The following is a 288,358-nucleotide window of genomic DNA, read 5'->3' as shown; positions in this document are numbered from 1 at the left end:
AAGATATAAATAATTTCAGTCTTAAAATAAGACTGCAAAAAGTCAATAATCTTCTTGGCATGCAAAATGTGGAAATAATTCCACATTATTGAGATGAATCAAGGTGAAACCTCATTACAGTCTATTGATGGATGGCTGCCTTCCCTAAGGCGGTGTACCAAGTAATGGTACATTCACAGAATGTGAGAAAAGTTTTCCTCCACTGTATTGCTACCTGAATAGGAAGTAGGTTTAACATACCTGATATACTTTATAAAACATATATTAATTTTTTTAAATAAAAAAGCATACTTGCAAATGGAGGAGGTGCTGGACCAGGAAAGTCCCTCGGAGGCAAATAATCACGGGAAGCTCCGTACATGCTGCCTGGAGGTGGAGGGAAAGGAGGCCCTCTTCTCAGATATGGGCTCCTCGCATCCATTGGAAGCAATGGACCTCTGATTGGAGGAACAAAGCCAGGGCCAGTTGCTTCACTTTTGGTGGGGAGAGATGTATCAGGCACATTTAAATTCTGTAACAAATTGACATATGAGAATCACTAAAGTCAGCAAAATTTGTAATCTTTTCTTAGACAGCTAAGAAGAATGCAGTCCATGATAGTCTTAAATGACTCCAGAGAAAGATTCAAACAGATTTCTACATCAGATGGATTTTTCCCATCACAAATATTTTATTAACTCAAACAGAAAACAGCTTTACTTTCCCACTAAGATCAGGAACAAGACAAGGATGTCCGCTTTCACCACTTCTATTCAACATTGTATTGGAAATCCTAACCACAGCAGTTAGACAAGAAAAAGAAATAAAAGGTATCCAAATTGGAAAGGAGGAAGTAAAACTATCATTGTTTGCAGATGACATTGTACATAGTGTACATAGTGTACATAGAAAACCTTGTAGATGCCAGCAAAAAACTACTAAACCCAGTAAGTGAATTTGGCAAAACAGCAGGATACAAAGTCAATATTCAGAAATCAAAGGCATTTCTGTACACTGGCAATGAAATAAAAGAAGAAGAAATCAGAAAAAAAAATACCATTCAATATAGCAATAAGGAAAATAAAGTACCTAGGAATAAATTTAACCAAGGAGGTAAAAGATCTGTACGCGGAAAACTATACAACATTGAAGAAAGAAATTAAGGAAGACACAAATAAATGGAAGCATATACCGTGCTCATGGATTGGAAGAATTAGTATCATCAAAATGACCATACTACCCAAAGCAATTTATAGACTCAATGCAATCCCTATTAAAATACCAATGATGTATTTCACAGAAATAGAACAGACATTTCAAAAATTTATATGGAACCATAAATGACCATGAATAGCCGCAGCAATTTTGAGAAAGAAACACAAAGTAGGAGGGATCACAATACCGGACATCAAACTCTACTACAAAGCCACTATACTCAAAACAATCTGGTACTAGCACAAGAACAGACCCATAGACCAGTGGAACAGAATAGAAAGCCCAGAAATAAGCCCAGGTCTATATGGGCATCTAATATTTGACAAAGGGGGCAGAAGCATAAAGTGGAGTTAAAATAGCCTCTTCAACAAATGGTATTGGGAGACCTGGACAGCTACATGCAAAAAATTGAAATTGGATCATCAGCTGACACCATACACAAAAATAAACTCAAGATGGATAAAAGACTTAAATATAAGTCGCAACACCGTAAAAGTCCTAGAGGAGAACATTGGCAGGAAACTCTCAGATATCCCACGCAGCCATTTTTTTACTGATATGTCTCCTAAAGCAAGGGACATAAAGGAAAGAATAAACAAGTGGGACCTCATCAAAATAAGAAGCTTCCGCACGGCTAAAGAAAACATCAGCAAAATGAAAAGGGAGCCAACCCTATGGGAAAATATATTTGCTAATGATACATCAGATAGATGTTTGATCTCCAAAATATAAAAAGAACTCACATGACTCCACTTCAAGAACACAAACGATCCAATCAAAAAATGGGCAAAGGACTTGGGCAGACGCTTTTCCAAGGAGGAGATACAGATGGCCCAGAGGCATTTGAAAGGATGCTCAGCATCACTAGCCATCAGAGAAATGCAGATCAAAACCACAATGAGGTACCACCTCACACCGGTCAGAATGGCCACCATAAACAGATCAACAAACAACAGGTGCTGGCGAGGCTGTGGAGAAAAGGGAACACTAGTACACCACTGGTGGGAATGCAGACTGGTGCAGCCATTGTGGAAAGCAGTGTGGAATTTCCTCAAAAAGCTGAAAATGGAACTGCCTTTTGATCCAGTGATTCCCCTGCTGGGACTATATCCTAAGAATCCCAAAACGCCAATTCAAAAGAACCTATGCACCCCACTGTTCATAGCAGCACAATTTACAATAGCCAAGTATTGGAAGCAACCTAAATGCCCATCAGTAGATGATTAGATCAAAAAACTATGGTACATTTACACAATGGAATACTACACAGCAGAACAAAAAAAAAAAATACTACACTTCGCGACAGCATGGATGGAACTAGAGAGCATTATGCTAAGCGAAATAAGCTAGGGGGCGAAAGACAAATATCATATGATCTCACCAGAAGTGGAACCTAACCAACAAAACAAAGATGCATGGAAAATAAGACCAGCAACAGTAAAAGAAAAAAGAAACTAACAGAGTCAAGAGCGAAGGAGGGAGGGGTGGACAGGGAAAGGGAAGGGAAGGGTCAAGTCAGGAACATACAGCAAGGACTCATGGACAAAACCAAAGTGGGGAAGGACTGAGGGAGGGAGAGGGGAGAAGGGGAAAAGGGAAAGTGGCAGGGGGTAGGCAGAGACAAATGTATTTGAACAAAAAAAAAAATTTTAAAAAAAGAGAGAGAAAAGAAAACAGCTTTAACCAACCAAGTAATATCCTGACTCAAGATATACAACACAAATATCCAAGAATACAAAATTAGACATTCTTTACCAAACATATCCTTAAAAAAAGATGCTTATGTTTATATTTTCAACACAAAATAAGGTAACCAAAACTAAAATTGTAAAGATAGTAACAAAAATATACTTCAAAACATTCAAATAAAAATTCAAGGGGAGAAAAATCCAAATTCTTGTTTAACTATAGTAAAATAACTCAAGCCTCTAGTTTATAGACACCTAACAGTCTGTAAGTCATATTTTATCACCATCAGGTGCATTCTCCAGAAAAGAAAGAGCTATATAATGCTGAATAGGCAGTTTATTTGTCAAAAATAAAACAGCTTTATGTCAAATACTAGACTGATAGCTAAATTTCTGTTTTAGTAAACCAAGAGATTACAAGGCTCCTAAATAATGTATAAAATTCCATATTCGATACTTACACCAAGATCGTCTTTGCTGTCATTTCTACTGGATTCCACTTCTGAAGACTTTGGCCCATCTAGACATAAAAGTTAAACCATGAATATATGACTTATCACCCCATTCCTAGAATAGCTCAAGACCACACAGGATGTTGATACTTTCCCACTCCCCTTGTCAGCACATAAACTAGCTTGTCACCCGCAACCTGTATAAAGGCCACGAGAGCAGCCTGAGGTTCCTGGGAATCTTGGGAGACTCAAATCAAAGTTCTGCAAAGGCATGTGGCCGCCTGTTCCTAGGCAATCCTGCTCCCAACAGCATCGTGAGGGGACTTACTAGGAAGTAGCATTCCTCCACCTCCTTTCTTTCTTCTTTCCTCCTCCTTCCATTTTTCTCCCACCTCACTTCCTTTCTTTTCTCTCCCCTTCCCTCCTTTGCTCCTTTTTTTCGTCTCTCTCAACTTTCTTCTTTATTCCATCATCAGATAGTACATACTAGTCTTTGAATTTAGCCACTGTTTCTAAACAAATGTCTCTGAACTTTGTTATCAAGAACTACTCAGTTTCTGAGAACATTCCAATCCTAGATTAATCCAACTCTCTGCTTCCACTCTTCTTATACCTGAGAGACTTAGGACTTCTGGGGTAAAATAAACCGTGGAGCCATGCAGACTGGCACCACTCCAGGCCGGCAGATCTCTCACCATACTTGCAACTGCCCACTGCCTTGCCTTCCTTCTGTGTCATCTAACCAGGTTTCTCCTCAGCAATTTTCAACCTCCATTCTCCTCAAACCTATTATTCCAGTCACTTAGAAACTCATAACTTTTTCTAATCAAACATATAAATATAACAGCAATTATATTCATATGATATTTCCTCCTATTATCACAGAAAAGGATCCTTCTAGACAATCTATAACCCTGATTCTACATTCAGAATCCTTCATTTCCCTCCAGCTGCCTTGGGGATTTTCCTCTCTCTGTTGAGGCCCTTTTCGTTTTCTGCAAGTCTCTCCCAACTACTCTGTAAAAATGAGACTGAGAAAGAGAATCCCCCTCCGGCTAACTACCTCTCTCTTTAACAGTTAAGAATTGTTCTATACATACTGGTCAGAATTTCTCCCATTTTGTCTCATTTTACTGTAATCTATTTGCAACAGCAACTGTCCCACTGAAATTGTTTTCTCCAAGATCAAAAGCAGTCTGTTTTGTTTTGTTTGTTTTTTTGCTAAATTAAAGCAGACACAATGCTTATGTTATTTCTCACCATGCTGACCATTTCCTCCCTCTTTAAATCCTCTCGCCTTTAATTTCTGTGATGGTACCCCTCCTTCTCTCCATCTCTTCTTTCTAGCTGTTGCTCTTCAGTCCCTTTGGTGGGACCACTACTTCTAGCCACCCTTACATGGTGGTCTCTTCAGAGTGCCACCATCGGCCCTATTCTCATGTCATTCTCTCCTTGAGAAATCCCCTCTACTCCTACAGCTTTAATTTGATGTATACAGTACTACTGACTTCCAGATGTTTAATTCCCATCTAGATATTTCCCCTAGGACGTGAAAGCTTGAACTGCTGATCTGAATATTCATGCAGGTATAATAGAGGTATTGCTAATTTTCTAAGTTCAAAATGTAACTTACAATCTTTCTTGTCAAATGTCCTGCTGCTCCTTCTTCCTTGTCTCAGAACAATGAATGGCCCAGATGCCAAAGACAGGAACCTGGGCATCAGCCAAGATCCCTTCTTCTTCCTTACTCCCACATGCCTTCAATCCTAAATCCGCCCAATTCTATTTTCGCTATGCCTGTTCCCATTTATATATCCCCTCTACTAAAATCATCACCATCATTCATGTAGACTCCTATAATAAGTCTCCTAAAACGTTACCCTGCTTCCAATCTTAACCACTCCCTCCAACCTATTCATCATAAAGCAATCACAGCAATTCCCCTAAAATACAGATCTGATTATAAATTTCCCTGTATAAAATATCTTTTAATGTTTTTACCCTGTGAATAATGTCCAAATTTCTGAAAAGGTTTGCAAGGTCCTGAAAACTCTACTTAACCTCTTCACTACTTGTTTCAATATTCCTGCACTCACACTACACATTGCGGCCAAAACTTACTGGGCACTCTTAACTCTAAATCTTCTCCTAAAATATTACCACCATCATTTCAGTCCACCTAATTCCTCCAAGAAGATTTCCTTGACTGTCCCATAATCAAATACTAACATCTCATCTTGGTCAGTGCTCCATATGCTTCCATAACATTTTGTACTCATTACTTTTGTCATTATGTTGTGCAATGCAACAACCTCAAGGTATAAGGAATACTGAGCTCCTGTTCACCACTGAAATACATCAGCTTCCATAATGCCTGTCATACAGTGAGCATTCTATAAATAATTTAGTTCATCAGTGGTTGGGTCCACTACCCTCTCATTTCAAAAAAGTACAGAGATCAAGACCATGGCCTAAATTAGGCAGACATGGGTTCAAATCCTGCCTCAGATACTTTCTACCCTGAAATCTTGAGCATCTTTTTAAGCCTCAGTTTCTTTATCTAAGAAATGAAAATACTAGTGGGTACCTTCATAGATTCATTGTGAAGGTTAAATAAGATAATTCACTTTCATTTAATGAATGCTTATTGAGCACTAGTGCTAAGTCAATGTATTACAAACTTATCTCTCACCATCCTCCTTCATGTAAATACCAAATAGTAACAAAGCAATAGTAATATATTGTGTTCATTTAAAACTTTTCTATTCACAAAACACTTCCATACACATTAACTCACTTAATTCTCTAAGGCCTTGTCAAGGGTCAATATCTTAGTTTTATAGCCATTGTCCATATGGCTCATGCTATTGCTTTTCTCTTTTTTTGCTTATGCTGTTACTGGCACAGACCCCACCTCCCAACTAATTTTTCAAATTCCCTCAAAAACAACTCAAATGGCACATCCCTCATGGCGTTTTCCCTGATCCTTCAACTAGATGAGCATTCTCCCTTTCTGTGAACACAGCATATTCTCTAATGAGACTTACTTACTATTCTCACCAGTATTAAAGATACATGTCTTTCTCCCCCATTTAATTATTAATATAATTATAAGAGACTATACCTTATTATAATTATATTGTCTGCAATGTCATGCAGGGCACCTTCTAAACAGTAAGCACTTAAATATTATCTGCTTAATTGGATTGTTCAATTACCAAAAATAAATAATTAAACATGTAAAAATTTTAAAGAGCACTAGTTTAATTATACATATATTTTCATTCCATTATGCTTGAATTAATGTGGGAAAAAATTTCAAAAGCCTAACCAAAAAACTTAATTTAATTGTAACTAATAATAGAAATCCAGGCCATAGGTCTGCTTTGTTGCTTATTATTTCAAAAAATTGTTTTCTACAATAACAGGTAGTTCAAACAAATAATGTCCTCCCTACAACTATACACCCTTTCCTGAGGAAACTTTTACCAATAAATTTATATTAATTTTCTACTTATGTTTTAATCTTTTTATATTCTTACTATTAAACACTTCTAACAGATACATTAGATATATATATTTCCCAACTTCGGTGGGTTGCTTTGCAGTGATTTAAGGAAAAGAGTGCCTGTCAAACACTAGGTTCCTCAGTAAATGTTACACAAAATGTTTAAATAAGATAATTGATTAAACCAGCAGCAGAGCATGCACCCAAGTTATTTTTCTGGTGCATTTTCATATATCCATTCATAGCAGCCTAATTTCCTCATTACTAAACAGGATATATGGAAGTTTACTGGGAAAATTAACCATGGAATAGAGTAAAATTTTCCATCATAGGTTAACAGAGTAAAGTCATTACCATGATGCCTAAATCAATCGCCAACATCTACACAGATGCCATGGACATGTGCAACATAACAAGAAACACAAAACCAGGAAAATTTCAGAGAAGAGATAGTTGCCTTCAGAGCTACCACATATAGCAAGTATATGGTCCTTTATTCAGCTTCTAGTTCTTTAGTTTGCCACCATTATTTAAAAAACACAAACATGAACAAAGAATTTATTACCTCCTTTATCCTGTGATGGCATATTAAAACTTCTGAGCTCTGCTGGTCCAGAGAGTCTGCCAGTATTAGGATAAAATCTGTCTTGCCTTTGTGGAGGAAGAGCTGGATCAGGATAAGGTTGGCCTAAAAACAATTTTTAAAACATTTTCAGTAGTATAAAAGTAAATCAAGTTGATGTAAGTTTAATATATTGCACACAGACACTTCTCTTGTTTTCTAAAAGATTCTAACCATATTCTTGGTAGATAATAGTAAAGAATTTTGGGAAAATTACATATTGCACTAAAGGCAATAACTTTATTTGCTTTTATAGTAAATACAAGTATAGTATGCTACCCAAGATTTTAAAAGTTTCAATTATAATGTGTAAACTAAAATATATGAAGAGATTTAGTTTTATATTCCTTTAACTTTCCAGTTTAGTAACAGTAGAAGGAAGTGAGTACATCAATACGTCAAAAAAAAGACTATGAAAAGATAGCTACTAGCAAAGAAAGAAAAAACAGAGTATGTTGTCAGCATGGCAAGAAATTTAGCAGAACAGACAATGATAAAAGAAATGGTCAGCAAAGCAGAAAGAGTATTATTCACAGGTCACTGGTGCTCAAATTTTCAGTAACTTCAATATTTTGGAGTTTAGCATCCCTCCAAAACTGAAGAGGAAGATTCTGACGCAATAGGTGAATGTAAGTTTCACACTGCTCAGATTGAGTACATCTGGATAGATGCACAATTGAGCACAGGCTCTGACTCGGGTGCTTATACAGCCACCCTCCTTTGTTTCCAGGGGTTAAGATGACAAAGTGGTCATTCCTGGGTCCCTAGAGAACTCATCATTCTTGAAAAAACATATAGGTAGTCTATCTCATCTTTGATAGGTGATGGCGGTGTTTTGATAGATTAGGTTTACCTATGCCCAAGTCCAAAAATATAGGGAAGGTCAAAGGGGGTGAGTTGTGTGACTCTCTCCTACACTTATGCATATGGACAAATGGACCCAAACTACCTTCCATAAACTGTCCTAGGCAGTGGTTCATAATACAAACTCCATAGAGAGCTGGATGTGTCACTCCTCACCTGACTCAGTCACATGGGACCTTAATGATACACCTCTCCCACACAAACCCAAGAAATCATCTGGCACCAACCAGAATCAACAGAATTTTATTTAATGAGCCCCTAGGGGTCAAGATGTGACTCAGGAGAGGAAGATCCACACAGGCTTAAAGGCTCATTTCCTCCCTCTTTCAGAATCTTAGCAAAGAGCTGTCTCAATAGGTCTGAATTAGGCCAAGGGAAGAAAAGACCAATACCAAGCACCAAGAACTAAACTGAGTTTTCCCTTTCTATTCCAAACATAGGATTAATTAAATGACAGAGTTGGGCAAGGTGTTAAATGGGGAAATCAGAAAACCTCACGACACTTTCCAGATCAGGTCTCAGATACCATATCATTATTTTGCTTCTAAAATACATCCCAACAATATCAAATACTTCATGTATAGCCATTTTTGAGGACAATGAGACAATATTTATTAAATCCAAAAATGTGAATATCTTGTTACCAACAATTTAAATTCCTGGAATCATCTATAAAGAACATATGTGCAGCACTGGCCAGTGTGGTTTGGTTGGAGCACTGTCTCATAAACTGAAAGGTCATGGGTTCAATTCCCAGTCACGGCACATGCCTAGGTTGAGGAATCGTCTCCAACTGGCACATGTGCGAGAGGCAACTGATCAATGTTTCTCTCTCACACTGATGTTTCTGTCCTCCTCTCTCTCGCCCCCTTTCCCTCTTTCTAAAATCAAAAGGCATGACCTCAGGTGAGGATAGAAAAATAAATAAAAATAAAAGAACATATGTTCAAAAAAAGTGTTAATTGCAAAACTGTTAGTAATGGTGAAACACTGGTAACACTATTCCAAATACACATCAAAGGAGCCTAGATGAACATATTGTGGTACATTTATATTTTAAAGTACTATACAGCAATTAAAGTTTATGTATATTGAAATAAAAAGAATTCAAGACCATGCAGCTGATAAAGAAACTTAATAAAACAGAAATATACATATTTTTAAAAATCATATATAAATTTTAAGTTTACACACACTAAACTCATGAGTAGTTGCCTCTGGGAAAGAAGGTAGGTACCAGCCCCAGAAAAGGCAGAAGGATAGATTTTGGCTTATTTCTATAAATAGTGTGCTATTTCTTTTTATGTTTTATTTACACAATCACAAATAGATGCATGCACAACATACATGCACACACACATCTGAAACAAATATTAACATGTAAATCTGGGAGACAATATACGAGATTTTGTTACATTATCCATGTTTTTGTTTCTTAATCTGTAAAATGTGAATAACACTCTCAAGTGTGTTGGAATGATTAATGAAAAGCACTTAACATAGTATCTGGCACAAAGTAAAGACCCTAAAGTAAATGCAATGATAAAATTTTTTAGTATAAACTATATTAAAAGTATAACATTGACTGGTCTCATTCAAATTTATTACCATAAATTTCAAGTGGATAGTCAACACTACCCTAATCATACTACACTTCACTAATGTTTGATTTCCTTCATTCTCCTAAATGGCTACAGTCTACCTTTTTCTCGCCCTTCTGATCCATAACAATCACCTCTTCTCTCCATCTCAAGTTAATGTGCTTGCCACATCAATACAACTGATACAATGAGATGCCCTCAGCCACCCTCACCCATCTTTAGATCTGTACTCACCTGCTTCTTTTAACAAAGCATAAAAAGATTCAGCTCTAATTCTCAATTATACTCTGGATCCCACATGTTTCGTCTACTACTCAGGATTTTACTTTTATAACAATAACCTCTCCAATACACTATCAATTTCTCCTATCGTGAATTATTCTCATCAGCAAATAAACATGTTATAATATTTCCCATCTTTAAAAAGCAAAGATACCTCTCCCTCCAGTCACCATCTCTAACTTACTGAAAGCAAAATTTTTCAAAAATTTGTTTTTATTTGTCCCCACATCCTAATCTTTCTTCAATGTACTCTCGTCAGAAAGACTGAAAACTTAAACACAAATTTTTCAAGTTTATGTAAACATATATAGCAGTAACTTATCGACCAAGTATTAATAATTAGAATTCATACAAACAGATGCAAGTGATACAAGAGCTATGCACTCCCCGAAAAATTCGGAGCCCAAAATTGTGAAATCAGCATTAAAGTAATTATCATCCTTTAAGAAGATAAAAGCATTGCTCAAGTTTTTAGAACACCTTATTAAGTTTATGAAGAATCCAAATCTGAACAAGGTGATCAAAAATGATCCTAACTTAAAACACACTATAATTCTATCAAATGAATCTTGTCTAGAAAGAATGTTCACATTGCAGGACAATGATCTGTAGAAAGGTCTACAAATCAGAGCCAGTAAAGTAAAATCCATGTCTGTGCTTCTGAAGCTATCTAAATTGCTTTCATCTGCTTCGCCCCCTTTTTTTCCTCAAAGTAAAATGAAAAACTGTCCCAATCAATTTGGTTGTATATGTCTCCTATTTGCTCAGGCTCTTCAAGAAGAAGAGATCAAAGTTTCTAAACACGCACAACTGAAGACCAGATCTCATTCATGGTAACACTGTACCATCAAAGTATAGTTGCTAAGTTTCTTTGCTACCCTTTATATAATTATCCAAATCAGTCAAGAAATGAGCACTGACAAAAATCACAGGAGCCACTTATATACTCCCTGCTCTCTTAACAATTAAAACTAAGAATATTAAAGATCTAAAAAGTACAAGGAGGGGATGACATAATTTCCCTTTAACTCATATCTATTTTAGGTAGCATGAAATTTGCTGAAAATTAAGATCCTTTATTCTTCTCTATTAACTACTACTCCCTGTTGGAAAAGGAGGCTGTATGGCTAAGTGGAGGAATAGAAGGCACTGAAGCTGGAACAGCTGGAGCACTGAGAAAGCAAGAGAAGCCCTGACAGATTAAGAACACAAAACACTGAAAAAATAATAAAAACTGAAACTTTGTTTCACTAAAGTATCTGTGGCTTTCTTTCTCTTCTTTTAGATTACAATTCTACTAAAATAAAACATTTACTTGAACTTAGATACAATTACTATTTTTCTTGTTAGACTCATAAATATAATCACTTATATGTGATGAATCATTACTGTGATTAATGCTTACACTATATAATTCTATCTGCCCTGTAGATACAGTTCTCAAGAATCAGTTCAATGGCTAAAAGCCAAAACTTCAGCAGATTCATTCCCTCATAGTCAAAAAAGTGACATTTAAGTTCTAATGCTTTCCTGTTTGAATCGTTACTGATATTATTAGAACATTTTAATGTAATTTATATAAAGTATGAAATATTTTATTTTTTCTTTATTTCTATTATTGACATTATTGCAAATATCCCCATCTTTTTGTTTTAAATTCCTTGCCTAAGGATATACATTTTTATTGACTTTGGGTGTGGTGGGGAGAGGCAAGGTATGTGCCTTGACTGGGGATCGAACCTGCAATCTCTCACTTTGCAGGACAAAAGCATAAGATATAATAATACTCATGTCTCTTAAAATGTATTAAGACACTAAACATGGAAGTTAAGAGATCTATTTTAAATTTTTCAAAAAAGTTGCTTAAATGATTACCCTTCAAGGTTGCTTAATATGCATTTGTAAACAAGAGCAAGTGCAAAGAAAGAAAGGCAAGTAGGAGCTATTTATTAGAAAAGTTAAACAAAAACATTACATATTCCTTTCTTCCAAAGAGTAACTCTAAAACCAAGAAATTATAGTCATAAATATACTTTTTAAACAGTTGCAGCTTAAGTAAAAACATATGATAAAAGTAAAATCCATCCGGTAGACTGCATTCATGACCTCAATTCTTTACCCCTCCTTGTACCCTGCCTTCAAGAGGTAGAATATATTTCCTGCCCACTGATTCTAAATTCTGTCATGTGACCTGCTTTTATCACTCAAATGTTAGCTGTTGTGATTCAGTGAGGCTTTTCTACTGAACCATCAGCAACAAGGGTGAGAGACTTGCAGAATAAAGTTCCATTTCTAATGGAATGAGCATTAAGCAAGGTAAGTCATATTGGTTAAATTCTTGATGCAGTTTTTATTAAGAATTTATAATGGGCTGGTTATTTCTAGAACATATTCCTGTTAAAATTCCAACTCTGATTATTATATGATATGTGATTAACAACTTACTCATCAGGAACACTTTTCTGCTAAAATTGTAAAGATGTCTTACTAAATTCATCAGATGAAAACTGTCTCTTCATCTGAATGCCAGCTGTATGAGTGTATTCAAATTCTGAAAAATATCACCAAGATGCTTAAGAGTACTTGCACATTCCTATGTGTATTGTACCAAATAAGGATTTTTTTTTCACTTTTGATTTTAAAATAAAGACTCTCAGAACAACAAAAACACTAGAGAGGCCCTGCAAAACCTTTCCACAGTTTTCCCCTATGTTTACATTTTCCATTAACTACACTGCAATATAATGACCAGGAAAGTAATGTTGGTACAATGCATGTGTAAAGTTCCAGTCATTTTATAACGTGTAGATTTGTGCAACCCCCACCACACTCAAGATACAGATGTATTCCATTCCGCTAAGATCTCCTTCATGCTATCCTTGTTAGTCATGCCCACTCTCCTCTCCCTGCTAAACCTAACCCATGGCAACCAGTAATGTTTTCCATTTCTATAATTTTGTCATTTTGAGAATGTTATATACATGGATCATACAGTACCTGCCCTTTTGAGGTTTTCTTTTCCACTCAACATAATACCTTTGAGATCTATTCAAATTGTTGCTTGGATCAATAGTTCACTATTTCGACTTTGATTCCACTGTAGTCAAAGAACACACCATGTGATTTCAATTCTTCTAAGTTTGTTGAGGTTTGTTTCAGGCCGAGCAGATGATCTATCTTCGGAAATGTTCAGATGGAGCTTGAAAAGCATGTGTATTCTGCTGCTACTGGGTGATGTATTCTATAAATGTAGATTAGGTCCCACTGGTTGATGATATCATTCAGTTTTATTTATATCCATGCTAAATTGTCTGTCTAGCTGTTCTGTTGAATGCTGAGAAGGGTGCCTATGTCTCCAACTGTAATTGTGCCAACTCTCTATTTCTCCTTTAGTTGGATCACATTTTGCTTCACACACTTTATAGCTCTATTGTTTGGCATATACACATTTAGGATTTGATATATCTTCTTGATCCTTTTTATCACTGTGTAATGTCTTTCTCCATTTGTGGTAATTTTCTTCAATCTGAAATCTACTTTATCTGATATTAATAACAGACACTGCAGCTTTTGTGGGATTAATGTGTGCACAGTATATCTTTTTCTATCATTCAGCTTTCAACATATCTACCTATACTATTATATTAAAATGAATTTTGTATAGACAGCAAATAGATCAGTCATGGTTGGTTTGTATGTTTATATGTTTATTTTTAGTATTAAATTTATTGGGGTGATATTGGTTAATAAAATTATATAGGTTTCAGGTGTACAATTCTATAATACATTTTCTGTGTATTATATGGTATGTTCCCCACCCCAGCTCAAGTCTCCTTCCATAACCATTTATCCCCTTTTTACCCTCTTCTAGCTCCCCACCCCCTTCCCTCTGGGAATCACCATGCTGTTGTTGTCTGTGTCTACGAGTTTGTTGTTGTTGTTATTTGCTAACTTCCTTTACCTGCTTCACCCAGCCTCCCAACCCCCTTACTCTCTGACAAGCTGTCAGTCTGTTCTCTGTATATATGAGTCTGTTTCTATTTTGTTTATTTTGTTCATTAGATTCCAAATATAATTGAAGTCATGCGGTACTTGTTTTTCTCTGACTGGCTTATTTCACTTAGCATACTGCTCTCCAGGTTCATCCATGCAGTCACAAAAGGTTAAGATTTCCTTATTTCTTTACAGCCAAGTAGTATACCATTGTGAAGATGCACCACAGCTTTTACATCCACTTACCAACTGAATGAACACTCTAAGATTGCTTTCAAAACTTGGCTATTATAAATAATGCTGCAATGAACACAGGAGTGCATATAATCTATTTACTGTTTCAGATTTCTCTGGTTATATTCCCAGAAGTGGAATCGTTGGGTCAAAAAACAGTTCCATTTTTAATTTTTTGAGATACCTCCATACTGCTTTCCAGACTGGCTGCACCATTTTGCATTCCCATCAACAGTGCACCAGGGCTCCCTTCCATTTTCCCCACATCCTCGCCAACACTTGTTGTTTGTTGATTTATTGATGATAGCCAATTGGACTTCTGGTTTTAATTTGCATTTCTCTGACGGTTAGTGACACTGAGCATCATTTCATACATCTATTGGTCATCAGTATGTCCTCTTTAGAAAAGGGTCTATCCAGGTCCTCTGCTGATTTTTGAATTGGATTGTTTTTTGGTATTGAGTTTTATAAGTTTATAAATTTTGGATATTAAGTCTTTATCAGATGTGTCATTGGCAAATATGCTCTCTCAATCAGTGAGTTGTCTTTTCGTTTTAGTGATGGTTTCCTTTGCTATGCAAAAGCTTTTTGGTTTGATGTACTCTCATTTGTTTATTTGCTCGTTTCCCTTGCCAAGAAGATATAGCAGAAAAAAATATTCCTACAAGAAATGTCCGAGATTTTACTGCTTCTGTTTTCTTCTAGGATTTTTAAGATTTCAAGTCTAACATTTAAGTCTTTAATCCATTTTGAGGTTAATCTTCTGTATGGTGTGAGAATGTAGCCTAGTTTCTTTTTTTTGCACATATTGTCCAATTTTACCAACACCATTTATTGAATAGACTGTCTTTACCCCATTGTATGTTCTTGCCTCCTTTGTCAAATATTAACTGACTATCAAGGTGTAGGTTTCTTTCTGGGCTCTCTGTCCTGTTCCATTGATCTATGTGTCTGTTTTTATGCCAGTACAATGCTGTCTGGATAACTATGGCCTTGTAGTACAATTTGATACCAGGTAGCATGATTCCTCCAACTTTATTCTTCTTTCTCAAGATTGCTGTTGCTCTTCGGGGTCTTTTGTGGTTCCACATAAATTTTTAGAATATTTGTTCTAGTTCTGGAAAATATGTCACTGGTACCTTGATAGGAAATGTGTTGAATCTATAGATTACTTTGGGTAGTATGGGCATTTTAATTATGTTAAGTCTACCTATACATGAACACAGAATATGCTTCCACTTATTTTATCTCCTTCAATTTCTTTCTTCAGTGTCATAATTTTCTGAAAACAGGTCTTTTACATACTTGGTTAAATTTATTCCTAGGCGTTTTTTATAATGCAATTGTAAATGTGATTGATTTCTTAGTTTCTCTTTCTGGTAGTCTGTTACTAGTGTATACAAATGCAACTGATTAATGACTATTTATTTTTTTTATTCTACTTTACTGTATTCATTGATCAGTTCTAGTAAGTTTTTGGTGGAATCATTTGAGTTGCCTATATGCAGTATTATATTTTCTGCAAAAAAAATGACAGCTTTACTTCTTCCTTTCCAATTTGGATACCTTTGTGTCTGACTGCTATATCTAGGAACCCAGTACTATGTTAAATAAGAGTGGTAAAAGCAGCCCTGATGATGTGGCTCAGTGAGTTGGGTATCATCCTGTGAACCGTAAGGTTGCCTGTTCGATTCCTGGTCAGGGTACATGCCTGGGTCATGGGCCGGGCCCCTGGTTGAGGGAGTGCAAGAGGCAACTGACTAATTTTTTTCCTCTCACACATCAATGTTTCTCTCCCTCTCTTTCTCTCTCCCTTCCCCTATTCTAACAATAAATAAATAAAATCTTAAAGAAAAAAAAAAGAGAATGGAGAAGCAGACATCCCTGACTTGTTTCCAAAGGGAAAAACACTTGTAGATTTTGTCCATTGAGTGTGATGTTGGCCACGGGTTTGTCATATACAGCCTTTATTTTGTTGAGGTATGATCCCCCTATTCTCACTTTGCTGACAGTTTTTATCATAAATGGGTGCTGGATTTTTTCAAATGCTTCTTTGGCGTTATAGATATTATGTGGTTTTTATCCTTCATTTTGTTTATATGGTGAATCACATTTATTGCTTTTCAGATATTGCACCATCCTTGCATCTCTGGAATAAATCCTACTTGATCATGGTGTATGGTCTTTTTAATGTATTGCTGGATCCAGTTTACTAGTATTTTGTTGAGAATTTTAGCATCTATGTTCATTAGCAGTATTTGCCTATAATTTCCTTTCTTGTAGTTTCTTTACCTGATTTTGGTATTAGAATAATGCTGGCCTTCTGAAATGAGCTTGGGATTCTTCTGTCCTCTTAAATATGTGGAATAGTTTGAAAAGGAGAGGTGTTAGCTCTTTGAATATTTGGTAAAATTCACCTGTGAAGCCACCTGGTCCAGGACTTTTCTTTTTAATTACTGGTTCAATTTCATTAGTTGTAATATGTCTACTTAGATTCTCTGATTCTTCCTGATTTAGCTTTGGAAGATTGTATGTTTCTAGGAACTTATCCATTTCATCGAGATTGTCCAATTTGTTGGCATATAGTTTTCAGATTATTTTCTATGATCTTTTATTTCTTTGGTGTCAGTGGTCACTTCTCTTTCATTTCTGATTTATTTATTTGAGCCCTCTCTCATCTTTTCTTGATGAGGCTGTTTAAAGGTTTGTCAATCTAGTTTATCTTTTCAAAGAATGAGCTCTTGGTTTCACTGATCTTTTGTATTGCTCTTTTTTAAGACTCTTGTTTCTTTCTGCTCTGTTCTTTATTATTTCCTTTCTTCTACTTATTTAGTGTTTGTTGTTCTTTTTATAGTTCCTTTAGGTTAGGTAAAGTTAGATTGTGTAATTTGGTATTTTTCTTGTTTCTCGAGGTAGGCCTGTAATGCTATGAATTTCCATCTTAGGACTGCTTTCACTGTGCCCTGATTTTTAATTGTATTCTCATTTTCATTTGTTTCAGGGTATCTTTTAATTTCTTCCTTGCTCTCACTGTAAACCCACTCATTCCAGCATCATGTTACTCAGCTTCCACATCTTTGTATGTTTTTCAATCTTCCTCTTGTGATTGATTTCTAGTTTCATGCCATTATGGTCAGAGAAGATGCTTGATATTTCAATCTTCTTAAATATATTGAGACTTGTTTCCTAACATGTGGTCTATCCTAGAGATTATTCCATTTCCACTTAGAGAATGTATATTCCACTGCTTTGGAATGAAATGCTCTGAAGATATCAATTAAATTCATCTGATCAAGGGTGTCACTTACAGGCCGTTTTCTTGTTAATTTTCTGTCTAGAAGACCTATCCATTGATGGCAATGGGTGTTAAAATCCCTTACTATAGTCTATATTGCTGTCAATCTCTCCCTTTGTGTCCATCAAGATTTGCTTTATATATTTAGGCGCTCCTATGTTGGATGCATAAATGTTTACAGGGTTGTAACCTCTTGCTGGGTTCTTCCCTTTATCATTAAGTCCTCTCCTTTCTAACAATAGCCTTGTTTTAAAGTCTATTTTGTCAGAGATAAGTATTGTTACCCTAACTTTTTTTTTATTTCCAATTGCATGGAGTATCTTTTTCCATACCTTTATTTTTAGTCTGTTTGTGTCTTTCTTTCTGAGATGGGTCTCTTGTAGACAGCATATGTAAATATATGGATATTGTTTTCTTATCCATTCAACTACCCTGTCTTTTGACTAGAGCATTTCCTTGCTCTTCTTCTCCTTCTGGTATCCCTAATATATGGATGCTATTACAATTCAGGTTGCCCTGCATTTCCCTAAACACCTCTTCATTCTTTTTGAGTCTTTTTTCATTTTCTTGCTCTTTCTGGCAGCTTTTGTCTACCTTATCCTCCAGCTCACTGATTAGATCCTGTTTCATCTAGCCTGCTTTCGATTCCTTCTAGTGTGTTCTTAAATTCAGAAGTTGTACTCTTCATTTCCTCTTGTCTCTTATTGAGTGTTTCTATGTCCTTTTTCATGCTGATATAATTTGCAGAAAGTTCCTCATAGTTTCCCTGTAGTTTTTTGTAATTCTCTCTGAGCTCACTGAGCTTGTTGAGCTTCCTTAGAATCATTGTTTTGAACTCAATATCTGATAGTTTACTTGCCTCTATTTCATTTACTTCTCTTTCTGGGGATTCCTCCTTTCCCTTCGACTGAGGGGTGTTTCTTTGTCTTCCCATTATTTGTGAGACTCTTCTTTTTTGCTCCTGCTTCTTAAATTGATCTGTCTTGATTTCCTGACTTTGTGGTGTGAACATCCATGGTAGGAGACCGCTCTTTTTTCTTTCTGGATTTGCCTCTGATGTCAGATGTTGACCCTGACCTTAGGCAGTCTGTTCAAGACACCTGGGAATCTACTGTCTGTGGCTGCCTCCTTCAGTTGTTAATCTAGTCACTCTGCACTTGGCAGGTCAGCCTAGAGACCACAGGGCGGGGAAGAGTTCCTCCTGGGGGCGGAGTTATTGGGTCCTCTCACATTGCTGCCACTCAGGGGTGTGGTCTGCCTGAACCAAATGGCTGCTGCCATATGGAAGAAGAGTCAGCACCAGGATCCCGGCAGCTACTCTCTCCATTCTCTCCCCAAATCCTCTGTCTCTAGACCACTCTACTCTCCCATACCCCTCTTTAACTAGGGATCTTCTATCTGTGGCTGCCACTCTGTACTCAGCAATCAGCCTTTAGCACTACTGGGCCAGGGCTGAGTCCCTCCTGGGGGCGAGATTATTGAGTCCTCTCACGCTGCTGCTGCTCAGGGGAGTTGTCTGCCAGAGCAAGATGGCTGCTGCCGCATAGGGGATGAGTCAGCACTGGGATCCCTCTGGCCACTCTCTCAATTTTCTCCCCAAAGCCTCCATCCCCAGTCTCTCCTTAGGCATCTCTAGCCTACTCTGTCCCCACCTTTGCCAGAGACCAGGGTAAGTGGCTGCAAGAAAAAATTTATGCATTGCACCTTTAAAAGGCTCTTTGCAACTCCAGCTGCCCGACTCTGGCGGAGAACAACCCTGCCGCTTTTCACAGCTGGCTGTTATCTGTGTACTTTTTGGGGCTCTGGTGCTCTCCACTGTAGGTTGGAGATCTCCACTTATGGTTTAGACCCCGTTCTCCTCAGAGGCATCCAACTAGCCGTTTCAATATCCTTCTGGTGCTGCCACACAGGGGCACCGTGCCCACCTTCTCGAGTCTCTACATACTCCTTACTGGTTAGGCTGTGCTAAAGTTGATTCTTCTGTTTCTCCAAAGTTATAAGGCTCCTATCTTGCTATTGTTCAGCCATTTGTTCCAGGTGATTTCTCCACAATTTAGTTGTGATTCCAGATTGGTCCTGGGAGATCAGTGTGACTTCTAGTCACTCCTCCGCCATCTTGATTCTCCTTGAATGTATTTCTTTAAGCAAGTCTTTTAATCGTTGCTCTAGTTTTTACATGGCTAATCACAGCCTACTCATAGCAATATTTTCCAGTTCGAGTATACTGTAACTTGACCTGGATCAGGAAGTCTCCCAATAAGAAGTTTTTAAAAATTAAAAAAGGTATGTTCCTCAATTGAGTTTAGAGAAGAGTGACTCACATGCTTTAAGTGCATCAAATGAATCAAAAATCAAATGTCAGTTGGTCCATAAGGCTGGAAATGTAGCAGTTAAGTATGAATATTAGGAAATAAGTCAGTACACTACAGTTAGCAAACAGAAAAACTAAAAAAATTGGAAAGACAAATCATTTGACTTATCTTCAACCCTTTTGACATGTGTGTGCTTTTGTGGATCTCAATTACTCCATGTATTTGTACACAGTCATAAAAATTAATTTCATTAACTTCTACAGAATGATCATGGCATATAAATGCTAAATTATGTTAATTTCCTAAGATAAAAGTTTTTGCATCTACTCATGAAGTTTTATCTAGGAAATCACTGAATCCTAAAGCAAACTGGAAAAAAAAAGAAAAACGCCAAGACCCATGCTGAACAAAACTTGAATATTTTTCTAACAAATTCGTGCTTACAAAAGCAACTTCTAAAAGCACTGTTATATACACCAGGAAGGGGCCAGGAAGACACCACAGTTCAATTGTGGTATTTGTTCCTTCAATGTCATTGCTAATTCTCCTGTTTTTGAAGTTCCTATATAGTTGTAAACTGTAAGGTAATTTTGAATATGCAATTTGTAAATGTCAATTTGTAAAATGCTATTTTGAAAGTAAAAAAAGGGGGTGAGAGGATTACTTTAGATTATCACCACTCCTCTGTTTCACAGAAGTCCATATTTTAGAGCTGAGAAAACAGTGACACCCACAATGAAACACTCAAGGCTACACAAGAAATTAACAGCAACGATAAAATAAAAACTGAAGCCTTTTCATTCCTTGTTTCATGCTCTAATTTACCAATTAGCAATTTGTAATACAAAGTAAAAGAACCAACCCAGAAACCTGTTCCGTGACTATTTGGATGGGATAGAGATGCACCAAGGACAAACAGATGATACTTTGGGGAGATAGGCAGAACATATGTACAGACTCTTGGGGTCGATAACTTGTGAATTCTCTAAAGGAAGGTTGGCACAGATGTAGAGAGATGATATCTGCCAACCCTTACAATCAAGTCCCTTAGGACAGAGGTTGTAATTTATTAATCTTTATTTTTATCACAGCTAAACACTTTTAAATAAATATTAAACGTCAAGAAGGAGTCTTTCAAAGATGTTCCATACCATCCCTTTCTAAATTCTTAAGTTTGTAATTAAGTAACAGCATATATATTTCTAAATATAAAAACTGTAAGAAAAAATACCCAGCTTTCTCAGATTTAGGTATTCATTCATTCAACATTTCCTGAATAAATACTACATACCTAGCATTGTTCTAAGGGTTGTGAACAAAAGTAACACAAATCTCTACCTCTATGAATCTAATATTTTTAATGATATCAAATAAAGCAGCAACCACAGTATAAGGACTACCACTTCAGAGAACATACACATACTACCATAACAAAGGTTAATTCCTGAAATTAAAGCCTTTTAACCAGAATATGATTCCTTCTCCAATTTCTCCGGAAGAAATATAAAATAGTATTTTTTTTTAAATGTAAGTAATTTATACAATGCAGGCACATAGCTAACTTTACATAACAATGGCCCTGAAATACAGAGCATAAGTAAAAGTTCAGCAAACTAAATAATTTGAAATACATTCATAATAGGGGCTATGGAAACAACACTAATTGCCTTTTTTCAGGATATTCTGCTATGAGTCTTCTGGTAAATATATATATTTTAGCAAGATATCTGAGATATATTATTCAGCTAAAAAAAGACAATTAGCTCTGCCTGGCATGGCTCAGCTGGTTTGAATGTCTTCCCACAGACCAGAAGGTCACGGGTTCGATTCTTGGTCACATACCCAGCTTGAGGGTTCAAACCCCAGTCAGGGTGCCAACAAAAAGGAAACCAATTGATGTTTCTCACATCAATGTTCCTCTCGCTCTCTCCCCCTGCCTCCCCTTTCCCCCCTCTCTAAAAGCAATGAAAAAAAAGCCCTCAGATGAGGATACACATAAGTAAATAAATAAACAAGTAAACAAACATATAAATAAAGACAATTATGCCCTGGCCAGGTAGCTCCAGTGGTTAGAGCATCTCCCAATATGCTAAGATTATGAGTTAGATCTCTGCTCAGGGCAAACACAAGAAGCAACCAATGAAGGCATAAATAAGTGAAAAAATCAATGTTTCTCTCTCTCTGTCCCCCTTCCTTCTCTAAACTCAATCAGTCAATAAAAGACAATTACAAGGGGGTGGATACTGTTAGTGCAACGTAAGTGACTAAGAAATTTGTATACCTATGTTTATGAATGCATACCCTCCCCCAAAAAACATCCCAAAAAGATGCACAAAGTCTGGCTGGAAAAAGTCCAACTATTGTTATTATAACTAGAACAGTTTGTGCAACATTGATGTAACCTGGCAACCAGGGGGAGAGGACTGGAATGTGTATGCGTGAACAATGACAACTTCACTGTACTAGTTTGTGGGGGTGGTAGACACCATTGAGTGAGCATGTGTACTTTGTGGCCATCACATTTCAAAATGACTGAGCAGAGCAAGGAATCTGCATCAAATTTTGCGTTAAGTTTGAACATTCCTCTGTGAAAACTTGTCAGATGATTCAGAAGGCCTCAGCTGTGGGCAGCTGGCAATGGCAGCTTCATCACAGTAACACTCCCACTCATGCATCGCATCTTGGTGCAGAGGTTTTTAGTGAAACCTCAATCACCCTGGTGACTCAGCACTCCCTATAGCCCAGATTTGATGCCCTGTGACTTCTGGCTTTTCCCAAAACTAAAATCACCTTTCAAAGGAAGGAGATTTCAGACTGAGGATGAGATTCAGAAAATATAATAAGGCAGCTGATGGTGATTGGGAGAACTGTATGAGGGCCCAAGGTGCCTACTTTGAAGGGGACTGAGGCATCATTGTTTTATATACAATGTTTCTTGCATCTTGTAACTTCTTCAATAAATGTCTCTATTTGTCATATTACATGGCTAGATACTTTCTGCACTGAACTTGTCATATAACTAAATTCTGGGAAAGACATGCTAAGATAATAGCAGGATTTTTCAACTTTCCTAATTATACATTTCTGTATTGCTTAGATTTTCTAAAATAAACATGTATTACTTCCATAAGCAACAAAAACAATAAAGACATTCCATTTGTGGAGGGGTATAAAGTAGCTTTCAGTAATGTGAACAATTACACCTAATTATTTTGTTTGGAAATTTTGTGTTACTGTTGTGTTCTAATATGTATCATGGTTTTTCTTAAGACAGGGCCCATTCCTGCATGTTACATATACTCTTTCCATACCTGACGGAGGAATCATCATCCTATGATCTTGATCCCATGAAGGTGAAAGGGACCCAGTGTCAGAAGGTTCCCTGTGAGGATCAGTTAATTTATCACAGCTTGATTTTCTCCTTTCATTAATAATAGGATGGTCCTGAGGATTCCCCGGGCCTTCTGAACCTAATTAAAGAAAAAAAATACAATTCTGTTTTATCTAAAGAAGTATTACAAGACCTATCATCAAATAAATACCAGACATTTTTAAAATTGAAAACAATCAGATTCCAACAAAGTTTCTCTAGGACACATTAGACTACAACTCTCTCCTACCAAAGCCCTTTCTAGGATAAATTTTCCATGTCCATAAATAAGCACTTGCTTATAAAATTTGTTTTTAAATGTTATCATCACAATATTTTAACACATAAGATTGGTGGTTAAATTTTAAATTATAAATAATGTTTGAAAAATAAAAGTAGAAAGTAAATTTCAAAGTAAAGATTTCTATATCAGAGGCAATAAAAATAATTATAAACTTTTTATTGCTTAAACTAATCTACCAATAGCCAAAGAGCATGATTTCTTTAAAAGAGTCATCTTAGTGCCAATACACATGTTTCAATAATTCTGCAACTATGCAAAGTATTTCTTGGAAAAAGGTTTTGGAAATATATATACATTAATTTTAGAGCCACTCAAGAAATTGTATCAGTACTGGAACAGTGGCTTGTAGCAACTTCTACACTAAATGTCAAATTCACCTTCAAGAAGAGCTCATAGCCCTAAAGGCAGGTTCTAAAAGAAGAGTTTCAGAAACAACAGCACTTATTGGGGCAAACACTTCGAGCAAAATAATATTTATTTGGATTAAAAAAAATCTGTCATGCCTACATTAATAAAGGAGGGGTACCTCAATTAATAACCCATATTAAATTAAAATAGAAAAACAAATGTAAAAATTATTTTAACACTAAATAATAAAATATATTAATATCTCATCTGTCTATCATTGAGGGATGAATGAGGTCTTCTCAAAATTATACTGCCCCATAAACAGAAGCTTATTCCTTTTCAAAGAACAGTTTTAAAAAATAAAAGCATTTTTAAATAGAAGTCTTTCTAAAATGCTTCCCACATTTCAGAACCTCCTTTAGGAGGAAACAAAAATTAATTTGACCTTCTCTTGACAACTTGTGCAAATCAGTATAAGCTTTCTCTTTTTTAATATATAGTAATCTTGTAAAAAAAAATTTATTTACTCTCTTTTGTGGAGTCAGGAGGTAAACTGACTTTCATGTTAGAAGATTAACTATCTCTTTTCCTTGTAGTTGTACATGCTATTAAATTCCCCAAATATTTCCTTCTAGCTTGTTCATCCTTTTAAGCATCAGTTCATTAAAAGAAAAAGGTTGGAAAAGAAGAAAACTATATTGGTAAGAAATGTACACGAGTCAATTAGGCTAAATTCATCTAGAGTGAAGCACAGATCTTTAAAAGAGACTGTCAAAGGCTTTCTTCTGATTACTTCCAGAGGGCCAAGTACAGGCCCACTGACTTACTACCAGGTAAAAATGATAAATTGCTAAAGGTTAAAATTTTTCATTCAGACCCAATGTCATATAAAAATTACTCTAAAAAGAAATTAGTTTCCTTATACTTAATCTTATTCAAACATATATCTCATCCAAACTTTCTAATTTTAAAAGGTAATAAAAGGAAGGAAAAAGGAAGGGCACTGGTCATCCTTCTTTGGTGGGTCATAGAAACTGTCAGTTCAAAGCAACTCTTTTAAAACTTGTTAATTACTTACCCAAAACCTCTGCAGCTTCTCTTTATATTTATTTATTTATTTATTTAAAATAAATTGTTGTTTATTTATGCAGGTAACCAGGATATATGTTGTAACTTTATACTTTCTTTTCAATTCTTCTGTGGCTTTTCTAACAAACAGTAAAACACCCTTGCAAATAACGCAAATACATCAAATCTTCAAAGTAATTAAAAAGGAGAGGAAAGAAAGTAATTTAAATAGGAGAGGAGAAATCAAAGGTAGTTTTTACTCTTATTCCAATATTCAATTGACTACACGCAATCCTTGACTTATGTCATTCAACTTCCAGTGATTCACATTTGCATCTAGCCAGTTATACCCTTATTTATAGGGCACTGTTTTTCAGACTGCTGGCTGCAACCCATTTTGGTGCATGAAATTAACATAGTCTTAATCATTATTCTTTTTTAATGAAATGGAATAGAACTTAACAGAAAGTATCAGAAAGCACTGAAAATAGTATTAAGTACTATGGTTTCAATTACATCTATATTGGTATACAATATAACAAGATATAAAATGCACTTCTTACTCTAGGTCAAGGCAAAAAATTAGGGGGAAAGGGATTTAGGACACCTACAGCACACATGTGAATTTCAAAATTAGTCCCTGCCTCAGAGTGCTTAAAGCAAATCTCTCTTAGGCCTCCAAGGATCAATCTGCAACTCAATCTCTTTCCCTAGGAGCTCTCAGTTCAAAGCCAATACAAGTAAAGGCTGTGGGTCCAATCTGCTGTGGGACTAGGAAGCAGGAAGGACCAATAAGTGTAGCAAACTGAGGATGGGGAAAGAGTATGTAAATAAGAAATGGGAAAGAGAGAATATCCCATGAACATGAAGAAATTTTTTCACATTCTTGAAGGAAATTCCAAAAAAGCGATCCAAAAATATTTAAAAGCTTCAGCAGGGAAGTACACAGACTCGCAGAGATGCTACTTTGATGAGTAGTATCCATTTGAAGATTAGAGCTTTCCTATGTTCAGTTTAGTTTGTTTTTATTTGGTCTCATTATTTTCTGGTCCCACCTCAGATTCAATATGCTAAAATCACTGACAAAAAGCGAGGAATGGGGACACGACACTGGTGAAGAATGCTATCAGCTCCAGCAAAACACAGGCTTGGGTCTAAAAACCTAAGAGTTTTGATTTTGGGAGCAAGAGGGCTCTATATCTTTAAAATTTGCCAAAATTCAATGGAAAATTTTAAAGCAACTTGACAAAAAGAACAAAGTTATGATGAGAGATCAAAAGAGGAATACTACAGCCCTAACTGGTGTGGCTCAGTTAGTTGGCCACTGCCCCACAAAGCGAAAGGTCACCAGTTCGATTCCTGGTCAGGCTATGCCTGAGTTGCAGGTTCAGTCCCAGAACAGGGCGTGTTTCAGAGGCAACATATCGATGTTTCCCACATCGATGTTTCTCTGCCTCTCTTTCTCCCTCTTATCCCCTCTCTCTAAAAATAAATAAATAAAATCTGAAAAAAAAAAAGAGGAATACTCCAGGTACATAGGTAACACCTGAGTGAGTACTGTTGTGGTAAATGCAGAAAGACCAACAACTAATACTTAGGGGCTTGAAGTAGCTCTGGAGACTCTCAAAAACACATAAAGGAGTAACAAAGCAGAGAATCTTAGGTTGGTTTTTCAAAGTACTAACAAATGACTTAGGTCTCTTTTAAGGTTCCCATCAAAACTCTGTGTACAAAAGAGCAATTCTGATTCCTTCAACACTAAAATAAAAGTTCTTTTACTTTGATTTTCTACAATAAAAAGATCATTATAACAAAGTAAAAAAAAGATTTTAAAATTCTACATCCTAATGTTTCATGAAAATACAATTTTATGCAAAGTTATATTGTTATTTTATGTATTCTTTTAAAGTTTTATATTACGTAGTATATAATGTAGTTTTTATGATGTTAAAAATGAAGATATGGATCAACTGCTTGACCAAAATGTATTGTACCATAACACAGTTTAAAGAGAAAAATATATTAAAATTAGATGTCATAGAGCTCCTATTCCAAACAAAAGTAACCCACAATAAGTGCAAGGAATGCCTGCATTTTCCAAAGGATTATTTTAAAGATTGTTTTTAAAGAGAAGTTGAGATGGAAATATAAAGTAAGGAGAATCTAGAGTAATAAAGATGTTTAAACAATATACCTCTTCCTCCTCCCCCTGGAAGCAAAGGTGAGAATCTGAGTGGACCCTCCAACAAAGTTGGAGGGGAGAGAAAAGCTCTCGTTTCAGATGAAGGTCGACCCAATGGTGAGGGACCATATGGGGAATGCTCTGGAATAATTAAAACAGCATGTTTAAATTCATAGTTTCAGTTAGCTACACTACAGATTAGAATCCCATTTCAACAATTTCATCAGGTCATCCTCTTGCCAATTTAAGTTTAATCCATGTCCTGAACACTGACTATGCCCTGGGTTTTGCTAACATGCGTTAGAATTAAATATTGGAACTCTGTATTCCATAAAAGCTGTTTACCAAATGTACATTTTAGTGAATAAAAACATTATCCTCTTGATAATTAAGATGCATAAATAAAATAACCACACAATATTAAGCAAAGAATGCTGGTGATATTTTGGAGTTACAGAAGATTTGGGGACTATGAAGTTTGTTTCATTTGTTTTCGTTTTTAACGGCAGTATGCTTCTCGATATTTCAGCGGGTGAGGGTTGTAACATGGGAGGTCTCGGTTTAAATCAGGGCCCGGTAGACTGTGTTGGGCCATGACTTATTTGAGTAAAGATTCAAATTTTGAAAACTAGGAAAAATTAGCATAAAAAAATATTCTAAAACATCACAAATTACTCGATTTATTACCAGTGAAAAACCAATTTACATATACTAATTCATTAAAAAATTATCACTTTATTTATAAACCACATCACCAAGAGCCCTATCATTTTACAAACTTTACCATTTCCAAATAATGGTTATGCTTCAAAAGATCAAAAACCAACAGCAAAAAGCAGACAAACTTAAATACCACCAAAATAATACTTTTTAAACATGTTAAATTTTATTATGTAGTTTACATAATACACAAATTTAGTTATGGCAAAAGATCAAAGCATTATTTACCTCCCCTGAGACTTTTGCATTAATTTCAAACAAAAATTCTTTCTGTATAATTCCTCCCACCCCTAATTTTGTTACTATTTGAATTTCATAATAATCTGCTATCTTAAAAATGTTAAAGTAGACTTTCATTTTAATGAAACTGGACTCTCAAAATGATTTTGTCACTTTTCAAAGGTTGTAACAGTATTCTATCTATATAAAGATAGGTTTATTTTCACTGCCTCAGAAGCTTAACTCCAATCAACCAAAATTATTTTGAAAATTCTAAGCTTTTGGAATAATGAATGGACATTAATGAATAATGACATTAATGAATGGACAGAAACAGTAAATATACCTTCCAAAGAATGGGTCCTCTCTTGAAAGTATTAAAGCAATCAAAATTCAGATTACCCAAGTTTTCCCACCTTTTAATTAATATTTTAAGTAATTAAAAACTGTTTTAATTCTCATTTTTATAATTCACACAAATATCAAAAAGTAGTTAATATGTAAACAGTCGCAATGCTATTTTACTTAAGCAATCCTTACCCATTCATTCTCGCAAAAATAATTAATGAGTACTGCGCTTTGCTTTTCAAAGAGCTCAAGGAACTAAAAATATATCATTGTATAAAATCCCACTGAGAAAGAGAAGCAGCAAGTATTTATATTATTGCTAGGAAAACAAAACTCAGAAACTTGGGAAATTGTGCAAGAACTTAGATTAGAACCCTAGTTCCAAAACCTAAAATATTTATAAATAATAGTATTAAATTTATACTAATATAATTATGTGTATTATATATATATATATATATATATAAATGTATATGTATTTTTAAATAAGGGGTTAAAAAAAAAACTACCTCTGCCAAATGCTGTATTTGGAACATCAAGTGCATAAGGATCTTTTTCTAAAAGTTCAAATTTAAGTTCTGTTTCAGTAAATCTGCAAATAAAGAACAAACATCTCTGAGTTACACATCCAAGCATGCACATTTCAAGAAAAATGCCACTATCAAATATAAGCTACTCTTCACTTTATCGATATATACATATAAGAAACAGATCTTTTAAAATTATTTTGACCAAAATACCTTTATATATCTCCCACTACTATTTTGGGGTAAAAGGTTTTTGGGCCAAGTGATAATGATGTTTTGCTGAGGTTTGAAATTTTTTTGCTTTTTCCTCAAAATCAGATTATGGAGAAAGTACAGTATCACAAAACCCAAATTTTAGAAAAGGGTCCTCTAGGGTCAACCAGTTCAAGATGACTGTTTTTCAAACAGTAATAGAAAAACTACAATAAAAAGTGAACTACTTAAAATTTTTTTCAGATTTTTAAAATTTTTTTAAAAGACTACCCTTTTTCAACTAACGAAACTGAGGATGAACGTTTGAATGATTTATACAACATGAAATTGCTAGAATTTAAACAAAGGGCGTCCTGGCTTTGAGGCCTCAACACTTTCCACTGTAATGTTACCGACAGGATTCCAAACAACATAAAAGTGGAATTCAATTAACTCATCCTATTCTTTTACTCCTAGATTCTTTATCTTAGAATTGTGACATTTTAAAAGAATCCTACTTTTACTTCTTAACAATCAGACCTGAAATAAAACATTTATTCATTTGGTTTTAATTTCTGAGTGGAAAAGGCAAGCAAGAAGACTAAAACTAATATTGGAAAATGTTAATAGTACCTCTGGCAAGAAACTGTAACACTCTGGGAAGACTGTTACAATTCTCAAAGAAAAACATTTACCTTTGATTGTACAATGTACATTTTTATTCTCATTTCCATTTCTGTATTGTAAAGTAATGCCACCCAATACATTAAAACCAAGGAATAAGAAAAATAATAAACATTTATTCCATCCATGTATCCATTAAAAGATGCTGATTGATACTCTGAGCATTACTATCTCATAGAAAGTCATGCTTTCTCTTTCCGTTCCATTTATTCTCCCTCTACCTACCCTGTTTAAGTTCTGTTACACCATTTTATAAAAGAGGCCGTGAACAGTTTCTTTCTCTGTGAGGGACCTAAGAAATGTTTCAAACAAAAATTCAGTAACTCCTAGTAAAACTAATAAATTTCACCATTAGATATGCTGAGTTCACTGCAAGTTTTCTGTTTATCCTTACAAAAGTATTAACTAATTAATAAAATAACAACTAAGAATAAAGTTTTAAAGTACTCTCACCAAGATACTTACTTCTGTCTGAGGTAAGAATTCTCTTTCTTTAAATCATTGAGGTTTCTTTCAGCAGTCCGAGCTGCCAACTTAAATAAAACAACACATGTTAAAAATATGTTTATACAAACAACAGGAAAAATATATTATATAAATATCTCAGTGATGGCATACAAATATCATACAATTGTCACAATCACTTAAGTATCTATTTCAGTAAATTCAACATTAAAAGTTTTAATTTCCAAAATAATTTTAAAAAGGAATGAGTTTCACATAACCAGAAGCCATGAGCCTAAGGCTGCAGCTCCATCATGTACTTGCTGATAAATGCTGTTACCTAGATATAAAGTGAAGGATTAGCAATTCAATACGCCCCAAGCTGAGGGTGATGGGAATGGAGATTCAGGATCATTATGCAGGGCAGCATTGGCTATGGAACAAGGTAAGCATCTCTGGAAAAAAATCACTACAATTGTGTGAAACCATAAAGGTCTAAAATAGTTTCATAGCATACTGGTATAGGCCATACTGTTATAATGGCTGAATACAATCACAGCATACTGCATATCTACTAAGTGCACAGCACTGTACATATAATATTCTCACAGTCTTTCACATTTGTTTAGTGATGCTTTTACTTAATAAAAGGTTAGAAAATCAGAATTTATATTGTAAAAAACAAAGCTACACATAATAAATAGAAGAACTTGTACTATTCCCAAATAGTTGTGGTCAAATGTTAAACTTGAATGGATTACTGTATGTTTCCCACTCATACTGCAGATTCTCCAGATGAGAGGCCACAGTATGTGGAATATCACACCTGCCGAATTAATCCAATCCTAGGGTAAATGTATCTATCATACAAAGGTAGGTAAATTAACTCAGTCTATAACCATAATTTTTTACAAATAAAAAACCTTCACCATCAAGTGTCTTCACTTAAAATTGTGAACTACACATGAGAATTGACTTTAACTATAATTGACTATATCCCTATGGTCAGTTAATATTCAACAAAGGGGGCAGATGCATAAAATGGAGTAAAAATAGCCTCTTCAACAAATGCTGTTGGGAGAGCTGGACAGCTACATGCAAAAAAAAGAAACTCTACAACCAACTTAAACTACACACAAATATAAACTCAAAATGGATAGAAGACTTAAATGTAAGTTGGGACATCATAAAAGTCTGAGAGGAGAACATAGGCAGGAAACTCAGATATTCCACATGGCAATATTCTCACCAATATGTCCCCTAGAGCAAGGGACGTAAAGGAAAGAATAAACAAATGGGAGTTTATCAAAATAAAAAGTTTCTGTACAGATAAAGGAAACATCAGCAAAATGAAAATGGAGCCAACCGTATGTGAAAATATATTTGCTAATGATACCTCAGAAAAGGGTTTGATCTCCAGAATAAAGAAGTCACACAAGTCCTCTCCAGGAAGACATACAATCCAAATGAAAAATGGGCAAAGGACCTGAACATATACACTTCTTCAAGGAGGACATACACAGGGCCCAGAGACGTATGAAAGGATGCCCAGCATCACTAGCCATCAGAGAAATGCAAATTAAACCCACAGTGAGATACCATTTCACACCAGTCAGAATGATCAGCATAAACAAATCAACAAACAACAAGTGCTAATGAGGTTGTGGAGAAAAGGGAACCCTAGTACACTGTTGGTGGGAATGCAGACTGGCACAGGTACTGTGGAAAACAGTTTGGAATTTCCTCTGAGAGCTAAAAATGGAAATGCCTTTTGACCCAGCAATTCCACTGCTGGCATTATACCCTAGGAATCCTGAAACACCAATTCGAAAGTACCTATGCACCCCAATGTTCATAGCAGCACAATTTACAATAGCCAAGTGGAAGCAACTTAGGAAGCAACCTAAGTGCCCATCAATAAGTAAGTGGATCAAAAAACTATGGTACGTTTACACAATGGAATATTAAGCAGCCGAAAGAAAGAGCTACTACCCTTCGCGATAGCATGGATGGAACTGGAGAGCATTATGCTAACTGAAATAAGCCAAAGGGTGAAAGACACATACCATATGATCTCACCTATAAGTGGAACCTAATCAACAAAACAAACAAGCAGGCTAAATATAACTAGTAACACTGAAAGAAAAAACTGACAGTGCGGGGAAAGAAGGGAAAGGGTTGTCAAGGGACAGTATAAACGACCCATGGACAAATCCAAAGGGGAGTAGAACTGAGGGTGAGAGGTGGATGTGGGTGTGGCAGGAGAAAGTGGTAGTGGGAAAATGGAGACAACTATACTTGAACAAACAAACCAAAAAGAAAAAAGAAAAAACATTCAACATAACTAATTTCCCACCCATTAAGCAGGAATTGCCACTCCAAGAAACTTCCATGTCTAAAAAATATCTCCCAAGCTTCAGTATAACAATGGTGATGATAACAGTTAATGTTTACTAAGTACTTATTATGTGTCAGGCACATGACTAACAGCCTTAATGAATTATCTAATTTTATCATTACAATAATTCTAAAATAGGTATTAATGATATCTATATCTTACAGGTAAGGATAATGGCAGTAGGTGAGGGAACCAGGATACCAACAAGACAGGATGAGTCCAAACCCCATGTATTCACCCACTGTGCAAACTTCCTCCCCTTGAAGACTCCAAGGGACAAGTACTCCAAAGGCTGGCTCTTACAACAATTCTGTATGTTAGAGGGGCCGTGCTTATAATTAGTCAAATCTTCATACTTAGGATTTCCTCACACAGTTCCTCTGGAGGACTGACATGACATTTCTCATCATGGATTTTTTCTTAATGTGTATCAAGTAATTCAACACTGAGAATCATATACTAGAAGTTTTAGGCTATCAGAACTAGGAAAGGTTTTAGATATCACTTAATCTGATAACATTGTTTTACAGATGAGTAAACTGACCCAGAAATGTTAGGTAATTTGTCCACATTATTAGTGGCAACCCAGTGTCCTGAAACAATGAAGCTATGCAGATTACATCACCTTGCCCAGGGAGAGTATACACTCCATGCAAAGAAGCGGTGTGTTCAAAGTAGAGAAGGAAAAAATCAGATTTTGTGAATAACTGCACCATAACAAAGTATTTTGATCATAAGCAACACAGTAAAAGAAAATGATTTTTTAAAATACTACCTTTATTTTTGGTACCTTTTACACTTCTCTTTTAAATTAGGAAAAAGAACAATTTGATAAAGAACCTAAGAGAATTGAACTTACCCAATTATCATGTGCTTTTTTCTCATGAGAAATAATCTGAAAAAGAAAATCATTACAACATTACTTGTAACTACTTTTCTTACATAAGAAACATTCATATCTACCACTATGATTTAATACACAATTCATAAACTCAAAAATAGCCCTGGCTGGTGTGGCTCAGTAGATTATACACTGGCCTGCGAACCAAAGGGTCACGGGTTCAATTCCCAGTCAGTGCACATCCCTGCACTGCAGGCCAGGTCAGGCCCCCGGTAGGGGGTGACGCAAGAGGCAACCACACAATGATGTTTCTCTCCCTCTCTTTCTCCTTCCCTTCCCCTCAGTCTAAAATAAATAAATAAAATCTTAAAAAAAATAACTCAAGCATCTCTGAAAAGTAACATTTTAAAGCAAATTTTCATATACATCTGACCTACTCATAATACTTTTAAACAAAACTGAATGTAAAGACAACTAAACTTTTTGTCCAGTAAATTTCTATTTTGTGCAATAATCAACTATAATATGAGTCGCTAATTAAGAGACACTAGCTGAACTGAATATAAGACCCCAATGCTGATACACAAGATGAAGCAAAAGTAGGTTTACAGTTGTGAGTATGCAAAACACAGAATTAAGCCCCAGCTCATGTGGCTCAGCTGGTTGGGCATTGTCCTGCAAACTGAAAGGTCACCAGTTCAACTTCCGGTGAGGGCACATGCCTGGGTTGCAGGTTCAGTCCCCCCGTTGGGGTGCATACGGAAGGTAGCCAACTGATGTTTGTCTCTCATTGATGTCATCAATGTTTCCCTCTTCTTCTCCCTCCCTTCCCCTCTAAAAAAAATATCAAAAATAAAAATAAAATTTTTAAAAAACACAGAGTTAATGAAGCTGTTGTAATCATTATAACTTGCATCTCTTTTTCCATACAAACTGTAAACCTACTTTTGCCCCACCCTGTGTATAGAAGATATGGCAACTTTAAGATGTCTTATTCCAGTATTTCTGGTTCCCTAGAAATGCCCCACAACCACATACAAAACCTCAAGAAAGGTATACAACTAGCCAAGTAACAACATTCCTTCATCAAAACAGATACCAATTCAAACAAATGAAAATTGTTTTAACTTACACATACACACACACATAAACACACACCTGTCCTTGGTAAGAATGAATCGTTCTCTCCAACTCCTCTTCAAGATCTTTGGTTCGTTTTCTACAGGAAAGAAATAATCATTCTATTATCAACATATCCTACAAAATGATAAAACACACTCTCTCTACTGAAAATATTAATGAAAGCATCTAGAATGCTTCGTTTCATGTAAAAAAAAAAGTTCAGAACTCCATATGTTAATTACCTTTAAGAGATTCTAAAGTATAATTTTTCCTGATACCATTTTAAAATAAAGCTTTAAAAGTACCGTTATTTGGGTTTACCCCAAACCAAAGGCCATGCAAAGATTTACATGGTACACTGGTTCATTTTTATTTTTAAGAAGTATGATCTTGGAAGACTGATTTAAATGTCTGTAATCTTAAAAGGATTCTAGGAAATGAATGACCTGGGCAAAATAAAATGTTACTTGTTACCTTTATAAGACTAACAAGATAATTCCTTCTTTCCAATAAAACTCAGGCATATACTTCGTAATGTAAAATGTAAGTATCACAACTATTTGGCATACTGCTGATAGACCTATCATCTTACTAATATTTCTTCCAAACTTTAACTGTGGCTCAGTCTTCTTTCTGCGGCATAGTTCTTAAGTTCATTAAAAATCTCACATACTGCCCTGGCTGGATGGCTCAGTTGGTTGGAGCATCGTATCATACACCAAAAAGGCTGTGGGTTCACTTCCCGGTCAGGGCACATGCCTAGGTTGTGGGTTCACTCCCAGGTCAGGACATGTATGGAAAGCAACCAATCTCTCTCTCTCTCTCTCTCTCTCTCTCTCTCTCTATCTCCTCTCCTCCTTCCTTCCCTCTCTCCCTCCCTCCCTCTCTTTCTCCCCCTTCCTCTCACTAAAATCAATAAACATCCTCAGGTGAGGATTAAAAAAAACAAAAAAATAAAATAAAATCTGATAGACTGAAAGAAAAAACCATTTTTCCTTTTTATAATTTCTACATAGTTGTATAATAGCAAGACATCTAAATGAAAATAATGAAACAAAAATACATTGGTTTATTTGTTGTTGTTATTGCTATATTATTTTTTCTGGTATTGGGCTTCTGGATACCTTCCCCACCTAAAAAAGAAAGGTGTAAAATATATTTAATACCTACCTATAGGTCTCCAGCTCTTCAGCTGCATGGCTGATCTTTTCATCTGCTTTAGAAAGTTTTTCCTCTTTCTCTAACCGGTAATTTTCTTCTACTGTTAATTTCCTTAAAACAAAAATGTTTTATTTTTTTCACTTTATGTCATAAAACAATCAATTATATCACTTTATATTACAACTGATGCTTTCCATAAAGCAATTTGTACAATCCCACTAAAAAACATCACATGCAAGAAAAACAAAGTACTTGCGTAAATATTCCTAGCATGAAATTTATTATAAATTCAAGTTATAAAGCATCTTGTCGAATAACAGTACTACTAATAAAAAGTTTCAAGAGTTTTCTGTAAGAATTCATCATAAAAATAAGATTATCATAGTAAATGTTAGTAAAATTATTATATTTATCATGACTTCTTATATAAAGAAGCATTACATTTATTAGGCAAGAAGTCACAAGATGAAACTAATGAATTGTTTCAATAATTTTTAAGTTGATTGTTAAGTTGTAAAATAGTGATTAGTCTTCCAGCCAGCTCACAAAAAAAAGAACCAAAAGTACATGAAAGTAATAGTAGTTCCGCTTACTAGTTTAGTTGTTTTTAATAATACGTAACTTATTATGCCATTAGTATGTGCCAGAAACTGTTCTTAGACATTTACATGTATTATTTTATTTAATTATAACAACAACTCTATTTGGTAGCTATTAAAAAAAAAAAATGAAGCACAGAGAAACTAAATAACTGAACCAAAACATAGAGCTAACAAGCCGTGACTCCATTATATTATATTCCTCAAGTTGTTTCATATGGTATCATTAATAAACCTCAAGAAATACTGAACATCACAGGAAAACACTTTTGGAGTCCTAACTATGGATGTCTCCCCTTCTTCATGAACTTTGGGAATAAACATGATCAACAACTGAAGAAATTCTACAAGGCAGCCGTAAATGTTTTCTATGCTACACACTACATTACCATTGCTTATTAAGAAGCAACCCCCAGGTCAATTATTTCATAGGTATTATAAGAAAAGTCACTGCCTTAGGAAAAGCATAAAAGTGTAACTGGTTTAAAGAGGGAAGAAAAGTGTTTTTATAGACTGCAGATTAAAAATGGACAGAAATTCCCACTGAGAAGTAGTCTATGAACCTTACCCTTGAATTTGGGTAGCCTTATTAATAATGAAAATTACACTGGGAAAGGAAACCCAAGTTTATAACTAAAAAACAATCACATCTTACATATTTAAAGAAACATAGCAAGCTTCTATACTCTTTCACTTCTCTTCAATATTAAATTTGGAAAAGAGCTAGTAATGTAATATATATCAGCAGTAAAATACATCAATCCAGCATCTAGAAAATGACTGAATCTAAACCACACTGTTGGACTTCCAGTCAAGTTGGTGGTGTAGGTGAACACAGCTCACCTCCTCAAAAATCACACTGTATGCAGGCAAAAAATTTAATTTAACATTTTATTAGTACTGTCAACTCTGTATTGACTCTGAAGAACAACTGGTGTCATAACACATTGAATTTGAGTACTGAATATTTTAATTTAAATGTAAGAATGGAATGTGAAATATTTTGAGAATTCAAAGACCCTTGACTGTGTGGCTCAGTTGGTTGGAGCACAGTCCCATAAACCAAAAGGTCACAGGCTCAATTCCCAGTAAGGGCACATGCCTGGGTTGCAGGTTCAGTCCCTGGTCGGGGTGCATACAACGGACAACCAATCTATGTTCCTCTATTGCATCAGTGTTTCTCTCCCTCTATCTCTCTCCTTTCCCCTCTCTCTAAAATCAATAAGCATGTCTGCAGGTGAAGATAAAAAGAAAGCATTTCAAACTAATGAATGAATGAAATCACAATGTGAACAACAAACTTACAGCTAGGATTTTATTCAGCTTCCCATTCTTGCTTTGAGTATCACAGAAATTTTTCTTTGAAATCTTAAACATTACTCATTAAAATTCTACAAGATACTCAATCACATTTTTGCTCAAAAGATGTACTCAAAAGTATTTCTTTCATCTCAAAAGGCCTTGATGTACAAATGTGCTTAGCATGCTAAGAGCATGAAGGCCAGCATGGCTATAATATAGTGAGAGAAAAAGAAAATAAATAAGCTGAAATTAAAGAGGTAACCAGGGGCCAGAGCTCATAGATCATGATAAAGCTTTGGATTAAATTCTGAGTGTGATACGAAGTCCCCTGAAGGTTCTAAGCAAGAGAGTTACAATACCCATTATCTCTTTTAGAAGGGTCTTGCTGCTAAAATCAGAGCAGGAAGTTAAGAGTATTAAAAGAGATACCACTCATGATGCTACTGCAACAAACCAGATCCTAACATATCGCTTGGATCAGAGTAGTATAAGAGGTGGTAAGAGTAGTCAGATTCAGGATACAGGAAAGCTGATAGAATTTGAAGAGAGTATGAATATGAGATGTAAAAGAAAGAAGTCAAGGAGGGCTTGATCAGCTGCCATGAGCAACTCAGCAAATAACACTACCATTTACTGAGACAAGGAACAGTTTGGCGGGAGAAATTTACACAGGAGCAAGGAATCAGTTTTACATGTATCAGAGATGGAGTTAACGGGTAGAGTGCAATTATTATGATGTCCACCAAGATTCCCTGACCTAGCTTGCAATATTAGGAATTTTAATTAGCAATAATTTTCTGGTTATCTATAAGAAGTTAAAAAGGATGTTGAGAACTAGTTTGCAAGGTCCAATATCATTTAGAGCATTTTATTCCTTGAAGAAAAAGTATTTCAAGATCAAATAACCTTCTTTAAAAATGAATTGAAGAACCCAACTGATGTGGTATAGTTGGCTGGGCAGCATCCTGCAAATCAAAAGGTTGCAGGTTTGCTTCCCCGCCAGGACACATGCCTGGGTTACAGGTTCCGACCCCTGGGGAGCATACAGAAAGCAACCAATTGATGTTTCTCTCTTACATCGAAGTTCTCATCCTCTCTTTCTCTCTCCCTTCCTCTCTCTCTAAGATAAAAAATTTTAAAACAATGAGTATATGAAATATAACTCAATCATAAACTGAGAACTTTAGATAATCACATAAACTTTATATACAACATTTTAAGCTATTTTACTTGCTATTCAGTAGAGGTATCAACATAAATTTTATTACCTATGAAGTATCATTTCATTTTCTTGATACAGTTCAGTCATGACTTTAAGTTTGTGCTGAAGCTTTTGATTCTCACTTTCAAGATGATCATTTTCTGGCTGCAAAGATGCTTGTTCAGTCTGGAGATTTTTAATACACTCTATAGAAAAATTTTAAAAGTCACAATTAAAGGAATAAAAATTTTGAGTTACATATTAACATTTCATAGAGATAAGAATTACTAATAATAATAAATTATGGAACAATGGTGTGGGGATTTCCTAAGGAGTAGCTGGTACTGGGGTAGAAAGGGGCAAATGTGGAAAAACTGGGACAACTATAATAGCATAATCAATAAAATATAATTAACAATAATAAATTATTAATAAACTAAATTCTTTCCAAGAACAGAAAATCTGTAAGTTATATTAAAATGTACACCTGTTGACTTAAGCTGTAAGCCACTGCCAGGAACAGTCACTTTATAGACATTAACATTCAATATTACCTATATTAAAATTAGATCATCACTATTTAAAAAAACATAATAAACCAACAATTAAATCTTCATTATATCTTTGTAATTGTAACTATTTTGTTTCCTCTGTCTCTTAAAATAGCACTGTAAGCAATCATCAGAAGGAAAGCAGTTTAAAGGAAAATTTCCATGTTATGAATAGAAAAAATCAGTTGTAGGAATTTCTCTTTCATGATCCATTAAAACAAGAAAGTTAGATTTGGAAGGAGGGTACAGGCAGACATAGTCTCCGACTATTAATTTTAGAACATAATAAAGATTTGCCAAGCAATTGTATTAAAGGGATGGAGTAACTGCTGAGCAAGTTCCTTGGTATTGTGGTACTTTCTGAATATTTAGTTCACATACTAAAATGCACCTTCCTTGAAAGCAGGCTCCGTATTTAGTTCACATACTAAAATGCACCTTCCTTGAAAGCAGGCTCCACTCCCTATCTTTTCCTCCAGTGGCTCTCCCATGGCTTTGAGTATTATGTATTACATATAGCAACACTTTATTTCTCAGTTAATATTATTTTTCAAAATCTAAAAATAATCTAATTACCCATACTATTTGAAAAAGACTATGATCGTTTCTTTAATAATCAGTATCTTTGGTTGTTCAACATTTACAAAAAAATGCTTCATTATAAATACAGCTCACTTTTTTAGAAATTTTTGAAAATATAGATAAGTAAAAAGAAATCTATCCATAATCCCTTATTCAAAGATAATCATTGTTGACATTTGAGTATGTCCTTTCATCCTTCTTTATATAAATGGTTATAGTGACATTCCTTTTTTCTTAAGATTTTATTTATTTTTAGAGAGAGGCGAAGGGAGGGAAAAAGAGAGAGAGAAAAACATTGACTGCATGGCCCCAATTAGGGACCTAGCCTGCATCCAAGGCATGTTCCTGTTCCTGCCTGGGAACTGAACGGGCGATCCTTCGGTTCACAGGCCCATGCTGAATCCATTGAGCCACACCAGCCAGAGCTCCTTTTTTTTTTTTTTTTTTAAACACAATGGGATGTTACTTATATCAACTATATCATAAAAATAAATAAAAAAGTTTCAATGAAAAAAAATTCTGTTCTACAGGTCTAATATCATTCCTGCATGTGCTAATATACTATGCATGTACATTAAAAAAGACAACTATATTGTAAACAGATCGGTAAAATATACAACTACTGAAGGTCAATTTTGCAATTAACAAAGATTTTGAAAACTTAGCAATTTTAATTTGCTACTATTTAATATCACAAACCATACATGCATATAATACTGAAATAAGTATGGTCTTAACATGTTTTTTAAAATAATTTCATTACTTTAATTTCATATAAATATGGAGAAAACTGACAAGTTCTTACCAACAACAACAAACAACTCAGGACTAATTTTTTACAAATAAGAAACTAAATTTTAAAAAATATCAAATCGGATCGTCCAGTAACTGCTTCAATTCATGGTACCATTCACTATAAGGAGATGTATTTATTTAGATAAATTTTAATCTTCACCCAAGGATATGTTTACTGATTTTAGAAAAAGGGGAAAGGAGAGAGAGAGAAATATTAGTGTGAAAGAGAAACATCAATCTGTGGCCTCCCATTCCCACTCCAACGAGGGACTGAACCCCAAAACCTAGGTATGTACCTTGACAGGAAATCGAACCCCTTACACTTTGGTTTATGTGATGCTGTTCCAACCAACTGAACCACCCAGCCAGGGCTCAAAAAACTTTAAAAGTGTGTAGATTACCTACCTGTAAGGTCTTCCTTTGTTTTATCTACTTCAGTTAATTGAGTATATATTTGGTTTCTTTCTCCTTCTAGAGTTTTTAAAGAAGCCTTTAACTTCAAAGAATGAGAGAGGGAAAAAAGTAACATTAATCAAAAAAAAAATCTCAATATACCATCTCAACTTTGAAGCTCTGTTATCACTTTGATGAAATTATTGCCTAGAATGTACAAATTAACAATATAGCTTTCATCTTAGAAAGTTAGCAACGTCATCAATAGTTGTAAATTTCAGAACAGAGATGGAAAAGATCAGTGATAGACGCTTAAATTGTGGTTATTTTCATCGTTTACTTCCAACACATAGGTTTTGATTAAAGTAGTCTTCAAATTACATTACCAAGTTTTCTCACAGATCAGTAAAGATTAGGATACCACAACTAGGATGGAAAAGAGAAGGAACAAACCAGAAGAAAATGAACCTAGTATTTATTTCTCAAGATAGGCTATTAGGCAATAGAGACAGGAAAATACTGAGATCAGAGGAAGAAAAATGCTCAAAGAGAGAATTATGAGAGAAAATAGAGTAAACATTTTTAACATATTCCTTATCCAAAAGAAATGAATGCAGACCTTAAAAATTTTTATGATAAATTCTAAAAATTAACAATGTGAATTTCTGAAGTTATAAAAAGAAAAAAAAAACAATTGATGAAGATAATTCTGATCACTACTAAAAATACTGATCACTTATATGATAACTATAAAGTGGACTTTTTAAATAACTACTAAAGTCATATGGGTTTAATCCACGTTCTACTTCTTTACTTTTTTCATATTTATGTAGTAATGCAAACCTTAGCAGCATGAATCAGCTTCTTCAAAGCTCCTTTTGGCTGATTATCTATTATAAAAAACAAGAACATTACAATAAATTAGGAAAGAAACTGCAATGCCACAAGAGACATCTAATTCACTCAACTAGATAGAGCCTTATAATCCTTCTTCTTGCTACAGTAATGAATTTGATATAAGGCAGAATGGCCTTGAACCTGCTCCCAGAAAGTTATACAATAAAAGCACTGGTAGAACCATAATATCAATTAACAAGGCTCTTCACCATTAATCCCAAGAACAGAATTACAACAAGGATTTAGTATTCACCTAAATACAGTCCCACAGTCTTGACTGTTCTTGGATTCCTTCACCATACAAAATAGGAGTCAAATTATACTCCAAATTAAAATAACCTTAAAACAAGCATGACTTTTCTCATGAGAAAAAGAATTATTTCTTACAAAATGAAGAAGTGAAAAAGTACAAACAGAACAAAAGTGCAAATAGTATGCATTTACTTTGGAAATGTAATTTTCCTCCAATGCATTAATGCTATCATCAAAGAAATGCTTTTTTAATATGGTATTTTTTAAAAGATTTTATTTATTTATTTTTAGAGAGCGAGGAAGGGAGGGAGACAGAGAGGGAGAGAAACAAATGTGTAGTTGCCTCTCGCACCCCACACCAGGAACCTGGCCTGCAACCCAGGCACGTGCCATGACTGGGAATCAAACTGGCAACCCTTTGCTTCACCGTCTGGCACTCAATCCACTGAGCCACACCAGCCAGGGCAGAAATGCTTTTTAAAAAAATCATATATTCTCCTTAAAAAACATGTTCTTTATACAGGTGTGAAGGGAGAGCAAAGAGGGTACAAAAGTCAAAAGAACTATCATTAGGGGGAACTAGCTGATGATATACAAGATCTCTCTGAGAAAAACCCATGAATCAGATAGTACTGCATCATTGTTAAATTTGATAACTTTTATATTTGTATAGTAGTTAGGTAATTATGTAAAAAAAATGTTTAGATTTTAGGAGTTAATGGGAAATGATGTTCCCAACTTTCAAGTGATTTGAGAAAGACAGGAATGCTAAATCCAATGCACAAAATGCAAATAGTTGAGAAAGATGGAGAAAGGTATATATTTATATATCCTTATATTCCTTATATTACTTTTGCAACATTTCTATAAAAGTACAATAAAAATTACTTAGAGTGAATAACATCTAGCATAACCCTAATGTAAAGCATGGACTTTGGATAGTAATGATGTCAATGTAGATTCATCAATTATAATAAATGTACCACTTTGGTGGGGGATGCTAATAATGGAGGAAGCTCTTTACATGTGTTGACAGGGGTTAATGGGAAATCTCTTCACCTTCTGCTCAATATTACTGACAATCTAAAACTGCTTCAAAAAATAGCCTATTAGAAACAAATTTAATGTATTAAAAAACAACAGAAAACAATAAAAAGTCACAAGGAATGAAAAGTCCACATATACCTCATTTTTCAAGTAATCCTGTGTGTAACCATATTGCTTCCTAAGTATGTAATTAAATTATGAAATAATTAAAAGTATAAAAATTTCCTCAAAAAAAAAATCCCTCTCTGTACCCTTCTGCAACTTCCTATGAATCTATAATTATAGCAAAAAAAAATGTAAGTCAAAATGTAAGGAATTAGTTGAGAATACAGTGGGTAGCTGTAGTGAACCTTTTTCCTGAGTTTACAGACTGCAACCAACAACAGCAATAACAATTTGGGATGGCCAAGATTAAAGTACTTTAACCATCTGAATTATCTAAATAAAGCACAAAAAGAAATGTATCCTGAGGCGTTCAATTTAGTGAAAAGCCAGTATTCTAGCTAAAGGTTAACTTACAAGGGATGGTGAGAAAGGGACAGAGTATTAGAGAAAGATGGACAAGGTGGACCAAAGCACAAGTGTATAAAGAACATGGTACACAAGGGGAACTATAAGGAAATACAAGAGCTAGTCATCATTTCTAAAAAGAGGATATGTCATTTAATACCTAAGAGTGCACCATTTTCTGAATCACTCTTCACTTCCAATTCCAAGTTATCACCCGTTAAGTCTTCTCCAAGCACAGCAGCCCAATTTTGCATCTTTAGCAAGCGTTCAGTCAGAGACTTGACATTTTAGCAAAGGGAGGAAAAAAAGAGAGGGTGATGCTTCATGCTAATGGTTTACAACTTCTGAATGTATACTTACAGTTTAAAAATCAATGCACATAAATAACAGTATATGAGCTTTTTATTCTCCACCTGGTATTAGATATATAAATACCATATTTTGCCATGAATAATGCGCACCCATGTTTTTCACCCAAACTCAGGAAAAATATCTTTCATTTTAATATTTTAATTCAATTTTTTATTTATTTATATTTAGAAACAAAACTGATTATCATATTCCAGGATAATAGTTTGCATACAGATATTGTTATTATTTTCTAGAGTTACATTTTAATGCATAAGCATAAATAAAAGAATTAAAAACATTTATATAGATACAGAATAAGTACTGCCCATATATAATGCCCATCCTTATTCTTCCCTCAAAAATTTAGGTAAAAGCGTGTGCATTATACACAGCAAAATACAGTGAAAAACCTAACATTTATTGACTGCTAAATTCTAAACATTATAAATAAAAACTGGTTATTCCTAAATCAAATACAATTCTTGATGACCAATTTTTGCTAAATATATCATATGACTATAAAGTAACATTTTCTTATATGACATCTCACATGCCACACATAAGAGAGTAAATTTTGCATGAGGTCAAACAAATCTGTAAGTTAGGTACATGATATGTGAAAGGATCAGATTTCACAGATACAATTTATTAATAAAGTAAACAACTAGCTGGGAGTTCCACTAACATAAAGAAAAAGACATTATAAAAGAGAATCTGAATTGGAGCATCAAAGGTTTTTTAATAGTACTTTTTGCATTTTCTTGAATAAAGAAAGATTTTCTAGCACTATAGATAATAAAATGACTGTTCTATGTATTTCTGTGGAAGGACCAATCTAACAACCCATTCTGTCCTGCAACGTCCACCTCTCCTCTTGAGAGTTCCAAGGACAAATAACATGTCCTACCGCTTTGAGTAGAGTGAGAGATTAGCATCTCATTCAAGTTTTGTTTAGGACGAATTCCAAGTACTTCAGTAAATTTACGGGAAACAATACACCAAATTATGAATACAACTCCTAAACATGGAATCTTGAAAACATTCTTAGTAGCAACCTATGTATAGTTTTCAAGAAGGTAACATCCACTTCACTGTGTAGATTACAGAATGTTAGTTTTGTTTCTTATTACTTGATAGTACACCTGAGTATCTGTTTGCAGTATGAATGCATAGGATTTGAGTAGGCAGAAAATGTGGGTGGAAAAGAGAGACATGTTTCAATTAGATTTTTTTAAAAGTATTCTTCTCTGTGAAAGTATGTAAACCAGCTAATCTAAGTATTAAAGATATTCGGCCAATGCATATAACTTCATCTGTCCAATTTCTGAAATTCTTTCCAACCTCTTATCAACAGAAATAGATGACAGTCTAAAGACAAAGGTAAAATCCATTATTCTCTTTCTTCTTCGTAAATATCTATGCTAAAATAAGGAGAGAGAAAGGCAAACGAAATGTTGAAATATACTGTATTTTGCCATGTATAATGTGCACCCAAGTTTTTGGCCCAAACTTTCAGTAAAAAAATCTTTCATTTCAATTTTTTAATTCAATTTTTTATGTAGTTACATTTAGAAACAAAACCAATTATCATATTCAAGGTATTATTTTGCATATGGATATCATTAATTGCTTTCCAGAGTTACACTTTGAACATATAAGCATAAATACAAGAATTTAAACGTTTATATAAATATGGAATTAGTACTGCCCATGTATAATGCACATCCTTATTTTTCCCTCAAAAATTTGGGCAAACAAGTGTTCACTATACATGGCAAAATACAGTATCTATAAGGTCCAGCACAATAATGCCACTTTTTTATTACAAAATCATAAGCATGTAATTCTGTAACACAACAATATCACACTCAAGCACACCATATGACATTTTAGATAAAATGTTCAAATTAAAACTATAAATTATTATACCCATGTTATTACCCTACCAACCCTACTTAAACAGGTGTTACTTCTGCCAGACCCTGTATTTTGTTATCCTTGCTACCAAAAAGGAGCCTTAGGCAACAAGATGGTAATACTGGTACAAATTGGGATGTATGCCAAAAAAGGTACACATTCTGAAATTTGCCAAATGATAAAAATAAAAGCTGCTTAAACAAAAATTTTCAAATTTCAGAATTCGTATAAAATTCTAATTGATTCAGTCACTAAAACCAGCAGGGCTATTTACCTTGATCTGCTTTTCTTTATCACATAGAACTTGTTTTGCATTTTCTTTGGAGTCTTCAAATGTTATTTTCTGTTTATTAAGTTCACTCACTTGTTCTTTCCATTCTTCGACTTCTTGTGAAAGCTAAAATTCAAACACCAAAAAAAGGAAAACTCAAATTATTTTATCATGCTTATTTATGTATTTAAATTTATCCTACACAAAAGGATATACTCTTGTGATATCTGGGAAAAGCCTTTTCTTGCCCCTAGCATAGGTCAGTCATCATACGCACAGAAGACTTATAAATATAAGTTGAAGAGTCCCTTTACAATACAAACCTGTTTCTGGCTTTCTTGAAGTTGGGAATTTTCACTCAAAGCATCTTTTATAGCTATCTTAAGTCGTTCTTCATTCATTTGAAATATTTTGAAGGTTGTTTTGGCCTAAGTAAAACACAACATACCAAGTTTGTAACAATTAGGTTAACACAATAGTTCTGTTTTACACATCTTCCCTAAAACATGGAATTAAAGTCAAAAACATGCCATATTAACAGAAGAGGCATCACAGTGTGGCAGAAAAAAGGCTGGCCAAGAATCAGGATCTAGTCGTGGTCCTGACACTAACTTGTGGCCCTGACACTAACTTGCCGGCGTGACTTCGGACCCTGATAGAAACTCTTGTACCCTTCTATGTACTATGTAGCAAGTTTAGTTAACTTTCTTATCTGCCTCTCTCTTACCAAAATTTAAACTCCAAGAGAGCTTCTCTATTTTGCCTAGTGATGTTAACTGTCAAACACTTTCAACAGTGACCAGTACATAGCAATAGCTCAATAAATACTTGTCCAATAAAAAAATGAACTTTTCCGGGGAAATAGGAGATCTCTCTCTATATCTATATCTCTCTCCTATATCTCAAATTCTAATAATATATCTTAGTCTTGAATCATAAAATAGTAAAAGTAAAATGATTTTCAAAAGCAACAAACCCATTCGACTAATACAACTTACTTCAGCTACTTGTGATTTGAGTGATTTTGATTCATCTTCTAAGGACTGTATCCTCTTTGAAATATCCACCATCTGAAACGACAGCATCGATCAATAAATATTTACTAAACTCCTCTAGTTTCCAAGGTGCCATATACATCAGAAATATCATTAACCTAACGAGTTTTCCTCAAAAAGCTAAGTGCTCAAATTAAGAAACCTTCTGAGCCGTTTGCTCAAAGGGATTTTATGTGAAAGTTACATAATAGTATTTTATATCATCTTTAATATTTCATATTTAAGTTATATAGGCTCCAGAAAAGTCCATTAACATCATATCTTACTAAATAATCTCACACACATCAAAATATTCCTTAAGAGAGATTTTAAAATAGGATGACAAATAAAGTTAAAATGTTCTTAACATACCTTTTGAGTGATAAAATAAAATCCACTATGTACATGATTATTCAAATTAAATTATTTAGGTGAACTACTTTCATAGTGCATATAGAAAACTTCTATAAAAATATGCAAAGCCCTGGCTGGTGTGGTTTAGTGGATTGAGTGCCGGCCTGCAATCAAGGATCATAGGTTCAATTCCTGGTCAGGACACATGCCTGGATTGCGGACAAGGTCCTGGGTTAGGGGCATGTGAGAAACAACCATGAGTGTTTCTTTCCCTCTCTTTCTCCCTCTGCTCTAAAAATGAGTAAGTAAAAATTTTTTTTAAATTTGCAAGAAACTCAACATAATGGTAACTTCTAGCAAATGAAAAGAGGTAGTGGATTCAAAAATTTTAACTCCCCACTTTACAGCCTTCTGTATTCTTTAAACCTTTTTACAGTGTACACAACACTTCAAACCAGTGATTTCCTACCAGTGTGATGCAAGAATTTTTGCAATATGCAATATCTGACTATTTAGACATGGGTACTGAACAGCCAACACAACAATAGTTGTCTGGTGTGAATGAATCAGAATTACACATTTTTTTGTCAGATCAGCAAAATATGTATTTTTGTGTGTGCTGCAGAATTTTAGTACTTAGTTTACATGTGCCATGAGAGGAAAAAGATTGAAAACTGCTGCTTTAAATAATATTATATTTTTTAAAAATGCAGTAACTTTCTTCTACTTACAGTCTCCTTAAAACAGAAGCCTTACCAATTTATCTTGTTCAGAATGTTTAGATTTCTCTTCCTCTAACTCTTTTTCTAGAAAGAGTATTTCATCCTCAAATTCAGATTTGGAACTGTTCAGCTTTTCACAGATTGCCTAAAAGAGTAAACCAACTGTGTAAGACAGACCTAGGAAATTTTGGTTAGGGTAAATCAGTTAAGTATAATGAAACACATATATTGTAAGTTAAGTTTAGTTTACATATTTGTTCATTTTGTAACACTGAAATAATTGCAATTCTAGCAGGGGTCAGCAAACTTTTCCTATAAAGATCCAGAAAATAAGTATTTTAGGTTTGCAGGCCATGCAGTCTCTGTCCCAACTATTCAACTCTGCTACGTAGTGAGAAAGCAAAGACAGTATGTGAATGAATGAGCATGGCTGTGTTCCAATAAAATTTTATTTACAAAAACAGGTGGAAAGCCCAGAGTCTAGTTTGCCAACCTCTGCTCTAAAGCAATATAAAAGCAAAATGAGAGAAAAATCCAATTTAATAAAATTAAAGGTATAATAAAATAAAAAATAAATTCAAAAACCAATCAAATTTGTTTTATAATAATTTACATTAAATCAAGACACATTTCTGTGACCTCTGGAATTTAATTAGTTATTGGATTATTCCAATTGGATATTGAATACTATAATAAATATACCTCTGTTATTTGTGATCCTTCAACAAACTTGTTAAAAAAATAAACCAAAAATTCAAAGAATTTAATGTAGGACAAAATAAAAGGAGAACAAGTACATACTATATTATAGCAGTTAAAAAAAACTTATTTATATATATTTCTCCAACTCTGGCTATTTCAGATGTGAATTCTCTTTTACTTGAATCAAAATTACTACATCATTTTCATTTTATCTACTGGTCCAACCATCAAAGTTTTTAAGAGTTTTTAAGTTGCATCATATTAGTTTCTACTATATTGTACTTAACAATATTGAAAATAAACATTTTAAAAAATTACTAAAACTAAAGGAAAACTTCTAAGATTTTCATTTTAAAGGAAAAATGGAGCTGATCTTACTGCTAGCTTAAGTAAATTTAGTGTCATGAGACTAAATTGGTGTTTTATTTTATCCATAATTTCACCAAGCTTGAGTAAAACGTTTTTACCCTCAGTTTTTTGCTCTTTGAGCATGCCAAATGCCTTAAACATTTTTTTAATTGATCTAATAAGTTATTACTAGAACAACAGTTAAAAGAGTCAACAAATAAAATATAACAGTTTTAACAGTTCTTAAGGATATTAATAGGTAACAAATGAAGAAAGACTGAGAATTCATTTGGGTCCATTTCTAACTTACTTTAGACTCTAGCAAGAAATTCTGAATCATGCTACATAGGCTTTCTGATGATTACAGACATCAGTGATTGAGAACTGTAAAGCTGGACTGACTGAATCCATACACCACAGGTAGAAAATCTATTGTTTTCTACTTTAATATTAGTGAGCATTTTAAAACGCTTCCACCTCAAACCAGTAGTAAGGCACTCCCATTACCTAGGGTAATCTGTCAGAGTTTAGCCAAGCAACAAATATTGATACTTTCTTTCCTTCCTGTTAACCAAGTCACACCTGGCTCCAGGGGGCCAGTTACGCATATCTCTTTCAAAGTCTACATTCAGTGATACCATGTTGACATCTTAAAACTAGTCATGGTCAAAGTGCTTACACAATAGAACTCAGCAAATGCTACAAATAACAGCCCCTGTTTTGCCAGTTGTTAAATGCTGGGTTGGCCAAAAAGTCCATTCAATTTTTCTGTAAAATAAAAAATACATTTTTCATTTTCACCATTAACTTTATTGACTTGGATGTTTTGAGTAAGTCGGGTATCTCCCACAATTGACTTCTCGTGGATAGAGGCCAGGGGTGCTGCTAAACATCTTCCAATGCATAAGACAGCCCCACAGCAAAGAATTATTTGGCCAAAATGTCAATAGTTCCAAGAAACTTCGCAAACCACTTTTGACACATTTAGTCAGTCACAACACCTTCTCCATAAACTCCACAAAACTTTCTTTGCATTTTAGTTGTGTTTTTACCTTTCTTGAAATAATAAAGCATAATATACTGAAATGTTGTATATTTTTCTTCCATCTTCAATATTAGAACAGCTGCACAAAAATTCACTGATTTTGATAAGTATTTTAAATGCACACTGATATGTCAGCTGTCACAATATGATTTAACGAAATTGTTTTGAATGAAGTTAAAGATAACAAAGCACTACTCAAGGCATCACTTAGAAAAAAATCAAACTTTTTGGCCAACCCAGTATTTACCAGCACACCACGGCTTGTACTAATCTCTGGTTTAATTCTAGTCAGCTGCTAATATGCTGGGGATGAAGTAAAGGCAAGCACTGCCACAATTTACAGAATTTACAGAATTTACTGTTACCAACTATTCCTAAATTGATGAAAAGTAATCCTATGTTTTTGTTTCTGGAGCAAAGTAAGTCAAAAACAAAAAGTCACCCTAATACATTTCCCAGGAATGAAGAATAAAAGTATATATTGCCCTAGATTCCAGTAAACGGAACACCTCACCCAAAATAAGTTAGCAACAACAGCTCAAATATTTAAAATATTTTATACTACTTACTAATGTTCTATTTCCTATATTTAACTTTTTTAAAGTTTATCATCCAGAGATGCTCTTTTACATTTCCTTTAAAATAGTTTTGAGAAGATACATTACTTTTTAAAGTTTACGCTATCTAGTAAGAATAATCCCCCAGCTTTTATAATTATACTATTTATATTTACCTCCAAATTTTGACTTTTTGTTGACTCCTTTTCAAAGCTGGAATCCTTCAATGACTCTAAGCCTTCATACTGAAAGAGAGCAACACTGTAAGTAAAAACTCTACCAATCATATTCCAAATTGTATTTGGACAGGTGTGTTAAATTTATTAAGTGCCCACTTCTCATTCAAATTAAACAACAAATAAAGGAAGTAGGGAATATGAAATATTTTAAAAATAAAAAGAACAAAAAACAATGTAAAATAAAGATAATGAAACATACAATGCTATAGGATTTAGTAAAATGCACTGATACTTGAATGCTTTCTTAAAAAGTCATTAAATGGAAGACCAGGTTGTTTTGGATCAACCTTCTCACTAAGAACAAGAAAAAGAGCTCGACAAAAATACCCAAAGACAGTATATGTCTGAAGGAATCACAGTTATCAAAAGTAAAAATGTTTTCCTGATTGGTGTGGCTCAGTGGATTGAGCATCCGCCTGCAAGCCAAAAGGTCACCAGTTTGATTCCCAGTCAGGGCACAAGCCTAGGTTGTGGGCTAGGCTCCCAGTTGGGGGCACAAGAAAGGCAACCGATTGATGTTTCTCTCCCTCTTTCTCCTTCCCTCCCTCTCTCTCTAAAAATAAATTTTAAAACTCTTTTTAAAAAAAACAATTGTGTGACAGAAACAAAACAATCAGAAAAGAAAGTCCAGCATTTGATACTGCTGCCTCGCACCACACACACACACACACACACACACACACACACACGCACAGACATAAACACACGCACGGGCGTAGAGAACAGGCTAAGACACTGAGCTGTGATTTTAGTAGAAATGGGAGCTGAGAAGACAAAATTTGGAGTTCAGGACCTAACGAGTAGTAAGAGCCATGAGGCTCTTTAGAGTACCCTCTTTTGGATTTTGAGGATTTTGGTTAAGGATTTTGAGATGGAGTAAATACATGGGATTATATTACATATTGGGATTATATTAATCCCAAAACGCCTTATAAAAGGAAGACAAGAGGATCAAAGTTAGGAGAGAATATAATCTGAACACAGAAGCAGAGAATGGAGTGGTGGAACTATGAGCCAAGAAATGCGCATAGCCCCCAGAAGGTGGAAGAGGCAAGAAACAGATTCTATCCTGGAACCTCAATAAGGACACAGACTTGCTAATACCTTATGTTTAGCTGTATAAGACTGATTTTAGATTTCTGAACTCCAGAACTATAGTTGAATAAATTTAAGCTGCCTTATGCCACTAACTTTGTGGAACTTTGTTACAGCAACAAGAGGAAACTAATACCAACCCATATAGGCTACCTTATAAACAAGTCTAAAAACAGAAAGTTTGTTTTGAACTCAGGCTAAGTTTCCAAACATCTTAGTCTGTGATTACAATAATCTAAGATTTCATATATCCCTAGCCCACCTGCCTATGAGAAGCAATAGTAAATCCTCATTGGAGAAAGATAGTATTTCCCTCTTCAAAATTATCTATATAACATTTGTTATGCTATCACTGATACTCAACATAAAATACCTTGGTATTCAACAAAATAAGATTGACTGAGAGACAAGGGAAAAAGTGAGCAACAGACACAGACTCCCGGAGAACAAATAATTTTTAGTCACACACTGGCTATAATCGAAAAGACACATTAACAAGTGTAGGAAAGGATGTGAAGAAACTGGAGCACTCACAAACTGCTGGTGGGAATGTAATTTGGCATAGTCACTGTGGACAACAATCTCATAGTTCTTTCAAAACTTAAATATAGATATAGCAAATCCACTTCTACGTATCATATATACCTAAAAGAACTGAAATAGACTTCCAGCCAAGACAGAGGCATAGGTAAATACGCTTTTGTCTCTTTGCACAACCAAAAGAAAGATAACAACAAATTTAAAAACAAAAAACCACCAGAACTGCCAGAAAACCAAACTGTATGGAAGTCCAACAGCCAAGGAGTTGAAGAAGAAATATTCACCCCGACTGGTACGAGGGGTGGAGACGGGCAGCCAGAGCAGATAGGACACATGGCCAGATGGTGGCTAGAGGACCGGGAAGGTGAGGCTGCAGTTGGTGGACTGGTCAGTCCCACATCTGCATACGGATAAACTGGGAGGAACAACAGGGGAGTGAGACAGACTGCGCAGCCTAGGGTTCCAGCAAGGGGAAAAAGAAAGCCTCAAAACCTCTGGCTGTAAAAACCTGTAAGGGGAATGGCGGTGAGAGAAACTCCCAGCCTCACAAGAGAGCTCGTTGGAGAGACCCACAGGATCCTAGAACATACACAAACCCACCCTCCCGGGAATCAGCATCACAAGGGCCCAATTTGCTTGTGGGTAGCAAAGGAAGTAACTGAAAGACAGCGAGGGCTGAACAAGGAGCACTATTCCTTCTCTGACCCCTCCCCCACATACAGCACCACAATGCAGCAATGTGGGCTGCCCCACCCTGGTAAATACCTAAGGCTCTACTCCTTACAACAAAACAGGAGCGCCCCAACAAAGAAATATGGCCCAAATTAAAAACAGACCAAAACTCCAGAAAAAATACAAATAAGCAATAAAGAGATAGCCAACCTATCAGATGTAGGGTTCAAAACACTGGTAATCAGCATGCTCACAGAAATGGTCAAGTATGGCCACAAAATAGAGGAAAAAGTGAAGGCTATGCAAAGTAAAATAAAGAAAAACAAACAGGGAACCAACAGTGAAGGGAAGGAATCAACAATTTGGAGCAGAACAAATAAACATTCAACCAGAACAGAATGAAGAAACAAGAATTCAATAAAATGAGGAAAGGCTTAGGAACCTCTGGAACAACTATAAATGTTCCAACATCCAAATCATAGGGGTGCCAGAAGAAGAGGAAGAGCAAGAAATTGAAAATTTATTTGAACAAATAATGGAGAACTTTCCCAATCTGACGAAAGAAACAGACTTCCAGGAATCCAGGAAGCTCAGAGAGGCCCAAAGAATTTGGACTCAAGGAAGCACACACAAAGGCACATCATAATTACATTACCCAAGCAAGGTTAAAGATAAGGAGAGAATCTTAAAAGCAGCAAGAGAAAAGGAGACAGTTACCTACACAGGAGTTCCCATAGGACTATCAGCTGATTTCTCAAAAGAAACCTTACAGGAAAGAAGGTGCTGGAAAGAAGTACTTAAAAGTCATGAAAGGCAAGGACCTACATCCAAGATTACTCTATCTAGTAAAGCTATCATTTAGAATGGGAGGGCAGATAAAGTGCTTCCCGATAACATCAAGTGAAAGGAGTTCATCATCACCAAGCCCTTTTTATATGAAGTGTTAACAGGACTTATCTAAGAAAAAGAAGATCAAAACCATGAGCAATAAAATGAAAACAAACTCACAACTATCAACAACTGAACCTGAAAAAAACAAACAAGCAAACACACTAAGCAAACAGCTAGAACAGGAACAGAATCACAGAAATGGAGATCACATGGAGTGTTATCAGTGGTGAGGGGGAGAGCGAGAATGGGGGAAAAAGTACAAGGAATAAGAAGCATAAATGGTAGATACAAAATACACAGGAAGGGACGTTAAGAATAGTATAGGAAATGCAGAAGCGAAAGAACTTATACATACGTCCCATGGACATGAACTAAGGAGGTGGAATGCTGGTGGGAGGGGTTGTGCAGGATAGAGGGGAAAAAAGAAGAGAAAAAAATGGGACAAGGGCAATAACATAATCAATAAAATATACTTAAAAAAACTAAAAATATATATCCACACAAAAACTTTCACATTAATGTCCATAGCAGCATCATTTATAATAGCTATAGAGGAGAATAACCCAAATGTCCATCAGCTGACAAATGGAAATATAAATTGTGATACAAAATATTATTTAGCAAAAAAAAATTAAATCTTGATATACTACAACACAGATCGACCTTCAAAACATTATGTAAGTTAAATAAAACAAGGCACAAAGGACCACATATTATGATCCCATTTACATGAAATGTCCAGAACAGACAAACCTATAAACATAGATGAACCCTGAAAACATTCTGCTAAATTTTTTTAAGCCCGTCAAAAAGGACAAGTACAAGTTAAATGATTCCATTCATGTGAAATGTAATCCAGAATAGACAAATTTATAGAAATAAAAAGTAGATTGTCTTGGATTTGGGAATGGGAGAGGCTGGATGAAGGGTGGTAGCTAAGGGGACAGTGTTTCTTTTGGTAGTAATAACACTGTTTGAGCCCTGGCTGGTGTGGCTCAGTGGATTGAATGCTGGCCTGCAAACAAAAGGGTCACAGGTTTGATTCCCAGTCTATGGCACATGCTTGGGCTGCAGGCCAGGCCCCCAGTAGGAGGCGCATGAGAGGCAACCACACATTGATGTTTCTCATCCTCTCTTTCTCTCTCCCTTCCCCTCTCTAAAAATAAAGTTAAAAATAAATACATAAGCCCTGGCTGGTGAGTCTCAGTGGACTGAGCACTGGCCTGTGAACCAAAGGGTCACCGGTTCAATTCCCAGTCAGGGCACATGCCTGGGTTGCAGGCTAAGCCCCTGGCCAGTTGGGGGCATGCGAGAGGCAAGTGATTGATGTTTCTCTTGCACATCGATGTTTCTCTCCCTCTCTTTCTCCCTCCCTTCTCCCCTCTCTGAAAATATATAAATAAAATCTTAAAAAAATACATATACATAAAATATTTGTTTAAAAATTTGTTAAAAAACTGCTGGATTTTCAGGAAATTCCACTTAAGTGCCCACACAGTCTTAAACTGTACGCAAACCCACCCACTCTGGGATTCAACACCAGGGCAATAGCTGGAAGTGTTCCAGTCATATATGGGGAGTGGGTGAAGTGACTGGAAAAGGGGTTCAGGCAAACCCCCAGAACCCAGGCAGCGGCACAGTCCCCTCTTTCAGCCTCCCCACACACAAAGCCACAAGGCAGGGAAGTGGGTTGCCCCATCCTGGTCATTACTTAAGGCTCTTCCCCAGACAATTTACAGGTGCCTTTTACAGGGTGTCAAAGCAGCTCTACCTAAAACACAGAAACAAACACAGGGAGGCTGCCAAATTAAGGAGACAAAGAATTTTGACCCAAATGAGAGAACAGAAAAAGAACTAAAAGAAATGGGGATAGCCAACCTCCCAGATGCAGAGTTCAAAACAATGGCAGTGAGGATGCTCAAAGAAATCACCAAGTACAGCAACAACATAAAGGAAGAAATGGAGGTTACACTAAGTGAAATAAAGAAAAATCTACAGGGAACCAACAGTGAAGGGAAAGAAGCTGGGATTAAAATCAATGATTTGGAATATAAGGAAGAAATAAACATTCAACCAGAACAGAATGAAGAAACAAGAATCCAAAAAAACGAGGATAGTATAAAAAGGTCTCTGGGACATCTTCAAATGTGCCAACATCCAAATCATAGGGATGTCAGAAGAAGAGGAAGAGCAAGAAATTGAAAACTTGTTTGAACAAATAATGAAAGAAAACTCCCTTAATTTGGTGAAGAAAATAGACATGCAAGTCCAGGAAGCATAGAGAGTCCCAAACAAGTTGGACCCAAAGAGGACCACACCAAAACACATCATAATTAAAATGCCAAATGTTAAAAATAAGGAACCTTAAAAGCAGCAAGAGAAAGGCAGAGAGTTACCCACCAAGGAGTTCCCATAAGACTGTTAGCTGATTTCTCAAAAGAAACTTTTCAGGCAAGAAAGGACTGGCAAGAAGTATTCAAGTGATGAAAAGGACCTATATCCAAGATTACTCTTTCCAGCAGAGCTATCATTTAGAATGGAAGGGCAGATAAAGTGCTTCCCAGACAAGGTAAAACTAAAGGAGTTCATCAACACCAAGCCATTATTACATGACATATTAAAGGGACTTATTTAAGAAAAAGATCATAACCATGAACATTAAAATGGCAACAAATTCACAACCATCAACTGAATCTAAAAAAAAAACAAAAAACAAAAAAAACCTAAGCAAACAACCAGAACAGGAACAGAATCATAGATAGGGAGATCATTTGGACAGTTATCACGGGGGAGGGAGAAAGGGGAGAATGGGGGGAAAGGTGCAGAGATTCAAAAGCGTAATTGGTACGTACAAAATAAACAAGGATGTTAAGAACAGTATAGGAAATGGAGAAGCCAAAGGACTTATATACGCAACCCATAGACAAGAACTAAGAGGGGGACTGCTGAAAGGAAGGGGGGTACGGGGCAGAGGGGGACAATGGAGGAAAAATTAGGACAACTGTAATAACATAATAAAATACACTTTTAAGAAAAGGAAAAGATGGTCTTTTGAATAAATAATACTGGTTAACTCAATATCCATATGAAAAACATTAAATCTTGACCTCCAAATCACACCATCACAAATGTAATTCCAGATATATTAAGGACTGATTAAATGTGGGCCGAATTGTTCTCTCTACCCCCAAATTCATATGCTGAAGCCCCAATCCCCAGTATGAATTTGACAGTATTTGGAGATTGGCCCTTTAAACATGTGACTAAGTAATAATGGGGCCTTTAGGGTGGGCTCTAATCTAATCTGACTCAGGTCCTTATAAGAAAAGTGTCGTTGGACACATGGAGAAATACCAGAACAGGCACCAGCACAGAGGAAAGGCCCTTTGAGCACACAGGGAGAAGGCTGCCATCTGCAAGCCGAAGAGAGAGGCCTCAAATGAAACCAAACCTGCCAACACCTCGGTCCTGGACTTTTAGCCTCCAAAACTGTGAAGAAAATTAATTCCCGTTGTGTAAGCCACCCAGTCTACGGTATGTTATGATAGAACTAGCAAACAAACATAAAGACTAAATAAGAAAAGTAAAACAATAAAGTTTCTAAAAGATAACATGGAAGAACATCTTCATATCCTTGAGTAGACAAAAATTTCTTAAGTAGAAAACAAAAAGAAGTCATAAGGAAAAGATTCACAAATTTGACTATGTTAAAATTAAAAACTTCTGTTTACCAAGACCATTTGAAATAAAAAGGCAAACAAAGAATGGAAGAAGATATTTGCAATACATATATCTGGCAATGGAATCATAACCAAAATATAGGGAAAAAAATCCCACATATCAAAATAAATAAATAAAGGTAAACCATTAAAAATAGTTTAAAGAAACAAAAGAATAAAAGAAAGGCAACTTCAAAAAAATGATATCCTAATGGCCAAAAAACATTAAAAGGTGCTTAAACTCATTAGTTAGGAAAAGACAAATTGAAACCTAGAAATATGAAGAGCAGCTGAACTCTACACTTTGCAAACAAAACATTAATAATCTTAAACTTACATAGATAGAAGTACCTGAATTGAGAAGTATTAATAGAAAGTTCTCTGACTCTAACATGAATGTTAGTATTTTCAAAAATGTCTTACCTCTTTTTCTACAAGGCTGAATTTTTCAAGTAGTTTACATTTTTCTTCAATTAGTGTAGAAAGTTCTACAGCAAGCTTTTTCTCTCTTTCTAAACAAAAAGTTAAAATATGAAAACATTTATTCGTAAAAATACATGTACCCCAATATTTAGTGCAATATTATTTACAATAGCCAACCTAAGTGTCCACTGACACATGACTGGTTAAAGAATATGTGATGTGTCCTTACATAGCATAAAATATATATAATAGAATACTGCTTAGCAATAAAAAAGATGAAATATTGCCCTGGCCAGTGGCCCAGTTGGAGCATCGTCCTGTACTCCAAAAGGCTGCAGGTTTGATTTCCAGTCAGGGCACATACCTGGGTTGCTGATTCAATCCCTGGTCAAGGAATATATGGCAGGCAAACCAACTGATGTTTGTTTCTCTTTCTCTTAGTCTCTTTCTCTCTCTCTGCCCCCTACCACCCCACTTCTTCTCTCTCTAAAATCAATAAACATATCCTCAGGTGAGGATTAAAAAAAAAAAGATGAAATATTGTCATTGGTGACAGGGATAAATCTTAAAGTATTATGCTAAGTGAAATAAATCAGATGGAAAAGGACAAAAGCCATATGGTTTCACTCATATGTGTAATGTTTTTAAAAAGTAACAAACAAAAAAAAAACCTCAGATACAGACAACAGAATGGTGGTTATGAGTGGGGAAAGTGGGTGGGGAGAGGGCAAAGTGGGTGAAGGGTCAAATATATGGTGATGGAAGGAAACTAGATTTCAGGTGGTAGACCTCAATAGAGAACACACATGTGGGATTATAATCTTGTATACCTAAAAATTATATAATATCACTAGCCAATGTTTTCCCCATAAATTTTTTTAAAGATTTTATTTATCTATTTTTAGAGAGAAAGGAAGGAAGGGGAAAAGAGAGGGAGAGAAACATGGATATGTGAGAGGAACATCAACTGGTTGCCTCTCTCATGCTTCCAACCAGGGACCTGGCCCGCAACCCAGCCATATGCCCTGACCAGCAACTGAACCAGTGACCTTTCAGTTCGCAGGCCATCACTTATTCCACTGAGCCACACCAGCCAGGGCCCAAATAAATTTTTGAAAAGTTAATAATATCATGTGTAAATTTTTTTGTTTTAAAATTATAAACATGGTGAGTTCTAAAGTAGAAAAACGAGCTTACCCACATAAAGCCGACTTCTAATCTGAAACAAATTTTAAACAAAATTACATTAAAACAAATACACATTCAAGTAAATACAGATTTATTTAATTTCTACTGCAAACTTAAAAATAACACTTTTCTTATTGCCTTAGTATGAATTTAAGTTAGCCAAAAGAAAGGCAACTTCACAAAAATGATATCCAAGTCAATGATGTATACAATGAGAAAAATGCCACATATTAACATCTATTAAAAGTTCACATTGTATATTAGCATATTAAAGGCTTTCAAATAACTGTATCTTAAAAATACCTGTTTAATTTCATTTAGACCATTGTTCCTCAAACAGATTTGACCCTAAAGCAAACTATTTCAAGAAGCCCCTATTATTATCTCCCCGGGTGCTAACATACAAAATAACACAATTTGAGAAATGTTACCACTAGGTCATGGATTGAAGCTGATATAAAGAAACAATAAACACAACCTTTTTATTCCTTAATCTCTCCCTCAAATAATGAAGGAAAAATCCCCATTTATAGAGAGATGAGATTTAGGGTTGAGGAAATATAAGCAAGTATAAAAAACAATGGGGACTGAATTCATCCACAGAAGATTCCAGGGATAAAATTAAAAGAGACAAAATTTGAAAGCTAAGTTACAGTAGAACGGGTATATATGAGGGATAAATTAATGAACTGATCAGAATGAGGAACTACTCTAAAAGGGAACAGGAAACTACAAAAAAAAATTTTAAGTTAAAAGATATAGAACCCTTAAGTATAAGGGCTAATATCTAAAACACTGTCGTCCCAAAAAAAGAAAAGTAAAAATGTAAAACATAGAAGAAATTTCCCACATTAAAAAACAATAAAAGATCTCATATTAAAAGAATAGAATTAGAGTGAAAAAAAGATGTATATCTATGTGGAATTCTAATATATGGCATAGCAGAGGAGTAGGGAAAGGAGGGACTATTCAATACGTGAAGCTGGAAAAAAAATGGTGTATCTTGGGGAGGAAAAATTACACTGAATCCCTATCCCATATCAGACAAAAAACTGGAATCAAGATGAATCAAGGACTTGCATGATAAAAGTAAAATTTTACAATTAAGAATATGTGCTTACTAGAAAATATCTTAAATAAAATGAAAAGATGTTTCATACTGGGACATTTGCCATACATGTAAGCAACAACAATAGCATCGAAAACATATAAAGAACTCCTACAAATAAAAAACAGCAAACAACTTAATGAAAACAAGGGCAAAAAGCATAAACAATTATTTCCCAAAATAACAAATACATATGGCTGGTAAATTCAGTAAGAGATTTCAATCTCATTAGTGATCAAGGAATTCAAATCAAGACCATGGTAAGATACAATTTTATACCCATTCAAGTGACAAAAGAACAAGTGTTGGAAAGGACAAAAATCATACAGATCTCTAGACCTGTCATATATTGTTGGTAAGGGTGTAAACTGGTACAATTTGGAAAACAATTTGGCATTAACTCTATGTACTCTATAACCCAGTAATCTCAAACCTAAATATATTCTTAAGAGAAACTCTAAAATATACAACAGGAGATATGTATAAGAATATATATATCAGATGGGTACTAGAAAAATCAAGAGGAACACTTTGTAAAGTATATGCTGTTTACCTGAAATTAATAAAAAATAATACTGAATGTAAACTATAATTGAAAATACTTTTAATTAAAAAAAGTAATACACACAGCAGCACTAATAGTAATAGAAAAAAACCTGAAAACCCAAATATCCAAGACCATAAAATCTATAAACTTTAGTCTATTCTTACAATGTAAATATTAGAACAATCAAAATGGAAAAAAATTAAAGCTTCATCCAAAAATATGGATGACTCTTAGCAATACAGGATGGAAGAAAAAAGTTCCAAAACATGACATACAGCATGATACCAAGTAAAATCACATGCTACACTTGTGAGAAATGTATGTAGATAGGGCCAAAAAAAAGTTAAGGCATGGGAATAATCAACACAGGATCCAGGTCGGGGTTACCTCTAGTACAGAGAGATGGGGGAATAAAATGAGGGAGGATCACCTAATATAAGTGATAGTCAATGTTTTTGTTTCCCAGTTGAGTCATATATTCACAGATGTCTAGTATACTATTTAAAACAAACACAGACCATAAATAAATAATAAAGGTAAGGCTTTAGTATTAGTTCTACAAAGAAATTCTTTAAAATTTTTACACTTCAAAAATTCCTCTAAATACATATTCAGTTTCTAGTAGCTACACATTAACATGAGTAGCTCACATAACTAGAGTCTAATTTGTTATCTTAAAATAAAAAAATGTTTCTCATATTACTTGTTCAATCTGAAGACAAAATGAAGACAAATGAACATTCTCTTACTCTACAGCACCGGTTACTTACCGATCGAAAACTTCTCAACAAAAACAAGAAAACAGCAAAAAATCCAACAATAGCTGCACATATCAGCAATTCCCATGGAAAACCATAGGAATTAGAACTTTTTCCGATATCTTCAGGCAGTGCTGCCACAACCTTTAAAAGAAGAAACTTAGCTATCACTATGATACTCACAAAATCTGTGACTCCAACTTTGAGTTTAATAATACCACTTTACTGGACAAATCTACTTGGACATCTTGGAGGAATCACTGCAGAGAAGGACAATCTGCTAGTCTGTGTCAACTGAAACAGGAAACTTCCTGCAAATGGTTATGGTCTATCACCCTCGATGTAGAAAGGAAGGTGGTCTTTCCCAAAGCCAATCATACAGATCAAGGAAGAGGGCCTGTCAAAGGAAACCACTATTTGATCTTGAAACGCTTATTTCTATATCAGTCATTCTGTCCTGGGACACAGACTTTGCTAAATGTAGAGATGGGTGCTAATACGGTGCCTAGCACATAAAAACATGGCAGGTCCTAAAATGAGACACTGCCTAGGAGCCAAGAGGAAGGTATGTTGTATAGGGTGAATTATCTCTATCTTATTCTCTGTGGTTTGTTTGTTTTTCTTTCTTTCTTTGTATATACTTTAGTAAAGGTTTACGTAAATGTTTCAGTCATGCTTCAGCTACGTGATACAGAATTATGCTGCACCTAAAGTGTTAAGCAAAAGTTCAATGGCTCTCCTGCACATACACTATTACCTGGAACCTGTTTATGTCTCCAGCAAGCATCATTGCACATCACTCCCTGAGCCCAGCTTGACACTTCCAGTAATACTCCCAGTTCACTGCACACACCATGCTGGTTCATGCCTCCTGTGTTTAAACTATCCCCTCAGCCTGGAAAAGCCTTCCTAGAGACTCCAGAAAATGTAATCTCTCTCACTCATCAATTTCCCTACCACTTTCTCTGTGTTTCAGTAAGCACTTCATCAGTTTCTACTTTATATTATTTCTTTTTGTCTTGCCTCTCTTAACCAGCTGCATGATACCAGTGGCCCAAATTATGTCATAGTCCATTAGAATCCTGATAGAACTGTCTTATACGAGTATATACGAATACCATAGCAACTATACTTTTTAATTTACAAATAATGGCAACTGCCCCAATATTTAAAAAGAGCTTTTTAAATTTTTAGTGCAGATAATTTTTTTTAAACACAACCACGTAAATACCCCTAAACATGTCAACAAAAACACCTATAAACACTCAGAAAAATCCCTGCAACATAATTATAAACTGAACCTAATAATTTTAAACACCTGGAGTTTAATATCTCCAGATTCACATTAACATGACCTTTTACATAAACAAGACAACAGAAAGAGGGGAAGGACAATCTCACTTATGGTAAAGAATCTCAAAAGAACATCTTAAAAGAAAATGTAGATTTAGCATCCCTACTCCCCGTCCAGGCTTAGTTATCCTTTCAGTACAAGAAGTTACATCACTAAAAGGAACTCAACTCAGAGGAGCAGTCCTTAAGTTTCTTACAGTCGGGGGAACTACGTGTCACTGACCCCTGTTCAAAATAAATTAAATGAGGGAAAGGATAGTTTTAGGAATCGGGAAACATTTAACACACCTTTGTAAAGTCCCACTAAGCAAACGCTCTCTTCACTTTCCTGATCTCCAGGTCCCCTTCCACCACACACAAAAAAATGGCCCAAGCATCCCACGAACCTGGCTACAGCCTCGGACACAAGCCTGTCCGGTGGCAGATGAAGACTGGCTTTGGGACCTCCCACCACTGCCGCTCAGACCCAAAAGCCAAAGTCTGCTGCTTCCTCCCCTCCGTGGCTTCCGTGACCCCGGGCCTGATCGCGCCTGGCCTTACCCAGCGTAGCTTTTCCAGGACCAGCCCCAAGTACGGCCGAGGGGCAGTCCTGGGCTCCTCCATGGCGCCAGGGCTGCCTTGGATACAGCCACCACAGCCTGGGCCTGACTGAGCAACAATCAGCGGCAAACAACACGCTGCGTTCAGTCCAGAACCCAAACCCGCACCGACAACCGGACCACACCACTGCGGAGCCGGCTGTGGGGGGGAGAGGAGGTCACGGAGGAGGAACGGCACCACGGGCCTCAGGTGTCCAGGCTGTCCAATAGGAAGCCTCGGCCCCTATGTTACGCTTTGGGTCCAGGTGATGAGAAAGTCCAAGCACGTCCTGCCAGAGACGGCGACTTGCCCTCTACTCACCACCCCACCCCTCCGTTTGGTTTCGGCCAAACCAAGGTAGGGAGGCAGGGAGGCGGGGTTAGGGACCCGGTAAATTTCCCCTCCTTCCTTGCGCGGGGTTCGTAGACGTGTCCTGGCCACTAACTCTTAAAGTGGCAGGCGGTCTACCTGGCGAAACCACCCACCTTTGGAATTCCAGGGCCTCGGGATTGAGAAAATACGATTCGGCCTTGAGCTCTGCACTGTGATGTGCGCTGCTCAGCTCAGACACCAAGGGCTTTGGCCCACCCCCACCCTCCAGCGGGTGACCTCAAGAGGTAGTGAGGCTTCCGGGGGAGGCCCCTCAGCACAGCCCCACTGGTAGAGCGTGGCGCGCCCCCTTGGCCCTGCGGCCGAAACCGGACCCAGCCCCTATCCGCATCGTTTTTCTCTCTCAGCACCGCAAGAGCCCTCTATCTGGATCCCATAGAAGCCCTGACTGCTTCGTACCCCAGGGGACCCAGCGGGTTTAGGAAAACTGGTCTCCACCTTCATTCCAGTTAGAAAATGACCTGCAGGGCCCGCGCCTGTGTTCTGCCAACTATTTCCGGACTTTCGACTTTGGACAGGAAGGCATCTCCGGTCACCTGTTGTCTGCACAAAGTTTAACCTCCCCCACGCAAGAGAACATCGATCGGGTCTCCTCTGCACAGCGAAGGGTTCGTAAGGGTTCCTCACTTTTATCAGAGTTACCGGGGCACTTGCTAGTAAGAACTGTCCTAAACTGCTTGAGCCTCTACTTACCCAAATGCTAAATCATCAAACCCGTGTGGACCTTGCCTAGACTGGGACTGTTCTCCTGGGAAGGGAAGCTAAAAGTATCACCTTGCCCTCTAAATTTAGGACCCTATTTTTAGGTCTGTTGAATAAAGAGGCTGAATTTGTTCGTGGGAGACGGTTTTAACTGACATAGGTGTAAAGAATAAACCATCTGTAAAACTCCCTTGCCAGCATAATCTCACCAAATTCAGCCTTCCAACTCAAGTCCTCAATGAAGCAACTCAAAGAAGGACAGATAATTCTTCCTTAAACAAATCACCCAAGGGAACTCAATAGTTAAAATCTAAAGTCCACAGGAAATTTCCCTAATGTAAACTCTGGCAGCAACAGAACTATTGTGCCAAAAAGAATCAACAAGTGGCCCAAGTTCACACTAAAATCCCTGCCTCCCTACCTTGGTTTTCAGTACTAAAATGAGGCCTAATTTTTTAGAACTCAAAAGTGATATCTCTTGTTTGCCACCACAGCCTGAGTTTCAGGAACTATCTTTATCAGAGAGTGGCAGAAATTACTTAATAATGCTCCATATTTAAGTTATTACACAACCTTCATAGAGGTTGGACAGTGAGTGTTAAAATTACGTGAATAGCTTATTAAAGTCAGAACAGAAGCATAACCCAAACTTTATCTTTAAAGTTTCAAAGAACCTTAGAACAATGTATACCTCTATTAGAACATTGTATTACTCGATAAAAACTTATTTAATAAGTCTGAACTTTTTCAAGGTACTCCTGAATCATCTTCAGCTTTCAGAACTTACTTACAACCTAAAACATTTTTTTTAATCTCTTTGCCTCTCCCTAAGTCTGTGCCCTTTTCCAATTTTTCAATAATTACCATTCCAAATATTAAAAACATATATTAGAGACAAAAGAATAAATTAAAACTTTTTAAAAAGAAAAATCTAAAAGCTTTTCCTCGCCCATAGCAAAAACACAGTAAAACTCAAACTCTGTGCCAGATTCAAACCTAATTTCTATATAATTAATAGTCATATAGAAACTTACCTCTTCCTCTAGATCTAAAAAGTCCATTTTTTAAATTCATGTTAAAATATCCTAACATGTACATAAAGTTTTGCTAAGCTCCTCATGTCCTTGAGAAAGATTTCAGATTTTAATACCAACTGCACTCTTCTGTTTCAACACTGACTGTGATCCTGTTTTGACACTTTGATGGTAAAGGGGTGCTGTAGGTGGAGTTGTGACTACCAATCCATAATTCAATTTCATGGACATCACTCCTGATCAAATACCATACATACTAGATACCATACATATTAACACTCTCTTCAAAGCTACAATTGCAGAGAAAAATCCTGAATTTGGTAACTAATAAAAGTTAAATTGCATGATTTATTCTACAGTCTGTGCACATAGAGTATGTAATTTTCACCATGTAAAAGATACTCAGAGTTCTTAAGTAGACGTGGAATTTTGCTGTCTCTCATAGGCCTGCTTTAAAGGAAATGAAGAATAAATACTGTAGTATTTGTGAGAGCTACTAGAAAACATCCAAGAACATTGGACACATGCTAGCCAGTAAATTTTGTCTACAACCTAGACACTGATTTCCCTTATGAAGGGCCAGGTTGCCAAGCTTTAAGTTCTACAATAGTTACTCCCATTTAATTAAACAGGCAATGTCGCAGTCTGTAAGATCTAGCCCTCTGGAAGAAAATTAAACATTTTTCTTCTCTGAACTGTGATGTAATAGTTGCTCTTAGAACATTTTGAATCAGGAACTACTTGTTGAACAAGAGCTAGGTAACTTCCATTGTTTATTCCACATGTAAATGAGTCGTAGTTAAGAATATATGAGCGTTAGAACTCAATTATAAAATAAAGTAGATAAAAAGTAGTATTGATTTTTATTAATTAAACAATTCAAAGGACGTATGTTGTGTACAATATCTGATAATACCAGTAAACAGAAACAATTACCTGAAACATTTAGGTAAGAAGAAAAGGAAGGCCTTTTACCTAAATTCCTCAAATTTTCCATTTACCACAGCTATTCAAAACTATAATATGGGTGCTTACTAAATGCACTAAGATTGTTAGAATTCTAGATCTAGCAGGAACTCAGAACATTTAGTCCATATGTTATAAACTTAAGACCCTATGGAGGTCAAATACTTGAAGTAAATTTAGGGAAATGAAGACTGCAAATCTATTCAATGCAAGCACTATTCAGCTTGAGCTTCATGTTGTCATATGAGAATGGAAGACTATGTATTACACTTTTATGCTTTTTCAAGAGAATCCAGAAATCCAGGTTCTTGTGTAAACTCACCTTTTAAATGCTGGAAACTGGTTCATATTTCGAAACAATGTGCAAGCTAGTTTTGACAAAGAGCCTGTCATTTGGTCTTAGCTTCTGATAGTACAGTTTTAAACCTGAGACTCCCCTAGAGAATTAGTGACTTTCTAAGTTCACAAGATAATTAACATAAACTTAAATATTTTCATATGTAAAGAATTTCAACCAAAATAAGTTTAAGTAAAATGTGTTTGATTATATTTACTGAATCTATAGAAACAAGCATATTTAGCATAGACTTTATAAACACTTTATATGAAGGGTGAACATATGTGCTGATTAATAAATTATTTTATTAATTTCGTATCTTCACTGGTATAATTTGTGAGGGAGGAGGATGAGGATTAGGGACATGTCAGTTCTTCTATGCTGGAGTAGATTTCTAAATAAAGTTTTTAATCAACAACTTCATAACCAAATCATACAGAGCAAATGAATCACTTCTCTGGGCTTATTTATCTGGTAATGTCAATTCTCTGGAACCTAGCCAAGAGATAAAGTATGGAGGAAGCCCCTGCAAGCAAAACTCTTATCACAGTCAGTGGCACTACCATCTACCTGGTCACCCTCACTAGAAACCTGGTAAGTTATCCTCATTTTTCCATTTTCTTCTCCTTGCTACATTCAATCAATCTTCAAATCCAGTGACTTCTGTGTACAAAAGATCTATCTATCCTTCCAATCATTTTAATGAGTGCCATCAGATATTAAGCTAAAGATTTTTAAATGTGGCCAGACGGCCAAACCCAACCTACAGAAGGTTTTGTCTGACCCACATGGTATTTCTTTTTTAATCTAAATATTTGGCAGTATTAAAAATTAGAAGATTTTACACACACACACATAGACACACACAACCACCTTTCCAACTTTTCTTGAAGTATCAGGGATTTGGAAAAACCAGGTGGAAGATAGGTAATAGCCACATGCTTGGGAGAAGGCACACACTGCCCAGTTGGTTACAGTTCTCACCTTTCCCTGTGTTTCATTCATTTTTGTGAGTTTATAAACCCTGATTTAGACCATCACCATTTACTTCTTTAACTAATGTGTTAACTTCTTGACTGAATTTCCTGCCTGTTTTTAACCCATTCGATCCTTAATGTTGACAATACTGCAAACAGACTTTATAAATGGAACTTTTTCATTTTACTCCCTGATTAAAATCCTTCAATAGCACCCCATTATCTATAAGAGTTCAACTTCCTATCAAAACTTGCAAAATATTCTTGATTAAATCCCATATATACACATCTTCAATCACAGCATTAGTTCAAAAGAGACACACAAAAAAGGCTCTGTGAAAAGTAGAGGTAAAGACTAAACTCAAGTGGCCGTAGGTGAAAGAATGTCTGGAGCTACCAAAAATAGGAAGAAGGATTCTCCCCTACAGCCTCTGGAGGGAACATGACCCAGATGATACCTTGATTTCAGTCTTCTGGCCTCCAGAACTGTGAGAGAATACATGGCTATTGTTTTAAGTTACACACACACACACACAAATTTACCTCAAATGTGATCTGTGGGGCACTTTCAAGGCTTCTCCTCCCCACCATCTCCACCTACCATTTCCAATCAGTCTACCTGGCCACTCTTCCTGTACATCAGTAGCATCCTATGGCTATTACAGCATTGTATTATAATTATTGTTTTCCTTACCTGTGTCCTCCAACTAGAGTGAGCTCCTTGAAAGTAACCACTGTTAAATTTTATCTTAAAATGTAAATGAGAAGATAAAAGTGTTTCCTCAACTATTTATTTATATGGTAACAGCAAATAAGAAAAATAACTGACATTTGTAAAAGGCCTGTTATGTGCTAAGTACTACAGCTAGGTCCTTTGGCAATATCTCACTTAAAATAAATGAGGTCTGATTTGACAGGATTTATAATAAATGAAAAAGTGTACAGATTTTGAAATTTTAATTATGGCTGGATTAAATTTTGAGATATTAGTTGCTTTTGTTAAGTTTCTCAAAGAACACCATTTTGAGGTCACAGCTGTCATTCACACTCAGTCCACCACACAGAGCCCTCCCTCAGCATCTGTGGGAAAGGAATTCAAGGACCCCAAAGCATAACAAAGTCTACAGATGCTCAAGTTCTTTATATAAAATGGCATAGTATTTGCATATATCTACTCACATCCTTCCATATACTTTAAATCACCTCTAGATTAGTTATAGTATCTAATACAATATAAATGCAATATAATTACTTGTTATACTGTATTGTTTAGGGAAAATGACAAGGAAAAAAGTATGTACATCTTCAGTACAGACCCAACCACCATAGGCCTAACTACATAGTACGTATTTGCAATAGCCCAACATTTTTTACAAATACTTTTGATCAGTGGTTGGTTGAATCTGCAAATGCAGAATACACAGATACAGATAACAATTTGCTTCAGTCTCATTTTTAGTTTATATTATTTTTTAGTTAACTCATTTAATATAATTTTCCCTGACTTGGAAAAAAAGGGAAGAAAAAAATCCAGTGCTCAAGGTCAACAAGTTTAATGAAAGTTTAAAAAGAAATCCTTGGGACCCAAGATAGCAGCAGAGTAAGTGGAAGTTATACTTACCTCCTCCCAGGACCAGACTGGAATTGCAACTAAAATATAGAAAAATCAGCCTGAATAACCAACTGAAGACTAGCTAAAGAGAAGTCTCCTAACCAAGGATTTACAGAAGACACATAGACTGGTAAGGAGGGCAGAGACAAAAAAAGGCTGGCTCCACTCTTACAGGCAGCGGCTATGATTCCAGAGATATATCTCAGCCCAACACACCAGAGCAAGGAAGCAGCATGTGCAAAACATCTGCCTTCTGTAAATCAGTGGGGATTCTGTCCTCCAGGGAGACACAGGAGTTTGCTGGAAACACAGACACTCTCTTAAAAGGCCAATGCACAAAATATTCATAGCCACTCAACCTGGGCTCTGGTGGAAGGAGGGCAGAGCAGATGAGAGTCAGGTGAGGAGTGTCTGAGGTCTGTGGCTCTGGAGAGAGAGCTAAAAAGAGAGCCACCAGGATCCCCGAGCTAAGTCCTCTCCAACACCACTGAAGCCATCTTTCTTGGGTGGAGAACTCCCGTCCATATAGCATCAGCCTAGGAAAAGCAACAGTCCCAACCTATGGACTCACTGTCACCCCACGCTGCAGAAGTTGCACCCTGTTGAGAAGTCAGATGCCTGGGCAGGAATGAAAAGGTCTGGGCAGACTCGAGGGGTGTCAGGAACTGAGTTGTGTGGCTTTGGGGTAGGGGCCATTCCCTCACTTTTCAGTAAAACTGCCTGGTGCCTGCCCCTCGTGGGAGATCCACTGGCCCCATCCTACCAACTCCCAGCAGACCCTCTGTGCTGAGATCATGCTCCTGGCAGAATCTGAACAGTTCTGTGGCTCTAGGACAGGTGACATTTTCCCCTGGCATACCCAACCAATGTAGAGCCCTCCCTTCAAATGGCCAAGTCTTGGGCTGTTTGGGCCTGATAAACTCTGCTGGCCTCACCTGACAACTTCAAAAGACCCCATGCCTACCACAAAGGTGTGCAGGCACCCAGCAGGTTGCGGCTAGACTGGAACATTTGCTGAGTGGTCTCAGACCCAGAACTGACACTGAGTTTATGCCTGTATCACACTGGGACACATTGTTTTTTATTTTAATTTTTATTTATCAAGCTTTAGAGAGAGGAAAGGAAAAAGAGAGAGAGAGGAACATCAATTGGTTGACTTTTTTTTAATCCTCACCCAAGGACATGCTCATTGATTTTAGAGGGACGGAAAGGGAGGAAGAGAGATTGGAAGATAAACATTGATGTGATAATGAAACTTCCATCATTCACCCTTCACACACGCCCAAACCAGGGACCGAACCCACAACCTAGGCATATGCCCCGACTGGGAATCAAACTCACAAACTTTCAGTTTACGGGACAACACTCCAACCAACTGAGCCACACCAGCCAGGGTGAGTGGCTGACTCTTGTGCACCAATCAGGAACCAAAGCCACAACCCTGGTGCACTAGAGGATGCTCCAACCAACTGAGCTGCCCTGCCAAGACTCAATTTGAGAAAGACTGAGTGGCATGGCTCAGGATGAGACTACTCCCCACACCTTCCCCCAAGCCTGACTGGCACCTCCACATATGGGCGACACACTAACCCTCCCTCCTAACTCCCATTGGCTGTTGATCTGAGCTCCTGGCAGATTCTTGGAAAGACTAAGTTGCATAACTCTATGACAGTGGCCATTTTTCCCATGCACACCTGAGCAGTGTAGGGCCCTCGCTTCATGTGGCCAATTCTTGTTCTGTTTGTGCCTGATAAATTCTGCTGGCCTCACTCTGATGCCTCCTTCAGACCCAACCCCACCACAAAGATCTGTGATCACCTGGCAGGGGGCAGCTAGATTTGGTATGCCCTGGAACATTTACTGAGTGGTCTCAGATCCAGCATCAGCACTGAGTCTGAACCTGCATCAATCTGATGAACACCATTTGCTCCTACCTTGTGACTCACTGAGAACCTCCCTCATGTAACTCAAGAACCACCAGAGGCCCTTACAGTGACTGAGCCTACCAGGCAGCCAACAGGTAGAGTCAGGTGGAGGTGGATCTTGGGGTGCCTTGGGACTTTTGCTGACCTGACCCGGGGTCTGGTGCTAAAATCCAGCCTTGATGCACAGCTTGGTCCTTCCCATGCACACCCAGGCCCAGCAGAGGCATCCACAAACTATGGATCACTTTCTAGCTCCAAACAAGTTGCAAGGCCAGTCTCAGTCAGTGACTGACAGAGACCACAGAACCAACACACCCAGTGCTGAGCTTCAGATAACATCAGAGCAGGACCCAATTATATTCACAAGCAGCATATCCAAAGGGAGATAGATCTCAGCAGGCACCAGAACCTGCTAAGGCAAATGCTGCTTCATGTGGTCACCAGCACAGCACCTTGTACACTGTGGTCAGGGTTGACCCTCACAGTCAGCAGCCTGAGGGTGGACCCTACACATGAAAGGGCCAATGACAATCAAGACTCAATTACAAGAGGAGGGCCCAAATAACCCACACAAGGGACATTCCTAGAGCACCATGTTCATGTAATCAAGGAGACTGTGCCACTGGGTCGCACAGGACACCTATGACATAAAGCCACTATACCAAGGCTGGGAGTCATAGCATGTTTACCTAATACATAGAAACAAACACAAAGAGGCAATGAAAATGAGGAGAAAAATACACATATCTTATATGAAAGAATAGGACAAATCTCCAGGAAGAAAGAGCTAAATGAAATGGATGCAAGCAATTTACCAGATGTAGACTTCAAAATACGGTTATAAGAATGCTTAAGAAATTACAGGAGAACTTCAACAAATAGATAGCAAGCATAAAAAAGGAAATAGAGCCCTGGCCATGTGACTCAGCTAATTGGAGCACTGTCCCATATACCAAATCATTGCAGGTTCAATTCCCAGACAGTGCACATATCCAAGTTGTGGGTTCAATCCCTGGTTGGGTGTGTAGGGGAGGAAACCAATCATGTTTCTCTGTCACATCCATGTTTCTGTCTCTCCCTCTCTCCCCCTTCTTTGCTCTCTAATAAACATCCTCAGGTAATGATTAAAAAAGAAAAATAAGATAGAAACCATACAAAAGAACCAGGCAGAAATGAGGAATACAATATCTTAAATAAAGAATAGACTAGAAAGAATAAGCAGTAAGTTGGATGAAGCAAAGGACCAAGTCAGCAATTTGGAAGGCAAGGTAGTAGAAAACACCCAATCAGAGCAGCAAAAGGAAAAAAGAATTTAAAAAAAATTGTAAAGTATTTTTATAAAGGATAGTTTAAGGCACCTTTGAAACAACATGAAGTGAAAAAATATTTGCATCTTAAGTGTACCAGAAGAAGAGAGCGAGCAAAGAATCGAGAACCTATTTGAAGAAATAATGACCAAAAACTTCCTTAATCTGGCAAATGAAAAAGACACACAAGCCCAGGAAGCACAGAGAGTCCCAAACAAGATGTACCCAAAAAGGCCCACACCATGACACATCAAAATAAATATGGCAAAATTAAAGATAAAGATAGAATTTATAAGCAGCAAGAGAAAGACAGTTTAGTTACCTATAAGAAAGCTCCCTTAAGACTGTCAGCTAATTTTCAACAGAAACATTTCACGCTGTAAGAGACTGGCATAAAACATTCAAAGTGATGAAAAGCAAGGACCTACAACTAAGACTACTTTACCCAGCAAGGCTATCATTTAAATAGAAGGAGAAATAAAGAGCTTCCCAGGCAAGAGGAAGCTGAAGTAGGTCTTTACCACAAAACCAGTATTATAAGAAATGTTAAAGGGTTTTCTTTAAGAAAGAGAAGGAGAATGAGAAAGAAAAGGGAAGAAAACACAAAGAAACATAGTTAAAGAATGAAATGGCAATAAATGCATACCTATCAATAGCCACTTTAAATGTAAATGGCTTAAATACTCCAATCAAAGAGAAAAGGTACCTGAATAGATAAGAAAACAAGATACATAATATGCTGTCTACTACAAGAGTCCCACCTCAGAAAGAAAGACACACAGACTAAAAGTAAAGGAATATAAAAAGCTATTTCATACCAATGGGGGAAAAAAGCTGGGGTAGCAATATGTACATCTGATGTTTTTATTTCTTATATCTTACTTACTATATCCCGGTTTATTACTATACTCTTATTTCATAGGGTATACTAATAGAGAAGGACACTACATAATGAAAAAGGAAGCAATCCAGCAGGAGGACATAACCCTTATAAACATTTGTGCACCCAGCATAGGAGCACCTGCTTTACAAAGCACATCTTGACGGGAACAAAGGAGAGATTAACAGTAATACAGTCATAATAAGAGATTTCAACACCCTATTGACATTAATGGGTAGATCTTCCAGACAGAATATCAATAAGGAAACAGCAGCTTAGGTGACACACTAGATCAGATGAATTTAATTCATATCTTTACAGCATTTTACCCTAAACCAACAGAATATATACTCTTTTCAAGTGCACATGAAACACTTTTTGGTGTTAATTACCTTTTGAACCAGCAATTTCACTGCTGAGATTATATTGCTAAGAATCCTTAAACACCAATTCAAAAGAACCTATGCACCCCAATGTTCATAGCAGTGTTGTTTACAATAGCCAAGTGCTGGAAATAGCCTAAGTTCCTATCGGTAAATGAGTGGATCAAAAAACTGTGGTACATTCACACAATGGAATACTATACAGCAGAAAGAAAGAACTCCTACCCTTCCCCAAAGCATGAATGGAACTGGAGAGAATTATGCTAAGTGAAATAAGCTAGGCAATGAAAGATAAATACCATATGATCTCTCCTATAAGTGGAACATAATCAATAAAACAAACAAGCAAATAAAACAGAACCAGAGACAAGGAAATAAAGAACAAACTGACAGTAACCAGAGGGAGGGGGATAACAGGCAAGAGAAGGGGAAGGGTCAATTCAAGTAACATGTATAAAGGAGCCATGGGCAAAAACAATGGGGTGGGGGAGGATTGAATGTAAGAGAGGGGGTGGATAGAGCAGGGGAAAGTAACTGAGGAAAATGGGGACAATTGTAATTGAACAACAATAAAAAAATTTTTTAAGACATTTTTGGTATAGACAACATGTTAGGACATAAAACAAGTCTCAGTAAATTTAGCAATATTGAAATCATATCAAGCATCTTTATGACCATAATGCTATTAAGCCAATAATCAATAACAAGAAAAAAACTGAAAAACACACAAAGCTATAAAGGCTAAGTAACATGTTACTAAACAATAAGTGGGTTAACAATGGGATCAGGAAAAAAATCAAATCATACTCTGAAACAAATGAAAATAAGAACACAGCAACCCAAAATCTTTAGGGCACAGCAAAAGCAGTGTTCAGAAGGAAATTTATAGCATTACAGACCTATCTCAAGAAGCATGAGCCCTGGTTAGTGCGGTTCAGTATGTTGAGTGTCAGCCTGCAAACCAAAGGGTCACAGGTTAGATTCCCAGTCAAGGCACATGCCTGGGTTGCAGGCCAGGTACCCAGTTGGTGGCGCACAAGAGGCAACCACACATTGATGTTTTTCTCCCTTTCTCCCTCCTACTCATGTCTCTAAAAATAAATTTTAAAAAATCTTTTTAAAAAGAAAAAAGAACTAAGAAAAATCTCAAATAAACAATCTACCTTTAAACTTAAAGGAAACTTAAAAATAATAATAATAAAGCCCAAAGCAAGTAGAAGAAAGACAATAATAAAGATAAGAACAGAAATAAATGAACTACAGTCCTAAAAAATACAAAAGATAAATGAAACCAAGAAATGGTTATTAAAAAAAAAGATAGACATGATTGACAAACCTTTAAACAGACTCATCACAAAAAAGAGCAAGAGGACCCAAGTAAACACAGAAATGAAGGAGAAGTAACAACTGACACCAAAGAAACACAAATGATGGTAAGAAAATAAAATGAACAACTATATGCCAACTAATTGGACAATATAGATGAAATGGATAAATTCCTAGAAGCATACAGTCTTCCAAAACTGAATCAAGAAGAATCAGAAAATTGAAATAGATTACAATTAATGAAATTAAAGTAGTAATCTAAAAACTCCCAGCAAACAACTGGTTCCAGCAATACATTAGAAAGATCATACACCATAACTAAGTGGAATTTATTCACAGGATGCAAGGTGGGTACAATTTTCACAAATCATAAATGTGATCCATCATATAAAAGAATTCAAGGATAAAAATCACATGATCATATCAATAGATTCAGAAAGAGCATTTGATGAAATTCGGCACCCACTTACAATAAAAACTCTCAGCAAAGTGGGAATAGAGAGATCATACCTAAACACAATAAAGTCCATATATGAAAAACCTACAGTCAACATCATATTCAATTGGCAAAAACTAAAAACGTTTCCCTTAAGATCAGGAACAAGACTTGGATGTCCGCTTTCACCATACTTACTCAACACAGTACTAGAAGTCTTAGGCACAGCAATCAAACAAGAAGATGAAATAAATGGCATCCAAATTGGAAAGGAGTAAGTAAAACTATCATTATTTGCACATGACATGATATTGTACATAGAAAAATCATAAAGACTCCACAAAAAAAACTACTAGATTTAATAAATGAATTAAAAGTAGCAGGATACAAAATTAATATACAGAAATTGGTGACACTTTTATACACCAGTAATGAACACTCACAGAAACTAAGAAAACAATCCCACTTGCCATTGCAACAAAAACACTAAGGTACCTAGGATTAAACCAAGAAAGTATAAGACCTATACTCAAAAAACTATAGGACATTTTAAAAAGGAATAGAAGAAGACACAAACAAGTGGAAGTTCACCCTGGTGTTTATGTATTGAAAGAATTAACATCATTAAAGTGTCCAATGCAACCACACATTGATATTTCTCTCTTTCTCTCTCCCTTCCCTGCTCTAAAAAATAAATAAATAAAAACTCTTTTCTGGCTGGTGTGGCTCAGTGGATTAAAGTGTCCATACTACCCAAAGCAAACCAAACACAGTTCCTATTAAAATACTAATGGCTTATTTCACAGATCTATAACAAATATTCCAAAAATTTATAAAGAACCATAAAAGAGCCCAAATAGCCTCAGCAATCTTGAGTAAGAAGAACACAGTTGAAGGGATCACAATGCTGGATATCTACAAAACTATAAAATACAAAGCCATTGTAATCAAAACAGCCTGCTACTGGCACAAGAACAGATCAAAGGAACAGAAAGAGACCCCAGAAATCAACCCCTTTATGGTCAGTTGATATTTGACAAAGCAAGCAAGAGTATACAATGGAGTAAAAACAGTCTTTTCAATAAATAATACTGGGAAAATTGGACTTGTACATGCAAAAAAATAAAATCAGACCACAAACTTACACCATACACAAGAATAAACTCAAAATTAATGAAAGACTTAAATGTAAGTCATAAAAGCATAAAAATTCTAGAAGGAAACAGAGGCAGTAAAATCTCAGATATCCTGCATAGCAATATTTTTGCTCATATATCTCCTGGGGCAAGGGAAACAAAGAAAAAATAAACAATGGAACCACATCAAACTAAAAAGTTTCTGCACAGCTAAAAAAACCATCATCAAAATGAAAAAGAACACACTGTACAGGTGACTATATTTGCCAATAATACATCTGATAAAGGTTTAATTTCCAAAATATATAAGGAACTTATGCAACTCAACACCAATAAGACAATCCAATTAAAAAAATGGGCTAAGGATCTGAATAGACACTTCTCCAAAGAGAACATCCAGATGTCCAATAGACATGAAAAAAATGCTCAATGTCACTAATCATCAGAGAGATGCAAATTAAAACCACGATGAGATTAAAACCTCACACCTGCCAGATTGGCTACCATTAATAAATCAACAAACAAGTGCTGGCGAGGATGTGGAGAAAAAGGAAGCGTTATGCACTGTTGGTAGGAATGCAGACTGATGCAGCCACTGTGGGAAACAGAAAACAGTATGGACTGTCCTCAAAAAAATAAAAATGAAACTTCTCTTTTACCCAGTGATTCCACTTCTGCGAATATATCCTAAGAATCCTGAAACACCAATAAGAAAGGATATATACACCACTATGTTCATAGCAGCATTATTTACAAAAGCCAGGATCTGGAAACAGCCCCAAGAGCCCATCAGTAGATAAGTGGATTTAAAAAAAGGTGTAGTACATTTACACAGTGGAATATTATATGGGTATTAAAAAAAGGAACTCGTACTTTTTGCAACAGTGTGGATGGACTTTGAGAATATTATGTTAAGCAAAATAAGTCAGTCAGTAAAAGACAAAAATGCCGTATGATCTCACTCAAATGTGGAATCTAATGAACAAAATAAACTGACAAACAAAATAAAACCAGAGGCATGGATACATGAAGCAGAATAACAGATCTCAGAGGGGAGGGGGAGTGGAGGGTACTAGAAGAAATTAGCCAAAGAACATACATGCTCAATGCATAGCCCATGGACACAGACAACAATGTGGGTAAGGCCAGTGGTGGCAGGGCGGGGGCGCGGTTTGTTAGGTAGATGAAGCAAAGGGAGGGGGAAATGGGGAATATCTGTAATAGTGTCAAACTTTTTTAAAAACCAGTATCTTCTAACATACTTTGGGGAACATCACTCCAGACATCAGCTCTAGAGGAGAGGCATAGAGCTCCTACCCTCTGGCCCTGGTAAGGCTGTGTCTGCACAGTTACTACTGAAGATGAGCATGGTTCCTCAGAGCCAGCAACTTCTTTCAGAAATTGGTGTTCAGTTGTCAACCCTTCAATAAAATAAAAATTGCAGGTAAAGAGCAACCCCAGAAAGGAGGATACCAGATCAGTCCACTGATGCACTCAGCCCTGTGTGTTTACACTGTACCATTCACAATGGTGTCAGACAGGAGATCGCATCATCATTATTCTCAGCAGCAGTGCATTTCCTTGGTCAGACAGTAAATTCAATGGTGTGTTTTTTAAGCTTGCCTTGCAATATCAAGACACATTTTAATTAAGCTGATCCAGAAGCACGAAAGGAAAAAAGAAATAAAACGTGTCACAAGGCCTAACACAGATGCTTGCATATTTGCCTATAAAAAATAAAAGTCAGCCCTGGCTGAGGTGGCTCAGTAGATTGAGTGCCAGCCTGCGAGCTGACGGGTCACTGGTTCAGTTCCCAGACAGGGTACATGTCTGGGTTGTGAGCCAGGTTCTCAGCAGGGGGTGTGCCAGAGGCAACTGATCAGTGTATCTCTTACATATTGATGTTTCCCTACCTCTTCTCCCTTCCCCTCTCTCTAAAAATAAATAAGTAAAATCTTTAAAAATCTTCTACAGGAAAAGGAGAATCACTTAAGAAGAATTCCTCCACTTTTTTTTTTTTTTGGTTATTCTGGGTTTTAGGAGAGAATTCTAAGGTTAGGTAGATGTACGTAACAGGAGCAGATCCTATAGGTCTTGAACATGTGAGTCCACAACAATGAGTTTTTATTCAAGGTCTCAGTGCTGGAACAGACAGTCAAATATCAGTTTAAACTCTGCCTGTTAATAGATGACTTAAAGGTGAAGTCTATAATACCATGAAATTTTTGCATTAGGTTTTACCTTGGAACATTTGAAACATAAAGCATTTGGAAGGTAAAAGTAGAATAGAAACTCTGAGCAAACATTAAGAAAATTGTCTAAATCATGCTCCTTCCATTATTCTTCAACTTTTATATTTATGGACATGTATATTGCTTATAAATTTTAATAGTTTTTTATTTATTTATTTATTTATTTTTAGAGAGAGGAGAAGGGAGGGAGAAAGAGAGGGAGAGTATACATCACTCATTTGCCTCTCGCACACCCCTCACTAGGGACCTGGTCCACAACCTAGGCATGAGACCTGACTGGTAGTCAAACCAGTGACCTTTTGGTTCCCAGGTCGGCGTTCAATCCACTGAGCCACACCAGCCACAGATTTAATAGTGTTTTAAGAAGAAATTGTATGATACCTCTGAACCTCCTGGTAGTCTTCCTTCATTGTGTCTCTTTACTATATTTTGTTTGTATCTTAGAAAATTGCTTCTTGGATTTTTAAACATAATGTGACTCTTATTCTTAAAATGAAAACAGATTTGAAAATTTAAATAAATAAATAAATCAAAGTCCCAGCAAACCAAAGTCCTGGACTGAATGGCTTCACAGGTGAATTTTACCAGACATTCAAAGAAGAACTAACACCTATCCTTCTCAAACTATTCCAAAGAATTCAAGAGGAGGGAAGACTCCCAAGCTCATTTTACAAGGCCAGAAATTTCCTAATTCCAAAACAGGATAAAGACACTACAAAGAAAGAAAATTCTGGGCCAGTATTCCTAATGAGCATAGATGTTAAAATTCTCAATAAAATATTAGCAAACCAGATCTAGCCATACATTAAAATGATCATACACCATGATCAAGTGGTTTTATTCCAGGAATGCAAGATTAGTCCAATATCTGCAAATCAATAAATGTGATACACCACATAAACAAAATGAAGGGATAAAAACTACATAATCATAACAATAGATGCAGAAAAAGCATTTGATAAAATCCAGCACCAATTTATAATAAAAACTCTCAGCAAAGGGGGACTAGAGGGAACATACTTCAACAAAATGAAGGCTATACATGACAAACCCACAGCCAACATCATACTCAATGGGCAAAAGCTACAAGCATTTCCCTTAGATAGGGAACAGGACAGACATGTCCACTCTCACTGCTCTTATTCAACATAGTACCAGAAGTTCCAGACACAGAAATCAGAAAAGAAGAAGAAATAAAAAGCATCCAAATTGAAAAGGAAGAAGTAAAACTGTCATTATTTGTAGATGATGTGGTACTATATACAGATAACTCCAAAAATTCCACCAAAAAAAACTTCTAGATTAATAAATGAATTCAATAAAGTAGCAAGATATAAAATAAATATCCAAAAATCAGTTGAAATTTTATACATCAATAACGAACTATCATAAAAGGAAATTGAGAAAACAATCCCATTTACAATTGCATCAAAAGATACCTAGGAATAAAACTAACCAGGATGTAAAAGACCTGTCCTTGGAAAATTATAAGACACTGAAGAAAGAAATCAAAGAAGATACAAATAAGTAGAAGCCAATGAAGTCTGTCTGGAAAAAGTCCAGCCATTGTTAATATAACAAGAAGGGTTTGCATGACATTGATGTAACCTAGCACCCAAGGAGAGTGGACTAGGATGCACATGTGTGAATGGACAACCTCACTGTACTAATCAGTGGGAGCGATAGATGCCATGGAGTGAGCATGTGTAGTATGTAGCCATCACATTCAAAATGACTGAGTGAGTAGAACAATGAGTTTGCATCAAACTTTGCATTAAGCTTGAACATTCCTCCACAGAAACTATTTGAATAATTCAAAAGGCCCCAGCTATGGGCAACTGGTGATTGGCAGCTTCATCATAACAATGAACCCATTCATGCATCATATCTCGCAGAGTTTTTTGGTGAAACATCAAATCACCTGGGTGATTTAACCCCCCTACAGCCCAGATTTGGTGCCCTGTGACTTCTGACTTTCCCAAAACTAAAATCACCTTTAAAAAGAGATTTCAGACCATCTATGAGATTCAGAAAAATATGACAGGGATGGCAAAAATATGAGCAGATGGCAACTGGGAGAACTGTGTGAGGTCCCAAGGTGCCTACTTTGAAGGGGACTGAGGAGTCATTGTCCTATGTACTATGTTTTTGTATCTTGTATCTTCAATAAATGTCTCTATTTTTCATATTACATGGCTGGATATCTTCTGGATAAACCTCATATACCATGTTTATGGATAGGAAAAATTAACATCATTAAAATGTCCATACTACCCAAAGCAATCTATAGTTTCAACACAATTCCTATAAATATACCAATGGCGTATTTCATAGAATTAGAACAAATATTTCGAAAATATATATAGAACCAAAAAATCCCCAAATAGCCACAGCAATCTTGAGAAAGGAAAACAATGTTGGAAAAATCATGCTACCACATATCAGACTATATACTACTAGGCCATAGTTATCAAAACAACATGGTACTGGCATAAGAACAGCCATTGATATAAATCAATGGAAAATTATAGGGAACCCAGAAATAAACCCACATCTTTATGGTCAATTAATATTTGACCAAAAAAGCAAGATCATGCAATGGGCTGAAGATACTATTCAACAAATGGTTTTGGGAAAATTGGACAGATACATGCAAATAAATGAAACTAGATGACATCCTTACACCATACACAAGAATGAACTCAAAATGAATTAAAGACTTACATATATTCGTTAAAACTAGAAGAAAACATAGTAAAATTGTGGACATTTCTCAAAGCAGTATTTTTTTTCTGATATACCTCCTCAGGTAAGGGAAACAAAGGGCAAAATAAACAAATAGGATGATATCAAACTAAAAAGCTTTTGAACAGCAAAGGAAACCATCAAGAAAACAAAGAGACAACCAACTCAATGGGACGACACATCCACCAATGCTATATCTGATAAGGGTTTAATATCCAAAATTTATTAGGAACTGAAACTCAACACCCAAAAAAACAAACAATCCAATTGAAAAATGGACAGAGGGCCTATATAGTAGCTTCTCCAAAAAGCACATATAGATATCCAATACACATATGAAAATATGCTTAACATTACTAATCATTAGAGAAATGCAAATTAAAACCACAAGGAGATATCACCTCATACCTGTCAGAATAGCTATCATCAGTAAATCAGCAAACAACTAGTGTTGGAAAGAATGTGGAGAAAAGGAAACCCTTGTGCACTATTGGTGGGAATGCATATTGGTGCAACCACTCTGGAAAACAATATGGAGTTTCCTCAAAAAATTAAAATACAACTGTCTTATGACCCAGTGATTCCACTTCTGTAAATACAGCCAAAGAAATCCGAAGCACTGATTTGAATCAATATAGCCAACTCTAAGTTCATTGCAGCACTATTACAATAGCCAAGATGTGGAAGCAGCCCTGGCTGGTGTGGCTCAGTGGGTTGATCACCAGCCTGAAAAAAGAAAGGTCACTGGTGTGATTCTCAGGCAGGGCACATGCCTGGGTTGCAGGCCAGGTCCCCAGTTGGAGGCATGCAGAAGGCAACCTACTGATGTTTCTCTCCCTCTCTTTCTCCCTTTCCTACCCTCTCTCTAAAGACTAAATAAAATCTTCCTTAAAAATTTATTTATTTTTAGAGACGGATGACATGGAGAAAGGGAAAGAAACATCAATCTGTGGTTTCATTTTGCACACCCCCAGTTGGGCACCTGGCCTGCAACCCAGGCACATGCCCTACACTGGGAATCGAACCAGCAACCCTTTGATTCGCAGGCCAGCACTCAATCCACTGAGCCATATCAGCTAGGGTTAAAATCTTTCTTTAAAAAAAAAAGATGTGGAAGCAGCCCAAGTGCCCATCAGTAGATGAGTGGATACAAAAGCCATTAGTACATCTATGCAATGGAATGCTACTTGGCTGTAAAAAATAAGGAAATCTTACATTTTGTGACAGCATAAATAGACCTAGAGAGTATTGTGCCAAGTGAAATAAGTCGGTGAAAGAAAAACAAGTAAAATACCATATGATTTCACTAATATGTGGAATCTAATGAACAAAATAAACTAACAGATAAAATGGAAACAGACTCATAGAGACAGAGAACTGGCTGACATCTATCAGGAGGGAGTGGGGCTAGGGAGCTGGGTTAAAAAGGTGAAGGGATAAGCTAGGAAAGGAAAAACTCATAGACACAGAAACATTATGGTGATTACCAAAGGAAAAGGAGGATTGGGGAGGTAGAAGAGGGTGTAGGGGGGATAAATGGTAATGGAAGGAGACTTGACTTAGACTGGTGAGCACATGATACACAGATGGTGTATTATAGGATTGTATGCCTGAAACCTGTATAATTTTATTAGCCAATGTAACCCTGATAAATTCAATTAAAAAAAATACAACCTCATCAACATTTCCCCCCAAAAAAGAAAAAGAAATCTTAGCAATATCAATGCAATATCATGTTCATAAAAGGAGAAAGCTAACCTGTATCATTTTATGGGAAAAGAAATATTATATAGTGTTTACATAGGGAAGATTCACTGAAATATAATTTCCTGCTGTTCCTATACTTGGCAAAATAAGTAAAATTATTGCAAAAGATTTAAAAGGTCAACTTACCCCTTCCGTAAGAGTTACTATTGATGAAAATGCAGAATTCATGAAATCATAAACACCAATTTGAAATAAAAATTGCGGAAAATGACTCTCAAAAGCATCTTCTGTGGATTTATAAATAAAAATAAGTTAACACTTTATATGATGTAGCTTTTGAATCTAATTTCCCCTTAATCGCTCTATTAAAAACAAATAACTTGTTTCTTACCTTTTTGAGCAATATAATTTTGAGAAGACAAAGAGTAATCAGATGAAAACATCTGACTGTTTGGTAGGGTATTTTCCACAGACCTGTCTATTTCTTCCTGAATAAACCCTTCAGTATCTAGTGATGTTTCTGATTTTTCATCACTATTTTTAGAAGATGGAGTTTTGAAGTGTAAATCTTCAATTCTCCCAAGTAACTCCATTTTTGAGGTCACTTCTGCAAGTAAATGAGAATTTGTTTTAATTCTTCCTTTGTTTTGGGCTTCCCTTTTATTTTCTAGAAACTTGTGATCATTACAATACTTCATTACAGAAAAAAATTACTAAAACATAAATTTTAGCCTATATTAGTCCCTTCCACAAATGTACTCGCTTAGACAATGCAAATATATTCTCTCTTTAAAGTTCCAGAGATCAGAAGTCGTAAAATAAAGGTGTTCTGTTCCTTCTGGAGGCTCTGGAGGAGAATCTATTTTCTCATCTTTTCTAGTTCATGGAGACTGCCATCATCCCTTGTCTCATGGCCCCATCTTTCATCTTGATAGCCGGCAGTGCAGCGTCTTCTAATCTCTTAATCTGACTCTCCTGCTTTCCTCCTATAAGAAGCCCAATTATATTGGGCCCACTAGGATAACCTTTGCATTCTAGGATGCTTATTTTAATTACATATGCAAGGTCCCTTTTGCCTTGTAAAGTAACATATTTACAGGATCTGGGGATTAAGACAAGGACATCTTTCAAGGACCATTATTCAGCCTGCAATAGAGACTTTTCTTAATTCCTTGACCAATGAAGATTTTTTAACTGTATATATCTATTGTCTATATTGCCTTTTTGTCCTAAAAACTATTAAAAAGGAAAAAAAGCAACTAACATAGCTGTCAACAACTCGGTAGTACATTATAAACTTTTAAAGGACAAACAGTAAATAGATCCCTACAGGGTTTCATTCTTCTTAGATACATTTATTACCCAAAAAGGTGTAAAATTTAAATACCATTGTAAAAATATATATCCTTGCCATTTGAAGAAATTGGTGAGATAATTTTTCTTACTTTATTTTTAGAGAACCAGAAAGAAAGTAAAAATGACCAACAGTATTTACAATATCTATAGCCTACTTGATATTAATAGTTAACTATTTAATACATAGAACAAACTGAGCTAATTGAGTAAAGAAAGGTAATATTAGAATTTACATTTTTGAAATCTAGTCCTCTGGATTATGCATATCTATAATATACATTGTTAATATGTACATATAAAAGCTATTATTACTCAAATTTTTAATGAGGTTGCTCCAAAGGCAGAAGAACCATCCACTACTAAAGAAATTACATTAGTTATTTGCTCAGAAATCTACCCATATTCTTAGGATACTTGGAACAAATTTGAAAATGATAAAGTACCAATCAAATGTTAGGTACTATACTTTTTCTACTCTCTTGGAGCTTTATTAATTTCAAAGCCCAACTTTTGTTCCCCTCTTCATCTCATATCCAGTATATTATTATATATCGTATATATTGTATTGTGTCATCCAGTGAGAATTTTAAAAGAAACAGTGAATAAACAGAGGCTTTTTAAATCCGTGAATCAAAAACATCCTTTATAGCAAATTAAAATTTTGGAGGAAGATGATTGAGAGCAATCCTTACTGGTTAGCACTTATGGGATGTTTTATATTTTAAAGTAAATTATATTATTCACTAATTTACTGGAATGTGCTGTGTAAAACAAATATAGACAACATAAGTCCAAAATATATTGTTGACATCAGTATTTAAGCTAGGAATTATCCACTTAGTTTAGAAATTATCAAGGAAAGATTGACAGCATTAAAAGAATACTTTGGCCCTGGCCGGTGTGTCTCAGTGGTTGGAGCTTCAGTCTCATGGACTGAAATGTTGTGAGTTTGATTCCAGGTCAGTGCACATGCCTAGGCTGTGGGTTCCAGCCCCAATCGGGGTTAGGATGAGAGGCAACCCATTGATGTTTCTCTCTCATGCTGATGTTTCTTTCTCTCTCTCTCATTACATTCTCTTTCCCTTCCCCCATCTCTGAAATCAATGAATATATCCTCAGGTGAAGATTAATAAAAATAAAAAATTTTATAAGCCATTATTTTGCATATTTGTGTTTACTCAGTGGAGAGAAAATACTGATATTATAAGTGTAATATAAAAATAACAACTTTAAGATATTCTCATTTAACTATTTGTAAAATACATGCTACCATGAGTGTATACCTGTATATGTTTGTTTTCTCTTTCAGACCCAATAACAGCATAAGGATATGCTGAGAAATTAAGTAAAAATCAATAAATTGTATTTTTAATTTCATTAATATGATGTAAATGTGCCTCGCAAAGGCAAAATTTCACATGTGATTAATGTTTCCTTAATCTGGTGATCTCATGATAGTCACATATTTCTTCTGTAAGATGAAAATATTATAAATTTTAAGTAAAACTCAAAAACTGATAAATTTTATCACTGCTTTTTTATGTCAGAAAAATCTTCATTGTTAGATAAAAATGCATATTACTCAACTAATAATATTTTAATTACTATAGGGAAAGTATTTTACACTTCAATAAAACAAAGCGGATAGAAGTTTAAATAAAATATCCCTAATTTATCTGCTATTCATATTAAATATTTAAATGATTTATATCTTTGATAATATGAGTAAGTTCAAATTTAGAATGAAAACATGTATGCATATATCTTGAGAACCTTCATTTAATGATTATCTTTCCCAAAAATTAATTTGAAATTTTTAACTTTGAAACATCAAAATTTGCCATATTTGTAATGTTGCATCATATATTTTTGTGTAGGCCATGTCAAAGAGGCATCACTTTATTTTAAGACAATTCAATTTTCAAACATAGTTTAAACTGATTGCCTGGTTGAATTAACTAGTCCAAAAGAATTAAAGAAAATCAGTTCTAACTACTTGTAGCCTGAATTATGGTATTCAAGTAAACTTGGGGATTTATATCTGAGTTACTTGTTAACACAAGGAAAGAAATGTATCAAGGCAGTCCTGAGAAACAATATTAAAGCCTTCATAAGTGAGTTACTCAATGTCTAATTTTGCTCTTTGAGTTATAATTTAACACAGCATGTTAATGTTGTCACCTTGCATTCTTTAAAACATGAAAGTCCCAAGTCAGCAAACACTTATCAATAATTTAATTATACCTCTGTGAACATTAAAGTTAAAAACGACCAATCAAATTAGGAGTCTGAATACAATTGGACTGTTGTACATACAGGACTCAAATAGAGATCTATCATGTCGTTAAATGGCAGTAGGTGAAAAAAAGGTTTCTTCAATAATTAATTACACTCAAATTTATATGTGCCTATGTTAATTTTTTTAAATATTGTTTTAAATTGCATTGAAATAAATATATGTTAATAAAAACGAATGCTCCTATAATATTTTTTATATTTAATTATAGTGAAGTAATACTTTACTTCAACTTAAACCTAAGCTTTATGATTTACATTAGGTATAGATATGCCTTTCTTACCATTGTTTACACACAAAATTTAAAGGTAAATAAAATAATAAACTTTTCATATTCAATTGTACTTGGGAAACTTACTATTTAAATATGCTCAATTGGAATTCTTTTGTAAAATAATTACTAAATAAATGTTCCCTAATTTATCTATTCTGTAAATTTTTACATCAGCATGTTCGTTTTCCTCTAAATGTGGTTACCACAATTCTAACCCTTTCACAGATATTGATTCAAGATCAGTGATTCACTTTTCTTAAGAAAGAAAATTTCTAATTAAGGCAAGTTTTCATTTTTTAATCCCTAAGATATTTGTTAAAATTATCTGAAAATATTGGCTGTTTTAGCAATTACTCCAACATCCAGAAAAGTAGGGTCTGTGGCTTAGTCTGAATCCCTCTTTTAAGTATTCTAACACCAATTTTGCATGACCCCAGGATAGTTTTCATTTAATTAATATTGTAATGTTTTGGAATAATCCACTTTGTTTAAATAGTATAACATACCTTGTTCTGAAATTTAAAGATTTTCTGAATAGTTTAATAAAAATAAAATAAAGTAATAAATAGTCCCTCAAAACCAATTATAATTGCATAAATCCCCTATTTTCATTTCACTACTCACCAAGTTTTTCATGTTTAGAAATTCTCCCAGTATCACTATATGAAACTGGAAATAAATTCTACTAAAATAACTGTTAGGATGTGCTGGAGTTTCTATAAATATGCTCTACAATATTTTATATATTTATATTTTCAATCTTCTATATTTCTGGACCTGATATTGTTTTGCTTTGTTTCAGTTTTCTTTCCAATTACTCTTACCTACTTTTTCACAATATTTCTTTAGGATCTAACAAGTTTAGAACAAAATAATTTCCTCTTTAGCCTTTGACAATTTAGTATTCTAATGTGTTAGTAATGAAACAACATACCTACACCTTTCTCATTTAGAAAGGAGTTAGAATCTAAAGGAAAGAAAGAGCTCGAATTTTGAAGAATATTTAGAAATGGCATAATTCTGGAAGTTCAAGAAAATCAACTAGTTCTAATGGAAAGGTGTTTCCTTCTGAGTTTGCACCACTGTTGCACTCTTCTTGTGAAAGGTTTTCTGTCATTCCAGGGTTCACTTGTTTCTGTACAATTGGAAAATATTTGCAGAGTTTCTAACTGTCCATCACAGAGACATCAAAATGGAGATGTAGGAAAGTCATATTATGTAATTCTTTACTTGAAAAGCAATCCACGTTTTTTTTATCATAGTAATTGCTAGATACTTGGATATCTAGATCTAGAAGTATCATATGATACCCTGCTCTCTTCTGTTGCCTCCTGTGATCCCAGAATTGAAAGAGTTGAGTGAGAAGATTGAAAACTTGAGTTTCCTTATTATGTTGCACACCTAAAACCCTTGTTAACATAGTTCTTGTTGGATATGGTGGGGTGGTAGGGTGGTATGGCAGTGTGGAATACAGTCCGAGAATTAAATATCATTTAGGAATCAAGACCATTTTAAATTATTGAAGTTTCCCTTAGTTTAAGTTTCTTTAAAAAAAAAAAACAACCATTCAACTATAGCTATATTGGGAAGGTGTAAAAGAGTTAAAAAGTGATTGTCAATGAGCAAAAATCCTCATTTATCAGAACAGGAATTCAATGAATATCAAGATTTTATTTGAAAAATAAGTGTTAAAAAATTGCTTTAAAAAAAGAAAGAAATTATTGTTCCTGGGACAGAGGTGGGAATAGAGAAGGAACAAAACTTACTTTGATTAAAAAACAAACAAACCCTTAGCACTATTTATATTTTCAAACCTGTTTACATATACCACTTTAATTAAAATAAAAATTTATTGTAAAATATCTTAAGATTTCCCCTGAACACTCATGTATTTCCAATCATTCTTTTTCCCTTAGGATTTTACTTTATAATATTAACATATAAGCCCAAGAATAAATCAGAAATTGAGAAAAGGGTGTTAATAATGTTGTTGATTATTGAGTATTTTGAGAATATGGGTTCCTGGACATTTGTACTTATAAAAGTAGTATCTTATTTGTACTTATAAATAAATATTGCATTATGTTTAAACAATGAATTATAGGTATTTTTATACCAACCTGACTGACTGTATCTGCTTTTTAACATCATAACTTTTGTATTAGCTGTGGGATCATTTTCAACTGAAAATACTTCTGTTTCATCATTTTCAAATACATTCTTTTCATCCATTATCTTATTAGGAACTGAGAATTCTGTTTCCTCCTGAATGTTCCAAGGATTGTCAAAATTATACAAGAATTTTGTAAAATATGGCAAGGTGACAGAATCATCTGTGTTCTCTAAGACTTCATCCTTGCCTAATTGATCTTCAGTTTCCATAATTTTTATTATTTTGATTTCTTCTTCCTTATCAGGGTCTAATTCACTTGTTGCAAGATGTTCACGTTTATCTCCTTTATCTCCTTCATCTTGTCCATTATATGTTATAACTTTATCTTCATTGACATATGCAAAGCCTAACATACTAAAACCAAAATCAAACCAACTTGATTTGAGAATTGAGCTATCATTAGTGATTGTGTCTTCTTTTTCTGATAATATTTCTGTACATGGATATGTGGGTTCTTCCTCAGATGATACGGAATTAGGAACATCTTGTAGTGATGGATTGCTTTCTTTGGACAGTAATTCAAGCCCTGTATCCTCACTTCCAAAACCTAAATAACTTGTAAATCCACCGCCAAACCAACCAGTAACTTGAGGATTGACAATGTGCTCTGACTCAGACTCTTCAGGCTGTTTCTTTGGCATTGATCTGAATTCTAATTCAGGGTCTTTTTTATGTTCTGTTTGGGGATCACCATTGTTTAATTTCTCTAGGTCATTCTCATCTCCTACTGCCATTTTACTACTTTGAAATGAGCTTTCTTGTTCAATTGCTTGTTCAATTTCTTGTTCAAAAGTCACTTCTTCAGTTTGCGCCCTTCCAAATCCAAACCATCCCTGCACTTCAGCCACAGTTGAGGATGGTGGGACTTGATGCACTTCTGGAATAGGATCCTGTTTTACACTTTCAGCTTCTACTCCTTCCCAATCTTTTGAGTCACTAGTTTTTCTGATATCATCAGGAGCCTCTGATGACGTAAATTGGTCTTCATTCCAAATACTTTCGAAAGCTGAATAAAATTCATTTTCTATCTGAAAATCATTTTCATGTACACTAGATTTTTTGTCTTTATCTTCTTCATATGGATATATATTTTCACCATCATCACTGTTTAACTCACTGTCTTCATTTTCAAATGTATAGCTTACTCCAAGAAGACAAAAGAAATCAGACTCCTAAAAGGAAAAAATATATATGGTTGACATGAATATACTAAAACTTCTTTCTCCCTAAACATGGATGATTATGGCACACAACTAGTTCAACAACACAGTAAAAGCTAAAATCAGATTTCCTAATCTCAGACACTGTCAATTGTATCAAAACTGACTTCTCAGGTTAATGATGTAAACTTAAATGAAAATCATTTTACAGGCCTTGGCCAGCTGGCTCAGTTGTTTGGAGCAGCATCCCATGCACCAAAGGGTTGCAGGTTTGATCTCTGGTCAGGGCACATAACTATGTTGTAGATTCAATCCCCAGTTAGGGTGCATATGGGAGGAAACTGGTCAACGTTTTTCTCTCTCTCCCCTTTCCTCTCTCTCTAAAATCAATTTTTAAAAAACATATCCTCAGGTGACGATTAGAAAAAGAAATCATTTTACACTAGGGTTTATTTGTTTTCTAACAGTTGAAGAATTTGAGAAGCAGAGACACTCTGAGCATATTCTACAAATAAACTCTAATGGAAAGGCATAAAATCTTGGTCCTCCTAAGAGTGCACTGAATGGACACAGGCAGCTGTGTGGTAGTTTGAGGGAAGGGGATTTCACAGCACGTGGTCACAGCTCAGATAGTCCAGAGACTCTAAAGCGTGAAGACCTGGGTAAAAATTGCACTAAGACATTTAGACTTCTTTTATTGAGATACTACATATAGCCAATAGAGGTATAGATATCCTTTCTCATCTCACAGAACAACCAAATCATTAAGAAAAATGGTAAAGATATATTTTTTAAAATCTGAAGGTATTTAACTGATATACACTGTTCTTTGGACATCACCATTATGAAGTAAGTATAGTGTTCAAATTTTTTAAAATAAACTTCAGAATTCTAATTTTACAATACGTTTTGTCACTGCAATACAGTGATTAAGAACAGACTCCAGAGCCAAACCCTCAGGGTTCAAATCCTGACTCTGTCGTTTACTAGCTGTGACCTTGAGTGAATCGTATGACCTTTCTACAGTCTTGCCATCTGTAAAATGAAAATAATGGCAGGACCGACTGTAGAAGGGTGTTTTGAGGATTAAATGAATCAGGTGCTTAGGATAGTAACTATCTCTAGTATACACTAGCCTAATTAGATCAAGGTTACACTACCCCAGATGAGCCACTAATGCAAGTGTATAAAGGCCCAACCCCTTGCCTCTATTCAGAACAACTCTGAAAGGACATCCAAGCTTCAGTTTCTTACTGAATCAACTGTGACCTTTGTTGCAACTGCATCACAGTTCAGCTTCTCTGTCTGCCCAATCCTCTCTTTTCTTTTGTTCCCTCACAGGTGCTATTATTCCTAAGAAGACTCCCCTGTAAACTTCTTGGAGGCAAAGGCCCATCTCAGAATCTATTTCTCAGGGAATTTGACCTAAAAATTTGAGGTTTTTATATGTTTACTATATACTCTGCATTGTGCTAGGTGCAGGAATTTTACAGTAATCAATAGGAAAAAAGGTAATTATAAATTGTGATAAGTACTGTAATGGAGTGCTGAGCTGGAGATCCCCCAAAATGGAGAAAAACCCCAGAGCTACCACTTGGGGGACGAGGGAAGGAGAGCAGGGCCAAGTCTAAACTACTTTGCCAGTGTTTTAATAATGTTAAAAGCTGTGCCTGCACTCTGAGCCAGAGAAATGGGCATGACTCTAACCCCTGATGTGACGTAGCTGGAAGAGCTTTCTCTGCCTGCAAGAGAGGCTTGGAGGTAGCTTTGGCATCACAGGCCGTGCTTGCCTGGGCTAACAATGGTAGCTGAGAAAGGCAGAAGAAACCAGACTACTGGAAGGTGTAACTCATTGTGGCAGGAGTCAGAAGTGGGGTTATGGAGGAAGGCCCATGCCAGGATTTAAACCCAGGTGTGGCAGCCATGCTGGGGCTTAACCATGATTTGTAAGTGGAGGGAGTGGCTCTCTTGACCACGCAGTTTAGAAAGAAGCAGAAAAGCAGGATATAGCAGCAGTAAAAGGCCTTGGCCATACAGTTTGAAAGAATGCAGAGGGACCCCCATAGATCCACTATGAGGACGTGCCACTCGATTTTGGATTAAAAACAGGAGACTAGCTGAGCTACTGACTTCTACTTTCTTTTCCTGAGATACGGTACTCCTGACTGGCCTGGTTTGGCAAAGGGAGGCAGGATTGTGTGTGCGTTTGTGGGTGTTTCTTTGAATCTAAAAGGAGTAAGACTTAATGGCAGAATTCCACCATTATTCTAAACCGTATAACTTTTGAATAAGTAGTTCCTTTTCTTTTTACAAAATTCTGACATTGAGAGCCACAGTTCTTATTAGTGGTGGGCAAACAGAACCCAGAGTAACAAAAGACCCATGGTTGGGGGCGGTGGAGGGGGGGTTCTGTTACAGTACTCTGAAGGATTTACAAGGAAGCTGTGATTAAGAGGCAGTAATTCCATAAGAATCATCATGGAAGGCCTCTCTGAGGCACTGATGTGTAACCTGTGACCTAAGGGATAAGAAGGAAGTAAAAAAGTGAAGAACTTGGGGAAAGCATTCCAACCAGAGGGAATACCCTGTTTGGGTCTCTCAGCTGGGAAGAAGTTTGGCATATTGTAAGAACCATCAACAGGTCAGTGTGGTCCAGAGCATAGTGAGTGAGGAGAGAGTGGCATAAGACAAGGTTAGCAATGGGGGCAAGAGAAACCACGTAAAACCAGGGTAAGTGGTCAGGGATTGATTCCAGGTTCAATGAAAAGCCATGAAAGGGCTTTAAACAAGAGGAATTATATGATCTGATTTTTTTAATTTTTAATTTTTGTAATATTCTTTGCTATTTAAAGAATGGATTGGGAAGGGGCAAAAGTAGAGGAAAGGAGGTCAGTTAGAAGGCTATTGTATTCAAATTAGGAGAAGATGATGCCTCCTTAGATTAGAGCTATGGGGAGAGTAAAAATGATGAAAAGACAACACACTCCAGATGTATTTTCTAGATAGAACTAACAGGATCAGTAATAGTACATTAAATGGACAGTTAATCCCAGAATTTGTGCTGAGAAAGAGCCAAGTAATAGACAATTTGCTTGACTAGACAGGATCATTTCACATTGATCTCATGTAAGGTAAATTGGCTTAATCTGGCATCTGAATTAAATGAGCTAATCAAATTCACATACTAAAAGGTAACTTTGTCATTATCAAGCTTATTTAAAATTCTAACAGAAAAAAAGATTGTACATACGATACCTAGAGAGCATTAACCTAAAAATAAAAGGCCTTTAAAGTGAGAGTCAAAAAGCATTTATTTGATATTAAAAAAAGAATAGCTATTCAGGAATCACCTATTCAAGCAGTAACCCAAATAGTGTTCCAATTAGGAGAAAAAAAGGTAAGGGATATCTATGAGAAAGATAAGAGGAATAATTACACCAATACAAGGAAGACATTTCATTGGTACAGATAAATTAATATAGTGATGCTGATACAGAGAGCTCTGATTAAGATAAGTCAGGACTAGAGGAGAGACTGCAGACAGAGGCTTTGGGGAGAGAACCAAGAGTGTAGCCAGCAGGATCCTGGTACTGACTCCTCCCCATCTGGCAGCAGCCATCTGGCTCAGGAAGACCACTCCCCTGAGCAACAGCAGCATGAAGAGGACCCAATAACCCATATCTCAGGAGGGACTCTGCCATGCCCTGTGGGGCTTCAGCCTGACTACTGAATGCAGAGTGACTGGATTAACAACTGAAGGAGACAGCCACAGACAGTAGATTCCTGGAAGTCTCGAACACTGTGTAAGTTCAGACAGGGTCAACATCTGACATCGTCAGAGGCAGATCCACAAAGAAAAAACAGCAGTCTCCTACCATAGAAGTTCACACCACAAAGTCAGAAAATCAAGACAGATCAATTTAAGAAGCAGAAGCAAAAAAGAAGAGTCTCACAAATAATGGGAAGACAAAAAAAACAGCCCCCAGTCAAAAGGAAAGGAGGAATTCCCAGAAAGAGAACTAAATGAAATTGAGGCAAGTAAACTATCAGATATTGAGTTCCAAACAATGGTTCTAAGGAAACTAAATGAGCTCAGTAAGCTCAGAGAGAATTACAAAAAATACAGGGAAACTATGGGGACCCTCCTGCAAGCTATATCAGCATGAAAAAGGACATAGAAACTATCAATAAAAGGCAAGAGGAAATGAAGAATTACAATTTCTGAATTGAAGAACAAAGTAGAAGGAATCAAACGCTGGCTAGATGAAGCAGAGGGATGAATCAGAGAGCTGGAGGATAAGGTAGAAGAAAGCTCTCAGAAAGAGCACGAAAATGAAAAAAAGACTCAAAAAGAATGAAGAGGCATTTAGGAAAATGCAGGACATCAGGAAATGTAATAATATTCGTACAATAGGGGTCCCAGAAGGAGAAGAGGAGGAGCAAGGGATAGAGAACCTGTTTGAAAGAGTAATGATGGAAAACTTCCCTAACTGGAGGAGAGAAAAAGTCACACAAGTCCAGCAAGCACAGAGGGTCCCATTCAGGAGGAACCCAACGAGGCCCGCTCCGAGACACTTCATCATTAAAATGGCAAATATCAAAGACAGAGAATCCTAAAGGCAGCAAGGGAGAAAGAGGTAGTAACATATAAGGGAGCCCCAGAGTGGCTAGCAGCTGACTTCTCAACAGAAACACTACAAGCCAGAAGGGAATGGCAAGAAATATTCCAAGTTACGAAAAGCAAAGGCCGGCAACCAACAATGCTCTACCCAGCAAGGCTCTCAATGCAAATGGAAGGCGAAATAAGGAGTTTCCCAGACAACAGAAGGCTAAAAGAATACACCCCCACCAAACCAACATTGCAAAATATGCTAAAGGAACCGCTTTAGGAAGATGAAGGAAAAGAGTTGATGAATACCCAGTTCCTTTCACAGTCACCAATACTTGATATCGCCAATATTTTTAATCACCTATTAATCTGATTGTGACAATGATGTGTTATTTGAATTGTCACTTATTATTTGTTGAAACTAAACCTGTTTTTGTATATTTCTTGCCTATTTCTATTATTTTTAAAAAGCGCTAAATGACTTTTTGGTATTCTTTATCCATTTTTTGATTAAATGTTTGTAGAATTTTTCCCTAAAAAAAAAACCCCAAAAAACTATTAACCCTTTTATAGATGTGTTGCAAATACTTTCCTATTCTATTACCGGTCACTTAACTTTTTTATATGTATATTACTGTAAAGTCTTACATGCTTAATATAGTCATGTTGTCGTTATTTTACTTTATAGCTTCTGGGTTTGAATATTTTACTTCAGGGTAAGGAAAATATTATTTTGTATTTTCTCCTAAAACTCCTCAGGTTTTATTTATTGATTTTTAACTCACCTGAATATTTTTTGTATAATGTGTGAAATAGGGCTCTATATTTGTTTTATTTCAAGTAATAGTGGTCCATGCACCTCATTTGTTGAATAAGCCTTATTTCCCCCACTGATTTAGAATATCAATTTTATCATGTATTACATTGTTAGACAGATATGTATGTTTGTTTCTAGAATGCTCATTTCATTTCATAGATCTACTTGATTATTTCTGTGCTGGTGTCATGTTGTTTTAATTGCTGAGACTTTATAGTGGCTTTAAATTTTTTAATATTTTATCATGGATCTTGACATTTAAAAATAAAGAAAGAAAGAAAAGTAAATTTAAAAAATATAAAAGATACGTCAGATCTCTGGGGAAAAATGAGGAGGGGCCATCAGAGGAGTTTGCCAGGGCCAGTGTGGACAGTCTAGGACAGGATTGGCTGAGATGCTGAATGCCTCCAGAGCCAAAGGAAATATAGAGAGGACTGGCTCTCTGGCTCAGGGAGAGCTCTCTGTCTCCTGAGCTGTTTCAGGCTCTGGCTTTCGTTCCTTGAGGAATCTTTGATGGTCAGCTTCAGTTGTCAGCGTTTCCCAGTGGACAATATTTTGTATGGGAAGGAACTCCAGGCAAAGCCTATGATTGGGCCAGCCTGGCAGAAGGTGGCAGGTTTATTCTTTGGGTGTTCTAGAGGGGACAGGCTCTGAAGCAGAAGCCTGACATTCTTCCAAAATTGTGTAGTTTTTGTATGTTACGTTTTTCGTTTGTAAACTAACCTTATAGAAACAAGATGACTAAAAACTAACAGGGAAAAAGAAAGGAGAACTCAAGTATTAGAGTTTAGCCTTAACTGACAGGCTTAAATAACTGCATTTGAATAAAGACTCCTTTCCTTTATTACCAAACCTTTGCCTCTGGAATTTTTGCCTAGAGGGCAGCAGCAGGCAGCAGAACCCCAAGTACTGTGCCATTACATTCTAATTCTAAACAATGTATTTACTTTTTAGTCCTGTAGTCATAATATCTGCCCTCTTGTTATCCTTGTTATCTTTGTTAATTTTTATACTTGTCTGTTTTTATCCTTGTCTGTTCTTTTTTCAGAAAGCAAAAGCTTTGCTTGTCATCAACTTTGCTTTACCTAATTTTATCCACATAATCAAACTATTCCTAAAGTAAGTTCTCAGACCAGCTATTTTATGTATTCACTATAAAAATTACATAATCAGTTGGCACTTATACTTCAGAAAACTATTTTAGCTAAGACATTTTAAATTCAATGAATAAGCATAGTGAATTGTACTCACTTTAGCTGGTATTTGAATTTCCTCAGATATAAACACTTCTTCAATGTGAACTGCATCTCTGGGAAAATATCCAAAATCCTTTCCTTTCTACCAAAAATGAAGAACAAAGTTTAGCAAGGAAGAGTAATCAAAGCAATAATAACTATTGAACGTAACTTTACTCCATATCTTTGGCTCTTGTCTATTTCAAATCACAAATATTAATTGGTTTTCATTTGCCATCTAAAAGAAAGTGAGTGAAATCATATTCTTTTTGTTATTCAAAACAACAGCATTAAATTGAGGGAACAAAGAGCCAAACTGTAAAATGCCATTTTTTCTAAAATTCAGAAGGAAAACCCACCCATAAACTCATTTTCTTTCTTTTTGTGCTCCCCAATGACCTTCCCTGCCCAGGTGGACCACAGAGCGACTGAAGTACACCAGCAACTGAGGATATCAAAAGGCAAGAAGATGGTGGGCATAGCCAGGGTAGATAGAGCAATGACATACTCTGCATTTTTAGAATGTCAAACTCAGGTAAAAGGCTTCAACTCTGAAGGGCCAAGAGAGATTCATCAAGATAGTAAATATCTATGAGTCCTCTAGGGAGGATTTGGTTCATTCAAGTTTTCTGGGGCTACCTAAGTAACAGAGATCCTCTTAATCCAGTGTAAGTAGGATGTGCCCAGAGAGTGAAGGCTTCACACAACCTTTCTTAGCTCACTTCCTTTCCCTATCAAGGTGTAAAGACCATATTTCTTTTGGTGATTTGATCCAGCACTATTACACCTCCATTATGATTCTTCCACTTGGCAGTTGCTGCCAACTCTTAGGAAACTGACAGCCTGTGGGGGAATGCTACTCTGTGGATCGTTCAGTTAAAGTTATCTGCCTGAACTGAACACCTAATGAACAAGACTAAATATGCTTGAAACTTCACCATGGCTCCACACATTAAACACTGTTTTTGTGTGGAACTATCATTTTCACACATGGTAAACAAGAAAGACTGCTTTCTAATCCTATTATGATGTTTTACTCTGTCATTTTTCTTATAGCTGCATTGGGTGTCTCCAGTACTTTCTAAACATAGACTGGCGTGTTTAAGGGACCATAAGCAGTAAGGAATCTTGGGTGCTGCAGACACTGGGCAAAAAATTCTGGCTAGTGACATTTAGAGTCAGTTATATAGACCCTGATGCTAAAAAGCAGGACAGATCCAAATAGAATTTGCTCCTTCAAGAAGTGATCACAGACACCATACAAGGGAGGGATCTGATGTGTATGCAATATGGAAATGATGTATGTATTAGGTGGGTCATGATTGTTCAGCTTGGGAGTAAAACTGCTTATCATAGCATACTTACATATTTATTTACTTATTTTTTTTAATTTGAGAAAGAGATTTGTTGTTCCACTTATTTATGCATTCATTGGTTAATTCTTGTTTGTGCCTTGTCCAGATATTGAACCAGCAACCTTAGCATATTAGGATGACACTCTAACCACTGATCCACCCAGCCAGAGCCTAGCACCCTTTCATTATAAAGCATAATGATATAATCAAAGATACAAACCTATTTTCAACTGAAAACATTAATCATTAATTTTTCTATGATGCTTATTCAGAGAGATGATTCTGGCTTCTAGGATTTTTAGTGTAATAATACTTCGGGCCAAATAAAAGGCTCTCCCAGTTCTTTTTTTCCATGAAAATTCTTCCCTAGGCTATCTGAGGATCGTTTCCATCACAACTCAGTCCTTTATTTGCTCAGAAAGACATGTCTTTTAACCTGATTACCAAAACTTCCCAGTCTCTCTTAAACCTGGCCACTGACAGCACCAAGGAATGTCTGCTGTTGCCTAGTTATCCCATAATCTCCATCAACACCTCTAAAGTCTCTCCAAGTAAATATAAAATTTAAATTCAAAAACTATTACATGCTATGTAAAAATAATTTCAAGGGACTCTTAGACTTCCATGATGACCAGACTGACTTCCCAAAAGCTACTTTATAGAAATACTGGAACCAACATTAAACATAACCATTTTTCCTTTGTTCAGGTATGTTAAGGGTCAAATGTATATATATTTTACCTTTAGAGATGAAAAGCAGGCCTCCTTGTGTAAACTGGCTATTTATTCCACATTCAATTTTTAAGATTAGATACTTACACTTCCTGCCCACAAATCTTCCCTTTCTCCTGCAAGTTTAATGTAAACAGATATTTCTTCTCCCTTAGTGAAGTTTAGGTATCGGCAGTCAGGTCCTCTGTAATCTCTCATGGCTGAGACTCTGCTTATTAAAGCTATGTAGACATGTAAAGAAAAACAATTTAAATTAAAATGTTATTTTTCTCCCTCCCGTCTTGCCCTCCTCCAATCCATCCTATGTATTTCAAGTGCTAATTTCTTCATATTAGTTGTGGCCTCAAAGACCCACACAGACTTCCTACTACACATAGAATCAATTCAAAACTCTGCTTTGAGTTGCGAAGGCTGCCTATAAGCTGGTCTTTCTTCCTTATTTCAAATGACTTCCTTTTATTCCTTCACAATCCATCTCCTCTGTACATTGTCCTTGGAATATGTCATTGTCATTCTCCAGCAAATAGGGAAAGGAAAAAAAAGAAAATTAGTGTTTTTCTTGGTACCTATATATTGTATTCCAAGCATTTTGATAAATGTTTTAATTTATTTTATTAAACCTCAAAACAGGCCTATAAGGTAATAATCTCCTCTGAGTCTAATAAATGAAACTTTATTTAAGTCTCAGAGAATTAGTCACATACGTGATAAATGGTGGAGCTAGATTTTCTGGAGGCTCTTATCACTATAACATCCACCTTGCATATTCTGAGTTTTCTTTCCTCTGTTTCCTAAGTCTTCACGTTTTCCTTCATGGTGAACTCATAACTACTTCCTCTATGAGACATCCTTAATTGTTCTAGCTTACCCTGGCCTTTCTCTGAACTTTAATATTAACTTTTTATCCTCATGTTCTATCAGTATTTACTGTTTGATATTGACCTGTTTTTTAAGTGATTACGCTATTACATTTGTCCAAATTTCCCCCCCTTTGCCTCCCTCCACCCAGTACCCCCCACTCCTTCTGGTGATCCCTCCTCCTTTGTTCATATCCATGGGTCATGCATATAAGTTCTTTGGCAACTCCATTTCCTATACTTGCTTTTAATATCCCCCTGCCTTGTTCTTTAACTTCCAATTTGGACTTCTTAATCCCTTCAGCTTTCACCCCATTCCCCCAAATCCTTCTCCACTGGTCACCATCCTAATGTTCTCTGTATCTATGATTCTGTTTCTGTTCTGCTTGTTGGCTTAGTTTCTTGTAAATGTTTTATTTTTAGATTTAAATTTATTCTATTCTTTATTCTATTACAATTGTCTCAATTTTTCCCCCTTTGCCCTCTTCCACCCATCCCACAGTCAATTCCCACACTGTTGTCCGTGTCCATGGGTCATTCACATGTTCTTTGTCTAGTCCCTTCCCCTTCTTTCCACCGTTGTCCTCCTTCCCCATCCCCTCTGGTCACTTTCAGTCTGCTCCATGTTTCCATGCCTGCAGTTTATTTTGTTCATTAGTTTATTTCGCTGAATAGATTCCACTTATACATGAGAAGATATGGTATTTGTCTTTCACTGACTGGCTTATTTCACCTAGCATAATATTCTCCAGTTCCACCCATGTTGTCACAAAAGGTAGGAGTTACTTCTTTCTTTTTTTTAAATTCAGATAGTTTGTTTATTTATTTTTTAAATGTCAAGATCCATGATAAAATATTAAAAAATTTAAAGCCACTATAAAGTCTCAGCAATTAAAACAACATGACACCAGCACAGAAATAATCAAGTAGATCTATGAAATGAAATGAGCATTCTAGAAACAAACATACATATCTGTCTAACAATGTAATACATGATAAAATTGATATTCTAAATCAGTGGGGGAAATAAGGCTTATTCAACAAATGAGGTGCATGGACCACTATTACTTGAAATAAAACAAATATAGAGCCCTATTTCACACATTATACAAAAAATATTCAGGTGAGTTAAAAATCAATAAATAAAACCTGAGGAGTTTTAGGAGAAAATACAAAATAATATTTTCCTTACCCTGAAGTAAAATATTCAAACCCAGAAGCTATAAAGTAAAATAACGACAACATGACTATATTAAGCATGTAAGACTTTACAGTAATATACATATAAAAAAGTTAAGTGACCGGTAATAGAATAGGAAAGTATTTGCAACACATCTATAAAAGGGTTAATAGTTTTTTGGGGTTTTTTTTTAGGGAAAAATTCTACAAACATTTAATCAAAAAATGGATAAAGAATACCAAAAAGTCATTTAGCGCTTTTTAAAAATAATAGAAATAGGCAAGAAATATACAAAAACAGGTTTAGTTTCAACAAATAATAAGTGACAATTCAAATAACACATCATTGTCACAATCAGATTAATAGGTGATTAAAAATATTGGCGATATCAAGTATTGGTGACTGTGAAAGGAACTGGGTATTCATCAACTCTTTTCCTTCATCTTCCTAAAGCGGTTCCTTTAGCATATTTTGCAATGTTGGTTTGGTGGGGGTGTATTCTTTTAGCCTTCTGTTGTCTGGGAAACTCCTTATTTCGCCTTCCATTTGCATTGAGAGCCTTGCTGGGTAGAGCATTGTTGGTTGCCGGCCTTTGCTTTTCGTAACTTGGAATATTTCTTGCCATTCCCTTCTGGCTTGTAGTGTTTCTGTTGAGAAGTCAGCTGCTAGCCACTCTGGGGCTCCCTTATATGTTACTACCTCTTTCTCCCTTGCTGCCTTTAGGATTCTCTGTCTTTGATATTTGCCATTTTAATGATGAAGTGTCTCGGAGCGGGCCTCGTTGGGTTCCTCCTGAATGGGACCCTCTGTGCTTGCTGGACTTGTGTGACTTTTTCTCTCCTCCAGTTAGGGAAGTTTTCCATCATTACTCTTTCAAACAGGTTCTCTATCCCTTGCTCCTCCTCTTCTCCTTCTGGGACCCCTATTGTACGAATATTATTACATTTCCTGATGTCCTGCATTTTCCTAAATGCCTCTTCATTCTTTTTGAGTCTTTTTTTCATTTTCGTGCTCTTTCTGAGAGCTTTCTTCTACCTTATCCTCCAGCTCTCTGATTCATCCCTCTGCTTCATCTAGCCAGCGTTTGATTCCTTCTACTTTGTTCTTCAATTCAGAAATTGTATTTTTCGTTCCTTCATGTTCTTATTGCTATGGAGGATGAGACAGCACCAGGACCCACTGACTACCCTCTCAGTTCTTTTCCCCAAATCCGCCTTCCCCAGTCCCTCCTTGGGCGTCTCTAGCCCACTCTGTCCCTGCCTTTGCTGGAGGCTAGGGTAAGTGGCTGCAAATAAAAATGTATGCATTGGTTCTTTAAATGGCTCTTTCTGTCTCCAGCTGCCTGTCTCTGGCAGAGAGCAACTTTGCCACTTTTCCCAGCTGGCTATTATCTGTGTACTTTTTGGGCTCTGGTGCTGTAGGCTGGAGATCCCCACTTATGGTTTAGACCCCTCTCTTCTCAGGGGGATCCGACTAGCCATTCAATACCCTTCTGGTGCTGCTCCCTGTGGGCGCCCCACTCACCTTCTTGAGTCTCTACCACACTCCTTATCAGTTAGGTTGTGCTAAAGCTGATTCTTCTTTATGTCCAAGGTTATAAAGCTCCTCTCTCTCTGTTTTTCAATTGTTTGTTCCAGGGGATTTCTCCACAGGCTAGTTGTAATTCCAGATTGTTCCTGGGAGGAGGCCAGTATGACTTCTACTCACTCCTCCACCATCTTGATCCTCCTGTTTGCTTAGTTTGTTTTTTACATTCAGTTGTTGATATTTGTGTATTTGTTGCCAACTTAATGAACATAGTTTTGAACTTCCCTTTTTTCTTAAATAATTCCCTTTAACATTTCACATAATGATGGTTTTATGAGGATGAACTTTTTTAGCTTTACCTTTTTTGGGAAACACTTTATCTGCCCTTTCATTCTAAATGATAGCTTTCCTGGATAGAGTAATCCAAGCTATAGGTTCTTGCTTTTTATCACTTTGAATACTTCTTGCCAGTCTCATCTAGCCTGCATGTTTGTTTTGAGAAATCAGCTGACATCTTATGAGAACTCCTTTGTAAGTAAATCTCTGCTTTTCTCTTGCTGCTTCTAAGATTCTCTCTGTAGCCCTGGGTGGTATGGCTTCATGTGTCCTTCTCTTTCTCCCTCTCTTCCCCTCTCTAAAAATAAAAAAAAAGAGAAATCTTTAAAAAAAATTCTCTCTTTACCTGTAACTTTTGGCATTTTAATTATGATGTGTCTTGGAGTGTGCCTTTTTACATCTATCTTGTTTGGGACTCTGTGCTTCCTGGACTTGTATTTCTGTCACCAAATTAGGGAAGTTTTCTTTATTTTTTCAAATAAGTTTCCAAATTCTTGCTCTTTATCTTCTTCTGGCACCCCATGATGTAAATGTTGGCACGCTTTAAGTTGTTCCAGACGTTTCTTACACTATCCTTGATTTTTATTTTTATTTTTTCATTTTTCTTCTTGCTGTACTGACTGGAAGACTTTTGTTTCCTTATGTTCCAATTCATTGATTTCATTCTCCATCCACTCTGCTGTTGACTACCTGTTAATTGTTCTTTATTTCAATTACTGTTTCCTTCATTTCTGATTGGATAGTTTTTATGCTGTTGAGGTACTCACTGAGTTCCTTGAAAACCCTTATAACCAGTGTTTTCAACTTTGCCTCTGATAGATTGCTTATCTCCATTTTGTTTAGTTCTTTACCTGGAGATTTGATCCGTTCTTTCATTTGGGTCATGTTTCTTTGTCTCCTCATTTTGGCACCTCCCTGTGTTTGTTTCTATGTATTAGGCAGAGCTGCTATGACTCCTTGTCTTGGTAGCCTGGCCTAATGTAGTAGGTGTCCTGTAGGGTCCGGCAGTACAGCCTCCTCTATTACCCAAGCTGGGTACTCAAGGTGCACCCTTCATATGGACTGAGTACTCCCTCCTCTTATAGATGAGTCTTGATTTCTGTCAGCAGGCCACTGGGAGAGATTTACCCAGTCCAGACTGCTGGTAGGACTGGTTGTGACCCCTGGCCAGCAATCACCTCCCTCCATGGTTTGTGGAGGTGGTTAGGTGGTGGTGCACTGACACAGGCTATAACTGTCCACAGGATGTGCAGGCTCTGGGGTTTTCCAGGTGGTGCAGGCTATGGTCAGCCTCCACCTGTGTCTGTCTGGGGCCCCTTTAAGCTATAAAGTGATCTGCAGGTGGCTGCTGCTAGTGCCAGGCCTAAGATCACTCAGTGAGAGGTACGGAACTGGGCTCAGCTGTTGCTAGTTTGAGCAGATTTAGGAAGGTCTGAAGCCTGCACCTAGGCCAACCCTTCATATGGAAAAGCCACTGTTACCAGCTTGGATGGATCTGTAATTTGGATGGGGCGGGCCCATAGGTAATCAGTGGCAGGGCTTACTATGTGAGCCAGATTCATGGAGATTCATATATGGTGCTGCTGCACTGGCTGTGTAGGGGAAGGTCCACAGAAGGTACAATGGTCTCTGCAGTTCTGTCTGGAAAGAAGCTGTCCCCCAGCTCTCACCCTGGTTCCAGACACTTCAGCTTCTCCCTGTATGCCACTGGTGCCCTTCAAGGTGCTGCCCCAATGCTGGAGCCCAGCGGGTGTGAGTCTGAGCAAGGCTGTGTGTGGGACACTAGAAAGGAGATGCCTAAGGTCCCAGAGTTTCTTCTTCTGACCCAACGCCCACTGGTTTTTACAGCCAGAAGTTATGGGGACTTCTCTGCCTGTCACTGGAACCTGTGCTGCACAGTCTGGTGTAGGGCTAGGATCCCTCACTCCTGAGATATCCCTCCATTTTATATCCACAATACATGGGTTTGGAACCAGCCCACTCCTCATATCCGTGTCTCCACTCCTCCACTCCTCCCCCTCTTCTATTCATCTGGATGAATGTGGTTTCTTTAATTCCTTAGTTGTCCAACTTCCATACAGCTTGATATTCTGACAGTGATGAGTAATATTTGTTCTGTAGTTTTACTACAATTTTGCTGTGGTTATGTGATGATGGGAGCTACATTTACCTACACCTACACCTTGACCGGAAGTTATTCTGTCACATAATTAATAATGACCTGTTTTGTCACTATTCACTAGAATGAAAATTCCTGGAGGTCAAGAGCTTATCTCACATTTAATTTTAATCCTCTTAGATACAACTACCCCACCCAGACCCAGCACCTAACGGGCCCTCAGAAACTATGAACAATCCTAACCATATATGCTATATTTAACACATAAAATAATGTATATTACCAAATTAACTATTATAACTATACTAACATATGTAAAGCATTTTAATTAACTCATGCAATTAAAATTAAAATAGCATTATAAATTACTGTAAATTTGAATGTTCCCATTCAATGTTCTCATCCCGCCCCAAAAGAAACTAAAATAATGTTGAAAAAAAGAAAAGAACCATGGCTGGTGTGGCTCAGTGGATTGAGTGTTGGCCTGTGAACTGAAGGGTAGCCGGTTCAATTCCCAGTCAGGGCACAAGCCTGGGTTTTGGGCCAGGTCCCCAGTTGGGGGTGTGCAAGAGGCAACTGATTACTATATCTCTCACACATTGATGTTTCTCTCCCTCACTTTCCCCCTCCATTCCCCTCTCTCTAAAAATAAATAATAATTTTTTAAAAAAGGGAAAGAGCATTACTATTGTAAAACATCATTTAGTAAACTTTATATATTAAATTACAAATCCAAATGGTTAAGAAAAATGTTTATTAATAAACATATTACTTGTAAATTATATATTTAAACTAATAATATTTTTCACTTTTAATTTACAAGTTGTAAACCGGAAATAATGCTCCCATACTGGAGGAGAGAACTTATTTGAAGCGATTATGATATATTGAGATGAAAATCATTTTGCACCAGAATGTTAATAACAGAATAAATTAAGCTCTTAAGCAATTAAATAAGATTATCTTTGTAAAAGATAAAGTTTAATATTAATGAATATAAATAAAATTATATAAATCTAACACTGATTTCATATTTTTACAAAATAAATGAACACAAATTATTGTTTGATAAAGTTGTGAGAGTAAACCCTGATCATTTGAAATAAAAACATTTTTTAAAACTCATGAGAGGACTTCCAGTCAAGGTGGCAACATAGGTAGATAGGCTCTCCTCCTCGCACAACTCCATATCTAAATTACGAATAAATTATAGAACAACCATCACTCAGAAGTGGCAAAAATTGAGTTGAATGAAAGTTTGACAACTACAGAATTAAAGAAACCACATACATCCAGACTGTTAGGAGGGGAAGAGATGCGAAACAGGCTGGTCCCACATAAATGTGTGGTGGATAAATATTCAGGAGGGATGTCTTGGGAGCGAGGAGTACCAGCCCCATACCAGGCCTCCCAGACCAGGGAACCAGTGCCAGGAAGATGAGTTCCCATAACTTCTGGCTATAAAAACCAGCAGGAATTGAGTTGGCAGGAGAAACTTCTGGAGTCCCAGAAGTTTAAGCAATTCCTCTTAAAGAACCCACACACAAACTTACTCAGACTTACTCCCTCTGAGCTCCAGCACTGGGGTAGCGGCTTGAAAGGCACCATTGGCACACAGAGAGGAACTAAAGTGAATGGACATCAAGGCAAGAGCTAGGGGACAGCTTTCTCCCCGACAGAGAGGTAGGCAGAACCACAGAGCAGGCAGATGTGTACCGTATCTGAGACTCCATCTCCCTGACTAAAATTGTTCTCCCTGGCCTGGAGATATCCTGATGCTCTGTCCCACCCATCTTACAGCTGTTAACAATAACTTTTCCATATGAATGGCTGGTCTTGGTTCAAGCTTCACAACTTCCTAAACCATTGCAAACAAGCAACAGCTGATCTCAGTGAGCAGCCATCCCCTGCATCTCTTGCTAAGTGGCTGCAGGCACTGCATTAGCAGAAGCCAGCCTAGATTCACAGTTTGGCTTCACCTGGGAATCTCCAAGCCCAGTATAAGTGGCAGCCATCTCAGATTGCTCTATAACTCAGGCAGGATAGCCCCAGGGAAAACACAGGGGCTGTGCACCCAGTGGACAACTACATATCATATTGGAGTACCACCACCCTACCTCTGACAGCTGATCCTGGACTGAGGGCAGAGGTTGGTAGTCAGAGGCCACAGCCAATCCTTGCAACTGACTGCCCTGGGTAAATCACTCCCACTGACCTGCCAAAAGCAATCAAGGCTTAACCTCAAGAGGACAGTATACTCAGCCACACAAAGGGCATACCTGAAGTACCCATCTAGGATGATAGGGGAGTCTGTACCACTGGACCCTACAGAACACCTACTACATTAGGCCATGTTACCAAAACAGGGAATCATAGCAGTTCTGCCTAATACATAGAAACAAACACAGGGAGGTGCCAAAATGAGGAGACAAAGAAACATGACCCAAATGAAAGAACGGATCAAATCTCCAGGTAAAGAACTAAACAAAATGGAGATAAGCAATCTATCAGAGGCAAAGTTGAAAACACTGGTTATAAGGATGCTCAAGGAACTTAGTGAGTACCTCAACAGCATAAAAAAGATCCAGTCAGAAACAAAGGATACTCTAATTGAAATAAAAACAATTTACAGGGAAACAACAGTAGAGCGAATAAACCCGAGAATCAAATCAATGATTTGGAACATAAAGAAGCAAAGAACAATCAATCAGAATAACAAGAAGAAAAAAGAATACCCCCCAAAAACGAGGATTTTAGAAGTTGGAACACTGGGACAACTTCAAGCATTCCAACATTTTCATCATAAAGGTGTGAGAAGAAGAGGAAGAGCAAGAAATGTATTTGAAAAAATAATGAAAGAAAACTTCCCTAATTGGGTAAAGGAAATAGACACGCAAGTCCAGGAAGCACAGAGAGTCCCAAACAAGATAAACACAAGGAGGCCCACTCCAAGATACGTCATAATTAAAATGCCAAAGGTTAAAGATAAAGACAGAATCTTAAAAGTAGCAAGAGGAAAGAAGTTAATTATCAAGGGACTTCCCATAAGACTGTCAGCTGATTTCTCAAAGAAACTTGCAGTCTAGAAGACTGGCAAGAAATATTCAAAGTCATGAAAAGCAGGGAACACCAGCCAAGATTACTCTACCCAGCAAAGACATCATTTAGGATTGAACAGCAAATAGTTTCCAGATAAGAAAAAAACTAAAGGAGTTCATCATCACACAAGCCATTATTACATGAAATGTTAAAGGGACATATTTAAGAAAAGAAGATCAAAACTATGAAAAATAAAATCACAATAAATACGTACCTAAATTAAATTGAATATAAAAAACAAACTAACCAAACAAGAAGAATAGAGACCAAATCATGGATACAGAGAGTGTTTTGATTGTTGCCAGATGGGAGGGGGGTGTAGGGGAATGAGTAAGGAGGTTCAGGGGATTAAGAAGTATAAATAGGTAGTTACAGAATAGCCATAGGGCTGTAAAGTGCAGTATAGGAAATGGAGTAGGCAAGGAATTTATACACATGACCCAGGGACATAAATAATGGTGTGGGGATTGCCTGAGGGAGTGAGGAGTGCTGGGTGGAGTAGGGGCCAAGGGTGGGGGGGGAGGGAATTGGGACTACTGTAATAGCATAATCAATACAATAAAAAATAAAACTTATGAGAATCAGAAGTTCTGATTATGAAAGAGAAACTAAAATACATAAGGACTTCCTCAGTTGGTTAGAGCCTCATCCCTATACTCCAAGGTTACAGGTTCAATCCTAGTCAGGGCACATACAAAAATCAACCAATGAATGCATAAATAAGTGGAACAACAAAATGATGTCTCTCTCTCTCTCTCTCTCTCTCTCTCCCCCCCCTTCTTCTCTCTTTCTAAAATAACTTAAAAATTTGTTAAAATATAAAGGCTTCATAAATCAAGAACTATCCATCTAATGGCTTGATATCTTTTTAAATAAAATCAATTATATTTATCTTAAAAATATTAAAAGTGCTGACTACTTTGTTTTTAAGGTCTAGATTATTTTTATAATTTCTGATATACTTGTATATCAGGCTGATCGTTTTCCCCTTTGTATATTTATAATAAAATCTATCATAAAATGCTTTTTCTCCAGCATTTCCTTTTTATAATGAACTATACTTTATAATTGCAAATATTTTTCAATAGTATTAATGTTCACTTTTGTCATTCATGTCTACAATAACATTTTATGCCATTTCAGAGCCTCAGTTTGAGGAAGAGAAGGAAAAAAAGAAAACAAACTTACTTTCACATTCCAAGTCAGCACATTTTTTAAAGTCTGCCAGCAGTTTTGTGCCTTCCAGGAAATTTGTCAGAGAAATAGCCAAAAGGAGGATTCTGTGAATTCCAATCTCCGCCATGTTAAAACAATCAGGAGTCCCAAGCAAAGTTTAAACCGATTGTTTAGGCTGCCACTATGCCAGCCAAAACAGGAGATACCCTACTGTCTCTACTAAACACCAGAGAAAAAATGTTTAGGTTTTTTAATCCCTTGATAACTACATTTTTCTGTCAGTCTTTAGGCTTAACTTGAGAGACAAACACTCTCTGTTCTCAATCTGCAGTGTCAGGTTATCTAGATAATTCACAGGGGGTTAATAATTAACAGGGATTTTTAGTTGGACTCTTGTCTTACAAAGGTGGCCCATGTCAAACTGTCTATCTTAAAGGTACCTCACATTCACCGTTTCTTAAGCAGTCCTCCACAAAAAGACAGTTAACCTGTTTCTGTTAAAGTCTCAGATAAAGCTGTAAAAAAGTACAAACAGTATTTGCTGCATGCAAATATCAGCATCAAGGGAGAAAGCATATATTACATGTAAAAGCAGTAATAATTAATGCAAAAAAAGGTTTTGAAAAATCATTATGAAATTTATTTGAAAAATTATTCCACTTTTACATTAAGAAAATACTTTATTGTTACCATGAAGTTGAAACTTGTATTTAGTTAAGAATAATAGTTAAAATATAGTAAGTACTTATTATATCCCAGGTATTGTCTCAACCTCTTAAACATATCTGACTTAACCTTCACACCAACTCTCTAAGATAAGTAATATTATCATCCCCATTTTTGTATATGATGAAACTTAGGTACACAGATGAGTTAAATCACTTGCCCAAAATCACGTAGTGAGTACAGAAGAAATTTAAACCTAGGAACTATGACTCACTCTACTCATAACAACTAGGCTTTCCTAGCAAGAATCAAGTCTTCTGCCAGAGAAAAATGTCCATTTCATCTTCAACAGTACTATTCCAGAAACAACAGACACAGTATTAGTCCATGAATTTGAAATTGTGTACATTCTATATGTGAAAAGAGACTGAGAGAGGTGTCTGAAAGAATCCTCCCTCATACAATGGGAGTATATAATGTGATCCGAGTTGTATTCACTTTTTTCTTTGTACTTTTCTATATTGTTTTACTTAAAAAAAATCGGTAAGCATAGATCCTTTTACAATACCAATAAGGCTATGAAAATCAAGTTATTTGAATGTTATTGTTGCTTAAAAAGAATGAAAGCCCTATCTATGTTGGGAATTTTTGTGTAAAACACTAGATCTCAGTAGGTTTTCATAAGCCACAGTTGTCCTACTTCAATCTTGAGAAAATATTTTTCTAAGCCCATCTCTGCTGTTCCTTTCCCCACATTTGGGCATGCCACGGTGTATGTGGTTTACAGAATGCAACATTTGTATGACACCACACTCCCCTCTAGTGCCTGACATAAGACAAATATCCAGCACATGAGCAAGCTGAAGTGAAGGATTTTGCTTTCAAAGTCCTAAAAAAAAGGAAATGTGTTTTCTGTCTGTTTTGTAAAATCAGTAATTACAAGGAAACTTGCTCTCTCAGATCAAAGATTTTTATGTCCCTAGAAAGAAACTAATAGAGCATTAATGTGAGGATTGGTTGGCTTGTAATTAGAGCACTGCATAGCTGTACACATTCACACTCTAAAGGTGTAGGGTGTTTTCTTGAAAGCATTTGAATATCTATAAACTATGTCACTAACAACATTTAAAGGAAGATTAGCAATTCAGCTGCAAAATTTGGCAGAGAATTTTTTGCATAATTTGTAATATCAAATCGGGAATATCTAATCATGTATGTCACCCTTTTTTGTATTCAATATTAAAGCTGTTACAGCTAAATTTTGCACTAATTAATTTAATTGTATCTAAGTTAAGAAAGAAAAAAACACAGACAAACTTAAATTTGTTGACTGGCCTGAAGAAGATTTGAGTCAAGGAAAAAGAAGAGAAAAATCCTCGCCTAAAATACCAACCTGTACAGATTTGCTCCTACTAGAAGTGCTCCCACTTTCTTGATACCAATACACTCAGATGATCTCATTTTATGTTCAGATAATTGTTTAAATATAACTTAACAAGATATCTTAAAATTTGGTAGTGCAATGTTAACTCTCTCTAGCAAGCCCAGGTGAAGAAATAGTACCTAAAAGGGATAAGAGTATTTCATTTTAAAAAAACAAAAACATCAATTTTTACTATAAAAATAGTCATAATCACTTAACCAGATATTATCTAATTATTGATGAACATTGCAGATGAAGTGTTCTGTCAATGTTAAAATGTAATACTTCTGCTTAGGAAGATTTTATTGTAACATTCCGTCAGAAATACTGATTTGAAAGACTTACGGCATTCTTCAGAAACCATACAGGAGGTTAAGAGTACGTTCGACATAAAGCTAAAGGAGGAATCATCAAAGCCACACATGTTCAGTACCTTAGAGATAATATCACAAAGCAACCCTTTCCATGAGAATATAAAGACTTAATTATGAACTCTTCTGCTTGGTGATGTTGTATCTGATGCTATATATTACTATCTTCTCTCTTACTACCTCAGGTTTCCTAAAGTGGAATCATATTTCCTTCAACCAGTTGGCAATTTATAAAATACAGATATTTAATTAGAAGGTACTTGGGATAAGCTGAACTGATTAAGCAAAGATTTCTTTTTATTAATTTTTTTAGCTAGGTCAGGGGCATTAGAACAGAGACCTTGGAAATTTCCCATGGTAGACGTGTGCATAGTAAGAGATAAGACCCAGGAGAAATTGAGATTCAAACTGGTGTAAAAGACAAATAGCCCTCAACATCCCCTCTTTAAGGTAAGACTTTCTGCTCAGCTTCAGGTAATTCAATTAGCAGATAGTCTCTGGCTGGTAGCTCCTTCAAGGTCTATCTCCGCTGCAGAGAACCTCCTTGCCTGAGATCGCTCCTCCCTGGGTGATCTAGTGAATCTAGTGAGTAAATGGCAAGAGAATAGAAAGGATGAGTCATTTCAGCCAAATGTAGGACACTCTTCAGGCACTCCTCACTCTAGAGTTCCTTGTTGTTTGGTTGACTGAAGCTTTATGGAACCTACTTTGCAGTTCAACTTTCCTTCTGCCCAGTCCTGGTTTCTCCCCTTTCTTTTCATAGGTGTTAATCCCTTGAAACTTGAACTCCATCTCAGGATCTGCTTCTCGAGGTCCCCACCTCAGAAACTAGTGATCCAGATGCAAAAAAGAGAAGATGCCAAATGTGCCCATTTGGTCTATCATTTGTGCTGGGCACTGCACAGCTCTTCTCTCTTTTGTTACTTTTGTGTTACTGAAGGCAATGTTTTAATTTTGCCCATTTTTTTCTCATTCTCTCTATTATCAGAGGTGTACCTCTGGTAATAGTGGTGTACCAGGAAACAGATGGGTGTTCCATTTTGGGGGATAGGACTCCTCAATGATTGAGGAGGTTTTTTGTTTTTTTTATTTTATTTTATTTTATTTTATTTTATTTTTTTAAGAAGGCAGGGAGAAAGAAAGGCAAAGAAACTGAATAGGTTGACTCTCGATTGCACACCAACCAGAGACTAAACCCACAACCTAGACATGTGCCCTGACCGGAAATCGTATCAGCAACCCTTCACTTTGCAGGACAACATCGAACCAACTGAGCCACACAGGTCAGGGCTGATTGAGGAGATTTTAATAAGGGTCTATTCACAATGGGGTGGGCAGTGTTAAGGGAAACCAACAGGGTATGTAACACTCCAGGCATGAAGGAATATGACCATTGTCTGGGCCGAACTGTAGGAGAGAGCTGTCCCTAAGGAACAGAAAGGCTTCAGTTAAGGATCTAAATCAAGAAAACATCACCCTTCTACTTTCTGATCTCCTGATGGCACCTCCCATTGATCAAAACCAGTCAGATGCCAGAGAATAAGGGAATACTTTGAGGCACTCTTAAAGGTCTGGGTTCTGGGGATACGCCAGGGTGGCAAAGAGTGAAAAGTGGATTAGGAGGAACAAAAATACCCCCCACACTAACATTACTTGTTTACTAAATGTTTTTGAATGATAGTGCCTAACATTGTCTACATCCAAGATGATGTGTATGTGGTATTCGCTGATCAAGGGACTGAATTGATTAGTCTCATCAATGAGAAGGGAAGGAATTTAGTGTTTGTTGAGTACCAACTCTGAACCAGTGAGCCTAGTTTTTCACATACAAATCTTGTCTTTCAGGATACGTATTATTTATTGACTGTCCGTGCATGATGTGTCAGACACTATCCTGATTGGAGACAGAGGAATGAACAGGACAAAGTCCTTGCTCTCATGGACCATGCATGCTATGAAGGGAGACAGATAAGAACAGGCAAATAAATAAGTGAGCAAAATAACTGCAGGTAGCCATAAGTTATTATGGAGATAAGTGTCTATTTAGATAAACTTGTCAGGAAAGGCATCTCTGGAGAATGACATTAGACTTAATAAAAGAGAGTAAAAGAAGGCAGAACATTCTGTACATAAGGGAGAATTAATGAGGTCACACTTCATTGTCTAAAGTTTAATTTACAAAGATTTAAGTAAAAAATGAATGAGGCATATTGGATGCATTCCAAGATGTCAAAAACAAGTCTTTAAGGTAGAAACTAACTTGGGAGTCTTGGCTGGGTAGCTCAGTTGGTTGCAGTGTTGTCCTGGTATGCCAACGTTGCAGGTTCAATCCCCACTGAGGGCATATACAAGAAACAACCAATAATATATGCATAGCCCATGGACACAGACAACAATGTGGTAAAGACTGGGGGTTGGAGGTGGGAGCTTGGTAGAGGGAGGAAAAGGGGGAGAATGCGGAACATCTGCAATAGTGTCAACAAAAAATGTTTTTTTAAAAAAGTAACCAATGAATGTGAGGTCCCTGTTCAGGTGCCACATGAGGGGGTACCCCATCCCGCAGAATCTCCCGGGTTGCCACGGATGAAGGAAATAAGTAGTTCCAGGCACTCTGTCTGCCAGGAAAAGGGGTAGCAATTCCCTCTAGTGGAGAATGCCCCAGGCCTTCTCTTGAAGTGGCTTTTATTGAGAACAAATGTGTGCAGGGTGGACAGCATGCCTATCAATCTTATCAATCAATGCCAAAGGCTATATTTACAGAAAACAGATAGAGATCATAGATAACAATTGAAGGAACACAGAGATTTGCCTCAGGTCAGGGTCTGGTAGACAGGGTGGTGCCCATTTGGCCCTGAAACCTGGGAAACTGATCACATCCTATGCTAGAACCCCAAACATCAGCATTCTAAGCAAAATAAGTTTCATAGGATTTAATGCATTTCTTTCCCAGGCCTAACTGTCCCCAGGAACCGCCTTATCCAGTTTAGGGCTGTACCTGCCTTTAGTATTGTTTCACTGACCCAGTCAGGCAGCCGGGCAGAGCAGCCAAGAGATAAGGAGACTTCTTTCAGGTAGAATGAGGACTCCAGCCATGACAAAGCTGAGGGGTGAGGGTCTTTGCCCCTTCTACGTGTCCCCCAAGTCCTTCCCTGATGGCCCCCATGAGACTGTGCCTGTCTTAAGTTGCCCCAGCCACTGAAGGGTCTTACCCGTCATTGAGTAACCAGCTATCCTCTGGGGCCAAGCAGGGTGATGTGAGGGAGGCAGGGGCTGCACCCCTGCTAGGGGGGCAGATTTTGTCTCCTCAGTGGCCTATTTTCCCAAGGCCTTCTTGTTCAGCTCCAGGCTTGGGGCCTTCTCGCTTGTCAGTGAGGCTACATTCCCTGAAACCAGGCAGGATGGTTCCCAGTAAATGAATGCCAGTGGAACAACAAATCGATGCCCCCAAATAAAATTTTTTTTTTAATTTTTAAAAAGACACTAACTTGGCAGATATAATCAAGAAACAAAAAGGCAGGTGGAGAGTTGTTGGACATAAAGTAGAAGATGAAGACAGAGGTCCAATCATGCAGGGACTTTTGACTGTGGAAATGAAATGCAAGTTTTATTCTAAGTGCAATGGGAAGCCATCGAAACTTTTAAGGAAAAGGGTAAAATTATTTGTGTTTTTATCATATAATTTCGCTTCTTTTTTTGCTTTGCTAAATCCTACTTATTCTTCAAGTCTCTTAAGTTAAATCACTTAGTAAGTGAATCACTCAATAACTTTATTGAATGAAAAAGAATGCATGAATGAATGACTAGATGAATTGATTTCTTCTGAAGAGCAAGACTCTTCATGCCTCATGACTAAATGAAATTCTGTATTCAGCTGAGTAGCTCATATGCTCTTTCTCATTTCAAAAAGAAAGTCAGCAATGACTTTGATTAAATTTTCTCTTCTGTAAAACATTCTGACAAACATAATTGGATCCCATATGTATCTTTGTTATTGGGCTGATATTAGTAGCAGCAGTAAATTAAAATTCTAAGTATCCCACAAACAAAACTGTAAAAAGGCTTTGGATTCCCAAACACCATAGGGGATGCTTTACAAGTTGCTATATATGAATATATTAATGAGCAAAAGTATAGAAATATTTAGCATTCTTACTAATTTTCAATCATCAATAGCTTGAATGTCTTTTAGGAACCCGTATTGGCCAATTTTATACACTCTTACATAATCCCCTCCAAAATCCTCTTCCTTCACTTCCTACTGCTGGCCTCTCCCCATTTACGTCTTTTCCTTCTTGCTTCTTTTGGTGTTCATGACCTTAAGTACTTCATGCCCCAAGCTTCCTTAAGAAAAAATATTAACTAATTCACGCACGCACGCACACGCGCACGCGCGCACACACACACACACACACACACACACACACAGCAGCAGCAGCAGCAGCAGCTTAATGTTTATGCCTCTAGCAGATAATTAACATTTTTAAAAAGTTATAGAATACAGACCCTGACCAGGTATCTCAGCTGGTTAGAGCATCATCCCAATACTTCAAGATTGAAGGTTTGATCCCTGGTCAGGGCACATACAAGAAGTAACAATGACAGCACAAATTAGTGGAACAACAAATCAACATTTCTCTCTCTACAATCAGTAAGTAAAATTTTAAAAATCCTTCCATTAAAAAGAAAGTTATAGAATACAATTTCTGCATTAAAACAAATAAATTCCTTATGATTAGTACTTATTTGATCCACTTCTGTCAAAGATGTATAGAATAATGGATATGCTACTATTACTTTCCTGATTTTCTTTCTCCCCTTTCTTCCAGGTTCCCTAGGACATAGAAATAAATGCCCCCTCAGTCAATGGATTCATGCTAGGACTTATCAAACTACTCAGCCCCTTTGAGCCTCAAGGCCTTTGTTCATAGAATGAGAGGCTTGCACTAAATGACCTACACAAGTCCTTCCAGCTCAGGTATTCTGTGATTCTCTGAAATTTTACTGACTTGCAATTAGCACAATTATGATTTCTCAAGTTTTCCAACTAATGTCCTTTTTCCGATTCAAGGATCAAATCCAGTGTACTACATTGTTATACCTCCTTAATCTTCTATGACAATCTTCCCTGACAGTCTTTTATGCTTTACTTGTTTTTCATGACCTTGACACTTTTGAATGTCTCTGAGTTTGGGTTTGTCTCATGCACTCTCATGATAGTAGACCAAAGTTGTAGATTTTTGAGAAAGAATATTGTATGAGTGGTATGCCCTTCTCATCAGAGTCTGACAGTGGATACACATGAATCAGTATGTCCAATTACTGGTATCGTTACCTTGATTACTTGGTTAAGGTGATGTCTACCAGGTCTCTCTAATATAAAGTGCCTATTTTTCTCTTCCATACTCTATTCATTTGAAGAAAGTTATCAAGTCCACCCATTTTCAAGAGAAGGGAATTTAACTCCACCTCCTGGAGGGAGGAGTATTAAAGAACTCAATAGTCAGTTCTCCAACAGTTAGAATCTTGTCTTGTTATCTACAATATACATACTTATTTGCTCAACCCCAGTATACATGTAACATAGTTTCAAAATTGATAACCCATACCCTGTGATAAACAAATTGATCATTCAGAGTTAAATGTTTGTATATAACTTTTTGTCTATAGCCTCACAGTATCTAATCAAAACTTTTTATAAAGTTATTTCAGTCAGCTCCTTTCTCCCCCATCTCCTTCAGTGTGTGATGTCATATATTAGTAATACAGTTAGATTTGCCATAGCCCACATTCTATCTTGGGCTCCCCTGCCATCCAAGATGATTTTTAAAAATTTGCAGTCAGTTATATTAACTCTTTGAGTCATAGAGTTATCTGAGTTCTGACAAATGTATAGCCATGTATTTACTACCACTAGACCAAATAAGACAGTCCAAAGTCATTTTAAGGTTAACATTTAAGCCAAAAGCTTTTTTTATCTGTATTATGTGGAGAATTCTTAACTTTAGTTCTGTTCATTAGAAGAGAAAGATAATATATTAGATGACTGAAAGCAAAATAAATATATCTTTTAATCTTTGCAAGAGAAAACTCCAATAATGGTTACCTTTGAATCTTCTACCAGTTCAAAGTTGAGAATGCTTAAACAAAGAGATGTATATCTTGTGACTTTTTTTTTCATTATTTAAGGATTAAATCAGGTACACAAATCTGACATTGAGCATACAAAAAGAAATGAAAAAAATCAATTGTAAGACTCATCAAATTTAATTAAATACATTTAGAAACAAAGTAACTGATTTTGAAAGGGCTTTTTCTCAAGAAATAATTTCTATGACCCATTCTGGTTCCAATATGTTACCAGGAAACGTCAGTTGCTTTTACATAAATGTCCTTCAACTAGGCTTGGCCCCTAATGAAGAGGTGGCAGTGGGAAGGAACAGAGAAGTAACCAGAAGGTTAGGGAAAAAAGCAGAAACCTCAGGCTACAGCCTCAGGCGAGAGCTGCATTAGGTGAAGTGAGTACACCCTGGCTCTAGGCCAGGAATACTGGTCCCTGGCCTTGCCTTCCTGGGCAGCCTCATGGAGCAGAAGGAACTAAAGATGAAATTCAAGCACATGTTTATTTTTCTCCTGTATTTACTAAATACTAAATGACTCACCACACACAAGTCTACTACTTAGCTTAAAAACACACACACATACAAATGTAGTCTAATCTCAAGAATAGTTAATCAATATCTATGAACAATGTACTACTTATTGCTGATGAAGACAACAAGAAATCATTTGAGAAGGTGCTTTCCAAGGCTTTGCCCACCAACCAGAATTAATCCACTAAATTCACTAAAGTTATTTTACTAAATATACCCATAATTTTAGCTTTAGAAGTAACGATGACTTGCATTCATCAAAGCTTTCATAGAAGACAATCAATCACATAACAAATACCTCAAGCATTTTGTGTATCTATCAGTTTGGAGTTTATTTTACATTTCTTCAAGAAAGTTTCTTCAAACACTATTTACCATTTATGATGTATATGAGTCTCCATTTTTCACTACAACAAGATTTCACAGAAACTCCTCTTAAATACATGTCTCCTACACCTAGTAATATTTTACTTTACATCAAATCAGTAGTGTCCAGTGCAGTTTTTACTGACTGATAAAGCTTTTGTAGGGCAAGTTGTAGGTTGCTAGTTGAGATCCCAGAAATATGTGGCAGGATGTCATCCTGGCCAGTCAGTCTGAGAAGCTGACAACTTGTGATTTTTCATGTGGGATTATCTTTCTTTTATTTCTTTATCTCCTACAATGTGATGAAGGAGATACAAGTATTGAATATTCATCTTCACTATTTTGGAAGTTTCTGCACTTATCTGAATGTAGTGATTATTACTGTTGACTTAAGAATAACAAATTCCCTTTCTACTTATAAATATTAAAAGCACGTTAATGATGTTCTTGTTCATTCTAACAATGAAGATGGTGATACCTTGGATGGACACTCCAAAGAGTCTCCACTATTATATCAACTTCATGTTACCCTCTGGACTGACCAGTAAGCAGTCTTCTCTAAATGGAGAAACACATGATATCAACTTAGTTAATTTCATTAACAGAGAATTAATTGGTATTTGGATTTGGAACACATTTTGAGACCCTGGGATATGATTGCCTCCCCGCCTTTGACTGATGTAAGAGCAACACCACCAATCAGGTGTTTTCTTGTCCATTGCCAGGGGCTGGGCCGAGGATTTTCTAGGCCTGACACTTTGACACAAAGCCAAGAGATAAGCAGCCTCTCTGTGACTCCTCCATAGCTAGCCACTATCCCACTCTGGCCCCAAAATACAACTTGTGACTCAATTTGTTAGCAGCAGTAAAATGGCACCAGGTGTTAACCTTGGTTCAGCAAACTCAGTTCTTGAGTTCTGGCTAAGAGAAGAATCCAGAGGCTAGACTCAAATTATAAGAGCAAATTTATTTAGAAAGCCAGAGAGGAAGAGGAAGTGCACCATAGAAGAAATGGGCTCAGGAAACAAGTTACAGCAAAAGAAGGGCCCCTGCAGCTTAGGAGAGAAGAAAGAAGAGAAAGAAGGGGAACGAGAGAGGAGAAGATAGGTTGGGGGAGACAGGGAGAGAGCCCTGGGGAAAGACGGGTTCCACAAGGAGAGCCACCTGTCATTACTTTTCTGGTAACATTTTCTTAAACTTATATTAAAGTGAAATTCTATTTCTCTGCACATATGTGAACAGATGCCGAAAAGAACCATCTTGAAGGTAATCTTGGGGGCAAGAAAATTTGGCAGGGATTTTAAGTTTCCTGCAAATAACCACAGAAGTAAAAATTCACATTGCAACCATTAGGTACTTTGACTAAGCTTGAGTCTATTATAACTTCTAATATCTTTTCAAGTTCTCATACCTATGCCACCTTTTATCTATTTTCCAAGACCTTAGTGCATAAATTGCACTTTTCAGTATTAAAGACTCTTGAACTTTTAAGCATGTGCATTAATAGAAGCAACCATGCTTCTGTCAACCATGACAGAAGACCATGACATGGTCAGTAGTATAGCTATGAGGTGCAAAATTCTGTATGTGGCTCAGCTGGACAACCTGGATAACAATTACACAGCACAAATCCACTGAGTTAGATACCATGACTTGTGCACTTTTCTGTAACTTTGCTAAAATTAAGGCAATCTCAACCATTCTTATAGATTATGACTTCTAAACCAACCTAAACAAGTTAGTCTTTTAACATACAATGTTAATGAACCCAGCTTCTCTTTTGAGTTACTCAATTTAGAAAACATTTATTAAAGCCTATTTACTAAGTAAAAGGAAGACCATTTAGGCGTTAGAGAGATCGAATACCTTCTACTACTGAGAGAAAAACATTAAGCTGATTTCTCTTACTTTCTTAAGGATTGATCATAGTCTTTCATCTTACAAATATTTATCAAGCATCTACTATATGTTAAGTGCATAGATAGGAACTGGAAATTAAGTGGTTATTGAAAATGAGCCATTCATTTTAAAATTTCAGAGGAAAAAGTAAAAATAAATAATTTCCTATGTTAAGCTAAAAAAGGTTCCCCTCCACCGAATTGGATATCTTCAAATAAATGACATAGACCTTACTGCGTTGTAGAGTAGAATCAAGATTCAACTGTTTATAATGCATTGTAGTTTTAGCATCTACAGATTTTTCACAATTTCCCATAAGATTATTCACCAAAACTAAGATTCTAATGGTTACATCATGAAATTAATTTCCTATGAGGTGCTAGTGTTCCTTTAATAAACAAATAAGTACCTACAATAAGAAATACTGTTTGCTGGGTAATTTGGGAAAAAAATTCTAAGATGTTTCCTTTTGGAAGAAGTTAATTGAGGACATAGGCTGTACTAGAAGAAAAAAAAAGAAGTCAGGCACCTTTTGGGGTTTCCTTCTCAGATTTTGGCTTTCTAACTTTTCAGTACCTTAATGGTTACCTGAAGAGAGAGAGAGAGGGAGAGAGAGGGAGAGAGAGAGAAAGTGTGTGTGTGTGTGTGTGTGTGTGTGTGTATCCATTTTTTTTTCTTGTTCTTCTCAGTGGGATGATTGGCCCAATTACCCTGACTAGAAGTTATACATACTTCCAGGTTGAGCTCTTCTATCAGCCTCTTACCCCCATCACTCTCCTAAAATTGCTCTTTTGAAGGTCACTAATGATCTGTGTTGCTAAAACCAATGGTTTTTATTTTTCACTTTTATTAACCTATCAATATCACTTGAGCACATGATCACTACTTCCCTTACCTTTAAAACCTCCTCTCTTCTGTTTTTCTATTTTGCTAGATGCTCCTTCTCTTTTGCTGGTTTCTCTTCAGTTCCCCATCCTCTTAAAAATTGGGGTGCCCAGGGCTGTCAGTTGACCTCTTCCCTGTCTATACTCAGTCCTTGGTGATCTTACCATTGACAGGCTCAGAATTCTCAAATTTGTTATTTCTAGTACAGCGCTGTCTCCTGACCCCAACTGATAGGTCTACCTTCACTTCACATCTTCACTTGGATATCTAATAGGTATCTCAAACTTAGCTCCTAACCTGCTGACCTCCACTAACCTCAAACCTGTTAATTCTAGTCCCTCCACCCACCCCAGCTCGGCTAATGGCAATACATTTTTAGTTGCTCAAGTAAAATCTTGCATCCTTGACTTCTCACACCATGTACACACTCCACCAGCAAATCATGTGGGGACTATCTTCAAAGTATACCCAGAATCTGATCACCACTTCCACTGCTACCACCCTGGCCTAAGTTAACAATACTTGGCTTAATTATTGCACTACCCCATTTCTGCTCCTGCCCGTGGTCCCATTTAGTTTTTCTCAGCACAGCAGCCAGTGATTGTTATTACATAAATTCTATCACTTTATTCCTGTTCAAACCCTTTAATAAACTCCCATAGATAAAAGCTCAAGGACTTAAATGGCTCCTATTATGTCTCTGGACAGTAGTGTTCTCCCTTACTCTGCTCCAGCCACATTTCCTTGATGTATCTCAGTTCATTGTTCGAAACAGTGGAAGAGAAGCAACTAAAGTTGTAAAGACAAGCAGAGATGGAACCACATAAGCCACGTTGACCCGTCATAATTCATCATGACAATATTGTTTATAATGCACAAGGCCCTATCCTAGGCATCTGAAATACAGCAATGGGGTTAAAAAAAATCTTGGCTCTTTTGGAGCTTGCATTCCAATGAGAAGTAGATAATAAAGAAAAGTATGGTATATCTATGGTATAATGCTAAATGTTATGGAAGAAAATCAAGAAAGGGGGATAGTGAAGGCCCAGTAGTGGTTATCGCAGATTTAAACAGGGGCCCTAGCTGATTTCCTCTTCAGCTCCCTATCCTCTTTAAAAGATGGGTGCCCAGGGCTGTCATTTGACTTCTTCCACTCAGTTGGAGTGCCATCCTGTGAACCGAAAGGTCATGGGTTCAATTACCTGTCAGGGCTTGTGCCTAGGTTGCACGTTCTGTCCCCAACAGAGCGCAAACGAGAGACAACTGATGAAGTTCCTCTCCCCCTCCGGCCGTCCCTCCCTTTCCCTCTAAGCATGTCCTCAAGATAAAAAAAACAAAACACTCAACTTAAACGGGGTACTCAAATGGCCATGACAAGCAGAATTGCAGGTGTTTGAATATCATATATATGAGATCTGTCTGGAACAAGTGCAGCCATTGAAAATGGTGGTTTGTGCAACATCGATGTAACCTGGAAGCCAAGGAGAGTGGACTGGAATGTGCAAGCATGAACGACAACTTCACTGTACTAGTAAGTAGGGGCGTAAGACACCGCTGATTGAACATGTGTACTCTGTGGCCGTTACATTCAAAATGAGCGAGTAGAGCAACTGACCTGCATCCAATTCTGCATTAAGCTTGAACATTCTTCCATGCAAACTATTCAGATGATTCAGAAGGTGGCAGCTATGGGCAACTGGTGATTGGCAGTTTTATTACGATGTGCCCACTCCTGTAGCACATCTTGTGCAGAGATTTTTGACAAACATCAAATCATCCGGGTGACTCAGCCCCACTACAGCCGAGATTTGGTGCCCTATGACTTCTGGCTTTTCCCAAAGCTAAAACTGCCTTTGAAAAGATTTCAGACCATTAATGAGATTCAGTAAAATATGACAGGGCAGCTGATGGTGATTGGAACAGTGTGAGGTCCCAAGGCACCTATTTTGAAGGGGACTGTGGTGTCATTGTTCTATGTACGATGTTTCTTGGATCTTCTTCAATAAATGTCCCTATTTTTCATATTACATGGCTGGATACTTTCTGGAGTCCTCATGCATGTATTTTGGAAAAGATCATGCTCAGTGAGACAAAGAAGTGTTAGAAATTTTCAGACTTCTTTCCAATCTTCTGCATTGATTTATTAGAGCAGGAATGTCCAACCACGTAAACAGCTTTTTTTTTTTTTCTGGGCTAAACATCTGAATGGTATTATTTCAAGAGAAACTGGGTCAATACTTTTAAAAAAATTTTTTTAATTCATAGATTGAACCCCCATTTTAATGACGTTAGTCTGACAGCATTGGCTGATTGTCACTATACTGTGTTCTCACGAGTAGCTTCTCTTTTAAATTTGTCAATTAACTCACAGACTTTTTCAACTTATTTCGTTGGATTTGCTTAGTCCAAATTACTTGAGTATACATTAGTTACAAGTTCTAGAAATAGTACACAGATGAGCCCTAGACAGGCTAAATACCACTGAAGACCAATTTTCTAATTTCTATCACTGTGCAAACCTTGAATATAAGGGTAAACATGTTGTTTTCTAAACATCCTACTTGGATGTCTTTGCTAATTAACAGAGCGCCAAACTAATTTGTCCTTAGCCACTGAACTTTCCATCAACACTAATTTGTAACCTCCAATAGGGCCCAGTGATGTCCCCCTTGAAACTGTCCCTACTTACATTCTAACATTCCTTATATCTGACCTTTGTAAGTAACCAATTACACAGTTCTCTGAAATTTGTAAAATTTCATTTTAAAGATAAAACTGGAAATATTAAAAAATGGAACCTTCCAATTTATAAATGTACCTCAGTAACACTGGGTATCTTCCTATATGCATCAGCAAAACTTTACTGAAAATTGCTCCATATTCCAAAAATCTTTTATCCCCATGCATTATACCAGGACCACTACCAACAACTGTGCTTGAACCCAAAACCAGTCTTTTTCTGTAAGTGCTATAATTGTTCAAATTTCCCAGTGAACTTTAGATTAATAAAATAAGGACTTTTAAAAATCAGGTAAAATTTGTCATCCCCTTTAAGTGGTTCTTTTCCTCATCCAATGCACAGGAAAATAATTTGTACAGTAGTCCCAACTTCATCTGTAGCTTGTTACCTGCAGTCAACCATGGTTAAAGATATGAAATGGCAAGGGATACCCTGAAACAAGTGATCCCTTATGTAACTCATCATAGCATGTATTTTTTAGTTGTTCTAGTTTATTACTGTTAATCTTACTGTGCCTTACAAACTTTTGTTTCCATAGGAAAAAACATCAGTGTACATAGGGTTTGGTACCATCCATTGTTTCAGGTATCCACTGTCTTGGAACCTTACAGATAAGCCAGAGCTACTTCCTGCTAGAGATTATTAAAATCTCCAAAGCTACTCTTAATGGAAACAAATGGCCCAGGAATGCAAGCAGCTAGCTTTGCAGTTGGAGTTCTGCTCATTTACTGCTTAGTAATTACACCAAGGAAGGGTTTTTTAGAATTTCCTTTTAACGTTTGTTTACATTTATGCAATGCTGGAAATGCTTGTGGGCATTTTCACTGGTCCCATTTACTTGTCAAAGGAGGGCATAATATTGAAAGTCAAGCCTAAAAGGTAGTCAGTCTTAAATTATGAACTCAAAAACTGCCAATTGCAACTTAAGTGCTCTCTTGTATAAAGCATCAAAAACTTAATACAAGTACTAGTCTTAAGCAGTCACACAAGTCTAAGCCACATTTATTTGCACATGTAATGGGCAACAGATACTCCAAATTCATACAAATTTATAAAACAAAGTTAATAATAATCACTTGATACACTTGTGTTATCTTTTTTACAGATTCAAGTGTAAATGAACTTTATTTTGTAAACTTTCATACAATACTCAAACAAAAATTCTTGAAAACACTTACTGGCATGTTTCAGTTAGAGCCAACACAAAAGTTAAGACAAGACCACAAACTCAAAAACCAAGCTTAGAATATACCTTTCTACCTCCCTCCCCTGGAAAGAAGTGATTATTTTAACAGATGTATATGCCGTTTCACAAAGAATGAAGACAAAAGAATGATGCTCCCATAATTGTGAAGAAAATGCCAACCAAATCAAACTGTTTTAATTTATCTACCAAATATATGGTATAAATATGAGAAACAGGGAAATGCTTAGATGAAAATAACAAGGGAAATTAGAAAAAGTTGCAAATCATCTTAAGAACTATGCCCCCCAGAAGCTGCAAATAGCTGACTTTGACAATGCAAAATAATTGTCCAAGGCAAAAAAGTGAGGAAACCTTCAAAGACATTCTAATCATGTTCAGTATCTAGTGATAAAAGCTGAAAATTATATCAAGGGGATATTTATTATACAAGTGTCGAGGACATCCCAAAACTAATGAAAGAAATGCACATTTATTTCTACAAAAGCAACATATAATACAGAATTAGAAGGGAACAGACTCAAAGATTTACCTATTAAAATATACAGATTCTTACTGAGGAGTATAGGATATTTAAAAAAGATGACAAGGGATGTTAATCTTTTTTATTATAATTATTTTTTACATATTTTGGAACCTCACATAATTTTGATAAATAACTCTTACAAAATTATGCAAAAAGTACAAGAATGTCTGGTAAACAAACAGTCTGTATTTTCCAAAAAGATTTTTTTACAACATGCAATTCTTAAGGCAGCATCCTCCTTACAAGGAAAGGTAATCCTTTTACTCATCAAGAAATCTTCTGCTGCAAATTGGCTAAGAAAGCCTGGCTTCTTCCATTAACGCCTTTTGTCTTTCCTGTCTGATTTTCGGTCTCTTTCACTTCTTGAAGATCTTTTGCCTGATCGACTACTCTCTGATATAGACCTCTTTCTGTCAGACCGGGAATTCTTATCCTTTGATCCTTTCGTATCTCTACTACTGCCACCTTTTGAAGATTTGTGACTCCTTTCTAGTCCTGATGTATCCCTTCGCTTCCGATCCACACTCCTTCTGTGCTTTCTGTCTCTATTATGTCCCCGACCCCTACTCCGACTTCTACTCTCACTACTACTAGTAGTGCTGCTGCTGCTGTCTCTGCTGCTGCTGCCACTTGTACTGGAACTGCTACTTGAACTACTTCGACTACTACTACTGCCACTGCTGGAACTGCTTCCACTGCTGCTACTGGTTGAACTGCTACTAGAACTACTACTGCTGCTGCTTCGACTTCTACTCTTGCTTGTTTTATTTCTAGCTCGACCTCTACTTCTGCTCCTAGTTTTGGTTTTGGATTTGCTCTCCGAATGTACTGTCAAGAGTGGCTCTACTGCCATCTCAGTAAGTTTTACAGATTCTACAGGACATTCTTTCCTCTCAGGTAGTAAATGCCCTTGTTCCTGAATAACCTGAGATGATGATTCTGAAACAGCTAATGGCAAAGTCTCGGGTTGAGAGGGAGGTTGGGGCTGGAGTACCACTTGGGACTGAGATAGGGGCTGAGGCTGAGGCAGGGGCTGAGCCAGAGCCATAGGCTCAGGTTGAGGCTCTGAATCTTTCTCTTCTTTGTCCTCAGGCTCATTTTCCATTTCTAGAGCATTAGCATTCTCTTTTGCAGGAGAAAGAGACTTGCATTCTTTATCTGGCTCAACTTCAAATTCCATTTCTGGCTCCAATTCCTTGTTAGTTTCATTTTCTGAAGGTTCTACACTTTCAACTTGGTTGGTTTCCATTACCTCCTGCTCAGCAATTACATTTTTGACACTCTCCACCATCTCTAGCACATCCATAACTTCAGGCTGACTATCCTGCTGCTTTTCACTTTCCCTTACCTCAGTTTCCTCTTCCATCTTAACCTCCATCTCCTGTTTTTGTTCCTCCTCCTCCTGTTCTTTCTCTGCATCACTATGAACTATACTTATTTCCTTTTCCTCTTCCTCTCCTGCTTCCTCTATTTCTACATCATTGTGCTGATTACCTGTCTCCTCCAACTCTTCCTCTCGCTGAGCCACCTTACCCTCTTCTTGTTCCGCCTTCTGTTCTTCATTTCGCATCACCTGTTGCTCTTTTTCCTTCATTGATTGTCTTCTAGGCCTAGCCTCCATTTTATTTATTTGTTCTGCAAATTCGAGGCGTCTACCTTCAAATAAAGCTAAAGAATAAAAATTTACATGTGTAAAATTTACTTCGGGTTAAGTAAATTCAGTCACAATTTGACCCCTGGCCACAAACTGTCAATGAGTTTTATCTGACCATCTTTTTGTACAGAAATGACGACAAAAAACTAATTTTGGCAAGTAAGTAATTACAAATTGACATAAAATAACAAAAGCAATAATCCACCCAAGACCTATGTATAAAGAAATTAGTCACAGGCAAAACTACATCATATTATCTATATGATGGACAAAAAGGACAATCTTTTGCTACTTAATTTTATGCTAATTGAAAAAGAACAAAACTTCCTTCAAATAATCAGTTTTACAGTATATCATGCATTAATTTTTCTGATACTAAAGAGAAATGTCATCTAATCACTATCTTAGCAGCGTCTACCCTTCCATGTGTGCTCCCTCTCTTTGGGCTACATTAATGTTCTGATGTTCAACTTTTCTTGCTTCATTAGTATTTATGTCTGGCTGCTAAAAAGTATCAGGCAAAAAAGGAATCATACCACTCAAATGCATAAGAAGTATACATGTATTAAGCACTATCTACAAAACCTAAGTTTCCAGTTAAACTCCATCATGAAAACACATGCTCTTATACTCCAAACACATTAGCATCGCATTTTAACGATTAGCTGTTAAATCACAACCTATTATAGGAAACAAATAAATGTTTATATTTAAGTGTGTTACTTTACCCATTAGGAATATTTCAATGGTTCTCTTCATGCACACTTACCATTCATTTTTCTCTGTGACTCTTCTATTAGTTTTTGGGTAGCTGGACACATTCTTCCAGGAATATAAAACAAATGGGGCTTTGTCTTAGTTCTTATATATTTAATTATCTTGGCATTGTGCTCATTCCATTCTTCTTGCTAAAGAAAAGGTAAAAGGTCAGTGTTTTTGTAAACATGAAAGATCACCAATTTTAGAATTCTAAAATACTACTCACCAGCTGCGCAAGCTCAACCTTCTGTTCCAAAAGCCGCAGTTCTGTCTGTTTAGCACGTCTCTCTTCAAATAGTTCCCTCCTCTCATTTTCAACCTGCTTTCTCTCTTCTTCTGCCTGCACTTCAAGTTTTTGTTCAATTTCCTGGCGTCTCTTTTGCTAAAGATAAAAAATGGACTTTAAAATCTCATTACATATCCTCATTATGTGAAGCATTACAATTTTACTAAGTTATCTGCATATATGTTTCACATTTGCAATTTAGGGTACCAACTAATTCAAACTTAGTACTACGTAGCATTTGAGACTGACTGAAAATTTTCTTTCAGAAAATGGGGAATGAAGCTTTTCTGTGTAAAAATCTGAATTTTAAAGCCATAAGCCAATGTTAGTAACTATTCCATTCCACCATGACTTTTAGGTAAGGTTCATAAATTAACAACACACAGAAAAACGCCTTTATAGGTTGTCTTTAGTTATTCTTCCTAAATTAAAAAAAAAAAAAAAAGACAGATATGATGTCCTAATGTAGTAACAAGTCATACCTCCTTTCTATTAGAAAAACAACTGTTTACTCTTCACATTAAAATGCCTTTAAGCCTTTTATATTCTCTAGCAAAGTTAACACATAAAAGCTGAAATAAGTTTATTAATCTTCTACAACTAAACTGTTACCTCCCTTTCTACTATAAGCTCTCCCAAGAAGCAAAAACTTGGGTATTAAACTCCACAGACCTTCAGCAAAATAAAGCCTTCTAGAAAGATGACACAGTTAATTAAACTGTGGAGGGCAGTAAACATTTAAGCTTTTGCTTCTAGAGTTTTAAGTATTGCCCCTGGGTGTGTAAATAAGTCTAAAAAATTAGAATTACTGAACTAGTAGCAAAGATGAGTTCAACACCTTTGGCTCAAGAAAAAGTATTCTGAAGCCTAAAGGGACTTGTCTAAGATCACAAAACAAGATTGATATAGAGCTGAGACCAGAGCTTAGGTTCTCCTGAGTCACAAACCACAGTTCTTTCCACTACAAAGGAGTTCACTCAATTGGTTTACAGCACCTTAACAAAAGACCAGTTAACAAGTTAACTTCATGAAGTTTTATGTTTTTCACTGGCTTCATTTCAGGCTGCAACTAAATCTTGAGAGCTTTCTGGCTCTTTTTAAAAACATGTAAGCCACTACTTTGATAACTTAAGGAAGCAAAGGAAAAACTGCATAAGTACCCTTTCAGTAGCAACAGTGGATTCTTGTTTAAACTTCTGAAGGGTGCCCATCAACAAGCCAAATATTCGCCGGTTCCTGTACAAAAAAAAAAAATTCAATTTCAGTGGGATCCATTCATTTAAACTTGCCATTTTCTAAAAAGAAACATAGTATAGGCACTTGGACAACTGCTTAAATTTTCTTTTTTTTAAAAGAGGTTTTATTTATTTATTTTCACAGAGAGGGAAGGAGAGGGAGAAAAAGAGGAAGAGAATCATAAATGTGCGAGAAATCAGCTGGCCTATCACATGCCACCAACTGGGGACCTGGCCCACAACCCAGGAATGTGCCCAAACAGGGAATCAATCACACCTGCTACCTTTCAGCTCACAGGCAGGTAGGTGCTCAGTCCACCAAGTACACCAGCCAGGGCTACTTAAATTTTCTTAAATTGCATCATTTGACCGGGGTTTCTTTTCCCCAGAAATCACAAAACGTACCTTTGCTTTCCCTTTTCGTCCATGTTTTGATCCTGGATAAGGTCTCTCCGTGTGCGCTCTTTGGAGGTAGCTACAACTGAAGACTGCAAAGCTGGCTGCAGAAGTAAAGAAAATCTCAGTAATTTAGTAAGCATATGGGTGGTACTCTTTGAAATGTTCTAAGATGAAAATACTATATTTATCCTCTAAGAAGTTCTTTTCATCTTAATTACCTTTTTAACATCATCATCTTCTGGGTCGCTTTCTTGGCGTGATTCTCTCCGTGTCCGACGCTCCCCGCCCAGCCTGTGGTAGAAAAAATTTAAATGACCGTGACAGAATTTGACTTAAATGCATACCTAGGGCAAATGACTACTTTTTCTAGGAATTTCATCCTATTAGTCTCCATCTCATTTTACTCCTTCCTCCAGTAGTGAAAGAATAAAATATATCATCAATGCCCAATACAGACTCTCATGTCCTGTATCTCTCAAACTGGCTAAGTTTTTGTAGTACAAGATGGAAAAGCAGCACAAATTCACTATTTGCTCAGTCTTACTGGTCTCATGACCTTTATTTTGGTAATAGTTATCACTAATGAAAAACTGAGTTTTGAGTGATACTGTGAGTCTCAGTGACCAAAAATAACCACACAGTATGGTGTGCTCATAAATTCCTATCTGGGTAGGACGTGCCAGGTAGTCACATCTCAGTCCTGATAGCTTCCTTAGCCAAGGTCAATCTTTACGTCAGGTGAGCTCTGTCCACTGCTCTTGTGCATCTAGGATAACATACTTTTGAAATGTCTCGGTAATTTCAAGACCCTTTGAAGGCACAACTGCAGGCTCCAGAGCACGAGACCACAGAGTCCTTGTTGTTATCCTGTTCCCACATACGATCCCTATATGCAGTAAATGTTCACTATCCTGTACCCACCAATGTAAAATAAGTATCTCAATTTTGCTTTTTATCCAGTCCTAGAGATTTCCTTGCTTTACCTTTTCCAGCCTCCTTAATCTACCACCAACAGATTTCAAGTAACCCTCATGTCTCCTCCTTTTATTCTAATGTATAAAATAAACTGCAAAATATACATTCTCCAGAGCATTTTCTCAATCCGTTGAGATTTTGTTCCTGGGCATGTCCTCAAAATTTTGGTTCATGTAAACTCTTACCTAACTTTTCTATAGGCTGGATATGTTTCACTGACAAAACAATACTCCTTAAATATTTACATTTGAATGCCACCTCAGAAAATAAAACACATTAAGTATGCCTTCAGAATCTTTTTTTCAACATACCTACTGACTGCCCCTTCAAGGTCTCTCTGTTTGGCTGGGGGTCCTCCTCCACTATCTGAGAATCCACGCCTGTGATTAAAAATGTCCAACACAAAGCACTTGAAATTTAAGATAAATGGTATTTCCATTTACCAAGAGAACTTAAATTTTTAAATATCCTTCCAATAAAAGAAACCTTAAATGGGTATTCACTCCAAGATTATTTTATACCATTTTTTAAAATCTACAAGAATAAAGTTTACACAAAAATTGTAAACATATTCTTTAATCTTCAGTTCTGCATGTAAATGAAGTTCCACAATAACTGTGCAGAAACTACAGCTGATTACAGTTTTAAACACGAACACCTCTCGCACTGGTTCTATGATGAATTTTGTTTAAAACGATATTAATTTAGCGTAAAAGTCACCAGTAGTTTTAGCATATAAATTAAGTTAAAAGGGAACCTTACCTCAGCAATAAACTACCACGTCCTCTACCTCCACCAGGACCAGAAAGGGCCAGCAATCTGGCTTGGATGGGCCTACAAGATATTTACAATCAATGTAAAAAATCACATGCGAACACATCCAATGTATTTCATTCGCTGCTGCGGTTCATCATGAGGAGAAAACCAGAAAAGTTCTCCGAAGACGGATCAAATCTACGTGTTCGAAACAGGAGAGGAAGCACTACTTCATTTAACTTCCTTATTTTTTCAACATCAGTACCACACAAATCATACTGACCTCGAAGCCACTACACATTAACAAGCTTGGATCAGTTCTAATTTCTCCAACCCCAAGAGAGCTGCACGTGGCCAAGAGTCTAAGAGCAAGGCGGCGATTTGTGTCGCAGGAGGGCCTCCGGGCCAGCCCGGCCTGGTGGTCGTCGGCGGGGGGAAGGGGCTTTGTGCTGCAGTTCCGGGCCTGCACAGCCAAGGGCGGGAATCGGGAGTCCCGGCCTTCCCACAGGCCTGGAAGCCAACCGGCGCACCCTCGATCCGCTCTCCTTCCTCACGCACCTGAGCACGAGGACCAATGGCGGGGGTCTTGGAGACTCCTCACCTCACCGAAAACCGGTTTCGACCGCCGCCTCGAAGACAGGCCGCGATGTTACAGCCTCCTCATAGCTGGTGGCCCTCCCCGCCCCCAATTCACCCCGGTTTGATGGCTGCCTCTAGGAGCCGGCATTGCTTGTACGGCCCTTACCTCACATCATTCGGATCCCGCCCGGTGAGCTTGCGAATATTCTCATCCACATTCTTTAGGCTCTCTTTGGCCTTTTCCAGCTGCTCCTGCAAAGTTCTCACTGCGACCGCCATCTTCTCCCCGCAGCAGGCTTCGAGACTGCTCCACAGGCCTCCCCTGACTGTGTCGCGCCGCCAGAGGCGAGAAGACTGACAGCTGGGCTCAGCCAATGACGGTAGACGTTGTTTTTGGCCTCAACCACTCAGCAACCGGAAGGGGGAGAATCTGCCGGTCTCTGTGACTCTGGGGCAATGAAAAGTCCGTCAGGCGGTCCCCCGCACCCCCCCGCCCATTTAGCTGCGGGCTGCTGGGCTCTGCTTCTAACGCAGTGCCGGGGTGGGTCTATGAGTCCTTGGTTCTCAGAGATGCGGGCTCGTAGGTGTGCTCTCTTGGAGAGGACTGCCGAGTTTTGCAGCCCTTTTAACTTATGCCAAGACGAGTTTTAGGTTGTCTTAGCCACTTAATCACATCAAAGTGGGCCCGAGGCGAGTGTATTCTCCCACTCCTTATCAATGATTAGATTAGGAAAGGGTGCGGCCGTTGTGTGGTGCGCATGCCCAGAGAGAGTGTGGGGGGTGCAGGCTTCCCTAGATTCGGTTAAACCAAAAGGGGCAGAGGGAAGCAAAGAATGAAGAAACAGGAAAAGTCCTTAATCCTAATCTAATAGCTAACAGTTATTTCAGGACATTGTATGAAACGCTTTACATGTGTTATGCTCTCAAAAGCTTGAGTAAAATGCCTTTTTTTCTTGATAAGGAAATAGAGTGTGGGAACACTGTTACTGTCCCTAGGTCTTGCCAACCTGGAATCACAGTCACATCAGACCCTGTGCAAGGCTGTGCTAGAAGGAAAAAACGACGATGAGACAGATGAGGCAGACATTAGCCTCTACGCCTGGCCAGAGCTGGTTAAAGATGTGGTCCAGGGAGCGGTGCTATTGTTAGTTGTGTGTGTGAGATTGTTGTCAACCTCTGGTTCTGCTCTACCTGCATTGCCACCAGAAATATATTTGCAAATATCTTTGCAAATTATAGCTCAGAAAACATTTTCTTACAATGTTACGAATAACCTTTGCATTCGCATTTTTCCATCTATCAGGCAGGCATCATACTGGCACCCCTCCTGGCACCAATCTTTAGCAGGCCAACTGGATTTAACCCCAGCCACTATTATAATTCACCAACTTTTAAATGCTCCTCTTATGTATGAGCAGTAACCTAGGCTTTGAGGATAAATCCTAGAACAAAATAGTGGAGGTTCCTGCTTCTCTGGAGTTTATAAACTCTTCAGGGAGCAAAGATCATTCGTGTACTTATTCAACAAATATTTAGTGAGTGCCTATTATGTGCAAGACAGTATTCCAAGAACTTGGGTATATCAGTGTACAATATAGATCTTTACTCTCAAGGAGACTGGGAGCAGAAAAAGTATGGAGATAAAGGACAAACATGAGTAAATTATGTAGCATGTTAGTGAAAGAGCAGAATATTCCACCCCAAAATATGCCAGGTTGGCATATGAATTATTTTGAGTTGAATGCAGTTAAGACCCAGCAGATTAAAGGAAAATGTCTAGCCCTGACTGGTGTTGCTGTTGGGCATCATCCTGCAAAGCAAAATATCACTGATTCAATCCCTGGTCAGGGCACATGCCTGAGTTGGGAGTTCCAAGCACATGAGAGGCAACCAATATGTGTTTTTCTCCATTTCTTTCTCTCTCCCTCCCTCTCTCTCTAAATAAATATTAAAAAGAAAAAAAAAACTTTTACCTCTTCCTAACTACCTAAAGTAATTTAGTTAGAGGGCCTGGTCAAGGAAGAGAGAGAGATTACCAGAGCTAACTTTCCTTTAACTAAAAATAAATTTACTTTTTAAAAATAAAATAATTGACATTGGTTAATAAGATTGTATGTTTCCAGTGTACAATATTATAGTATATAACTTGAGAGAGAACTTTTTATCTGAAAGGCTTACCTGCATAGCAAGGCAAACATCTATCTGTTTACCAAATATCTGCTCTTCTTCCTGTGGATTGTCTTCCCTTCATTTGAAGCCCTGGGTCCCTATCCCATTCCTTAAGTTAGGACAGCATATAAACCTCAATTGCCTAACTGCCTTTGGGGCCTCATATTCTTATGGAGCTTTAATAGTCATGAAATTAAATTCATTTTTCTCCTGTTAATCAATTGTGTCAACTTCATTATTAAACCAGCCAACAAAACTAAAAGAGTAGAAGGAAAGCTTTTCCACCCCAACACTGAGAAACAGAGAAGTGTTATTGAAAAAACAAAGTAAAGATAGGTAAAAGGGATGAAGATTGATGAATATTTCTTTCTGATTGTGAGCATATTTGATGTAATTGATCCATGTTAGAATCCTATGTCATAAGCAGTGTATGAACCAGGAGAATGTGGTAACAGTAGATCCTAACACCAAATAAAACTGTTTCTGTTAGATAGCAGCTAGGAATGGGCGGCTGGAGAGGAAATAAAGCAGGGGCCCTGTCCAGTACAATCTAATAAAGAACTCAAAACAGGAGGCTAGAAACAAAAGGTAGACATGTCTCACCCATTGATTCAGCAGTCCTGAGCCCCGTCTGATAAGATTGCCAGATGTTTGGAACACCACAAGCAAAACTATAATAGCGCCAGAGGAGGGGAGCCATTGAAATTCTGTGTGTATCGTCTCCACTAGCTGGGAAAGAAAACCTTTGTAACTGTCCCAAGGTCTGGAATGGAGAGGAGGAGGGGGAACCTAGAAACTGACTAAAGTATATAACCACTGAACCCCAATAGTTGGCACACTCAGATTAGCTGAGTGCCCAGTTGTGGCCAGATGAACAAGTGTATAGAACAAACTTACTAACAACTTTATTTACTCTCTACCTGGGGTATTCAGACTAGCTGGGTGCCTACCTATAGTTTTGTGCTCAAGTGTATTTGATAAATATTTTTGCTATCTCATTTCCACTATTTGTGCTGTCGCTGGCCTGAATTCTCTTGCAAGCAAGGCAAGAACTGAGGAGGGGGATCCCCCTGACTTGGGTCTCCCCAGTAACGTTTCTATGAGAAAATGCTTTTAAAGTTAACTGAAACCAGGGTCTATTCCTGTTTCCAAAGGATCTGTTATTTGGATTGTGGACATTTTAACATAGTCTGCTTTATGGGGTGGGTAGGGGGAGAGGAATTAGTAAAATGCTGTGTTCAGTATTTAGTAGGTGTTTAATGAATGTTTCCCCTCTATTCTTCAAAATATTCTAAGAACTGCCCTGGCGAGATAGCTCAGTTCTTTAGGGCATCTATCGATATTCCAAGGTGGTGGTTTCAGTCCCCAGTCAGGGCACATATAAAAATCAACCAGTGAATGCATAAATAACTGGAACAACAAATTGATGTCTGTCTGTCTGTCTGTCTCTCTTTTCCCCATCCCCAATCAATAAATAAAAAAATTCAATATATTCTAATACCCTGTTATTACTGAAGTTTGATAAATCACCTTTGTTAAGTTGATTAATTGCTTACTCTGACCTCAGTAGTGAGCTTCGATTCCTTCTGTTCCTTGATGGTGATGATGAAGGAAGAATGCAATTGGGACATAAAGGACCTGACTTCACACATAAGAAATCTTAGTGCTGGAAAAATTAAGATTATGGTTGCAAAATTACACTATCATTTTTTAAAGCTTAGGTGGAACTTTTATGCTTGACTTATGTGATGATCAAATAAACTGATCTAAACATTAGAAGGGGCATGTAAAAAAAAGGCACTATAGTTTTGATTATGGAACATGATCTTAAATCTTTGTGAAAGGGTACAAAGAGTGGAGAGGTTGTCAGCAATTTGAAAAAACTCAGTATGTTAATTTTTGGGAAGTGATGAATTAATTGGAAAAAATCTGCTTTGCCAATTATGAAGAAAACAACACATTTATGCCAGATTTGCCAAATTTAAGAGGTGCATTCATTGAACATATGTATTTGCACCTTTGTAGTTGTTTCACTTCTGTCACAGATTTTTAAAAAAACATCTCATTTTATTTATTTTTAGAGAGAGGGAAAAAGAGGGAGAAAAAGAAACATCCATGTGAGAGAGAAACGTCAGTTGTCCCTCTTAAGCTCCCCAACCTGGGACAAACCCGCAGACCAGTCATGTGCCCTGATGGGGAATCCAACCTGCCACCTTTTCCTCTGTGAGACAATGCCCAACCAACTGAGCTTCACCTGTCAGGTGTCACAGATTCTTATGAACTTCATTCATGACAGTTGCTTTTCTGAAGTCTTTAGCACTTTTTTCCGTTCTTCTAATCCTCTGATAAATTTGTTTTCTGGTTCAAGCATATCTTGTTCCTTGCTCACTCCCTTGTCCCTTACACCCTTTCCAGTAAACTTCCTGGTGGCAAATGGTTTTAAAGCTTTTTGCATACCTAGGCTTAATCGAATGTCGATTGAGATGAACTCAATGTCTCTAAAACGTATGGCCTGAAAAATTGATATATTCACTCTTTTTAAAGAATTTTTGAAGTATTTGAGCCAAATTGACAACATGCTGGTAAGCAAGATCCCATACGAAAAAGTATTATATATACCGCAGGAGGTGAACCCTTTTGAAGAAGCAAATAGGCATTTTTATAGGAAGTTAACACAGAGGGAGCAGTGACAGCTCCTTCTGTATTATCCCATTCCGCCTGCCTCCGCAATATCACCACCAGCTGTTCATTCCAGGGAAGGAACTCTGTGATCATAGAGCTGCCTGAATGCCGGGATAGAGCGAACCGGAAGTTGTTTTTTCGCCCCCCAGCCCGGGGGCCGGATTGGGTCACCCCAGGTTGGGTTTGGTTCCGGCAGCTGTCAAACTCTTGGCGTTCCTGGGGCGGGCTCGTCCCTGTGCAGGGCTCCCTCCAGTATCAGCCTTCAGGAAACAAATTGACTTCCTCGGTCTCCTAGCAACGAGGGACTGGCTGCAGTCTGTGGGAGCTGTGGCACATTCCAAATCGCTCAGGCGCTAGCCGGAACCCAGGGGCCCGGCCCAAACGGGAGCCGAAAACCAGAGCTTGCAAGAATAAGCAGGAAATGGCGGACGAGGCGTTGTTTTTGCTTCTTCATAACGAGATGGTGTCTGGAGTGTACAAGTCCGCGGAGCAGGGGGAGGTGGTGAGTGCTGCTAGGCCCTTGAGACCCTATTGCAGTGACACTCTTTGTTTTCCCCTCAGTTCTTTCCCTCAGCCCCTATCCCATCACCACCCAACGCCTCCTGAGGTGTAGACAAGCTGGTCTACCTGCTGGTATCGTAAGCCCTAGAACCTGTCAGCTGTCTTCCGTCTTTTTCCTTTTCTCTCTTCTCTTTAGCATTTTCTACTATTTGGTACTGGGGGTTTTTTTTGTTGGTTTTTTTTTTGTTTTGTTTTTTTGTTTTGGTCCATTTCCATACCTGTGTCCTGCAGGCCGCAGATTTTCTTACTTTTAGTGTTGTCTCTACCGTGACTTATGGCAGGGTCCCCTACTTAATTATTCTGCCATTTCCAGCACTTCTGAGCCACCCACTGCGCAGACCTGCTCCAGTCTAAAAGAGCTGTCCCTCCTTCCTTTATCCCAAACTCTTAACACCACTCCACACGCAACCCGAAGACAGAAGCCTCATGACAGTTGAGGTCAAAGCGAAAGAAAGTTTGCAGGCATTACTATAGTTAGGAAACTAATTAATTAATTTAAAAATATTTAGTGCCCATTATGTTAGAGCTAGTTTTCTAGGTGCTGGGGGTACGGTAATGAAGGAAACAATGGCCCCAGCATTGCAGAGGTTACCTCTTAAACGTGGCAATCCTTATTCACGCATGGATTGATTCAGAAAATACTCAGTTTGTATTGTGGGCCTGTCGCTGTGCTCGGTGAATAAAATAAAACCCCTGCCTCACCGTCATTGGGGAATAGGGGTTTGGTGAATAATTAAGGTAATTAGGTATAGAATCATGGCGTTTAAACAGAACTTTTATAAATGAGATATTCCAAAGTTATGCTCAAATTAGAAGCACTTTCTATATTGCTGCTGGTAAAGAGTGGAAGTGGCTGTAGGAAAAACATCCTAGGCAAAGACAAAGAAAGACATAGAGATATGAAAGAGTGTGAAGTATTTAAATATGCGTAAGTACACATATTTTATTGTGACTAGATTGAATGATGGAGAGTGAAACATATTGTGAGCTAAAACCAGAAAGAGCCTTGTATGATTAAAGAATTTGGACCGCTCGGTGGAAGATTTAAAGGGTTTTTAAGAAGGGGAATGACATAGCCCATTTGTATTTTAGAAAGCAGGGCAGGCTGGAGAGGGAAGATCCTTGTGGTGAGAAGATCCACTTATTGCAGGCGCCCAGGCAGGAGATGATGACAATCTGAATTAAGATAGGAATAGAGAGAAGGGGAGTGAACAAGTTTGAGAACTAGGAGGTAGAATCTCTAGGACTTGGTTAGGTATAGGACTGAGAGTTGAAAATTATTCCTAGGTTTTTAGCTTGAGGAATGGGGTTGGTAGGAAGGGAATAAAGGAGAAGAAAGAGATGAAGATAATGACTTAATTTTGGACAGGTTGAAATTTTGATTCCTATAGGATATTCAGGAAGAGGTATTGCCAGTTTTTAAACTATAAGAAGATTAGTATCTTAGTCTGTTCCAGCTGCTGTAAAAAAATACCACAGATGGAGTGGCTTATAACAACAAACATTTATTTCTCAAAGTTCTGGAGGCTGGAAAATTGAAGATCAAGATACCAGCAGAATCTGTTTCTAGTGAACTTCTGCTCCTGGTTCAGAGATGTCTTTTGGCTGTGCCCTCACACAGTGGAAGGGGACTCACTAGCTTTCTGGGATCTCTTCTTTAAGGGTGCTAATCTCATTCTTGAGGGCTCTCATGATGGAATCACCTCGCAAGAGTCCCACCTCCTAAAGCATCACATTGAGGGTTAGGGTTTCAATATATGAATTTGGGGGGACACAAACATTCAGTCTATGGCATATGGGCATGATGTATTGGTAGATATCATTAGGAAGACATCAGGAAGAGTACTAGAAATGAAGCAAATTCTATTGTAATTCAGATCCATCTGTAATAGAGATTTTTTCAAGTTACAAATTTTTAAATTTGCCATCATCAACAACCAATAGTTGTTAATGTTTATCATCTGTGTTAAGTGCTGAGTAGCAGACATTTGCTGTTTGTGCAAAGGTAGCCTTCCTTTTCCCCAGGAATAATTAGTAGCATACCCCTTTTATTCTTTATCATGCTGTCCCTGTTCCACCCAACCCCCAACATGTGCCGTCAGTTCTTTTCACTTTCTTTCTCCAATTTCTCTCTTCCAGCTCTTGTCCAGGAAAATCACCTTTTTTTTTGTTTTAATCCCTCTTTTCCCTAATGTATTAACCCAAAAAGAAAACAGAGCTGTTGTAATCGTGAATGGTAATTTAAAGAGGTGTGCTAGTCATATATGAGGAAAGAAATTCATAAGTTTTGAATCACTTAAACCAGTCTTGAATATTAGAATTCATATTGCAATCAGGGTGTAATTTTCCTTTTTTCAGGTTATTAAATTGTTTATTGTATTGCATTTACAAAGAAAACAGACCATGCATCCAGCAGAAAGAATAAATCAGCAATTTTCAACCAGTGTGCAGCAAGAATTTTTAAAACATGTAATAGCTGACTAGTCAGCGGCACTGATCTCTTTTTCCCATAGATCTTAAAATAAAAATATGACAACAGCCAACACAATAGCTGTCTGGTGTGAATGAATCAAAATTACACCTATTTTTTGTCAGATTGGCAAAAAATATATATTTTATTGTGCTGCAGAATTTTAGTAATTGGTCTGTGTGTGCCATGAGACGAAAAAGGTTGAAATAGCTGGTTTAAACTAAAAATAACTTTTACTATTGCAATTTGTTTATGGTGGAGGGAAAACATAAAGTACATATAAACAAAATGATTTTTAGAAAGTTATGTGGTAGTCTTTTTTTTAATCCCCACCTGAGGATATGTTTATTGTTTTTAGAGGAGGAAGAGGGGTGGAGAGACAGAAAGAGAAGGAGAAAAAGAAGGAAACATTAATGTGAAAGAAAAACATAGACCGGTTGCCTTCCGTAGGCACCCCGAACCAGGACTGAACCCAAAACCTAGGTATGTGCCCTGATCGGGGATTGAACCCACAACCTTTTAGCACATGGCCAGAGCTAAAAAGTTACTTGGCAGTCTTGATGATTAGAACACACCTTGGAATCAGGGTGTAAGAGGGTTCATTGTGGCCCTGGCCTGGTAGCTAAGTTGGTAGAGCATCGTTCCATGTGCCGAGGTTGTGGTTTTGATCCCTGGTCAGGGCACATACATGAATCAACCAATGAATGTATAAATAAATGGAATAACAAATCAATCTCTCCCACACCCCCACTTCCTCTCTTTCTCTAAAAATCAATCAATCAAAAAATTTTAAAAAGGTTCTTCATTGTGTTAGTGGCTCTACTTTGTGTGCTTCAAATTTTTTAATAATAATAATAAAGGTAGAAGAATGACACATAATCTTTTCCTCCAGAAATGCATTTTATATATCTTTTTAGACATAAAGTCATAAGTTTTGAAATGAAATAAAGGACCAATGTTCTTACCCTCCAAGTCAGGGATTTTCAAACTATGTTAAAGAGGAATTAAATCTTTAAGAACTGAATAATTGGGTGCTTACCTTTATGGAGAATAAGTATTTTAAAGAAAAGTTAATGGATAAAATATTTTCAGGTTTTTTTTTAAACTTTGGTGCCTACAAGAGAGCACTCACATGTGCCAAAGGGAATGAATAAGTAGTAATATCAGAAGGTATTTACCAGGGCTTATTTTAAAAGCTCATGTGATCATAGTTAGTCTTTTAAAATGTCTACATATATAAACATACTTCCTGCTAATCAATATGTTCCTGGGTGATTCTACAAAGAACAGAGTGTTCTACAAAGAGTCGATCATTCTACAAAGCATCCTGGCTCATAGGTGCTCATTCTGTCTGAGCATGTTTGGGAATGACTATGGAGAATAACAAAAAAACCAAGAATAATGATATGTACAATATTAAATGTATGTACAGAGTGTTATTGCAAGCTTAGGGCCCACAGGAGTATCGGGGAAGGTTTCTGGGAGGATGTGATACTTGAGAGAAATTTAAAAGATGAACAGCTTAGGGAACAGCATTTACAAAGGTATGGAGGCAGAAGAAAGCATGGAACTCTGGACTTGCTGCAGAAATTTCAGAGTGGTCGAAGGAAGAATGTTTGTGGATATGTGGCTGTTAGTGATTCTGCTTAACTAGCTGGGGGTCATTTAAGGAAAGGCACATCATGTCATGCTAAGTAGTTTGGGCTTGATTTTGAAGAAAGGGAAAGAAGTGCTGCAAGATCCAGTAGAAATTTAACATGATTTGTTTTTTAGAAAGTCTATACCAGAAATACAGAAAATAAATCAAAGGAAGAAAAAACTAGACAAGGAGATCAGTGGGAAGGCTCTGACTGAAAACCAGGAGAGAAATGGTAAGAGCTAACTTAAGCAGTGAGGATGGAGAGAGAAGATGTATTTTGGAAAACATGTAGGCATAGGCTCCGCAGGACTGGACCGCAGTGTCTGTGGAGAGGTTGGGGGCAAAGAGGGGAAGAAAATGGAAGTCTTTTGGGTGGAGTATCTAGGTGAATGGTGATGCTGTTAATGAAGTTCAGGAATTCTGGAGGAAGAGCCAGCTAAATATGCCTAATTTGAGGGACCTGTGGGACCTCAGGATGTCTGTGTCCAATAAAGTCTGTACTAGAAATACCAAGTTAGTAGTCACAGCCCGTAAGTGGAGTACAAAGTTCTTTGGAAGAAAGTTCAGAAAATAATGAAGCCTATGATGTACTTCTTAGTGAGAGATAAACAGGCTTCAAAATATATAAAAAATCCTGCCCTCTTGGAACAGTATTCTAGCAGAGTGGGGATGGAGGAATATGGCAATATAAAATTAGTAAAATGTGTATATTGTGTGTTAAATGGTGAAAAAAGTTCTTTGGAGACAGCTTAATTATTGGTCATCCCAAACCTGGTTTCTGATTCAGTAAATTGGAGTTGGGATTACAGAATTTGTCATTTTTACAAGTTTCCTTGTGATAGCAGTGTTGCTGGTCTTGAAAATCACACTTTGAAAATCACTAGGCTAGAGAGTTGCTGAAGGGGAATGATGTTGCAATTTTAAAGAATGGTTAAGATGGGCTTCATTGGTAATGGTGACATGTGAGGGAAGACTTAAAGCAAGAGAGCTGGGCTTGTGAATATCTGGAGGAAGTGTTGCCTGTGCAAGATCCCTGAGAGAAGGGGATATCTGGCATGTTTAAGGACAGCAAGGAGACCAGTGCAGCTGGAGCAGAGTGGGTGAACAAGAGTAGAAGGTTGAGGTTCAAGAGGTGCATGGGTCTGCATGGTATAGGTCTTTGGAGGTCATCCAGAAGGTTCCGGGAGTCCAGCATAGGGACAGTATTTAAATCATTAAGACTGGATGAAATTGTCAAAGGAAGAGCAAAGCAATTGCATGATTCAAGCCATAGATTGGTAGGGTCATCAACTTAGATGCACTGAGAGCTGGAAAGCCTGGATAACCCTAAGAGACATTTTAATTAAAGCAAGAAGCAATAGAACTTAGTGACAGCACAAAGCAAATGACTGACGGAAAAAAGTCAAAGGTGATATCAAGGTCTTTGTTTGTTTGTTCATTTGTTTGTTTTATAGAGAATTTTATAAGAGTCTATTTGAGTCAAAACTGAGGACAATTGCCAGGAAGAAAGATCTCAAATGCTCCTAATACAAAGTTTTATAACTGAGAGAAGAGGAATTGCTGAAAAAGGAAAAGTTAAAAAAAAAAAAAAGGCAGGGGGGGAAGTAATTAAAAAGAGCTTCAGGATTTCTGAAAAGTAAAAATAAGCAACAGTTCCCTATTTATCTTCTGCCTTATGAAAATGATTAGTACTAAGAAAATTCACTTTTTCTTATGTTTCAATGAAGAAAGTATAAATGTTTACATTGATATTTTTAGCCAACATATTAAAACAATTTTGAATATCTACATTCTGGGATTCTAAAAGTATTTAAAGCTTTTATTTTTTTTTAAATAGGAAAATGGACGCTGTATTACTAAGCTGGAAAACATGGGGTTTCGAGTGGGACAAGGATTGATTGAAAGGTGAGCAGTCTGGATTTGAAAATTTTCTTCCAGGTGGGTTATGAACAAAGATGATCTATTTCAAAAGATTGCATAAAACTTGAGATACTTTAATTTTCATTCCCAAATTTTGGTCTTTGTTTCACAAATTAAAATATCTTTTTAGGTCTTATTTTAACTCAGTTTTTCAACTTTTATGTTTTAATATTTGAAGAAAAAAATATATTTTATGTTTTAGACTTTTTTCCCTGAAAACTTTGGTTTACTGAAACAACTATCTAAAGTCTTGTTGCATTTTCTACTTAAGGTCCATAGGTTCATTCATCTAAATGTAATTTTGTTTAACTGCATAGGGATGGAAGTGCTTTAGAGTCTATGTTTATCATGCAATCATCTTCCCATTTATAGAACAATTCTTTTTATTATTCCTTTCTGACTATCTGAATAGCTGAACTTTATGTTTTGTATAACACCACCATGATCATCCTCAGCTTTTTTGATTTGCTAGAATGAATCAGTACCTAAAACTGCAGGTTACTGTTAGACTCTACAATTAGACCAATTTTAGTCCCATAACTGTATTACAGAAGGTAAGTCTATTGTGATGGGGTCTACTTCGCTTGGTGCTTATCACTTTATGAGTCAATATTCAGTGCTGTTCTGGCATTTGGAAATTACTTAACAATTGACCCCTCCTACTTTCTTTGGAGAGAAAATACTGAATTACTTCTAGTTGATCTTTTTAGGTTTACAAAAGATACTGCAAGGTTCAAGGATGAGTTAGATATCATGAAGTTCATTTGTAAAGATTTCTGGACTACAGTATTCAAGAAACAAATCGACAATCTAAGGACAAATCATCAGGTATTTAGATAAATCAAGGCCTATTTTTTAATATAAATGTCCTATTTTAGTGATTTACTAATTATTTAAAACTTAAAATAATTTCTAGTCAACTTTGGAATGTTTCTCTTATATGTTACTAATAAGTCATTAATTTCTTCCTCTAATAGCATATAGTGAATAAAGACAAAGGGACAATTATCAGTAATGATAGCTGTTTCTTTCCCCCTAATTAAGTTATTTTAAGTTTTAAAAACTAGCAGTGTCAGAATGATAAAGGTTTTAGGATTTGGCTTCTTAGTTATTATTACATAGCGATAGTAATAAGCAGAACCACAAATATATCACATTTATATCTTTAGAGTAATTTCTGAGGTCTAATTTATAAAGCATATTTAATTCTTAAATAAGTCTTGCATTGTTTACTTGCTGTGATATATTCTATTAAAATATTTTGTGCACTTAAAATCCACTCAAGGAAATATTTAGAGAGGATTTGGCCTTTTCATTTTTTGCATAAAAAATGAAAAGAAAAAAAAAGAAAAAAATGAAAAGAATGTATTTAGTAGCTACACATCGATTTTTTTTTTCATATAACAATATCAACCTGGAAATACTTGAAATACTAATAGGAAGAAGTGACTGATTATTGGCTTTATAGATAGGAGTTAATAATATACAACTGCTAATTTTACCTGGACAAGTTATTTGTGATTCTTTTACACTAGACTGTGAGTTAAGGATAGTGACTATGTCTTACGCATCTTTATGTCTTCACTATTTAAAAGCATTGAGTGTTATAAAATGTTGACCAATTTTTCAGCTTGAACATTGCAAAACTCCTTAACTTAAAAGAAATTTTGGCCATTGGAAAGGAGACTTTTAATAACTCTTATATTGGTTTGAAGAGGTGAGTCTGCAGTGGACTGCAGACCACACTGACTTTGGATGTGTTTTTTGTTTTTGGAACAGGGCATCTATGTACTCCAGGACAACAAATTTCGTCTGCTTACTCAGATGTCTGCAGGAAAGCAGTACTTAGAACATGCATCGAAGGTATTTAGTGGAATAGAAGATTGAGAGTTTTTTAATTATGAAGAGTAGAACCATAGGGAAAAGTAAAGTCCCAGTCACAACAGACTTTTGAATTTAAAATAGATTTTACAGCCTGGCTGGTGTAGCTGAGTGGATTGAGTGCCTGTCTGTGAATCAAAAGGTCACCCATCCAATTCCTGGTCAGGGCACATGCCTGGGTTGCGGGCCACGTCCCCAGTTTGCAGTGTGCAAGAGGCAACCTATTGACGTATCTCTTGCATGTGCATGTTTCTTTCCCTCTGTTTCTCCCTCCCTTCTCCTTTCTCTTAAAAAAAAAAAAAAAAAAATCTTTAAAAACATAAAATAGGTTTTACAGTTCTCTTTTGTTTAAACTTGTTGCTGTGAAATAGGAGACAGATGTTCATCATGTTAAAATAAGATTAAATTGTAGCTAAATAGGCTTATGATGACCAATTAAAGAAACAGTATAACTAAACGCCAATGAAATGAAGATTAATGGGATTTTTGAATATAGCAGATATGTCAGAAAAGATAATCAAGCTTATAAAACTCATATTGGCTGTGCAAAATTATTGACCTCAGAGTTTATATTTATAATCTCCTTTAGTAGATTAAAAGAATTATTTTGAATATAGTTAACATTGTTTCTAAGAACACATGGTTTGTGTTAAGTATCTCTGTGTTTCTGGCTTTTGCGTAGTTTTCATTTTTCAATCTCATGTAGGAATCAATAAGTAAATAGATGTGTTGAAGAAAGATGACAAGTTTTTTTTAATTAAAAAATTTTTGAATTCTCACTCAAGGGTATTTATAGATTTAGAGAAGAAGGTGAGGGAAGAGAGAGGGAGAGAGAGAAAGATGTTGATATGAGAGAGAAACATAGATCAGTTGCCTCCTGTAACTGGGGATCAAACCCACAACCTAGATATGTGCCCCAACCGGGGATTGAACCTGTAGCGTTTTGGTGTACGGGTCACTGCTCCAACCGAGTCACCAGGCCAGGGCAAAATAACAAGTTTTAATGTAAACATTCCTTTGAAGTGATTAAAATATCTTGGGCAGTGTAAATTGCCTATTTATCTGTAAAAATTTGTCCATACCTAAATTATCTAACCCAAAGGCAGTATAGGTATAGTGGAAATAACATGGACTTGGGACCAACTAAATCTAGATTTAAGCTAAGCTTCACAACTTGGAGGTTTATGACTTTGGGTAAGTTACATAACCCCTCTGGACCTTGGTTTTCTCATTAATAAAACTGGTCATAGTAATCTCTATATTACAAACAGTCTCTAAGCTTTCTTCCAGTTCAAAGTTTCAGGACCCTGGATCTCATTGCCTATCAGTACCCATTTATGTGTATTATAAAATAATAATGTTCTATATTATTCATATATACATAGTATTGTTAAATATCATACAATACAAAAAGGTAGATAACCAAAAATTCCTTGGATTAATAGTTTCTTAGTTTCCATTCTTGTCCTGGCTTTCTCGGCTGTAGCTCAGTCCCTTTCCTTGTTTCAGTGTGATGGGGCTTCTCAATGTCAACACTATTGATATTCTGAACTGGATAATTTTTTGTTGTGGCACACTGTAAGTCTTCAACAAATCAAGACTTGGTTGTAGAAAGCAGAAACCAACTCTGACTGACTGGGATAATTTTAGCTTACAGAATTGATGGAAAGGCTCAGAAAACAGGCAAGAATCACGGGAGGTTAAAGCAGCCAGAAAGACAGCCCAGTCTTCCCACAGAGAAGGCCTAGCTAGAATTCTTCAGGCAGTACTGACATTAGACACAAGCTACCTTTGTTGCCTCTAGAACTAATTCTAATCTGTTCACAGCTTGATTTTTGTCGCTCACCCTAAATTCAGAGTCCCGGACTGGAGCACACAATTGGCAGAGCTTGTAGTGTGTCATGATTTCGTAGCAAGGAGCTGGGACATCTAACAATTAGAATTTTCAGTAATTTGAAAATATTCTTCCACAACTGTTCTTTTTAAACAGGAAAAGTTCTTCCACAACCCTTCTTTTTAAACAGGATTTCAAATAAACACCAAGATGTAGGATCCTTAAACATTTTTGTTTGCTTAGAGAGATGTGTATTTAATGACAGATGGAGAAGCAAAACTCAGCGTTTTATAAATTAGCATGAAGAAAAGTATGCATCAGTCAGAATCATTTGTTGTAAGAAAGAACAGATTTTGATTTTGTTTTATGAATTTTAGTTATTAAAAAAAGCAAATAGCATGCTAAATTAGACTTTTTATTTTGTTATAAATTTTTATTAAGAATTTTTATACCTGTATAAGAATTTCATTACATACATTGTATATATGTGTGAGGGATGTCATATCTGACTGCCTAATTGCTCTGACTAAATTAATAGTAAGGTTTAATTAAATGTCCTAGTTATCCATAGATTTACTGTCTTAAGGAACCTTCATCTTTTTTGTTCCTTTTAGTATTTAGCATTTACATGTGGCTTAATCAGAGGTGGCTTATCAAACTTGGGGATAAAAAGTATTGTAACAGCTGAAGTGTCTTCAATGCCTGCCTGTAAGTTGAATTCACATTTCTTACAAATGTTTTTAGTTATTGTTTTTCAGGTCTGGTTTTTTTTGTTGTTGTTTGTTTTGGTTTTGTTTCTGTTAACTTTGAGGGAATTTAAAATGCTAAAACCATTTACTTTGACCAGTTTTAACATTTAATATAGTAATATGTAGCACACTTATATTCATATTCAATGATTTTTGAATTCATAATGGACATTGATTTAAGAAAATGTGCTAAAGAAAACCAAATTAGACAATTTAAGGGCTGATTCTTAACTTCTAAAGGAAAATTTTCTGGTGTATTCTTTTCAGAAAGTAAATTTCCCTATAGCATTGCAAAATTTTTTTTTTAGTTTTCTAGAATATATTTATTATGTTAAACTAGATAAAGCCAGCTGGTCTAAACTTTCAAAAGATCTCTCACCCAGAGCTACCAACCAAGAATACAACTGACTTGGGCTTCATTTTATTTCCTTTCTATTCATGATGATAACTTGTAGCAAAATACCCAAAATGTAAGGATTACAAAGAGAAACAAAGGCACTTATTTACCAATCAGATAATCATTTTATAAAAATGGAATTACCCTTATTGAATATGATTATGAAAAATGTGACAAATTTTTTGATTAAAACTTTCTAAATAGAGCTGAAAACTGATGTTTAGACTTCTCTTTCTTGTTGCTAAAATCAAAATGATTTTTCATGTTTTTCTTTTTTAGGTAAATTTCAGGTGATGATACAGAAGTTGTAGGACATACTGAAATGCAAGGCTTCAACTATGTAAAGATTTAGTTAAATTATTCCTGTATAAAGTATTTCAAATAGCAATGATTTAATTACATTGTTGGACATTGGTGTTGATACAAGCTATTTGCTAACTTGTATAATGAAAGATGTGTTCTTAAGCAGGAGTAAGGTTGTATTATCAATTTAACATAGACCAAACTAAAGCAGATAAAGAGGTATTTAGAGTGAAAGAAACCTGATTTCAAATAAACACCAAGATGTAGGATTCTTATTTTAAACAGTTTTGTTTGCTTAGAGAGATGTGTATTTAACGACAGATGGAAAAGCAAAACTACGAGTTTTATAAATTAGCATAAAGAAAATTATGCACCAGCCAGAATCATTTGTGTAAGAATGAACAGATTTTGATTTTGTTTTATGAACTTTAGTTATTAAAAAAGCAAATAGCATGCTAAATTAGAATTTTTATTTTATTGTTATAATTTATTTTTATTAAGAATTTTTATACCTGTATAAGAATTTCATTACATACATTGTATATATGTGTGAGAGATGTCATATCTGACTGCCTAAATTGCTCAAAAAAATACTTTCACTTTAATAGAATTTAGTTCTGGAGGGATCCATTAATATAATAAAAGTGAAATATAGATTAGTTTAAATGTGAATTCAGTGACTCTAGGGCCAAAGAATATTAGATATTTTAGAGAGGAATTTTTATACTTACTCCTGTTAGTTTCACCTTTCAGCGTTTCTCTTGTTGTGTAGAAGTGCTGGTGGTTTCTAACTTTTTCATCTTTCTTCCCTTATTTACTCTTCCCCGTAAAGGGTAGAAGGGTAGATTCAGTGTGTGGTGAGGGTCTACTTCTTAGTTCACAAAGGCGTAATTTTTGTCTGTGTTCTCACTTGGTGTTAAGGGGACTAGCTAACTCTCTGGGGTCCCTTTTAAAAGGGCACAAAGCCCATTCAAGAGGGCTTAGCCCTCAGGACCTAATAATCAGTTCCCAAAGGCCCTGCCTCCTTATATTTTCACCTTGGCTGTCAAGGTTTGAACACATGTATTTTCAGGGACACAAATATTCAGTCCATAGCAGAACCCGACATGTGGTGAGCAAGGGGAAAGCAGAATCCTACAGCCAGGGTTATCTGCTGAATTGTTTCCAAATCCAACTAAAATACAGCTGTAGGATGGGAGTTCAACTTAGGCATCAGGCTGGGACTGGCACAATTTTGGAGTCATAAAAGTTAAGAAACTAGACAGGACCTACAATTGTTTTTCAAAGTGTTCTTTGAAAAATGAGTACTATGATCAAATGCATTTTAGAAATCCATCCTCTTTTGTAGATTTTTAATGCATTTTAATGGCATGTTACAGATTCTGGAGAAAAAAAATTTATTTAACCTAGTGTTTGATCACAGTACTATTTTTTCAACACTAATAGCTCAAATCAGCATTTTAGGGCAATCTGTGAAATACTTGTTTTTGTTGTTCCACATATTTGTGCATTCATTGGTTGATTCTTGTATGTGCCCTGACGGGATTGAACCCACAACTTTGGTGTTTAGGGACAGTGCTCTAACCAACGCAGTTACCCAGCCTGGGCTGACCTTTCTATAATTTCTAAAACATTTTTCTCTCTGTCCCCAGATAGTAGAAGTGATAATCAGAATCAATTTTAATATGTTTCTAATTGGTTTATTCTGCTAAGAGACACAGGTGAAATAAACCTTAAAAAAATTAATTAAAATGAATGAAATTTTAATGACAGTACTACCACAATTTAGTAAATGTATAATATCCTCCTGGCCAAAAGAAGTAATGTATCTTTTATGTGAACAAAAAAGTGCAGGTGCAATCTAATTTATTTTTCACTATCCTACAGACCTGATTAAACTACCATTTGGTAGCTATTTTCAAAATAACTACTTCTAAATTCTGTATTTAAAATGTGTCATTTCTCAACAGACTTTAGGCTTTCTACCTCTGTTAAGAGTTGGGGAACTTTTTCTCTTCAATTTCTCATTAAAATCAGAAGATAACTTTTAATAGTGAATGCCTCGATTGATCTTATGATTATACTTGCAGTCTGCACACTTTATTTTTTATTACATTAGTGACTTAAAATGTCTATTACTTTTATTTGTCTCTACATTCCTAAAAAATATCCTTATGCCATGTTGAGTCATTATAAAAATGGGTTCTCCGTTACCTATTTGATATCCTCCAGCTTGTTAGATAATAGAGGTGTAACTGCATTAAAATAATTTCTTATACCACTTGTCTTCAGGACATGTAAAATTGCTTTCTTTCTTATGCTACCCAGTCCCCAGGAATTTAGCCCTCTGTGAGTAGTATATATAACTACATGTTCAGCCACTAGTTATGAAAGAAATGTAAGTCAGAACAATAATTGACACTTTACCTCTATTAAAGCAATACCCAGGAGTCCCCCTCCCTCCAGCATCAAATTAACCAAAAAAAAAATGTGAGGCTATAACAGCTGGTTGTGGTATAGGTTGGAAATATATACTCTTTATGGTAGACACTGCTGGCTGCATACCCAATAACCACACTCCCCTCTTTTCCAACAGAACTCCATATTTGATAGGAGTGGCAATGTGCTCAGCTAAAAAAATTACTATTTCCACTTTTCTTTATAATGAGAACATGTCATAACTCTGGCAATGTAAGTTTTCTTATAATGCTTTGCTCCCCTGACATACACAAGAGGAGACTGTGCCTTTTTTTTTTTTTTTTTAAGATTTTATTTATTTTTAGAGAGAGGGGGCAGGAGGGAGAAAGAGAGGCAGCGAAATATCGATGTGTGAGAGATACATCAATCAGTTGCCTCTTGCACACCCACAACTGGGAACCTGGCCCGCAACCCAGGCATGTGCCCTGATGGGGAATCGAACCTGTGACCTTTCAGTTCGCAGGCTGGCACTCAATCCACTGAGCCACACGAGCTAGGGTGAGATGGTGCCTTTTTATCCTTCCTGGAATCTAGATGTGAGGCAACAAAGCAACCATATCATGACTGAAAAGATGAAAGCTCCACACTAAAACTGATAAAAGAAAAATCGGGATGCAGCCCAGGACATTTAAAATATTAAGCGTTGCTGCACAAGTCCTGAACTTATACCAGAATTATCAGATGAGAGGCAAAAATTCCTAATTTTTAAAACCTCAGTTAAGTTTTCAAATGCAGTATTAACTGATAAGACTTGTATGGACTGCAACCCTACCCTTGGGAACATTAACCGAAGAAAGCAAAAAGTTATGTACAATGACGATATTCATGGTAGCATTTTTTATATTGGATTAACACTGAAAACAGATTAGAGATATCCAACAATGAGAGAATGCTTAAATTCTGGTAAAAAAACCACAACAACCTGGACTAATAGGTTGACATTTAAAAATCAGCTTTCTCAAGACATAACAGGAAAGATTCAACTTTAAATTACATCTGCTCTATTTGTAACTAGTGGCAAAAGTATTGGTTCCCTGATTCACAATTATTCCTAATTCCCTTTTCCTTTTCTACCTCTATTAGAAAGTCTGGAAAGGCTTAACAATTTCATTTCTTGGCCTTTCTTGGAATGAGAGGTGATCATCTTACACACTTGTGGCCAACAGATGGACACAAATCTGTGGCTATCTGGAGGTTTTGCTTGTATGAGAAAGAAACCTGTTTTGAAAACAGACACATAGCTTTGAATTGCAGTGGCCATCTTGTTGTCATGAGGGAAACGCCAAAAGAATCAGAGACCTGGGTATCATGGATTGGTTGAACCAGTGCCAGTAGGCAGCTCCTCTATACTTCTCATTATGTGAGAAAAATAAACCCCTGTTTGAAGAACCATTGCTCCTAGGATCTGCTGCCCCTAGGGTCTTCTGTTACTTAAGGTGGAAAACTTTCTACCTGAGTATAAATTATATATGAACAGATTTGACAGAAAAATTAAAGCAGTCAACTTGTTAGGGTACTATTAAAAATGTTAAAGTTTTGTGCAATAAACCATTTAAATAAAAGTACTGAGCTTAAACGGAAAATGTTTGATTAATTCTGTTGCTATGAACACATATACCATTTAATCTCAATTATTTTAATTCTAAAAACCTTTCTCCATTGTCTTTTGTTCAAAAGTCAAACAAAATTTTAGTAATCAAAACATACTTTTCAATAAAATTTTATGTGTATATATGTAAATAAACAAAGCAGCACCAAGAGCATTTGTATAATTGTATCATACTGTTTTGCACATGGTTATAGAAAACTGTTTATCAGAAATTAGGTGGGATTATCCAAAGATACTTCAGATATTCAAATACATACACTTTATCTTCTGCATATCAACTTGAGTTGCACAGGTTAAGATGAAGACCCCTTACATAATGTTGAAGATACACTGAAATCTGCACTTGAACCGGCATTGCACTTCCTCATACAGGCTGCCTTCATCATCTTCTATCCCTGAGAGATCAGCTACATCAAGATGGCTCATCGGCTAAATCACGCTGGTCAAAATACCTGGTAAAGAAATAACTGAATGTACGCTTAAAGATAATTGCAGCACTACTTGTAATAATAGCAGAACACCTCAAACAATCTAAATGTCCATTGGTAGGGGGGCTGGTTGAATAAATTACAGTATATCTACACAGTGGAAGACTGAAGCTTTTACAAAAAAAGGAATGAGGAAAATGTCTCCACTGCTATAGCATGATTTCCAGGATTTATTAAGTGAAAAAAAGGTATAGAATGGTATGTTTAGTATGCTACATTTTGTGTTCATAAGAATGCTAATTATATACACGCACAGTATGTTATTTTTAAAAAGAAACAATGAGTGGAAGGATAAACCAAAAATTAACAATAAAATGGATAACTATAGAAGAGAGAAAGAGGCTAGAGAGGATAGAGGTGAGTTCTAAAATACTCCAAATGCACCTTTAATTATAATTTTAATTTTGGAACAAGGTAAATATTTGATGTAATTACAAAACAAGATTAAATAAAAAAGAAAATCATGAATTAAAACCCCCTAAAATGAATCTTCCCATCTGTCAAGTTGGTAGCATAACCACACAGAGGAAAATAATTTCAAGTGACCTTAAACACGTTTTTAGTTAAAGTATACCAGGGACAAAAAGAACAAGGAACTTTTTAAATGATTTAAGTATTTTTACTGTCAGTGACATTGTAGTACTATTCTCAAACTAGTATTTGCTTATTACAGGATAAAGCTATAATTATGTTAATATGGTCAGAAACCAGAATTTTCATCATAGGAGAAAAGAGATGTTAAAGAAGGGTCACATATTTCTTTTTAAAGATTTTATTTATTTTTAGAGAGAGGGGAGGGAGGGAGAAAGGGAAACATCCATATGTGGTTGCCTCTTGTGCGCCCCCTACTGGGACCTGGCCTATAACCCAGACATGTGCCCTGGCTGGGAATTCAAATGGCGTTTGGTTCACAATCCAGCACTCCATCCACTGGGCACACCAGCCAGGGCAAGAAGAGTCACATAATCTTAAATTAGAACTCACGTACCAATTTGAACTCAAGATTTTATATTTCTGTTTCTAAAAAAATACATAGTTCCTAGCTGTTCACTGAAAAGGCCTTAGTGCACTGACCAACTTAATAACAACTAGTTCCCCGATGTCCAGATTGTAGACTCTAAATACCATCTTCTACTTGAAGAACTGGCGCTCCGAAGAGAAAAGACTAATTCTAGATCTAGGTCCAGAAATGTTCAAGCAACATATGAATCATCTTGACATACCAGAAAGTGAGAAAACTATAAAAGACCACTAGGATTTTGTAACAAAAAGCATAGGAATTGATTTGATGGGCTCCCAGTGGCCAAAGACAGAACAATTTGAGCATCAAAGAGAATGCAATGGATTGAAGTATATCAAATGTTAAAATCTCTAAATTCAAAACAATAATCCAAAAACAGAAACAGCCTTATTGGTCATCTTTGGGGACGGCTAGGCCACAACTTCATTATTCCAAAATCAACAAAGGGGAAGAATATAGCCTGGATCCTCTTTTGGGTTTTTGGGCAGTAAACTATATTTCAGGGTAACCAAATTGTTGAAGGGAAGTTATGTTTTACAGAAAAAAATTCTAGCTATAGAGAAATAGAAAAACCAGCATTTTAGAATCCTAATAAAAGAATGGATCTATGCGACAATCATCAATAGCTGATAAAATCAACAGGTAAAATGTATGAATGGACTTGACCTGAACAGTGATGAAGTTTATCACCACTAAAAGTAGGACTAGACATGTGCTTCCTGATGTAATACAACAGCATCCATGGAGTCTTGTCAAACAAACAAACAAACAAAAAAACACTATACATAATCCTCTGAGTCAGGGGTGTCCAACCTTTTGGCGTCTCTGGGACACACATTAAATACACTGCGACAAGTAATCACAAAAAAATCTCATAACGTTTTAAGTAAATTTATGATTTTGTGTTAGGCCGCATTCATAGCCATCCTGGGCTGCCTGTGGACTGCGGTTGATGCCCCAGCAACCTACCTACCAGTTTACAGAATGTATGGGGGAGGGGGAGATGCATACATTAAAAACTACCATGAAGATTTAGTTGTCAAAACCAAAACATGAAATTTTACAAGTGAAAGGTCCCAGTTTCTTTAACAAGTAAACGACAAAGAAAAAACTCCAGGGGGATTAATGGGGCGACTTAACAGACATCAAACAAATGCAATGAGTACATCTTGGATTTAAACAATTCAAAATTAAACAGACATTTTGGGGATAATTAGGGAATATGAAAAAGGATACTGTGAGAATTATTATTAAATTTATCAGGTGTGGTACTGCTATTACAATCATGTTTTTTAAAAGCTCTTATCAGTTCAATACATACTGAAAGAAGGGAAATGACAGGTCTGAGATATGTTTAAAATACATTAACAACAAAGATGGGATAAATGAAACATCCTGGTAAACAATTAATTGTTGAGCCTGGGTGGTGAATTGGTCTGGGTGGGTTTATTCTACTACATTTGTATGTGCTTGAAAATCTCCATAAGAAGAAGCTCAAAAATAATCATCACTGGGAAAATAATTAAGGCAGTTCAGACACAGCTATTGGATCCTGTTTGAATGGGATCCCAATCATCTGAGTAGGTACTGCTATGAATTAGCAGTTATTACCTTCAAGCTACCAAAACAAACAAAACTAACAATAAAAAACACAAGAGACTTATAATATCTTATTCTTTTATTTAAGTTGCTACTGCAAATTGAGTCAAGGCCTATGTTACCTTTTTTAAACTTGCTATATAGTCTATAAATTTTCCTGAGTGAAGCCTATGTCTCAGAAACTTTTCTAGTATAAAACTTTTTTCCATTTACCTAACTTTTTAAGGAAGAAAAATAATGACTAATACATTTGAATATTTGTCTCTTAAGTGTATAATATTATAAAATATTAGTGGATTAGCTGGCAGATGATGTGTTTAAGTCTCTGGTTTCATTAGGTACTAGTTTACTGAACTATCGATAGCTTAATCTTTCTGAGCCTGTCTGAAAGTATGAAAAAACAAACAAACCCTAAATTGTGTAAGGATTAGAGCATCAATATATATAGTGCCTAAGGAAATGCTGTATCCTCTCCTTTAACCCACATTACCAACAGAGGAGGTAGGTGTTAACTGTGCGGTAAGCATAGCTAAGGGCTCAGCTCTAGAGTAAAGCTGCCTGGGTTTGGATCCTAGCTCTGCTATTTACTAGTTTTGTGATGGTAGTAAAGTTATTTAGCTTCTCTCTGGCATTGTTTCCTCATCTGTAAACTGGTCATAGCACCTACTGTCTAAGAATTAATGAGTTCCTATTATGAAGCATTGAGAAAAATGCGTGGCACAAAGTGCCCAGTAAGTATTAATTACGGTCAGCAGCAAAACTGTAGATCAAGAAACTAGATGTTGAATATGTGTGTACTCTAAAGAAGCGTCTGGTGTGGGGGAGGGATAAAGGGACACAGGATTACTTACCTTCCCAATATTTAAGTATATTATAAATCTTTAAAAAGGTATTGGTGTTAGGTAGGACAGAGAGTGAAGCAACGCAGAGAGGAGGAGGGAGACATGTCTCACCCACTAACTCAGCAGTCCTGTGCCTGGTCCAGTAAGACTGCCAGGTGTTCCAACATCACAAGAAATACTATACTAGCACAGGTAGAGTTGAGTCCTTGAAATTCTATGTATTGTTTCCAATATCTGGGAAAGAAAGCCTCTGAAACTGTGTATTCATCTCAAGGCCTAGAACAGGAAGAGGGGAGGGTCCACGGTACTCAAAGAAAAAGCCCATAAAACAACTTTGGTTAATTGTCTACCTCTGGTCACTATCTGTTTTATGAGGAGGTCCTTACTGCTTACAGAAGGAGCCCATAAGTAGCACTGAGGTAGTAACTACCTCAACTTCAATTTACTTCTGATCACATTATCTGCTTTACAAGACGAACAAATGCGGCCCGGAGCAAGGTAAGAATCTGGGCTAACAGACTCCCACATACACCTACCTTTGGGTAGTCACATCTCTCCAGGGGATGCTGGAGCTACCTCTACCCGCCAACTAATATGTAAATCCCTCATGCCCATCCCGCCCACCAACTATGTAAGTTCTCAGGACAAAGGACCTGATGCTCTTGCTGCCCTAGCTTTTTGCCACCCAAGCCTATGTCTCTCACTCTTGGGTCAGCAAGGACTGAGAAAGTATCACTAACAAACTTTGCCTGGATGCTAATAGACTTGCTGATCTCTAATTCTTTACTGCACTGGCAAGAACCATGGAACAAAAATATTTAGTCCAGTAAGAGACCTAAGATAAATGTGTGTGTAATCTGTAAATATACAGACACAAGAATGTAGACTATGAAGAAGTTTTCAAATAAATTCCAGGTGGAATTTCAATGTAAGAAATGAAATCAAATCAATACTAAATAAAAACATGCCCCAACCAAAAATGAACAAAGGACACAGGCAATTAAAAAATATAACTGTGATAAAATGAAACATGTTCTGCATCACTGGTCAACAAACAAATGCAAATAAAAATGATTTGATTGTATTTTTAAAATATTAGAATGGAAATATTCATATCAACTGAAAATGCCGAATACTGACTAGGAGATGGATACTCTTGCTGACACTTCAGTGGGAACACAGAATGGTATGAGCTTTCTGGAAGGCAAACTGGCAATAAATATCTCAGTTTTAAAAGTATAGTCCTGCACCAAAATAAGTAACATTTCAGTCAATGACACTGCCTATATGGTGATGGTATACCATATAGCCTAGGTATGTAGTAGGCGCTACCATCTAGGTTTGTATTACTATACTCTATGATGTTCCCACAATGATGAAATCACCTAACAATGCATTCTCAGAATGTGTCACCATTGTTAAGCAGTGTATACCTGTACGTGCCCTTTGACTTATTTCTAGGAATTTAACTGCAGGAAATAATGGAGCTATATGCATAACGATCTTCATTGCAGCATTATTTACAAAGAAAAACTAAGAGAACTGTGATACATATAATATTTTCTTACATACCTTAATTTACTGTAAAATGTAAACAATACTCTACCACCATTAATAATACCATTAGGAAGCAAGAAGTCAAAGATTACTTACCTGCTAACCAAGCAGATTAATAAATTCAGAGCAGGAACCCTCTCATCATCTTTGCTGTTCTAAAAAAAAAAAAGGAAGCCACATGTGATAGGACTCTCAAAATGCAATCTGTTCCCCCACCCCAATATCTTTTAAATAAATTTCCTTTTAAGATGCAAACATGAAAATTTTATTAGCTGACAGTAAGAATCACATGGAAATAGATAACCTCAAAGAAAATGGACAGAACTGTAGGAAGATGATCTCTCAAGAAACGTCTAAGATCATTTTTTGAGGAAATATCCTCGACAGGGAAAGGACATAAGAATTGAGGGAGAAAAATTCTGGAAATACCTTTGGAGAACTTTTTCCTAGTTTCAGGTAGAGCGACAAAAAATCTTATGTCCTAATTGAACAGTAATGGAAAAAGTATATATAAAAATATTTTACAGAACTTAGAATTGAGAAGGAATGAAACTCTGGCTTCTAGCATAAGACACACCAGTAAATATTCCAGATCAGGGTTCTTATTATGGAAGTAGTTCCTGAACTATACATGTTACAAAGCTCACTTTAAGTATTTGTTAAAATGACAGACCTAAGACACATGGAAAGTAGTCTTACAGACTATGAGGTTTATTTTCATACATTTCAAGGAATAGTCACAATAACATACTGAGTAATGTTATACAGAAATGTCTATATTTTAATTCAAACTTGGGACACATATCCATGATGTTTCTCTACTCAATTTTCTATGTGCCAAACACTACATGGGACAAAGCTGAATAAAACATATTTACAATATGTGCTAATGGCACAGAAGATGAAATATCCACATACTAGCTTTAATGAAAGGAAAAATGTGTAAAGTACCATTAAAAGACACAAAGCCCTGGCTGGGGTGGATCAGTGGGTTGGTCCAGTTCCCAGTCAGGGCACATACCTGGGTTGCAGGCCAGGCCCCCGGCTGGGGACAGGTGGGAGGCAACCCGATCAATGATTCTCTCACACATAAATGTTCCTCTCCATCTCTCCCTCCCTTTCCCTTTCTCTGAAAAATAAATAAAATCTTAAAATCTTATTTAAAAATATGGGGAAAAGAGACACAAAGTATACTGGGAAAACAGAGGACAGAGAGATTCTTTTTAGTTTTTGGGATCAGGGAAAGTTTCAGAGAAAATGGTGGAATATGAGCCAGGTTGTGAAAAGTAAATGGTATTTAGATGCAATCTGGAAGAGTGAAAAGGCCCTTTTGCAGAGGGAATAAAGTCTAGGAACAAAGCATGGGAAAGTTAGTGAGCAGCAGGCACATTTTGCTTGGAGTACAGGTCATTAAGTTAGTTTGGGCCATATCGTGGTAGTTCAATTAAAGTATTTTGGAGTAGTCAATGAAGAAACAGTTTATATTTCGGGGGGGGGGGGGGGGGGAAGGAAGGATTGAAAAAAAAGTGGGCTTAATAGGGCTTTAAATTAATTTTTATTGTAATGCTACATGCATGATTTAGAAAAGGATCTGACTGGAGAAATTCAAATCAATCACTGGGCCAGAGGCTGCTGGGTGATCTCCAACTTCTTAGCTCCCCTGACTGTGAAGCTCATTTTTAGCCAGGCAACTGCCACCCAGCTAAAAGTAAACACTTCCCATAGTTTCTTATGGCCATGTAACTAAACTCTGGTCAATGAGCCATAGAGACAGATGTGCCGTCGAACCTCTGGAAGGCTCTTAAAGAGGATGACAGCCTTCTTTCTTCTCTTCTTTCCGACTGCTTATCATGAAATCCAATGGCTGAAGCTCCAGCAGCCATCTCGGATGTGAGGTGAGCTGAAGGTGGAAGCCAGATGTGGGAGAACTTGAAGGCCTGGGTTACTGCCGTCCTAAGTCTGATTAGCCTACCTTTAGACTTTCTTTATCTGAGAAGAAGTTCTGTTTTAATTAAGTTACTGTTATTTCGCGCTTTTCTATTGTGTGGCCAAATCTAATTCTGACTAATAAAATATTCCACGTTTTCTTATTTCATTGGAATCCTTCTTTATCACCATGTTGCAACTTACCACTGAGAGTCTCACTTCAGAGCATCTCCTTGCAAGCTGCCGAATCAGTGAATGAGCCTCAGGTAATAAAGGTTTTTCAAGACAAGCCAGTAAAGCATAAAGCCATCTTCCCTAAAGAGAATTTTAAGAAATAATAAGTAAGAAAATACTACACTACCCTATTTTAACTTGTTTTTTTAAAATGTCCAAAGTTGTGTCTGGTTATTTGCTATGAATAAATTCACAGAACATTTAACTGGACTATGTTTGGATAGAGAAGACAAAGGGTCACCTGGAAAGCCAGGGCTTATCCTTTGTATCTTCTAACTATAGACACGGAACATTAAATACTTCAAAATATTCCCCAAAGAGTTCGTTTCAGGGATTCTTATTACAATGATAGTCCTGATCCACTGGCAGAATACTGTATTAAGATGTGAATAAATCCTTGAGAAATTAAGGTACGTTGTTTTTCTTTGCCCTCTATAGACAGGTATATAAATCATTTTATAATTTTATTAGCTTTGTCCCCTTGGTCAATACAAAAGAACTATAGCCTAGATGAAACAGTGTTTTGATACTTCTATAAATACCACAGCAAGCTAAATTTATTCCCATCCCTTTTTAAAATGGGTTTTTGTTTTTAATTACAAAAGCAATATACACTTGGTGCAGAAAAACTAAAAAATACAAAAAGTGCAAAGGAAAAATGAACCTGAAATCCCACCACCCAGATAAACTTTCTGCTAATTTTTAAAATGTTCACCTTTTTCCTATGTAGACTTACAGCTTTTAAAAATAAAGCTTCATCACTGTAACAATAGTAAGGTAATAACATTTTAACATTTTGTAGCCATCCTTTTTACTTGTAATACATAATAAAGATTTCCCATGGTGTTAAATTGGATTAATAAGAGACGTTATTAGTCTTAGCATGGTGTTTGTATAAATACTCTTTAATGAAGCACTTATAATACTTTCTTGTCACTGCTGGTTTATTGTTTTTTCACCCAGATTTTGTCAGAGTATGACAGACATTATACTCCTAGAATCCAGTCTAGACTTGAAACACAATAGGAGCTTAATTAAAATATTTGTGGAATGAATGTTCCATTGTGGACGCACCATAATTGACTTAACCAATTTTCTATCATTGAGAACCTAGGCTATTTAATTTGTTGCTGTTATATAAAACACACAGTGTGATAATTATCCTGGAACATAAGTTTTAGAGCACCTCTGATTGATTTCTTGGGCTAAATTCCTGGAAATGAAATGGTGATGTCAAAGGGTATATCCATTCATGTTTCTGAGATATAATCACTAAACTGTACCCCAGAAAGGTTATATTAAATTATATTTTCATCAGTAGTGTATATGACTGAGTTTATTCGGAGCAATACATCACTTGGGAGAAACCTGAAGAATATTAGAAGAAGCCTGAAGAAGCAATTTATACAACACACAAAGTTAGTTCTTCAGGGAACCACAAATTGGTAAGAATTTTTCTTAAACAAAAAGATCCACGTCCAGGTTTCTTTTACAAATAGTGACTGAATTTTCTTCTACATAAAAAAAGCTATTATACATTTCAACTTGACTCAAATTTTTAGCCATATATTTACTATGTAAAGCTAGTATTCAGGTGTTCAAATGGTCTCTACACTTAGAAATGGCTTAAACCTCTGATTGTCTAAGATATAACTATGCTGAAATGTTCCTTTCCTCAGTTAATGAGCACACAGTGACAATACTAAAAAGAGCAAAATCCAAAACCAAGCAGCCAAAAAGCTTCCTTAATACCTTTCTACTTGGATGACAAAACAAGACTGTATTTCTCAATAAGTGTTAGATAAGTAATACTAAGTAAATAAATTTTTAAAAGGTCCCTTTTTCTTTTCGCTAGTTTATGATATTCAAACTTCTTGTGATGAATATTTTTATCTTCAACACTGATATTCTCAATACTAGAGTTCTGATGGTATGGTTATTTGGATAGGAGAATTGATTTAAGAGACAGATTACTCAAAAAAAGATTCAAAAGATTAATCCAGTTAAAATTTAGTAAATCAGTTGTCAGTGGTTCAGAAACACTTCAATAGTTCCTCTGGTAAGTACAGCTACATTTTTTGGTAATATGCTTTCACTAATTAGTAGGAAAAGCCAAACTTATCATCCCTTTGAGTGAGTAATCCTTGAAAGTTTGTTTTTAAAATCTTACTACAAAGTTAAAAAATAAATATTAAAGGAAGAGAAGGAAAATATAAGTAATATTTATCTGTTTTATAAGGCTTATGAAACCCTGATCCAATAACTCTACTCTGGAAATATATTAAGAAAGCAGTATAGATGTTTGTATTTCAGTCATGATTGTAAAATATAAGGAAGAACCCAAATGGTTAATAATGAATCAACGTAGATTATGAGATATTAAGACAATGACAATTGTCTATGTGAATTACATTATCATACAGAAATATATATATGAAATGTAGCCAGAAAAACACAACATGCACACACATTAATTCTAACTATGTAAAAGATACATAGGACCACTGAAACAAAAACAGTGATTTTAAACACAATATTTTTTCCTTAAAAAGTATAAGCTATAGCCCTGGCTTGGTGGCTCAGTTGGTTACAGTGTTGTCTCCAATATGCCAAGGTTGCAGGTTCAATCCCTGGTCAGGGCACATACTAGAATCAACTGATGAATGCATTAAATGCAACAATGAATTGCTTTTTCTCTCTCTCCCTCCCCCTTCTTTTCTCTCTAAAATCAATAAATAAAAAAAATAAATAAAAGTATATGCTTGCTTCAGCAGCACATATATTAAAATTGGAATGATACAGAGATTAATTAGCATGGCCCCTGAGCAAGGATGACATGTAAATTCATGAAGTGTTCCATATTTTTTAAAAAGAAAAAAAATAGTATATATTATAGAGATTTAAAAGAAAGAAAATATTGATATAACTTTTAAAAATGTATTGCTTTTAAAGAGGGAGGAAGGGTTGGGGACACAGAGAGAGAGATTTATTTAAGCATTCATTAGTTGATTCTATGATTCTAGTGTGTGCCCTGACTGGGGATTGAACTCACAACCTTGGTGTATTGGGATGATGCTCTAACCAACTGAGCTACCCGGGCAAGACAGAAAATACAAAAATTTAAACTGAAAAATTTAGTCAAAAAGAATATGGTCATTATATTTATGGAAGAAACTTAACTAAGCCACGTGGCTGAATGGCAGGCTGAGAAGCCTATGTGCTGTACTGCAACGTTGGTTTATCTGTTTCTCCCAGACTATAAGCTTCTGGAGGGCAAAGATTATATCTTATGCTTTGACAGCTAGCTTTTGAGTCTCAGACACACTCTGCTGCAAATATCCTTAACTGTGAAAGTTATTTGTTTTTAAAAATTAAATCTAACTTCAGATGATAAAACTTCTAATTAGGGGATTAAGTAGATAATTTATATAATGTCTACCAACTTTATCCAATATTTTTCAAGGTAAAAAAAAATTAGCTGTGAATATAAAGCAATAAAATAGAGGGGCAGTATAGCATAGCTGTTAAGAATATAGTCTGATAGCCTGGGCATGAATCTCTGTTCTGCTAGTTATCTGTGTGATCTTAGGCAAGTTACTGAATCCCTAGGTGCTCCAGTTTCCTATCAATAAAATGGAAATAATAATATTTGATAGGTTATTTGAAGATTCAGGAAGTTATTAGAAAAATGACTGGCCCAAAGTGCTATTATTGTTGTTATTTCTGATAGGCTTTTGTGAGATGGATTTCAAGGTGATTTTAGAAAATAATGCATTTCAAACTTCTTTAAGTCAGTGCCTCTCAAAATGGGGTTTGCTGATTGGTTGCTAGTTGGTGTCCTGTTTGTTACTTGTCCCAGGATAAAAATCAGCTATTTAGTTGACACTTTCCCCCTCTAAAAGCAAGACTTTCTCAATGGAGAAACTAGTATGTTAATTTACATGCTAGTGTAAGTTCTTGACTTCACTACAAACAAGCATAGTTTGCATTAAACATAGTTATACATAAAGGTATAATATGTACATATCTGTAAGTACTGTAGAGCCCTATCTCATATATGAGTATGTATATTTTCATCTGGATTATCAAAATAAAAAGATGTAACACTACCAATTCTGGAGTAAAGTCTCTTTCTCCAAACCAATTACTCAGATATTCCAAGACACTGGTTACTGTTGCCTAAAAAAAGCAGGGGAGGAGGTAGAATTGCATTAGTGCAAGTAAAACAATGACAAAGTCAACATGAGTTTCATTTAGTTAGAAAGCAACTCCGATAATTAAAGTGGCCTCATTATTTAGACTTCCAGAGAAAACTGTGACTCTATTTAGTAATTTAATTAGATGGCTCACTAAAAGAGAAGAGGCTTTTAGGAGAATATTCTCATATATTTTCAAGTATCAATACCTTGGATTAAATCCTAGGATTTAGTTAGCAACTACTAATTTAGTTTATCATTACTTGAAAAATTCCATGTGCTCTTAAAGTCTTTGCAAAATAAATACCTTCATTTATTTTCATGACACAAAGTACAAATCTAAACAGACAGCTAGAGAAAGACCTGTTTTAAACCTATAAAGACAGAATTTATCAAATTGTTGAAAATATTTTTTGGCTTATTCAATTATAGTTGGACACTTAAAAACACTCTGATAGAATTTAGTGTGACTATAGTATCTTAGTGCAAATGACCAAGTGAAATTGTCAACCAGTATAATTTATGACAAAGTATGACTTTTAAAAGATTTCATCTTCCAAGGGTATCCAGTGCTATGTTAAGACAAAAACAAGCAAATGTTTTAGATGGTCTTTAAATAAATAACAAATTACTAGTCCTAAAAGTCTGAAGAAACAAAATCCATTTCTCCCCCTTTTTCCAAGAAATTTGTGTAGCAGTTAAGTTTTGGGGGAGTCAAAAGTTTTACGTGCGATTTAGACTTCAGGTAGTCAGTGTCCCTAACTCCCATGTTGTTCAAGGGCCAACTGTATTTCATTCTTAATGAAATGTGCAGGATATCTGGAATTAGAAATAGCAATCTACCTTTAGTATTTACTTCAAACCCAGAATCTAAGACTTATAACTGAAATATACACAATTAAGTACTTTAGCACCATGATTAAGAGCATCAGCTTTAGAATTAGATCATTCTTGGGACTGAACTCCTGTGCTGCCATTAAAACTTGCTGGAAAACTAGCTGCAGATGACTTAATCCCTAATTGTTTCCTCTTCTCTAAAAAAAGAGATATTAATAAATACTCCCTATCTAGGGCTGCAGTAAGGATTAAATAAGAACTGTTAAAGAGTTTAGGGCAGGGTGTGGCATACTGTAAATACTCAGTAAGTGTATTCAAATACTTTCACACACATTGCAAACAAAAGAATGCATATTCCTTATTATTAGATGGATTTTACCTGATTCATTCTGCTAACAATACTAAGCAAGGGGGGGAAACCAATCTGAAAGAAAAAAGAGACTGAAATTTATCAAATGGTATTATAAGGGGGAATTTAATTTGTTTTCAAACTGGTGAATTGCTCATCACACTGTTATTTAGAAACAAATAATGGCTAAAACAAAATTCCTTTATTACCTATTATAATAAAATGTTCCATGAACTCTTACATTGGTAATGCCCCCTAAACTAATGTCTTAAAATGTGAATATGTAAATTTAAAAACAAAAAATGGTTTCAGTAATTAAAATGTTCAAGTTTGAAATTTAAAAATATGACACTGATACTATTAACACTATGACATTAATATGTGACACAGACTTAAAAAATCTGCAGCTAAAGCTAATATTTTTAGGAATTAAGGGCACTTGAATTAGAATGACTTTTTTCAAACTTAATCTGATTCAATTTAAAAACAATCTGCTTTGAAGTTTAAAGCTGGGAGCCTTGATTGTGAAAACAGCACTGATTTGTGAGAAGCTTAAGAGGATATGCATTAAACTCTTGCAACTTTAAATGGTTCTTTTTAAAAATTATTTTTAAATTTATTCTTTTTTAGAGAGAGGGGAAGGGAAGGAAAAGAAAGGGAGAGAAACATTGATTGGTTGCTTCTTGTATGTCCCCCAGCTGAGACTGTACCTGCAACCCAGTCAGTGGCCTGACCAGGAATCACATTGGTGACCTTTTGCTTTAAGGGGCGATGCCCAACGAAGCCACACTGGTCGGGGCTATATGGTTCTCTCACACGGTACATGTTACTTGTGTAAATTTTGTAATAACAAGCTAAATAAATAAATTTTAATTCATTATTAAATTAAAACATTTTTGAGAGTAACATACATTAGGGATTATCCAAAAGAATAGGCTGTATAAGAAACAGTGCCACGTTAGCTCCCTGGAGATTTGAATCTATTTTTATCCCTGCCACATGTATAAGAGTGCCTGTTTCCCCAGCCCTATCTAGCACAGTATATCAAGCTTTCTTTGCCAATATAGTACCTGAAAAATAGTGGCTCAGTGTAGTTATAAGTTACATTTACAAGTATTACAAGTGAGTATGTGCATTTTCACATATAAGAACAATTTGTATTTCCTTTCTGTGTGATGTCTATTTATATCCTTGGACTGTTTTTTTCTTTGTTTTTTTAAATTGGGCTGTTGGTCTTTTTAGTGAGTTTTGGAGTTTTTACATTTGGGGGATTAGTTTTAAGTAGGAAAAACAAAATGTGGGACCACATAGCAAAAAAATGCATACCTATTCAACAGAATAGAACATAACATAGGGATTTAGTAGTAGTGAGACATATGCAGCGGGTTCCATAGAAATACCTGAAAACTTGAGGGCATACTAAAAGACAGGAAGGAGTTGTCCACATAATTCATGAAGTCGTGTGAAATTTAAATATACTCTCAACACTTCATCTCCAGAAAACACAATTTACTAGTAAGCATTTTAAAGTACATTTCTAATTGTGTCAAATGCTTTTCTGTTTCCCTGATTACTCATCATTCATTGTTTTACCCATGACTAAATTATTTTAAAAAACCAAATCCTATTAACTCACAAAACTACTAATGCATAAAGGGTATGAAGCCAATCTAAAAAATATCACAATACATTATTTCAGAAACTAGGATGCTATTTTTAAGTTAAAGACATAATGAACTAAGTCAAGGATTGGCAAACATTTTCTGTAAACAACCAAACTAAATATTTGAGGCTTGGCAGGCCACACACTGTCTTAGTCATATATTATTATTACAGTTTGTTTTTTAAAAATCTTTAAAAATATAAAAACCACTCTTAGCTCATGAGCTACACAAAAAAATTGGCTGCAGACTGGATTTGGACTAGGCTGTAGGTTGCTGACCCTTTATACTAGATGATGTACCAAAACTAGAATACTTTTTGTTTTGTTTATCCACTTGTCACCTACTTGTATATAATCTATTCCAGGACTTTCATTTTCAGCTGGTCCAAAAGCCCCTTCAGAACATAACCTTTCACCCAGACAAAATTTTTTCCAACCTTCTTCATCTTCAGATTTTGGCTAAAAAAAAAAAATAATAATAACAGATTTACTAATTTCTATATATTTTTAAATTACTGAACTGTGAAAAAAGTAATGAGAATTTATCCATAGTCCCACCACCTCGACACGAAGATATGGTGCCTTTATGGATTGAATTACATCACCCCAAGATTCAAATGTTAAAGAGCTAACCCTCAGTACCTCAAGATATGACTGTACTTAGAGTCAGGGCCTTTATAGAGGTGATTTAGGTAAATTGAAGCTTCAGAGCAGCCCCAAATCCAATCTGACTGGTGTCCTTGTAAGAAGAGGACAGTTGGACACACAGAGATGCTGGGGATGTGCACTCACAGAGGAAAGACTACGCAAGACAATACTGAGAAGGTATCATGTGCAAGCCAGAGAAAGGCACTGACGGAAACAAAACCTACTGACACCTTGATCTTAGACTTCTAGCCTAAAAAACTGTGAGAAAGTAAATTACTGTTTGTTAAACTACCCAGTTTGTAGTATTTTGCTATGGTGGCCCTAGCAAATAAATACAGTGCCCCAAGTGGTCTTACCATATGTGGGACATGTTTAGTTGGGAGAACACTTTAATGGACACTGACAAGCAAGGGTATGTTCAAAAGAGAATGATAAAGATGAAATTAAGATAAAAAAAAAAAAGAGCGCTAAGAATGCTTACAAGAATGAAGGATGTTTGTTCCGGGGAAGGAGACATGATTATATACTTCACATACTTGATGGGCTGTCCAGTCAAGGAAGGAATAGATTTATTCTACATCGCCAAATGTAAGAAGCAGGACCAGTGGCAGACAGAAGCATTCAGTTCAATATAGCTATCTTAAAAAAACTTTTTATTTGTACACATCATTTTGCACCTTACTTTGCAAAGGTGTGGTTTTTTCTCCCCTGAGGATAAATAGCTTTCATTACATTTTCAGGATGAATGGGACCCTAAAAGGTTAAAACCTATTGTCCTAAAACAATGTATACACCTTTCTCCATTATTCTGTTAGGTTAGAGATGATTTCTGCTGCAGTTAGCACTGAATATCCTAATCATTAAATATCATAGGTGCTTAATAAACGATTGGATAAATCAATAAATAAACATTTATATTATATAGCTGACACAAGAATGTGCTTTGAAAATTTTCATTTTATTATTTTCATGTTTACATTTGCCATGATGAACCTATGTTACGGTTACATAATACTCCTGTTTTGATGGAGCATAATTTATTGAATCAATTATGTTAGGTCATTTCATTTTTGACAAAATTACATCATGTTATTGATGTGGCTTCTTTTTTAATTAGTAAGTATGTACAACAAATCCTTACACTGAGCAAGAAAAAAATATCTCTACCGACCTTCCCCCCTCCTCCTTTCTTACCAAAGGCCTCATAGCATAATGAAAAGCTTTAGTCAGACAAACTTCAGTGGCTCCCGGTATATACTTTTTAGGAGTTAAATGGTCTTAGGCAAGTGATGTCAGTTCCTCTCACACTTTTTTAGAACAGAACTTCCAACTGGTATGGAGAGGCCATATATTCAATCTCTCAACTTTCAGCTGGTAGTCTCAGGAAGCCTATACAAGCAACCTCTTCCATTTACTCCAGTGTATCACCATGTAAAAGATCTTAGGAAGAACTGCCTAGAAGAAGATTGTTAAGACCTGAAATCCATGACCTACCCAAAAATTAGCAAAACTGTGTGCATAGGTGCATTTTGTCCTTTGGAAGATAAATAGCCTTCATTTGATTCTCAGAAAGAATATGAGACTTCCTAAAAGGTTAAAAGTATTGCCATGGGGTATATCTAAAATTAATAAAATACTGTATGTCAACTGTAATTGAAATATAAATTTAAAAAAGAGGTAAATGTAAAAAGTAAAATTAAAACTTTTTACAGAAAAACAAAGTATTGCCATGGAACAACATATCCATTTCTTCCCCAACACCCTTTTTGATTCAACAGTCCAGATATAACATATCTACTGAAGAGCTTAACATACTATCTAAGCTGGTAAAATGAAGACAATACTACTTTCCCATAGGCATGGCAGATTTACTAAACTGTCACTGGTATTGGCACCATTAACTCATCAGGAAAATCCAATAAGCTTTTACTCAGTCTGTTTGAAAATACTTTTTGTAAACAGGAAAATGTATTTATTTCCTAAAAAGCAAATGTCTAGAAGGACTCGTAAAAACGTGTAGAGGCCTAACAATTATCTATCCAAAATGTCTCAAAATGCTGTGGATCAAAGCTGTTATGAAAATAACTTGCATTACTAATTTTATGTTTTTCAGGCCACTAATGTAATGGAATTGTTACTATTAAGGGTAGGTGGGGACTGCCAGTCAAGATGGCCGCATAATAAACATGGCTGACCTCCTTGCACAACCACATCAAAATTACAACTAAAATATAGAACAACCATCACTCAGAGCCATCAGAAGTTGAGTTGAATGGAAGCCTGATAACTACAGAATTAAAGAAACCACACCCATCCGGACTGGTAGGAGGGGTGGAGAGATGGAACATGGTCCCATACCCATGTGTGGTGGATAAAAATTCAGAAGGGGTATCTTGGGAGTGGAGTCCCAGCCCCACACCAGGCCCCCCAAACCAGGGTTCCAGTGCCAGGAAGATAGGCCCCATAACTTCTGGCTACAAAAACCAGTGGGGATTGAGTTGATGGAAGAAACTTCTGGAGTCTGAAGTAGTTCCTCTTGAAGAACTCACACATGGACTTACTCAGACTCACTCCTTCTGAGCTCCGGCATTGGGGTAGCAGCTTGAAAGGTACCAGTGGCACACAGGGAGGAACTGAAGTATCTGGCATCAAGGTGAGAGCTGGGAGACTGCCTTCTCCTAGACAGGAAGGCGGGCAGAGTCCACTGTCCCTTTTCTGAACCCTCTTCACACAAAGCCACAGAGCTGGCAGGCTGGTGCCATATCTGAGACCCCATCAACACTGTCTGTCCCACCCTGGAGATCCCCAGACATTCCACTGAACCCAACTTACTTGGGCCCACCCAAGCTGCTTTTCCATATGAATGGCTGATCTTGGCTCATGCTTCACAACTTCCTAAATCCTCTCAAACAAGCAACAGCTGGCCTCAGTGAGCCCTCTGCCCCTGACCCTTGCACTAAGTGGCCCCAGGCCTGGCACTAGCAGCAACCAGCCTAGATTCACAGCTTGGCTTTACCTGGAAATCACTAAGCCCAGCATAAATAGTATCCATTTCAGACTGCTTTCTAGCTGAGGCAGGGTAGCCCTGGGCAAAACACAGGTGGTGGCTGACCTTGGCCTGCACCACCCAGGAAACCCAAGAGCCTGCATACCCAGTGGACAGCTACAGACCACGTCAGACCACCACTACTCTGCCCCTGCCCCAGTTGACTGGCCTGGGTATATTCCTCCCATTGATCTGCCAAGAGCCATCAAGGTTCAACTACAAGAGGAGGGTGTACTCAGCCACAAAAAGGGCAAACCTTGAGTACCTAGCTTGGGTGATTGGGGAGGCTCTGCCACTGGACCCTATAGGACATCCACTGCATTAGACCACAATCCAAGACAGGGAGTCAGAGCAGTTCTACCTAATACTTAGAAACAAACATAGGGAGGCTGCCAAAATAAGGAGACAGAGAAACATGGCTCAAATGAAAGAATAAATCAAAACTCCAGAAAAAAACTAAACAAAATAGAGATGAGCAATCTATCAGATGGAGAGTTCAAAACACTGGTTATAAGGATGCTCAAGGAACTTGGTGAGTACCTCAGCAGCATAAATAAGAACCAGTCAGAAACAAAGGATACATTAATTAAAATAAAGAACAATGTACAGAGAAACAACAATAGAGTGGATGAAGCTGAGAATCAAAACAATGATTTGGAACATAAGAAACCAAAAAATAACCAATCAGAATTTCAAGAAGGAAGAAAGAATAAAAAAAAAAAATTAGGACACTGTAAGGAGCCTCTGGGACAACTTCAAGTGTCTGACATTTGTATAATAGGGGTTCTAGAAGGAGAAGAGAAAGAGCAAGAAATTGGAAATCTGTTTGAAAAAATAATGAAACAAAGCTTCCTTAATTGGGTGGAGGAAATAGACATTCAAGTTCAGGAAGCATAGAGTCTCAAACAAGATGGATGCAAGGAGGCCCACTCTGAGACATGATAATTACAATGCTAAAGGTTAAACACAAAGAGAGAATCTTAAAAGCAGCAAGAGGAAAGCAGTTAGTTACCTACAGGGGGATTGCCATAAGACTTTCAGCTGACTTCTCGAAAGGAACTTTGCAGGCTAGAAGGACTGGCAAGAAATATTCAAAGTCATGAAAACAGGAACCTACAGCCAAGATTCCTCTACACAGTAAAGATATCATGTAGAATCAAAGGGCAGATAAAGAGCTTCCTAGACAGGAGATAAAGGAGTTCCTCATCACCAAACCATTGTTATATGAAATGCTAAAGGACTTATTTAAGAAAAAGAAGAAGATCAAACTCTGAAGAATAAAATGGCTATAAATACATATCTATCATCAGTGAATCTAAAAAACAAATTAAGCAAACAAGTCAGAATCATGGATACAGAGAGCATTCTGATGGTTGCCAGGTAGGAGAAGGTACAGAGGAATGGGTGAAGAGGTAAGGGGATTAAGTACAAGTAGGTAGTTTCAGAATAGCCATGGGGATGTAAAGTACAGTATAGAAAATGGAGTAGCCAAAGAACTTACACACATGACACACAGAAATGAACAATGGTGTTGGGATTGCCTGATGGAGTGGTGGGTGCTGGGTGGAGGGATCATATGGGGAAAAATTGGGAGAACTGTTATAGCATAATCAATAAAACAAAATTTTTCAAAAAGGGTAGATGCGAAAGAAAGAGAATAATGTGGACTAAGTAAATGAATCTTTAAAGACTGGAAGTAAATATGGACTATTCCAAATAGGTATATACTGTACAACTAAAACATAGAAACTCACATACCATGTTCACATTTCCATCCAACTGTTGTGATTTCCAGTGACTTCTATGTCTGTTCACATTCTACAGAAAGAGGAATTAGATACAGATCTTCAGAGAATGGATAACTGAAAAGAAATCAATTGCTGCACAACATTCTAACTATCCTAAAACTTGGAAAATGTGTTTCAAACTGTATTATGTCTAATGATTACAATAATAATTTGGTAATTGATTTACAAATATTCTTTTCTTTACACTTCAGAATCACAGATCTTATTTTTCCAACTAAAGTCTAAGAGCAGAATTAAATCCAAGGGAGGGATTTAATTGGATTACATGATTAAAGTACACTTACCTGTCGAACAGCTGAAAATTGTGCCACTTGTTGTTGTTGCCACTGAAGTGTGGGGGAAAATCCTTCAGGAGCAGGTTGGCATCCTGAAAGCTAGAGATCAGTTCATAATTGTTAGAATGAATATTAATGTTGTACCTAGAATCTCACACTTCTGCAAGGTAAAAGGAAAATCAACATGAACAGTAAATAAATAAAGTAAATGATTAAGACTATACATAAAAATAAAGTGCTTTTAGCTGATATAAAAAAGTAGGTAGGCATTTTAGTTTACTAATATCTGAGTTTAAAATGTTAGGAAAAGATCCTATTTAGTTACTTTAATAAGAGCACTCAAGTGGTGGGGGGAAGGCAGAGACAAATGTATTTGAAAAAATAAATTAAAATAAAATTAAAAAAAAAAGAAAAATACCTGAAAACATGTACTAGCAAAATCCACTTCTAATAATGTATCCTTTCATAAATACTTGACCATGTGCACAAATATAAATATATATAGCCACATATATATACATGCACATGTAAATATGTATGCACTGTAGTTAAAACTTAGAAACAATGCCTGGTTGTTGTACGGAAATAGAAAAAATAAATTATGGCACATATGTACTATGAAGCTCTTAAAAAGACTGAAGTGTAATTACACCAAAATATTTCCAAAATGATGCTAAATAACATTAAATATTCCAAGGGGGGGGGGAAAAAAGAGCACTCAGAAATGGTTTATAGTTTCTTTTCTTTAAACATTCATGTATTAATATTTTTTCTAAATTCTCACTCAAGAATATGTTTATTGATTCAGAGAGAGGAAGGGAGGGAGAAAGAAAAACATCAGTGTGAGAAACTTTGATCAGTTCCCCAAGTGGGGATTGAATTTACAACCTAGGTATGTGCCTTGACTGGGAATCAAACCTGCAACCTTTTGGTGTATGGGATGATGCTCCAACAAACTGAACCACTGGGCCAGGGCTATAGTTATAGTTTCTAAGAAATCTAAATGATATGAACCCTGAAGATATAATCTAGTCCTATTTTTCTAGAATAGCAAAAGGAGTTTGAAACAGAGAGAGATATATCCCAAATAAACAATTTCAGGGTAGGCAGAACATATTCAAATAATTTAAGACATTTGACTTTGAAAGGTCTACTTTACTTCTGTTTCCTAAAGCAGCACTTACTTCACAATTGATCACATACTGCCTTGAAATAAAAGTTAGTGAGGCCACTTTTTAAAGCCAGGTATGTAGGACATCAACTTCCATCAACTAAAATCTATGAAACTTTACAGTGTCTGAATTAAAATTTGCTTATTATAAACATCAGATCAAAGAATTACTTAGAACATAAAAGGAAAAGGACTTATTGAAATTTAAAACTGCTGTTCTCCTTTGACCTTAAATTAAATTCACTCCTCAGAGAGACCTTCTGTGACTATTTAGATACTCCCCGTTATTTATTGGTCATTAATATATGATAATTTTCATCATTGTAGAGGTCACATTATATACTTAATTGGTTTGTTCATTGTATTTCTCAAGAGAATGTAAACTCTACAAGAGTAGGGGCCTTTTCTGTCTCATCCTCTACTGTATTTTCAGTGTCCTGCACAACCTAGTTGGTTAGTAAAAAATGTGCTGGATAAATGTATGAAAATATTCATAGTGTGCAAGGAGCTCGAAAAATGTAAGATATCTGGGTTTCTATTCTTTTTTTAATTAAAATTTTTTTCATAGTATATTTTTTATTGTATTTATTCCATTACCATTTATCCCCTTCATACCTTCTTCCACCTCCCCCTACCCTGAGCCCTGCAACAATCACCACGGGTTTCTACTCTTAAACAAAACCCAGTCAAAATAGTAACATGCAAACTACACTAAGATTAAACAGTTCAATAGTAATTATGAAGATAACGGGAAAAGGTTACTTAAAAATAAAGGTTAGTATAAGTAACCTATTTAAAGGCTTTTTCAGGATTGGAACATGCCCTAAAGTATGAAGAGCAAATCCCTATGAATGCCGGGGTTACTAAAAGTCTCTGGCGGCAGTAAATGTCAATTGTCCTTTTGGAGGAAAAAGTACAAGCAAATGTCTAACTTCTAGGGAGTAGCTGTCAAACCTTACCCACCTACTACATCTGTTGGATACTATATGAAGAGGTTTGGTCTTTTAATTTTGAGGGGTTAAAAAAAGTCCCCTGACGGGTAATAAAACTCACAGAAACATTCACACTTTGCTTCCTTTTCAACTTCTTTGGATCAATTTGAGCTACCACAACATCTGGACATTGAGCGGCTTCGATCCTACAAATAAGTAATAAATACAAAAACGTGACTACTATCGTGCCTTGTCGATGTGTAGTAAAACAAGCTAAACATTTCTACGGCTCATTATGAAATTAGACAAACAGTTCAGAATTGCAATTGAGGGACTGATCGAAATACTTATGAAATTATCTGGATTAAAAGCAAGGAAATCTAGGAGCACACATCTTGCCACCGGTAATCAAGCTTAATATAATTAAGTTCACAGAAACTCGCCCCCGTAAAGATGTAATCGAGTGATCCTGATCCAACCCGAACTCCAATGAGACTGGCGAAGGGAACGAAGGCGGGACTTCACCACACGCACGGTTCGAGGGGGACACCCGGCGGTTGCCCAGGGGCAGGAAGGACGACCAGCCCACCCTCTCACGCCAAAATCACTCACTGGACCCGCCTCAAGTATTCCTGAGGCGTCCTCGGGGGTATGGAGGGATCGAAACCTTCTGTCAAGTCGCAGGGCTCCACTGGCAACAGCCGGGGCATCAATTCTTCCACTGCAGATTCCGCAGGTACCCACGCCATGGTTTACAATCTAGCCAGTCTCACGTCTAGGTCACGGCGCAGGCGCACAAGTAGGTACCTTTGGCGGGGAGCAGAGCAAGGGGCAGGACTTAAGGGGCGTAATTGCGCGTGCGCAAACCTGCTCCTTGTGCTAAGGTTAAGGCTCCCGAAGTGTAAAGAAGACAGCAGATTAAGTTCCGTGCAGTCGTGGCTCTGAAATGTTTCTGCGTGTTATCTCTTCCACCCTCTGTACTCTCTTCTAAGACTATGTAAAGACTGTGGGTAATTAACCTCTATGTTTCCCTAGTAGTGAGGTAGTGTTTTTTTTTTGTTTTTTGTTTTGTTAATTAAGGAGGTATATTATTGTAATGATCATTTACTGACCCCTAAATTCCTAACCCCCTAGTAGAGAGGTCACATACATCTCCTCATTTAATTTTTACAACGTTTTGAAGTAGGTGGTATTATCCCGGTGTTTTAAGGGAGGAAATATAACAAAAGAGGGATTAAGTGCTACAAATACGACTTTGTCCCAAAGAGAAAGAGCCAATTTCAACCTAGATTTATCTGAGGACAAATGAACAAAAATTTCATTTTCCAGAGGAATCCTTCATGCTTGGCTGCTTCAAAGATCACTTTGTATTTATCTGAAATGAATATTATCCCTAGAGTAGTCACGATTTTTTTCTTTTCCTTTTTTTTTTTCAGAGAGAACTCTTTGCTTAAATGTAAGTAGTGCAAAGCTTAAAGCTAATGCCAACACCCAGAAGTCACCATTATTAATCTTGGGGCCAACTTTGTGGGGTGATTACTATTATCTCCATTTTACAGATGACCAAACAAGGCAGAAATGATTTAAGTAACTTTTGCTGGGTCACAAACTGCAAGAAAAAATGAAATTATTATATCGCAATCTTTCTAAACAATCTCTGAGTGAATACAATTGACTTTTATTTCTAAGTTTTATGTTTGAGCCTTTTTTTAAAAGGACTGCTAACAACTTAGAAACCAGAATGCAACTTACTCAATTGAAGATGAAGTGAAGACAGACCTTAGGTTAAAAACTTCATGTATAAGAACATGGCAGAACTACCCATGGAGGAAGGTGAGAAATAGCAGAATGAACAAAGGTTGTCCTAGGCCATAATAATAAATTATTTTCCAAAAGAAGAGGTGAGTAATAAACCACACAAATTATCCTGAAATGCTTCTAAATCTTTAAGTACACAGGCATGAATTCACTCAAGAGAAAAAAAAGTAAATTAAAAATTTATGTGTCACTTTCTACTACTTCAAGCTAATCTGACATTAAAAGAAATTAGTAACTGGTTTTGGAACAAATTTTACTATGGTAATAAATTGGAAATTGCACACATATTTTTGATAGTTTCAGTAAGATATTGGACAGCTGAGAAGAAACTATATCTGGTTGATTAAGTTATTCTGAAAGGAAAAATGCTTAATTGTTGAAAAGCTGAATTTCTAAAACTGTAATAACTTTCATCTAAACTCTCCCTGGGAAGAACTATACCTAAGATTCTGAACTACTTCTGGTGCCCTTTTTTCAAAGATTTCCAGTTATTTCTCAGGTTAAAATGGAAAATTGTTTTATTTCAATGATTCTTTTTTTGTTAAAGATTTTATTTATTTATTTTTCAAGAGAGGAGATGGGATGGAGAGAAACGTTGATGTGTAAGAAACACATAGCACACTCCCAGCCGAGCACCTGACCTGCAACCCAGGCATGTGCCCTGACCAGGAACCCAAATGGCGACTTTTCAGTTTGCAGGCTTGTGCTCAATCTACTGAACCACGCCAGCCAGGGCTATTTTAGTGTTTCTTACATTAGTGTTTGGCTATAGTGGTTATATAAGTGTAGGAACAGAATACTCAAGTTGTTTATTGATGATGGTGGCATTTGTTAAGTCATCCTAGCAGAGCCAACTGCAAAATTTGTCCTTGTGTTTTATATCCCTTTAAGCAGTTCACTTATTCTCTTAAATTAATGCGTATAAGAGTTATCTGAAAGAAGTTATTTAAAATACAGGCTCCTGGCCTTGGCCAGTGTGGCTCAGATGGTTGGAGTGTTGTCCCACAAACCAAAAGTTCATGGGTTCGAGTTCTGATCAGGGCACAGGTGCAACAGATCGATGTTTCTGTCTCATGTAGATATTTCTCTCCCTCTCTTTCTCCCTCCCTTCCCCTCTTTCTAAAATCAATAAGCATGTCCTTGGGTGAGAATAAAAACAATACACACTCCTGGGTCCTATAACTCTCTCCTCCAGAGAGGTCTGATTCTGTTGACTGGTTGTGGGGCTCTGAAATTGACATTTTAAGAAACACTCTGAGACAGAACCATAGCTTAGCCCATTCATTTTATCCTTTCCCTTTCTATTCTTTAAGATGTACTACACTAGAATTTTTCCTGTCTTATTATGCTTTCTCGGTTTTTTCCCTCTTTGGCCATGGTTTAAAATTACACTCGCCTCTTTATGTCATTAAACTTTAACTACTTCAATTATCCTTATTATATATCAGTTATTATATATGGCATTGTGGTAGGTATTGGGAGTTAGAGTGGTGAGCTTCTTCTGTCATGGTGCTTATAGCCTAGTAGACAGAGAGCTGTTAATCAAACAGTGATACAAATGAATTTTCAATATTCACTGTGGTAAGTACTATGTTTTGACGGGTTGAGGACAGGGAAGAACCTTGCAGTGTGGAAACAAATGAAGACCAAAAAATGAGAGCAAGCAAAGGCTATTCAGAGCTTGCTAGAGGATGGGAGTTAGCCACCAGTGCTTGTGTTTTGGCAAAGATCCAAAGGCAGGAGGAGGAGGTGGAAAGGAAAAAAGGACGGCTTCAGGTATGTCATAGTTGCAGGCTGTTGGCATAAGGAAGCTGTAGGCAGGTTACTTTGAGGGAGGTAAAATTTCTTTTTTATCCTCTTAGGATCTCTGGCTAAGCCTAAGTATTAAACTGACATATGACAGATTAATAGGAGAAAAACATACATATCTTATTTAGTAATTTTTATATGTGCGTGGGAGCCTTCACAAGAAAAATCAAAACCTGAAGAAGGTAGTGCCCAAAGCTTACATACTAGGTTGGACAAAGAATACTAAATTGTGAAAATGTGACAAGACAAACAAGTTTGGGCTAGGGCAACATCAATTAGAAATCGCAATCCATGCATGTGCCCTGACCAGGAATCCAACCAGTAACCTTTTGTTTTGCAAAATGATGCCCAACCAAGCCACACACCAGTCAGGGCACAGATGGGAGTTTTATGTCCTGCTTTCAGGAAGAGAAAAGGGAGATCGGAGTGCCTTTGTTGCATCTGCTGTTTTTCAACTGCCTGTAACTCAAAATAATTCATATGCCATACCCCCATTGCATAAATCTGCAGGAGCCTTTTTGGCATACTCCTTCAACAGTGAGAGACCTCCAGACCTCCATGTTTGTGCCGGTTCACTCACCGTCAACCAGTGTGCCATTTCACGGGGAGAGTGAAATAACAGGGAGAGTCAGTGTTTTCACCAGGTTTAGACTCTTGCGTACGAATTGCAATAAGTGACCAGAGGCTTCATTGTTACCTCCAAATTTTGGCTTGTTGTTGCTTTAATTGCCTCTTTTGACACCTGGCAGCCCAGGTCTCTCTCCAGTTCCTCTGAGCACTTGACACATTCTATAATTAATTATCTTTATAATTTTATGTGGCGGTATAAGGAAGAAGGGAAGCTAAAGGCATTAATTGGTCACTCAAATTAGCCTAGTTAGGGAGGCGTTTGGTCATTTTGTGGTTTAGACAATCTTTCTGATTTTGTCTGAGTTCAGACATGATTACAGAGTGGTTTCGATCTTGTCTTTATCCCTCAAAATCACTGAGTGACCTGGTCTAATGTCGGTGTGTTGTGAAATGGTTCATATTCAACAGGAGAACCACCTGGTCTGACTGGGAGTGCCAGGGCAGCTCCTGACAGCAGCTGAGCCCAGCTAATAGGGCCAGGGTAATTTCACACTCTCGGGGGCCTTTTTTCTCTTTCTAGCGGCCAAATGTTTTATATAGATTATTTAATTATTACAATATATTGTTATCCTAATTGGTAGGTACTGTTATCTTCATTTTCAGATGAAGAAACTGTGGCTCAGAGAAAGTCATGTGACATGCCAAGGTCACCCAACTAGGAAGGGGACGGATTTGAGATTTAATCTTGGGAGTTCAGATGAAATCACTACATTTCACAAGACACAGCTCAGTAAAAATAAGTATGGTGAGTTCTCACTTAACATTGTTGATAGGTTCTTGGAAACTGCAAGTTTCAGCAAAATGATGTGTAATGAAACCAATTTTACCGTAGGTGAAATTGGTATAAACAAGAGATAAGCACCTGTAAAGGAGTCACTAAAATATCACCAAACTTCTAAATAAAAATCCCAAATACTTCTAATATTAAACATTGAAGTAAATGTGAGCTATACATACATTTTAACAAAATTAATGAAAACTAGTAAAATAATTATATTCTAATCTGCTTATTCTAGTTCAGGGTCTTGGGTACCCGGAGCCTAGCCTAAGAGTTCAGAGCACAAGCTGGGACCCCACCCTGGACACAGTGCCTTTCCACTGAGGGGCCATTCCCACACACAGCCACACTCAGACTGGGACAATGTACACATTCCAGTTCACCTCACGTGCACATCTGTGGGATGTGGGAAGACCCTGGAGTCCCGGGAGAAAACCCATGCAGACACGGGGAGGATGTGCTAACTCCACTCTGAGAATGGCCCCTGTCGGGAATCACATTTTTTCCTCATCATCATTATAATGAAACAACATCCAAGGACCTGCTCTACACAAATAAGAGGCTTTATGACCCACTGGTCATAGATTAGAGAAAGGCAATGAAGATAAATGCAAGGAGATCCTAGTCTTGGTACATGCCCTCTGGGCATGAGCAATTTCTTTTATCTCTTTAAGGCACTGTCCTCAAGCTTTGGGGTCCAGATACATAAAGAGAACTAGAAAGCCGAATTGATTCTAGAAAATCAAGGCAAAGTCTGGTTAAATTATATAACACAAAACAAAGCCAAAAGTTTACTCCTCTAAAGTAAAACAAATCCAGCTCCTTTTAAACTAGGAGTTTCCTGCTTTGCTACATGGATTTCAATAATTCTTGTATTCTTTATAAATCAAATACACATCAGACAGAAAGAAAAGAAAAAAAAATCTGTCAGTGAATAACCATCTTTTATTTCTTTGGGCCTCTATTAATGGTTTAAGAGCAGAACAAATGATTTCATTGATATATTTTGATTAAATGAACTTGGTAATAATCCTGGAGTTAGTCTGAGTGACCTCATGAAGTGGTATCGGAGACTATTACTGGTGGGGTACTCTGTGGAGTAGAAACAATCACTGTTGAAATAAGAACTAAAATTTTTAATGCCGAGCATTGTTGGCATTTATAGGGTAAAAGACAGGCGTAAAACAAAAATTGTGTGATAAGTATGTAATGGGCTCCAGCACCCTGACCGGATATGCAATATAACCTCCCTTATCCTTACACTCATTTGTTATGTATAGGGATTGAACTAAATGATCACTAAGGTCTATTTGAGTTTGTAATGCTGTAACTCTCATGTGTGATTTATTAATTAGCCTTATTTATTATTATTTCTAATATGATTGTGGTCATTGTGTGTGCAGACTAGATGAGCCTGGTATTATCCTATGTATATAAGACTTCAGTATAGATGCTGAAAATTTAAAGTTAGAAGAATCTGAGTACTGTTCTTCCTAGTAAGTACTCGAAAAAGTAGTTGGCCAGTACCTTATAATGTTTCCATCTGAACAAATGGAAGAAAAAACTGTAGGTGCTTCATTTATACTAGATAATGGATTAAACCAAAAAGAAAAAGTATGAAAGCTGTTATCTGGCAATCACATAAAAATTTCAAGACATTTACATTATCATACTTCACCTGAGTGTGTAGTACTGAAATCTCCCGTTTAGAAACATCTGTGAGTTCAAAAGTAAGAAGGACTATACTGGCTGTTACACATTAACTAGTATTGAAGGTACTGAAGATAAAGTCATAGGATGTTTAGAATACTTGCCCTGAGAGAGTCCAGGAAAAAAAGTTCCAAGGTCAAATATCTTTGAGAAATGTACTTAAATCCCACTCTTGAAGGTCCACAGTGAATATTAGCTTATGAAAACCCCTGACAAAAGACCTATTTTACTTAATTTAACTGGTGTTTCCTGAGTTTATTTGACCATAGAACTCTCCTTCTCTCTCTTTTTAATATTATCTGGCATTTTGAAAAATGCCACTTTGAGGAAATACTGATTTTAGGAGTATTTGCTCTTAAAAACAACTTTTTTTTCTTGTGGGAGAGCTTATATCAGATTTATATTTTTAATCAATCTCAATACATAAAAATGTTGATGATTATAATATTTTATAGTTCTTTAGGTTTTCATGTTTATTCACAAATATTTAGGGAACAATCATTTTGTGCCAGAACCTACACACGGTGGTGTAACTGAAAGCAAACAATTATAATCAGTTGCATGTTGGTAAATGTTTAACAAACGTTCCTCAGAACACAGGTTGATCTCAAGTGCCTTGGTCCAGGATTGTCTATGGATTAAATCAGAATGCAAGAGAAGACTGCTTTTGGAGAGTCTCCCATCTCCAGTTCCTAGTCTGACTCTCCTTTCTCAGGAGCTCAAGAAATTTTCCATTCTCTCTCTACTCTTCCTCAGATCAAAACCTCTTAACTTTCAGTATACCAGAAAAAAATAGTCTTCACTATTTACCATCTGGGTCCAAAGGGCCCCTCTAAATTTTCATCTCTTTATGTTATTTCATGAGTAACTTATATAAATTAAAAGGATATTCAGTAAAGCTGTTAAAAAGAGTAAAGGAATAAAGAAAACAACTTTATTGGAAATTTTAATAAGTACCTGAAATAGTGAACCCCTATTTTTGTTCCATATTTTCCCGGTTTGAAGACATATCCAAAATGGCTAGTGCCTTCTAAATGCAGCTAGGCCTGCTCATTATCTGTGTTGCATGAGTCTGGAACATATCCACCTTGTAAATAATGATTGCAGACTTCAAATACATCACTACTATATTGTAGCTTATTGTTTCTTCTGGTTTTTCTTGCATTTGCATTATCAAAACACAAGACTTTTAAGAATTTTTAAAAAAATCTCTAGACTTAAAAATATGTTGAAGAGAGGACATCCATGTTCTTTGCTCCCTAACTACAAAACATTTATATTTTTAGTTTTATAAATGATCAATTCAAATAATTTTTAATTTCTAGATTATCTATTTCCTTCCTATTGTCTTTATATACAAAACTACCACCAGCATTTGTCCACTTAAGAATCAGATCGAGTAAAACTATCCATATAAACATCATAAAAGATGAAAGAAAACTGTAATATTGCTTTAGCAAAATGAGATCATTGAGATTCTTATTGCAGAATATTATGTAATTAAATTATTCTTTGAGTGAATGACTGGATGAGAATATTGTATTCTTGTCACTAGAAATATATTGTTAACTCATTGATTCTTGAGTTTGAGAAATTCATCTAAGAGATGGTCATCTAAAGATGCATAGTCTATGATTTTGCTCTCATTATTAGGGTCTAGAGTGATGTTCTTTGTCTCTGCATTCATCTTCAGAATTCTGAATTCTTAACTATAGTTAATGAAAGCTAAAAGCATAGTACAAAGATCTTGAAAGATGCTACAGTACATTGAGCACTGTGGAAGGAAAATTGAAATATAATGCAATAGTGATGACTTATTTCACTATTTTATCATTTCCGGTAACTCTATCATCTTTCCATTTTCTTAATTCTTTTAGCTTTTTTAAAGCATTGTTTGGAATGATTTTAGTGAGTAATGATGAAATAATACCATGGGTAATGAAGTAGCAGAATGTTTCAAGATATAGGAAAAATAAGAGCACTAATATTTCATGATGTTTCCTCAGTTTACAAGAGTCCAATGGACCCATGTGGTAATTACAAATAGAATAAGCTACATTCTATTTTTAAAAAGATTTTATTTATCTTTAGAGAGAGGGAAAAGGAGGGAGAAAGAGAGAAACCTTGATGTGAGAGAGAAACATTGATTGGTTGCCTCTTGTATGTGCCCCAACTTGGGACTGAATCCACAACCCAGGCATATACCCGGACTGGGAATCAAACCAGAGAACTTTTGCCTTGAAGAAAAATACCCAACCAACTGAGCCACACTTGTCAGGCTGTATTCTTTTTTAAAAATAATTTTTTCTTTGTTCTTGGAAGATATCTAAGAATGAATGTCATAAAATATCAATTGTAAGAAATAGAAGTCCTTAAGAAGAAAACCCCAGAAAACTAAAGGTGCATCCTATAGATCCTAAAGCTACATCTAGGGTTTAAACTCTTAAACTTATTCACATTAAGCACATAAAGACATGTAAATGAATTTATTACATATCCTAACCTCTATTTCATTGAAATAGGAAACAAAAACCTATGTTCAGCTGAAAACAAAGAAATTATGACTTCTTAGATTTTACTGAGCTGGGAGGTAAAGATGCCTTTCTGGGGACCACACAATGAATAAAATTACCAAAGGTGCTATCCTCTGGTTTATTCCTTACTGAATTCCAGGATCCAGAAGGATCCTCTCATCTATATCTGTTTACCGAATTCCTTCTTGGATCCTGTTTCTTTTTGTGAATGTCCTTATTCCACCTTTGTACCATTGCCCACAGCTATTTACTTGCTGTGCTCTTGGTGAAGAATTCTCATTAAGGTGGCACCCTGAGCTCACTTTATTTGCAGTCCTTCACTGAATTTTGGCTTTTGATTCTTATTTCCTCTTCAGGGTTGTATTAAAATTTGATATACAAACTCATTCTCAATCTTATATATCCATTACAGAGAGAAAAGTGGTGCATATCTTATTTCTCATGAATATAAACTTTGAAGAACAAGGATTTGATAATCTCTCCTATTCTGTAGAATGCTTATAGGGCTAAACTTTGCAGGATTTTAGGTATTATCATATAGGGAACTAATTCCCTGAGTAACCCCTCACTGAAAGACTGGGTTGGTCTGAAACTGCCAAGCTTGAACGTATTCCTAACCTGTTTCTATCTGTCCCATTTTGCTCGGCTCTTTTCTTGGAAAGAGAAGCAGAAAATGTGTCGTGATTAATCAGCCAAAGATTGTAGTGTGTGTATGGTGAGTGGGGAGTGGGGGTGGGTAAGGGGTGGTAGCAGCAGTATAGGAGGAAAGAGGTAAACTAACTAGGGATGTCTCAATAGTATGTGAATTCTTCCAGGCCTGGGAAATCGGCCTGTTTTGCCTAAATCATATCACCAGCATCACAACTGTGCTTGGCACACAATAGATGTTCAGAAAATATTTGTTGCACAAAGTGAAAGTGTTACCAGTGATGTGGGCTCTTGGTTCTTGAGTTTGGCAAAGAATTCAGAGTCAAGAACTGTAGTGCAAGAGGAAGTTTATTTAGCATGCAAAGCAAAAGTACACTGGAAGAGATTTGAGCAGGCTGCTCAAAGAGCTGACTTGGCCTTTTATAAAGAAAGTCACAGAGGCAGAATGTTACAGAAGCAAAAGAAGCAGCCTTGGAGGCAGGTTCAGGAAATTAGCTGGGGACGAGCTGCTGATGCCTGCTGCTCCCCTGGTTGCAAGTCTTGTGGTGACCCTTAAAACTTAGGACAAAGAAAGCAACGATACATACCTGAAGAAGGCACGTGTGCGCGCGTGTGCGCAATGCAAGTGAGTATGAGCACACATAAGCAATTGGGTCCTTTGTCTTAATGGTTTTTATCTGTTTTCTAAAGGCAGGAATTTTAGGGGAGGTTTCAGGGGAGGGTCTAACAGAATATTCATCATCTTTCCAGGTGTGCCATTTCGTATGCTGATTCATCAAAATGAGTTACAGGATCAGGGTTGGGGTCTACTGATTGGAGTCTACTGAGTGTTGGGGGAGGAGGGTCATTGGTCATTGCATATGGTCCTAATACCCACCATGGCCATGGCTTCATCTGGTTTTCCTGCTTTTCTGGACCTGGAGCTGAAACACAAAAGAGGCCTAAATGTTATCTCTATTTTGACCAGAACTTTGTCTCTGTGGTCATTGAACCCAAGGCTTTGTTCCTAAGAGTATTTGATGCTGGCCAGACCCTCATTGTGCTGAGGGCTTAAGGCTTAAGGGAGTGGTCTTGAAAGGGAGAAGGCGACCAGTTTGAATGAGCTGTCTCAGTTTCTCCATTCACTTCTTGTCAAGGGATTTTCCAGGCTTCTTACTATCCTGCTCAAAAGAACAACTCACTTTTTTTTTTTTTTTTAAGGTAAAATGTTTGTGGTCTAGGAGTCAACCAGGGCCCTATAGGGCGTAGGATGTTCTAGAGGAGGATGTCTCCATTTCTCCTTCGGGAGCTGAGGAGTGTGTGGGGCTGGCAACGGACGAAATTCCCACCCTTCCTACGGTTCGCATGTGGTAGGATCCGCTGTGCTTCGTGGGAGAGGGGAAGGGCACTCCACCGCACAACCCCATTCTCCGATCGGTTCTGTCGGATCCTGCAGGGTCCGCGTTCCACCTACATGCCTCCATTTGGTTCGTCTGGCTCGCCCTGTCCCGCGGGCTCCTTCCTTACCCCTTCAACTTTCTCCTTCTTGCCCTCTGCCGCAGGTCCGCTCAGCCTTGGTCCCGCACCTTTCCCTCGAGTTCCCCGGCACCTAAGCATAGGTCCCCGTCCCTGCGTTTCCTAGTTCTGTCACCTAGTCCACTGCCCCAGTTAGATTCCAACCAGTCCGCAACCTCACCTTCAGCTTTCCGGCAGATCGCCCCGCCCCTCGGCTCTGTCCGCGCCCCCTGCCCGCCCTTATGCCCCGCCCCTGCCCCCTCCCCTCCCTTTGACGTGGCAGAGGCGGCACCAGCCATGTTGGCTCAGCAGAGTTCTGTGCGGAGGCCGGGGGCGGAGCGGCGCCGGCCCTGATTGCACTGCCGCGGGTCCACCGCTGTTTCAGCTCTTTGGATAGGACTGAATTTGCAAGGCAAGGCTGCGACGGGCGCGGATCTCATAAGGGGAACACGGTGGTAAGGACCGACTTCGGGGCTGCCTCCTCCTCCTGGCTCCTGCGGGGACCGCGGGTGCTCTGCGGGAAGCGGGGGAGGGGCGGCCGTGCGGCGCCTGGGCTGGCTGGCGGGCCGGGGTCTCAGGGGTGGTGCCGGCTCTGCCTTTTGCTGCCTCGGGACAGGCGGGGCGTGCTCGGGCCCCGCGGGGCAGCCTTGAGACCTGAACCTGTCACTCTCTCACCCACCACCCTGTGCTTCATTCTTCCTTGGCCTAGGGGCCAGCCCCCCCCAAGCTTCCCTGGACCAGGTGTTGGGAGTAATGTGAGAAAAGGCAGCTTGAGCATCTGGCCCAGCACCCCGCCCCCGCCCCCGAGGTGGTCTGCCTTCCTTACCCCGGACTGTCACTGCTTCTGGGCACTTGGACTTCTCGTTTCATTCTTTGCCACATCTGAAGTGGCCCAGACTTTGAACCGAGGTTACTCGTCACCCGTAGTTTGGCCTTGGGAGTTAAAGGGTAAAAGCCTACGCCTTGGGCCTCGATTATGAAGAGTTCACTTTTCAGATCGGACCTATCTTACCGGCTCTAGTGTTTTCCCTTTTTGGTGGGAAAGGAAAAGCCATAGAAAACTTAAACCACTGGAGTATGTTTGCTGAATTAACGTTTCCATGTGAACTCACTCTCCACCCCTCAAAGCCAAATTAACTTGGTCAAAAAGGTTTTATATTTAAATACAGATGTAAATATACATACATGTTAAATTTTCTTATTGTTCTTTCAACCATTTTTAATTGCCTTAGAACTTTAGAGTTAGAAAGGGTCTTGTAGTTTTCTAGCACAAACTCCTCATCTTACAGATGAGTAATTGAGGATCCGAGAGGTTAAGCTATTTGTCTAATATAAAGTTGTTCATTGGAAGTAGTTGAGGACACTTCGTTGAGGATCTTGCAACCAAAAAGTAGGAGGCACATTTCCTTTTCTGTTAAATACATCTGATTGGGAAGAAGTGCATCTGATTTAGGATGTTTTTCACTTAGTTATCTATCCCCTGCCCCAGGGGATAAAATGGGAATGTTGAAAAATTGTATCATAAGTAAAGCCTTTTAAAGTACTGTGGGCATGTTTTTGATATGCTAGGTTAAAGTCATACACTACTTTGTGTCTTTGCTTTTAGTTTAAATAAATTCCATGGGAAATTATTTAAAGTAACTCCCACTGATTATAAGTTGTGCTGAAAAACGAAACATTTGTTTAGAATGGTCTTTTGTTTTATACCACTTAAAAATGTATAGGGACTAATATGTTAAGTCTGCATGCTATTATAGCGTCTGAGTCATATTCATTTGGGTTCATAGTTTTATGCAAACATAATATTAGGGGAGAGAGTGCTTATCAAATAATGTGATTTTATAAAAAGCTGGTTTGTAAAAAGGACTTGAATTTAGATATGTGATTGTTGGATATAGGACCAACCCTAGCAAATTTTGTGCTAGAATTAGTGATTTTAAGATTAAGTAGTTGCATGACTATATAATTGTACTAGTTAAGGTGAAACAGATGGGATGCTTTTAAAATATGCCAGAAAGTGAGAATGTAAGAAATAAAATAGAAGTGATTTAGTGAGCAAATATGATCTTAAAGCAGAGAGATAGTGAGCAACGGGGGGGAGTTGTGCTCAAATATCACTCAGGTGATACTTAGTATATCTTAACAAAAGTAAGGAGCGGAATTACAATCCAGCTTTGTTACCCATTGTAGAAACTTAAACCTGGCCGTTGCCTGTGTGTAAGTGTCTTCATGCTAAGTCTCATAGGGCCTTTTTCAACTAGGATCCCTGATTGAATTGAGCCCTGATGTCCGAATGGCAGTGGTCGTTAGGACCCCTTAATCTTTTTTTTTTTTAAAGATTTTATTTATTTATTTTTAGAGAGAGGGTAAGGGAGGGAGAGAGGGAGAGAAACATCAATGTGTGGCTGCCTCTCATGCGCCCCTCCCTGGGGGCCTGGCCTGCAACCCAGGCATGTGCCTTGACTGGGAATCGAACCAGCGACCCCTTGATTTCACAGGCTGGTGCTCCATCCACTGAGCAACACCACCAGGGCAGGACCCCTTTATTCTTAAACATAATTGAGGATTCCCTCTGCAACCCCATTTTGTTTAATAGAAGACATGTGTCTTGTCTTCCTTTCCCCTCCCTCCCTCCCTCCCTCCCTTCTTCCCTCCCTCCCTCCCTCTCTTCCTCCCTCATTTTATTTATTTCTTAGAGGGGAAGGGAGGGTGAAAGAGTGGAAGAGCAACATCGATGTGCAAAGAGAAACATCCAACGATTGCCTCTCCTACATCTGCAACTGGGGCCCTGGCCCGCAGCTCAGGCATGTTTTCTGATTGGGAATTGAACCTTTTGGTTTGCAGGCCTGTTCTCAACCCACTGAGCAACACTGGCCAGGCAGACTGGTGTATTTTCATATCTACTGCTACATTCAATCTGTTGTGATACATCTTTTTGATTGAATTGTGTGAAGGAAATCTGGCTCATAGGTATGTAGCTGGAAAAAGGAGGGCTATTTTCATAGCTTTCTCAGATAATTGTGCATACTCTTCTTGGATACTACACCAGAAATGAACAGTTTTAATTAAGAAATCAAGGGTTAATTGCAGTGTGGAATCTGAAATCTTAGAAGTGAACTTTTTGTACTCTGTTGCATTAAAACCCATTGGTCTGTTGAATGGATTGTTTACTCATGTATGATTTTGTAACATCATGAATTGATCATTTTGTTACAGGCTTTGGGGTTCTTGGGTTTCCCAAGATAGAAGTTGAGAGGAAATTTCCAGACAGATTTTATTAAGTTTATGCTTGAGCACAGGCAGACAGCAGAGGAAAGGAAGGTCCTCTTGAACTGGCTCAGAGGATGGCTCTGCTTGGCTGCTTTTATAAGCTGGGGACAAAGAGGGCTTACGTGAAAAGATGGGCTTGTGACGGTTCCAGAGTAGAAATTTCTATGTTAGGTTACTTGGCGACTTTCTCCCCAATGCGAGCTGGGGGTAAAATGATGGTGTTACTCGTTACTGCCACCCCAGGAAGTTCATGTAGCTGCTAAACCTGGATCAACTGTTTATGTGTAACCATGGTTTGGACATTTTTTGGCCACCTGGTCTTTATTTGGTTTCTTGGCATCCTGGTATTTTTTCATTTCTGGGGCCCAAGTCTCTATACTGTCTCAACCTGGAGATACTGCTTTATTGAATAATGTTTATCTTCCAAATGTTGACATGTTTTGTTATGCAGTATTTAAAACAAATCACATTGATATCACCGCTGATATGAACAGAAAATCTTTACATATTAGGAATTTGCGAAGCTCATGGTAGTGGATACAAGTTCTCAAAAATTGTAATATTTACTTGAAAGTTCAAATTTTGTCACAGGCGACAAATAGTGTCAGTTGTTTTCTGGGCAACACCTCACTTCATCCATTTTAAGAAAATGTATGAGAAATACATAAGTACTAGTAATGTACCATTCTTTGAGAATTGAGAAAATAGTCACTAAAACAATTTTTTTTGTTTTGTTTCTCGTGGTTCAGATGAACAACCTTTATTGCTCTTGTATATTTTAATGCTTTTTAGTGCTGCATTTTAGATGCATCTTAGATTATAGATTTAATTAATGAATAGAAAACTTCATTTTTTTGTAGAAATAATAAGAGGAATTACATAGTCCTAGAATTTAGATTCACATCTGTAGCATGGAAGCTGTTGCTAAACACTGGATTTCTCTCCCACAGGAGGTTGTTTCTCATGCTGTTGCCTGTGTTAGAACTGAGGTTGGCATCTTATAGCTCCCCTCTATCTCAGGCCTTTGTTTTACCATTATGTTTCTACAGCCACTTTTTTCTTGAAAGCTCATACCATCCTTCTCAAAACTGTCTCTATTTGCCTTCAAGATAATCTTTTCTAAGTAAATTTAGCTATCTTAGAATTTCTTCTTATTCTGTCAACCGTTGGAAAAATCCATGGTTGCTCTTGATTAACATAAGATTATCTAGCTGCCTTTCAGATTCTGATAGGAGAAAATAGTGTTTAATTTTTATTTTATTATTAATTGAGGTGTAATTGGCATCTTATTTCTTTTTAAAGAGTTTATTTATTTATTTTTAGAGAGAGGGAAGAGAAGGAGAAAAAGAGGGAGAGAAACTTTGATATGTGAGAGAAACATCAATCAGTTGCCTCCCGCAGGCCCCCAACCGGGACACAGGTTGCAACCCAGGCATGTGCCCTGACTGGGAATTGAACAGGCAACCTCTTGATTTGCAGGATGACACCCAATCCACTGAGCCACATCAGTCAGGGTGGCATCTTAATTCTTTTAAGAGTTTATTTATTTCTTTTTAGAGAGAGGGGAAGGGAGGGAGAAAGAGAGGGAGAGAAATATCAGTGTGTGGTTGCCTCTTGTGCGCCCCTTACTGGGGACCTGGCTCGCAACCCAGGCAAGTGCCCTTACTGGGAATTGAACCAGTGACCCTTTGGTTCGCAGGTTGGCACTCAATCCACTGAGCCACACCAGCCAGGGCTGGCATATTCTTTTAAAGAAGAGGAAGTTCTTAGCTACTTAAGATACTTAGATTTGTTAAGCTTCACTTTCTGTAATTTGTATTATAAAAATCTATTTGTGAATTTTTCTAAAATTAAAATTATTATTGTATATAATATGCTTTTATCAAATTATACTTTTCCTTCTCTCTCTTATATTTGAGGATCAGATCCTTATCCCATAGTTGTTCTTAGCAACTTCAGCATCTGTGTTGGCTCTTTTGGCACCCTATCTTCATAATTCTTCAGTTCATAATGTCCTTTATATTCTCCCACAAATGTTTTGGCCAGCCATGTAGCAGTTGAAACTCTATCCTCCCAGAACCTTTATTTTTTAGTTTCTTACCATTACTAACTACTGGTGCAGTTTGAGAGCATTAGAGAGAATTGTTGCTTCGTTAGGAAAGCTGGCATCCTAAACAGGCAGTCAGAGAATAATAAGATGGAGATGGTGCTTGATATTTACTCCTAACAAGAGTGGCGTCCCCCTCCCCTAGGAATAAGTTTACTACCTCTTCTTGGGCCTGATGGGCATTGTGTTCAGTAGAGTCATTTGTTATTTTGTTATCAGTGGGATTATTGTTGCTTGCTAATTTTTTTCCTGAGATAAATATTTTCATTTGGTCCCGATTTCTAATGAATTAATAGCTGAAAGCAGGAAAAACATACTTATTTTGAATTTTCTCAAGAGAATTTGAAAATATCTTTTAATTTTTTTGCAGAAATAAGAATCAAGTTCTACAATGACAACCTATTTGGAATTCATACAACAAAATGAAGAACGAGATGGCGTCCGATTTAGTTGGAATGTTTGGCCATCAAGTCGACTGGAAGCTACAAGAATGGTTGTTCCAGTAGCGGCCCTATTTACACCACTGAAGGAGAGACCTGATTTACCACCTATTCAATATGAACCTGTTTTGTGTAGTAGGACCACTTGCCGTGCAGTTTTGAATCCTTTATGGTAATTAAAACATATGGAAAAAACTAATGAGACAATATGATTTTAAATTGTAGTTTCTTTCTTGCTTGTTTTTATAAAAAAGTCTTTGTTTTTAGTTATTTTTTCAAATTAGGGTAGTCAAGTTTAAAGAGCTGTAAGATTTTAGGAGTAGTAAGGTAATATGAGATGATATGTAAAATTGTCCCTATAAAAACCATTAGGCTCTATCAGTATTCTGTAGATACTGGTGCTGGCTGTGTATCCGCCCAACTTGTGTTCAGTGAGAAAAGTCATAATTGAGTAACATGGTGTTTGAAATTGTTATGATTTCTTGTTGCATAAGCAGAACCTCAGGAATTATCTTTTATTCTTCTGTCTACTCCCTCTTTCCCAACCTAGTCCACTAGCAAATTTGGTTGATTTTATGCCCAGAACATTACTAATTCTGTTTCTTATACTCGTCTCTGCTAATACACTCTGCTGCAAGAGATACTATCTTTTTCCTGGTAAATTTCATTATCTTCCTGATTGGTCGGTCTGTTTTTGTTCTTGCCTTTTCAGCAGTCTAGTCTCCACCCAGAAGCTAGAGTTTTAGAAATGGATATTAGATTTTTAAAATCCTCTAATAGCTTCTTATCATAGTTGAAATAAAAAAATGCAACCCCCTTACGAAGTCTTCTAAAGCCCTTACATCATATAGCTTCTATATATTTCCTTTTTTAAAAAAAAGTTATTGATTTTTTGGGGGGGAGGGAGACATCGATTTGTTGTTCCATTTGTTTATGCATTCATTGGTTACTTCTTGTATGTTCCTTGATGGTAGATTGAACCTGCAACCTTGGCATGTGGGGACCACGTTCTAACCAACTGAGCTACCCGGCCAGGTAGCCTCTGTATATTTCTGCCTTCATCTTATGTCATCTGTTTTCCTAATTCTCATCTATTTTATACTTTACCCTCTTTCTGATTTTTGAGAATACGAACAATTATTTCTACCTTGGAACTTGTGCAATAGCTATATATTATGCCTGGATTGCTCTGCCCCCAGATTCTCCTCTGATGCGTTCCCTTTCATTTAGGTCATATTTCAGTTGTTTAAGAAGGCCTTTCTTTAAAGTAGCCCTCCCAGACACATTATCACATCTTGCTTTGTTTTTGTTAATCTTTATTATCACTATCTAAAAATATCTTCTTTGTTTATGAAGCTACTTTGTCTATTGTCTTTCTCTTCTAGAATATAAGCTCAGTGAGACCGGGGACCTTTGCTGTCTTATTTACTATTACTGGCACCTAGAATAATAGCTGGTACACATTAAGAATCCAATAAATATATTTTTGAATTGAATAAATGTTTTCTTTTAAAGATTTTATTTATTTTTAGAGAGAGGGGAAGGGAAGGAAAAAGAGAGGGACAGAAACATCAATGTGTGGTTGCCTATCACAGAGCCCCTACTGGGAACCTGGCTGGGAATCCAGGCATGTGCCCTGACTGGGAATCAAACCAGAAGACACTTTGGTTTGCAGGCTGGTGCTCAATCCACTGAGCCACTTCAGCCAGGGCTGAATAAATGTTTTATAGACCTGAGTAGATGTTACTAAGTCATTTAAAGAAATAAATAGGATTATCTTAATCTTACTGATATTTGCTGTACATTAAAAGTTAAAATATATTTATTCAAGTGAAATATATATTAATAGATATTGGCAACATTTAAAAATACTTGGCTTTTAAAGATCACTTTTGCTGTTAATTTGACTGGATTTGTAATTTTGAAAAATTAATTGTATTGAGATTAGCATCCTTGTAAAATTGAATGGAAACATGAGCTGTTGTATCTTTTCTTAACAGTCAAGTGGATTATCGAGCAAAACTCTGGGCTTGCAACTTTTGTTATCAAAGGAATCAGGTAAGAAAACCCCCATTGCAGATGTTAATGCTCTAAATACTGGTCTAAATACGTATATTTAAATTATAAAGATAAAATTGTTTTCATGATGAAATATTGATATTGAAATAGTAAAATATTACTTTCATTATTAAATGATCAGGAAATATTTATTTTCAGTTAAAAATTTCATTTTTCTAGCAAATAACTTACTAAATTTTTAAAATTTCTTTTCTATTTGTAGTTTCCACCTACTTATGCTGGTATATCTGAACTGAATCAACCTGCTGAACTTTTACCTCAGTTTTCTAGCATTGAATATGTAGTTCTGGTAAGAACATAAGAGTAAATCTTTAAGAAAGTTTTAAATATCCAGTAATTTATACCAAAAATAGTTGTTAATTGAGATGACTTAGAAGGCATCATTCTTGATTTTCACATTGAATTGGTGGAGCATTTCAAAGGTAAGAACTCTTGAGGTCTTTTAAACAAGATAATACCTCTGTTTTAGGTATTTGATGGGTGGCCAGGATATTGGATGGGATGGTGTAATTTGCTGTTCTGAGTAGATCAATAAACACTCAAGTATCACTCTTGCTTTGTAGTTGGAAGGTCAGCTTACAAATACTTAGTCTGTATGGTCCTGGAGCCTGAAGATATAGCCTCAAGTCTAGTTAATTATTCTTGCATTGGTCCTTCATAGGAAAATCATTTTTCTTCTCTTTCTGAACAGCTTTACAAAGCTGTTTCTATATTTAAGAGCGAAAATAATATCCTTAATGAATCTTGTAGAGAAAGCAGAATATGGACCACTTGTACCAGTCAGTATTTTGTTTAACCTGGCTTGTTTCTAGTTCTCTTACAATCTAGTTCAGGTTTAGACAATTATTTTATAAATTTACTACATTTTTTAAAGCTTTATAGTTACTTTTTATTTTAAAAGAAATTAAGTACTTGTTTTAAGAAATGACACCTCATACAATTAAATAAAATTGAGGGTGAATGTCTCCTCTGTGTAACTGTAAATACTTTTTTTAAACTTAATTTTGTACTTGATATGTCTTTGTTGTCTCTCCATGCGTATATAACCTGTTTCATTTCTGAAATGGCTTTGTTAGGATTTCATTTTATGAATATACTATTGATTATCCTTATATATTGTGCTTAAGTACAATGCTTTTAAAACACAGTGTTTTGTTTTTTTTTCCTTCTTATGGCAACAATATTTTAACAGCGTGGTCCTCAGATGCCTTTGATATTCCTGTATGTAGTTGATACTTGCATGGAAGATGAAGATTTACAAGCCCTGAAAGAATCTATGCAGATGTCATTAAGTCTTTTACCACCTACAGCTTTGGTTGGACTTATTACTTTTGGGAGAATGGTGCAGGTTCATGAACTTGGATGTGAGGGCATTTCAAAAAGCTATGTCTTCAGAGGAACAAAAGATCTGTCTGCCAAACAACTGCAGGTAAACAAGCACCTGTCTATGAGCATGCCTCTATATATGTCTAAAAAAGCTTCTGGATATAAATTTTTAGAAAATATTTTTATCATCTTGACTAATTAAATTGTTTTATTTCATTTCATTTGCCTTAATTTTTATCATACAGTTTGAAGATCTTTTGCTTTTAATGGTATCTGTAACATTTAGAGTGAAACTGGAAGTATTTTACTGGAGATTTGAAGGTCTTATAGAAGAGTCATGCTGAAGACTGAGAGGAAGCAACCACAGAATAGTTAGCTTTTGTTTCCTGACATCTCACTTACTAGGAACTAAACACTTTTAATATGTTTGGCAAAGGGATATATTTTAAGACCTAAGAGATGTTAATATAAGAACAATGGGTATATATTTTTTTCATATACTAGGACAACATTTTTATCTTTTGGGTAAATTGAAGCTTTATCTTTCAAGGCAGGGGAGTTATGTGTAGCATAATAGGATCATCTGGGGATATTTAAAAAACTTTTTTTTCTTTCCATAGATTTTGGTAGACCATGAGAGAGTGAGTGAGTATGTGTTTATATTAGAGGTGGCTGGAAGGGTAGGATTGCTCATGCAAGTATTCAAAAACTTTCTAAGAGGTTCTGATACGTAGTTGAGAACAGCTACCCTAGAACATGATAGGTGAGGCTGGCATAAAGTAGACAGACATGAAATCAGATTTTAGAAGTATCCAGGTAGCCCAAAATGAAGAAGATTTTGAGGATGACTCTTACTTGGAGCTTGGCAGACTGGGGTAGTGGTGCTACAGTTATTTGAGAGACCAGGTACTGGAGGAATTCAGTTCACAGGTTTGGGTGGTGAGGATAATGAAAGGTGAATAAGATAGTCAGTGAATAGTGAATATGACTTGAGGAAGTGGAGAAAATTAGAGTCTGTTCTTCCCTGAGATTTGTTGAAGGTAAAGAAGGTGATAGTGTAAGGGTTTGATAGAGAGAACTGAGGGACAGAGGTTTCATTTAGGAGGAACACTGAGTATGTTATACACAGAAGGGAAAGAGAAAAGAAGGTGAGTGAAAGCAAGAGTGAGATGTGGAGAGAGAGGTTTGAGAAGACATGGTAGGGATTCTTTCAGGAGCACAGGAAGCAGAATACCTTCCGTGTGGGAAGAGAGAAAGTGGGCAAGTAACCTCTCTGTGCCTTAAATTTTTCTACTGTAAAAGAGAGATAAGAATAGTATTTACCTTACAGGGTGGTTATGAGAATTAAATGGATCGTGTCTTTATATGTTTGCTATTGTTATTTGTTAAAAAAAGTTATTTATTTATTTGTTTTTAGAGGGAGGGGAAAGAAGGGAGAAAGAGAGGGAGAGAAACATCGATGTGTGAGAGTAGCATGGATCTTGCGTGCCCCCAGCCAGAGGTCTGCCCCGCAACCCAGGCATGTGCCCCGACCGGGAATAGAACTGGCAGCCTTTTGCTTTGTGGGACAGTGCCTAACCCACTGAGCCACACCAGTCAGGGCTATTGTTATTTCTAAATTGTTAATTTATTTAAAATGGCTTAGTGTTCTGATTATAAAGTACATTTTACTTAAATTATATTTCTGTAACACATAAAGCATCTGCCCTTTTTGCAGCAGGCAATGAATGCCTGCAGACTAAAGTTTTTTTCGTCCCTTAAAATGTTTTTATTTTCTGTCTATGTGGTTTTATTTTCTAGCCATGTGGTTGAAAAAGAGTCTGGTCTTTTCTCCCCATGTAGTCCTGGGTTCAAGTCTTAAGCTCTTCTAAGTTGTGTGATCTTGGGTTGATCTCTTTGCTTATTTTCTCATCCCCTATGGAAAGGGATAAGCAATAGCTGCTTAGCAGGGTTATTATTAGTACTAAATGAAATAAATTGAGAACACTCAGTATAATGTAAACTATTCCAGGATTTTTTTAGCAGAACCTGGGTTAACACCTTGCTTTGTCATTTACTGTTTGTAGAAGCTTAGGCAAGTTACTTAGCCTCTCTGAGTGTCAGTTTTCATTTGTAAAGCGGGGACTAAGAAATCTACTTCATTACAGTTTTGTGAGGAAAAAATATATATAACGAGTTTAGCACGTAAGTCTTCAGTAAAAAGTTGCTGTTCCTGCTAGGATTATAGGAAGCACTGCAGGATTAGTTTAATAATTTTTTTTCTTAGCAGATCTTTACATGTTCTGATTTTCTAGTATATACCTTTATACTCTCTTACTTCATGACTAAGCATTTCCAGATTCAAGAAAACTTTAGTGAAATAACATTATTTCCATATGTTTAGAGAGGAATTGTGCACACTTCTAAAATTCAAAACAAAACCAGCAGTTTGGTTAGGTGTTAAGTCAGAAAATTAACAAGTATAGATACACAAAGTATGCGTACCTTATAACCCCGTTTATACAATGCCATGTACTTCTACATAACACTTATTACAATTGCAGTTTTGTACTTAATGACTTGAATTGATTAACTCCTGTCTTTTTCACCAGATTTTAATTTCCATAGGGTCAGGAACTATGTATTTTTTCACCATTAGATGCCTGTAAGATAACAGGGATGAATGAATACAAATTGAGAAATATAGTCATTCAAGGTTACACAATAACTTAATTTGACTATTAATTATAGAAATAAAGTATTTCTGAGCTAATATCGCTCTTCTTTGCTCACATAGCACCTTGTACTCTGCTTGTTTTTGATGATTATTTCACTGTATTGTTATTGTTTACCTGATAGACTCTCCAACTAGACTTTTTGCATTCTGAGGAAAGTGACTTTGTTCTTTATTTTTGTGTTCCTAATACCTCGTATAGCACCTGAGGATGGTAAATCATTGATATATCTTTGTAAGAGTAATGAAATGGATATCATAGAAATAATCTCTTTACAGGAAATGCTGGGGCTCTCTAAAGTACCAGTTACTCAAGCAACGCGTGGTCCTCAGGTACAGCAGCCACCTCCTTCCAATAGGTAATAAATATGGCTAAGGGAATTTGCCAATTCATGTAGCTGTTTTAAGTGTCTCATGCCCTTAAGTTAAACATAGACATTCAATGATACTATTGTATATTGTTAAATATTTTTAGAAATATAAATATATTGCATTAGTATACTTCTTAAGGAGTCAAGATGGAATCACATCTTTGAAATAGTCGATTTCTCATCATCATAATTTAAGGAATTACTTTAGTTTTGATATATTTCCAATTTTCTGTTTTTAAGTTGAGAAAAACTTAATTTTTGTGGTTGAGAGCAGGTGAGCAAAAAATAAGGTCTCAAAAGTTTTTCATTTCGCTTTCTTAGCCATAGAGGTAGCTTTTTCCCCTAACCTCTCAAATCAAAGATAGTATTGCTAAAAATAAGCTCATGTATCTTCTCATAATTATTGCAATAACCTTAAAACTTAGTAGGTTGGTAAATGAAAGTTGCAGTCCTGAAGTAATACTTGGTTTGACCATTTCATGAATAGCAGTTGTAGCCAAAGTGTGGTTCCTGGACCAGTAGTGTCAGCATCGCCTGGGAACTTGTTTGAAATGCAGATTCCTTGGGCTTACACCAGATCTTCTGAAACAACACTGCAGAACCAGCAATCTGTGTTAAAGCCAGCCCTCTGGGAACCAATTCTGATGTACACAATAGTCTTGAGAACCACTGGTCTACTGTGTATTCAAATTATTTTTCTCTCTTTTTAAGTATGTAGATAGTTTGTTTCTTAAACCCTCACCCACAAATAAATGGCTTTTTAATTTTGTTTTACAGATTCTTGCAGCCAGTACAGAAAATAGACATGAATCTCACAGATCTTCTGGGGGAACTGCAGAGAGACCCTTGGCCTGTACCTCAGGGAAAGAGACCTTTGCGTTCCTCTGGGGTGGCACTTTCCATAGCTGTAGGACTACTTGAGGTAGTGACAATAGCATTGTTTTGGAATGCACATGTGTTTGTCTGTGTATGGGATGGTATGCACAAGATAATGTTGAGTGAAAAAAAATGAGGTCATAGGAGAGCAAGTATATGATTTTATTTATTTGAAGTTTGATCTGCAGAATATCCTTTTGTGTATAGAGAGGCTTTTGGAAGGATGTTCATTCAAATGTTAACAGTGACAGGATAAGGTCAGTTTTACTTTTAAGTAGAATTTGAAAATTTTATACTACACAAATCTTAACATTATAATTAGGAAAGAGTTATTTAAAAATTTTTTAAAAATTTGAAATGCTTTCAAATTTACAGAAAAGTTGCAAAGAACTTCTTTTACCCTGAATTATTTGAGGTTGAGTTGCTGACATAATATTCCCCACCCCATGGTTGCAATTCCTATAAACCTATTAGAGTCTCCTTTATAATCACAATGTAACTATTAAAATCAGAATATCAACACTAATAGGTTACTACATGTAATTCTCAGACCTCAGACCTCATTCAAGTTTGCTGATTATTACCATAATTTTCTTTTTTTAAAGATTTCATTTATTTTTAGAGAGAGGGGAAGGGAGGGAGAAAGAAAGGGAGAGAAACATCAGTGTGTGATTGTGTCTTGTGTGCTCCCAACTGGGGACCTGGCCTGCAACCCAGGCATGTGCCCCAACTGGGAATTGAACCAGTGAACCTTTGGTTCACAGGCCGGTATTCAGTTCACTGAGCCACATCAGCCAGGGCCCAATTATTTCTTTCAATAAAGGAATTTAGTTCAGAGGTATGCATTTAGTGATTTTGTCTGTTTAGTGCCCATCAGTCTGTAACAGTTCCTTAGCTTTTTTTTGAATTGCATGATTTTGACCCTTAGGAAGATACAGGCCAGTTATTCTATAGAATGTTCCTCAACTTGGGTTTGTCTTGTATGCTCACAATTAGATTGAGGTCTTGCGTATATTTCAGAAGTAATGCTTTGTTTTTGTTGCATCCTATAAGGTAGCACATGATGTTTATTTGTCCCATCACTGGTGATGGTCATTTCGATGGTCATTAAGGTTATATCTCCTAGGTTTCTCCTCTGTAAAATTATTCTTTTTTTTAAAATTTTTTAAATTAATTAATTTTTTCAAATACATTTGTCTCTGCCTACCCCCAACCACTTTCCCTTGCCCCTCCCTTCCTCCCTCCCTCAACTCTTCCCCTTTGGTTTTGTCCATGAGTCCTTGCTATATGTTCCTTGACTTTCCCCTTCCCTTCCTTTTACCCTGCTCCCCCTGTAAAATTATTCTTATTTCCCCTTTCTTTGTAATTAGTAAACATTAGATGGGAGAATCTTTGAAACCATGCAAATATCCCCTTACTCATCAAACTTTCAACTTATTTATTAATGTCACTGTGGACTCACAGGCTTCTTATTTTATACAGTGAGTTATAATTTGTTACTATCATTATTCTTTTAACTTTTTACTTTGACAACATCTTCTAAACATATGGAAAAGTTAAGAAAAAGGTTTAAAGATTAATTGAACTTTTACTCAGATTTCTCAAGTGCTAATATTTTATTACATTTGATTTTTCCTTCTCTCTTGATATTTATATTAATCTTTCTATATGTATCTATATTTCACACTAACAAATTTTAGGAAAGCCATATGAAAGTTAGTTAAAAACACAATGCTCCTTATAAATACTTCAGTGTGTATTTCTTAATTACAGAAACTTTTTTTTTTTTTTTTTTGCTTAACTACAGTTTGGTTAACAAAATCAGGAAATTAAGATTAATATAATACAATTTTCTAATCTGTAAACTTTTTTCAGATTTTACCAGTTACCCCAATAATACCCTTTATAGCAAAAAAAATAAAAAATAAAAAAAATCCTGGATCATGCATTATATACAATTGTTAGGTTTCTTTGGCATCCTTAATCTGTAGTAGTTCCTCAGTTTTTCTTGTGTTTCATGACATTGATAATTTTTAACAGTGTAGAGTAGTTATTCTGTAGAACAAGTCTCAATTTGGGTTTATCTGATCTTTCCTCATGAGTAGATTTAGGTTATACACTTTTCAGGAATATTACATAATTGATTTGTGTTCTGCTTTGTGCAATGCATCTGGAAGCTCATGATGTTGATTTGTTTTATTACTGCTGCTGTTAGTTAACTTTGATCATTTGGTTAAGGTAGGTTCTGTCAGGTTTTATTTTAAAATTAGGAAGTCTCTTATTTAGTAGAGGACTTTAAAAGAAAGGTATTCAAACATTTTGTTTTTAAATTCTATTTTAAATGTTTGATTATTTTATTTCTTGGAAAATGTATGATATCCTGTTTTTTAGAAGCTGTGTATCATAGTTTGTTATCAGAAATGTACATTCTTGTGTTTTCCCTTAAACTCTTTTGATGAGTTACTTTTATCTGATAGTGTATTTTTCCCAACACTGGTGCCCGTATCATGATATTCATTGGCGGTCCAGCCACTCAGGGGCCAGGAATGGTGGTTGGTGATGAATTGAAGACACCTATAAGATCACGGCATGACATTGAAAAGGACAATGCCAAATATGTTAAAAAGGGGACTAAGGTAATTGTGGTTTTTAAGTCTTTTTGTCTTATTAGAAAAATGCATTTGATAAAAAGAATACAAATATTTTGTGATAAATCCGGTATTATGAAGTCTGATATTGTATCTGCTGTTCAGAATTGGAAAAATAGTATTCTTTCTTGATAACTTACATTATAATTTTTCTGGTTTTAAATGTTTAAAAACTTAATAGTACATACCAATACATGTCTCTTTAAAGATTACTCCTGAGAGAAACCCTGTGTGCCTTTTTTAATATTTATGTTAAGGAATATATTTCCCGTTACAAAAAACTTGGATTCTCTAATTTTTCATTTCCAAGAGACTGTATTTAGATATGTATATTTTTCATAGTTTGAATAGTCTTTTTTTTTCTTTTGCCATTTGTTTTCTCTTCGTGTAACTTTAAGTTTTATTTGTATTTCTGCTAGTACATTTTCCACTAATGTTTATTTTCGACTCCATTAAGCTGGTTTTGTCTGTTGTTGTGCCCCTTTTAAAAAAATTCTCTAGCATTCGTAATTTTAATTTAGTTGTGCTATATTTTCTCATATTTCTTTTTGGTAGTCATTATTTATCATATATTTTTAACTGTAATTAATAAAAAGTAATTTTTGTTTCCATAATGAATGCTTTTATTCTTGCCACCTAATTTCCCTTTTGAGCTTGAAATTTCTGTTAGCGCTCAAGAATGTTTTATATATTTTTTATCTAACTGCCTTTGTTATGTCTGTTTTTGATGTTTTTGTTACTTAGGTGTGGATTTAGCCAGGAAAAAGAGTTCTGTGTTGTTGTTCTACAGTGTTTATGTACAAAGAGCAATTGTGCAGTGTGCCTTCCTTCAGGCTTAGAGTAATTTAGTGTACAGTAGTCTTCCCTTATCCTTGGTTATGCATTCTGCAGTTTCAGTTACCCATGGTCAGCTGCAGTCCAAAACTACAATATTAAATGGAAAATTCCAGAAATAAACAATTCATATATTTTAAATTACATACTGTTCTGAGTAGTGTGATGAAATCTTGTGCTGTCCACCGTGAATGTGAATCATCCCTTTGCAAACTGTAGATGCTACCTGCCCTTTAGTCACTTAGTAGCCATCTCTGTCATGGTATCCTAGTTCTTGTGTTCACACCTGTCACTGTATTCTAGTACTTGTGGTCAACTTTTACTTAATAATAGCCTCAAAGCACAAGAGTAGTGATGGTGGCAATTTGGATAAGCCGAAGAGAAGCAGTAAAGTGCTTCCTTCCAGTGAAAAGGTATGTATGTATGTATAGGAGGAAACATAGTACATACAGGATTTCGTGGTTTCAGGCACCCACTGGGGCTTTTAGAGCATAATCCACCATGGATAAAGGGAGTCCACTGTATTTAGAAAGAACTGCTTTTAAAGAATGTGAAAGTAGCAGACTTAGAGAAGTTGTATTATTTTATGAGACATATAAAATTAAATTTTAACAGATTACATTTAAATTATGGATTTTTTTTTTAGTATTTCTTAGATCATTTTAATCTATTAATGGGAAAAAAGAATTATAGGATGATTAGTTTGTACATTAATTTTATTTGTTTTTAAAAATCTTTTGTAGCATTTTGAAGCATTGGCTAATCGAGCTGCTACGACTGGTCATGTTATTGATATCTATGCATGTGCATTAGATCAGACAGGTCTCCTGGAGATGAAATGCTGTCCCAACCTTACTGGGTATGTATGTATATATTTATAGTTTTTGCAGTTATAAACTAATAATGACAGTGTACAAATATGAACCAGTAATGACAATTTAGGGGAAAAAAGAAAGCCAGCCATCATCTTGCCACTTCATGGCACCAGCTGTCAACAGTTTTTGATACTTCTTTCACTTTAAATTTTTTGTAAAATATAGTTATAAAGGTACAATTCTGTTTGAAAAGCTCATCTTAATATTCTATAATCATTATATTATCAGCTTTTTAAGGATATGATTCACATACCATAAAATATACCCATTTAAATGTACAATTTAATGTGGTTTTTTTTCTTTACTGTATTCACAGGTTGAGCAACCATCACATAATGTAATATTAGAACATTTATATTACCCCTGAAAGAAGCTCTGAACGCATTAGCTGTCATTCCCTACTCTTCCTTCCTTCCTCTTCCCCCTCCCTTCTCAGTCTAGACCACCACTAATTTACTTTCTCTATGGATTTGCCTATTCTTGATCTTATTGGGAAACTGTGTCATTTTTCACCATTAAGCATGATGTTAACTGTGGGTTTTGCAAATGCCCATATCAGGTTGAAGACTTCCCCATCTATTGCTAGTCTGTTGAATTTTTTATTTTCATGAAATGGTGTTGAATTTTGTTAAATACGTTTTCTACATCTATTGAGATGGTCACCTGAGTTTTGTTCTTTATTCTGTTAATATGGTGTATTACAGTAATTTTTTTTACAGATAAATCTTACCTTGTGAATAATTCTTTTTATATATTGCCAGATTGGATTTGCTTGTATTTTGTTGAGGATTTTGCATCTGTTTTCATAAGGGATCTTGATCTGTAGTTTCTTGTTATGTCCTTGTCTTGATATCAGGGTAATACTGGCCTCATAGAATAAGTTGGGAAGTGTTTCTCTTTCATTGGCAGTCAGTCATTATGGAGTTTTGGGATAATTTAATTAGATTTTAAAAAACTCAGGTATGTCAATTTATTTTCAGGTTTATTTATTTAATGCTGTCATCTAGTAATTATTAATGAAAATCTACTATATGTCAAACTGTTAAAGGTACTGGAGATGCAGCAGTGAACCAAACATAAAAATCTGCACTCATGGAGCTTATCTTCTGTTGTACGACTGTTCAGTGTAATTTTCTATTGGACATACTCTCTTCATTGTCTCATTGAAATATGGCAAGTGTGACTGAGGAATTGAGTTTTTAATTTGAGTTAATTTACATTTTCATTCAATTAGCCACATGTGGGATGCACAGTTCTAGTGAAAGGAGAAGAGACTAGTAAAATAGATAGTGTGTCAAGTGGTGATAAATGTTAGGGAGAAAAATAAGTCAGGAAATGAGGATAGGGGTTTGCAGTTCTAAATAGGGTGAGGAGGAATGACCTCATTAAAGGCGATGGTTTAGCAAAGACTAAGCAGAAGTAGAGTGAGCCATGTGCACATAGAAAGGAAGAGTGTTCCAAGCAGAGGGAATAGCAAGTGCAAGTTGAGAATGTATCTCTGGTGATTGAGAAATAGCAAGGAGGCCAAAGGGTAAGTGAGAGGGGCAGATTCTGAGGGCCTTGACTGTTGTTAGGGCTTTGGATTTTACTTTGAGTGAGATGGGAAGTCATTGGAAGGTTTTCAGCAGAGAATGATGTGATCTGACAATGGTCTAAAGGGATCATCTCACTTCAGTTGTATCATTGAGCATTGTTTTATTATAACATTAGTAAAGAAAAACATTTGATTCCTGTCTGGAGCCACCCTCTGTGTGCAGTTTGCACATTCTTCTCATGTTTGGATTTTCTCCAGGAACTCTGGTGTCCTCCCACATTCCAAAGATGTGCAGTGAGGTGAATTGTCATGTCTAAAATGTGCCAGTCTGAGTGAGTGTGGTGTGTGTGTGCTCTGCAGTGGGATGGTGTCCTGTCCAGGGTGGGTGCCTGCCTTGTACCTGAGCTGCTGGGATAAGCTCCGGTCACTCCTGAACCTGAATCAGTATAAACAGGTTGGAAAAGAGTGATCTTTCTTGTTTTATTAATCTTTCTTAAATGGATTCATATTTATTTCAGTGTTTAACATTAGAAGTGTTTTGGGTCTTTCTTTAGAAGTTTGGTGATGTTTTTGTGACCAGAAATATGCCATAGGAACTTAACTTGTGTTTATATCAATTAGCCTGTGGTTAAAATTGGTTTTGTTATATGTCATTTTGCTTCAAGTTATAATTTCCAAGAACCTGTTGGTGTTAAATGAGGACTTACTGTGTTGGGATACAGGAATACCAATGATTGGATTTTGGATATATTTAGAAGACAGAGGGTTTGATGATAGATTGGATCTGGGGTTCGAGGAAATCAAAGGCGTTTCCTAGAAGGATTGAGTTGCCCTTATTGAAGTGATAAGACTGTGGGAGGAAGAGTATTTGGGGAAGAGATTAGTAGTATATTTCTGAACATGTTTGGTTTAAAGTGCCAATATACACCCATGAGAACATGTCAAGTAGGCAGTTGGGTATTACATACATCCTAGAATGCAGGAGATAGGTTTGGCCTGGATGTATAAATATGGGAGTTGTCAGAATATTTGTGGTTTTTTAAAGCAATAAAAATGGTTAAGATTGTATGTTGTAGAATGTAATACTGGGGACGTCACTGGTAACCTTCCTAAAGGCAGTGAAGGTGACTTAGAGTGAATTACAAAAAGAACAGGCAAAGGTAGTTGGGAGCAGCTGATATAGATGAGAACTTTCCAAACTTTCACATGTACAAATCAGTTGGGTATCTTGTTAAAATACAGATTCTGGGTTTACTATGCATAGCGTGGGTCTTGAAATTATACTTTTTGAGAAAGATCCTTGGTGATGCTAATGTTGGACCAAGGGCTGCAACGAGTTGTAAGGGTATAGAAAGGTTTGCTGTAAAAGGAAGATGATAAGTGGGGCGGTGTAAGTTGTCATTACTATAGGATGCATTATCAACTTTAGTGATAACAGGTGATCATAGATGACATGTTTGTAAAAGTAGAAACTGTGGAAGAAATTTACATAGAAACTCAATACAAACTGTTAGAATTAGTATGTCAAGTTGTCAAGATCAATATACAGAATTCAACTATATTTTTATATACCAGTAACAAACAGAAAATAAAATCAGAGATAGCATAAATGAAGACTTAACATTATCAAAAATAAAACTATTATTAATTATAGCACATCAGCTTTCATTTTTTACCTATTTTAATTTTTGATTACATTTTATTTAAAATTACTTAAATGTTTTTAAAATATGAGCAAATACATGTGAATATTTGTATGTATATGCATTTGTGAGTGTTTTTATCCCTTTTTATATAAATAGAAAATTTTACACACCTTCCACCACTTTGCATTTTTCACATCTATCCTGGAAATCTTTCTGTAGCAGTGTATGACTCCATTATGTCAATGTGCCCTATTTTATTCAGCTAGTTTCTTAAGAGATGGATATCTGCATTGTTTCCAATATTCTGTTATTATAAAAAGTGCTGCATTGAGTAGCTTTATGCATATATTTTGCTTTCCTTTTTTTTGTTATGCCAGAATATTTGTGGGATCAATTCCTAATAGTGGGGTGGCTGGATTAAACAGAAAATACATACGTAATTTTGTTAGATATTGTCAAGGTCTCCTGCATTGGGGTTGCAGTATTTCGTATTCCCATCAGCAGTACATGTGAGTGCCTGTTTTTCTGCAGCATTTCTAACAGAGTATGTTGTCGCACTGTGATTTTTGCTTAGAGAGGAAATAGTATCTCAGAGTAGTTTTTTACTTTTTATTTTTTTTTGGTATAACTAAGCAATCTATTTTACTTAATTTATTAATACTTTTTATTACGTTTATTGGAGTGACATTGAATAAGATCAAATAGGTTTCAAGTGTACATTTCTATGATACTAGATCTGTATATTGCACTATGTCCCCACCCTCTAAAGTCAAACCATCATCTTCTTTTCTTTAATTAATTAGTTATTTTTTTAATTGTTCAAATACATTTGTCTCCATTTTCCCGCCACAAATTTCCCCTGCCCAATCCACCCCGACTCCCATCCTCAAACCTTCCCCACTTTGGCTTTGTCCATGGGTCCTTTATACACGTTTCTTGACTTGATCCTTCCCCTTCTTTTCCCCATTATTCCCCTTCCCCCTCATTACTGTCGGTTTGTTTTTCCTTCCAATGTTGCTGGTTATATTTTTCTTGTTTGTTTTGTTGATTAGGTTCCACTTATAGGTGGGATCATCTTGTATTTGTCTTTCACCCCCTGGCTTTGTTCAATTAGCATAATGTTCTCTAGTTCAATCCATGCTGTTGTGAAGGGTAATAGCTTCCTCCCTCCCTCCCTTCCTTTCTTCCCTCCTTCCTTCCTTCCTTTTGGTTTCTTTTGTTTGTTTCTTTCTTTCTGCTTCATAGTATTCCATTGTATAAATGTACCATAGTTTTTTGATCCACTCATTTACTGATGAGCACATAGGATGCTTCCAGCACTTGGCTATTGTAAATTGTGCTGCTGTGAACACTGGGGTGCATAGGTTCTTTTGAATTGATATTTTGAGACTCTTAGCATATAATTCCAGCAGTGGAATCACTGGGGCAAAAGGCAGTTTCATTTTTCGCTTTTTGGGAAAATTCCAAACTGTTTTCCACAGTGGCTGCACCAGTCTGCATTCCTATCAACAGTATACTAGGGTTTCCTTTTCTCCGCCACCTTGCCAGTATTTCTCGTTTGCTGATTTGTTTATGATGGCCATCCTGACTGGTGTGAAGTAATATCTCACTGCGGTTTTAATTTGCATCTCTCTGATGGCTAGTGATGTTGAGCACCCTTTCATGTGTCTCTGGGCCCTGTGTATGTTCTCCTTGGAGAAGTGTCTGTTCAGGTCCTTTGCCCATTTTTTAATTGGGTTGTTTGTCTTCCTGGAGTGCAGTGCTGTTGAGTTCTTTATATATTTTGGAGATCAAACCCTTGTCCGAGGTATCATTGGCAAATATATTTTCCCATATTGATGGTTACCCTTTCGTTTTGCTGATGTTTTCTTTATCTGTGCAGAAGCTTTTTATTTTTGATGAAGTCCCATTTGTTTATTCTTTCCTTTATGTCCCTTGCTCTAGGGGACATATCACTGAAAAAATTACTGTGTGAGATATTTGAGAGTTTCCTGCCTATGTTCTCTCGGACTATTATGGTATCGCACCTTATATTTAAGTCTTTTATCTATCTTGAGTTTATTTTTGTGTAGGGTGTAAGTTGGTGGTCGAATTTCAATTTTTTGCTTGTAGCTGTCCAGCTCTCTCAATACCATTTGTTGAAGAGGCTATTTTTACTCCATTTTATGCTTTTCACTCTTTGTTGAATATTAATTGACCATAGAGACATGGGTTTATTTCTGGGCTCTCTATTCTGTTCCATTGATCTATGTGTCTGTTCTTATGCCAGTATCAGGCTGTTTGGATTACAGTGGCCTTGTAATGTAGTTTCATGTCAGGTATTGTGATCCCTCCCACTTCGTTTTTCTTTCTCAAAATTGCTGCCACTATTCGGGGTCATTTATGGTTCCATATAAATTTTCAAAACGTTTGTTCTATGTCTGTGAAATACACCATTGATTTTAATAGGGATTGCGTCGAGTCTATAAATTGCTTTGGGTAGTATGGACATTTTGATGATATTAATTCTTCCAATCCATGAACATGGTAAATGCTTTTATTTATTTGTGTCTTCCTTAATTTCTCTCTTCAGTTTTGTGTAGTTTTCTGCATATGGGTCTTTTACCTGCTTGGTTAAATTTATTCCTAGGTACTTTATTTTTCTTGTTGCTACAGCAAATGAGACTTTTTTCCTGATTTGCGCTTCTGATATTTCATTTTTGGTGTACAAAAATGCCTTTGATTTCTGAATATTGACTTTGTATCTTGCTGTTTTGCCAAATTCATTTATTAGGCCGAGTAGTTTTTTAGTAGAGTCTGTGGGGTTTTCTATGTACACTATCATGTCATCTGCAAACAATGATAGTTTTACTTCCTACTTTCTAATTTGGATGCCTTTTATTTCTTTTTCTTGTCTGATCACTGTGGCTACAAGTTCCAATACTAGTTGAATAGAAGTGGTGAGAGCGGACAACCTTGTCTTGTTTCCGATCTTAATGGAAAAGCTTTTAGTTTCTGCCCGTTGAGTATGATGTTGGCTGTAGGTTTTTCATATATGGCCTTTATTATGTAGAGGTATGCCCCCTTTACGCCCACTTTGCTGAGAGTTTTTATCATAAATGGATGCTATACCTTATCAAATGCTTTTTCTATATCTATTGATATGATCATATGCTTTTAGTCTTTCCTTTTGTTTATATGATGTATTCTGTTTATGATTTGCATATATTGTACCGTCCTTGCATCCCTGGGATGAATCTGATTTGATCACGGTAGATGATCTTTTCAGTGTATTCCTGGATGTGGTTTGCCAGTATTTTGTTGAGGATTTTAGTGTCTTATGTTCATCATTGATATTGGCTTGTAGTTTTCTTTCTTGGTCATATTTTTATTTGATTTTGGGATTAGGATGATGCTAGCCTCATAAAAAGAGCTTGGGAGTTTTCACTCTTTTTGGATTTTTTGAAATTGTCTGAGAAGGGTAAGGGTTAACCCTTCCTTAAATGTTTTGTAAAATTCTCCTGTGAAACCATCCAGTCCAGGAATTTTATGTGGTGGGAGTTTTTTGATTACTGCTTCAATTTCACCAGCTGTTACTGGTCTGTTCAGGCTTTCTGCTGCTGCTTAATTCAGTGTTGGAAGGTTATATTTTTCTAGAAATTTGTCCATTTCACCCTGGTTTTCAAGTTTCTTGGCATACAGTTGTTCGTAGTAAATTCTTAAAATCCTTTGCATTTCTGTGGTATCAGTTGTAATTTCTCCTATTTCATTTCTGATTCTATTTATTTGGGTCCTTTCTCTTTTTTTCTTGATGAGTCTGCTTAATGGTTTGTCAATTTTGTTTATCTTTTCAAAAAACCAGGCCCTGGATTCATCGTTACTTTGAATTGTTCTGTTAGTCTCTATGTCATTTAATTCCGCTCCAATCTTGGTTATTTCTTTCCTTCTACTGGCTCTGGACTTTGTTGGTTGTCGTTCCTCCAGTTCTTGTAGATGTAGGATTAGGTTGTTTATTTGAAATGTTTCTCTCTCATTTAGGTAGGCCTGTATTGCTATGAAGTTCCCTCTCAGGTCTGCCTTCGCTGTGTCCCATATGCTTCGGGTTGTTGTGTGTTCATTCTCATTTGATTTCCAGAAACTTTGGTTTCTTCTTGACCTCATTATTAACCCATTCATTGTTGAATAGCATGCTGTTCAGTCTCCATGCATTTGAATGTTTTTAATTTTTTTCCTTTAGGTTGGTATCTAGTTTCAGGCCCTTGTGGTCTGATAAAATGCTTGTTACGATTTCAGTTTTCTTGATCTTGTTGAGGCTTGTTTTCTGTCCTATCATGTGGTCTGTCTTTCAAAAAGTTCCATGTGCATTTGAAAAGAATGTGTATTTTGCTTCTTTGGGATGAAAGGTTCTGTCAGTTAAGTCCATTTGATCTAATGCATCGTACAGTTCCACAATATCCTTGTTGATGTTTTGTTTGGAAGATCTATCCGTTTTTGACAGTGGGGTGTTAAAATCCCCTACTGTCAGTGTGTTGTTGTCTGTATCTTTCTTGAAGTCCTCCAAGATTTTTCTTCTATAGTTGAGTGCATACAGGTTTACAATGTTTATGTCTTCTTTATGGATTCTTCCTTTGAGTACTATGAAATGTCCTTGCGGATCTCTTTTTATGGCCTTTGTTTTGACATCTATTTTGTCTGATAAAAGTATTGCTACCACAGCTTTTTTTTGCCTGTCTATTTGCTGGGAATATTTTTTTCCATCCCTTTACTTTCAGTCTGTGTAGGTCCTTTGTCCTGAGGTGGGTCTCTTATAGACAGCATATGTGCAGGTCATGTTTTTTATCCATTTAGCCATCCTATGTCTTTAGTTTGGAGCATTTAATCCATTTACATACAAAGTTATTGATAAGTACCTATTCATTTTTTTTCTTTGTAGTTCTTATCTTTCTTACTCTTTCTTCATCTTCTTAAAGCAGTCCCTTTAGCATATGTTGCAGTGCTGGTTTGGTGGAGGTGTATTCTTTTCGCTGTTTTTTATCTGAGAAACTCCTTATTTTGTCTTCCATTTTAACTGAGAGTCTTTCTGGGTAGAGCAGTCTTGGTTGCAGGCCTTTGCTTTTCATTACTTGGTGTATTTCTTGCCATTCCCTTCTGGCTGGTAGTGTTTCTATTGAGAAATCATCTGCTAGCCATACTGGCCTCCCTTGTATATTTCTACCTGTTTCTCCCTTGTTGCCCTTAGGATTCTCTGTTTGTCTTTGATATTTGGTGTTTTAATTATTTTGTATCTTGGAATGGGCCTTGTTAGGTTACTCTTGAATGGGACCCTCTGTGCTTCCTGGACTTGTGTGACTTTTTCTGTCCTCCAATTAGGGAAGTTTTCCATCATTACTTTTTCAGACAGGTTCTCTATCCCCTTCCTCCTCCTCTTCTCCTTCTGGTATCCCTATTTTACAAATATTATTACGTTTTAGGTCGTCCTTCATTTTCCTAAACGCCTCTTCATTCTTTTTGAGTCTTGTTTTTGTTTTCTTGCTCCTTCTGGGAGCTTTTTTCTACCTTGTCCTCCAGCTCTCTGATTCAGTCCTCTGCTTCATCTAGCCTGCTTTTGATTCCTTCTACTGTGTTCTTAAATTCAGAAATCTTCATTTCCTCTTGCCTCTTCTTGATAGGTTTTTTGTCCTTTTTTATGCTGATAGAGTTTTGTAGTAAATTCCTCATAGTTTCCCTGCAATTTCTTGTAATAGTGTCTGAGCTCGTTGAGTTTCCTTAGAACCACTGATTTGAACTCGATATCTGATAGTTTACTTTCCTCTATTTCAGTTACTTCTCTTTCTGGCGATTCCTCCTTTCCCTTCAATTGGGGGGGGTGTTTCTTTGTCTTCCCATTATTTATGAGTCTCTTATTTTTTGCTTCTGCTTCTTAAATTGATCTGTCTTGATATTCTGACTTTGCGGTTAGAACTTCTATGGTAGGAGACCTCTGTTTTTTCTTTGTGGATCTGCCCCTGATGATGTCAGATGTTGACCTCGCGTGACCTTAGGCAGTCTGTTCAGGACTTCCAGGAATCTAATGTCTGTGGCTCTCTCCTTCAGGTGTTAATCTAGTCACTCTCCACTCAGCAGCCAGTCTTAGGCACCAGAGTCTGTCCTGGAGGCAGGGTTATTGTGTCCCCTGAAGCTGCTGCTGCTCAGGAGAGTAGTCTCCCCAAGCGAGATGGCTGCTGCTGTATGCGGGTGGAGTAAGCATCAGGATTCTGCTAGCTATTCTCTCAGTTCTCTCCCCAAAGCCTCTGTCTCCAGTCTTTCCTCAAGTTCCTGTAGACCAGTCTGTGACCCCTTTATCCAGAGATCTACTATCTTTGGCTGTCATTGTGTACTCAGTTGTCAGGCTTAATCACCACAGGGACAGGGCAGAATCCCTCCTGGGTGCAGGGTTATTGTGTCTCCTCATATTGCTGCTGCTCAGGGGAATGGTCTGCCTGAGCCAGATGGATGCTGCCTCTATGAGGGATGAGTCAGCACTGGGTTCCTGTTGGCTACTCCCTTAGTTCTCTCCCCAAAGCCTCCTTCCCCAGTCTCTGCTCAGTCGTCTCTAGCAAACTTTGCCCCTGCCTTTGCTGGAGCCCAGTGTAAGTGGCTGCAAATAAAAATTTATGTGTTGGCCCTTTAAGTGGGAGTTTGCGTCTCTAGCCACCCATCTTTGGCAGAGAGCAACCCTGCCGCTTTTCACAGCTGGGTGTTCTGTGTCCTTTTTGGACTCTCATGGTGTAGGCTGCAGATCCCTGCTTATGGTTTAGACCCCGCTCTTCTCAGCGGCATCCAGCTGGCTGTTTGAATATCCCTGTGGTGATGTTGCCCGAGGGTGCCCAGCCAGTGTTCTCAAGTGTCTACCGCACTCCTTACCAGCCAGGTTTTGCTAAAGCTGGTTCTTCTGTCTGTCTGAGGTTAAAAGGCTCCTCTCTCGCTATTATTCAGTTGTTTGTTCTAGGTTATTTCTCCACAATTTAGTTGTAAGTCCAGGTTCGTCCTGGGAGGAGGTCAGGGTGACTTCCATTCACTCCCCTGCCGTCTTGCTTCTGCTCAAACCATCTTCTGTCACTATACATTAGGCTCTACTCTATTCCCCACCCTTCCCTCTCCCTTCCCTCTGGCAACTACCACATTGTTGTTTGTGTTCATGAGCTTCAGTTTTATATCCCATGTATGAGTGAAATCATATGGGTCTTAGCTTTTTCTGTCTGACTTAATTTCACTTGGCATAAAATTCTCAAGGTCTATCTATATTGTTACTTTGTCTTTTCTAATGGCTGACAACAAAACAAAGAAACAACTGACTGAATTGGAGATAGCATTTGCAAACAATAGCTCCACCAAAGTTTAATATCCAAAATGTATAAAGAAGTCATAAAACTGAACACCATACCAACAAACAATCCAATTGAAAAGTGGGCAGAGGACCTGAACAGACACCTCTCCCAAGAAGACATACAGACGGCAAACACATATTAGAAAAGATGTTCAACTTTACTAGCTATTTGGGAAATGCAAATGAAAACTAGAATGAGATACGACCTCACTCCTATTATCAACAAGACAAGTGATAGCAAGTGTTGGACAGGTTGTGGAGAAAAGGGAACCCTCATTCACTGCTGTTGGGAACATAGAGAGTGGTACAGTTGCTATTGAAAACAGTATTGTGGTTCCTCAAAAAATTAAGAATAGAGTTACTCTACGGCACAGCAAACCCTCTCCTGGGTTGTTACCCCCAAAATTGAAAACATGTATTTGCAAAGAGATACGCACCCCTATGTTCATTCCAGCATTATTCATAGTGGCCAAGACTTGGAGACAACCAAAGTGTCCTTCGATAGAGGATTGAATAAAGAAGATGTGGTACATATACACAATCAGAATAGTTTTTGACAGTCAGTTTTTTTTAAACAAATTATAATAGGTACATGCTTACTGAAAAAAGATTAAACAGTACCGTAGCACATAAAGTGAAAATAGTCCCTCAGTGCCCCTCTACTCTCATTCACTGGGTGTAACACTATCTTTGATATGACACACACAGACAACATATGCATATACACATACACACATATACGTTATTATTAAGATTGAGAATGCATGCTGTAAATTGTCAGGTATCTTCACCAGTGTGGAGAACAGGGTGGGTTGGGTAGGAGAAGCACATTTGTTACTGTATACCCTTCTGCAACTTTTGAATTTTATAATGCATGAATGTGTTACCTCTTTAAAAAAGAATTTTTAAAAATTACTGAGAACATGCAAGTGTCAGGGGTACTCAGGAACCGTCAGAACTTAGATTATTTGTGCATTGAGTACATTCTCAAATATGTGAGTTTTCAAAATCAGCCCTGGCTCATGTGGTTCAGTGGATTCAGCGCTGGCCTGCGAACCAAAAGGTTGCCAGTTTGATTCACAGTCTGGGACACATGCCTGGGTTGCAGGCCAGGTCCCCAGCAAGGTGCATGCAAGATGCAACACACACTGATGTTTCTCTCCCTCTCTCTCTCTCTCTCCCTTCCTTCCCCTCTCTAAAAATAAATAAATTAAAAATTAAAAAAAAATTAATGGTAATGTAGCACATTTTAGGAAATATCTTTAAAATTTGTTAGTAATACTGAGAGGTAACTTAGTTTTTTGGTTTTAACACATGAACTCACAACTTGGGTCATATGCATTGTTTTTTGTTTTTTCCATGCAGAGGATACATGGTAATGGGTGACTCTTTCAACACTTCCTTATTCAAGCAAACTTTTCAGAGAGTCTTTACCAAAGACATGCATGGACATTTTAAAATGGGGTTTGGTGGTACATTAGAAATAAAGGTAAGAACCAAAACTTGATGTGGGTGGTATGCTATCAAAAGAAATTTGTAGGCTTGATCATAATTTTAAAATACCATTAATCAAATTTAACATATTCTCTAAAAATCATGGTTATATTGTATTGAAACCCAGAGTTAGAGATTTCATTAATTAGAAAAATGTCATTATTAAACGGACAGTGAAATTTTACTCGAGTATTTCTTAGAAAAGAAGATATAGGTAAAATTTGCCTTAACTTTGTGTTTTTCTTTATATAAAGTTTGACTTTTTTTGTGTGCTTGATCTTTTTTAGTGCTGAATTTGCTTATGCTAGTGCTAGGTTTTTTGAGGTTGCTGTAATTGGTATCTAAGTTATGAGAAACCTGTGCTATTCTACTTGTATAATCAGTAATTGTTTTATGGTTGGTAGTTTGTTGATAATGTTTTGTCATTCATTTCAAATTTGAATTTTAAAAACCCGAAGACCTAGTTTTACAAGGACACATTGATTTCGAATTTTGATTAAATGTTTCTTATTAATGTTGTTATTTATTGAATGCTTGCTAAATGTTCAGCATTAAGCTAAGAAATTATAGCGATTGCAAAGGGTATCTAAAGAACAAGTCTTCTTATAAACAAACTTAGTTTTGACAGAAAGACAAGGTTAATATGATAGAATGAAATAGTAGGTTATGAAAGTGCTGTAAAGGTTTAGGGACAAAAAAAATGAATGTATCTGGGACACAATTTATCCTAAAAAAGAAATGATTTTATTGTGATTACATTGGTTTTTGAAAGATGACAGAATTTAAGTTGGCTGAGGAGAATGCATTTTAGTCAGCCTAGTGTGAGGAGAGACGCAGGTGAGAATCAGCACAGTGTGTTTGGGGAAGCTGCCCAGTGAGAGTGAATGGTTTGTATTGGAATGTAAGGGAAGTAGTTTAATTCTGTGTGTTGATTGTGCCTTGGGTAGAATTTGTCTGACAGGCACATTCAGCATTTGTCAGGAAAAACCTTAAATAAGAAAATTGGATTAGTCTTCTAATTTTTTTAGATAGAAGATAAGTAATAGCTTAAATTTTGATGTCAGTGGAGATTGGAAAATAACCAATCTTGATGACAGATTTTCTATGGGAGTAAAAATAGAAGGTGTTTAAGGTTTTGGGGTTAGGACATATGAATTTTGGGTATGGTATGCTATTGAATTGAGGGTGAGTTGAGGGTGAGTTACCAAATGGAGATGATCTCTGGGCAGCTGAAACTAGAGGATTAAAGTTAGGTCAGGCTAGATTTTAAATTTGGGAGTTAACACAGAAGCGCTTACTGATTATTTAAACATTTGTTTATTTATTTTAGAGAGAGAGAGAGAGGAAGGGAGGGAGGAGGAGAAAGAGTGAGAATGAGACAGAGAGAGAGAGAGAGAAAGAGAGAGAGAGATGCATTCATTGGTTGATTCTTGTGTGTGCCCTGCCTGGGGATCAAACCTGCAACCTTGGCATAGCGGGATGATGCTCTAACCAACTGAGCTGTCCTGCTAGGGCCACTGATTGATTATTTTATTTTAGTATATTTTTTATTGACTTTTTAGTTTTAAATGTGGGAGAATGTCTTTATTCTTACATATTTACAGTTCAATGTTTGAGGTTATCTTTGAGCACATCACAGTATACTGTGTTTTTATTTTGTAGACTTCAAGGGAAATAAAGATTTCAGGAGCTATTGGACCCTGTGTGTCTCTCAATTCTAAAGGACCCTGTGTGTCTGAAAATGTAAGTCACTTTTATTTTAAAAAGAAAATACAGTTTAATTCTCATGACAGAACCAACAGAGACCTGGGGTCAGCCTATAGCATCCTTTTAAAATTATTGTTGGATTGTTTTTCAGTAGAATGTGGTTCAGCCTCCACTGGTACACCTTTATTTGTGGTTACCCTTTCTGACTACCCCTTTTACCACCCACCCCTAAATTAAAACTTTTGTACTGTCACCAGTCTTCTATTTTTTATGCCTAAGTTACTCCTTGCCCCAGTGTACCTAAAACAAAACAAAACAAAACAAAAAACAAATTATGATTTGGAAATTTGGAGACTTCTGAAAATCAAAATTAATTGTGAAATTATTTTGTTAGTAGAATTTACAACAAAATACGCAAATTAGACAGACTTGTTTTAATTCCTTTCTTATTATTCCATCTAATGGAGGTATAATACACTTAAAAATGATAGAATTCTGTTCTGTTGCTATAGAAAGGATGATGGGACAAGTAACACAAAGTGGGGAATCATCTTAAAGTGACTGGGTTAAAAATTAATTTTAAGCAGTTCACATGGTAAAGATTTATATCTTAGAAATTTTCTTGAGTGTAAGACTGCTTAAAATACACAGTTCTGATCCAGAGAGCCTGTGTTCATAGGTGCATATATTATGTGTTAAGTCAGTATCTCTTTACACATACTAAATAGTTGGATAGGAGGATAATACTGTAATTATTTCATTAAATGGTATATCCTTTAAAATCTATAATATGAAGAACTTGCATCAATACTTGTGCAATTAGCAAAAATTTGAATCATTTTATAATTTTATTATAATTTTATTGTGTAAAAATTGCTTAATTTCATGATTTATATGATTTTCAAAATCTTAAGTTTTAATGTTCAGTGAATTTGTTAGAAAACCTCTTTGTGGAGGTTTTATTCCTCTCCCCCTTTCACCGTGGTATATATTACAGTAATAAATTATATTGTCTAGTTTTCAAACATATTATGTTTGTTGTTTTTTTTTTCAGGAGATAGGAACGGGTGGCACTTGTCAATGGAAGATATGTGGGCTTAGTCCCAGTACAACCTTAGCAATATATTTTGAGGTTGTCAATCAGGTATGACTTTTTATATTTGAATATTGAAATGTATATTTGAACAAGTACTTAATTTAGGTCATGAATATTTTGTATTTTTTCTTCCAATAGTAAATATGAGGCAAGGCTTAGTCTATTTTAGAGTTTTTATTTGTTATTTTCTATTTTTCAAAGATAAACTCCTTGGTGAGAGGACATACTATAATAGAAAGAGATGTCAGAGAAACCTACACATGCCCAACCTTGGGCAACCCAAGTTAGTCTTACTTTTTTTTTTTAAAGTATAAAATTGAAGCATAGGTAAAATCTTAAATTTTGTTCCAGCTATGCATTTTTGTAATTTGGTATCCAGCTCCTGATTGTCACAAGGTATGTTCAGGTAATGATACATGAATCCGAGAGGAAAGTTTTTTTTTGTTTGTTTAAAAAATATGAAATGCTTCATGATTTTGCCTGTCATCCTTGCACAGGGACCATGCTAAACTGTATCTTTCCAATGTTAGTGTATGTGTTGCTGAAGCAAGCTCAAGAAAGTGTAATATTTCAAATTCCATAGAAAAAAATTGGAAGGTAAAGGTTCCAATATTTGGAAAGATATTTTTTTTACTATATAAAGAAATTATCATTATTAAAAATGATTTAATGTATAAATTACTGACTTTTGTACCACAGTTATTAAGCATAAAGTGAACTACAGACTATTAAAAATCACCCTTCGTAAGACAGATGCAGAAATTTTTTTTTTTTTTAACAGTTAAAATTTGTGAAAAAGATAACAGCTCTTAGGGACCAAAACAAACAAAACCAAAGCAAGAAAGTCTATTGTCAAAAGGCATGAAGAAAGTTTTCCTACTGGCTACTTGCTATTTCTTGCTGAGGATCATTACTATAGTTACTATTCTCTTCTCATTAACAGTTTTCTATTGGTCATCTGTTCATCATGTTGTTATCTTTCTAAAAGTTCTGTTTTCATTTTATATAGGGAAGTAGGACTTAGCTTCTCTTTCCATTTACTGTTAGGCAAAATTGCCTCACACCTTTCCTTATCTATTTCTTTACACTTCTCCCTCCATTTTGTTCTTTCATGTCCTTCTGAATTGTGTATTACATGAAATTGATTTCCTAGCTGGACTCATTCCTCTTATCCTTCATCATTTACCCCCTTCCCCAAATCCATTTTTTTGAATGTGTCATATTACAGTTCTGTACTGTAAAAAACTTCATTCTACTTGATATTAGAATGAATTTTATTATGTTAGGATGTGCAGTCAATGACTGTATGCCAACAACATAATAGATTTCGCTTAGTTTTTACTCTTTTACTTCTACACAGCATAATGCTCCAATTCCTCAAGGAGGGCGTGGTGCAATTCAGTTCGTGACTCAGTATCAGCATTCAAGTGGGCAGAGACGCATCCGCGTGACCACCATTGCGAGGAAGTAAGTTGTATTTGTTATAGATTTAATTAACATACCAAAAGTATTCTGGATTGTGCTCCCAAACTGGGTTCCTATTTTGAATGACGAGAAAATGCACATTTATAACTAATAGCGTTTTCTTTCTTTCTAGCCCAGCTTATTTGTTAAAATATTCATTGTTAAGAACTGTAAAACAATTTAAAACTCTATTCCTAGATACATTCTACATTCTTTTATTTACCTTATGCCCCTGAGAGGAGAAAAGCTAGTATTATCCAGTAATAGGCCATAATAATATATATGATGCATTGAGTACATATATAATAACAGCACAATAATTAATAGCATTACTTTTCAATTACTAATAAAATTCTTAGCTACTTTTATCATTATATATATTTTTCAAGTGTCAGTCATTTAATTCATTTATGAAACCTTTATTTACCACATGCTTTATGGATTGAGTACTTTGGGAGAGGGTGTGGAATGGAAAAGACTTGAACATACTTGGTCTCCAATATGATGCTGTGGGATAGACTAGCCCTAAAAATATCTGTGGTGAAGGGCCAATGCTTCCCCACCCCCACTCAGTCCATTGGAGACTAATACTTTTATTAAATACAATGTAACATATTAATAGAAAAATGAAATTTCAAAAAACAATTCAAAATACAAGTCCCTATTTTTTATTAAATTCATCAGACATAAAATTATTTTGTTAAATTACTCAAAAGTTTATAAACATTTACTTCAGTTTCATTTATTTCATTGTGAACTGGCACTGGGTTCAAATATCATACTTTGAGTAGCACTGGTCAAGATCACAAAAGGGAAAGTCTCTTAACAGTTAATGTTATAGGGTAGTGTGTTTGTGTAAGGTAGTTATGTCCTACCTTTGTTGAGAGAGTTACAGTTTCCAAAAGAGAAAAATTAAGCACAGACTGAGGTAACTATAGTTGTCAGTTATTTGGAAAATATTAAAAAATTATTTGAAAAAAATTAAAAATAGAGGGAGAAAAATTTTGAACATATTACTGCCTGCATTCCCTTGGGATCATTTCTTATAGCTTTGAATACTGTAAAAGTTGTCTACCTTTTCAAGAAGTCTATTATTGCAGACTGGCATAAAGTTAAGTACTTTAGCACTGGGGTCAGCTTAAGTATTACGAAGTGCTGCCAGTGAAATAGTAAACAAACAGACAAACAAAATTGTTGCTGGGGCTACCCAGGATCAGTTTGATGGATTGGATTTATAGAAAATGTTAACTTAATAAATTATTGCTATTTTATACATAATATTAATCACTTAGCATACAGTTTTCACTTAATAACTTAAAATTGGTTTTAGTCAGTGTATTAACATGAAGGAAAAAAATACATAGTGATTCATTTAGTTTTTATTTTTATTTCTAACAAATAAAAAAAATGTTTATTTTCAGAGAGATGTGAAGGGAAGGAGTAAGAGAGGGAGAGAAACTTTAGTAGGTTGTCTCTTGCATGCCCCCAACTGGGGACCTGGCCCATAACCCAGATATGTGCCCCGACTGGGAATCCAACTGGTGATCTTTGGTTTCCAGGCCGATGATCAGTCCACTGAGTCACAGCAGCCGGGGTTACATAGTGAAATTAATTATGTAATTTTTATCAGTAATAATTGAATTAAAGACCAATGAGGCTAAATAATGTTACTAAACAAGGAATGGGTTAACAGTGAGAACAAGGGAAAAATCAAGATACCTTGAAACAAGTGAAAATGAGAACATAGCAAACCCCAAATCTGTGGGACAAAGGGAAAGCAGTCCTAAGAGGGAAATTTATAGCATGACAGGCCTATCTCAAGGAATAAGAAAAATCTCAAATAAACAATCTAACGTTACATTTAAAGGAACTTGAAAAAAGACAACAAACAAAGCCCAAAGTGAGTAGAAGATAGGAAATAATAAAGATCAGAGAAGAAAAAACAAAAATAGAATAAAAAAAAAAACAATACAAAAGATCAGTGAAACCAAGATAGATTCTTTGAAAGATAAACAAGATTCACAAACCTTTACCAGACTTAGTAAGGAATAATTAAGAGAGGACCAAAATAAAAATCAGAAATGAAAGAAAAGTAACAACTGACACCAAAGAAATGCAAAGGATTGTAAGCAAATATTATGGACAACTATACACAAACAAACTGGACCATCTGGAGGAAATAGATAAATTACTAGAAACATAAAATTTTCCAAAACTGAATCAGGAAGAATCAAAAATCTGATAAGACATATTACAACTAATGATACTGAAGCAGTAATCAAAAAACTCCAGGCACATACAAAAGCCTTGGACTGGATAGCTCTACAGGTGAATTTTATCAAACATTTAACAACTATAAGGGGACTTAATGCTAATGAAAAAAATTACAAAAGAGATTAAATTAAAAAAAAATAGCCTAGAGATGTGAAAAAAATATGAAGTAACTCCTGTTCTCAAACTAATCCAAAAATTTCAAGAAGAGGGAAGACACCTAAACCTTTTCTGAGTCCAGTATCATCCTAATTCCAAAACCAGGTAAAGACACAACAAAGAAAGAAATTACAGGCCATATCTCTGATGAACATAGAAGCTAAAATATCAAAAAACTATCTGGATCCAGTAATACATTAAAAAGTTCATACACCACAATCAAGTGGGATTCACCCTCAGAATGCAAGGATGGTAAAATATTCACAAATCAATAAACATAATGCACTATGTAAGCAAGTGAGAGAAATCACAAAATCATATAAATAGATGAAGAAAAAAGCATTTGATAAGGTACAACACTCAGTTATGATAAAAACACACAGCAAAGTAGGAACGGAGGGAGCATACCTCAACATAATGAAGGCCACATATCAGAAACCTACAGCCAACATACTCAGCAGGCAAAAACTAAAAACTTTCTTCTTAAGATCAGAAACAAGACAAGGGTGTCTGCTTTCATCACTCTTACTCAACATAATACTGGCAGTTCTAGCCACAGTGATCAGACAAGAAAAAGAAATAAAAAGGCATCCAAATTGGAAAGGAGGAAGTAAAACTGTCATTGTTTGCAGACAGCATGATAGTGTACATTGAAAATCCCATAGTCTCGACGAAAAACTACTCGACCTAATAAGTGAATTTAGGAAAACAGTGGGTTACAATGTCAATATTCAGAAATCAAAGGCATTTTTGTATATCAGCAATGAACTATCAGAATGAGAAACTAGGGGAAAAAATCCCATTATTATAGCAACAAGAAAAATAAAGTACCTAGGAATAAATTTAACAAAGGTGGTAAAAGCTATGTACTCAGAAAATTATTGAACAATGAAGAAAGAAATTGAGGAAGATACAAACAAATGGAAGGTTATACTGTGTTCATGCAATGGAAAATTTAACATCATTAAAATGTCCATACTACCCAAAGCAATCTATAGATTCAACACGATTCAATACCAGTTCCTGTTAAAACACCAATGGCATATTTCACAGATCTAGAACAAATATTTCAAAAATTTATGCGGAACCAAGAAAGACCCCAGTAGCCTCAGCAATGTTGAGAAAGAAGAACAAAGTAGGAGGTATCACAATACCTGATATCAAACTATACTATAAGACCATTACAATCAAAACTGCCTGATACTGGCATAAGACCAGACACATAGATCAATGGAACAGAGTGGAGAACCCAGGAATAAATCCATTTGTCTGGTCAATTAATATATGACAAAGGGGGCAGGAACATACAGTGGAGTAAAAATAGTCTCTTCAATAAATGGTGTCGGTATAATAGGACTAGTATATCTAAAAAAAAATGAAACTAGACCACCAACTTACACCATATACCAGAATAAACTCAGAATGGATAAAAGACTTAAATATACGTTGTGACACCATTAAAGTCATAGAGGAAAACATAGGCAGTAAAATTTCAGATATTCCATGTAGCAGTGTTTTTGCTGATACAACTCACAGGGCAAGGGAAATAAAGGAAAGACTAAACAAATGGGACTACATTAAATTAATAAGCTTCTGCATGGCTACCATCATCAAAATGAAAAGGAAACTGACTGTATGGGAGAACATATTTGCTACTGATACATTGGACAAGGGTTTAATCTCCAAAACATGTAAAGAACTCATATGACTCAACACCAGGAACACAACCCAATTAAAAAATGGGCACAGGACATGAATAGACACTTCACCAAGGAGGACATAAAGAGGGCCCATAGACATACGGAAATATGCGCAAGATAACTAGCCATCAGAGAGATGCAAATTAAAACCACAATGAGACACCACCTCACTGCTCTCAGAATGGTCATCATTAATGACTCAACAAACAACAAGTGCTGGTGAGGATGTGGAGAGAAGGGGACCCCCAGTGCACTGTTGGTGGGAATGCAGACTGATGTAGACACTGCGGAAAACAGTATGGAATTTCCTCAAAAAAAAAAAACCAAACCAAAAAACCCAACCTAAAAATGGAACTGCCTTTTCACCCAGAAGTTCTGGTGCTGGGAATATTCCCTAGAATCCCAAATCGCTAATGCAAAAGAACTTGTGCACCTCTGTGTTTATAGCAGTGCAATTTACAATAGCCAAGTGCTGGAACATCCTACGTGCCCATCAGTAAATGAGTGGATCAAAAAACTCTGGTACAATTACTCAGTGGAATTCTAAGCAGCAGAAAGAAAGAAGGCACTCCTACCCTTTGCAACAGCATGGATGGAACTGAAGACTATTATACTAAGTGAAATAAGCCATTCTGTGACAGGCAAATACCATATGATCTCAACTCTAAGAGGAATCTAATGAACAAAATAAATTAAGGAACAAAATAGAACCAGAGCCATGGAAATGTGGAACAGACTGACAGCAGACAGAAGAGAATTTGGAGGGTGATCATGGTGAAAAGAAGGGGAAGAGAATAGTCAAAGAATATGTATGAATGACCCATGGACATGGACAGTGGTGTGGGGATTGACTATGGGAGCAGGGGGTGGGCTGGGCAGAGGAGGGAAAGGGGGAAAATTGGTACAACTGTAATAGAATAACAATGAAAAGTAAAAAAAAAATGAATTTGAAGCAGTAATCAAAACAACTATCATAAAATAAAAGTCATGAACTGATGGCTTCATAGGTGAATTTTACCAAATATTCAAAGAAAAACTAACACCTGTGCTTTTCAAACTATTCCAAAAAATTGAAGAGTAGGGAAGACTCCCAAGCTCATTTTACCAGGCCAGCATTTTCCTAATCCCCAAAACAAGCAATGACACTAAAAGAAAGGACAGTCCCCTTGATGAATATAGATGCTAATATTCTCCAGAAAATAGTAGCAAACTGGATGTAGCAATGCATTATAAAGGTCATACACCATGATCGATTGGTATTTACTCTGGTGATGCAAATTTGATAGAATATCTACAAATCAGTATGTGATACTCCACATAAATGAAATAAAAGATAAAAACCACACAATTATATCAATAGATAAAGAGCATTTGATAAAATCCAGCACCCATTTATGCTAAAAACTCTCAGCAAAGTGGGAAGATAGGGAACATATCTCAATGTAATATAGGCCATCGATGACAAATCCACAGTCAACATTCTACTCAACAGGCAAAAACTCTGTGTTTCCCTTAGGATCTGGAACAAAACAGGGATGTCCACTTTCACCACTCTTATTCAACATAGTACTGGAAGTCCTAGCTATAGTAGTCAGACAAAAAAAAAGAAATTAAAAGTATTGAAATTGGGAAGGAAGAAGTAAAACTCATTATTTGCAGATGACATGATACTGTATCCCTTAAGATTCCACAAAAAAACTACTAGAACTTATAAATGAATATAGTAAAGCAGCAGGAAAGAAAATAAACATACAGAAATCAGTTGAATTTTATGCACCAATAAAGAATTTGAGAATACTCAAAAGGGGAAACTATGAAAGCAACTCCGCTCACAATTGCTTGAAAAAGAATAAAATACCTAGGAGTAAATTTAACCAAGAATGTACTCAGAAGAAATTGAAGAAGATACAGTAAGTGGAAGCACCTTGACAGATATGAAGAATTAACATCATTACAATCTCCATACTACCCAAAGCAATCTATAGAGTCAATGCATTTCCTATCAAGATACCAGTGGCATATTTCACAGAACTAGAACAAATATTCCAAAAATTTATATGGAACCAAAAAATCCACAGCAATCTTGGTAAGAAGAACAAAGTTCCAAAAATCATACTACCTGATATCAAACTACACTACAAGGCCATAGTAATCAAAACAGCATGGTATTGGCACAAAAACAGACATATGTGCAATGGAACAAAATAGAGAGCCCAAAAGTAAACCCACATTTTATGGTCTATTTGACAAAGCAGGCAAAGCTTTGCACAGCAAAGGAATCCATCACCGAAATGAAAAGACAAACCACTGAATGGAGGACGTATTTGCCAATGATACATCTGATAAGGGGTTAATATCCAAAATTTGTAAAGACCTTATAAAACTCAACACCAAAAACAGAAACAATCAAATTTAAAAAATGGGGAAAGGACCTGAATAGACACTCCTCCAAAGAGGACATAGAGCTGGCCAATAGACATGAAAAGATGCTGAACATCACTAATTATCAGAGGAATGCAAATTAAAACCACAATGAGGTATCACCTCATATCTGTCTGAATGGCTATCATTAATAAATCAATAAAAAACTAGTGTTGGCGAGGATGGGAGAAAAGGGAACCCTAGTGCACTGTTGGTGGGAGTGCAGATTGGTATAACTGCTGTGGAAAATAATATGGAGTTTCCTCAAAAAATTAAAAATGCAACTGCCTTATGACCCAGATATTCCACTCCTGTGAATATATCCAGAGTAACCCCAAACACTAATTTGGAAGAATATATGCACCCTTATGTTCATAGCGTCATTATTTACAATAGCTGAGATGTGGATGCAGCCCAAAGGGCCTCCAATGGATGAGTGGATACAAAAGCAGTGGTTTATCTTACACAATGGAAAACTACTCGGCCATAAGAAAGAAGGAAATCTTACTTTTTGTTACAGCATGTATGGACCTGGGGAGTATTATGCTAAAGTGAAATAAGCCAGTCAGAGAAAGACAAATACCATATGACCTCACTTACATGTGGAATCTAATGAATAAACAAAAGAAACAGATTCATAGACACAGAGAACAAGACTGACAGTTTTCTGAGGGGGTGGGAGTGTGGGCCCAGGTAAAGAAGTTGAAGGTATTAAGCAAAGAAAACAAACAACCCCCCCCGCCCCCTCAAAAAAAAAACAACTCATAGACACAGACAAGAATGTGGTGATTATCAGAGGGAAATGGGGTGGGAGGAAGTAGAAGAGGGTAAAGGAGGGTTAAATGGTGATGAAAGGAAACTTGACTTGAGGTTGTGTACAATATACAGATGCTATATTACAGACCTGTACACCTGACCCCTATATAATTTTATTAAGCGCTGTTACCACCACCCCCTCCATAAGAAGAAACCAATGAGAAAAAATTTTTCATAATTTATTCATCTTCCAGGTTAGTAAGTGTTACTTATATTGGTAATAAACTTTTTTCTTTTTTTGGTATTTCTGTATTTCTGCTTTTACAGAATTAAAGAAAGAAACTTAAAGTCTGAGATAGAGACTTGTATATCTATGTGTAAACCCTGCTTTTATTGTTACTTGTAAAAATCTTAATGTTTTAAGGAATGTGTTTGGAGAGCTACCTTTATAGTTACTTTAGAAGACTTAATTAGGTTTGGATACATTTTTCTGAAAAACAATGAATGTTGTACTGAAACTGCTATTAGTAATTTTTTTAAATGGTAAATTTCTTAGGTAATAATGGAACTTGAAATATTGCAGCAATTTTCTACCTTTTTCATTTAAATATGTGTGAAAGCCAACTGTGATATCATGAATATAATAATTTGGCAGCATTTCTTTGCTTTCTTCTTGTCTTTAGCTGGGCAGATGCTCAAACTCAAATCCAAAACATTGCTGCATCTTTTGACCAGGAGGCAGCTGCCATTCTTATGGCCAGGCTGGCTATATATAGGGCAGAAACAGAGGAAGGGCCAGATGTGCTTAGATGGCTGGACAGACAGCTCATTCGGCTGGTAAGAAGTGATTGTGCTTTTCTAAACCTGTTTGCCTTTATTTGTAGCGAATATTTGTTACTGATAATCTCTTTGAAGGTTTTAACAGTGTAACTGAAAGACTGTGTGACGGATGACTATTCAGGTTACTGAAAAAGACATAATAATGAATAGTAGAATTCACATCTCTCTTCCATTAACTAAAATGCCTTTTATCCTGAAAATGAAAGTGACAATTATGTAACACCTTTTCTTTTGGCTGGTATCACATTAGTTCCTAACATAATACTAAATTGCTAAAACTGTTTATACTGTGGGGGTTTTTTTTTGGCATACTTTTTCATTTCTTTTCTTTTAGTTTTCTATTTTTAATTTAATGGAAATTTTTAAGAGAAATTAGTTGGGATATAAAAAATATACATATTTTAATTAATTATAGGAACATATAGACAAGTCTTGATTATCTGGTTCTAGAGGACCAAAGTTTGTATTAGTGGAGTTATGGATAATGATGGGTTGTTAACATGTCAGGAATCTATTATTTACATTATCACCTAGAGTTTAATTAAGTTTCTTTCCTAGTGCTCCATTTTACTCAACAGACTATTTCTTTTTTTAAAAATTTAATCTTTATTGTAGTTTTTCCCTGTTACCCTTTGTTCCCCTTATTCCTCCTTCCTCCTAGCAGTCTCCACATAGTTGTCCACGTCCATGCATCCTTTTCCCTTTTTTGCTCAAACCCTCCACCCATTCCTTCAACCTCCCATTCCCTTGCTGTCAGCCTGCTCTCCATCTAGGAGTCTGTTCCTGTTTTCCCTGTTTGTTCAGTTTGTTCATTAGATTTCACATATGAGTGAAATCATGGTATTTGTCTCTCTCTGACTGGTCTGTTATTTCTTTAGTTGAGCCACTGGCTCAAACACCCTGTTGAGAACCCTCTGCTAAGCTATTGGATTTCTATTTGAAAGGAGAGTTGTGTGCTCTTTGTCTAGATTTTCATGTAGTTTTAAAAACATCCTTGAGTGAACTAATCTTAGTTTAAGAAAGTCAGCCATTTTTGTAGGATCATTCAAAACTTTTTGTTTCATTTCATCTCTAAGAGTGTTTTTACATTAGCAGCTCTTTGTGAAGAAAGCAGCATTATGGCATCAGCATGCCTTTTTTTTAAATGAGACATAAAACCTCTCATAGGGTCAGCCATTGATCATATACCATCAGTACAAATGCTAACACAATTCCTCCAATACTGATATTTTGTTTCCAGATAGGAAGACAAAACATTAAATATATTTTGACCTTTGCTTGTGTAAGGCAACAGAAAAGTCTTCTTGAATTTCACTAATATTTAGCAATTTGATCTGACATGGCTGAAATCTTTTAACTCATCAACCTGAATAGAGAAGCTGCTTTCTTTCAGCTAATTACACAAATCTCTCAGCAACATGTGACATGCTATTAGTGCATTTACTTATATTGTTATAAGATGTAACCTTTTCAGTTTCTCAGATTGCATCTTGTTCCAGCATTTTACTTAACAGTAATTTTACCTGTTGGCATTATTAGGTTCTCACCAACTGTGTGACTGTTCCTTTTCTGGGTAGAAAGTTGTTCTGTGCAATAGCTTTCTTCCTGCGCCTTCACTTTATTGTTTTGAGGTTCTAAAAGGTGTTTGAAGGAATCAGCACCTTTATTTGTCAGGTTTGCTGGAGCTGTTACTGCCTTTGTAGACTATCACATGTGCACAAAATTGAATAGTACAACTTGGGCTGTCAGCCCATGGAAAAACCACTGAGAAGCAGCTTTCATTGTAAAGATGGACTTTTTCTGTGTCCCTTCTTGCATGAGTTAGTGAAATGACTCAGAGAAGTTATAATTCTTCAAAATTCTCATAGGATTATATCTAGAATCTTTCTCTTCTATCACACCTCAGCTTCAAAAATTGCCACATTGTTTGACATATTTGTAAAACACAAATACTAGTGAAATATAAAACAAAATGGCCTTGTAAATAACTAAATGAGTCAGTTGCAAAAAAATACAAAATATAAAACCTGGCAGTATAATTCATTTCTAATTTACACATTCTGTAGTTTGCCGCCTTTACAACAGCAGCAAGGCTTCAGGGGCTAGAGGACAGTTGAGCCATGGCATAATGAAAATTTTACTTTGATCTCCTGTTGCAACAGTGTAGCTTGTCTGTTCTCATAAGTCAGTTGGTAGTGGTGTGTAAAAGGAAGTTGGTGGAGGTAATTTGGGAGAGGTGATGCTGTCACAATACTTCCCTGCTTCCTGTGCAGAATAGCCGTCACCAATTATCTGTTGTCTCTCCTGTGTCAAATACTGAAAAAGGAGTTATCCAAATGAACATTGTCCTACTGCATGATGCCACACGGGACTGAAAGGTGTCTAAAGAAATTGCTAAGAGGATAATTTGGAAACTGTCTTATCACTGTGGCAGGCATCCTATGTTGTACAAAGTTTAAAAGACATTTAAAAAAATCAGTCTCTTACAGCATCCCTAGTGACTAAGAACCCCTTACATATGGTAAAATTGTTGAGAATATGATATTTACATTTTTCTGTTTAAAATTATATTGTATTAATTATGCTGTTACAATTGTCTCAATTTTTTTCCCCTTTGCCCCTCTCCTCTTAGCAATGTCCATTCCCTCAGGCAATCCCACCTTTTTGTTCATGTCCATGGGTTACACGTATAAGTTCTTTGGCTTCTCCATTTTGTATACTGTACGTTACATCCCCCTGACTATTCTGTAACTACCAATTTGTGCTTCTTAATCCCCTCACCTTTTCTCCTGTTCCCCCAATACCCCCTCCCATCTGTTGTCATAAAACCATTTCTCCATATCTATGATTCTGTTTCTGTTCTGCATGTTTGCTTAGTTTGTTTTTTTAGATTCAGTTTTTGATAGATATGTATTTATTGCCATTTTATTTATAGTTTTGATCATCTTTTTCTTAAATAAGTTCCTTTAACATTTCATACAGTAATGGCTTGGTGATGATGAACTCCTTTAATTTTTTCTTGTCCTGGGAGTCCTTTATCTGCCCTTTGATTCTAAATGATAGCTTTGTTGTGTAGAGTAATTTTGGTTGTAGGTCCTTGCCTTTCATCAATTTGAGTGTTTCTTGCCAATCCCTTTTAGCCTGCAAAGTTTCTTTTGAGAAATCAGCCGACAGTCTTATGGGAACTCCTTTGTAGGTAACTACCTGCTTTTCTCTTGCTGCTTTTAAGATTCTGTCTTTATGTTTCACTTTTGGCATTTGATTATGATACATCTTGGTGTGGGTCTCTTTGTGTTGTCTTATTTGGGACTCCCTGTGTTTCCTGGACTTGCATGTCTATATCCTTCCCTAAATTAGGGAAGTTTTTCTTTCACTATTTTTTTAAATCGATTTCCAATTTCTTGCTCTTTCTCTTTTCCTTCTGGCACCCCTATGATGCGAATACTGGTATGCTTGAAGTTGTCCCAGAGGCTTCTTACACTATCCTTGTTTTTTTGGATTCTTTTTTCTTCTTGTTCTGGTTAGTTAGTTTTTGCTTCCTTATATTCCAAATCATTGATTTAATTCTCAGCTTCACCCATGCTACTCTTGCTTCCTTGTAAATAGTTCTTTATTTCAATTACTGTATCCTTTGTTTTTGACTGGATGTTTTTTATTCTGGTAAGGTACTTGCCAAGTTCCTTGAGCATCCTATAACTAGTGTTTTGAACTCTGCATCTGAAAGATTGCTTATTTCCATTTTGTTTAGTTCTTTTCTGGAGTTTTATTGTGTTCTTTCATTTGGGCCAAGTTTCTTTGTCTCTTCATTAAGGCAGCCTCCCTGTGTTTGTTCCTGTGTATTATTTGGTAGAACTGCTATGACTCCCTGTTTTGGTATTGTGGCCTAATGTAGTAGGTGTCCTGTAGGGTCCAGTGACACAGCCCAAGTTAGATTCTCAGAGGTGTGCCCTGTAGGCTGTGTATAACCGTCTCTTGTAATTGAGCCTTGATTGCTCGTGGCAGGTCAGTGGGCAGCTGCAGTGACTGGCTGTGACAATTGACAGCCACTCTGTGCTCTCCGTGGAGAATTATCTATGCAGTGGCCCACTCCATAGAGCCAGGCTTACTTCAGCAGGGCTCTGGTGCCTGCTTGTGTTCTGTCTGGGGGTATTTGGCATAAGCTATTTAGTGATCTGTAGCTGGGTGCTGCTTGTGCTGGGCCTGGAGGTGCCCTAGCAAGGCCAGGTTGTGAAACAAGGCCAGCTGTTGCTCGTGCTGGGCCTGGGGCCACTCAGTAAGGTATAGAAACTTGCTGAGGCTGGCTGCTGCTTGTCTGAGAGGATTTAGGAAGATCAGAAGCATGAGCCAGGGCAAGTCATCCATATGGAAAAGCCACTGTTAGCTGCTTGGTGAGACTGTAAGTTGGGTGGAGCAGAGTCTCAGGGAATCATCAGGGCAGGGAAAACAGTGTGAGCCAGGTTGTTGGAGCCTCAGATACGGTGCCGTGCACTCTGTGGCTTTGTGCAGGTAGGGCTCAGAAAAGGAGCACTGGCCCACTGGCTTCTGCCAGCACTTTTATTTGAGAGAAAGCTGTCCCCAAGCTCTTGCCCTGATGCCAGACACTTCAGTTCCTCTCCATATTACACTGGTGCATTCAGGCTGTTGCTTGGTGCTCAGGGGGAGTGAGTCTAAGTAAGTCTGTGTACGGGCCCTTCAAAAAGAACTGCCTGAGAATCCAGCAGTTTGTTCCACCAACTTAATCTCCACTATTTTTTACAGGAAGCCATGGGGACTTATCTTTCCAGCACTGGAACCCTGGGCTTGCAGGCCTGGTGTGGGGCTGGGGCCCCTTGCTCTGGAGATACCCGTCCTGATTTTTATCTGTCACACGTGGGTGTGGGACCAGTCTGTTTCATGTCTCTGCATCTCTGCCCCTCCTACCGGTCTGGATGGATGTGGTTTCTTCTTTAATTCCTTGGTTGCAGGACCTCCATTTACTTGATTTTTTCCAGTTCTGAGTATTGTTCTATAGTTGTAAATTGGATGTGGTTGTAGAAAGAGGCAAGCTATGTTTACATAGGCTGCCATGTTGGAGATCTCTACATTTTTTTCCTCTTTAATTGACTGAATCTAATTAGTGTACATGTGATTTGAAGCTTCAGGTGATTACAGATGAGTCTTGGTTAGGGAAGGTGTTCTAAGTACCTATATATAATAATATAGTGTAGACTCATTTTTTGTACTGATTCTATACTGCTGAATTTTTCAGCTATAACAGTGACAGCTACACAAATAGAGACAGGGTTAATATCTTTTATGTACTACACTTTTCTAAGGTGTTTTTTTTCTAGTGAGAAATCTATGAAACTATACTAACAAATGTCTTTGCCTTAATTTGGCATGGTGAATATAATCTTTTTTCCCCCCTGATGATTCAGAGTAATGTTAATTAAGAATAAGCATCTTTATAAAAACTGTTTTTTAGATAATTGGCATTATATGGCCATAATGGTGCTGGTACCACATTTGCTTCTGACACCTTTAATGTATGCCTTTGCTCCCCTTGGTCAGTATCACTTAAGGTACTAGTATCAGCATGTGATTGGCCACCTCCATTCTCAGTGTCTTGTTGGTCACCTTTGTGTTTAGCTTCATGGATCTGTTCCTTACTTTTTTTGACTCTTAGCCTTTTCTATTGAGTGACATTCTCTTACAACTCAAAATTAATATTTGATTTTTATTTATCGTCTTTGACCTTTGGTGTACCCACTAACCACTTATTGTGTTCTTCCTTTAGCTGTGCTCCAAACTCAATGGATGAACACTTTATCTGATTAGTCTTGGCCTAGGAAATTTTTCTTAAGACATTTGGGGCTTTCCTTGCCAATTTTACCCAAGCCAGGTTTTTTCTTGCTGTACCAGTGGGACCAAGCCCTTTAGTTGTGCTGTTTTTAAAGATGACCACTCTTGTCATTACCATTTTCTTTATTTTTTTCTCTTTTGTTACTTTATTTAAATCTCACAATAATCTTTTGAGGTTGGTGCTAGAATTCCAGAATCGGCAGTGGAGTTTACGTGACCTGGCCACTAGTTTGTGCCTGAGCTGGGCTTGGTTGGGGGACCTGAGTGCTTTTCCTCAGAGCCCAAGGCCTGCCCTTGGTAGAGAGCTGGCGCCCCTCTCCATCCGAGGCACAGCTTGAGGCACCAGGCAGGACCTCCAGGTCCTAGATGCTTCCTTGCCCTTCCCAGTACTTGCTCCTCGGCTGGGAATGCCTGCTGAATCTCGAAATCCTTTGAGTTAAGGCAGAATTGTCCTGGCTGCTGTTTGAAAGGATCCTTTGTAGGAGATTATTAAGTAATATATAAGGAGGAATGGGGCCCATTTTCAACTACGTTTGGGAAAAGTAATACATCAGGATAAATGGAGAAAGTTGAGAAATATGCTCAACATTTTAAAGGACACTACCCTAAATCTTGACTCAGCTCTCAGAGGATTTTTTTTTTTAAATTGTTCAAATACATTTGTCTCCATTTCCCCCCATCACTTAGCTCTCAGAGGATATGACCTCAGTCATTTACATGAGGTAATCATTACATCAATCTTTTTAAAAAAATTGTGTTATCATTCCTAGGAGCACTCACTTTTAAAGATGCTAAGGGACGATTTAAGGTTAAACTACTTTAAGGATATACAGATATTTCAGGGAAGGAATTGGAGGGAAGGCACCTAAAATCACATCTTGCAGGTGCCCAACCACCTAAGCCACACAAGCACTACCCCTCTTCCAGGGCCAACTCTGCCAGTCCTGCAGCTTCACCCTCTGCCAGTGAGCCGCGGCCGCCCATGCTGTTTGGGTTCCTGGACTCTGTTAGGAGCTCTTCTTCACCTCTGTGTTGTTCAGCTGCTTACAAGATTCCATCTCTTGGATGTTCACATTCAACACATCCAAACAGAAATCCTCTTCTGCCTGCCCATCCACAGCTAAAGCCTGTTCCTCCCCAAGTGTTCATGTTCTCTATATCATGAATGGAATCTTTTCCTACTCAGTTGCCTAAGACAGAAACTTATTTTTAAGTCAGATATCTTATGATTGACATTCAGTGAAATTCACCTTTTTACCATTGCCTTGATATCACCTTACAGAAGTGTAACCAGTTGTATAATCACAGTATAGAACAGTTCTACCACCTCTACAACTTCCCTTATGCCCTTGGTCACATTGTGACCAAGCCTGGCTCCTGGAAACCACTGACTGGTTTACTGTGGCAATGTTTGCCTTACCAGGATGCCATATAAATGGAATTATATACAACATAGCTTTTTGAGCTTGACATCTTTCACTTCACACTGCTGAGAGTTATTCATGCTGTTGTGGGTGGTGGTGGTCTATTCCTTTGTGTTGCTGAGTGATATAAGCCAGAAATGTTGAATTGTTTAAAATTGTTCTTTCTCTTTTATACCCTACCATATCCCCAATCCTGTCAATTCTACTTCTTATTTCTCTCTCAAATTTATTCTTTGCTATCCTCAGTGAGCAGTGCCTCAGTGAAGGGAGACCCCTAAGGATATCATTATATTCTTATAGAGCTTAGGCTTTGACACTTAGTGTCCTTTTATGTTGCCACTTTGATGCATAAATAATTACTGAATTAAGGACAGAACAAACCTCGCAAGTCTTGATATTTTCTTCATGAAAACTATTATTGTTGCTTTACATCTGCTCAATCATACTACTTCTGAGTAACTCAAACAACAGATCTTTGATATACCTTTTTTATGCTTCAGTCTTTTTTTCTCATTTGTATTAGTGTTTTGGTTGGGTTGTAAATAAGGATGACTCCTTATGATAAATGAATGCTAGGGCATTTAAGTGTTTGGAAATTTTTAAAGAAGTAGCCCCCAAATTAAAAATTTATGTTTGAGTATGTTATGCACATTTTGTTGTCTGTGGTAAAGTATAGACTATGTGACTTGTTATATGTATGATAGAATATGGAAAATTTTTTAAAGATTTTATTTATTTATTTTTAGAGAGCAGGGAAGGGAAGGAGAAAGGGAGAGAAACATTCATGTGAGAGAGAAACACTGATCAGTTGCCTCTTGTACTGAACCTGCAACCTAGGCATGTGCCCGCACCGGGAATTGAGCCGGCAGCCTTTAACTTTGTGGGACACTGCCCAACCAACAGAGCCATACCAGTCAGGGCAGAATGTGAAAATTTTCATATGCAGGAGCTCTTATAAATCAGTTAGATTTGAGCAAAAAATAAGCAAAGGTCATGAACAAGGAATTAGCAAAAGAAGGAATGCAAGTGATGAGTAAACATGAAAAAGTTACCAATCTTATAATCAGAGTTGTAAAATAGAGTAAGACAATGACTATTACCTCTCAGGCTGGTAAGAATGAGAAAAACAGGATAATTGTTAGAGTTAATTAGTATTCAAGAGAAATGGCTAGCTTCATACCTTTTAGGGTTGGTGTGTGAATCTACTTTTGTAAACGTCTGTATAACCTTCTATAAAGAAGGCAGTTGGTGACATAAAAAGCTTAAAAACTACCTTAAACTCAGAAATTCTTCCTCTAAGAATTTATCCTAAAGATAAACAGGACAAATTTAAATGCTAATAATGATGGATTGGTTAAGATAGTTATATATGTATAATATTTGTATATATAAATATCAACATAGTAGAATGCTAGTCAGCCATTAAAAATGAAGTAGTAGAATATTTAAGGACCTGAAAAAAATGTTCATAATAAAAGCAAAAATTTCAGACAAAATATCAGATACATCCCACTTTGGAAATTAGGCTTTTGGACATGTGTCCCTAGTTACCCAAGGATAAAAGTCAACAATCTTTTTGTTAGTCTTACTAACCATAATATCAGATTTGTCTAATGCTTTATTTTAACAGAATCATAGGCACAATAGAAAATGTGTGTATTTAATACAATGTGATTCATAGTTCTTACTAATGCATGATATATTGGCTTTTTCACAACATCTTTTTCATGTATTTGATATTCTAGGTCAGCACTATCTGGGAGAACTTTCTGCTGTAGAAATACCTGTACTTTGCACTGTCCATTATGGAACTACTACCCACATGTGGCTATTGAGCACGCAAATAAAGGGGTGGGCAAAAGTTGGCTTATAGTTGTGAATATGCGAAAAAGTTGATTGTTACTTATTAATTATTGTATTGCTTATTTGTTTTACAACTGTAAACCTACCTTTGCTCACCCCTGTATGGCTAGTACAACTGAGCAACTGGATTTTTATTTCATTTTAATTACTTTAAAATGATACATGTAGCTGGTGGCTATCATATTGGAGAGTGAAAATTATTACCTTAATCTGTAAATTTCACCAGTGAAGTATAATTAGGAAACATTGAAGACTGCAAAACTCTTATTGTCAGATACCAAGGTCTATTTTCTAAGGATTAGCCCTACAACTATAGCATTTCTATCCTTTGGATAACTGTGGTTCTGAAGTGATTTTTCTTGGAAGCCAAAAGTGTTATCAAATCAATTATGCTTTTTATGTGCTCTATAAGACAGATAAATACATGAATTATATAGTACTTAGTTCTGAAATTCAAATGTATTCCTTTGGTTGTAATTAGTCTGTTAATAAGTCTATAAGCAATATTCCAGTTTTATATTATACCAAGTATCTGCCTCCTAAAGGGTAATAACTTTTTAAAATAGAATATGTGTAGGCCACAGTTATAATTCTATGTCAGGAAGAATATTACTAACATGTTTTATTTTATTTAGTGTCAGAAATTTGGAGAGTATCACAAAGATGACCCAAGTTCGTTTAGATTTTCAGAAACTTTCTCCCTTTATCCACAGGTGAGTAGATAAAAGGTCTATGTTCTCTTCTCTGTGTTAATAGTATTGGGTCTTCCTTTTGTTGTTACCTTTTAATTACTCAACTTACAGAACCTATTTTATTGGGTTATTCTTTTGGTTAGGTAAGTTTCTGGATAACTGAGAAATTAATATTGTTCTGTGAGTAGCCAGTGAAAAAATTATATAGTATTTTTCTGTTGGCCTTGCAAATAGAATTTATGTGTGGTTAGTAGAAATTACACTAGAACCCTTTTGTGGAATTGAATTAAGAGTAGAGCACATTAGCTTTTCCTCTGATATAAGGTATCTAATTACAGTGGCATCAAAAGAATTTAACCTGAAGTAATTTTAATAATCAACTCTTCTTACAGCATGGTATCAACATCTGAGACCAGTTTTATGGGGAATACCAGATAAATAGAAAAGAAGCTAATTTGGTTTATCTTACAGAACCTTTTTCACTTGGGCAGCTGAATCTATCCCTTACCTGTTTTGATGTAACAGATAACATTTATTTAAGTACTATCTGCAAGGAACTTTAGGAGAATAAAGACTGATCCCATTTTTAAGGAGCTTTCACTCTGAAGGGTGAGATCACAGAACTGAAAATGTGAAATGGTATGAGAGATATGCAGAATTTAAAGGAATCCTTCCAAATAGATGGTTAGGTACATATTTATAGAAGAAGTGGTATTTAACTCAGTCTGGAAGGATGATTAATATCAATAAGTGGAAATTCAAATTTTTGCTCATGAAAACTTTAACGCCTCAGCTTTCTTTTCAGAGCTCTTCTTACATTTTTTGGAAAATATTTTATTGACCTGTAATCTAGAAACTCCATGTTTATAAAGGGAGAGGCTTCCCTATACCTCTGGTGAACTTCTGAAGAACTAGGAAAAGGCAGAGTCCACTTGTCTTAAGGCAGGAAAAAGAAACCTTGCTGTTTTGGGGCTTCTCAGGCCTCATCTTTGTAGCAGAAACTATTAGGAAAGGGAATAGGGGTGTTAACCTAAGCATTTGACTAAGTTCTCCACACTTTCCTTGCTTTCTCTTTTCTTCGTACTCTAAATTTTCTCTTAAGGCTTTTAGGTTCTGAGAAATCTGAGCATCCCATCTTTTCCCCTCTAGGGGAAATAGAGACCTGAAGACCTAGGAAGACTTTTTTACTTTGGGTTTTTAAAGCCTGATGATCTTCTAAACGGTGACATAGACTAAATTTAAGGGAGATCTTCATCTTTAAAATATTTAACCTTAAATTTACCAGTTACATATTGCTGTGAATAAACAAGAATGGCTGAAGTGATAGGAGATGAGAGAGCCTGTCAGTGCAGGAGAAAAAGGAACGAGAATTTGAGTGAGTGGCATGTGTTGGGAGAGAACTGTGGAGAGGAGTCTTTCAGGAGCAGCATGTAGGCACTTGAGACCTGAGGGCTGAAGGAAGGTGAGAGAAGTAACTGAAAGACAAATGGGTGGGAGTACTTTGGAGCTTATCCGATTGATTGTATCAAAGACCCTTGATTAAGTCAGAGGACAGTGGAGGTATCTTTCATTCAGGTTTAAGTCTCCTCCTCTCTGATCTCTTTCATATGAGGAGTGAGTGGAAGGGGAGAAGGTGGAAGGAGAAAGAATAAATGAAACAGTGCAGGGAATGTTGCCAAGAGATAAGGAAGACCTTAAATATTAAGAAACAAGTGGGTGTAAGTCCTTTTTAAAAACCTATGCAGAACCTTTGCAGTGCAATTTGTGAGAGAAATACAAAAAGCAGAAAATCTGTTAATCTACTTTTATTTTCTCTTAGAGTATTTTGGTGGTGGTAATGAGTAATAATAAAAAAAGCCCAGAGATGTAGCCAGTGAGATGAGGAATAAAAACAAAGAAGGCTGATAACACACCATCTGGCATCAGCCTCTGAATAACGTAAATCTGAGCTAGGGGTTTTTGTCTCTTTTTTTTTATTTTGAGTCACCTCTATTACTTCAATTTTTTAATTGTTGAATTAAATTTTCAAGTAACTGATAAATATCATGAATAAGATTCTGAGGAATGCAATTTAGAATGTTGTTACAATTTTTATTGTGGTATTGGTAATTATAACCAAATGCTTTTTCTAACAGTAAACTCCTATTGCAATATTAAAATCATTAAAAAGCTATCTCACATGTTTTATCTTGTAGTTTATGTTTCACTTAAGGAGGTCTCCTTTCTTGCAAGTTTTTAACAATAGTCCCGATGAGAGTTCATATTATCGTCACCATTTTATGCGTCAAGATCTGACCCAGTCTCTAATCATGATTCAGCCTATTCTGTATGCATATTCTTTTAGTGGACCACCAGAGGTAAGAGGGACATAAAAATAATTGGTTTTATATGGTGATGTGTGCCATTAAAAAGCGAAATCAACTAACTTTTTTCTTGTAGTTACTAAATACAAGAATTTAATTTAAGAATAATTATCTGAAGTCATTCATGTGTTCATTGAAAATATTTATGAGTGCTTACTATGTGCTAGACTCCATGCTAGACCATTATTAGAAAATTCTTAAAAAATAATGAAACAATGAGATGGAAGAGCCTTTAAAAAAATACGTATTTTTAGAGAGAGGAGAAGGGAGAGGTAAAGAGAGAAAGGGAAACATCAATGTGAGAAAGAACCATCATTTGGTTGCTGCTTGTACACCTCCCGACCAGGGACTGACCTGCAGCCCAGGTGTGTTCCCCAATCAGGAGTTGAATTGGTGGCCCCTTGGTTTGTGGAATGAAGCACAACCAACATCCACGCCGGTCAGGGCAAGATAGAAGAGAATTTTAAAATCATTTTGCAGGCCCCTGCCCCTGGGTCCCTCGTAATGCCCTCTGCCAAAGCGAACTGAGGCCTTGGAACCATTGCCTGGCCTCTGCCCATAGCTGCAGGCACTGAAGTAGGTTGCACAGTGGAAATATGAAACTATTCCGTTCAGTCATTTGGTTGATCAAATCCTCTAGGACTTATGATTTTTATGTCTTTAACAGTGTCTAGGGGTGATCGTGATTCTAGAATCTGTAGCGTCTTGTTTTTAATATAATCTTATTTTCCCCTAGTCTTTTTTGAATATAAGATACAGTTGATTATATGTATATAGACCTGTACTTAGAAAGGGATAAAGTTGTCTATTTAATCTTCTTAACAAACTGTCCCACTTATTTTTAATATATTATCAAATAAACAGTTTTTTTCATTCTGTAGTTGAAATGGTCTGTTTTATTACTTGAAAGTATGTTATGACTATATTTGAAAGTAATACTTTAGGAAAAGTCATTAAAAATAATATTTATAATACTTATTGATGAATGATTCCTCATGAGGTCTTTACTCAGTGTTTTGTAAAAAAAAAGTGGGTAAAATGTTGTGTTTTGTTACTATAATTGTTTTAGTATTTATCTCGTGCTTTCTACTTTTTTAGGAAAATATATTTTTAATATGTTGATCTAGCTAAATATTTTGTCTTGCAGTTCTTTGAATCAGGAAGGAAGTTTTAGAAATAACAGAAAATTTCAGAGTAATATATGTAAATTGTAGACATTTGGAAAAAAGAGGCATATTGTTCAGAAGAAAATTGGAATCCTATCACCTCTGGTGCCTGCTCCTATCAAGTTCCAGCCTTTCCATTTAGTCCATGAGTCCCATTAGCTTTATTTTCTTAAGGCTTTGATTTTGGAGTTATCCTTTTTTTTCCTTCATTATCATCATTTTTCTCTCCACCTGGATCCTTTTTATTAACGTAGAAACCTTAAAAGCACTCACGTTAATACAAACAAGCAGGCAAACAAAAAACCCTTGATTTGAAACTTTTTTTTTTCTATTTGCCACCCCATTTCCCTGGGTCTCAATCACAGCCACACTCAGGAACTGCTTGTTGTCTGTACTTCGTCACCTCATATTCTCTTCTCAACCTCTATTAGTTAGACTCTTTTTCCCTAATATTATACTGAAACAACTCTTTAACAATGCCTTACATCTTGTCAGAACTCTGAACAGTGTTTTCCTAGTGAGAACTCCTTGAAAACTTTTTTTTGCTCTCGGCGTCTGTGACACTTGCAGTACTTGCTGGATTTCCTCTTGCTCATGACCTGTTTCTTCTCACTGTCCTTTGCTGCTGGCTTGTCCCTTTCAGACCACTAAGTGCTATTATGCTCCAGGGCTGTCTGGCTTCTTCTCTGTCTTCTCTCTCTCTACGATGCAGTCTAATCTTCAAGGTTTAATTACTGTCTTCATGCACGTGATACTCAAATTTATGTCATTAGTTCAGGCCACTCCCTTTCATAGCATAGTCCCTATTTTTCTGTCTGCTCCAAATTTGCTCTATCCCAAGCTTTTCCTCTCTTACTCAGCGGTGCCACCATCAAGGTTAGGAGTCATTCTTGATTTCTTCTTCCCTGTACTCTATTGTTCAGTTGTTAACCTCAGTAGAGATTTCTGAGAAGGTAAAGTTAGAATATGTCATGAGAATTCATAATAGCAAGAGGTTTTAAGTAATTAATATACATTTAAAACTTAAAAAAATTTAAATTACTAAATCCTGGAAAGATCTTCTGTGTCTTTAAGTAATTTATGTTTCCTTCTTTCTCCCTTTTCATTTTCTTCACATTAGCCCGTTCTTCTTGATAGCAGCAGCATCCGTGCAGATCGTATTCTTCTCATGGACACCTTCTTCCAGATTTTGATTTATCATGGTGAGGTAAGGTTCCATGGCATTTAAAGTTGTGCACGTACGTACAGTAAAGTCTTTGCCTTTCACTGTATGGCTAGTGTTTTCCACTGTGATAAATTTTTATTTACATTTCAATAGAATATGTATAAAATGTACTTCTTCCTACTGAAGGTTTTTAGATTCATTTGCAATGGACTCGACTGTGGTTATTTTGTATGTTTATCCACACACGATTAGACAGATAGATTTCACATAAAGCGTAGTGTTGTGAAAGTACGAGCATTGAAGTATATATACATAAGTGTATCATGCTTTTGGATTTTACCTGAAGAAATTAAGAGAGGGAGAGTCGGCCTTTGTCAGTGGGCAAGCTTTCCTTTTCATTATTTCATGTATTTCATATGAATTTAAAATGTATTCCACATGAAAATTTTTTTTGCATTTAAAGTGAAAGTGAGTTTATTTGTGGAGCAGTGAGACAGAGAATGGGCACTCTCACAGGCAGCGCAGCCCTCTTTAGCCTGAAGTAGTTTTAAAAATCTGCGTGATCTTGAAAATTCATTTAAAATCTAAGTGAATTACAATTTATTTGTAACTTCTCTTAATTGAAATAGTGAATCATTGAAAAGAGCAGAATATTTGAGTAGCCATTAAGGTATTTAGTAGAACTATTTATTTTGCATGTATTCATTCAGCCAATATTTAAGTGCTTCCTCTGTATAAAAGAGCACTGTGCTCTGGATGCTTTGAAAGATTAGAGAATCTTTAGTCACAGACCCAGTCTCAAGCTTGTAGTTTAATATTCTAGTAACTGGTGCTATTTGTTTCTCAGTTTTTGAATTGTAAATGATTTTTTATTTTCACTGTAATAGTAAAGGCATTGCAAAAATACCTTTTTAAGTAACATTATTCAAGACTTTTAAAAGATTTATTATTTTTAATTGATATCAGTTATTTATGCCCTTTACTTTTTTTGTTTTTATGAGTTAACAATTTATTCCCGTTTCCTGCTACCTGTGAATGTTTTACTGAGTTCTGTTACAGCCCTTATTCATGTTTTTAGTAACCTCACAAACGGTTCTCAGTGCCTGCTTGTGTCACTGGTTGTTCTGACAGTTTACCCAGCCACATTAATATGTACTAATGCTCTTTACTTTCTAAGAATTAATTCCCGTAATATGACAGAGCTAGGTTTTTGCTTATTTTTTATTTTTTGATAATTTTTATGTCTTTAAATAGCTTGTTAATGTCCTTAAAGAGGAAACCAGAAATGCAGATGATTGTTCTTCTATTAAATACAGAGATATTGTAGAGTATGTTAGCTATTTCAGTTAACTTAAAAACTAAGCTAGGTTTAAATTTTTGAATAATTTAATCATGTGGTTTTGGAGCCATTTACCTTAATAAAAGGATTGAGTCAGATGTTCTTCTACACGTATATTTATCTTGATGATAGCATTGTTATTATTTTTAAAGTTTTTATGTTTATTCTTGCCAGAATGTAACTCTGTTGGTAAAGGCTTTTTAATAGTAGGTCATTTAGAAGTCTCTGGGAAATACTGTGTAACAAAAATTTTCCTCATTTATCATAAGCTTAGGTAGATAGCTCTTAATAGCATTAAGCACAGTATTTTAAAATTTTCTGGATTATTATTTCTCCTTATTTTTAAAGGAGAATAAATATCCTAACAGTATATATATTTACTAAAGGAATACTGAAATTAGTATTCTTAACTTTAAAAATTGAGATGAATGCAATAATCTATAATTTTCTTTCTGAAGATTACTTCAATTGGAAAAAAAACTCTTTAAGATTTCGGATAGACAAGAAATTAAAACTAATAATTCTTTGAATTGTTTTAAAATTAGACCATAGCTCAGTGGCGCAAGTCAGGATACCAGGACATGCCAGAATATGAAAATTTCCGCCACCTTCTGCAAGCCCCAGTGGACGATGCCCAGGAGATTCTTCACTCCAGATTTCCAATGCCGAGGTACATCGACACTGAACATGGGGGCAGCCAGGTAAGTACTGTTAATTTGTGTGTATTTTTGTTTATTGCTACTCTTTTGATGAGTTGTTCCTACTTGCCTTCCTTTTTTGTTTCCTTTTTTAAAAATTATATTTTATTGATTACTCTATTACAGTTGTCCCAATTTTCCCCCTTCTCTCCCTCCACGCAGAATCCCTACTCTCTCAGGCAACCTCTACACCATTGTTTATGTCCATGGGTCATGCGTGTAAATTCTTTGGGCACTCCATTTCATATACTGTACTTTATATTCCCATGGCTATTCTGTAACTACCTATTTGTACCTCTTAATCCCCTCAACTCTTCACCCATTCCTCCACACCCCCATCCCTCTGGCAACCATTAAAACACTCTCCGTATCTGTGATTCTGTCTCCGTTCTTCTTGTTTGCTTAGTTTGTGTTTTTTAGATTCAATTGTTGATTGATATATATTCATTGCCACTATATTGTTTACAGTTTTGGTCATCTTCTTTTTCTTAAATAAGTCCCTTTAACATATATAACAGTGGTTTGGTGATGATGAATTCCTTTAGTTTTCTTTTGTCTGGGAAGCTCTTTATCTGCCCTTTGATTCTAAATGATAGCTTTACTGGGAAGAGCAATCTTGGCTGTAGGTTCTTGCTTTTCATGACTTTGAATATTTCTTGCCAGTCCCTTCTAGCCTGTAAAGTTTCTTTTCAGCAATGAGTTGACAGACTTATGGGAACTGCCCTGTAGGTAACTAACTGCGTTCCTCGCTGCTTTTTAAGATTCTCTATCTTTATATTTTGGCATTTTAATTATGGCGTGTCTTGGAGTGGGCTTCTTTGCATCCAATTTGTTTGGGACTCTGTGCTTCCTGGATTTGCGTGTCTATTTCCTTTACCAAATTAAGGAAGTTTTCTTTCATTTTTTCAAATAGATCTCCAATTTCTTGCTCTTTCTCTTCTCCTTTTGTCACCCCTGTGACGCGAATGTTGGAACTCTTGAGCACCCTTATACAGTGTTTTGAACTCTGCACATGAAAGATCGCTTATTTATTTAATTTTTTTGAGTTTTGTTCTGCTCTTTTATTTGGGCCATGTTTCTTTGTCTCCTCATTTTAGCAGCCTCCCTGTATTTGTTTCTGTGTATTAGGTAGAGTTGCTATGACTCCTTGTCTTGGTTGCATGGCCTAATGTAGTAGGTGTCCTGCAGGGTCCATTGGCACAGTCTCCCCTATCACCCAAACTAGGTATTCGAGGTGTGCCTTTTATGTGGCTCAGTACACTCATCTCTTGTAGTTGAGCCTTGATTGTTGGTGGCAGGTCAGTGGGAGTGATTTACCCAGGCCAGTTAGCTGCAAGGACGGCTGTGACCACTAACTATCCACCTCTACCCTTTGGAGGATCAGCTGTGCAGGCACAGGTTGGTGGTCCTCTGACGTGGACTGTAGTTGTCCACAGAGTGTGCAGGCTCTGGGGTTTCCCCAGGTGATGCAGGCCAACGTCAGCCCCCACCTATATTCTACCTAGGGCCACCATGTCTCAGCTATACAGCAATCTGAAATGGCTGCTGTTTATGCTGGGCTTAGTGATTCCCAGGTGAAGCCAAGCTGTGACTCTAGACTAGCTGCTGCTAGTGCTGGGCCTGAGGCCCTATAAGGAGATGGGGACTGGGGGCTCACTGAGGCTGGCTGTTGCCTGTTTTAGAGAATTTAGGAAGTTGTAAAGCATGAGCCTAGACCAGCTATTCATATGGAAAAGCAGCTTGGGTGGGCCTGTAAGTTGGGTGGGCCTGTAAGTTGGGTGGGATGGAGTCTCTGGGCATCTCCAGCATGCGGCAGTGTTAGCCTGGCTGTTGGAGTCTCACACACAGCATCAACCTGTAGGCTCTGTGGCTCTGTGGGGGGTGGGTTCAGAAAAAGGGCAATCTACTGCTTTTCTGTCTGGGAGAAGGCTGTCCCCCGGCTTTCATATGATCATCAATGAAGTATCATTGGCATTTGATATTAGATACTTCACGTTCTTTCTTTATGCTACTTGGGTCTTTCAAGCTGCTACCCTAGTGTTGGACGAGAGAGGGTGTGTTTGACTAACTCTGTGTGTGGGTTCTTTAAGAGGAAGTGCTTGGGACTCCAGAAGTATCTTTCACTGACTCAACCCCTGTTGGTTTTTGCAGTCAGAAGTTATGGGGACTTATCTTCCTGGCACTGGAACCCTGGGCTGTGGGCCTGGTGTGGGGCTGGGACTCCTCACTCCTGAGATATCCTTCCTGAGTTTTTATCCACCACACGTGGATGTGGGTCCAGCCTGTTCTGTGTCTCTGCTCTTCCTGCCAGCCTGGATGGATGTGGTTTCTTTAATTCTGTAGTTGTCAGACTTTCATTCAACTCAGTTTCTGACAGCTCTGAGTGATGATAGTTCTATATCTTAGCTGTAATTTTGGTGTGGTTATGCAAGGAGGTCAGCTGTGTTTACTTATGCCTCCATCTTGACCGGAAGTCCCTCTGTTTGTTATTATTAATGTTTTGAGTGTATGATTTGGAGAGAAGAGGGTACATTTATTATTTTGTGTGACATATGAGATTTAGTGGCCTATGTATTTCAAAATTTAGTTCATTTTTTAAAAAGTTAATATTTTAATAAAATTAACCACAATATATAAAATAAAAATGATTTTAGTTGGCATGATGTATTTGTTTAATATTAACTGTCTGTTTTTGATGAATAATGTTATTTCTTCTTTGCTTTTAAGGCCCGTTTTCTGCTTTCAAAAGTCAACCCTTCACAGACTCATAATAATATGTATGCCTGGGGACAGGTAAGTGTAAATAGCAGATCTTGGAAGTTCTTTGTGTATTTATAGTTTGTTATTTTAGTGAGAGCTACGTTTTTCCCTATGTATTTGATAATGATTTCTTTTGCAAAAGTAGTGAAAAAATAAGTAGAAAACAGCATTAGTATTTGGTGACACCATAGAAAATAAAAAAAAGTGATCGTATCAAATAGATGGAACCTTTTATATTCCAAATTTAGCACCACACTCTTGAGAAAAAAGCAAGAAAATGTGTAAGTTAAGATAGAAGTGATGATTAAATTTAATGCTAGGCCATGAACCGCATAAGGCAACAGATAGTAAGCCAGGAGAGGTCAGGGATTATAGCTGAGCAGGAGATGCTGGAGGCCTGGAAATGATTATTAGTATACTTTGATTTAGTAGAAGTTTTACCACTTGATACATCAACATTTATCAGGTAGCCTATATGCAGGACTCATATAGTTGTATTTTAGGGTACATTGCATTCATTGCTGCCTTTGAAGAGCTTGTAATCTATTATTAGAGATAAGATACATATCTAAGGAATTGAAATACAATACAGAATGGGATATGTGCTTTTAGAAATTTGTATTGCAGAAGTTAGAAGAGGAAGATAGGAGGAGGTCACATGTGAGCAGCAGGATGCGGCGTGTGATTAGAAGAATGGACATTTCTGTAGAATGATTATTATTTCAGTAGGTGGAAATTACATAAAGAAGGGAATAGAGGATAGCATGGGTTAAGGTACAAAGTACATGTAGGGATGAATAGTAGAGCATAAAATTGGAAAAGTATCGTATAGCCAAATTGTGGAGGATCTTGAATGCCAGGTTTAGGACTGAGGAGCTGAGTCTTTATTTGTTAAGAATGGAATGTTATTGGAGGTTTTTTGATAGAGAAGTGAATTTGAGTCTTAGGAATATAGTTGGATGGTAAGATTGATTGGGAACAGTCTGTTGATTGAAATTGTATCTATTGAAGTAATGCAAGTGAGAGGAAGTGAAGGCAGGATGGTGAAAGTTGATAGATTTGGGAGATAGCTCCAAAGCAGACACAGTGGGACTTGATTAGAAGTCACATGAAAGTAAAAGTTATCCCAAGGCAAGAAAGCTATACACAAAATCGGGATCCTGATTGGATCCTGGATAGAAGGGAGAGAGAGCTTATAAAGAAAATAGTTGGGATGATTTGTGAGATTTGAGTAGGGGTTATATGTCAAGATGCTAGTATAATATTATCAAATTTCTTGCGTGTGATAATGGTGTCGATATTATGTATAAGGTACATTCTAAAAGGTTTCGGGGGTAAAATGTCATGATGGCTTGAACTTGCAGAAGAGATTAAAGAAGAAAAAGAAAGAGAAAAGCCTATTTTAAACTCTGAAGTTTAATTATTAGTGCCTGAAAATAAAGGTATGTGAGGTATAGATAAGAGCCTAAGGTCTTTCTTGGCCTGTGACTTTTGTAAGATATTATGGTAATATTTTCATAGATAACAATCATTGTAATAACTAATAAGTTGAATCTGTATTATGTTTTGGTTACTATGCTCAGCTTTTTATGCACTTCTTTTTAATTATTAAAACATTTGTATGAGGTTGGTAGTATTAACCCTATTTTTCAGAAAAGGAAGTTGAGGACTTTATAGATTAACTAGCTTACGCCAGGTTATACAGCTAAATTGTGTCAATGTCCTCCCGGTTTGAACCTAGGCCAGTGTGACTCCACAATCTGAATTTTTATCATTAAATGAAACTGATGACTGTAATTTAAGGAATTAACTTAGTAGCCAAGCATTTTACTAAAAAGTATGGAATCTAATACCTCTTAGGTTTCTTTTTGTCAAAAGTCAAGTACCCAGTGGTAAGTACTGTCCGTGAATGGGCTGGAGGGGGCACCACTGCGCCACGGCTCTGTGACAGGGTGCTGCAGGCCGCCGCCGCTGCGGTGCTTCATACACCCATCGCATAAAGCCCGCGCCTCTCTGCCTAATCTTGGCTGTATTTTAAAGAGAAAAGGGGTGTATCTGAAAGATTGTGATCAACCAACTGCAATTAAAAAAAAAGATTTTATCTATTTATGTTTAGGGAGAGGGGACGGGAAGAAGAAAGAGAGGGAGAGAAAGAGAAACATCCATATGTGAGAGAAACATGGATCAGTTGTTTCTCGCATGCCCCCAGCTGGGGATCTGGCCTGAAAACCCAGGCATGTGCTCTGACCAGGAATCAAACCAGCAACCTTTTGGTTTGTGGAATGACACCCACCCCACAGAGCTACACCAGTCAGGACCCAGCTACAAATTTTCAACAAGATTGAGTTGAGCATTATTACTTATAATTTCAAATAAGGTCTTCTAGAATATAAATCAGAAAGTCCATATATATACTTTTTGTCTTGACTAGGAAAAATAGATCTGGACTTGGGTGAATTGAGTTAGAAAATATGTATAAAATGAAAAAAAAATCAGTATAATTATAGGAAGAAAAAAAAGTTGCCAGGTTATTATTAGTTTGTCACATCGTTGAGGCCTTTGCTTCTCTTTTAACTATGAATGTAGACTAAGGAAAAGTATGTCAGTGTTACGAAATAATAGATTTTTCAAAAGAGGTAATAATAATGGCTGAAACATGTTGTATGGCTACTCTGTTCCAGGTAATGTTCTGTTTTCTTTATACAATTTAATTCATTTAATCATTACAACAGTCATGTGAAATAGGTCCTTATTTTACAGATGAGGAAACTGAAGCAGAGAGGTTAAGTAACTTCCTCAAAGTCACATAGGCAGTGAGTGGCAGAGCCAACATTTGAACCCAGGCAGTCTGGCTTCGAACTCTGAGCTCTTAATCCTCATGCTGTTGCCTCCTTCATTAGCAAGGTTTTCAAGGTTTTAATAATTAACATATAAAACACATAAAATAATTGAATTTCCTTTGTTTAGGAGATGTAGGGCATGTCTGTTGTAATATGTCAGACTAGACCCACAGGAGCTATAAATTCTCATCTCACATTTGCCACTGACTTTCTGATCTCCTCTGAAAAATTACTTAATTTCCTTTTTAGACTTGATATATTACTGATAAATAATAACTTGAGTATCAATTAAAAAATCTAAAAATTCAATATAAAATCTTCTTGCTGTAATGAAATTTCATTATTAAAGGGTTGGATTACCTGGGTCATTCTATCAATATTGTTTTCATTAAAATAGAAGTTGGGAATTTCCCCTAACACTTGTTAATTACTTAGATCTTGCAGAAATAAATTAAAATGATTTGAAAACTTGTAAGCATATTTTAAAAAGTGATGTTTGTTTCTTTCCAGATGGCATTTCTGTTAAAATATGTACATTTGGCGTTTTATTTTAGTAAACAGGCAGCAGTAAGGAGACTTATTCTTTAGAAGTAATAAAAGAACCAGTTTATTCAAGAAAATTAACAGTACTGTAAAGATTAAGCTGGATATGGAGCTATTCTAACATCAGTAGGTAAATTGCAATACAGGTATGATGCTGACCAGTTGGAGTTAGTGCAGACCCCGCAAGTTAAAGGACATGGTCTATAACTAGACTGCATGCACTTCAGATGCCAGCTGCAAGTAGGATCCTGGGCTACCCACACTTCCAACCAACTAGCTACAAATCCATGTGTGTCTTTCAGGGGGTTCCCATGATTCCAGTCAGGTTCAGTAATTAAAGCAACTCATAGAACCCAGGAAAGCACCTTATTTATGATAACGTTATTATTATTAAGGTTACAAATTAGGACCAGCCAAATAAAGAGACAGAGCGAGAGGTCTGGAAAGGTCCCAGATACAGAGCTCTGTGCCCTTTCTCCATGAAATTGGGGTGCAGCATCATCCCAGCACATTGATGTTTATCAGTCAGGAAACTGCTGAGCTTTGGTATCCAGAGGGTTTTTTTGGGGTGATTCCTTTCCATAGGCGTGATTGATTAAATCATGGGCACCTGATTGAGCCCAGTCTCCAGCTCTCCCCTCCCACTGCTCTCTTTCCCCCTCCTTCCTGGAGGTCTGCTTGTCTTAAAACCCAATGCTCCCATCACATTGTTGATCTTTCTGGTGACTGGCCTCCATCCTGAGTCATCTCATCTCATAGCACAAACTCAGGTGTGATCTGAGGGGCTCATAAACAACAAAGACACAACTGTTAGGAAATTCCAGGGATATAGAAATTCTCTCTCAGGAACCCAGGGACAAAGGCCAGTCACATTCTTTATTATACAGCAGGAAAATCGGCATTATTCTTCAAATTATTTCCTTGTTTGTTTTAAACATTTGCTTATAGATTGGAGGATATCACACTGTTTTAATCATAGCAAATATCTTTTTTTCTAGGAGTCTGGAGCACCTATTCTTACAGACGATGTTAGTTTACAAGTATTTATGGATCATTTGAAGAAACTTGCTGTGTCAAGCGCTGCTTGAAGTGCTAAACATGTTAAAGACATTTAAGAAGATGGAATAATATTTCAATTTTATTTTTTCCCTTTTTCAATTAATCTGTGGAAATCAACGGAGATCTCTCTCTAGACTCTTTTTGTATTAGTATGGTTTGAGACATCATAATGGAAAAATGTTCACATTTGTAGGTTAAGCTGGAAAATAAGAGCGATATGAACAAACTTACTTTGCTTGCTGCAGTATTATAATTGGTTTTGGAAACTTGAGGTCTTTTAACTTAACTATGTTAAAGAGTAAAATAGAGTTTGTCCTGTATTAAAGAGACATAGATCATTTGTATATTGCAGATAAACCCAAGTGGCACTGACTGTCCGTACTGACTTTTAAAAACTTGTTTCTCAATTTTGACTAGAAAGTAAACAAAATCATCAACAGTAATGATAAATGTGAACATTTTTGCCTATTCATTGAATATTTTTCTGTGATTTTCATCAGTTATATATACATTTTTTCTGTACTTAATCTGTTAAGGCAGATTTATTTTTATGATGTCTTATTTAGAAATTATTTGACTGTTTGGTAATTTTCATGAAAATAATTTAATGTTTTTGGTCATTTGGAAAAATAGTTTAAATATGAAAAGTGTTTTTGGGTAATAATCCCCAAACTGACAATAAATGTGAAATTCCCACATGTACTCAACTTATGTGATTAAAAATGACAGTTTTTTAAAAAGGGAGATAGGAAATAAACCATTTTATGAGAGTTCATTTTAGAAAGCCTTTGCAGTAAAAATGACTTGTAATTACTAACCCAAATTTGGTTTTCACTGCACAGCTTTGTTTTTCCCCTTGCTTTTCTGAGGTAAATTTTACCCTAAATCCTTCAGTATTTTATCACTATTTTGGGAGTTTACACACTACTTTTTGTTTCTGCTTTCATTCTGTGAAATTTATTAAGTCGTGGTTCTTACTGAAACAGTATTATATAATATTTTGTTGAATTATCTCATGTGATGCTTAGTTCTGTTTTGATTTATTCATTAGTATCATTCACATTTACCTTTTAAAGTTTACTTGTAGCAAATGTTTACATTGCTAAAGCCAGATATATTTAACAGTGAAATTTACATCAAGTACTGCAAATATAAAGTGGTGCTACAATATGTGCTTAGAAGGATAGTTTTGATTATTGTACTTGCATGAACACAATTATATGATGGTAAAACAAATTTTAAAAAATTGTTTATGTTATACTCTATTAGATTAAATAATTTGCTCTGTTCCATTTTATTTGGCTTGAACTGCGCTAAGCATAAATACCAATAAAATATACTTTACTCTGTTTTCCTGCTTATTTTAAGATCTAGTGAAGCCTGAGTAACTTAATGTGAAAGTTGAGCGTTTTAAAATTTGCTGTTAGTAGGTTAAAAAGTCAGTCATTTATTTAGAATAACAGCTGTAGTGAGATATAATTCACACACTATACAACTCATCCATTTAAAGTGTACAGTTCAGTGGGTCATAGAATATTCCGAGCTCTGTTACTGTCACCATAGTCAATTTTAGAGCATTTTCATCACCCCCAAAATAGTACTCATTTTTGCTCTAAGGAATTGTTTTTTGAAGTTAACATGTTTTGAGTTGAAGAAAGACCCTGTGATGATAATAGATGTTTAATTTACCTGGCCCCTTATGTCCACTAAGACTACATTGTTTCTTCTCGTGAATGATGTTGGTACCCTCAATGGCCCTCTTCTCCATTAAAGTTGAAGGTGCTAAAGTACTTTTGTATTTAAGGGATAAGGATGAATAAATACGTCGTCATACTCTTTTAGCCTACCATTTGAAAAAGATCACCTGGATTATTTTTGTGTATAAGTTAACTATTACTAAATTGATAGCTATTTAAATAGACTGTTGAAGGAAGAAATGTTAACTATTCTAATGAGCTTAGAGTAGATAAGGGATATTTGCTAAATTACTAGCAGCAATAAGAAGCTTGGGTATGTCCAGGAATATTTTGAAATACATTTTTGAACTTACCACCCTTACTGACCTTCTCTCTAAAAGTGACATTACACCGACGTCCTTTATGTACACTTATATTTTGGTGTAACAGCATAAATTTATTTTATAGGCTGATTCCGAAAGTAAGTTGATATTTTCTCTTCCACTTCCGCTATCCAGTTCCCCACTTGATAAACTTCCCTTTTGTTCCTTATCTCGGGGACTGTATTTAATGAATGTGCTTATTGTCCAGTCTAGACCAGAAATAAGGGAATTATTTTCAACTTTTACTCTCTTCAACATCATCCAGTTCTACCTCACCAATATCTCCATGTCTACTTACTGTTCTCCGTCTTACTGCTATTCTACCTTCATCATATCTAACCTGGTGTGGTGAAACAGCCTCCTAACCAGTCTGCGTTCTCTTTTTCTTTATCCTGCTCTTAAATTCACTGAATTCAAATCTGATCATGTTATTCCTGTTGTCCTCAAATTCTGAACACTGGCCTGGTGACATGTACTATACACTAAATTGAATCCCATTTTTTTGCAGTGGGTTTGCCACCAGAAAGAACACCAGTGTGAAAACCACTGATAAATCTAAGCCCAACAGGGAAAGTTAAAGACTCAAATCAGCGTTGTCATCACTGGACATGTAGAATTGGGCAAGTCTCCTACTCCTCTGACATACAAATGTGGAGAGATTGACAAAAGAAGCATTGGAAATTTGAGAAGGAGGCTGCTGAGATGGGAAAGGGGTCCTTCTGGTGTCTTGGGTCATAGATAAACTGAAAGCTGAACGTAAGTGTGGTATCATTGTTGATTTCTCCCTGTGGAAACTTGAGACCAGCAAGTATTGTGTGATCATCATTAATGCCCCCAGACTTTATAAAAAAAATGATTACAGACACATGTCAGGCTGACTGTGCTTTCCTCACTTTTGCTGCTGGTGTTGGTGCATTTGAAGCAGGCATCTCTAAGAATGGGGAGACTTATGAGCAGGCCTTCTAAGCTTCTACACTGGGTGTGAAACAACTAGTTGTTAACAACATGGATTTCAGTGAGCTGCCTTACAGCCCGAAGAAATACGAGAAAATTGTTAGGGAAGTCAGCACATTAAGAAAATTGGCTACAACTCTGACACAAGTAGCATTTGTGCCAGTTTCTGGTTGGAATGGCAACAACTTGCTGGAGCCACGTGCTAACATGCCTTCGAGGGATGGAAAGTCACCTGTAAAGATGGCAGTGCCAGTGGAACCTGCTGCCTGAAGCTCTGGATTGGTTGGTCTTACCATCAACTTGTCCAACTGACAAGCCCTTGCACCTGCACCTGTGGGATAACTACAAGATTGCTGCTATTGGTACTGTCCCTGTCGGCTGAGTTGAGACTGGTGTTCTCAAACCTGGCATGGTGGTTACCTTTGCTCCAGTCATGTTACAACTTGTTACAACTGAAGTAGTCTATTGAAACGCACCTTGGAGTTTCACGCACCATGGAGCCTTGAGAGAAGCTCTTCTGGGACAGTGGGGGCTTCAGTATCAAGAACATGTCTGTCAAAGGTGGTGTTGTGATAGCAAAAATGACCTGCTAGTGGAAGCTGCTGGCTTCTCAGCTCAGGATGATTATCCTGAACCATCCAGGCCAAATCAGTGCTGGACGCACACCTGTGCTGCACTGTCACACAGTTCAGTGCTCACAGATCTGCTGAGCTGAAGGAGAAGGTTGATCAGCATTCTGGGAAAAAGCTGGAAGATGGCCCATAGTGTCTGAAATCTGGTGATGCTGCTATCATTGATATGGTTCCTGGCAAGCCCGGGTGTGTTAAGGGCTTCTCTGACTGCTCCTCTGGGCTGTTTTGCTGTTTGTGACATGAGAGAGTTGCTATGTGTGTCATCAAACGGTGGACAAGAGGGCAGCTGGAGCTGGCAAAGGCACCAAGCCTGCCCAGAAAGCTCAGAAGGCTAAATGAATATTATCCCCAATATCTGCCACCGCAGTTTTAAATCAGTGGTGGAAGAATGGTCTCAGAATGCTTTGTCTCAATTGGCCGTTTAATAGTAAGACTGGTTAATGATTACAGTGCATTGTAATTCCTTCAGAAGGGAAAGAGAATGTTTTGTGGACTTTGTGTGTGTGTGCGCGCGCGCGCGCACGTGCATGGCAGTTTTTAAGTTAATTAATTTTGGGGTGTAAAAACTATAAACAGACAAGGCCTACAGATTTCTCTTTGGACACACCCACAGCGTGGCCCTGGTGGCCTGTCGTCTTGGTGTGTTGGCCTCAAAAACAATGTCCCCATTAGTGTCACAGCCCTCTACGGGCCTGAATTTTCTTCAGCCCGTGCAGGTCTTTACGGAGGTGGTCGTCAAGACCATTGGCCAGGACCGGGCAGTACTTTCCATCCTGCACACATCCTGTCTGTTCAAGAACCAGGCTGGGACCTTGTACTGGTATGGATTCTGCAAATGGCAATCACGAGTTCCATTTCATCCTCAGTGAGCTCTCCTGCCCTTTTGGTGAGGTTGATGTCTGCTTTCCTCAACACCACACAAGCATATCTTAGCTTCATACCCTTAACTGCAGTGACAGCAAAGGCTATTTCCTGCTGCTCATCCATATTGGTGCTGAGTACTTGCAAAATGTGCTGCGGCTTCCTAAGGGTCCCTAGAGACAGGGCAGCAGCCCCAGGGGCGGCACATAGGCTTCCCTATGGAAGAAACCTACATTATTAGTTTTTAAAATCAATGTTTTTTAATGGAAACGACCAAAAATCTGTCTCAGAATTTTGAAACTCATTAAAACATAATTTAATGAGAAAAAAATTGAATCACAGCTCTCCCCTAGAAAAATAGTACAAAGGACGCTTTTGAAAAGGTAGCATTGGAGATGGGTCTGTAGTTCTACCTACACATTAATCTTAGGTGTGGTCTTTGAGATCTGTTCAGTGACAAAAGCAAATACATTCTTTATTGGCTCTTACAGATTAAATGCTATGGCTTTATTGGACTTGGTGTTATTTTAAATGGTGTGGACGTGATATTTTTTTCGGTTATTTTTCAAACAGTGCTGACAGATTAGGATTATTTGCTTTCTAATACCCATCTTTGCATTTTTATTTTCATTTTTCCATGCCTCCAATATATATACACATGTACTTTTTGTACTTTTACATGCTTGATTTGTATTCATCTTGAGCATTTTATCAAGTACTTACACAGATGTTCCTGTTTTGTTTGCTTTTTAATAGTTTACCTAATGAAATTAAAACATTCTCCTTTCTTATGTTTTATTCTTCCTTTATTCAACCTATTGAAGCAAAAGCTGGTCTAGGTTTAATGTATTATTAGCTGGTGAATGTAATAATATGTATGCAATACCAGGTATAGCATAATGAAGTTATGTTAGTAAATCAGATGTTTTTCTTTTCCACCTATGGATTATACTGACACGAAGCCTAATTATTTGGGTTGAAGGTGAGATACCGGGAAACCAGGGATTTTTTACCCCTAAGAAAATGGAAAAAAAATAAGTTAATGGTAATACTTCTAAAGCACTTGGAAAATAGGTAGAAATATTAACTCGAGGCTTTTTTTTAAAAGATCAACATAAAGCTATGTATTTTTAAAAGTTAGGGATAAAGACCAAACCAGGATATGTAACTTCCAAGCCAGACTAACTTCCAACCAGTAGAAGAAAAGAAACAATAAAAGTAATTTGATTAATCAAAGAGAAGACAAGAAAGGTTAAAAAGGCAGTAAAGGGAAAGCATGGTAAATGAGAAATACAAAAAGGAGAAAAAATGGATTAATATTTTTAGTATATTTTATGAAAATGGAATGATATTTATTGGCCTCTCACTGTAGTAAACAATTTTACATGAACTAATTTTGAACCTTTCACAAATTTGTCTTAAGACAATAAAAACTGATCTTTTCACATATCGATGTTCTCCACAGAACAGCCAGATTTCAATCTTTGTTCATATTTAATTCAAGAACATTTTTATTAACTTCAAAATTATTTCCTTTTTCTTTAGTAAATTTTTAAGAATAAAAATTCAGTTACAGTTGTTATACAATGTTATATTAGTTTCAGATGTATAATATAATGATTAGACATTTATAACTTACAGAGTGATCTTCCCCAATAAGTCTGGTACCCATCTGACACCATACAGAGTTATTAAAATATTATTGAATATATTCTCTATGCTGTACTTTACATTCCTGTGACTGTTTTCATAACCAGCAATTAATACATCTTTATCCCTTCCCTTTTTTTACTCATATCCCCAATCCATTCTCATCTGGCAACCATCATTTTGTTCCTGTAGCTAGGAGTTTATTTCTGTTCTGTCTGGTCATCTATTTTGTTCTTTAGATTCCATGTGTAAGAGACATCATGTGGTATTTGTCTTTCTCTCACTTATTTCACTTAGCATAATACTTTCTAGTTCCATCCATGCTGTTGTAAATGGTAAGATTTTACTCTTCTTTATGGTTGAGTAATATTCCATTTTATACATCAACTATAATTTTACCTACTTGTTTATCAGTGGACACTTAGGCTGCCTCTGTATCTTGGCCTTGTAAATAATGCTGCAATAAACGTAGGGATGCATACGTCTTTTTGAATTAGTGTTTTGTGTTTCTTTGAATACCCAGAGTGGAATTGCTGGGCCCTTCTTTGTTACTTGTCATAGCCTTTGTGTTAAGGTCTGTTTTGCCTGCTATGGATATTGCTACCCCAGCTTTTTTTTTTTCATCTCCACTTCTCAAAATACCTTTTTCTATCCCTTGACTTTTAGTCTGTGTCTATCTTTTGCTATGAATTGAGTCTCTTGGAGACAGCATATATATATGGGTCTTTTGTCTTATTAATTCAGCCACCTTATGTCTTTTGATTGGAGTATTTAATCCATCTACATTTAAAGTAATTATTGATAAATATGTAGGTATTGCTATTTTATTCATATTTTTATTCTTTTTTTGCTCTTCTTTTTAAAGAAGTCTCTGTAGTGTATCTCGTAATACTAGTTTGGTTGTGATTAATCCCTTTAGCTTTTTCTTGTTTGGGATCAAAAGTTTCTTGTTTTTGTTTTCTTTTGAAGCAACAGATACACAAGAAGGAAGATTCATAGAGATTCACAAAAATTCTACTTCACAACACATTCCTAAATTCTTAGAATTGCTTCTTCAGGGTTGATTTTAGCAGCTTTCAGAAGCTCATTGGTGAAAAAATTTCCACTGAATATATAAACTAGAAAATTTGAGATAAATTTCTATTACATGTGGTAGAAACCCTCCAAAGTTTTTTGTTTTCAAAAATGAGATCAAATGGCTGAATATTGGTAAACATTGACATTCTTGATCCAGTGTTTTAGAACAAATGTCCAGTTATGGGGAAAACAATCATTTAAACATGGCTCCTTTAATTTCTTTTGCCATGTATGACCAAAATCTTTTGTTCATTATCTGATGTTCTTTAAAATTTAATTCTTTCTTCAATGTAAGTATTTATTTTCTTACATTTTGTTATTGTATGGTTGATAGCCTTCTCTACAATTTCTGTGCACCAATCCTCAAGGAAAAAATTCAAAGCTTAGTGCTACATTGCACATTGTTCAAGCTTGATTTAGACTGCAACTATCCAGGCCAATTAAGAAGCATTTTAATAACCAACCCATCAAAAAGTTTTCCTCTAATGAATTTCAGAAAAGACTTGATGTTACAATCATACATATACCACTTAGGAATATAGAAGTAGTTGAAAGTTGAAATTGTGGAATTTTGGAGTTAAAGGGTCCATTGAGGTCAGTAAGCCCCATCTTACCCGATTCAAGAATTCCCTCATAATATTGCCGATGTTTGGGCATCTGGCCTCTGCAGAATCCTTTCAGTGACAAGATTAGGCAGCTGTAAATTGCTGAATGCTGTGAGTGACACTTTTAAAGATAATGTCAGTGAGTTAGGAAGGTTTAATATGTGACATACGAAACTAAGCCTCAGTCAGTGTTTGATGGAGAACACTTGAATCTGTTTTACACAGTACATTCTGAGGGACTGTGATCACTGACCCACAAAGCCATCTGCCACTGTGATACCGTCATTAGAAGAGAGTGGGGAAGTCCACAGTGCAGGAGGTGTTTGCCATTTTAGAAATACACTTCCAAGCAGGACACTGTGCACCCAATTTCCAACAGAGAGCTCTATGTTTCCCACCTGCAATGATTGGAGTATTTCAGTGAGAAGGTGCATTGCAGAGCCGCGTGGTATGTATCTGTTTACTATAGGACATGTGGTCTGCTCTGGTGGGGAGATAACTTTTCTGACCTGTGTTATGCTAAGTGAAATAAGCAAGGTGGTAAAAGATAAATGCAGTATGATCTCACCTATAAGTGGAACCTAATCAACAAAACAAACAAGCATGCAAAATATAATTGGAGACATTAAAATAAAGAACAAACTGACAGTAACCAGAGGGGAGGGGAAAGAGGGGTAACCAGGGAAAGAAGAGGAAGGGGCAAATTATGGAACATGTATAAAGGGCGCATGGACAAAGCCAAAGGGGGGAAGGATTGAGGGTGGGAGGTGAGAGTGGGTGGGGTGGGGGAAAGTGGTGGCGGGAAAATGGAGACAACTGTACTTGAACAACAATAAAAAAAACGAAAAAAAGTAAAAAAAGATTTTGTTCAACTGCCCTAACACAGCTAAGCAGGCATAAAATGAGCCTATGGACATATTTAACCTGTTCTGAGGCCTGCACTCTTTGTTTTGGCCAAATAGGAAAACCCATAAAATCAGCAATTTTTGTAGGGGCTAGAGGATTTAAAAATAACAGCTCTGGAGTTTCGTTCTGAAATATAGTAAAAATGTCATTTTGAAGTGATAAGTATATCAATTAAAGAATCTCCAATAAGGAAGGGTCATATTTTACTTTATACAGGGCTGGGCAAAAGTAGGTTTTCCAGTTGTAATACAAATAAATAATACAATTATTAATAAATAATATTACAAGAATAAATTGTTTAACATACAGCTGTAAGCCTAATACCTCCCCCCCCACCATATAGTGGTTTTAAGCAGATCTTGTCTAAAAGCATTTTAAAAATAACCTAATTTTAAGGGATTAGCTAAAGCACATATGTGTATAACCCATGAACACAGACAACTGTAGTGATGGCCAGAGGGAAGGGGTGCCAGGGGCTGGGTGGAGGCGGTAAAGGTGGAAATGGGGACATCTGCAATAGCATCAACAATAAAAGAGAAAAAAAATTAACCTGATCTTAAAAAAAGAAAAAAATAACCTAATCTGCAGATGTTTAACAATCTTATAAAATCCTTGTGGAATCCTGATATGTCAAGTATTTTTCATGTTTGAAAACATTTGTAAAGTAAAATTCAACAGAGATGAGAGAATCATGGAGAAGTGCCTCTTAAACTTGATCATGCATAGGAATCACCTGGAGATAATGATAAAATTCAGATTTTGAAGTAGGCTTGAAACGGAGTCTGAGAATTTGCATTTCTAACAAGCTCCTGGTGATACCGGTGCTCTTTTCTGGACCAGAATTTACGTAGCAAATTTAATTAAAAGCAACATTTTCACGATGTTTTGGGACTTCTATAAGAAGAAGTTTAAGAGTCAGTTGGAAATGTACATTTTGGAATCAGGAGACTCAGGTTTGGCAATCATAAGCGTAGAATTCATAGCAGAATGGATTTGATGAGGCTGCTCTTATTTACTAAGTGTAAACAAGGTAGGTAGGGAGCCCTGAGTCAGACGCCATCTTCCTCTGTCGAGCACAGATTATGCCATCATGTGTGGTCTCTTGTAATGTTTAATTCTAAAATTTTATTTTTAATGAGAATGTTAAGCCAACTAATTTATCAAATATATCTTTTTTAGCAAGGAAATATTTCTATTAAAAGGCTCTCCAGTTACTGAAATATTAATGGTAGTACAATAATATCTCTAAAGAGATTGTTTTCACTGAACCCTGGGTTTTGATAATACCTGGAATCTGTATTTTAATAGAAGTGTTAAGAAAATAAGGTCTCCACTAGTAAACTGTGAAATGGCTTAATTAACCATTATCTTTAATTATTTGAGGGAAGACATATACTTCATTTTTTTGGACCATGAAATAGATTGTCAAGGCATGTTATGTTCTTAACTAGGTATGTTTATTTATTAATTGGTTCAACATTATGCTTTAGGTAGATATGGATCTTCCATAGGTTAGAAAAATAAATTTGAGCAGATTTTAGGCCAACAGGCTGCTGTTTTGTTTGTGTGTGTTATATCTTCTCATTTTATATATTTATAGTGGGCCTTTTCAGTATTTTTACTTATTGAGTACCATATGCACTTAAAACAATTTATTGATTTTAGGGGGAGGGGAGAGAGAGAGAAAGAGAAACATGGGCTTGTTGTTCCACTTATTTATGCATTCATTAGTCGATTCTTGTATATGCCCTGACCAGGGACTGAACCCTCGACCTTGGCCTATTGGGACACACTAACTAACTGAGTTGCCGTACACAATTTTGACATTGCTTGTTGTAAATGACTCTGATGATTAGTTTCCATTTGGAGTCTAGAGTTCAGCATGGTTTCAGGGAACTAATTTTTTTTAATTGCAGCTTTCTGGTGTGCTTACTCAGCCTACATGGTGATAGCTACATATGCTTCCCCATCTGTACCTTCCGGTTTTACGTCGATATCATTAGCTGTCTTTAATACTTAAGAATCTGTCTGTAATGAAGGCAAATAACTGCATTGAAACAAACCTGCACTTTACTGTAAGACCTTACACAAAATAATAGTTCCATGTAATGATGGGGGGTTTCTAATGAGTAAATAGATTATGAAGCTGTGATTGTCAAATAGAGATAAATTTAAACATGTCCTGACCTTACTTTTATTGAGTATAATCACAAAGTATGTTGAATAATGATGTAACTGTGCTATCTGTTATATGTTTCTGTTCCTATCATAAATAAAACCCACTTATAAATAAAATCTAAAGTTACCTCTGCAGAGTAAGACAAATAAATCCTTAACACAGTATACTAGACATGTCAATCATCAAGCCTACTATACCCCTGCCCACAGCTCTCTGCTGAGCTAAGCAGCCAGTCCCAGTTTCTTCCTGAAGCAAAAGAATGCGGTCAAGCTTCCTAAAGGCTCCTAAGTCATAGGCTGGCTGCTGACCTATTAAATGACTTGGTATGAAAATGTTTCTCCAGTAAATATAAGGTACTTGATTAATTATACTTTCCTCCTCTAAATCTTGAATAGGAAAATTCAGAGAACAAGTAGCTATTCTGTAATGAGAGGAAAAATGATAGAGAAGAAACAGGAGTATAAGGGACACATTGATGGTGGAATATGAAGGGAAATGTTCCCAAACTCCACTCGGGGGATAGTTCCTAGATAGCCTTGAAAATGGCAACATGGTGCAGCAGGTTTCTGCAGTGGTGTGTGGTGATGTCCTTCTTTGTCTGCTGGTTTTGCTCTGCAGGGTGGGGATCCTTCGTGGACAATAGCCATGGGAAGGGTGTTTGGGTAATGAGGGTTCTTCCTACTTGGAGTCTAGGCTAAGAATGGACACTCATTTGAACAACTCTATGACACCTTGTATGGTATCAGTAAGTGTTTCTTGGCGGTTGAAGCTAAAAAATAACTGAGAGATATTATCATTCAATGCTTTATATGCAATGGTATGAAGGTTATATAAGTGCTGATAGAGATAAAAAATGACTTATAGAGCAGTGCCTTGTTCTAAAAATATCAGTCGCTGATGATTCTAGAAACTTAGGAAAAAACCCCTAACCTATGGGTCACATATTTGCCGTGAGAGAGTCATGGATATTTATTTATCCTCTTAAAAATAATAATTTTATTCCAAATAATCAATAAAAGATTTTCTGTTTTAGATGACTCCTACATTTGAGTATATTTGTTCTTTATTTCTGAATCCTGTGATTTAAGAAAATTAATATTTTATTTCTAGCCTGGTCATTTTTACTAATATATTTTAGAAGCATTGTAAAACAAAACTTGTTAAGAGATAAAATTTGTCTGTTATCTCTCTGTTGCTAGATGTGTCATTGCATTTCTCTTTATTATTTTAACTTTCTACTTATTTGTAGAATTGCTAAACTGGCTCTTGAATTGAGTAATCATTTTAATTTATTCTGGAGTTTTATATTATAAGCCTTCAGTGAACAAAGGAGAGAATGACTCACAGGAGAAAATAAATAATGATATAATAAAATAACAAGAAAAACATTTCAGAGAAACATATTTAGAATGCTAAGTATTAAAAAAAGAAATTGCTAAGTATAAATTTCAATCAAGAGGTGAATATAAGACTTATGGTCAAGATGGAGGTATAGGTAGACATACTTCGCCTCCTCACGGAACCACAAAAAGAATTATGAGTAAATCTCAAAACAAATAACACCCAGAACTGTCAGAAAATCGAACTGTATGGAAGTCTACAACCAAGGATTTAAAGAAGCCACATTCATCCAGATGGGTAGGAGGGGCAGAGCCGCGGAAACAGGGCAGAGAGGAGAGGAGACCCAGTATGGCGCAGAGAGGCAGGAGGGGCCCAGGTGGTCCCACATTCACATGTGGTAGATATAAATCAGGAGGGATACTTTGGGAGCAAGTGATCCCAGCCCCAGGTCAGACAGGTCAGACTGCACAGTCCAGGGTTCTAGCACCAGGAAGATAAATCCCTGTAATTTCTGGCTATAAAAACCAGTGTGGGTTGGGGTGATGGAAGAAACTGCTGGATTTTCAGGAAACTACTTAAAAGGCCTGCATGGTCTTAAAATATACACAAACCCATCCGCTCTGGGATTCAACACCAGGGCAACAGCTGGAAGTGTTCCAGTCACATATGGGGAGTGGGTGAAGTGACTGGAAAAGGGGTGAGTGCCAGGCAAACCCCCAGAAGCCAGGCAGAGGCACAGTCCCATCCTTAAACCTCCCCCGACACACAGCCACAGCAGTAATGCGAGTTGCCCCACCCTGGCAATTATCTAAGTCTCCCGCCCACACAATTTACAGGTGCCTTTTATAGGAAGTCAAAGCAGCTCTATCTAATACACAGAAACAAACACTGGGAGGCTCCAAATTGAGGAGACAAAGAATGATGACCCAAATGAAAGAACAGAAAACCACAGAAAAACAACTAAATGAAATGGAGATAGCCAACCTTCTAGATGCAGAATTCAAAACAATGGCAGTGAGGATGCTCAAAGAACTCATTGAGTACAGCAACAACATAAAGGAAGAAATAGAGGTTACACTAAATGAAATAAAGAAAAATCCACAGGGAACCAACAGTGAAGGGAACAAAGCAGGGATTAAAATAAATGATTTGGAACATAAGGAGGAAATAAACATTCAACTAGAACAGAATGAAGAAACAAGAATTCAAAAGAAATGAGGATAGTATAAAAAGTCTCTGGGACATCTCCAAACATGCCAACATCCAAATCATAGGGGTGCCAGAAGGAGAGGAGAAAGAGTAAGAAACTGAAAACTTATCTGAACAAATAATGAAAGAAAACTTCCCTAATTTGGCAAAGGAAATAGACATACAAATCCAGGAAGCACAGAGAGTCCCAAACAAGTTGGACCCAAAGAGGACCACACCAAAACACATCATAATTAAATTGCCAAAGATTAAAGATAAGGAGAGAATCTTAAAAGCAGCAAGAGAAAGGCAGAGATTTACCTACCCTGGAGTTTCCATAAGACTGTCAGCTGATTTCTCAAAAGAAACTTTTCAGGCAAGAAGGGGCTGGAAAGAAGTATTCAAGTGATGAAAAGCAAGGACCTATATCCAAGATTACTCTATCCAGCAAAGCTATCATTTAGAATGGAAGGGCAGATAAAGTGCTTACCATACAAGGTAAAACTAAAGGAGTTCATCATCACCAAGCCATTATTACATGACATGTTAAAGGGACTTATATAAGAAAAAGAAGAAGGTCAAAACTATGAACATTAAAAAGGGAACAAATTCACAACCATCAACAACTGAATCTAAAAGAAAGAAACAAACAAACAAATAAACAAAAAAAAACCCCACTAAGCGAACAACCAGAACAGGAACAGAACCACAGGTATGGAGATCATTTGGAAGGTTATCAGCTGGGTGGAAGAAGGGGGACAATGGTGGAAAAGGTGCAGAGATTCTAAAGCATAATTGGTAGGCACAAAATAGGAGGATAAGAATAGTATAGGAAATGGAGAAGACAAAGAACTTATATGCACAACCCACAGACATGAACTAAGGGGGATATTGCTAAGGGAAGGAGGGTACTGGACAGAGGGGAGCAACGGAGGAAAAATTGAGACAGCTGTAATAACATAATCAATAAAATATAAAAAAAAGGTGAATATCGCTTGAGGCCAGTAACACATTTTCACCACAGGGGGGCAGTAGCTACCACATAACTGGAAACTCAAGTGCGTTTTACTATCTCCTCAGCTTCTGAACTTTTATTTGTGGATTTTTTTTTTTCTATCAACACCATGCCTTAGTGTTTGATTTTTGAAAGTTGATCTGTACTCCTGTCTGAAATAATTGGACTCCAAAGTAAAAATAGTTTGTTGATAGGGTACAAATTGGAAAGTATACTTGAGTACCACATCATGCATGAAAAGCTTTCAAAATATGAGTTCTCAGAACAAAATTGTAAGTACTTGACATTTTTTTATTCACTGTAAATCAATTCCTTTAAAAGCAGCAATTGTGGACTCTGTGGCACAATAAGTGGGGGTGGGATGGGATTTTGAGGTCACACATCATTCTAGCAGCTCCAGATGTGATCACATTTTTTCCATCTATAATTTCTTGTAGAATATTTAATATTTTGGCCAAATATCTATTTTGGTCACAACCTAGATATAGATTTAAATTATGATTATGCTCCTTATTTGTCAAAAGCACAAAAACCAAAATCAAAAAAATTTGTGTCAAAGTAATTTGAACAAGGAAACTGAACTAGAGAGAGAAAATTTTTAACATCTTAGAATGTTGTATGAGTGGAGAGCTTCTTCTGTGGGGATAAACAGCTCTGGTAACTGTTAGAAATAGTGGGTGTTCTCAGCTATTTTTAAGCATCAAGGTTTGAGTCTTGTTATTTCCAGTGGGGGTAATCAACAGAGTTTAGATTAAAAAATGCTTTTTCCTCCTTCTTCCCTCTCTCTCTCTCTTATAATCAAACATACTCTAATCTAGCAAGGAGGGAAAGAAAGACATAGCTTGTATATTTAAGGGGGAAAAAAAATCCACCTATGTTGACTTTATGCAAATTGCAGAGAATAGATGGTGACAGAATGAGGTGTTCAGGATCAGGGACTCTGGGACATGGCATGGCTCAAGTCCCAGCTTTGTCACTCCCCAGTTACCTCACTTTGGCCACATTTCCTGCCCTTTCTGGGCCTGCTCCCTCAGCTGTAAGAGAGGGACAATCATAGTACCTACCTCCTAGAGTTGGGTGAAGATTCAATGATTGGGAGCCTATAATGGGTTAGAATACTGCCTGGCACTTATTGAATGCCCTGTAAGTGCCGGCTGTCATCATTGTTGTGGAGGACTTATTACTCTCTGATTCTTCATTGTCTGTCAGGCACCCTGTATCATTATCTGTCTTTTATGGATGAAGAAACTAAGGCTTAAAGACCTGGTAAAAACTTGCACAGATGGTAAGTAGTAAAGTCCACAGATTATACAGTATGGATCATACACAAAGGCACAAGGAAATGTAAATATGCTTAACAGTAATTGATAACATGAATTGAGCACTCATTCTGTGCCAGGCGCTGTTCTGTCTGCTAAGCATAACCTCTAAGATAGGCACTATTAATTTTTTATTTATTAAAAATTGTGTATTTATTCTTACATGTTTAAACCTCAGTCACCTTCAGAGTACTCTACTTTTGATGCACCTATCAAAACATTTTTTCCACTGCTCAAAGCAGTTTTGAACTCATTGATTGTGATGCCTTTTGGTGCTTCTGTAGTTTTTTGTTTTACCTCTTCCACATTGGCAAAACGTTTCCCTTTGAGGACTTTTTTCCTCTGGGGGAAACAAAAAGTAGTCACTGTAGGGGAGATCAGATGAATAGGTAGGGTTGGGCATGGAGGTCATGCAGCTTTTGGTGAAAAACTGCTGAACACTCAAGTGTGCTCGTAAATCACCCATTAGATAAGCAATGTTATTACTCTTATTTTGTCAATGAGGAAACCAAGGCACAGATTGGTTTAATAACTGACTCAAGGTCACATAGCTACTTAGTGGTAGACTTGAGATGTATCAACTGATGGTTGTTGGCGTTGCGTTGGTGCCAATGTGGGCTGTGGTGAAGAAGGAAACTAGTGCAGAACAGCTCAGCTGTGATACTGCATGTCTGTGGAAATCAGCACAGCTATGGAACAGCTGAACAGTGATACAGTGCAGCTGTAAAAACAGCATGCCTCTGAGGCAGCCCTGGGGTCAGGTGCATCTCTGGGCAGACAGCTCTGCTCTGCCCTGTGCTGGTCTGCTCTACTCTGCTCCAGTGAGATATCTTCAGTATTTTAGCTCTAGCCTCTGGGAAAAGGTGTTCTTCACTGGAAAGGGCAAGTGTGCTCTCAGAGCCATAAGAAAGCTGACTATACAGACAGATGCCTCTGCCCCCGGACCCTATACCAATGAGGACTCCAAATCCTCTCAGTTTGATTGGTCCAAATGCATTGTCCTAACTGGTCAGAATGGAGCCTCTCCTTTGTTGGTGAAGATCCTGATGAGGATATAGCTGCACAGATCAGGTTGGATGGGGAAAAATGCAGTCCTATTGGTTGAAATAAGACTCCAGGAACTCCTTTATAAGGGCTGGCTCTGATGGCAGAAACACAGTGCAGGCAGGCACTTTAGTGCAGGCTTTTCCCAGAAGTGAAGTATACATGAGAAGTCCTTGTGCAGAAACAGCTGCTAGGCTCTTTTTTTTTTTTTTTTCTCCCTTCTGTTTTTTGATTTGAGCCCAGTCAGACACTGGAAGCCCTTTTTAATAGATATTTTCTTTCTCAGAGTTCACAGATGTATAGCCAAGCAGGTTGGTCTAGAATTCATTCTCTTTTTCTGCTCTTTTCCCTGATGATGATCAAAATTCCTAGGGAGCTTGTAAGAGGTCCTGCGATCAGGGAAGGGTGTTAGATGGGGCCATTCAGAAGAGTGACCTCTGGTTGGATGGAGGTAATTGGAAGCTCCTCACCCACTCCCTCGTCATGGAATGCTCTGTTCTACCCACTCTTCCCACCATCTGGAGGAATACATGACCCAGCCAAATTAAGGCCTCTACATAAACCTTTGAGATTCCAGTGGGTGAGTACAGAGATTACTTGTCATGTGGCCACCTGAGACAAGTCTAGTAAGTAAATTCTCTTGCTTGTTAAACCTACCACCTATCAATCTGGAGGGGTTTGTTTCTTTCTTTTGTCTCTGCTTACGCTCCATATATGGGGGCCACTTTATGAACCAACAAAGTGTCATTTGGTTACCACCGTCTTCTGGCTAGAAGGCTGTTCCGTGGGGACTTTGGCCATCAGCCTTCCCCTCACTCCCACTCCTGGGACTTGTGGGCCGTTTCTCTGGGTGGTGCTCCTGGAGAGCCCAGCCATGACCCCTGCTGACCAGGCTTAGACACCTGCTCACACTGGTCCCGCTGATCTTCCAAACTCAGCCGGTTCACACTTTGGCCGCTGGCTGTGGGGCTGTCCATCCCCACCTTGCTCAGTTTGCTGATTTTAAGGTACCTTCTGGACCCTTTGTTAAGGGCTTTGAAACTTTTTGTGGCTCTTTCCAGCTCCCCGATCCACGCCCAGGTACACCAGGGGAGGGGCGAGGTGTTGTTCCCTTAGGCCATCTCTGCACTGCTATCTACTTTTCTATCATTGCCTTTTAGTACAGAACTCCAGACAGAAAGAAAGACTCCTGCTCCTTTTGTTTGGGGATTTAACTATCTGGACTGTGCCACTTACCTCCTCCCTCAAGCATTTTCAGGTTGGTTCAAAGCACAAGGCCGCACATTCCTGTCCAAAATCTTTTACTGTCATCAACTTCCCACTTCCCTTTTCCTCTTTTCTGAAGGCTCTGATTTCTTTATTTTTAGTGGAAATATAGTCTATTTTCCTCACTATCATCGTCCCAGACCATGGTACTATATTAGGCTTGTGTTACAAAGAGAATGTTGTTACCTGAAAGAACATCTAATAAATGATTCATTTGCAAGATTCTAAGGGGTCATTTCAATTGGCGAATTTCTGCTTCCAGTGAATGCACTGGGAAAATACAGTACATGAAACTGATAAGATAAACATGGGTCAGATATTGAAGACAGTGATGTAAATTGTGTTTAGATTTTATCTTTAAAAAAATTTTTTTTTATTGTTCAAATACTTTTGTCTCCATTTTTCCACCACTACTTTCCTCTGCCCCACCCACCCCCACCTCCCACCCTCAATCCTTCCCCACTTTGGCTTTGTCCATGGGTCCTTTATACATGTTCCTTGACTTGAACTTTCCCCTTCTTTTCCCCTTACCCGCCTTCCACTTCTTCTCCCGTTACTGTCAGTTTGTTTTTTCTTTCACTGTTGCTGCTTGTATTTGCTTGCTTGTTTGTTTTGTTGATTAGGTTCCACTTATAGGTGAGATCATCTGGTATTTGTCTCTCACCCCCTGGTTTGTTTCGCTTAGCATAATGCTCTCCAGTTCCATCCATGCTGTCATGAAGGGTAGTATCTCATTCTTTCTGCTTTGTAGTATTCCATTGTGTAAATGCAACATAGTTTTTTGATACACTCATTTATTGATGGGCACTTAGGTTGCCTCCAGCACTTGGCTATTGTAAATTCTGTTGCTATGAACATTGGGATGCATAGGTTCTTTTGAATTGGTGTTTTGGGATTCTTAGGGTGTAATCCCAGAACCACTGCTGGGTCAAAAGGCAGTTCCATTTTTAGCTCTTTGAGGAAATTCCACACTGTTTTCCACAGTGGCTGCACCAGTCTGCATTCCCACCAACAGTGACTAGGGTTCTCTTTTCTCCACAGCCTCGCCAGCACCTGTTGTTTGTTGATTTGTTTATGATGGCCATTCTGACTGCTGTGAAGTGATATCTCATTGTGGTTTTAATTTGCATTTCTCTGATGGCTAGTGATGCTGAGTGACCTTTCATATGTCTCTGGGCCCTGCGTATGTCCTTCATGGAGAAGTGTCTGTTCAGGTCCTTTGCCCAGTTTTTAATTGGATTGTTTGTCTTCCTGGAGCAGAGTTATGTGAGTTCTTTATATTAGATTTTGTCTTGACAGTGAGGACCTTTGGCAGATTTAAGCAGGACAATGTATGATCAGAGTGGAAAAGTCTGAAGGGAAGTAAGGCTGGATGTAATTAATAAGGAAGGCAGAGGGAAAAGTTCCTGTGGCCTCAGACATAAGGATGGTGCTTAGAGAGGGTAGTGTCATACGAGCTGGAGATTGATTGTGGGAGGGAGAGGAGACAGGCAGTCTCTTTAGCTAGAAAATTCATACTTTCTCTTTATTTTTAACAACTTTATTGAGTTATTTTTGACATAAAAATTGTATATATGTTTAAGGTGTACAACTTGATGTTTTGATATATGTGTACATTATGAAAAGATCACCACAATCAAGCTAAACAGCTTATTCATTACCTCTACATAGTTACCATTTTGTGTTTGCGTGTGTATGTGGTGAGAAGATTTAAATTAAGATCTATCCTATTGGCAAATTTCAAGTATATAGTATAGTATCGTTGTGGATGTCCTTATATATTATATACTATACATATGTTACATATTATATATGTTATACATACAAAATGGGATATTATTCAGCCTTTAAAAAAAAAGGGAAATCTCACCACTTGAGCTAAGTGAAATAAGCCAGATACAGAAAGACAAATACTACATGCTTGTTCTTAAGGTTTAAAGGTCTATTTTATCAGATATAAGTATTGCTACTCCAGGTTTTTTCCTTTCCACTATTTCCATTTCATGTAAGAAATACCTTTTTTCATCCCTTTACTTTTAGTCTCTGTGTATTTTTCATTCTGAGGTGCATCTCTTGAAGACAGCATATATATGGATCTTGTTTTCTTATCCATTCAGCTACCCTATGTCTTTTCATTGGAGCATTTAAACCTTTCACATTTAAGGTGATTATTGATAGGTATGTATTTATCGCCATTTTATTTTTTAACTATGTTCTGTTGTTTTATTTTCTTCTTCTTAAAGCAAGCCCTTTAACATTTGTTGTAATACTGGTTTGGTGGTAACAAAATATTTTAGGTTTTTCTTGTCTGGGAAGCTCTTTGTTTCTCCCTCAATTTTAAATGATAGCTTTGCTGGGAAAAGTAACCTTGGTTGTAGGTCCTTGTTTTTCATCACCTTGAATATTTCATGCCACTCCTTTCCAGCTTGCAATGTTCCTGTTGAGAAATCATTAGACAGTCTAACGGGAACTCCTTTGTAGGTAACTAACTGCTTTTCTCTTGTGACTTTTAAGATCCTCTCTTTGTTTTTAAGCTTTGCCATTTTAATTATGATGTGTCTTGGTGTGAGCCTCTTTAGGTCCATCTTGTTTGGGACTTTGTGTGCTTCCTGGGCTTGTGTATATTTTTCCTTCATCAGATTAGGGAATTTTTCAGTCATTATTTCTTCAAATAGCTTCTTGATCATTTCCTCATTCTCTTCTCTTTCTGTTATCCCCATGAGGCAGAGGTTGTTATGCTTTATGTTGTCCCAAAGGTTTCTTAAATTCTCCTCATTTAAAAAATTTTTTTATTTATTTATTGTCAGAGAGAGGGAGAGGGAGGGAGAAAGAGACGGGGAGAAACCTCGACTAGCTGCCTCTAGCATGCCCCCAACTGGGGACCTGGCCTGCAACCTAGGCATGTGCCCTGACAGAGAATTGAACTTGTGACCTTTCAGTTCGCAGGCCAGCACTCAATCAACTGAGCCACAGCAGCCAGGGTTATTAACCTCTCCTCATTAAAAAAAAATTTTTTTTTCTGCTCTGCTTGGGTGTTTTTTCTATTTTGTCTTCCAAATTGTTGATTCGATCCTCTGCCTCATCTAACCTACTGTTTATTCCTTCCAATGTATTATTTATTTCAGATATTGCACTCTTTATTTCTGAGTGGTCCTTTTTAATGGTTTCAGTGTCTTTTTTCATGCTGTTGAGTATCCTTATAATCATTATTCTAAACTCTATATCTGATAAATTGCTTGCCTCCATTTCATTTAGTTCTTCTGGAGAATTCTCTTGTTCTTTAATTAAGGGCCTGTTTCTTTTCCTTCCCATTTTGGCTGCCTCTTTCTGTTTGTTTCTATGTGTGTGTAGATGTGCAAAGACTCTGGTGCAGGCCAATGCCAGGTGCTGCTGCCTATGACCGGCCCTGGTCAACCTGTTTGGAGCTATCAATGACCCAGAGCTTGTGGCTCCCTTTGTTGAGCCTGAGTGTGTGCAGAAAGAACCAGGCTGCACACCAAGGCCAGCTTTTACCCACAGTGGGTCTGGGGGAGGGTCAGCTAAAGTTTCAAAGCTCCCAGAGATCCTCCTCCACCTGCAGGCTTTCTGTTAGATTTAATCACTGAGAGAGCCTCCAGCCGCATTCCTCAGCAGCTTGACTAAAGCTTCACAGAATAGAGTGAGAGGGATTCCTGTGGGTGGGACTACTGCTTACCCCCAGGAGAGTGATGCATGGAAGGGAGAGCTCTGCCTGAGAAAGATGGCCTCTGCAGTATGGGGAATGATCAGCACAGGGGTTGTGTCGGATGACAGTTTTATTCTCTTTCCAGAGCCACCAACCCTAGACTCCCTCAAATGGCTCTAGTTTGTTCTGCTCTCCCTCTGCTGGAGCCCACAATAAATGGCTGCAAACAAAATTTTGCGCTTTGGCCCTGTGAAAGGCTCTCTGCCTCTCTAGCCATCTCTCCTTGCAGGGCAGAAACCCTGCTGCTTTTCACAACTAGATGTTATCTCGGTTCCTTTCCTGGTTTTGGTGCTCTGGGCCTGGATGCCTAGCTTGGGGTTTATACCCCACACTTCTCAAGGGGAACCCCTGTAACTGAAATATCCCTCTGGAACTTCAGCTGGGGCCTGTTGAGCCCAGCCAGCCCTCTTGCACCTCCTCTGTACTCCCTACCAGTCTTGATGTGGTTTCTTCCATAAGTCCTTGGTTATAAGGCTCCTCTCCAGCTAGTGTTCAGTTAGTTATTCAGGATGATTTTTCTATAATTTAGTTGTAATTCAAGTTTGGTCCTTTGAGGAGGTTAGTGTAGCTTTCACTTACTCTGCCACCATCTTGGATATCAGCATACCTATTCTTTAAGATACCTTCCCAGTGAAGCCTTCCTTGACTTCCCATGACTTGCTCTCATAGCTACTTGTACACAATTAAGGTAAATTATTTTGGGGTGCAAAATGGAAAGAGGTTTATTCAGGTGTCACACAACCTGGGAGAATGGTGGACTCTTTTTAAGATAAAATTTTTTAATGTGTCTGTTTTTCCCCCTGGAATGTGCTGTGCCTATTGAGGGCACTTATATTTGCCCAAATTTTTTGTATTCCCAGGGCTTTTTTTACGTAAACGGCTGTCAAATCTTTGTTGAACGAATAAATAAATGAATGAATGGACAGGTAAATAGACATTTCAGAGTAGTGGGTGTTACTTTTTGTAATATTATGGCCAAGTTTTGGCCCAGAAATCTCCTGAGTGTACATAAATGGAAAATACCTGGTTCCTGGAATGCAGACAACAACAGTGCCAAAGCAAGGAATCCAAACATTGGGCATAGGCAACTTGGCTTCTCCAGCTGCAAAAGTTGTTTCTGGATTTTTACTGTGTCTGGGGTATTAAAAAAATTGGGAATCCCTTCACCCTATGCTTCTCTAACATGGTGGACTAAACTTTCTCTGTGCTGCCATGAAAAGCAATGGAAGTATGGGGAGCTATGTTCATCTACCCACATCTTAGAATAATACCCTTCACACAGACTATTTGCTGTTTTGGGAGCAGACTAAATAAAAGCAACTTGAACTACTTGCATTCTCCAGTCTTGTCTAACCTCCAAACTAAAGCTGCCCTTGGTAGTCTAGCCTTGTACACCCACCACACATGTGCAGCCTTTGTTATTGTTTTATTTTGATGATTTCTCCTAGACTAATTTGTGTGAAACTGTATTTCATTGTTTAATCGAGATTTTTGAAGACTGTTAACCTTTTATTTCTAAAAAGTTCTCATATCTGGATTCCTGATCCTCCATCAGTACTTTCTAACTTGTTTTCTGCTGAGATTCAGCAGAAATGTGTCCATTTTGTTGGTTCTTTCAGAGAGCCATATTTGGGATTATTTACTAATTCTAATATTTTTGTTTTCCTATTGATTACTTACTTCTTTTTTTAATTACTTCTTTGTGTTTACCCTTGACTTGCTTTATTGCTTTCTTGTAAGTGCTCAGTTCATTTATTTTGATGCTTCCTTGCTTAATATTTAAAGTGCTTATGTTTATTTGCCACTGAGTGCCACATTGATGATACTATATCCTTTTATGGGAGTGTTCCCATTTTGGTCATTTCTAAATTGATGCTACTGATAACTTTTTTTTTTCCTTCTATTAAGGACATTTTTAGGAGGTAGTATTTGGCTTGTGGGATGAATAATGTGATGAACATATCCATTTAATTCATCTTGTATGTATTTCTTGAAATACTGTCTTTAATTTTTTTGTTTATGTGATTTGTCAAGATGGAGACTGTGGCAAAATCCCCTATTGAGTGGCTGAAAATGTATCCTTGTATGTCTAAGGATATATATCCTGTATGTATTTCAATACAACTCTGGTCAGCAAATATAGATTTGACTGATATGCTGGTACTAAGGACCATCTATCATTTCATAATATACAATGATCTTATTTATCTTATGTAATGCTTTTGGCCTCAAATTCCTTTTAATTTGATATCAATATTTTCATTGGTGCTTCTTGTTTGCTTTTGTCTTTCATGTATTTTTATTTCTTTTTACTTTTGTTTCATTTATCTCACTTCACTTTGGATGGGCTTATAAACAGGGCAATTTTGGAACCAATCTGCAACCTTTTGACTTTAATACATTTGGTTTTATTGTTATCTTGTGTCATGTTTTGTTTTTCTATTTCTATGCATTTCCATTGTTTTGAAACATGGATCTCACTTTCTTTGCTTCTGTCTTCCTTTGGAGATACACAGATATTTAATTTCTGTTAGTGGTACTGAGGTTTAAAAGCTTTCCAAAAGCATTCTTTAACTCACATTTTTCTAACCATTAAAGGGTGAAACTGTATCTTTGATTACTACAGCAGAGTGGTTTAACCTACCTTCCACCTCTTCATTGCTTATTGTCCCTCACCCACCCAGGTGTTGCTAATGGAATTGGGGTTTTAAAAATTAGATTATTGTAAAATTTAGATTATTTTAAAAATTAAAAAAGTAATTTCTATAAAGAATGTTTGACATTGCTTTTTAAACTATTCCTACAATATTTAATCTATCTTTGTTTCAGTCATTTTTGGAGCAATGGAACAATTCCTCTGTTTTGTCACACCCTCAGTTTTAACTCTTAGGTTACTTATATTGGTCAATTAAAATTTGTCCTCAAATATATATGTGTAAAGAGTTATACATGATTGGATATATTTCTGAAACATCTGAGTTTATTTTATAGCTTTCCGAAGTGTGAGACAACTTGGCTAAAATCAAAATTCTTGCATCAAAATTATTTTTAATCATTAAAAATTTTTTGCCCTCTCCTTTGGCTTTGAATGTTGCCATGCATTATTTTTTTAGTCCAGAACAGGAACAAAAGGGGGCAGTGTGGTACAGGGGCTCAGAGGGCTACTTTAGTACCTCACAGACAAGGGTTCTAGGCTCTTATTTACCACTTTCCTGCTTACCACTTAGTAGTCATAAGACCCTTGGTAAGTTAGGCCTTGGTTTTCCCACTACTGTAAGGGATGAAACTTTTTAACTTTCTGGGATTTTTGTAAGGATTCAGAGAATTAATTTATATAGGGTACTTAGCCTAGTATCTGTTATGTAATTCAATTATTATTTATGTAATTTCCCTTTCTGTTTCATTTTGGACATTTTTCTGGAGATATTAGTTTTATAAATTTCAATCTCTCCTTTCTTTTTCCTCCATTGCCATCATCTTACCTCTTATTGTTTTTATCTTTAGTCTCTATATTTTATAAAGGTATACAGATTTCTCTTTATTTTTTTTCTTTTATCTAACCTGCCTTTTCCCTCAACCTAGATTTTAGTTCTGCTAATATGTTTTGAAAACTTTTTAAAGTTGTGAGATATAGTGCATACACAGATAAATGTGTAAATCTTAAATACATAGCTTGAGAAACTATAAGGTAATAAACTGTGGGTACTAGGATGTTAAGAAACAGGGCCCTGCAGCGTCCCAGAGGCTCAACTCATGCCCCGTCCCAGCACAAACCCTTTGCTTCTTCCAAAGATAATTCTCTTCCAACTTTGATGATAATTATTGTCTCACTTTTTCTTTTCTAAAGGTTTTACTACCTAACTATGTACCTCTAAATATCACGTTTAGCTTTCTAGCTTTACACATGGTGGGGAAAAAGTAGGTTTACAGTTGTTTGCATGGAAAGTAATACAATAATTAATAAATAATAATACAAGAATAAACTCCATGTTTTTGTATTCACAACTGTAAACCTACTTTTACCACACCCTGTCTACATGAAACCAACCAATATGAAGTTTTTGTCTTGCTTCTCCCACAAGTTGTTATAATTGTGACATTCATCTCTGTTGTGGTCAGTAGCTGTAGTTGCTCATTTTCAGTTCTGTTTCTTAGTCCAGCCTTTGTGTATACCACTATGTTATCCCATCTACAGATGGACAGCTTGGCTACTACACACAATACTGCTGTAAATATTCTTAACATTTTTTAAAATAAAAATTGTACATATTTAAAGTGTATAACCTGATGATTTGATATACACAGTGAAATGATTACTGCACTCAAGCTAATTAATATATCGTCTCACAGTTGTCAGTTTTCTTTTTTTATTACAGATCCTGAAAGCTACTCTCTTAGCAAATTTCCAGTTTTTAATGCAATATTATTAACTTGAAATTTGTACCCTGGTGTCCCCGTGAGATTTCTTAGGGTAAATATTTTACCTACAAGACTGTTGGGTAACAGAGCAGACATATAATCAACCTAGTAGATGTTGTCAAACCATTCACCAAAGTGGTGCCGAGTGCAAAAGTTTTTAATTTCCTTAAAATTGTTCATCATTTTACCATCTCCTTTCAGCCTGCTCCCTCCTTGTTCTGCTTCTCTTTGTTAGAGGCTGTGTTTTTTTACACTGTACTTAGAGGGATAATCAGAGTTTGGAAATTTTCTTCTGGCATACAAAAAGAGTTTATTATTAATATATAAAAAAAAGCTCTTTTCCCCTGGTCTCTCAAATACCATTCTCTTTTTCTTTTCTTGTCATTTTTTCCCCTATGAACTCATGTTAATTTTTCTCCTTTTTTTCCCTTGAACAAGGTGTGATGAATCCAGACTCTGTATTTGTCATCAGATAGGGAAAGTAGGCTTTTTCTTATTCCCTTCTCACTGTATCTTCCACAAAAGTGTATTGATGTATTGATATGATCCAAGGTGTATTGATATGGTCTCTTCAGAGGAGGTGTGAAGGGAAGGTTAATGCACTGAACCTTCAATCCAATTTCCCACTTCTAAGTAGGCCTTTATTCAGCTGGCATGACATCTGTCTCTAATGTTTGATTCTGTAATATGCAAACCACCATTTAGTTTTTGCATTTAGTTTTGCAAAAAACTAAAGTCCCCAGCATTCAGTGTCTCTATGGCTGCCACCACCACCTGCCAGAGTCACTCTGCATCTCCTCCCATCTCTATACATATACTTATCACCCCACTATTTGCTGCCATTTATAGTCTCTGTCTAAATGCAGAAATTTGGAGGAGTTAGGGGGAAGGGATCCTGTGTGGTATTGTGTTTGACACAGAGCAGCACCCAAGCAAACACTGCCTTAGTCTCTGCTACCACTCCTCTGGACTCTGAGTCAGGGGACCGAAGGTGGGAGAATAGAATCATCTTTTCTGAATTTTAAATGAAGATTCAAACCCTATGGTCAGGGGAGAAAAGGGGCGGGTGGTGGTGTCAGGTAGTGGTTGGGATGGAGCCTGAGGGCACCCTGGGCAGCTGGTAGTATTCTGTCTTTTGACCTGGGTGCTGGTTACACAGATGGTTTGGTTTGTGAAAATTCAATGAACTATACTCATATGATACATGAGCTTTTCTGCATCCATATTATACTTTAATAAAAAAAGTAAAAAACACCTATTTTTGATGGTGTGTTTTTTCCTGAGTGGCTTCTTTCTCATGATGCAAACCAGATTAAGTGGTGTGATGAAACACAAACAGGTTTTTCTCAGCAGAATTTCTTTTTTCTTTCTTTTTAGTACATTTTCAAATGCCTTGAGCTTTGTTTGATTCCACTTAATCCTGGAATGAAATTATTTATCAGTTAGTTGTTGGGGACCACTTTGTGTGGTATCGGGAATTGTAGCGCCATGCAAGCCGGGTCCTGAAAGAGGGCCTATAAATTTCGACCAGGAAACCGGGAATGCTGGGAGGCAGACATGATCCGATGGTAACACTGAGGGTTCCTATGGGAAATCTGGCCTAAAGAATGCATTGTATCCACTGAAGCTTGCTCTGCTTTGCACTGCCCTGTTAAGGGAAAACCAGATGTTTAAGCTCCAAAGAGAGGGAGTGAATTCATGAATTCAGGAGCCATACCTTAATGACCATCTGACATCAACATGTCCAACACACCCTGTTCTAAGGCAAATCTCTATTCTTTCAGTTGTTATCAATAATCTCTATCTGTTTTCTGTAAATATAGGCTTTAGGCATTGATTGATAAGCTTTGCATGCATGCTGTACACCCCTGTGCATATCGTTCTCGATAAAAGCCACTTCAGAGAAGGACTCAGGGCATTCTCCTCTAGAGGGAATCACCTTCCCCTTTTCTTGACAGCACTTGGTATCTGGAAAGACTCATTATTTCATCCACGAGGAATTGGGAGGACTCTGCGGGGCAGTCTGATCCACCACAGTTAGTTATATGTGTGGTGGTTTTTGTCTTATATTTTCATGGATACTTTAGTGCAAACATAGGAGCAGCTCTGTGGAGGATGTTAACCCTATTCCACTCTCTGTAAGTCATAACACATACTGTATAATTAGCAAAGTAGAGAAACATGAAGGCAAGGTATACTAAATTGTATTGTCACTTTATAGGGTAATAGTACCAGTTTTAGAATGAGTGCTGAGATTTTATTTTTATTTTAGAGAGAGGGGAGGGAGGGAGAAAGAGAGGGAGAGAAACATCGATGTGTGAGAGAAACATTGATCAGTTGCCTCTTGCATGCCTCCAACTGGGGACCTGGCCTGCAACCCAGGCATGTGCCCTGACTGGGAATTAAACAGGTGACCTTTTGGCTCATAGACCAGTGCTCAGCCTGCTAAGCCACACCAGCCAGGGTACTACTGAGATTTTAAAAACTCACTTTTTGATGTATTGATTTTCTGTAAGTCAACATTAGAGAAGATGGTTGATGGCACATAGTAGATTGAAGATATCAAGAAAAACAATCCACATAATTAAAAATGTATCATCTTATATATACCATTAGTATGACATGCTTTGATGAATGAAAAAGAACAGATTTTCCTGAATTAGTTATATTTTAAAATGGACCAAAAAAGTCTTCCCAAAATTAGTTATATTTTTAAATGCAGCAAACCTGACTGCATCAGAATCAGCTGGGAAATTTGTAAATAAAGCATCTTATTCAGTGCACACCCAGACTTACTAAGCCAGCATATCCATGGATGTGCTAAGATATTGGTGTGTGTTAATGTATTGAACTGGGTCGCATGGCTTTTCCTCTTGCTTTTCTATGCTTCTGGGATACTACTCTTAGAGGTGGTACATCTGGCCCAGACGGGATCACTGAGTCATCAGTTGGGGTCTGGTCTCCTGATCCCAAGAAGTTCTTGTACCCGGATTGCCCTGAAGGAATAAGCAACTACCTTTAAGAAGGAGTTGCTAGAATTTTATAACTATTCTAGGAGTCGGGGTGGATTTTAGGGACGAGGGGGGAGTGTGAGCCTAGTATCATGCATAGGGAGCTGAGACATGAGTGTAAGGGGTCATGGAATAAGCTCAAAACCCCATGGAAAACCAGTGGTGAAGCTGGGCTGATGGTTTTGCCCACTGGCTGCAAGCATCACTGAGGGTTGTGTGATTGAGTGGAAACAACATGGGCAGTGTAAGCACAGGGATTTGTATTTGCTAAGTTTTTACATTTCACAACAATTTGACCTTGAGCAAGTTAATTTACTCATTAAAGTTTCACTTTCTCTTCAATAAAAAATGCAGGTTGGGTGGTTGTTAAGAACATGAAATGTGACTGTGAAATGCCTTGGGATAGTGTCTGAGATATAGAAGGTTATCAAATAATGTTATTTTCTCTTTTTTTCATGCATTCTCCTTTTTTAAAAATCCACTCTTTATGAGTAGTTAATGCCACATTTGTTGCTATCGTAGTTTTGTAGCAAAAGCATTAAAAAAATCAAGAATTGCATTCATTCATTTATTCAGTCAACAAATACTTTCCAAGTACCTGTTTTACTTATTTATTATTGTATAATAAACCCCCACATTTAGTGGCTTAAAACAATAAAATTTTATTTTCTTAGAGTTCTGCAAAATTGGTATGCTAGAGAGTTCTGCTGATCTCGCTGATGGTCACTCAATGGCTAATTCAATTGTGCATCAGCTGGGGGCTGGACTCCATTGGGACATTGGGATGACAGGGCTCTGTCTGTTGCAGAGAAGCCCAACGTCTTAGACAGGATCCTAGGACTCCCAAGGGCTCAGAAACAGAGGTTCTGAGTCTTGAGAAGGCTTAGGCTGGGAACTGGCACAGTGTTACTCCCACTGCATTTTATGGTTACAGCTAGTTATGCAATGCACCCTAATTAAATGGAGAGGGCAGCACACATGCTGTGTGAAGAGTGGGAGCTGTGGTTCATTAGGGGGCCACTGTTTTTGAAAAAAATTATTTATTTCTTTAAAATTTTTTTTTCAAATACATTTGTCTCCATTTACCTGCCACCACTTTCCCCTGCCCGCCATCCCCACCCCCCGCAATCCTTCCCCACCTTGGCTTCATCCAAGTGTCCTTCATACCTGTTCCTTGATCTGACCTTTCCCCTTCTCCTCCCTGCTACCCGCCCCACCCCCTCCCTCCTATCCCTGTCAGTTTCTTCTTTCTTTCACTGTTGCTGGTTATATTTTCCTTACCTGCTTGCTTTGCTGATTAGGTTCCACTTATACGTGAGATCATATGATATTTGTCTTTCGCCGCCTGGCTTATTTCACTTAGCATAATGCTCTCCAGTTCCATCCATGCTGTCACAAAGGTATTAACTTTTTCTTTCTATTGTGTAGTGTTCCATTGTGTAAATGTGCCATAGTTTTTTGATCCACTCATTTACTGATGGACACTTAGGTTGCTTCTAGCACTTGACTATTGTAAATTGTGCTGCTATGAACATTGGGATGCATAGGTTCTTTTGAATTGGCGTTTTGGGATTCTTAGTGTATAATGCCAGCAGTGGAATTGCTGGGTCAAAAGGCATTTCCATTTTTAGCTCTCTGCAGAAATTCCAAACTGTTTTCTACAGTGGCTGCACGAGTCTGCATTCCCACCAACAGTGCACTAGGGTTCCCTTTTCTCTATAACCTCGCCAGCACCCATTGATTTGTTTATGCTGGCCATTCTGACTGGAGTGAAGTGATATCTCATTGTGGTTTTAATCTGCTTTTCTCTGATGGCTAGTGATGATGAGCAACCTTTCATATGTCTCTGGGCTCTGTGTATGTCCTCCTTAGAGAAGTGTCTGTTGGAAGGTACTTTGCCTATTTTTTAATTGGATTGTTTGTCTTCCTGGAGTGGAGTCATGTGAATTCTTTATATATTTTGGAGATCAAACCTCTGTCTGAGGTATCATTACAAACATATTTTCCCATACGGTTGGCTCCCTTTTCATTTTGCAGATGTTTTCTTTAGCCATGCAGAAGGTTCTTATTTTGATGAAGTCACATTTGTTTATTCTTTCCTTTTTGCCCCTTGCTCTAGGGGACATATCGGTGAAACTATAGCTGCATGGAGTATCTGAGAGTTTCCTGCCTGTGTTCTCCTCTAGGACTTTTATGGTGTCACACCTTATATTTAAGTCTTTCATCCATCTTTCTTTTATTTCTGTGTATGGTGTAAGTTGGTGGTTGAATTTCAATTTTTTGCATGTAGCTGTCCAGTTCTCCCAATACCATTTGTTGAAGAGGCTATTTTTACTCCATTTTATGCTTTTCACTCTTTGTTGAATATTAATTTGACCATAGAGACATGGGTTTATTTCTGGGCTCTCTGTTCTCTTCCATTGATCTATGTGTCTTTTCTTATGCCAGTACCAGGCTGTTTGGATTACAGTGGCCTTGTAATGTAGTTTGATGTCAGCTATTATGATCCCTCCTACTTTGTTCTTCTTTCTCAAAATTGCTGCCGCTGTTCGGGGTCATTTATGGTTCCACATAAATTTTCAAAATGTTTGTTCTATTTCTGTGAAATACATCATTGATTTTAATAGGGATTGCATTGAATATATAAATTGCTTTGGGTAGTATGGACATTTTGATGATGTTAATTCTTCCAGTCCATGAACATGGTAAATGCTTCCATTTATTCGTGTCTTCCTTAATTTCTCTCTTCAGTTTTCTGCGTATTGATCTTTTACCTGCTTGGTTAAATTTATTACTAGGTACTTTATTTTTCTTGTTGCTACAGCAAATGGGACTTTTTTTTTCCTGATTTGTGCTTCTGATATTTCATATTTGGTGTACAAAAATGCCTTTGATTTCTGAATATTGACTTTGTATCCTGCTGTTTTGCCCAATTCACTTATCAGGTCTAGTAGTTTTTAGGTGGAGTCTATGAGGTTTTCTATGTACCCTATCACGTCATCTGCAAACAATGATAGTTTTACTTCCTCTTTTCCAATTTGGATGCCTTTTATTTCTTTTTCTTGTCTGATCACTGTGGCTAGGACTTCCAATATTATGTTGAATAGAAGTGGTGAAAGCAGACATCCTTGTCTTGTTCCCGATCTTAGTGGGAAAGCTTTTAGTTTCTGCCCATTGAGTATGATGTTGGCTTCAGGTTTTTCATATATGGCCTTTATTATGTTGAGGTATGCCCCTTTATTCCCACTTTGCTGAGTGTTTTTTATCATAAATGGGTGCTGTTCCTTATCAAATGGTTTTCCCACATATATTGATAAGATCATGTGGTATTTGTCTTTATTTTTTTAGTGTGATGTATTACGTTTATTGATTTGTGAATATTGAACCATCCTTGCCTCCGTGGGATGAATCCTACTTGATCATTGGATGATCTTTTTAATGTATTGCTGGATGTGGTTTGCCAATATTTTGTTGAGGATTTTAGCATCTATGTTCATCAACGATATTGGCTTGTAGTTTTCTTTCTTTGTTGTGTCTTTATCAGGGTTTGGGATTGGGATGAAGCTGATGTCATCAGAGTTTCGGAGTCTTCCCTCTTCTTGGATTTTTTGGAATAGTCTGAGAAGGACAGCAATTAGCTCTTTCTTAAATGTTTTGAAAATTCTCCTGTGAAACTGTCCTGTCCAGGGCTCTTGTGTGCTGGGAGTTTTTTGATTACTGCTTGAATTTCGCCAGCTGTTATTGGTCTGTTCAGGCTTTCTGCTTCTGTTTCATTCAGTGTTGGAAGGTTATATTTTTCTAGAAATTTGTCCATTTCACCCAGGATTTCCAATTTCTTGGCATATAATTGTTCATAGTAATTTCTTACAACCCTTTGTATTTCTGTGGTACCAGTTGTTATTTCTCCTCTTTCATTTCTGATTCTATTTATTTGGGTCCTCTCCCTTTTTTTCTTGATGAGTCTGCTTAAAGGCTTGATTTTGTTTATCTTTTCAAAGAATCAGCTCCGGGATTGGTTGATACTTTGAATTGTTCTTTTAGTCTCTATGTCATTCAATTCTGCTCTGACCTTGATTATTTCCTTTCTTTTACTTACCCTGGGCTTTGTTTGTTGTTGTTTCTACAATTCTTGAAGCTGGAGGGTTAGGTCATTTATTTGAAATGTTTCTCTCTTTTTTAGGTAGGCCTGTATTGCTATGAAGTTCCCTCTCAGGACTGCCTTTGTTGTGTCCCATAGGTTTTGGACTGTCATGTGTTCATTTTCATTTGTTTTCAGAAACATTTTGATTTCTTCTTTGATCTCATTACTGACCCATTCATTGTTGAATAGCATGCTATTCAGTCTCCATGAGTTTGAATGTTTTTGATTTTTTT

At 36.7% G+C, this 288,358-nt stretch overlaps 5 protein-coding genes, 1 non-coding gene and 2 pseudogenes across 20 annotated transcripts in view; 3 read left to right on the top strand and 5 right to left on the bottom strand.

Annotated features, from left to right (window-relative positions):
* MIA2 (MIA SH3 domain ER export factor 2) overlaps nt 1–111,258 on the bottom strand; it is a 116,046-nt gene extending 4,788 nt beyond the window's left edge. For 2 of the 11 annotated variants that reach the window (XR_008530575.1, XM_054590328.1), the window contains exons 1-29: nt 110,944–111,258; nt 100,725–100,858; nt 98,567–98,653; nt 90,677–91,901; nt 85,022–85,237; nt 84,817–84,917; nt 62,596–62,727; nt 60,180–60,201; nt 58,983–59,071; nt 51,580–51,648; nt 49,454–49,480; nt 48,786–48,896; nt 47,640–47,711; nt 46,965–47,069; nt 46,645–46,767; nt 44,263–44,380; nt 42,240–42,286; nt 41,409–41,499; nt 39,143–39,281; nt 35,983–36,084; nt 34,849–34,909; nt 33,709–33,744; nt 30,473–30,540; nt 29,114–29,196; nt 27,330–27,458; nt 23,357–23,515; nt 7,408–7,530; nt 3,344–3,402; nt 292–511 (exon numbers count right to left, since the gene is read on the bottom strand). Coding sequence is in view for 10 of the 11 variants with exons in the window: in XM_054590328.1 (XP_054446303.1) it covers nt 292–511; nt 3,344–3,402; nt 7,408–7,530; nt 23,357–23,515; nt 27,330–27,458; nt 29,114–29,196; nt 30,473–30,540; nt 33,709–33,744; nt 34,849–34,909; nt 35,983–36,084; nt 39,143–39,281; nt 41,409–41,499; nt 42,240–42,286; nt 44,263–44,380; nt 46,645–46,767; nt 46,965–47,069; nt 47,640–47,711; nt 48,786–48,896; nt 49,454–49,480; nt 51,580–51,648; nt 58,983–59,071; nt 60,180–60,201; nt 62,596–62,727; nt 84,817–84,917; nt 85,022–85,237; nt 90,677–91,901; nt 98,567–98,653; nt 100,725–100,858; nt 110,944–111,058 (4,063 nt within the window). In the remaining variant the exon portion in view is untranslated. Of the gene's footprint in view, nt 1–291; nt 512–3,343; nt 3,403–7,407; nt 7,531–23,356; nt 23,516–27,329; nt 27,459–29,113; nt 29,197–30,472; nt 30,541–33,708; nt 33,745–34,848; nt 34,910–35,982; nt 36,085–39,142; nt 39,282–41,408; nt 41,500–42,239; nt 42,287–44,262; nt 44,381–46,644; nt 46,768–46,964; nt 47,070–47,639; nt 47,712–48,785; nt 48,897–49,453; nt 49,481–51,579; nt 51,649–58,982; nt 59,072–60,179; nt 60,202–62,595; nt 62,728–64,476; nt 64,670–65,304; nt 65,562–66,641; nt 66,800–84,816; nt 84,918–85,021; nt 85,238–90,676; nt 91,902–98,566; nt 98,654–100,724; nt 100,859–110,943 lie in introns of those variants that run through there. The other 9 variants (XM_054590534.1, XM_054590450.1, XM_054590623.1 and 6 more) reach the window with 9 other exon arrangements.
* A 15,714-nt stretch (nt 111,259–126,972) lies between these two features.
* PNN (pinin, desmosome associated protein) lies at nt 126,973–134,645 on the bottom strand. The gene is made up of 9 exons (XM_054590210.1): nt 134,471–134,645; nt 133,732–133,803; nt 133,281–133,349; nt 132,213–132,285; nt 132,001–132,095; nt 131,521–131,596; nt 130,301–130,456; nt 130,085–130,223; nt 126,973–129,329 (listed from the first exon to the last, which is right to left on the bottom strand). The coding sequence occupies exons 1-9, from the start codon at nt 134,581–134,583 to the stop codon at nt 127,978–127,980; spliced, it is 2,145 nt and encodes a 714-aa protein (XP_054446185.1). The 5' UTR covers nt 134,584–134,645; the 3' UTR covers nt 126,973–127,977.
* A 4,688-nt stretch (nt 134,646–139,333) lies between these two features.
* TRAPPC6B (trafficking protein particle complex subunit 6B) lies at nt 139,334–154,967 on the top strand. The gene is made up of 6 exons (XM_054590115.1): nt 139,334–139,657; nt 145,663–145,730; nt 146,456–146,573; nt 147,525–147,608; nt 150,075–150,168; nt 150,886–154,967. The coding sequence occupies exons 1-6, from the start codon at nt 139,577–139,579 to the stop codon at nt 150,915–150,917; spliced, it is 477 nt and encodes a 158-aa protein (XP_054446090.1). The 5' UTR covers nt 139,334–139,576; the 3' UTR covers nt 150,918–154,967.
* An 81-nt stretch (nt 154,968–155,048) lies between these two features.
* Nucleotides 155,049–189,884, bottom strand: GEMIN2 (gem nuclear organelle associated protein 2). Of its 3 annotated transcripts, XM_054589906.1 has the most exons (13): nt 189,836–189,884; nt 188,393–188,438; nt 178,201–178,395; nt 177,710–177,794; nt 175,495–175,584; nt 175,161–175,220; nt 170,054–170,167; nt 168,076–168,120; nt 166,774–166,842; nt 162,634–162,744; nt 161,525–161,632; nt 160,600–160,658; nt 155,049–155,448 (listed from the first exon to the last, which is right to left on the bottom strand). In XM_054589906.1, the coding sequence occupies exons 3-13, from the start codon at nt 178,335–178,337 to the stop codon at nt 155,409–155,411; spliced, it is 918 nt and encodes a 305-aa protein (XP_054445881.1). In that variant the 5' UTR covers nt 178,338–178,395; nt 188,393–188,438; nt 189,836–189,884; the 3' UTR covers nt 155,049–155,408. The 3 variants fall into 3 exon arrangements, with proteins under 3 accessions (XP_054445881.1, XP_054445964.1, XP_054446008.1); XM_054590033.1 differs by lacking the exon at nt 161,525–161,632 and having other exon boundaries at nt 155,050–155,448; XM_054589989.1 differs by lacking the exons at nt 188,393–188,438; nt 189,836–189,884 and having other exon boundaries at nt 178,201–178,402.
* LOC129064337 (U6 spliceosomal RNA) lies at nt 165,426–165,529 on the top strand. Its single transcript, XR_008528441.1, has one exon. It is a non-coding gene; the product is annotated as a U6 spliceosomal RNA (small nuclear RNA).
* Nucleotides 189,288–256,060, top strand: SEC23A (SEC23 homolog A, COPII coat complex component). 3 transcript variants are annotated; one of them, XM_054589703.1, is made up of 20 exons: nt 189,288–189,421; nt 194,757–194,998; nt 196,827–196,884; nt 197,108–197,194; nt 198,098–198,334; nt 201,224–201,303; nt 202,093–202,237; nt 204,669–204,827; nt 206,417–206,532; nt 218,439–218,562; nt 220,230–220,310; nt 221,329–221,418; nt 222,731–222,837; nt 230,825–230,978; nt 240,745–240,822; nt 242,997–243,158; nt 245,451–245,537; nt 247,380–247,535; nt 250,260–250,325; nt 254,674–256,060. In XM_054589703.1, exons 2-20 carry the CDS (start codon nt 194,778–194,780, stop codon nt 254,761–254,763), a joined length of 2,298 nt encoding a protein of 765 aa, XP_054445678.1. In that variant the 5' UTR covers nt 189,288–189,421; nt 194,757–194,777; the 3' UTR covers nt 254,764–256,060. The 3 variants fall into 3 exon arrangements, with proteins under 3 accessions (XP_054445678.1, XP_054445597.1, XP_054445759.1); XM_054589622.1 differs by having other exon boundaries at nt 189,288–189,464; XM_054589784.1 differs by lacking the exon at nt 189,288–189,421 and adding an exon at nt 191,853–191,979.
* On the bottom strand, nt 221,823–221,922 carry LOC129064368 (uncharacterized; annotated as a pseudogene).
* A 2,335-nt stretch (nt 256,061–258,395) lies between the features above and the next one.
* Nucleotides 258,396–272,365, bottom strand: LOC129072666 (40S ribosomal protein S18-like; annotated as a pseudogene).
* Between the last annotated feature and the right edge of the window lie 15,993 nt (nt 272,366–288,358).

The sequence above is a fragment of the Pteronotus mesoamericanus genome, unplaced genomic scaffold, assembly GCF_021234165.1.
Source record: "Pteronotus mesoamericanus isolate MK-2021 breed Mesoamerican mustached bat unplaced genomic scaffold, CSHL_Meso_final contig_100, whole genome shotgun sequence".
In the NCBI taxonomy this organism is placed as follows: Eukaryota; Metazoa; Chordata; class Mammalia; order Chiroptera; family Mormoopidae; genus Pteronotus; species Pteronotus mesoamericanus.
This window is presented reverse-complemented; position numbering and strand designations above follow the sequence as displayed.

Coding starts and splice junctions, on each gene's coding strand:
- TRAPPC6B (XM_054590115.1), top strand. CDS start 139,577: ATGGCGGACGAGGCGTTGTTTTTGCTTCTTCATAACGAGATGGTGTCT. Junction 145,731..146,455: donor GGACAAGGATTGATTGAAAG/GTGAGCAGTCTG, acceptor TGATCTTTTTAG/GTTTACAAAAGATACTGCAA. Junction 146,574..147,524: donor ATCTAAGGACAAATCATCAG/GTATTTAGATAA, acceptor TTTTTGGAACAG/GGCATCTATGTACTCCAGGA.
- GEMIN2 (XM_054589906.1), bottom strand. CDS start 178,337: ATGGCGTGGGTACCTGCGGAATCTGCAGTGGAAGAATTGATGCCCCGG. Junction 175,585..177,709: donor AGCAAAGTGTGAATGTTTCT/GTGAGTTTTATT, acceptor ACTGATCTCTAG/CTTTCAGGATGCCAACCTGC. Junction 161,633..162,633: donor CTGAAGTGAGACTCTCAGTG/GTAAGTTGCAAC, acceptor TTTATTTTTCAG/AGAAAGGGAAAGGGAGGGAG.
- SEC23A (XM_054589703.1), top strand. CDS start 194,778: ATGACAACCTATTTGGAATTCATACAACAAAATGAAGAACGAGATGGC. Junction 201,304..202,092: donor CAGCCACCTCCTTCCAATAG/GTAATAAATATG, acceptor TTTGTTTTACAG/ATTCTTGCAGCCAGTACAGA. Junction 250,326..254,673: donor ATATGTATGCCTGGGGACAG/GTAAGTGTAAAT, acceptor CTTTTTTTCTAG/GAGTCTGGAGCACCTATTCT.
- PNN (XM_054590210.1), bottom strand. CDS start 134,583: ATGGCGGTCGCAGTGAGAACTTTGCAGGAGCAGCTGGAAAAGGCCAAA. Junction 130,457..131,520: donor CCACTGTTGCTACTGAAAGG/GTACTTATGCAG, acceptor TTTTATCTTTAG/CAAAAGAGACGCCAGGAAAT. Junction 129,330..130,084: donor GTCACAGAGAAAAATGAATG/GTAAGTGTGCAT, acceptor TTTATTCTTTAG/CTTTATTTGAAGGTAGACGC.